Genomic DNA, 279,195 nt, shown 5'->3' with positions numbered 1-279,195 from the left:
ATGCACAAGTGTTGGGAGGGGAAGGGGGAAGAGCACACGGAGGGAGAAGGGGGAAATTGGGAGGGGAGGAGGAGCAGAGGGAAAGGGAGGGCTCAGTCTGGGAAGGTCTCCTGGAGGAGGCGAGCTCTCAGTAGGGCTTTGAAGAGAGGAAGCGAGTTAATTTGGCGGAGGTGAGGAGGGAGGGCATTCCAGGTCAGTGGTAGGATGTGGGCCAGGGGTCTACGGCAGGACAGGTGAGAACGAGGGACTGTGAGGAGGTGATCGGCAGAGGAGTAGAGTGTGCAGGGTGGGCTGAAAAAGGAGAGAAGGGAGGAGAGGTAGGAGGGGGCAAGGGGATGGAGAGTTTTGAAGCCAAGAGTGAGGAGTTTTTGTTTCATGCGAAGGTTGATAGGCAATCACTGGAGGTTTTTGAGGAGGGGAATGACATGCCCAGAGCGTTTCTGTAGAAAGATGATCTGGGCAGCGGAATGAATAGACCGGAGCAGGCAGAGACAGGAGGATGCGAGATCAGAGAGAAGGCTGACACAATAATCCAGTGGGGATATTATGAGAGCTTGTACCAGCAAGGTAGCTGTTTGGATGGAGAGGAAAGGGCAGATCTTGGCGATGTTGTGCAGGTAAGGCCGGCAGGTTTTGGTGACAGATTGGATGTGTGGGGTGAATGAGAGAGCAGAGTCAAGGATAACAACAAGGTTGCGGGCCTGTGAGATGGGAAGGATGGTAGTGCCATCCACCGTGATGGGGAGGTCAGGGAGAGGGCAGGGTTTGGGAGGGAAGATAAGGAACTCAGTCTTGGACATGTTGAGTTTTAGGTGGCGGGCAGACATCCAGGTGGAGATGTCCTGAAGGCAGGAGGAGATATGAGCCTGGAGGGAGGGGGACAGAACAGGGGAGGAGATGTAGATTTGGGTGTCATGTGCGTAGAGATGATAGTTGAAGCCCTGAGAGCGAATGAGTTTTCCAAGGGAGCGAGTAGAGATAGAGAACAGAAAGGGGCCAAGAACTGACCCTTGAGGAACCCCGACAGTTAGTGGATGGGAGGGGGAGGAGGAGCCTGCGAAGGAGACCGAGAATGAACGGCCAGAGAGCTAAGAGGAGAACCAGGAGAGGACGGAGTCTGTGAAGCCAAGGTTGGATAAAGTGTGAAGGAGAAGGCGATGTTCGACAGTGTCAAAGGCAGCTGAGAGGTTGAGGAGGATTAGGATAGAGTAGGAGCCACTGGATTTGGCAAGAAGGAGGTCATGGGTGACCTTTGAAAGGGTAGTCTCGGTGGAGTGGAGGGGACGGTAGTCAGATTGGAGGGGTTCCAGGAGAGAGCTGGAGTAGAGGAATTCAAGGCAGCGAGTGTAGACGACTCGTTCTAGGAGTTTGGAAAGGGAGGGCAGGAGGGGGATAGGACGATAAGTGGAAGGGGAAGAGGGGTAGAGAGAGGGTTTTTTTAGGATGGGGGAGACATGGGCAAGTTTGAAGGCAGAGGGGAAGAAGTCATTGGAGAGTGAGCGGTTAAAGATGGAAGTTAAGGAGGGAAGGAGGGAAGGGGCAATAGTTTTTATAAGGTGAGTGGGAATGAGGTCTGAAGCACAAGTGGAGGAGGTGGCACTTGTGAGGAGGGGGGAGGTCTCCTCTGAGGATATTGCTGGGAAGGATGGAAAAGTAGGGGAGAGGGTTGAGAGCAGGGGGATGGAGAAGGGGGAGGGGTGACCTTGGGGAGCTCAGACCTGATTGTGTTAATTTTCGTGATGAAGTAGGTGGCCAGATCTTTCAATCAAGTAGACCTAGAGCTGAAGAGCTTGGAGAGGAGAAGGGGGCAAATGCAGAACCTTGACCATTGTATTTCCATAGTGTCATCAAGGAAGCTGTTGAAATGCTGAAATTGTGAAGTTTGTAAAACTCTAACGAGGTGTAAATTAAGAAAAGTTGCATCATATCTTAAATCAGAAAGTTGTAAGTTAAAGACTGCTGGCAAAAAGAATGGCAAAGAGGTAAGAATATGGGATAGCAATTATTTTTAATGAATTTTTAATTTGCTCCTATTGTTTATATTGTTGTTTGTAATTTATTCCCATTTTCTACGGGTCTAGCCTCCTGCACTTGGGCAGGGACCATGTCTTAATTGTTTAGCTTGTCTTTACCCCAGTGCCTAGCACAATGTCTGGCACAAGTAAGCACTTAATATTACAATAATAAAGGAAACAGAAAGGAAAATCATTTAAAAAGGAATTTAGAAGAAAAAGAGGGTAAGGAGAAAGTTAGGAAGAGGATATTTGAGAAAGTTTTCAAAGATACATTTTCATATTAGAGAAGCAGAATGGCTTAGTGGAAAGAGCACAGGCCTTGGAGTCAGAGGACCTGGGTTCTAACCCCAGCTCCATCACTTACCTGCTGTGTGACACTGGGCGAGTCACTTAACTTTTAGTGCCTCAATTCCCTCATCTGCAAAATGGGGATTCAATACCTGTTCTCCCTCCTGTTTGATTTTGAGCCCCATGTGAGACCTGGTTATCTTGTATTCACCCCAGTTCTTAGTACATAGTAAGCATTTAACAAAAAACACATTTAACAAACATTATCATTAGCGCATAGTAAGCACTCAATAAATACCATTGATTGATACATTGATTAGCAGTTTCTAAAACAGTTTAGGTAAACAAAAAAAAAATCCAATGAAGAAGAAAAAATCACTGGACCAGTAATGTGGGTTTTTGTACTTTAAAATGATTTCTAAGAACATCCGTTTGTCTGACAACGCAGAAAGAAAGTGTTTTCAATAATATCCTGGCGACTGCATCTGTGAAAATGCTCCCTTCTCTTCAGAAGAAAGGAGCTATGTGAATTCAAGTCAAAATTCAATTAGCAGTTGCAGAGGACTACAAGAATCTCATTGGAAATTAACAATATGATATTGCCAAAAGAATCCTTGTCCTGTAAGTGAATCATCCAGGGATTTGTTAAGAGTACTTAGAGAGAAGTTATTAGAAAGTTATTAATAAGTCACTGTGGAGCTAATTAAACAAAAATACCCACTGTCCCTTCTGTTCCTTCCCAAAGGAGGCTGAGGGCCTCATTAAGAGGCTTCCTTTTTTTAGAACTAAAGTTTACCTCTTAGACTTAGTAATTTTCTCAGGACTTGCCTCCTGTGAGACCTTGGGTGAGTCACCTAACTTCTCTGGGCCTCAGTTTCCTCATCTTAGACATAACACCTATGTACGTTAGATGAGAAAAACTGAGTTGCTTCCTTTGTTTCTTTACAAACTGAAATTCCCAGATACAGCCTCTCAGCAGGATACAGGGAAAGCTTCTCTAAAAGGTTAGGTCAAGAGTATATAACTCCTCAGTAGTCTTCTAGGGCCCTCCATGTCTAGTATTTATTAATTTATTCATTCATTCCTTCATTCAAATGCATGTACTGAGTATCTACTGTGTGCAAGGCATCATAGCCAGCACCCAGGAAGAATACAATTAGGGAAAGACAAAGCTTCTGGTCTTCAGGGGACTTCAGAGTAAAGAAACGGCTGGGAGGGTGACAACAGGAATAAGAGGAAGGATTGAGTTTGTACAGATAAAGCTCCATAGGAACCCAAGGAGAGTGAGGAATACAGTAAGAGCTGAAGAACACTGGGGTTGAAGGAGCTGCTTTCAGGCTCTTCACCATAGAGGCAGGGCTGTCTGGAGTCCAGTGGTCAATAGCCATGACGAAAGCCTTCCCAGTGTCCTAAAAGTTGCAGAGACCGGATGCTGCTACTGCCGCCTGTGTCTTTCCCTGCCCTGTTCAGGAAAGGCAGGTTGGGAACTGAGTCCTGGGCAGAAGTTGGAGGGTGGAGGCGGTTGGCAGGATGGGTCCCCAGCATTGTGGCTTGGCAGTCCAGTGGCCCGAGTGAGCTGAGGCCAAGCACTACTGCTGCCCGAGTGCTTCCTCACCCTGCCCAGGCAATGCAAGTCGAGGACAGAAAGCAGCAAGGCCTAGTGGAAAGAGCACGGGCCTGGGAGTCAGAGGGCCTGGGCTCTAATTCCGGCGGTGGCATCACGTTTCTGCTGTGTGACCTTGGGCAAGTCACATAACTTCTCTGTGCCTCAGTTACCTCATCTGTAAAATGGGGATTGAGACCAGGAGCCCAGTGTGGGACAGACAGCTTGTTTTGTTTTGTTCTGTTTCGCTTGGTGTCTTCCCCGTTTAGACGGTGAGCCCGTCATTGGGCAGGGATGGTCTCTATCTGTTGCCCAATTGTCCATTCCAAGTGCTTAGCACAGGGCGCTGTACATAGTGAGTGCTCAATAAATATGACTTAGAGAAGCAGCATGGCTCAGTGGAAAGAGCCCAGGCTTGGGAGTCAGAGGCAGCCATGTGACTTGGCAGCCATGTGACTGTGGGCAAGTCACTTCACTTCTCTGTGCCTTAGTTCCCTCACCTGTCAAATGGGGATTAACTGTGAGCCTCACGTGGGACAACCTGATTACCCTGTATCTGCCCCAGCGGCGCTTAACAAATACCAACATTATTATTATTATTACGACTGAATGAATAATAATATGAATGAATGACAGGGTCCAACCCAATTCCCTTGTATCTACCGCTATGCTTAGTAGATTGCTTGACACATGGACAGTGCTTAAGAAATATTAAAATAATAATAATAATAATAATGCTGGTATTTGTTAAGCACTTACTATGTGCAGAGCACTGTTCTAAGCGCTGGGGTATACCCAGGGTCATCAGGTTGTCCCACGTGAGGCTCACAGTCTTAATCCCCATTTGACAGATGAGGTCACTGAGGCACCGAGAATAATGGTGGTATTTGTTAAGCCCTTACTATGTGCAAAGCACTGTTCTAAGCGCTGGGGGGATACAGGGTGATCAAATTGTCCCAGGTGGGGTTCGCAGTTTTAATCCCCATTTTACAGATGAGGTATCTGAGGCACAGAGAAGTGACTTGCCCAAAGTCACAAAGCTCGCAAGGGGCAGAGTCGGGATTCGAACCCATGACCCCGGACTCCCAAGCCCGGCTCACCACGGTCAACGACGGCCCTGGCTCTGAGCGCGCGCGGGACGCTGGGATATTGAGTCCGCGCGGGGGCGGCGGCAGGCGCCAGCCGCCTCCCCGGGCCTACATCTCCCAGAGAGCCTTGCGCCGGAGTCCGGGTCACGTGCGCCCTCCAGCCAATGGCTGGAAAGGATTTCCCCGGAGAGGGAGAGGGGGGCGGGGCCCGCGCCTCCTCAGGATTTGGGGGCCATCGGGAGGCCGGGCCCGGAGGGACAGTCCCGGCCGAGGCGGGGGAGGTGAGTGGGCCTCGTCCTCCGTCCTAGAACTGACCGATCGACCTCCCTCTTCCCCCCCCCCCCTCCGTCCTTCCGCAGCCTGCAGGGCCGCCTGCCCGAGCCGGGCCCTCCCTTTCCCCCTGCTCCCCACCCTCTGCGCCTCCTCCTTCCCCTCCCCACTCTGCTCCTCCGTCTATATTATTTATCACCCTATTCATTTGGTTCATGAGGCGTCTGTATCCACGATTCTCTTGAACTTGATGATGTTGTGTTGTTCTGCTGTCTTTTCTCTCTGCTGTCTGTGTGTGCGTCCCTCCCCCCCGCCCCGTTTAGGCAGGGATGGTCTCTCCCCGTTGCCCAATTGTCCATTCCAAGCGCATAGTCGAGGGCGCTGCACTTACTAAGCGCTCAGGAAAACCGATTGGATCCCCGTCCCCCGGGCAAGCATGACGGCTTCACACCTCGGCGTGGCCGCAGATTTGGGCCCCTTGGTGCGGCGCCTGTGGCGGCAGGAAGGGGCCCCGGCGGGCGGCGGGGCCGAGGAGGAGGAGGAGGAGGAGGCCCAGGACCAGGCCCTGGAGCAGGAGCAGGACCAGGAGCAGGCCCAGGCCGAGGCCTTCCGCCGCCGCTTCAGACAATTCCGCTACCAGGAGGCCGCCGACCCCCGGGACGCCCTGGAGCGGCTCCGGGAACTTTGCAGCGGCTGGTTGAGGCCGCAGAGGCGCACCAAGGAGCAGATCCTGGAGTCGCTGGTGCTGGAGCAGCTCCTGACCGTCCTGCCTGAGGAGATCCAGACCTGGGTGCGAGAGCAGCACCCCCAGAGCGGAGAGGAGGCGGTGACCCTGGTGGAGGATTTGCACAGGAAGCCGTGGAGACCGAGGCACTGGGTGAGAAGGGGGGGAAGGATCCCACTCTGTTGCAGGAGGAGAGGACCTGAGGTGTAAAGTTCATTCATTCATTCCGGAGTAGTTGTTGAGCGCTTACTAGGTGCAGAGCACCGTACTAAGCGCTTGGAATGGACGATTCGAGAGGCCGGGGGGTGGGAACGACGGAAGTCGGTGGCTGCCTCACAGACTTTTCCAGGACAAATGAAATAATAATAATTTGGGGCTGCTTTCCACCCAGATGAAGTGAAGATCAGCTTCTGACCTGACCTCCCTTAGGCAGTTCCTCCTGTCGAAGCAGGGATGGGAGCGGTAGTACCCAACGGAGGAGGGTGGCGTGATCTAGAAAAGCACGGGCATCCTTGGCATTGTCTCGATCCGTCCGGTCAGATGTATTGAGGGCAGAGCACTTGGGAGGATACATCAGAGTTGGTGTCACATTCCACACCCACGAGGATCTTAGAGGACAGAGTTATGTACATAAATGCCGTGGGGTTGAGGGTGGGGCAAAGGCCCTTTCCATCTCCACTTAGTTTCATGTGGACTTCTGGACTCTTCTATTCATTCAATAGTATTCATTGAGCGCTTACTATGTGCAGAGCACTGTACTAAGTGCTTGGAATGTACAGATCGGCAACAGATAGAGACAGGCCCTGTCCATTGACGGGCTTACAGTCTAATCGGGGGAGACAGACGGACAAAAACAGTAGCAGTAAATAGAATCAAGGGGATGTACATCTCATTAAAGCAATAGCAATAAATAGAATCAAGGTGAAGTACATCTCATTAACAAAATAAATAAGTTAATAAAAATATATGCAAATGAGCGGACGAGCACAGTGCCGAGGGGAAGGGAGGGGGGAGGAGCAGAGGGAAAGGGGGGGAAGGGGGCTTAGCTGAGGGGAGGTGGGGGGGGTAGAGGGAGCAGAGGGAAAAGGGAACCTTAGTCTGGGAAGGCCTCTTGGAGGAGGTGAGCTCTCGGTAGGGCTTTGAAGAAGGGAAGAGAATTAGGTTGGCGGAGGTGAGGAGGGAGGGCGTTCCGGGACAGGTGGAGGACGTGGCGCAGGGGTCGACGGTGGGATAGGCGAGAACTAGGGACAGTGAGGAGGTGGGCGGCAGAGGAGCAGAGCGTGCGGGCTGGGCAGGAGAAAGAGAGGAGAGGTAGGAGGGGGCAAGGTGATGAGAGCCTTGTAGCCTAGAGTGAGAAGTTTTTGTTTTGTGCGGAGGTTGATAGGCAACCACTGGAGGTTTTTAAGAAGGGGAGTGACATGCCCAGAGCGTTTCTGCAGGAAGATGAGCCGGGCAGCGGAATGAAGAATAGACTGGAGTGGGGAGAGACAGGAGGAAGGGAGATCAGAGAGCAGGCTGACACGATAATCCAGCTGGGATATTATGAGAGCCTGTACCAGTAAGATAGCCGTTTGGGTGGAGAGGAAAGGGCGGATCTTGGCGATATTATAAAGGTGAGATTGGCAGGCCTCGGTGACAGATTGGATGTGTGGGGTGAATGAGAGAGCCGAATCAAAGATGACACCGAGGTTGCGAGCTTGAGAGACGGGAAGGATGGTCGTACCATCCACAGTGATAGGGAAGTTAGGAAGAGGACAGGGCTTGGGAGGGAAGATAAGGAGCTCAAACCAGATTCACAGCTGACCATAACCCCAGGGGACTGTGGATGTGCAGAATCCCAGGAATCTCCCACAGCCCAAATCAATTAACCAAAGAAGATTTAGGAGTCAGCTATACAATATTGCAAGAGTTTTATTTAAATTCCTGCAAGTTAGTAGTGTGACAGGATTGAATTCACATTGTGGGGAAAAAAAAAGCAGGGGAGCTAGAGATGGGCAGAACTCCAAGGAGTTGTTGACAGGAAGGGCCATATTACATCTACCATGAAAGTTCTTACTTATCTGAAGGCCAGGGTAGAAAGGAAATCTGGGTTAAATCAAAAGGGAAGTGGGCTCTGAATGGGTGGCTTCCATGCTGGAAACTGCTTCTGGGGACGGTTTCCAGCTACCTAGGCCCCCATGTCATTGTTGATTAGTGTTAGTGCAGCAAGGAGGTTTGGTTGGTTACTGAACTCTTGTGCATGAGTCTGGAGTTTAACTCGCAGCTTCAATTCTGCCACTTTTCTCTCTCCCCAAGGAAAGGCAGATGACTAGAGAGAGAGCACCAACCATGGGAATAGAGGGTGGCCGGCAGCCAGGGTGGATTTCTCACCGGTCCTCTTGCCGCTCTTCTTCCAAGTTCCCCTGGGCCAACTCTCTCACGATTGTCCCTGCCATTCAATAAAAACCCATGACTAGTCGTATTTTATCCACACACTATCTGGGGGAGGTTGGAAGGCTCAGGGAGTATCGTTCCTGCTTTATACCTGAATATTCAGGACTAGGACCTACATCTCCCTCGTCTCTGCTCAGTACTTTTCCCAATAGACCATGCTGCTTTGGAAAATGACTTTTTGGAGTTCAGTATATTATCCCAATCCATTTTGTAGTGAAGAATGCAAAGAAAGAACTGTTTTTCAGATCATGAGAGTGGGACTTGGAGTTTATTAAAACAAAGGAAGCAGGTCACTCTGGAAATGCATTTACACACAGAACTCACATCAGAATCAGTTTTGAAGGAATTGAAAGGCATGGTGATCAGAAGTACTGTAAGTTTCAATGTGAAAGCTATTCAGCTGGTTGAGGATGTTACTGGGAAGAGAATTCTGGTTTTAGCACAATATCTGGGAGAGCAATACCAGGATGATTTTGTTGTTGTTGTTGTCTCATATAGTAACTGGTTTTCTAGAATGAAAAAAATTGTATCATTGAAGTAAGGCTGCCAGTTATGAGACTAAGTAAATCCTTTCACAGCCTGAAGCCCTGAAGCCTCAGTGCAGAGATCTCCACAGGATAAGTTATTTTGAGAACATCATCACAGGAAGAAGTTTGGGTAAATTGAAGCAGCCTGAATACACATGGATTTGAGAGTAAAAATGAGAAAAGTGGAGAAAAATCTAAAAAGAAATTTGGCTGGCAGGACTTGGTAAAAGATGCCATCGGGAGCCATTTAAGTTGTCCTGTCTGAACTCGCTCTAAAAAGGTTTTGTTTCTACCAGAAAAATATAACAATAAGGCTGTGTGAGAGCTGACAGTTTAGAATATGTCTCAGAGAATTGTGCAGTGCGATCTTGAATTCAGAATCAGTTGATGACTTCTCTTCTTACAAAGAAGGAGAAGATGATCAAGGAGTGGTGGGAAATCAGTAGAAATGCCTGGATGGTGAAAAAAGCATTTTGGGGGGTTTTAGCTCCTGTGCTGGCAGACTAAGCCCCTTTCCTGGGTGTGTTTTGTGGGAAGGGAAAGGATATGTCTTCATCACTCTTCAACCCTGCAATCTCCATTTTTCTTTTAACCCCTTCCCTGCACTATGTTGTTTCTGACTCAGCACTGTTAATCCGTCAGTGAGGGGTATGTATCAAGGGTTTACTGTTTGTAGGGCACTGTACTGAGTGCTGGGGAGAGTTCAGTATAATAAAGTTGGTAGTCACGACTCCTGCCCACAAGGAACACCCCACAGTGTAGAGTGAAAGACAGGCATTAGAATAAATTATAGATAGGGCAGAATATAGAGAAGACAGACGGTTCAGTGATTCAGTTACAGTGTGACACACTGAGCCCTAGCCCCCTTAGAGTTGGTAGCAAATATAAATGATGGAAAGAGAAAGTAGTCCTCATCAGCGCTGTTATAAGGATCACTGTTGCTGGGTAGCTGATGTGGGTTTTAATGTCCCTTAACAAGAACTGATCAGTCATGCGAGGGATCTTCCATCCCTCCGAGGATTCCTCTACAACCTTTCCCAGCATCCTCCACCCTGCTCCCTGCTGCCCCATGAATAGGATGAAACTTTGAATTCTCCTTTCCTCCGTGTGTTCAAGGAGGGCACTTCCTCTGCTGGGCCTAACACTGTCCCAGGATTCTGAGCAGTGACAGAGGTTGGGGATCGTTCGCAGGTCACGGTCCGTGTGCAGGGCCAGGAAGTGCTCTCGGAGGAGATGGCACCCAGGGGAGTAGACCGGGAGTCGGTGAGATTCCAGCTGAAGGGAGCAGATGCCCGGCTGGAGGGGACGTCCCAGAGGAAGAAGAAGGGGCAGAGTCCACGTGTGGAACCATCAGAACCGCAGTACCGCGGCCCCCAGCAGCCCCTCCTTCTGCAGGGGACTGGTGAGAAACAGAATGGCTGGGGGAGAAGTACAGCTCTCTGGGGTTTGTATGTGCCAGTAGCCTAGAAGAGTGGGGTTGGAAGGGGTTGGGCGAAAATGGCTAGGCCCATCAAAATTTTTGTTGGCTGCCAAATTTGCCTATGTCCACCCACATTCCTGACTTCACCTAGTCACAGCAACTTCCATTTACATACTCCATCTCCACCACTGGCCCGGCTTGACTCCACTTAGCTGGCATTCTCAGTGCTGGGGGTGTGAGGGTCCTGACCCAAATGGCAGCATGGATCTCATTCTCTTCCTTCTGGCCCACAGGGCACAATCTCCCCACCAACACATGTCCCTTTCCCAGCCCCTTATGAAGAGAGCTGTGACGTCTCTGGCAGTGGCAGGTTCCGCTCTTGGAATAGAGTTGCTGACAGCATGGGAGAGCTGCATCCTTGATGCTTCAGGCCTCAACCTCCCCATGAGCACATGCCCCTGGACAGGGAATGGGCACCAATGTTGTGCCAACTGTAATATTTTTCTCCTCTGGCATGGGTTTAGCCATCAGGTTGATCACACCTCTGCAAAGCATGTGACGCCTCTGTGAAGAAAATCTGAGAACTGTCATGCTGATGGTTCTTTTCTCCTTCCCTTAGCTCCGCCTTCTCCTCCTCCTCCTCAGCTTCCAGCTCTCTCTGAGGAAGCAAGTTCCAGGGACCGGGGTGTGACACCAACACTTCTCACTCCCAGGTGTCAGGTGAGTTGGAGTTCTGTCAGTTCTCCTAAAACCTCTGGGTCTGAGGTCACATCTTTTCTTCCCTTGTTCCTCTCTCTCATATGATCAGGTCCATCCTTTAGGATTAGGTGCTCCTCAAGCCACAACCTCATTCCCCTTTTCTCTCACCTTAACTTCCCAGACCTAAGCCATGGGTTTCCTTTATCCCATCAGTTCCTCCATACTGGCACGTAGGTATTGCCTCTGAGCCACACCCCAGAACAGAGGGGCAATGGCCCACCTGGGGCAAATGACAATTAGTGTCTCATCTGTGCCATCAATCTACCTTAGTTATTGAACCACCTACTGTATGCAGAGCACTGTATTAAATGCTTGGGAAAATGCAACTAAGACCCAGTCCCTGTCCTAAAGGAACTTACAGTGTAAGGGGGAAGACTGATAGATGTATATCGTAGATATTTTATGATGGATGTTATTAATAATAACACTTGGAGGAGAAAAACCCTGTAGCTAATCCTGACTCTGCCATTTGCCTGCTGTGTGACCTTAGGCAAGTCACTTAAATTCTCTGCCCCTCAGTTTCCTCATCTTTAAAATGGAGATCCAGTAACTGGTCTCCCTCCTACTTAGAGTGTGAGCCCCACATGGGATGGGGTCTGGGTCCAACCTGATTAACTTATATCTTCCCCAGCACTTAATACTTGGCTCATAGTAAATGCTTAACAAATACCACACTTATAGTAAAAGGATAGAAGGTTAAATAGGTAAGTAAATCTAAGTTAATAGATCAAGAATTTGCATTAGTGTTACTGTTAGAAAACATAAGTGTTGAGAGCAGTTGGATGGGTGCTACCGGGAACGTGGGTGTTCAGGGGAGCTGAGGTCGGACGGAATAAAGGAAATCTGATCATCATTCATGGTATTTATTGGGCACCCACAGAGTGTAGAACACTGTACTAAGTGCATACAGAAGTAAAAGACACAGTCCCTGCCCTAAAGGGTCTCACAATCTAATGGGCGAGACAGGCAAAATTAAGGAATTTAGAGAGTGCCAGCAGGAGAAAGAATGATAGATTAAATTTGAGCGTTAAAAGAGAGCAGTGAGTCAGTGACAATACTGAAGTTGCAGCTCCAGGGAGGATGATGGAAAGTGAAGAGGAAGAGTGGGTTTGAGAAGGAAGATGAGGAGTTTAGTGTTAGACATTTTGAATTTAAGGTCCTAGCAGGACATCCACATGGAGCTGTCTTGAAGGTACGAGGAAATGCAAGATTACAAAGGAGTTGAGAAGTCAGGGCTAGCATTATAGATTTAGGAGTCACCCACATTGGGGTGGTATCTGAAGAAACTGGAGCTGTTGTGTTCCCTGAGAGAGTGAATATAAATTGAGAAAAGTAAGGGAGTTAAGGGGTGAGAGGTGGAGGAAAAACAAGCGAAAGAGAAGGAGGAGGAGTGGCCAGAGCAGTTGAAGGAGAACTGGGAGAGAACCAGATCAGCAAAAACCAAGGTTGAAGAGCATTTCAGGGACAACCGTATCAAAGGCAACCAAGATGTTAAGGAGGATTAGAGTAAGCTAGAGACTATTAGATAAGAGATTATTGGTGACCTTGGGTAGTAGAGCAAAGTTGGCAGAAGCCTGATTGTAGAAGGTCAAGAAAGACATTGGAGGGAGGAAGTGAAGGCAGTGGTGGTACACAATGCAGATTAGGAATTTGGAGAGGAATAGGAGATGGAGCGTTAACTGGAAGAGGTAGTAAGATTCAAAGGAGGTCATTTTAGCATAGGGGAGATTTGAAATATATGAAGGCAGGGGAGAAGTAGCCATCTAAGAGTGAGTGGTTGAAAATGGCATTTAGGGAAGGAAGAAGTGGGCACAGATTTTTTGAAAAGGTGAAAGGGGTTGGATGGGGTCACAGGCACAGGTAGAGGGGGTAGATTTTGGAAAACAAGTAGGTCTGAAACCCACTTAAGAAGTCTGAGAGAATGGCTGTAGGGTTAGAAGGGAATTGGGGAGGTAAAGGAGCCCTTTGTGAGAGCACAAACCTGATGATTTCCACATCATCACCAAAGAGGTTGGTGAGATTATTGGAACGAGGGATGAGGGAGATGGGGACACTGGCTGCCTCAGGAATCTGGAATATTTTGGGGGGACAGTGGGCCTTGGAATCAATGAGAGAGTAAAAGTAACCTTGCTGAATATTCATTCCAGAAATCGTTACCACTGAAGGATCCGGCTTTCTCCTTCTCTAAGGAAGACTGGGAGCACCGAGACCCTGCCCAGGGGACCAGAAACAGAGACATCAAGAAGGAAAATTGTGGAGTCCGGGTTTCAGTGGGTAAGGATTCCTCTCCCTCCCTGGGCCAGGAGCCTCCGAAGTCCTCAGTCCCAAGGAAAACCAATGTGAGATTTTCTTCTCCCACATTTCTTGCCACAAAAGATCATTCAAAATCCCACCACTGTAGACAACACCTCCACCCTGGCCTTCCGAGGGAAGAGCCATGGATAGTGGGCCAGGAGTACAAAGAGAGGATGATCCTAGACCCTTTTTCTGGAAGATATCTCTGACAGAGGTCCTTACGGATCTCCCTCTGCCCAGGTACTGTCTCTCTGCCTAGTCCCTTTATGATCGAGTTCACATCTCCTTCCATAACTCCTTTCCCTCTTCTCCATTATATTGGATCTTCCCAGAAGGTCTCCCTGGAATGCTTTCCTCCTGATCCTGGTTGTCTCTAGTAGTTAAGGGTGCAGGCACCGAGTTCAAGGGAGATCTTGGGACCAGCATTCACTCCTGTCTCCTGTTACCAACATGTCTCCTGTTTGCTTCCCCGTAAGGAGAGTTTCCAGTCCCTAAATCCAATGTGATCTCGGTGCGGGAACGAGGGGAAGACACATGGATCCCGGATCTCCGGGGCTTCCAGGGACAGGAGCTCCTAAACTGCTCCAGAGCAGGTGAGGAGCGAGTGCAAGATGAGAGGATCCCAGCAAGGAGGGAACGGAAAAACGGGAGCTGCCAGGAGGGAAGAAATTTTGCTGGTGTGAACTGGGGTTATGAGGAAACCCTAACTTTCCTTAATATTCTCCGCAAGACCCAGTCTTACGAGAAACTCCGAACCTTTCCACGTAACAGCCAAGTGTATGTGTCCGTGGCTGAACAACTGCGGGATTACGGCTTCCTCCGTTCGCCAGAGCAGTGCCGAACCAAGTTCAAAGGCCTCCGGGCCAGCTACCGCAAAGTGCAGAATGGCCACCCGTCTGATTCCTGCGCCTTCTACGAAGAGATGGATGCCTTGCTGAACTCCGAAGCTGCTGTGCCCACCCCTGGAAGTCTGATGGCAGCAGCAGCACCTCCCCTGCGACAAAGAGGGGCTGAGACTGTAGGGCAGGGGAACAGAGGCTGGGAGCAGATAAAGGCTGAAGAAGAAGTCGAGTTGGACGATTCTGATGGAAATGAAACGGGAGGTGAACAGCTATATCAGGAGTCCAGGAGCCCCAGCCCTCCAGCGCTGTCCCCAAACCGCCCTGGTAAGGATTTCTTATTTTTCTGGAACTTTAGCAGAAAATGGAAGCAGAAAGTCTAATGGAAGGAGTAATGGTAAGGATATATACTGAGGGGTAGCTGAGTGGAGTGCAATAAGAACTTGGGGAAAGTACCAAGAAAAAATGCAAAATGCATTCCCTGCTCCCAAAGAGCTTTCCCTCTTACACTCTAATGGGTGTAGGTGTGGGCTAGGAGCCAGTAGACCCGAACTGTTTTCTCTCTCTGCCAGGTACAGAGACAGTACAGGGGCCTGGACCAGTGACCGGCCAGGGACAGCCCAGCGAGAGCCAGTGAACAGTATAAAGAAACTAAGAAATTGAGTTGGTAGAAAGGACCACCAACAGGGTATATGAGAGGGCAGGAGGGGAAGCCGTGACTAAACACACCTAGCAGAAGAGTTAAAGTGAATTGGGATAATAATGTTGGTATTAAGCACTTACTATGTGCAGAGCACTGTTCTAAGTGCTGGGGGGAGATAGAGGGTCATCAGGTTGTCCCCCGTGAGGCTCACAGTTTTCATCCCCATTTTACAGATGAGGGAATTGAGGCAAAGAGAAGTGAAGTGACTTGCCCACAGTCACACAGCTGACAAGTGGCAGAGCCGGGATTTGAATGCATGACCTCAGACTCCCAAGCCCGGGCTCTTTCCACTGAGCCATGCTGCTTCTCATGTAATGAGATGTAATGGGGTGGGGAGGTGATGGGGTGGGGAGGTGAGGGGGCCAGAGGAGAAGAGGGACAAGGAAAGGAACTGCTGAGGTGAAAGGGACCAAGGAATCATCATCGATGGTAGTTATTGAGTGCTTACTGTGTGTAGAGCACTGTACTGAGCACTTGGGAAAGTACAACAGAGTTCATAGGCACATTCTCTGCCCATATTGAGCTTACAGGCTAAAGAGGAAAAGAGGCATTAATATATAAATAAATCATTTATAATATATAACTTGAAGGTATGAACCTTGTTGTGGGGTTGAGGGTGGGGCAAATATCAAATTCCCAGAGGTCACGGTTCCGAGCGCATGGGTGACGCAGAAGAGAGAGGGAGCCGGGGAGAAGAGGGCTTACTCGGAGAAGACACTGACTCTCCTTTTGTGGCAGGTGTGCACTGGAGTTATGAGGAAACCAAGACCCTCCTCACCATTCTCATCGAGTCCCAGGTTTTTAAAACACCGCGGACCAGTCAGCGGAACAGCCAAGTGTACGGGCCCGTGGCGGAGCGCCTCCAGAGATGTGGTTTCCTCCGGACCCCGGAGCAGTGTCGGACCAAGTTCAAAGGTCTCCAGGCCAGCTACCGCAAAGTAAGGAGAGGCCGGGTGACAGACACGTGTGTCTTCTACAAGGAGATGGATGTCCTGATGAGAGCCCAGGCTGCTGCCCGCCCCGCTGAAATCCTAGAGGCAGGGGTGGCTTGGCCCAGAAAGAGGGGGAGTCTTGCCGAGACTCCAGAACAGGGGGGCCGGGCCTATGAAGGACTTGCAGAAGTGTCCATGACAGAGGACTTTGGTGCTGAGGAAGTGGAGGTCAAGAAGTTAACTCAGAGACCTGGAAACCACAGTGCCCCGACTCTGTCCCCAAACCACACTGGTAAGAATTTTTCTCTTCAAGGATCTAACGGTGTAAAAGGAAGCAAAGCACTGGCCTGGGAGTCAGGAGACCCTGCTCCGGCCCAGACTCTGCTTCCAACTCTCAGTCAGTCGTCTGTACTGAGCGCTTACTCTGTGCAGACCACTGTAGACCGTCTGAAAGTCACTGAGCCTCAGTGTTCCTGTTCAGAGGCCATTAGGGTATCATGCTCACCCTTCCCAGGACCGTCTCACTGTGGCAATTCGCAGAATATGATGATGTTCAAAAAATTGCCAGTTATCTAAGGGTTACATTTGAACCCTCTACACAGCATCTCTTGCCCCACCTTGGACATTTCCCCTCTCCTCCCCTTGTTCCTAGAAAACAAAGGATTGGGATTCCTTGTTATCCAGTAATTTTTATGGAGCACCTGTCATGTGGAAGGCACAGTGCAGGCTTTCAGGCAGGATTAACTGAGCTCAGAGAGTTGCTATATAACCCTACCTCCCTATGGAGTTTTCTCATTCCCACTCTGTGATCTCCAAATAAGCGAGAGTCCCATCAGACCCCAGAAATAAATCTGTGGTATTTAAGCACCTACTCTGTGCAAAGCACTGTATTAAGCCCTTTAGAGAGTACAATACAGCAGAATGAAGACACATTCCCTTCCCGTAACGAGCTTAGGGTCTTGAGGGGATCTGATCGTGGCCATCCACTGCCTTCCTTTTAGTACGTTCAGACTACATGGTTGTATTCTGAACTACACGTCCTATAATGTGAATGTGACACTTGAAAAGCGATTTCAAATCTTTTGACTGAGAAGCAGTTACACTGGGCGTGCACCCAAGTGGGTGAGAGTTTCCATCTTTGTGTTTCTGAATTTCTCTGAAATTTGAAATGAAACTCCTTTTAAGAAACATTCTCTTCACCTAACTTCTCTGTGCCTCAGTTACCTCATCTGTAAAATGGGGATTCAGACTGTGAGCCCCATGTGGGACAACCTGATTACCTTGTAACCCCCCCTCCCAGTGCTTAGAACAGTGCTTGGCACATAGTAAGCGCTTAACAAATGCCATCATCATCATCTTCCCTCGTCTTTCTGTCCATTGCAGGAAATTTGACCGCTACATTTTCTATTTATTATTTCAGGTTTGGAAATGGGGAATGAGAAAAACTCCAAATGGAAGATGCCTGAGAATCTGGAACTGTTTAGGTTGATGTCTGGAAGATCTGAACGGGTTGGGCCCCGCTGTCATAATCAAGAAAAAGGGCCCGAGGGAGAATATAGAGCAGGAACACAGTGTGGGGTAAGCGCTGGACAGAGACTGAAAGAAATGGCTGCTCAGGAGAAGGATGTAGGAAAAGTTAAAGGTCGCCAGAGACGCAACATGGAAGAGAAACCTTACATGAATTCCAACTCTGTAAAAAGCTTCACTCTGAATTCCCACCTCATCCCTTCTCAGCCTTATCTCCAGCCTGAGGCTCCCCACAAGTGTAGTGAATGTGGAAAATGCTTCAGTGGAGGGGCCCGGCTTATGAGGCACTGGAGAATCCACACAGGGGAAAAGCCTTATAAATGTCTCGACTGCGGCAAGTGCTTCAGCAACAGCTCGAACGTCGTTGCCCACCGCCGCATCCACACAGGAGAGAAACCCTACAAGTGTGGAGAATGTGGGAAGTGTTTCAATCAGAGCTCCAGCCTTGTGGTGCACCAGAGAACCCACACGGGAGAGAAACCCTACAAATGTGAGGAGTGTGGGAAGCGATTCAACAATAGCTCGTACTTTTGTGCCCATCAGCGTATCCACACAGGAGAGAAACCCTACCACTGTGGGGAGTGTGGGAAAAGCTTTAATAACAGCTCCCACTTTAGTGCACACCACAGAACCCACACAGGAGAGAAGCCCTACGAGTGTCCCGAATGTGGGAAAAGATTCAGTAAGCGTTCAACACTTACTAAACACGGGAGAGTGCACATGAAGGAAAAGGTTCTGAAGCAACCGAAATCTAATTAGTCACCAGAATCATAGCAGGGTTGAGACATTACCTTCCCATCAGAACTTGCCCCCATACCTCGTCAATTAGCCGTCTGATTTAGAAACTGTACTTCGTAAGTTTCCCTCTCCAGCCCGTCCAACTCCTGGCCCCTTCTCCTCTTGAAGCTGAAAGAAGAAAAGCCCTTTGACGCACTGAACCTATCTATGCCTCACTTTCCTCCACTCCCTTCTCAGTAAAATAAGATGTCCCAAATTTTGACTTACTTTAAAACAAATCACTGAGGCATTTTAGCTTTCAGGGTCCCTGTTTTTTTAATAGCTATCCTTCACATCTTGGCCAGTACCTTAGAGTCAATCAATGAAATGTACTTATAGAGTGCTTGCTGAGTGCAGAGCACTGTACTAAGCGCTTGGGAGAGTACAATATAATAGAATTGGTAGACACGTTCCCTACCCGCAGTGAGTTTATAGTCTAGAGAGGGAAGACAGACATTAAGTAAATTATGGATATGTACAGTAGGGCTCTGGGAAAGGTGAATAAAGGGTGGAAGTCAAAGTGCAAGGCCTGATGTCTCCAACCAAACTGAGCAGGTCGGAGTGGCTCATTTCCTGGAGCAAAGTGCTGCTGGTATTCCTGTCCCTTTTGCCTGTTCTCGGGACCAAGTCCTTTACATATATACTTTTTGGGGGGCCCTTCGAGCCAGCACTGGAGGCCGATTCGCCTGACTTTAGGGGAGATATACCAGAAAATATTGAAATTTAAAGTGGGGAGCAGCAAGCAGAGTTCCAAGAGAGTGGGTCTTGATGCTGAGGAAGTAGCCCAGTTGGAGGGTGGACCAGGAAAAGAGTCATCAAGTGGGAAGCCCTGTGATGAAATCAATGGTATTATTAATTGATGTGTTGAATAGGATATGGTGAGATGGGAAGCAACATGACCTAGTGAAAAAGATGTGGTCCTGGGAGTTAGAGGACCTGGGTTCTGATCCCAGCTCCTCCACTTGCTTGCTCAGTGACCTTGGGCAAATCACTTAACTTCCGTGGGCCAGTTTCCTCACCTGTAAAATTGGAACTCATTACCTGTACTCTCTCCTACTTAGCCTGTGAGCCCTATGAGGGACAAGGACTGTGTCCAACTTAGTTAATTTGTATCTACCTCAGCATTTAGAACAGGGCTTGACACATTGTAAGCACTTTACAAATAGTGTAATTATCATCATCCTCACTGGCACAGGACAGGGCATGTAACAGTGGGTACCTACTTTCCAGGAATGGAAGGTTTCCCAGATATCTTAGGATTTGACAAATTGAGAATGTCTTTGGGTACTAATAGGGAGTATTTATTGAGCACTTACTAAGTACTGAGCACTGTAATAAGTGCTGGGAGAAAGTACAGAAGTGGAAATTAGATATGATCCCTGTCTTCTGCAGGGCTCATAATCTAAGAGGATAAATTAGGGAGAAGGGACCGACGGCATTAGGAATGATGAAACGGTAAAATGCAATGCAAATAGCCAAGATAAAACAAAAAGCAGCAGGGTGGTGGGACTAGAGGAGCAGAATGTCAGACTCCGAGTCCACGGAACACCTATATAGCCACTTTTCCTGCCTGGGTGGTAGAGGACAGGGATGGGGGTGTCCTCAGGGATGCAGGGGAGGGTCTTTGTTGGATCCCGGGGAGGCAGTGTGGCTGGCCATCTGCCCAGTGAGGGACAGGATGCTGAAAGAATGCAGTGGCAGCTTCTATCCCCTTCCCAGTGGGCACAGAGCATGCCATGGCCGAGATCCTCAGCCACGGGAGGGGAGGTGGCAGTTACCATGGATGCTTCCCTCAGCAGCTATGAAGGGGTCTGAGGATGCCTGGGAGCGGTTTTTGTCCCCAGCTCGGCAGAGGATGCCGGGAGCGGGAACCATTAGTGGCAGCAGGGAAGGTGGCCATTACCACCGATGCTTTTCTCAGTGGTGACCAAGACCGAATGGTATGACTTCAGGGCGATATAACCTTCATTCCCAGAGACCATCCACAGATTGCAATTCACAACCAATCTATCTTTAATAATAAAGTATTCCACTGGCCTCCCCATGCCGGGGCTCTCATACAGCCAAGATCCCACTCTTACTGGCAACAAACTCCTCTCACCAATTAACGTAACTGCAACCCAATGGAGGTTTTTTGGTTTTCACCTCTTCTCCCCATTCCATTTGACTGTCCCTCCACAGGAACCATCAGTTCCCATGGCTAACCAGCATTTCAAAAAGTCCAGCGCTTAGAACAGTGCTTTGCACATAGTAAGTGCTTAACAAATGCCATTATTATTATTATTATTTGGCTCCCCAGTTACAAGCTTTCCTTTATTCCTCAGTGGTAAACCCTTTGGAGCTGCTGGAACCTTCTCAGCTCTCTCCATAAACTAGCAGCCTTAAGTTCTGAGTCACATTTCAAACATTTCAAATTCATCCCTTTGGTGCCTTTCCCAGTTTCTCCGATGACCATCTCCCCACAGTGGTGGGTTTTTTTAATAACAAACTTCCGAAATGCAATCAAATGCAACTTGAGGTAACTGGGCCTAGGCAGCTGCTTATGTAGTAAATTCTCTCTTCCCTGTAAGCTCGTGGGCGGGGAATGTGTCTACCAACTCTGTTATACTGTACTCTCCCAAGTGCTTAGTGCAATGTTCTGCACATAGTAAGTGCTCAATAAAGCTGATTGATTGAATACGATCAACAACTCAATGTGCCATCTGAAACCAATCCTTTCCCTTCCTGGAATCTTAATTCCCTCAAAGAGAAAATGACCTAATCTGCCTGAAGAAAGTGTGCGGGCCTGGGAGTCCAAGGACCTCAGTTCCAATACTGCTGTCTGACGTTGGGCAAGTCACTTGACTTCTCAGTGCCTCAGTTTTCTCATCTGTCAAATATCTAGTCCCCCCGAGTATGAGTCCCATGTGGGACAGGGACTATGTCAGACCTGATTATCTTGTTTCTACCCTAGGGCTTGGCACATAGTAAGTATTTAAACAAATACCACAATTATTATTATAGGGTCAGGTGTGTTTTTCCAGAGGCTGGCTTGGCTGGAAATGTCCCATTTTGTATGAGGCAAGAGAGAGCTCTGGTGCCAAAAGGCAAGGGAGACCTCTGGTGCCAAACAAATGTCTGGTGGGTTGGGGACTAGCCATTTCCATCCCCCCCCAAAAGGAAATGCTTTAGAAGTCAGGGGTCCCTAGACCAGGACCACAGCCAGCCCACAAAGCCCAGCACAACCTTCTAAATGCCAGGCTGCACCTGGGGCTTCCTTTCTGGGCCTCAGACCCCCCTCCTCTCTGCCCTCTATCAACCTGGAAGAACAAAACAGCCAAGTCCCACTTGTAGCGGGAGAAGAGAATTTCAAGGAACAATGTGGTGTTCATAACCTTTGGTCTCTGCCTACTGTACAGCTCAATGAAATGACCAGCATCAGGGGAAGAGAAATTCCCCAGAGAAAAAGAAAACTGCTTCTGGGAAACAATTTTGCTGATTCCTAGGTTAAAATAACACACAAAAAATCTCACATAAGCATATCTAAGGAATTGCACACTAGCAGTTGAGAAATGAGAGAACATACAGGTAACTCAGCACCCAAGAAATCAAATAGACCTAGACCAATCAGGAAAACACAGTGGGACACAATCTCCCAGGACAAGCCTTTTAAGACTCCACATGGCTTTATATAAACCACACCAGAAACCACCATTGCAAATCCTTCATTTGATGCATTGAAAATTTGGCTGAAAAGATAGCCACTAAGGGGATGTAACTTGGGGGCCGCATTGCCAATGAAGAACACTCACCCAATGAGAATTCCACTCTCCAAGGGACCGAGCAGTAGAATGACATTCCAAGGGAGGGGGCCCAGGGGGTGAGGAGAAATTCAGGGGCATGTGGGAGCCACGAGGAAATGGGGAAACAATTTTCAAAGCCACAAGGGCGGGTAATGGCTGGGGGAAGGGGATAAGGGGGTTGGGGACAGCGGCAGAGCCAGAGTGGCCGAGAGGAGGGGTATGCCCAATCACCAGGCAGAGTCACCAGGGAAAGCCCACGTGGCCGCGTTACTTTCAGTAAAGTAAAAATCAATATCCCTCTGACTCAGTTTAATCACATTAATGTAACTGCACTGCTCACAGTAAGTGCTCAATAAATACGATTGAATGAATGACAGAATGAATGCAACTACATACCTCAAAATAATGTATTGAATACACAATATGAGGGAAAATAAAGTACCCGACCTTGGTTTGAGAACCGATCCCCCCATTTATGACATTATTCCTATGAGAAATTTGGTTCCCATTTATTAGGACTTTGACTTAAGATGCAGTTATCAGGAATCATTTGTGCCATAAGACTGAGGACTGCCTTTTGCAAATAACCTCTACAGCATGTAATTTTGGAAGCTTTGTAAAGACATAAGGAAGATGCATTAAGAAAAGACAGTGAAAAGTTCAGAAAGATAAGACTGAGAGTAGAAGAAGTCAAGGAGAGTGTAAAGGGGAAAGGGGCATATAGCTGAAACTAAACATCCATGGAGTATTGACGGACAAAAATGAAGAGAGGATGGCATAGAGTCAAGAAAGATAAAATACATCGTGCTCTACAATGACTTTTAGAGTCACAGTAAGTTGCTTTCATCCAGGCTGAATTCAGAACCCATTGGAAGAAGCTGAAAAAGGAGTTCCCAATGTAAAATGTGGGGACAGCCCATGCATGGTTCACAATGACCAGAATATCTCAATAAAGGGGGAACTCCTTGATTTAAGGCAGAAAATATGGTTTCAACATACACATCAGAAGAGCAAGGAAAAGTATGATTCTACTGAAAAACAAAGGAGAGGATGAAAATCTTTGAATCCCCTGACAACTCTTCTTCTCACAAATGCCAAGTCTTTGTCAATCCTATTAAAGCACCTCAATTATAAAGAGGAAAGATAGGCCAGATCCTGCTCAAAATCCTCAATAGCGGACTCTCTCCTTCAGAAAATACGAAATGCCAAAGATGCCAAATCCCAGGCAGTTTCATACTTGGTTACCAGAAAGCATCTGGAAACTAGAAGCAGTGTGGCCCGGCGGACAAAGCACAGGCCTGGAAATCAGAAAGACTTGCATTCTAATCCAGGCTCCGCCACTTGTCTACTGTGTAACTTTAGGCAAGTGACTTCAATTCTCTGTGCCTCAGTTACCTCACTGTAAAACAGGATTAAGACTGGGAGCCCCACGTGGGACATGGATTGTATCCAACCTGATTAGCTTCTATCTACTCTAGTGCTTAGTGCCTGGCAAATAGTAAGTGCTTATAAAAGAAAGCAGTACAGATCAATTTCTCTACTACCAGAATGTCACTGTTGAAAAAAAGAAGACAAGAAATGAGATGAAGATGAAGAAACGAGCTCTTCCCCTCACCTTGAAGCAGCATAGCCTAGTGGAAAAAGCAAAGACGGGCCTGGGGGGTCAGAGGGCCTGAGCTCTAATCCCGGCTCGGTCATTTGTCTGCCTTATAAACTTGGTCAAGTCACTTATATCCTCTGGGCCTCAATTTCCTCATTTGTAAAATGGGCATTAAGACTGGGAGCCCCAAGTGGGACATGGACTGTGTCCAACCTGATTAAGTTGTATCTACCTCACTGCTTAGTACAGAGTCTGGCATATAATAAGGGCTTAATGCCATTAAAAAGCAACAAAAAACCACTGAAAACACCAAACTGGAACCTCGGCAACCAGCCCACTAAGAGCAGGACTGGCCAGCTGGGCCCCAGATGTTCCCTGTGCCTTCTGGGAGTAAAGATTCTACAAGTCCGGGGGGGGGGGGGGGGGGGGGCGGGATTGCAAACTATGGGAATAATCTAGGGTTAACACTAGCATGGGCCTCAAAAACATCCCTGTCTTAGCCCTAAAAAGCAGAAGATACTAGACACCTGGGTTTCCGGGATTTATGAGGTGGGAATTCAAGGCAACTGAGGGGATAAGGGAGACCCCACAGGCAGTCCCCGGTATGGGGAAGACATCCTCCAGAGGGTGGGATGGGATGTCCTGGGCTCTGCCCAGTTTGGGAGCATGGGGGCTCAGATCAGTTAAAAAAAAAAAAAAAAAAAAACCTTTCCAGGGGCAAAATGTCACTTAGAAAACCTGGAAGGGCACCTCCCCTTCTAGACTGTAAACTCGCTGTGAGCAGGGAATGTGCCTACCAACTCTGTTATATTGTATTCTCCCAAGTGCTTAGTACAGTGCTCTGCACACAGCAAGCACTCAGTAAATACCACTGATTGATTTTCTAAGGTAGATGACAGATGAGATGGAACCCGAAATGCAAATTTATAGGGCTGGGAGGGAACTCAGAGGTTTTCAGGTTTTTACAACAAAACACAACTTAACCTCATATTACTTCAGCTAATCTTTCTTGACCCATAAAGCAGGAACAAAGGGCTAAAATTAAGAGAATTTACCGAAAACTGGGGTGCAGTGGTGCCATTCCTGAAACAGCTTTGCTTTACCCCTTCAAGTGCCAAAATGACCAATTCCAGGAAAATATCTTTGCCCCCTTTTGGAAAAGGGACCATTAGGAGGGCAGATCTAGTTACTTCTCCCTCCTATTAGGCAGGATTGTCCCTTCCCCAGCCTGGACAAAACTGCAAGTCTGGAAGTACTCCTATAAATCAAAGAAAAAATAAATGAAGTCCTGTTACAACTTATTACCAGGCGCCAGCCCTCCTGGCCTTGCCTATTTTTCAAATGTCCAATCCCTTTCCTGCCTCTCAAAAACCCAGCCCCTTAGTCTTGATTATCAAAATCAATATTCATGGGTCCTTCTTCCCTTTCCCTTCCAGACACAAAGTCACATTAAAACTTAACCAGAAGATAACTTAGAGAAGTTGCATTGATTCCATTTCTTCCGATCGATGACTGAATCCAATCCGGATTCAAACCTGGAGTAGGGGTTAATTTGCACCCATTATCAATTTCATTATTAACATTCTCCAGGGAAGGAAAATATTCACCTTCCCTTGTGCAAGTTTCAGCAGAAACCCTTGGGAGGCTGTAATTCTTGGGCCATCCCCCAACTTTATGCAGGACACCACTAGTGCTCTACCACAGGACATGGATAGACCGGCCATTCTGAAGTCAGTGCATCACTTCATGAGGGATGAATCCATTTCTTCACATAGGATACTTCTATGATTCTTCTCCTAACAAAATTCTCTCCAGTCCTTTCTCTGGCATATGAAATGGTGTCTTTAAAATTGATAGTCTCTCTGGTACTTGGACTCTCTTGTGAAAAATGAGGTTTGCTTTTCCCAGCTGAATAAACTCACACATTCAGGCTGCTCCATGGTCTTGGACACCTGGAAACACGCAGACCCTCTTTAAACTACAGGCGTGAACAGTTTTCCTTGGGCTGGTGGAGTTTCTGGTGTCTGAGGAGGCTTGAGCGCCGACTGAAGTTTTTCCCACACGTGTTACATGAATAGGGCTGCTCGCCTGTGTGGGTCCTATGATGCTTAATCAGGTGGGAGTTCTGATTGAATCTTTTTCCACATTCATAACACTTATAAGGCTTCTCCCCAGTGTGGATTCTCAGGTGTGTGAGAAGGTTTGTGTTTTGACTGAAGCCTTTCCCACACCAGGTACATTTGTGCGGCTTTATTCCTCGGTGGGTCTTTACGTGCTTATTCCGATCTGAACTCCATCTGAACCTCTTCTCACATTCAGAACACTTATAGGGCTTTTCTTCAGTGTGGACTCTCTGGTGCTTTATCAGATCTGAGCTAACTCTGAAGCCTTTCCCACATTCTTGACATTTGAACGGTTTCTCTCCTGTGAAGGCTTTCCTGCGTGATGCCATGAGCTTCCGCAAGCCCTTTTTCCAGGAAGCAGGCTTCCGCCGTCTCTCCACAAGTAAGTTTCTCTGTTGCTTTCCTTCCCTGGGCTCACTAGCTTGGACTTCTGCTGATTCAGTTCTCTTGGGAACTTCCTTGTTAGAATTCTCTGATAAAGTGGCTCCTGGGACCAGCTCTTCCAAATGAACAGGCTGCCCTGGAACCTCCTTTTTGGTCTCACTTCTGAGTTCAGGTTCTGTGTGGGAACAAACGTAAAAACTCCAGTCATTCCTGTATGTAGGAAAAGAAGTCCAGGGGAAAGAGGGCGGGAGGAGAGAGAGTACATGAAAGTTTGCTTATAATTTATAAATTAGAAATTCAAAAGCAGCATTTTCAAAAACTCAAGAGACATTAGAATCCCATCTGAGTGTTTCCCTTCCCCTCGATCAGCATTCATTCACTCCTCACCTGTGGGAGATGGCCTTGGGATTTTCTCATACTCCTGGGGAGCCGGGAACCATGCCTCTTCTCCTTGTTCCAGAGAAGAGATCAATTCAGGCTTGGGCATCAGAAACAATGCTGAGTGGAGGAAACAGTTGAGATTGTGGACTGTCCCTGTGATAATTTACTACTCCCTAAATTCAATGTGTGGGTTTCAGCCACCAACATGATACTCCTCATCTCCTCCTGAGAGGGGGATGAACAGCAGCCCCTAAATATGTGTATCTCTCCCTTGAAGAGGGGGCAGCCTAAAGGGATGACTCAATTTGTTGCCGGGCTTCATTAAAGGGAAGAAGCGAGCAAAATTTAGGAAAGGAATCAGTGACACCTTGATGCTGATCTGGTACAGAGAGGGAGGAAAGCAGTCAGGATCTGGCAGGAAGCCTCAGGATAATTTCTTCCAGCACTGTGAGGTAAGGGATGTGTTACTGCAATGACTAGGCTGGAGGAGAAAAGGAGAGAAATGCAGAGAAGTAGCATGGCTTAGTGGATAGAGCATGGGCCTGGGAGTTAGAAGGTCATGGATTTTAATCCTGACTCCACCATTTGTCTGCTGTGTGGCCTTGGGGAAGTCACTTCACTTCTCTGGGCTTCAATTACCTGTAAAATGCGGATTGAGACTGTGAGCCCCAGCTGGGACAGGGACTGTGTCCAACCCAATTTGTTTGTATCCACCCCAGTGTACAGAACACTATATTAAGCATTTGGGAGAGTTCAACCTAACAGAAGACAGGACTTCATGAGTAGGAGTGGGAGTCCAGGCCTAAATTGTAAGAGGCAGAGTAGCCTAGTTGAAAGAGCCTGGGTTTGGGATGGGTTCTAATCCCAGCTCTGTCACTTGCCTGCTGTGTGACCTTGGGCAAGTCACTTAAAATTACCTTTGTCTCAGCTTCTCCAACTGTAAACTGGAATTTCAATACATGTTCTCCCTCCTAAAAGAGACTGTGAACCTGATGTGGGACAGGGGCTGTGTCTGACCTGATTAACTTGTATCTATCCCAGAATTTAGAGCAGTGCTTGACACAAAATAAGCACTGAACAAGTACCATAATTATTAATGGGGCAGGATGAACTGGAATCAAGGGACCCTGATGGGGGAACAAGCCAGAGGGAGGAAAAGAGGAAGAGGATGAAGGGCAGATAGAAGAAAAGGGAGAACAAAAGAAAGAGAGGTGGAAGAAAGCTAGGGGAAGAAATGGTGCCTGACTAAGAAACTGAAAAGGGGTTAAGAGAACTCAGAACTCAGAACTCCAGGGCTGGAAGGTGATATGCAGCACTATTTGAAGGGGACTCGGGAATTGCAGAGCAGCTAACTTGTGATTAGGACACATTAAGGGAAGAGGGGTAGGTGTCTCCTGTCTCCCAGAAAGGCCACCTAGAAGAGCACTTTATCCCAGGGATGAGGAACAGACACACCTTGTGTCCGCTTCCCTGGAGACAACCCTCCATTTCCTAATTTCTTCAGGGAGGCTTTGGGGAACAGCCACGCTATTCAGTTTCTTAGTCTCTCCAGCTCTTAGATGAGCTGTGAAAAAGGACAGTGGAATTTCTCTCACCCATGTTCTAGGAGTCAAAGGTTCACTAACCAGCAATCTCAGGAAGCTGATGATAAGGATTCTTAGCTATAAGCCTAGGAAGAAGGAATTCTTACCCAGTGACACCAAATTCCCATAATTCTCCTGTGTGACTTCCTTATAGAGGGTCCTCTGAGCAGGGTCCAGACTCTCCCACTCCTCCTGGGAGAAATACAAAGCCACCTCCTCAAATGACACCATTTTCTGAAATGAGAACAGTCCACCACTCAGAACCTGCAACTCTAGACAGAGCTCGATCATTTAAGACCTAAGTAATGAGTAGAGGCTTGGATGGGGCAAAGCTGGGATGGCAAGAGAAGTTAAAGAGACAAATTACTTACCTGAAGGAGATGCATCACTCCAGACATGGAACCAGCGGGGCCTAGTAGAAAAAGCACGGGCCTGGGAGTCAGAGAACCTGGAATCTAATTCCTGTTCCACCACTTGCTCGCTGTGTGAACTTGGGCAAATCACTTAACTTCTCTGGGCTTCAGTTTCCTCAAATGTAAAATGGAGATTCAATACCTGTTCTCCCTCCTATGTAGACCAGGAGACCCATGTGGGACAGGGACTGTGTGTTCAAGCTGATTAACTTGTCTCTACCCCACTGCTTAGAACAGTGCTTGACACATAGTAAGCATTTAAATACCCTAACCAACAGAGCATTTGAAGTGGGGTGTGTGGGGGGGGAGGGGTGGGGGGTGTCCCACACTGACCAATTTACCTCAGATCAAGCAATTATGCTAGCACAGTGAGGCAAACTCCTGGGAGTAGTTGCTGTGTGGAGAAGCTCACCAAGCTCACTGAACTGGAGGAAGTGGAGGGGGAGAGGTGGCCGCAGAGGGGCAGAGTCAGAAAGCAGCAACTGGACTTCAGGAAAGCAACGGGAGCTGGGTCTTACCTGAGACAGAGCGGTCAAGGGCTCAGCTACAGCCTTTTGCTCACTGGATCTCCTCTTCTCAGAGGTAGAAGAAATCTGGGGAACAGGCAGAGCTGAGGGAAGAGATGGGGGGCTACAGTGATGGGTCTCTCCAGTTTTGGTAAGGTCCCATGCTACCCTCCTTCCTTTTTTTTCTTTTAATGGTATTTGTTAAGTGCTTACTATGTGCCAGGCAATGTTCTAGGTACTGGAGTAGATACAAGCTAATCAATTTAGAAACAGTCCATATCCCACATGGGCTCCCAGTCTTAATCCCCATTCTACAGATGAGGTAACTGAAGCCCAGAGAAGTTAAGTGACTTCCCCAAGGTCACACAGCAGACAAGTGTGACTGTGAGCCCATTGTTGGGCAGGGATTGTCTCTATCTGTTGCCGAATTGTACATTCCAAGCGCTTAGTACAATGCTCTGCACATTTTAAGCACTCAATAAATACTACTGAATGAATAATAAGCGCTCAATAAATACGACTGAATGAATGAAGTGGCGGAGCCAGGAATAGAACCCTGGTCCTTTTGACTCCCAGGCCCATGCCCTATCCACTAGACCACGGTGCTTCTCTTGGCAAGAAAATACCCACCTCTCCAGAGTTTTGACTCTTCCAATCTTCGCCCTACTAAATTCACATCTCCACGAAGAGGCCTTCCCTGATTGATCCCCCACATTTTTCCTATATACCCTGGCTTCTGTGTTGCCTGTGCCCTCAGGTACCTATCCCTTAAGCATTTTAACTTTCACCCCACCCCCACAGCATTTATGTCCATATTCATCTGTAATTGATTTTCACGTCTGTCTCCCTTGTAGAATGCAAGCTTGTTATGCACAGGGACTATCTACCTACTCCATTACACTGAACTCTCACAATCGCTTAGTAAAGCGTTCGATACATAACATTGATTGGTTGATTACATAGGTAGTAAAATCCGTACATAACTGAAGACTACTCAGGCTGGACAAAGAATACGTTGCAAGACTGTCTTTCTGACACTGAGCTCTGAGTTCTTGACATGCTAAAATATAAACATATCCAGTATGGGGCTTTTCTAATTTTTTTTAATCCTTTCATTTCTTAGAGTCCCAAAAAGACTGAGCTCAAAGATGTTGTAAGAACTAAAGGCTATTCCTGCCCCACTGACCACACAATCCTGGGAGCTAAGGCCCCCCGAGGCTCCTTGACTCTTGCATTACCATCTGGGCTGCAGCAGGTTGAGAAGTGGCCTCTTCTTTTCCTTCCCCGCCTTGCGAGGGAGTAGAGTCCCACCAGAGTCCCTGGGATCGAGGTCCTCCTGATAGTGGCTGTGTCTCTTCCCCAATTCCCCCAACTCCAGTCTGTTCCTCCCATGAGACCACCCAGGACCACCCCCATCCACTCTTGGGCCCATTGCCTTCTGAGTGATCAGGGTCCCCGAGGAAAGTGGGGTTACGTTGTGCTCCAGGCGGCTCTCGCGTCCTCACCTCTCTCCCACCAGACCTGGGGCTCCCTGCCGCCCCTGAGGATGCAGTCCGACTGCTCCCGAGATCCTGGCCGTGGGGTCTGCACTGCTGTCTGCAGTCCCCCTGGGTCCTGGGTCTCCGCTCGTTCCAGCTGGGTGTGTCGGATCACCCGAACTCTTTGGAGGGGTGCTTTCTTCAACCGTTTTTCTGGTCCTTGCGCACAGATTGGGACCTGGGGACAGTTCCAATGGGCCTAATGTGAGTGGCAGGGGCCGAAGGAAGCTAGAGCTAAGCAACCCTCAAAGAGACGAAACATCCCCAGGGGACCCAGGGCAGGGATGGGAAAAGCTGAAAGGACAGTTTGCAGGCTCGCCACAGAAAAACAGGGGATGATATAGTCACTGCAGAAAAATCAGCTGGTAGTAGGACGTTGTGGGGGCGGTGGGGGTAACACTCAGGTCAGAGATTGTGAAATGGAAACAGACAGCAATAGCTAACCGGACCAGCCACCCAGGCCTAGTTGCAACTTTACAACACTATTATGCTATTTCTTAGGCTCTAACTCGTATTCCTATCCCCCCTCCTTCCTCTTCCTATTTGCAAATTATTTTAGCATCTGTCGCCGCGACTAGATTGAAGAGGGCAGGGAATTTGTCTACTCCAAGAGCTTACTCCAGTGCTCTGCACACAGTGGGCCCTGAAGCACTATCGCCTGACTGACTGATTGTATTTGCTAACAGCAGAGAGGACCCTGCTCTACCTCATTGTTCTCCAGAGGCCTACTCCCTCTCCGTTTTCCAATATTCCCTCCTTTCTAACAAAAGCAGGAGGGGACAGTTTTCAGGTGGGCTTTCTTTCTTAGTTGTCCAGAATTCTGTTTGCCTGGGATGTTTTATTGTTGCTGCTTTTCCTCCTGCTCTCCCCCCGCCTTCTCGGTTATCTGTCCAGGCTTCCTACAGCACCCTTTGTTTCCTGCTTCCTTGCCGATGATCCTCGTGCTTCCTAGAAACAGTCATGCTCCCGGCAACATAGAATCCAACCTTTTTGCCACCCCAAACCTCCAGTATTCCCCAATGCATGCTGCTTTCCAGCCCAGTTCACCCTGTCACTGGTGAATGTTTTGGCCTCCATTCCATGAGCCTGCCATTCTGCCCTAGTCAGACTCTGTCTCCTTTCAACAGCCTCCTCACATTAGACAAAATAAAAACAGCTGAAGTGACAACTCGCCCAAATGAAACTGGAAGGTTTCCACAAGAGAAATGGTTGCTCTACAATACCAACAGCACCGGCTGGAACCGGGCCTATTTTTAATCATGCCGCTTCTCCCCACAGCTCTGTGATAACCCCTTGTTCTGCTCCTTTGGACCGCTCCCATTCTTGACTTCCCTTGGTTAGTGGCCACAATTAACACCAAGCTCTGTGATTTCCGAAAAAAACCCTATAGCCACAGGTCCTTTAAAACCTTATTTTATTTTTTTTAGCTAACTTGCCAGGAAAGGAAAGACGAGGCATGGGCAGACGGGGTTTATGATTGCGAGGCTGCAGATCTTCTCCTCAGGGGCACAAAGTCCAACTGAACCAGAACCTGGCTGAGGCCCTGGCCCCCAAGAGGAGAGGAAGAAAAAAATGTTCCTCCTCAGCCCAAGATATGGGAGTGCCTCTGTTTGCAGAAAGGAGAGGGCATGCTTAAAGAGTTGAAGTTCTGCCTATAAATCTCTTGCCCTATCCCCTAGGTCACAGTGACCCTCTATCCCACCTCCCTGAGGGACTCCGGCAGCTCCAAAGGGCTCCACTCCTCCTGATCTGTGGGACTCTGGACAGCTGCCCCAGTCTGGGTAGCAAGGGAGGCGTCCAGGGGCTTCGGTCCACGAAGCAGCAGCTGTCCAGAGCTCCTCTGGCCAGGAAAGCTTGGGACTTGAGCCAACTGCCCCGATCGGCCCTTCCAAAAAGGAAGACGATGAAGAAAGCTCTGTGCTGTGGGTGCCATGGAAAGACATTCTGGATGTCGGGTTTAGGAAAGGACATTTTCTGCTTGGGGGAGCAAGGAGATCTGAAGGAGGAACAGAAGGGTGATGTGCCCCATTTCAACCCAACTTCCCCTGCACCTGCCCACATCTCTGCTCACATACTTCAAGTTGCCTCCTCAATTCTTCCTCCAACGTCACAGCCTCCTTGCTGCTCTCTTGACGAAGCTCCACCATCTTGGGTTGGATGTCCCCAGGCAGGATGGTCAGGAACTGCTCCAGCACCAGCAGCTCCAGGATCTGCTCCTTGGTGTGCACCTCCGGCCTCAGCCACTGCTGACAGAGTTCCCGCAGTCGGCTGAGGGCCTGGTGGGGTCCTGCCGCTTCCTGGAAGCGGAACTTGCGAAAGCGTTGGCGGGAGGTTTCTGGATCAGGACTGTCTCCTTGTAGGGGAGAGTCCTGGGGCTGGGTGCAGTTGGCCCCTTTGGAGGTTTCTACCTGGGGACCCTCTTGCTCCCATAAAGCCTGGATCTGGGGGTCTGAGGCTGCAGCCACCACCAGCTTGATGGCCATCATCCTGCTCAGGGCCTCTTGTGCGACCTAGGAAGCCCGTGGCTCACACTTTACAGCCTCTCGGGAACTCCTCCCAGTCTCTGTGAGGGGTCCAGACACAGGATCTTCTTCCTAGGGGTCTGAAGACAAGGACCAGATTTGACCGTGTGAGCGGGAAGGAACTGAGACTTACTGTCGTCATCATCGGTTAAATACTGAGGGCCCACCGTGTGCAGCACACTCAAATGAGCACTCCAATCCCTTGCCTGAAACTCCCCCTCCACCCTGCTTTCCAACTTTCTCTGCTTTCCCCCACACTTCAAAACCCTCGAGTTCCTCTCCTCCAGCAGGAAGGACTGATTAATTCCCATCACCCCAGTTGGGTCATCCCAGTTTGGTCAGTGGTCTGCCGTGTAATTTTATGCAAGCAATTTAACTTCTCTGTGACTTAGTTTCCTCATCTGTAAAATGGTGATATCTGCTCTCTCCACCTCTTAGATAGGAAGCTCCATGATGGAAGGGGACCACATAGGATCATGCAATACAGTGCTTATGATCAGAATGATTAACACCCCAGTTGAATCACTTCAGCTTTCTCTTCCTGGTGCATTTGTGTGACTTCTGCTAAATCCTTGTTTTAATGCCTTTTCCCTCTATTTATAATTTAATTTGACCTGACTCCACAAGATTATAGTTATAATAATAATGCCAACTATTGAGTGTCCACTGGATGCAATGCAATGCTCTCTAAGTCCTTGAGATAACACAATAATAGTACCAGATATTTTCCCTGTCCACAAGGAGTTTATACTCTTATGGGGGGCGGGGGGAACGACAATATTTTTAATTATACTATTTGGGATCAGTTTCACATACAGTTGATTTTTTTTGTACACACAAGTGCTGAGGATGGGTATAAATGTGTTAGAGGTGGCTGTTGGAGTGATAGTGACTCGAAGAAAACTTGTTGGAGGAAGCGGGACTTTGGAAGGGTTTTGAATTTGGGGAAAGCTATAGTCTCTTGGATTTGGTGAAGGGAGTTCCAGGGCAAAGGAAAAGAGGATGCAAGGGGACAGAGGATGGAAAGTTGAGAGCAAGGTAATAATAATAATAATGTTGGTATTTGTTAAGCGCTTACTATGTGCCGAGCACTGTTCTAAGCGCTGGGGTAGACATAGGGGAATCAGGTTGTCCCACGTGGGGCTCACAGTCTTAATCCCCATTTTACAGATGAGGGAACTGAGGCACAGAGAAGTTAAGTGACTTGCCCACAGTCACACAGCCGACAAGTGGCAGAGCTGGGATTCGAACTCATGAGCCCTGACTCCAAAGCCCGTGATCTTTCCACTGAGCCATGCTAGAGGGGAGCTTGGGAGGAACAAGGAGAACTCACTGATGAAGAGAGCCAGTATGGAATACTGGGAAAGTTAACGGAAAGCTGAGCAAGGAGGCTAACATGACCTACATGTTCAGATGAAATACATGACAAGGGGTTGGACCAGGGTGGTGGCACTTTGGGTGAGGAGGAATGGGTGAATTCAGGAAATGCTGTGTAGACAGAAAAGTAAAATGTACAGAAGTAAAATTCATAGTAAAATGAATGTGACAGCTGAAAGAGAGGAGTTAGTGATGACATCAGGACTGTGGGCTTCTGGGCCAGAGAGGATGGTAGCATTATCGAAAGAGAGGGGAAAGTTAGGAGAAGGATGGGACTTGGGTAGAGCAGATGAGCAGTTTCAGTTTGAGACACATGGAGTTTGAGGGAGAGATATCCTGGAGTTAGGAGATGCAGATCTGTAGGTCTGAGGAGAGGCTAGGCCTGGAATGGTAGATCTGGCAGTCAGCTACACAGCAGTGGGAGCTGAAACCATGTAAGCTCACTGTGGTCAGGAACGTGAATACCAACTCTTGTTGTACTGTACTCTCCCAAGCGCTTAGTACAGTATTCTACACTAAACAAGTGCTCAATAAATCCATTGACTGATGAGAACTGAAGAGTTCTCCAAGAGTGAGACGAGTTGGGGACCTAAAACAGAGCTTTGAGGAACCCCTTCAAATCAGGGGATGACTGGCAGAAAAAGATCCAGCCAACGATTCTAAGAGGGAGCGGGCAGAATGTTAAAGCAGGTATTAAGGCAGCCCCTTCCCAAAATCATATATTTGATAGCCCTCTAGACTGTAAGCTCCCTGTGGACAGGGACTGTGTCTACCAATTCTGTTGTATGCTGCGAAGTGCTTAGTACAGTGTGCTGCACAGTAAGCACTCAATAAATACCACTGATTGACAGGTAGCAAGAGAAGAAGGTTACCCCATGTCAACAAAATCAAGGCTAGTAGTGTTTCAAAGAGAAGGAAGTGCGACAGAGTTGAGCTCACTGAACTTGGGAACAGGAGGTCATTAGTGACCTTAGAAAGTGAAGTCTCAGTGGAGTGAAGAGGTGGAAATCCTGTTTTTATCATACCACGAAGAGAACTAGTGGAAAGGAAATATAGGCAGTGGGTACAGAAAACCCAGTCCAGGAAAGAGAGCAGAGAAACGTGGCAATGACTGGAGGAGCTGTAGGATTGTGAGAGGGTTCTGTTTTGTTTTTTTAAGTATGGGGGAGGGGAACACGAGCATGTTCGAAGACAGAAGGGAAGGAGCAATCAGGGAGTGAGAGACTGAAAACAGAAGTGAAGAAGGGGAGGAAAGTGGGGAGCAAGTGCTTTCAGAAGGTGAGAGGGGACAGGGTCAGAAGCACAGGTTGAGGGGGAAAACTTAGAGAGCAGGTGAGAGATAGGCCTCTTGAGAAACATCTGGGAATCAGGAGAAGGACGAGAGAGATGTAGCAGGGTGGTGAAGAAGGAAGGGGGTGACGTTGGTATGTTCGTCCCCCCTGATTTCAATTTTACCAACAAAGAAGTTGGCAAGGTCATCGGGGGTTAAGGATGAAGGTAGTAGGGGCATTGTGGACTTCATGGGGGAATTAAATATTTAGAAAACTTGATGAAAGTTTGCGGGGGTCAGTGAGGGAAGCATAGAAAAATTGTTGAGTAGAAGGGAAGTGAGTTACATTACGAAAGAGGAAATTTATAGTGCCTAGAATTACCATTAGCTGGGCTGTGCTGCACAGGTGCAAGAGGAGAAGAAGCAGAACATGGGAGTGATTCAGGGCAGGGAGCTGGTAGTGTGGGGAGCAACAAATTTGGAGATGGGGCCAAGAGACCAGAGTTGAGGACACATAATTTCTGACCTAGGGAAAGAGAATGAGGGTTAGCAGGAAGTCCAGGAAGGATGCAATAGCCTTGAGGTAGATGGGGTGGGTAAGAGAATGGAGGCTATGGTAGAGGAAAAGGCTCAAGTCTGGTGATTCATTCATTTGTATTAATTGAGCGATTACTGTGCCCACAACGAGTTTACAGTCTAAAAGGGATGGGGGGGGGGGGGGGCGCAGGTTAGAAGCTGTGGTTGCCTGGTACTACCACAGGGCTTTGAAGGGAAGGAAAAAGTCTTCTCTGAGGTAGCAGATGGCTGAAATGGACTCACACTCCTAAGAGTGACCTGAAACTTAACAGGGCTTCAGGAAATAAGGAGGGAGGCTATTCCACTCACACCTTTTCTCCAAGGTTCAGATTCACAGAGTACCTATATTCTCTGAATCGCTGTAGCTGCTCAATTAAATCTGCATCCATATTCACTTGGAATCATGAAGGCAAATTAACCAGATCTATGAACCCCAGCAACTCACCCCACTTTCCAGTGCAAACGCTTATAGCGCTCGGCCGACTCTACCCAGTCAGTTATGGCATTTATTACACGGTGCTTACCACTCTCTATTAAGAGCTAGGGGTAGACCCAAGATATTCAACTCACTTGTATGTTTATATGATAAAAGCCTCAGATCCAGGCTCCATTTATCCCAAAACAATTATTTGGACTTTCCCAAACATTTAAGCTTCTCTAGCAGGCTTAGATGAACATTTTTTGTAGGTATGGAAAGTTCAAGACATACTCTTCTGGCAGAGTTCAGTGAAGGCATACAGATCTTCTCTCACCACCCTCCACCCCTTCGACTGTAAACACCTCGAGGGCAAGGACCATGTCTACCAACTACACTGTATTCTTCCAAGTGCATAATACTGGGTTCTGCACAAAATAAATGCTCAACAAATACCACTCTTTTAATCATTGATTTTTCCCACAAAATATACAATTGTATTCTCCCTCCCTCTTAAGACTGAGCCCCAGGTGGGACAAGGACTGTGTCTGACCTGTGAGGAAGCACAAGAATCCAAGGTCCTGTACTTGCCCCCCTCTTCTCTCCAAGCCATTTCAGCTCTAGACCTTCTTTATCACCCCTGGTCTGCCCCCTCTAGACTGTGAGCTCGTTATGGGCAGGGATTGTCACTAATGTACTGCACTCTCCCAAGTGCTTAATACACTGTTCTGCTCACATTACGCATTTAATAAATATGATTAAATGGATGAATGAAGTAGCAGAGCAGGGATAAGAAGCCTTTTTCTCTCTGCCACGCTGAAAGAACGGGGAAATGTAATACTGAAATTTGACTTTTTTAAAAAAATGGTATTTGTTAAGCGCTTACCATGTGGCAGGCACTGTACTAAGCATTGGGGTAGATAACAAGCTAATTAAGTTAGCCACTGTTCATGTCCCACATGGGGCTCACAGTCTTAATCCTCATTTTATAGAAGGCTTGGTAGCCAAAGGCAAGTTCTTCACAACACATCTCCCCTTTGTTCTCTGGTCTTCTGAAAGGAAGGGCTGAAAACAAGATGAAGCTAACCCCTTGATCCAGTGAAAAGCCCTGGTCTGCTGCTGGGTGGGGTTTAATCACTTTGAGAACAGGGTACGGCCTGGGTGGGAAAACCCCATCCCAAGGAGTTACTGCTGCCTATCCTGATGTAATTATCCTATATTGTACTCTTCGATTAAATTAAATGCTATACTGTATAAAAAGAAGCTCTGGGTTACTTAGAATTGAGCTGGCCTTGACTCACAGAGGAAACTCTGCCCCTGTCAACCCACCACTCCCTACTAGCGTTAAGACACCCTCATAGTAATAAACTTGACTCTGACATACCTTTTCAAACACACTGCAGTCTAGCAAGTTTTTCTTTCATACCTGATTATCTTGTATCTAATAATAATAATTATGGTATTTGTTGAGTGCTTACTATATGCCAGGCACTGGGGTGGATACAAGCAAATCGGGTCAGACACAGTCTCTGCCCCATTTGGGGTTGACAGTCTCAATCCCCATTTTACATGAGGCGAGTGAGGTATAGAGAAGTTAAGTGATTTGCCGAAGGTCACACAGCAGACTGTCCCCTCTAATCTGTGAGCTTGTTGTGGGCAGGGATTGTCGCTATTGTTCTACTGTACTTTCCCAAGCACATAGTTGAGCACTCTGCACACAGTAAACGCTTAATAAATACGACTGAATGAATCAAGTGGAGGAGCAGGGATTAGAACCCATGACCTTTTGACTCCCAGGGCCGTGCTCTATCCACTATGCCATGCTGCTTCTGTATCTTCTCCAAGGGCTTAGTACAAGTGCTTGGTGCAGAGTAAAGCACTTAACAAGCAACTTAATTATCATTTTACGGTGTGCCACCTTGATATAAATAGGTGACACAATATATAAAAATTAATAAAAGTATGGCATTTGTTAAGCACATACTATTTCCGAAGTAATGATGATGATGTTGGTATTTGTTAAGCGCTTACTATGTGCAGAGCACTGTTCTAAGCGCTGGGGTAGACACAGGGGAATCAGGTTGTCCCACGTGGGGCTCACAGTCTTAATCCCCATTTTACAGATGGGGTAAGTGAGGCACAGAGAAGTTAAGTGACTTGCCCACAGTCACACAGCTGACAAGTGGCAGAGCCGGGATTCGAACCCATGACCTCCGACTCCAAAGCCCGGGCTCTTTCTACTGAGCCATGCTGCTTCTCCTATAGTGTAGATAGATTGGACACCATCCCTAGTCCCACTTTGAGCTTCCAGTTTCTATCCATAGAGTCAGGATGGATCTCCCCCTTGAAACTGTAAGCTCAGTGTGGGCAGGAAACGAGTCTACCTACTTTGTTAGACTGTACTCTCCCAAACACTTCTCACAGTGCTTGGCACACAGTAAGCACTCTATAAATATTACTGCTGAACTGATCCACACTAGCCTCGGTCCTGTGCTTGTCTATCTCCCGCTCTAAACTGTAAGCTTGTTGTGGGCAGGGAATGTGTCTGCTGTGTTGTACCATTCTCTTCCACTCAGTACAGTGCTCTGCACATAGTAAGTGTTTAATAAATACCACTGATCCTGGGTCTGGTGCTCTTGCCATCAGACTGCTGTAGGCAGGGAATGGGTTATCATTATATTGTACTCTCCCACGCACTTAGTACAGTGAGTGCTCAATAAATGCAATTGAATGAATAATGAAATAAGGGCTATTACTACCCCGGCCCACATCCCACCTCTGGCCTGGAACACCCTTCCTCCTCAAATCTGCCAATCACTCCCCCCCATCCACCCCTTCGGAGCCTTATTGAAGGCTCATCTCCTCCAAGAGGCCTTCCCAGATTAAGCCCAACTTTTTCTCATCTCCCACTCCCTTCAGCTTCACCCTGACTTGCTCCTTTTGCTCTTTCCCCTTCTCCCTGCCCCACAGCACTTACACTTATATCTGTAATTTTATTTATTTATATTGACATCTCTTTGTCTTGATGTCTGTCCCCCCCCCCATCCCCAGACATTCCCTTGGGGCAAGGGCAGTCATTCTTTACTGCTGTATTGTACTTTCCCAAACGCTTAGTACAGAGCTCTGCACACAGTAAGCACATACTGAGTACGACTGACTGGCTGAATTCATATCACAGCCAGTGTTGGAGGGCAGGGGAAGGAGGGGCAAGGAGAGGAGGGCAGGGGAAGGGCAGAAAGGGGGCAGGGCAGGGCAAGACCCCAAGGAAAAATAATAATGATGGCATTTGTAAATAATAATAATGCTGGGATTTGTTAAGTGCTTACTATGTGCCAAGCACTGTTCTAAGTGCTGGGGGAGATACAAGGCCATCAGGTTGTCCCACGTGGGCTCATAGCCTTAATCCCCATTTGACAGATGAGGGAACTGAGGCCCAGAGAAGAAGAATAATGGCCTTTGCTAAGCGCTATGTACTAAGCACTGTTCTAATCGCTGGGGGAGATACGAGGACATCAGGCTGTCCCACGTGGGTCTCACAGACTTAATCCCCATTTGACAGATGAGGTCACTGAGGCCCAGAGAATAATAATAATGATGGCAGTTAAGCGCTTACTATGTGCCAAGCACTGTTCTAAGCGCTGGGGGGGGGTTACAAGGTGATCAGGCTGTCCCACGTGAGAGTCCCAGCCTTCATCCCCATTTGACAGATGAGGTCACTGAGGCCCAGTGAAGTGACTCGCCGCAAGTCGCCCGGATGACCAGCGGATTAGAACCCACGGGGTCTGAGTCCCAAGCCGTTCCGCGTTTACTATGTGCCAAGCGCTCGCGCCCCACGGGCCCCGACAGGCGGGTTCCCGTCAGGGCCGCCTCACGTGGCGAAGGGCAGGGCGGGTCGGACACCAAAAGGCGACTGGCGGCCTGTTGGGAGTCAGTCCCGGCCGAGCGGTGCGGTGCGGTGCGGTGCGGTGCGGTGCGGTGCGGTGCGATACGCGGCGCCCACCCCCTCAGCTCGCCCGCCCCGACTCACCGCGGCCCCAGCCCCGCTCCACACCGGAAGTAACGCCTGAGGCGAAGGCGCGTGCGCAGTGAAGCCGCCTTCCCCCAGCCTCCAGCCGCCGAGAGGAGCCCCGGATGGGACCAACAGCGCGTGCGCAGTGCCGGCCGCCGAGGGGAGCCTCGGATGTGGCGTCCAGCGCGCACGCGCGGGGAGATTTCCCGGCACAGGACCGGCCTGGGAGGCGCCAGGACCTCCGATCATAATAATTACGGTATCCGCTCATTCATTCAATCGTATTTATTGAGCGCTTCCTGAGCGCTTGGAATGGACAATTCGGCACCAGACAATCCCTTCCCAACCACATGTTCACAGTCTAAAAGGGGGAGACAAGCGGCAAAACAAGTAGACAGGCATCAGTACCATCAAAATAGATAAATTCATTCAATAGTATTTACTGAGCGCTTACTGTGTGCAGAGATAAATAGAATCATAGCTATATACACATCATTAATAAAATAAATAGAGCAATAAATAATATATACAAATATACACAAGTGCGGAGGGGAAGGGGGAAGAGCAGAGGGCGGGAGAAGTGTGGATGGGGAGGGAAGGAGGAGCAGAGGGAAGGGGGGGCTCAGTCTGGGAAGGCCTCTTGGAGGAGGTGAGCTCTCAGTAGGTCTTTGAAGAGGGGAAGAGAGTTAGTTTGGCGGAGGTGAGGAGGGAGGGAAGGCATTCCAGGTCAGTGGTAGGATGTGGGGCAGGGGTCGACGGTGGGACAGGTGAGAATGAGGCCCAGTAAGAGGTGAGCGGCAGAAGAGCAGAGTGAGCGGGGGTGGGCTGGAGAAGGAGAGAAGGGAGGTGAAGTAGGAGGGGACAAGGGGATGGAGAGCTTTGAAGCCAATAATGAGTTTGTGCTTCATGCGATTGTTGATAGGCAACAACTGGAGATTTTTGAGGAGAGGGGTGACATGCCCACAGCGTTTCTGTAGAAAGATAATCCAGGCAGCAGTGACGTAGGGATTGAAGCAGGGAGAGATGTTAAGCGCTTACTATGTACAGGGTACTGTACTAAGCGCTGGAGTGGATAAAAGCAAACTGGGTTGTCACAGTCCCTGTCCCACCTGGGGCTCACAGTCTCAACCCCCATTTTACAACTAAGGAAACCGAGCCCCAGAGAAGTGAAGTGACTTGCCCCAGGTCACACAGCAGACAAGTGGCCGAGTCGGGATTGGAACCCATCAGCTACTGACTCCAAGCTGTTTCTCATCTAATCTGTCTCCTCCGCTTCTCTGCTGTGTGACTTTGGGCATGTCTCTGGGTCTCAGTTCCCTCATCTGTAAAATGAGAATTAAGACTGTGAGCCCCATGTGTAACATGGACTGTGTCTACCCTGATTAGCTTGTATCTACCAGAGCGCTTAGTACAAGGCACATATTCATGGCTCACAAGATTATATTTTAAAGGAGAAGGCATATGAAAACATTTACAAATCATGAATCAAAACAAATAATGTGCAGTTGAAAATACTTATCTACACAGGTGCTGAGAATGGAAATCAATAAGAATGACTGTCAATATTTACTTGCAGGGAAGCTATACAAATTAGCCCTTGCTCATATGTTTAGGACCTGAATGGAAACAGGCTAATCGTGAATAACAATTCAAAAGTATTGTATGAACTCCACCTTTTGTTTCCACTTTCTTTTTTCTCTCTGTGACCTCCTTTCTCTTCTCCCTTTTACTTATTTTACATTTTTATGTCTGCTTTGTCCCCCTTATTAAATTGTAAGCTCCTCTGGGAGTAGACACATATTTGTTTCATGTTTTGCAAACCCCTTGTTCAATGCTCTGCACACAAACAGGCACCTAATCAATTTTGTAGGTGATGGTCTTTGGGGGTCCCATTGACCATTTTTGAGTTGAAAGAGGAAGCTGAATTTTGTGACCATCTCACATATGAGATATTTCTTCCTAATAGATTTGCACCATGCAGATATTAAATCAATTAATAGTATCTACTGAGCACTTATTGTGTGCAGAGTACTGTACTAAAGCTCTTCTGGGAGTACAATATAATCGGTAGACAGGATCCCTGCCCACAAAAAGCTTATACTCTAGAGGGGTAGGCAGATATTGAAATAAATTACAGATAGGAGACATAGCAAGTTATAAGAATGTGTACACAAGTACTATGAAGCTGAAGGTGGGGTGAATACATGGTACGTGTGTATACGGGCATGGCACAGCTCCCACCCCAATTGACCCAGTGACCCTGGTGAGAGAGAAGAATGCCTCTTACCGAGATCTGGAGCCCAGTGAGATCCAGAAATGTCTCAGTCACTACAGGAGCCCAGTGGTTTTAGAAATGACCGATGGACACTGGAGCTCACTGAATGAGTCCCTAGCTCACTCCTGTTTCTGGGGCTAGTATGGGGAGCCGCCAAGGGGGAGGAATTACCGATCTGGCCCTGTGACCTGGTAGGGATGAGGGGAACGTCCAGGTCCCCCTGAATCCCTATCAGTCCCCGACACTTAGACACCACCCGAGGGAGTGAAGATTGGATTAACAGTTGGCACAGATGGGTTTGTGGAAGACTTATTTGCTACCAAGGGAGCCTTTTGGCTAAGAAGGGTCAGAGTGTCCCTTAGAACAGCCAGCTCAGTTCCTCCTCCAGTCAGCCCCTGCAAAAGGCTCCTTAGAACAAAGCTAAGAGAAATAGCCTCCAGCCAAACTCCCCCATTTAATTTACACTTCATACACAATGCAGTCATTAGCCTTTTGTTCCTTCTCACCCATTAAAGACAGCTAGGGGGGCTTCTCTTGTGGGCTAGGTCTTGAGGACCCTCAGGTGTTAACTTGTTAACTCCAGTTAAGGCCAGTTAACTCCTTGTTAACTCCAGTTAAGGCCTTAGAGACCACTAACCCCAGCCTGTTTCCACCTTGTAATTCGGATCCTGGAGGTGGGTGATCCTGGGTCTTTCTCCAGGGCCAGAGCCTTGAGGGGAGGGGCTCCTCACGTTGTCTCTGGGTCTTCCAGAGGTGATTCACCTATCAGTTTCCAGCTGATGCCAGCTGATACTGCTTTTGGATGCTCCGGACTGGCGTGTAGAGGACTTCCCCAGATGGTAGCAGGGGTGTTTCTGGGTGCTGACCCAGTGTGGGATGGGGGTCTTCATAGAGTAACTAACAGTCCATCTTCTTGTAGGACCAAATACCCTATCTACTCTCATTCCATTTATATATCCACCTTCAATCACTCAGTACTATTTATCAAATGCTTACCCTTTGCAGAATACAGTACTCAAGGACTTAAGACCTACTGTGGGAAGGCAGGGTCTGAAATAAATTACCAGCAGAGGATAGCAGCATAATTAAAAAATATGGACATGAGTGCAATGGGAGGTGGTGGATGGGTGAGTACCTCAGAACAGAGTTGACACAGAAATGCAGAAATAGCTTGGTTTTTTTTTGGGGGGGGCATCTGTAAGACAATCAATCATATTTATTGAGTGGTTACTGTGTACAGGGCACTGTAGATTGTAAACTCGTGGGTGGGGAACTTGTCTACCAACTTTAGACTGTACTCTTCCCAGCACTTAGTTCAGGGCTCTGCACACAGTAAGCACTCAGTAAATACGATTGACTGGGAGATGCCTCACCTAGTAATTTGAATATTTATATTAATGTCTAGACTGTAAGCTCGTTGTGGGGAAGGAATATATCTATTATAGTGTACTCTCCAAGTGCTTAACACAGTGCTCTGCACACAGTGATACGATTGAATGTCTACAGTGTGTCCCCCACACCCCCTTTAGACTGTGAGCCCGTTGTTGGGCAGGGATTGTCTCTGTTGCTGAATTGAACATTCCAAGGGCTTAGTACAGTCCTCTGCACATAGTAAGCGCTCAATAAATACGATTGAATGAATGAATGAATGAATAACCCAAGGACCAAGACAGAAGCTGTGACTGCCACCTTGTGGCGATAGGGAAATCGGTCGGAAAGCAGGAAGGCAGTGTAACTCGCTGTAGATGGGATTGTGGTGTCACAGAGCTTAAATTTTACAGGAAACTGCAAATTTACACGTGAATGAGAACAACCAATCCCGGGTCTCAAGTTGGGGGCAGATGGACCAGCTTTTATCGCTCTCCATGAGCTTCTTTTCTCCCTGCCCCACTCCCAGATCCAACTGCGCCTGTCCTGGAGTCAAACAGGTAAAGCCTTGGGAAGTGAAATAAGGAGGAAGAGGGAAGGAATAGATCCTCTAGATTGTAAGATCATTGCAGGCAGGGAACATGTCTACCAACTGCTATAATGTACTCTTCCCAAGTGCCTAGTACAGTGCTCTGCACACAGTAAATGCTCAATAAATATGGTTGGCTGATATAAACTAATCGGGTTAGGTGCTGTCCCTGTCCCACGTGGAGTTCCCAGACTTAATCTCCATCTTACAGATGAGGTCAACTGATGCAGATAAGTGTGGTAACTTGCCCAAGGTCACACAGCAGACAAGTGGTAGGGCTGGGTTTAGAAGCCAAGTCTTCTGATTCCCAGGCCCATGCTTTCCTCTAGAACCTGCTGCTGCTTCTCGCTCCTGTGGACAGGAATTGTTTCTCCCAGCTGTTGTACTGTACTTTCCCAATTGCTTAGTTCAGTGCTCTGCCCACGCTAAGCACTCAATAAATATCAGGGATTGATTAAAGACTGGTGGAAAGGGTTTGAATGCCTTCCCTCATTTAAAAAAGTTCTCAAACATGGATTTTGCTAATCATAATTTCTTCCTGAATGCACCAAGGAGATGAGTGCACCTAGTTTTATTATAGCTAGAAGGGTTCTCACCACAGGCGGCGGCCAGAGATGAAGCAAATTTAACTTTATTGAGAGCACACATAGGAAAGACAAGACACCCCACTGAAGGCTGCATGGTAGGTTCTGTGGGACTCAGACAAAACATCACGACCATGCAACAGTCCAAACATGAGAGACCTTGATATACACACTGAATTGGTCGAGGCAGATCATTCCATCTGTCTTTCTGCCCCGTGAAAATTCACAATACAGCAGAGGTCCTGACCTCAAGAAAGGGACCGATTGTCATAGGAGGAAGAGCCTCAAACAGGATGTTTAAGGGTCTTAGTAGAACAGGTTGGAGGTGAACACCCCCGGGCAGGCCTCAATCTCTTACCCCGAACTCCATGGCCCTCAGTACATACTCTGTATATTGAGGGCACCCTTTGCTCCTTTCCCTTCAGACTGTGGCAAGTCTCCAGGTCACACTGTCTGACAGAAAAATGTGGTCACAGAGAAAGCAACCCGGTGCGTGAGTCTGGCCTATCCAGTCCTAGCTCAGTGAGGGAATGGATTGGTCCAAAAATAACTCTTGGGCATGGACAGACAGCTAAAGTGCCAGCTTTCTCCTCAGATAGGTGAAAACTCTTGTATCTAGGTGCCGACTCCTGGAGTCCCTTGCCTTGGGGAGAAGCTGCAATATTATCCCACTCACCCTTCTGTCGTCTCTCCGGTGAGACCAACCAACTCTGAACCGTGAACTTAGCCAGAAACATCCAAGTCAGCTTTGGTTTCACCACCAGTCTCAATCTGGAGTTTGGGCTGGCTACCTATACCTCTTCTGGAATTTCAGCCAGCCCAAAGAGACACCCACCCTGCCCTCAAGCCATCCATTTCAATCCTCAGGTTCCATATAGGCCACAAAGAGCCTAAATGCTCCTGGAGAAGATCCTAAGGTGGAGGCTATGACGACGTGCGAGAACACAGATGTTTTTTTGTTAAAACAGAGTTGAAGGTGAGATGGCAAAACCTCTCTTCTGCTCACCTTGGGGGAGTTTCTGTTGGGGTAGAGATTTCTGAAAGAATTTTGTATAATTTGGATAGGTACCACATTTTGGGGTAGGGTCAATTCCCCCTCCTCCCCCAAACTGTCAAAAGAATCCCCCAAAAGGGTGAGGGTGGGGGTCACGCCCAAGCACCACCACCACCATCATATGATTGTGAGAGCCCTGCCTACAGCCCCATCCAGCTGGCTCTGTTTCTCCTCCATGGTCTTTTACAGCAAGGGAACTTGGACTCTCTGGTGGTCTTGTCTGCCTCCGGGGTATACCCTCTCTGGACACCTACTGAGAATGGAATGTGACTATCTGGTCCGGGCCCAAAGACACCAGCCTCCTCCTATCCCACGTGGATTCTCTGATGACTCAGGAGGCGAGAGGTGCGGGAAAAACTCTCTCCACATTCGGAGCATTTATAGGGTCTCTCACCTGTATGGGTTCTTAGGTGCCGGATTCGATTCGAACTGTGGGAAAAACTGTCCCCACACTCGTGACAAGTATAAGGTTTCTCTCCCGTGTGGATTCTCTGGTGTCGAATAAGGTTTGAACTGTGAGAGAAGTTTTCCCCACACAGGGAACATTTAAAAGGCTTTTCCCCCGTGTGCGTTCTCAGATGCCTGGTAAGGTGCATACCCTGTCTGAAGCTTTTCCCACAGGTGGGACATTTATAGAGTTTCTTCTCTCCCCGGTGGGCTCTGGGATGTGTAATGAAGAGTGTGCTTCCACTAATGCTTTCCCCACAGTCAGTCAGTGGGTAAAGCCTCTCTCTCGTGTGGGTGCTCTGGTGGATAATCAGATGTGAACTGCGGGAGAAACTTTTCCCACACTCGGAACACTTGTAGGGCCTTTCTCCCGTGTGAATTCGCTGATGTCTAATCAGGTTCGAACTATGAGAAAAAATCTCCCCGCACTCAGGGCATTTAAAGGGTTTTTCTCCCGTGTGAGTTCTCTGGTGCCTCTGGAGATTGGAATTGCAAGAGAAACTCTTGCCACACACATTACACTGGAAAGGCTTCTCGCCCGTGTGCGTGCGCAGGTGTCTAACTAGGTGGGTGTTCTGACTAAAGATTTTTCCGCACTCGAGGCACTTGTGAATTTCTTCCCCTAAGTGGATTTTGTGGGTTGGGATAAAGTGGGAGTCTCCAATGAAGACTTCCCCGCACTCCAAGCCAGAGTAGAATCTTTCCGTTGAATGCAGTCTCTGGTGCCTAATAAGGTTTGAGTTGTTGGAGAAAGTCTTCTCACACAGGGAACACTGATACAGTTTCACTCCGGGATGCAGCTTTCTCTGTCCGGGGCGCCCCAGGCAACTCATTTGCCAGGGAGTACATTTCCCCAGTCTCTCCTCTGGGGGAGTTTCCCACTGCCTTTCTGACCTGTACTCCCCGTCACTCGGCTTGCCCGGCTCGGGACTCCAAGGAACCTCCACTTCCGATCGGCCGGAAGGCGTCTCTTGAGGCTCCTCTTCCTCAAAGCGGACTGGCTGAGGATTTTCCTCCTTGTTCTCACTGAGGTCTTCTCCTGGGAAGAAAGAGACAGTCTAGTCCCAATAGCCTCTCTGAACCGGGGGAAAATAAACTTTATGTATCAAGGGGTAATTAAGTGGATGGTCAAGAGTCAGGTCTCCCACATCCACCTTCATCTTCTCAGGTGACCCACCAAGGAAACAGCAAGGAGGGAAAAGATACTGGGCAGAAGACAGTTAAAAGCTGGAAGGCTCTACCAGGCTACACAACCTCATAAGCTCCTCGAGGACAGGGATTGTTTCTACTAACCACTACTCTACTAAGTGCTTAATACAGTGCCCTGTCCACAGGAACTCAAATAATAATAATAATGATAGTATTTATTAAACGCTATGTGCCAAGCACTGTTTTAAGTGCTGGGGTAGATACAAGGTAAGCAGGCTGTCCCATGTGGGGCTTACGCTTCTGCACTGTTGGAGGAGGATGGGAAAAAATCTGACGGGTAACCACCTTCTTGGCTGTTTTATGGCAGAAAGGTGACACTCTAAGAAGCAGCATGACCTAGTGGAAAGAGCACAGGCCTGGGAGTCAAAAGGACACAGGTTCTAATTCTGGTTCCTCCACTTGTCTGCTGTATGACCTTGGGCAAGTGACTTAACTTCTCCATGCCTCAGTTACCTCATATGTAAAATGGGGATTAAGATTATCAGCATGATTATTTTATATCTACCTCAGCATTTAGTAAAGTGCCTGGCACACAGTAAGTGCTAAACAAATACCAAAAAAACAAAAACCAAAAACTCAAGCTCTGAAGAGCTCTGGGTCTCTCTGCCCAAGAAATCCAACCCAAGCACAAAGAAACTTGGGAAAGTAGCCCCAGTCTGTCCCCGCTCCACCCTCACCTGAACAGGAGCTACTGGAGTTCTTCTCCCTGGAGTTCTGCAGTTCTGAATCCCATGCCTTTTCTCTTTGTTCCAAGTTGGAGGCTGCTTCTTGACTGGGAATTTGAGATCCTGTTGATGTTAAAAGTGGTACAATGTGTTTCTCGGTTCTTCTCAGATGGACATATGGTAAGTAGGTAAGATGCCCAGGGGGACTGATCTTGGGCATTCTTGTCCCCATTTCCAGACCAAGCCTGATTCCAGTGTGCCTAGTGCATAGAGCACGGGCCTGGAAGTCAGGAGAACCTGGGTTCTTCTCCTGGCTCTGCCACTTGTCTGCTGTGTGACCTTTAATCACTTCACTTCTCTGTGCCTCAGTTACCTCATCTGTAAAATGGAGATTAAAACTGTGAGTCCATGTCAGACATGGACTGTGTCCAACCTGATTAGCTTCTATCTATCCAAGGGCTTAGTACAGTGCCTGGTGCATAGTGAGCGCTTAACAAAGACCATTTAAAACAAAAACAAAAAAAGGCATTTACAAGACAAAACCTCAGGAAATCCAATCTCTGCCACCTCAATTGAGCTTGAGGCCGAGCTAAGGCCACCTTAGGGTTATGGTTATCATAAAGGGGAACACAGTGGAGGGGAACACGGTGGAGGTGCGGGGTAAGACAGGAAAGGAGAACAGATAATAATAACTGTGGTATTTAAGTGCTTACTATAGGCCAGGTACTATACAAAGTGCTGGGGTAGATACAAGATAATCAAGTTGGACACATTCTATGTCCCACATGACACTCCCAGTCTCTACCACCATTTTACAGATGACGTAACTGAGGCACAGAACAGACAAGTGGCAGAGCAAGGATTAGAACCCAGTACCTTTTGACTCCCAGGCCCATACTCTATCCAGTAAAAAGATGATGGGGATATGAAGGAAGAGAGGCAAGGAGAATAGATTTGGGTCCTGTGAGAACCCCCACAGGTTGTGAGCCAGAGTGGTAGGCACCTCGGAAGCAGATGGAAATCACTGTGGGATTTCAGGAGCTAGAATGGAGCGGGGGAGATCCATGGCAATGCCGCAGAGTTTACACAGAGAAGAGCTCACGCTTTCCCACACAAAAGAGGAAAGACACTGCTTAGACTTGAAGAGACAATGTTGGAACAGAAGTACATCTCTCAGGGTAGAGAGGTCATCACTAGACGAGAGGAAGAAGCAAGCAACAAGGTTCTCCCCAGGCCTGCAGAGACCAGAGGCACAACCTATCGATCGGGGGTAGGCATCTGTGCGGAATCCTCCAGGGAGGACCGGGATGAAGGGGCTGGGGTAAGGCCAAAGTTAACCTCCATCTACCCTAGCACTCACTACAGTGACGGGCACATAGTAAGCACTTAAATACCATTTTAAAAAAAAGCAAAAGTGGGAGTTAGGGCCCAGTCAGAAATCGGGCTCCCTTTCCTGCCATTAGGGAGAGAACCTGCTGGGCTGCAGATCAGTTCTTTGCCAAACTACCCAGAGCGGGTGTTGAGGAGTGGCTGTGATGCAGGTAAGTGGGATGAAGTCGGTAAGCCGTGCTTGCAACCAGACGCTGGGAGGAGTGGAGGAGGTCTGGGGCTTCACTTACTGATGGGCCATCACACGGCTGGCTGCCACAGCCAGCGGTAGCCCGACCAAGGCTCACCCCAGTCTAGTCCTGCACATACAGGCCACCCTTGCCCTGGGCCCTAGAGGTGGGGTGGCAAGAGAACTCTATAACCTCAAATTCACTTTACATCAGGTTATTCCGCTGCTCCACATCTGGGCCACTCTCTTGTCCTCACATAAGATGACCCAACTTCCTGTGGAAGTCTCATAGTCAAGGAAAGCTCAGGATTTCTAACTCCCAACAGATTGAAGCAAGGCCCGGGAAGAACCTAGAAGTCTCTAGGACAGACTAAAACTTCCTTGGAGCTGAAGAATTTCTCTTTGTGAAAGTTAAAATGGCATAACTCAAACAACTACTTGCTTAGAAAAACAAAACATACCAAAAAAAATAACAGAAGTTGCCTCCACAATTCCCTGAACCTGACCTAAAACAGTCACATGCTACAGCATCCGCTCTCCCAAAATCTTTCCCCAAACCAAAGTCTTCCACAGGATGCTAAAAATTGGGCTCCATTGCTCCCCTACCTCATTCTCTCTTTTGACTGTTGAATCTTAGTGAATCTCATAGAAATCAGGCAGAGGCAATGAACTAAAGGTTAATGGATGACTAGAACTCAGAGAACTGGGGACAAAGGGAACAGAACAGATGGAATAATTTAAAAAAAGTATTTGGGCTGGCATCACAATAGTTAACATCTTAATAATGATTTAAATGGGCTGAGATTATGTTCTCTCAATGTATTAGTGGCCCCAAAATGGAATGGGGTGGCCAGTTCCTTGGAGAACAGATTCAAAAAACAAAAAAAGCCAACAAATTGGAGAGGTGGGTATATGCAGAATGGGGTGAAGTTCAGAGGAACTGATTTAGGGTGATTCACTTCATTGTTCTTTTAGAAATAATAATAATTATGGTATTAGTTAAGCGCTTACTATGTGCCAAGCACTGTTCTAAGCACCGGAGTAGATACAAGGTATTCAGGTTGTCCCACAGGGGGCTCACAGTCTTAATCCCCATTTTCCAGATGAAGTGACTTGCCCAAAGTCACAGAGCTAATAAGTGGTGGAGCCGAGATTAGAACCCATGACCTCAGACTCCCTAGCCCGGGCTGAAAACTACATTTTACAAATGTAAAGTGAGGTCACAGTAGCTTTGCTCAAACACAACATAAAGATCTGGAGGTTATAGGGAACCCCTGAATGGAGACAGAAGGAACTGGGACCCTTGGAGCTGGGGAAGCCAGAGTAGAAAGGGCAGAGGAATTAAGGTTGGATCAGTCGTCCAGTCCCAGCTAAACCCCCTCTCCTGACCGGGAAGGACTCAGACACCGGCAGCAGGATTAGACCACTCTGTGGGGCAGAAGCTGTCCCTGTCCCCTCCATGCCATCTGAATGCCTAAATGCCCTTGCACCAGTCCAGAGAGGCCTAAAGAACTGGCAGCATGAAGCCTCCTTAACTTTTAAAGCCCTGGAAAGGTCAAGGCTGCAGCTGTGACTTTTGTAATTACAGGACTGACCCTGCTCCTCTAGCCACAAACAATCAATTTCGCTCAAGATTTATTGAGCATAAACTGTGTTCTAAGTGCTTGGAAGGACAGAGTATAATAGTGTTGGTAGACACGATCCCTGACCATAAGGAGCTTACAGTCTTATAATGCTCCTTGGCTCTGTCATATTTATCGTTGTTCTTGTCTCTAATGTTTTTTGTTGTCACCTTCAAGTCTTTCACCAATTCCCTCCTTCAGTCAATCAGTGGTATTTTTTGAGCTCTTACCGTGGGCAAAGCATTGTACTAAATACTTGAGAAAGTAATAACAATGGTATTTATTAAGCGCTTAGTATGTGCCAAGCCCTGTTCTAAGTGCTAGACTACAATGCAACTGAGTTGGTAGACAGAATCTCTGCCCTCAAGGGGGCTTAAAATCCACAGGGGGAAAAAAAATACCAACATAGATTAGGGATAGGGAAAGTAGTGGAGTATACGAATATTTACATAAGCATTTTGGGGTTGGGATGAGTATCAAGGTGCTTATGGAGATAGCCAGCCAGCTGCATAATCATTGCAGAGGGGAGGGCAGACAGGGGAAATAAAGGGGGTTTAGTCTGGGAGGATCTCTTGAAGGAGATGAGATTTTGCCAAGGGCAACACAGGCTACCGCCCCATCCCTCCTTCAGTACGCCGCTCCTTTTCCTGTTAAGATGGTGAGCGAGGGACTATCTAGGCTCTCATCTGTGAACGTTTTCCTCAGCACTAAGTACCGTGCCGTGCCCATTTCTACTGGAGGGAATCAGAAGCTATTTCTGAGTCTGAAACAGAGGGTTCAGCTTATAGAGTATTACTGATGCAAAAATGTGGAAGCTGCAGAGCGACTCCATTACAGTGTGAACCCCGACAGGGTAGGAACTGAGACTTTTATTTCTATGGTCTTTTTTTATGGTATTCGATAAGCGCTTATTTTGTGCCACGCAGAGTACTAAGTGCTGGGATAGATACAAGCTAATCAGGTTGGACACAGTCTGTGTCCCATATGGGGCTCACAGTCTTAACGCCCCATTTTACAGGTAAAGGAACTGTCTATTAGTGTTCTGCAGAAACCCAGCTGGAGCACAATACTTGATAGTGACATTGGTAATGATCTTTCTCTCTCATCTCAGCACTGGTCAGGACTTCATTAGTTCTTTGGGCCTCACAACTGAAATGGGATACAGAAAACCAAGGGAAGAGCAACAAAGTGACCTTAAGCTTTGTGGAACACACTATCAATGAACACAAAAGAAACTCACAGTGTCAGCACTGGGGAACAGGAACTGAAACAGAGTTTTCAAGTGGATAAAGGGATAACATTTGAGTGACGAAAAGCAGTTTTTCTGGGCTTCTACTGCACACAGAAGGAAGGATTTATGTGAAACGTGACATAGGGCCTCCCTACCCCAGGAGGTCCCCATGATCCAGGACTTACCTTGGTTCCAGCCCTCACTAGCCATGTGGGATAAAGATCTGGCCAGGGCTCCACACCGCTGGGCCGGGGTCAAACCCAGGGATCCTCCTCACTGCCGTAAACTCCACGGCTGAGGAGCCACGAGGCCACGGCGGGGAGGAGAGAAGGGTGAGAATGTCTTTACCTAGAGCGACCGCACTCTCGTAATTCTCCTGGTTCTCCTTGGCAGAGTCCTGATGCCCCCACTCATCCCGGGAGAGGTACACAGCCACATCCTCAAAAGTCACAGGCAACTGAAAGAGCACGAGACCCCCTTCTTAGTAGCCGCTGGGGGGGCGGGGGGCGGGGCGGTTCCTCCATTAAACTATGGGTAAAGGAGGCGCTACTGTAACCACTCCCCAGGGCAAGGCCCTTGTGGAAGAGATCCGGAGGGTCTGGGAATGTTACATTGAAGGCAGAAGGAAAGAAATTTAGGGCACAAGGGAATGGTGTCCAGATTTCCTTCTCAACTCCTCTCTGGAGAGAGGGAATTCTCTGCAGGGAGGGTCCAGGGAACACCCATGTTACCTGAGACCCTGCTGTCTCCTTGTCTTCAGTGCTTCCTCTTTGAGGAGGGAGAGGAATCCAGGAAGGAGGCAGAGCTGAAGGAGAAAGAGATGAATAAAATGAAGCAGTGGGGCACTAATGGATAGAGCACGGGCCTAGGAGTCAGAAGGACCTGTCTATGGTGTGATCTTGGGCAAGACACTTCACTTCTTTGGGCCTCAGTTCCCTCATCTGTAAAATGAAGACGAAGCGTGTGAGCGCCACGTGGGACATAGACTATGTCCAATCTGATTAGCTCATATCTACCCAAGCGCTTAGCACAGTGCCTAGCACATAGTACAATGTCTGCCACATAGTAGGTGCTTAACAAATATCAGAAACAAGTCAGAACTGACCTACTTATAGTGCTGTTTCATTACAACAGAGAGTTGAACACCAAAGCCCCAGGTATCCCATGGAGACCCAGAATAAGGTGGGGATGGGTAAAACCCTACAAAAAGGGTCCTTGTGATAACACAGGTGATAATTCTGCAGGGGCCATGGGAACAATAGCCCCTACGGCTTTCATTAGCAGGGGTCCAGTTCTTAATCATCCCACGCTCCCGACAAGACCTGAGAATGCCAAAATGAGGGCTGAAAACCCAAAATGGTGGCCTTCCGGACTTGCCTCCCTAAAAGCTCCTGGTCTCGTTTAAGGACCACTCACAGGAAGTGACCTTCATCCTCCACAGCCCCCCGGCCCCAACGAGAGGCAACCCTGGCCGTCCCTGCCCGGAAACCATCCCCCCGACCCCGTGGAGAACTTCCCATCCCAGACGAATCTCTGCTCCTCACCCCTTTCCTGTAGGGCCCGGAGCTCCCCTTTCGGGCTGAGGCCCGGCAGTTCCTGTGGCGGCCTGAGGCGTCGGTTCCGTTGGCTCTCCGTCGGGTTTGGCCTGAAGCTCGGTGATGCCGGGGCTTCTCCCAGAGACGCGTTCTCCTCAGAGAGCTCTTCCTGTCTCCGCCCATGGCCCGAGACCTGGGAACCACCCCTGATCACTCACCGCCCAGGAGAGCCCAGGAAGGGGAGAATTCCTCAGGGGCCCTTCCTATTCCCTGGGCCTGCAGGCGGCAACGTGGAGGTGCCCGAGAGGAAGACTAAGAGCCTGGCTAGGAAGGCCCTGGGTCACCCTCCCACCGCCTCCTGTGGCCTTTCCTGCTGCTCCCATTCTCCTGTCTTCAGCGATGTCAACTTAGGTTACCTTGGGAAACAATGAATTGTGAGACCAAAGTACCAGACTGGTTTCCTGGGTTAACAGTCAACTGGGCCCAAAGTCTTGTAGAACGGAGAAGCTGGGATCCTGGCTGCAACACAAGAGAAGAGGCAATCCCCTCCGTGTTCCAGCTGAAAGACCTGCCCTCTAATCTGGGCTCCCTGATTTGACACCCTCCCCCTTCTCCCACCCAGACACTGCTTCCCACCAAAACCATCGACCGATCGATCATCTAACTACTCTCCCCGCTAGTAGAAGAAATCCTATGGTAGAACAAAAGCCACAACCGTCCTAGGGTCCCCATGGGCCCCGGGGCTGTTTAACCAGTCCCCAAATCCAACAAGATGACAGATCGAGCGGGGTCCCCTTCTCACCTGCCGCCTCAGGGTCCCGAGTTCCCTCTGCACATCCTCTACCAGGGTCACCACCTCTTCCCCACAAGTGGGATGACGTGCCCACACCCTGCTCTGGATCTCTCCGGGCAAGATGGTCAGGAACTGTTCCAGCACCACCAACTCCACCATCTGTTCCTTGGTGCGTTTCTCCGGCTTCAGCCAGTGATAGCAAAGCTCCCGGAGCCGGCCGAGGGCCTGGCGGGGACCCGCCGCCTCCTGGTAGCGGAATCGCCTGAAGAGCAGGCGGGAGGTCTCGGGGCTGCAGTCGTCGCCCAGCAGCGAGAGGTCGGGCCCCCAGGCCGAGTCTTCTTCCACTTTCACTATCAGGAGCCCCTCCTGCTCCTGAAGAGCTTGGCCCTGGGGGCGCCCGGATGCAGCCATCGGGTGGCTCGGGAAAAGGCCTGGTTTCCGCTAGGTCCTTTCTTCCGAGGCTCCCACCTCAGCCTCCTGGCCCGGGCTCTGCAGAGCCGATTCCAGCTCCTGGTCAGACGACAGCTTCTCCTTGGGGGAGGACGCAGAAGAGGACGGCAGAAAAAGAGGCGACGGAGCGGGAGACAGAGCGGAAGATGGAGCAGGAGACGACAGAGCAAGAGAGAGAGGGGGAGAAGGGTACAACGTTAGAGACTGTGATTCGTTGCATTAGTCATACGCATCTGGCTGCAACATCCAGCCCTGGAACCATACCTTTTGACTGAGCAATCCCGCTGAAAACAGCAATAACATTGCAGAGGACTTTATCCTAGAAGGAACTGACATCTACTGGGGGTAACAGATGTGTACAATAATGAATGGAAAAAAACGAACTAGAACAGAGATCGAGAATCGACTACAGAAACATCCTCGTTGCAGCGATTGAGAGTTCCCTGGGAAGGCCCCATGGCGGTGAAGCAGGGATGGGGCGGGGGGGACCATAGAGTCCCCACAAGACCAAGAGCTCCATGACCCCAGGGAGCTGCCCGATGCCCAGGCTTCCAGCCTCACGCCCAACCCGGCAGGCACTGAACCTGCCTTCCAAATGGTCAGAGCACTGAAGATTGTAACAACCTGACACTAAGAATAGTTGTTTAGAGCTGTGAGGAGTCTGAAGACTGGCCCCTCCAGACACCGTGTTAACTATTTAGTTTAATATTCCTAACTGAAGAGTTTAACATTTCACTGGCTCCTACTGTTTGGCTCCTTCTTGTTCTATAGGACGATTCAGTATGGCCTCGGGGAAAGAGTATGGTCCCGGGAGTCAGAGGACCTGGGTTCTAATCCCGGCTCTGCCAACTGTTTGCTGGGTGACCTTGGGCAAGTCACTTAACTTCTCTGTGCCTCAGTTTCCTCAATGGCAAAATGGGGATTCAAAACCTGTTCTCCCTCCTACTTCAGACTGTGAACCCCATGCGGGATAAGGGCTGTGTCCGACTTGACTTGTACTTACCCCAGCGCTTAGAATGGTGGTTGACCCAGGAGCCCCCGCATAAGGCAAGGACTATGTCTGAGTTGTCTTGTATTTATCCCACCCCTTAGCAATGTGTGGGGCTCCTATTGGGCTCCCCCACTAAAGCGCTCACCAGACCACAATTTAATTTTAGTGCCTGGAGTTCTCACCGTGCAATAATGTTCTGGTTTTGAGGAGTCTCCAAAGTTTACTTTGGTTCAAACACCTCCTTCTTTTCACTCTGCAACTTCTGAAGCAATCAATCAACAGTATTTACTGAGATCTTACTATGAGTGTGTAGCCCTGTTTTAAGCACTGGAAGGTACAATAGATTAGAGGTGGCAAGCCTGGGAGTCAGAAGGACCTGAGTTCTAATCCCACCTCCACCATGTCTACTGACCCTGGGCAAGTCATTTCTTTTCTTTGTGCCTCAGTTACCTCATCTGTAAAATGGGAATAAGCAAGTGAGCCCCATGAGGTACCAGGACTGAGTCCAACCTGATCAAATTGTATCTATCCCAGCGATTAGAATAGTGCTTGGCATATAAAAAGCATTAACAAGTACCATAATTATTAACATTATTACCTGACCTCTGCCCTCGAGGAGCTTACAATCTAGTGCGAGAGACAGATAATTACAGCGGCAGAGGGTATAGGGATCTGCAGCTACGTGCTGAAGGAGTGGGGATGGGGCGAGTGCCAAAGTGTTTAATCGGGACAGACCCAAGTACACAGGGGATGTAGAAGGGAGGTCAAATATGGTGGGGAAAAGAGAGGTCAGTCAGGGAAGGCTTCTAGGAGGTGATCCGATTTTAGTAGGAATTTGGAGATGGGGAGAGCGGAGATCTGTAGGATATGAAGGAAGAGGGAGTTCTAGGCCAGAGGCAGGACGTGGGGAAGTGGTCAGCGGCAAGATGGACGAGATGGAGGCACAGTGGTTAGGTTGGTGCTGGAGTGTGCGAGTTGGGTTACAGTAGGAGATTAGCGAGTTGGTGGGGTGGGAGCTGACAACTATTGTGATGGACTTGGAGGTTAAAAGCCCATTTGGACAAATGTTTGTTCACTTTGTCACTGAACGATCACCTTTGGTATATTAGAACAAGCTGTTGCTAGGCTAAGATTTGAAAGATAATACTTTGAAAATCAAGCAGCTACATAAACAACAAAATATCAAGTTCATTCTGTACGGTGGGTACATGTCAGCTTTGTAATTTGACCATTTAACTATATTTGTTAGGTTTTTTAATCACTATTTTGTGATATTTATATTCTTGGTCTTGGGGACTTACAAATGCACTTTACACTATTTCCTTTGGGAAACTAGTTGGCTTAGCATTCTTTTAACATAGTTTTCAAGGAATCAGGAGCACTAACTGGGAAGGCCCTGAACTAAGTGCTTAATAAATCCCGCAACCACCTAACGAGAAGATACTCGGGAAACTGTATGAAGACCCGGAGGACGTTCTTGGCAGGTGGAAAGGCCCATTCAATGGCTCAAGGGGGGAAGTCTCACCTGAGGAGGGTAGTGGGCAGCTTGGCTCGGGTGGGGAAGTGGACACGTGTCAAGTCATAGCAGACCATTGGACAGTTAGGTAAGAGGTAGTGGTGATGGTGATTCTTGGTTGGAAAATTTCACAGAGTCCCTCAAGGCTTAGTTCTAGGGCCCCTTCTATTCTCCATCTACACCCATTCCCTTTGAAAACTCATTCGCTCCCATGACTTCAACTACCGCCTCGATGAAGATGATGCCCAAATCCACATCTCCAGCCCTTCCCTCTCTCCTTCTCTGCAGTCTTGCATTTCCTCCTGCCTTCAAGACGTCTCCACTTGGATGGGCCACCTACACCTAGAACTTAACATACGATCAAGACAGAATTCCTTATCTTCCCACCATGCCCTCCCACTGATTTTCCTTTCACTGTAGACAGCACTATCATCCTCTTTGTCTAGCAATCTTGTTACCCTGGCGTTTTCCTTGGTTCCTCTCTCACTCCACCCACGTATTCAAACTATCATCACTAAATCCCATCAGTTCCACCTTCACAACATCGCTAAAATCCACCCTCTCCTCTCCATCCAGCTACCACGCTTATCCAAGCATTTATTCTATCCTGCCTTGGTTACCGTATCACCTCTTTGCTGACCTCCCTGCCTCCTGTCCCTTCCCATTCCAGTCCATATTTCACTCTGCTGCCCGGATCATTTTTCTACAAAACCAGTCAGTTCATCCTTCCCCATTCCTTAAGAACCTCCAATGGCTGCCCATCCACCTGTGCATCAAACAGAAACTCCTTACCATCGGTTTTAAGGCACTCAATGACCTTGTCCTCCTTCCTCCACCTCGCTGCTCTCCTATTACCACCCAGCCCAAACACTTCACTCCTCTAATGCCAACCTCAATCTCGTCTACCTGGCCACCGTCCTCTCGCCTACATCCTGCCTCTGGCCTGGAATGCCCTCCCTTTCCATGTCTGACAATTACTCTTCCCCTCTTCAAAGCCTTATTGAAGGTACATCTTTTCCAAGAGGCCTTCTCTGACTAAGCTTTCATTTCCTCTTTACACACTCCCTTCTGCATTGCCCTGATCTGCTGCCTTTATTCACCCTTCCCTCAGCCCCGCTGCACTTAGGAACATATCTGTAACTTATTTATTTATATTAATGTCTGCCTGCCCCTCTTGAGTGTCAGCTCATTGTGAGCAGGGAAAGTGTCTACCAACTCTGCTATATTGCACTCTCCCAAGTGCTTAGTACAGTGATTGACTATATGGGGGGCTGAACCCATCTCTAAAACTCAACTCATCCTACTTCCCAAACCCTCTCCTCCTCCCGGCTTTTCAACCTAGTAGATGACACCACCATCCTCCCTGTCTCACAAGTCTGCAACCTTGGCATTTTCCTTCATTCACTTCCCTCTGACTTACACATTCAATCAGTTATCAAATCCCGTCGGTTCTACCTTCACAGTTGCTCTAGGACCTATCCTTTCCTCTCCATCCAAACGACTCCACTGGTCTAAACATTTGTCACATCCCGTTTTGACTACTGTATCAGCCGCCTCTCTGAACTCCCTGCCTCTCTCTCGCCTCTCCAGTCCTTGCTGCACTCTGAGACCACATTGCTTTTCAAAAAAAACAAGTTCTAGGCACCCCTCTTCTCAAAAACCTTGTGGGGAGGGAATGTGTTGCATGGTGCTCTCCCAAGCGCTCAGCACAGTGCTCTACACACAGCATGGGCTCAATCAACACCACTGATTGACTGACTGGCCCAACTCTGCATCCAACAGAAACTCCGCAGCATTGGCTCTAAGGCCCTCAATCCGCTCTCTCCCTCCTCCCTATCCTTGCTCCTCTCCTATTACATCTCCCATTACATTAAAGAAGCAGTGAGGCTTAGTGGAAAGAGCCCAGGTTTGGGAGTCAGAGGTCATGGGTTCAAATCCCGCCTCTGCCACTTGTCAGCTGTGTGACTGTGGGCAAGTCACTTCACTTCTCTGGGCCTCAGTGACCTCATCTGTCAAATGGGGATGAAGACTGTGAGCCTCACGTGGGACAACCTGATGACCCTGTATCTACCCCAGCGCTTAGAACAGTGCTCGGCACATAGTAAGCGCTTAACAAATACCAACATTATTATTATGTGTGGGAGGGCTAGAGGCAAACGGGATGGCTATTAGACAGCCAGCAATCCTGGTGTAATCTGGACGAACTCTGGTTAGTGCTACGGGCAGGGAGAGGGAGGGGGTAGACACCACCAGATCTGGGTCATAAAGGTGGGGCTGGGGGGGACCTTTTTATGGTACTTAAGCACTGACTATGTGCCAGGCACTGTGTTAAGTGCTGGGATGGATACAGGCTATAAGAAGCAGCGTGGCTCAGTGGAAAGAGCCTGGGCTTGGGAGTCAGAGACTGTGGGCTCTAATTCCGGCTCCACCGCTTGCCAGCTATGTGACTTTGGGCAAGTCACTTCACTTCTCTGGACCTCAGTTAGCTCATCTGGAAAATGGAGATTAAAACTGTGAGCCCCAGATGGTACCACCTGATCACCTCGTATCCCCCAGCGCTTAGGACAGTACTCTGCACATAGTAAGGGCTTAACAAATACCTGCATTATTAGTATTATTCTGCCTCATTTTCACCCCTGTTCCTCCTCGAAAATGAGTGAATAATAATGATAATGTTGGTGAAAATGAAGCAGAATAATAATACAAATGAGGTTGGTGTTTGTTAAATGCTTACTATGTGCAGAGCACTGTTCTAAGCGCGGGGGAGGTGCAGCGTGGCTCAGTGGAAAGAGCCCGGGCTTGGGAGTCAGAGGTCATGGGTTCGAATCCCGGCTCTGCCGCTTGCCAGCTGTGGGACTTTGGGCAGGTCACGTCACTTCTCTGTGCCTCAGTGTAAAATGGGGATGAAAACGGCGAGCCCCCTGTGGGACGACCTGATGACCTTGTATCCCCCCGGCGCTTAGAACAGTGCTTCGCCCCTAGTGAGCGCTTACCAAATACCACCATTACTAGTACCCCCAGGGAAGTGGGGGTGAGGTCGGGGAGCCGCATGGGGGACAGGGTCGACTGGCCGGCGTGGAGGAGGCACTTCGCGAATGCCATTAATCATCACGATGAGGATGATGATGATGATGATGGCGGTATTAAGAAAAGGGACCCAAACGTTGAGCGAAGGGGGAGGACGGGCGGCCAGTCCTGGGGGGGGGGAGGGAAGGGGTTCTCCGCCTCCCTGTGGCCCAGCCCGCCTCTGGGGGCGTTGACCGCCATGGCCCCCGATGGTCTCCGGGTGCGGGGCTGCTGCCTTAGCGAGGACTGACCCCGTCCCGACCGCCACTTACCCCCGCCCCCGGTCCCGGTCCCGGTCCCGGCCCCGGCCCGAGCCTCGTCCTCCGCCTGCGGCCGGACGGAAATCTTCGCGCAGGACGCCGGGAATCCCCCGCGCGCCTGCTCCGGGGCGGCTTCCGGGACTACATTGCCCACAACCCCCTGCGAGCGGGCGGCGCTCACGGACGGCCGCTCCGGCCAACCAATGGCCGGGACGGCACGAAGCTCGACCAATCGGGAGGGAGGAGGCGGGCCCTCAGCTGGAGGGGGCGGGGCATCCAGCCTGGCCCTCAGTGGGGGGAGGGAGGGGCCGAGTTCGGCTCCTCTTCTCCTTCCCCACCCCTTTCCCCGTCAGCGCTTTATTAATCATAATAATAATGATGGTATTTGTTAAGCGCTTACTATGTGCCAAGCACTGTTCTAAGCCCTGCGGGGCTACAAGGTGATGAGGTTGTCCCCCGTGGGACTCACAGTTTTCATCCCCATTTTCCAGATGAGGGAACTGAGGCCCAGAGAATTTATTTTGCTATTTAAGTGCTTACTATGTGCCAAGCACTGTTCTAAGCGCTGAGAGTAATAATAATAATAATAATGTTGGTATTTGTTAAGCGCTTACTATGTGCCGAGCACTGTTCTAAGCGCTGGGGTAGACATAGGGGAATCAGGTTGTCCCACGTGGGGCTCACGGTCTTCATCCCCATTTTACAGATGAGGGAACTGAGGCACAGAGAAGTTAAGTGATTTGCCCACAGTCACACAGCCGACAAGTGACAGAGCTGGGATTCGAACTCATGAGCCCTGACTCCAAAGCCCGTGCTCTTTCCACTGAGCCACGCTGAGAGGCTACAAGGTGATGAGGTTGTCCCACTTGGGACTCACAGTCTTCATCCCCATTTTACCCATGAGGGAACTGAGGCCCAGAGAATTTTTTTTGTTATTTAAGTGCTTACTATGTGCCAAGCACTGTTCTAAGCGCTGGGGGATACAAGGTGATGAGGTTGTCCCACGTGGGACTCAGTCTTCATCCCCATTTTACACATAAGGGAACTGAGGCCCAGAGAATTTATTTTATTTAAGTGCTTACTATGTGCCAAGCACTGTTTGAAGCACTGGGGGATACAAGGTGATGAGGTTGTCCCCCGTGGGACTCACAGTCTTCATCCCCATTTTACACATGAAGGAACTGAGGTCCAGAGAATTTATTTGTTAAGTGCTTACTATGTGGCAAGCACTGTTCGAAGCACTGGGGGATACAAGGTGATCAGGCTGTCCCACGTGGGGCTCACAGTTCTAATCCTAATTTTACAGATGAAGTAACTGAGTCACAGAAAAGTTAAGTGACTTGCCCAAAGTCACAGAGCTGGGATTAGACCCACAACGTCTGACTCCCAAGCCCGGGCTCTTTCCACTGAGCCACGCTGCTTCTCTAATAATGTAGGTATTTGTTAAGCGCTTACTCTGTGCAGAGCACTGTTCTAAGCGCTGGGATAGATACAGGGTAATCAGGTTGTCCCCAGTGAGGCTCACAGTCTCCATCCCCATTTGACAGATGAGGTAACTCAGGCACAGAGAAGTGAAGTGACTTGCCCGCAGTCACACAGCTGACAAGTAGCAGAGCCAGGATTCAAACCTATGACCTCTGACTCCCAAGCCTGGGCTCTTTTCCCTGAGCCACGCTGCTTCTCAAATTATGGTATTTGTTAAGTGTTTACTATGTGCAAAACACTGTTCTAAGAGCTGGGGTTGTCTCACGTGGGGCTCACAGTCTTAATCTCCATTTTACAAATGAGGGAACTGAGGCCCAGCGAAGTGAAGTGACTTGCCCAAAGTCACACAGCAGACAAGTGGTGGAGGCTGGATTAGAACCCACGCCCTCTGACTTCCAAGTCCGTGCTCTTACCACTAAGTCAGGCTGCTTGTCCGTGTGCCCTCCGTTCGGCAGACTCGCCTTCTCCTCCTTCAGTCCCGGCCTTCAGCTCTCACCTGGAAACGTCAATCAGTCCATCCATCCATCATTCATTCATTCAATCATACTTATTGAGCGCTTACTGTGTGCAGAGCCCTGTGCTAAGAGCTCGGAAGGTACAGTTCGGCAACGAATAGAGACCATCCTGCCCAACGATGGGCTCACAGTCTAACTGGGGGGCAGACAGACAACAAAAGTAGTCAGGCATCAATCATAAAATTAAAAATAATGTTGGCATTTGTTAAGCGCTTACTATGTGCAAAGCATTGTACTAAGCGCTGGGGAGGACACAAGCAGATCAGGTTGTCACACATGGGGCTCACAGTCTTAATCCCCATTTTCCAGATGGGGTAACTGAGGCCCAGAGAAGTCAAGTGACTTGCCCACAAACTCACAGCTGACAAGCGGCAGAGCGGGGATTTGAACCCATGATTTCTGACTCCCCAGCCAGGGCTCTTTCAACTGAGCCAGGCTGCTCCTCAATACCATCGAGATAAACAGAATCATAGATATATGCACATCATTAATGAAATAAATAAAATAATAAATACATACAAATATGCACAAGTGCTGTGAGGAGGGGAGGGAAAGGGAGGGCTCAGTCTGGGAAGGCCTCCTGGAGGAGGTGAGCTTTCAGTAGGGCTTTGAAGAGGGGAAGAGAGTTAGTTTGGCAGAATCAATCAGTGTGGTTAGTGGTTAGAGTCCAGGCCTGCGAATCAGGAGATCATAGGTTCTAATCCTGGCTCCGCCACTTCTCTGCTGTGTGACCTTGGGCAAGTCACTTCACTTCTCAGGGCCTCAGTTCCCTCGTCTGGAAAACGGGGATTGAGACTGTGAGCCCCACGTGGGACACGGACTGTGTCCCACCCGATTTGCTTCCATAATGTGGTATTTAAGTGCTCCCTAGGTGCCAAGCACCGTATCCCACTCCAGCGCTCAGTAAAGTACCTGGCACCTAGTAAGCACTTAATAAATACCAGAATTATTATTATTTATTAAGGGCTTACTCTATAAGAAGCACTGTAGCTTAGTGGAAAGAGCCCGGGCTTGGGAGTCAGAGGACGTGGGTTCTAATTCCGTCTCCGCTACTAGGTTGCTGGGTGGCCTTGGGTAAGTCACTTCTCTGTGCCTCAGTTATCTCATCTGGAAAATGGGGATGAAAACTGTGAGCCCCATGTGGGACAACCTGATCACCTTGTATCTACCCATTGCTTAGAACAGTGCTTGGCACTTAGTAAGCGCCTAACAAATACCAAATCATTAATTATTATTATTATGACTGTCTGTTGCCAAATTGTAATAATAGTAATAATAATAATTTTGAGAAGCAGCGCAGCTCAGTGGAAAGAGCCCAGGCTTGGGAGTCAGAGGTCATGGGTTCAAATCCCCACTCAGCCATTTGTCAGCTGTGTGACCTTGGGCAAGTCACTTCACTTCTCTGGGCCTCAGTTACCCCATCTGTAAAATGGGGATGAAGACTGTGAGCCCCACGTGGGACAACCTTAAAACCATCGCCCCTGCCCTCCTCCCTTCCTTAACTTCTATTTTTAACCACTCAATCTCCAAGGGCTCCTTCCCCTCTGCCTTCAAACATGCCCACGTCTCCCCCATCCTAAAAAAACCCGCTCTTGACCCCACTTCCCCCTCCAGTTATCGTCCTACCTCCCTACTACCCTTCCTTTCCAAAATCTTAGAACGAGTCGTCTACAATCGATGCCTAGAATTCCTTAACTCCCATTCTCTCCTAGACCCCCTCCGATCTGGCTTCCGTCCCCTCCACTCTACCGAGACTGCTCTCTCTAAGGTCACCCGTGACCTCCTTCTTGCCAAATCCAATGGCTCCTACTCCATTCTGATCCTCCTTGACCTCTCTGCTGCCTTTGACACTGTCGACCATCCCCTCCTCCTCCATACCTTATCTCACCTTGGCTTCACGGACTCTGTCCTCTCCTGGTTCTCCTCTTACCTCTCTGGCCGATCATTCTCGGTCTCCTACGCTGGAGCCTCCTCCCCCTCCCATCCTTTAACTGTTGGAGTTCCTCAAGGGTCAGTTCTTGGCCCTCTTCTGTTCTCCATTTACACTCACTCCCTCGGTGAACTCATCCGCTCTCACGGCTTTGACTACCATCTCTACGCAGATGACACGCAGATCTACATCTCCGCCCCTGTCCTCTCCCCCTCCCTTCGGGCTCGCATCTCCTCCTGCCTCCGGGACGTCTCCACCTGGATGTCGGCCCGCCACCTAAAACTCAACATGAGCAAGACTTAGCTCCTCATCTTCCCTCCCAAGCCCGGTCCGCTCCCAGACTTCTCCATCACCGTGGATGGCACGACCATCCTTCCCGTCCCGCAGGCCCGCAATCTCGGTGTCATCCTTGACTCGTCCCTCTCGTTCACCCCACACATCCTATCCGTTACCAAGACCTGCCGGTTTCACCTCTACAATATCGCCAAGATCCGCCCTTTCCTCTCCACCCAAACGGCTACCTTACTATTACGGGCTCTCGTTATATCCCGGCTAGACTACTGTGTCAGCCTTCTCTCTGACCTCCCTTCCTCCTCTCTCGCCCCGCTCCGGTCTATTCTTCACTCCGCTGCCCAGCTCATCTTTCTGCAGAAACGATCTGGGCATGTCACTCCCCTTCTTAAACAACTCCAGTGGTTGCCTATCGACCTCCGCTCCAAACAAAAACTCCTCACTCTAGGCTTCAAGGCTCTCCATCACCTTGCCCCTTCCTACTTCTCCTCCCTTCTCTCTTTCTACCGCCCACCCCGCACGCTCCGCTCCTCTGCCGCCCACCTCCTCGCCGTCCCTCGGTCTCGCCCATCCCGCCGTCGACCCCTGGGTCACGTCCTCCCGCGGTCCCGGAACGCCCTCCCTCCTCACCTCCGCCAAACTGATTCTCTTTCCCTCTTCAAAACCTTACTTAAAAATCACCTCCTCCAAGAGGCCTTCCCAGACTGAGCTCCTCTTCCCCCTCTACTCCCTCTGCCATCCCCCCTTTACCTCTCCGCAGCTAAGGCCTCATTTTCCCCTTTTCCCTCTGCTCCTCCACCTCTCCCTTCCCATCCCCACAGCACCGTACTCGTCCGCTCAACTGTATATATTTTCGTCACCCTATTTATTTTGTTAATGAATTGTACATCGCCTCGATTCTATTTAGTTGCCATTGTTTTTACGAGATGTTCTTCCCCTTGACGCTGTTTAGTGCCATCGTTCTTGTCTGTCCGTCTCCCCCGATTAGACTGTAAGCCCGTCAAACGGCAGGGACTGTCTCTATCTGTTGCCGACTTGTTCATCCCAAGCGCTTAGTACAGTGCTCTGCACATAGTAAGCGCTCAATAAATACTACTGAATGAATGAACAACCTGATGACCTTGTATCTACCCCAGCCCTTAGAACAGTGCTCGGCACATAGTAAGCGCTTAACAAACGTCATTATAATTACAGTCTATCGGGGGAAACAGACATTAATATATTAATATATCCTCAAGCCCGGAAGGCAGACGTTCCCCGCTTTAGGCTGTAAACTCGTTGTGGGCAGGTAATGTGTCTATTGTTGTATTGTACTCTCCCATGCACTTAGTAATAATAATAATAATGATGGTATTTGTTAAGCGTTTACTATGTGCAAAACACTGTTCTAAGTGCTGGGGCGATACAAGGTGATCAGATTGTCCCACGTGGGGCTCCCAGTCTTCATCCCCATTTTACAGATGAGGGAACTGAGGCCTAGAGAAGTGAAGTGACTTGCCCAAAGTCAGCTGACAAGCAGCAGAGCCGGGATTCCAACCCACGACCTACAGTGCTCTGCTCATAGTAAGCGCTCAATAAATACGATGGAATGAATTAGTATAAATAAATTAGGGATATAAACAGAGGTGCTGTGGGGCTGAGGGAGGGGTGAATAAGGGGAGCGAATCCAAGTTCAAGGATAACGCAGGAGGGAGAGGGAGAAGAGGAAATGAGGGACTGTCGGAGAAGCCAGAACCAGCCAGCTGATCTTACATGTTGGCTGTTTTCATCTCCTCCACCCACGCTCCCCTTCCAAGGATACCCTGCCCGTCTTTCTCCCGCCTCCAACATCTAGCTCACGTGGTTCTCCCAGCCTTGAACTCCTCTTCCCTCACCAAATCTTCTGCTCTCCCCATCGTCGAAATCTTTCAAAAATAAAAATCCTACTTCTAGGGAGCCTCGTCTGATTAATACCCAACACCCCAAGTTTATTCAGCTCAATCTTTAGCTCCCGTATACTTATAACCTATATCTATGATTCTATTTATCCATTTTGATGGTATTGATGCCTGTCAACTTGTTCTGTTCTGCTGTCTCTCTCCCCATTTTTAAACTGTGAGCCCGTTGTTGGGCAGGGATTGACTCTCTCTGTTGCCGAATTATACATTCCAAGCATTTAGTACAGTGCTGTGCACACAGTAAGTGCTCAATAAATACGATTGAAAGAATGAATAACCTCTGCATATTTTTTCTTTTGTATTCGTTCAGTTAAACACTGAGATACTGATGCTTTTGGGTATTTCACTGTGGCATGTACGTGGTACTAGCCATCTGATTTTGGTTCTTTCTATTCCTATCGTTATTTGTAGATACATTTGTATATTTGTACATTTGTATATTTGTATTTGTATACTTGTACATTTGCATAGATTGAGATCTTGTATGGACAGGGAATGTATGTTTGGCTTCTGTTATACTTTGCACTGACTAGGGATGCAGAAAATACCAGTATTTGATTGGCTGGAGGCAGTAATTCTTAGATCAATGATAGAGAAGCAGCATAGCTTAGTGGAAAGAGCCCGGGCTTGGGAGTCAGAAGTCGTGGGTTCTAATCCCGACCCCACCACTTAGCTGTGTGACTTTAGGCAAGTCACTTAACTTCACTGTGCCTCAGTTACCTCATCTGTAAAATGGGGATTAAGTCTGTGAGCCCCAAGTGGAACAACCCGATTACGTTGTATCTACCTCAGTGCTTAGAACAGTGTTTGGTATAGAGTAAGCACTTAATAATTATTATTTTCTCAAGTCTCAGCTCTTTGAGCCTATTTTTAAATTTTATTTAACTGAGAGAACAGAAAATGTTCAAGCCAACAGAGAAAACCCAAAAATGTATACATAATGAAGCTCATACACAGTCCCTTACATTAGTGTAGATCTATCATTGGTAGTATTTATTGAGCACCAACTGTATAGCCCAGTAACAGGTGCCATGGTTGCCCCCACCACTTCAGCGAATCCCAGCTCTGCCACTTGTCAGCTGTGTGACTGTGGGCAAGTCACTTCACTTCTCTGTGCCTCAGTTACCTCATCTGTAAAATGGGGATTGACTGTGAACCTCACGTGGGACAACCTCACGTGGGACAACCTAATTACCCTGTATCTACCCCAGCGCTTAGAACAGTGCTCTGCACATAGTAAGCGCTTAACAAATACCAACATAATTATTATTATTCAGCTATAACACCACTGGGAGGGCCAAGAGAAGGTTAGGGGTACCAGGCAAACCACTAGTACTGTAATCAACTCCTTCCCACAGGTTCTTGGCCCTGAATCCTTCGTGATTGGACTGAGGCTCATCCATTGTTTCTCCATCATCAATAGATGCTTTGGGAATACACAAAAGTTCAAGACACGGCCCCTGTTCTTAAGGAGCTTTGCTTATATGCTAGTGAAAAAAAGCCCACGAGTTGATAATTTATGCAATGATTTAGTGACCAGGAGAGTAGTTTCAAATACCAAATGGGTAAAATAAGATAGTAGGTGAATAAGGTGAATCATGAGGGCCCAAACAGGGTGATGAAGAGATTACTAGACGAATGCTGCACAGAGGAGATAACTTTTTAGGGGGTCTTTGGAGGAGAGTGACCTGATTTGGTGAAGCTGAAGGATGCATTTCTTCATGCATGCTTGTGCATTTCCAGGAGGGGGAAATGCACAAGCAAAGGTCAGTGGGAGAGATGGAGAACGACTGCTTTGGTAAAGTGGAGAGCATGAACTGTAGCAGGAAAAAAAAGCAGATGGGTAAGAGAATATTAGTTGTTGGAGAGTCTCGAAGCTAGTGGCCAGGTTTTGTTTCTCATGAAAAACAAGGGGAGGATACCGAAGGTTTCTGAGTGGGGAGTGAGGGTCATTTTTAAAGATATGTACGGCTCTATGGAAGCTACTAACACACAGTAATAATGGTGGAATTTAAGCGCTTACTGTAGATATTAAGGGTATCTACAGAAAAGGGCAGATACAAGGTATCACCAGGTCAGTCATATGGATATAATCTCACCTTCAGCAGCATCTTTAAGAAAACTCTTTCTCAGATAGATCGAAGAGAGAAGATGGAGGCATGGGAGACCCATAAAGAGGCTGTTGGAGTAATCCAGCTGGAAGATGATGGTTGTGGTGGTAAGGGTGGAGAGGAAGGAATGGAGCCATGAAATAGTACACGCCTGGTGGCTGCTGCCAATTGACGGGAAGCTGGTCCCTGGGCTTCTGCCTCAGTTGCGTTTAGTATAGAGCATTGCGCCTATTGGCCACTCAATAATCAATCAATGGTATTTATTGAGCGCTTTCTCTGTGCAGAGCACTGTACTAAGCGATTGGGAGAATACAACATAACAGAGTTGGTAGACCTGTTCCCTGCCCACAGTGAGAGGTGTAGACAGAAATTACTATAAATAACAGATATATATATATATATATAAACACAAGTACTTTTTGAACTACCACTACTACTAATTGAGGGGAGGAGTCAAGTGTAAGACGCTTTTTATTACTCAGAGGGCCATGAAAGTTCCAAGAAGGACCTTGAATTGTGACTAAGAGTATCATTCAGTAGTATTCATTGAGCGCTTACTGCAAGCAAAGTACTGTACTAAATGCTTGGGAGAGTACAAGAGAATTAGTAGACACACTCCCTGCCTTCAAGGATCTTACCATCTACTGAATCTTAAACCACCACCCAACAAGGTCAATCTATCCATCAATCACAGCAGGTTACTTTCAGGGCCATCCCCTTGTTCCCAGATGATGCCAGCTCCTAGCTCCATCCCTTGGGGGGCGGGGAGGGGAGAGAGAGAAAGAGAGAGGAAAAGAGAGACACAGAGAGAGAGAGAGAGAGAGTACTTGAATATTTGTTCGGGGGGTGTGGGGCACACCAGGAGCCCAGTTTCACAAGTGCCCTCAAGAGCACACATGGGAGTGGAATGATCATGAGAAAAGGAGGATTTGCCAGACGTGGCAGTGAAGCCATGGATCATTTGGAGGGCCTCAGCCTGTATTCTACACCTCAGAGACATTAATAACAGAGAAATGTGTCAAATCAGATGCATACTTTAAAACAGTGGGGGGGGGGGGGGGGGGGGGGGGGGGGAGAGGAAACAGATCCCATGCAGAGAAATACGTTCAGACTCATGCTCGACCACTCACCTGCTTTGGTGTGGCTGGATCTTCTTGTTTCTGATACTGCTGCTGGTCCTGGCTGGAGTGGATGAGGGGCTGCAGCCTCAGAGTGCTGAGGGGAGGGAAGGAGGGAGGGAGGGCAAGAACCAGGGCAGGAAGTGAGGGGAAAGCAGGGCTGGTGAAGTGGTCCGAGGTCCCAGCTGGCTGACGAGGGGATGGCATCAGATCACGATGACTACGTGGAAGCATGGCTGGGCCTGAGCAGATAACATGCCACGTGGCTACCATGCACTGGCTTCTAGACTGTAAGTTTGTTGTGGACAGAGAACGTGTCTATCCGCTCTGTTATAACATACTCTCTCAAGTGCTTAGTACAGTGCTCTGCACAGTAAGTGCTCGATAAGTAAGATTAATGGGTAATAGGGAGATTGTTGCATTCAAAGCCTCAACAATTCAATTTCAAAAGCATAATAAACTTGGAATGCTGTAGTTACACTTTTCTTTTAACATAAAGGAAAATCCCCTCTGGTCCATCCCCATCTCCTTCTTCTGCTTGAAGAAACAGAGAAGCAGTGTGGCGTTAGTAGATGGAGCATGGGCCTGGGAGTTACAAGGACCTGGGAATTAATCCTGGCTCTGCCACTTGTCTGCTGTGTGACCACAGGCAAGTCACTTTGCTTCTCTGGGCCTCAGTGACCTCATCTGTAAAACGGGAATTAAGACTGAGAGCCCCATGTGGGACATAGACAATGTCCAAACTGATTATTTTGAGCCTACTCCAGTGCTTAGTACAGTGCCTGGCATATAATAAACTCTTAACAAATGCCAATGAAAAAAAAAGCATGCCCTAGTGGAAAGAGCCTTGGCTTGGGAGATGGAACCTGGGTTCTAATCCAGGCTCTGCCACTTGATCGCTGTGGGACCTTGGGCAAATCACTTAACTTCTCTACGCCTCAGTTTCCTCCTCTGTAAAATGGTGACACAATACCTGTTCTCCATCCTACTTAGACTGTGAGCCCCATGTGGGGTACGGACTGTGTCCAACCTGATTACCTTGTGCCAGCATCCCAGTGCTTGGCATTTAGTAAACGCTTCACAAATACCTTAAACAAAGTGGAGTTGGAAGGGCATTTGAGCCTACTGCCCCTCCGGATGCAAGCATAACTGAGGATGGTTCTGGCCACGAACTCTACTGGGTGGCTGGGAGACACACCGAAGAAGTATAAGACACAGAACCTACCCTCAAAGAGTTTACAATCTAATGGGAGAAATCAAGCTGACATAAAACAGAAAATTATATCGCAAACACAAAATCCTACTGAGCCACCCACCCAATCCCAACCAGCACCTCCAGAACACCTTTCCTCCTATGACTGTATTCACATGTGATCTGCATAGTACATAATACCTTTACTCACGGTTCTTTTTTTAGGGTATTTATTAAGGCCTTACCATGTGCTAGGCACTCTGCTAAGCGCTGGGGTAGATACAAGCTAACCAGGTGGGGCACAGTTCCTATCCCACGTGGGGCTCACAGTCTTCATCCCCATTTTACAGATGAGGTAACTGAGGCACAGAGAAGTGGCTTGGCCAAGGTAAGCACAGCAGACAAGTTGCTGAGATTAGAATCCAGGTCCTCTGACTCCCAGGCCCATGCTCTTCCCTCTAAGCTACGTTGGTCTTAAAGTCTTCCTTGCCGCACAGAGATTCATCTGTAATTTGATGGGATATTCCGTCATCATCTAATCTATGTAAATCATCAAATCTCAGTACTTGGATGGCGAACACACAGTGAGGACTGAGTTGTCTAAAAATGACCATTCAATCTGCACTGAGTCCAAATGCTGGGAGAGGTGACAAGAGATATGGTTTCTGCCCAACATGTGTCTTCCGATGATAGGGGGAGACAAGGCACATGAGAACTGATTTACACAACAAACACGCTTTGAGGATTTTCACAGAAAAAGGAAATGCGGGAAGCAGTGTGGCCTAGTGGAAAGCACCCGGGCCTGTGAGTCAGAGGACCTGGGTCCTTACCCCGCCTCCACTCCTTGCCTACTAGGTGACCTTGGGCAACTTACTTAGCTTCTTTGGGTCTCATTTTCTCCATCTGTAAAATGGGGTTTCAATACTTCTTCTCCTTCCCACTTTGAGTGAGAGCCCCATGTGGGACAGAGACTGTCCAACATGATTATCCTCTACTTCCCCAGTGCTTAGCTCAGTGCTTCACATATAGTAAATGTTTAACAAATACCCCAATTAGTATTCTAATTATTATTCCTCCCCAGTGAAGTCTTTACCCAGGCCTGCCTAACTGTGGCTTTCTTGATTTGGTCTCTTGCTTCTGCTGAACTTCCCCATATCTTACAGTACAGTACATTGCACTGTCTGATTTACTCAGGAAATACCATGACAATTACTGCCTCTATTCCCAGGAAATAATAATAATAATAATAATGGCATTAGTGTCAAGCACTGTACTAAGCACTGGGCTAGATACAAGGTAATCAAGTCCCACATTGGGGTCACAGTCTATGTAGGAGGGAGGACAGGGATTGAATTCCCATTTTGTAGATGAGGGAACTGAGGCACAAAATTCAAGTCAATTGCCCAGGATCATATAGTAGACAAGTGGTGGAACCAGGATTAGAACCTAGGATCTCTGATTCCCATGCTTAGTCTCTTTCCACTAGACCGTGCTGCTTCTCAAATCCCCACCCCAAAGCACAAACCCACTGCAGGCTGCCCCTTTGCCAAAATTACCTCCCATACCACCTCTCACAACATTATTATCAAGAAAACATATTTATTGAGCACGACCGTGCACATGATACTGACCTAAATATTGTACCGAGTTTAAACTAAAAAGAGAAATGGTCAATACCTTTTGGGAGTCTACGATCTAAAGTTTCGGATGACATATGTGGACACATGGACACATAACATTTCAGATCAGAATCAGTGGGTAAATCATTTCACATTGACAACCCTGGGGTGTTTGATCCTTTCCCGGCACATTGCAGATTAGACTCCCATCTTGAGTGGTCTTTCTCTTTTCTCTATCTGCTCCTGAAATTCCTCTGGGTGCAAAAGAACTGAGTGTAAGGATCAGAATGTAAGGATCAGAATTTCCCAAGTCCTAAGTGGGATAAAAGGCCAACGCCTAAGGTTTGGACAAATACGGAGAGTCAAAAGGAGAGAAGGGAGAGGAGATCCCACGGGGAACAAGAGCGATAGCGTTGGCCTAGTAGAAAGAGCATGAGCCTGGAAGTCAGAGAATGTGGGTTTTAATCCTGGCTCTGCCACTTGTCTGCTGTGTGAGCTTGGGCAAGTCACTTGGCTTCTCTGTACCTCCATTTCCTCATCTGTAAAATGAGGTTATGATACCTATTCTCCCTCCTACTTAAACTGTGAGTCCCATGAGGGCCTAGGGTTGTGTCTGACCTGATTAACTTGTATCTATTCCAGGGTTTAGCACAGTGCTTGGCACACAAGTGCATAATAATAATAATGACAATAATAATAATAATTGTGGTATTTATTAAGTGCTTACTGTGTGCCAGATACTGGACTAAGCACTAGCATGGATACAAGCAAATAGGGCTGGACACAGTCCCTGCCCTACAAGGTGCTCAAAGTCTTAATCCCTCTTAATCCCCATTTTACAGAGGCAGTAACAAGGCACACAGAAGCTAAGTGACTTGGCCAAGGTCACACAAGAAACAAGTGGGGGAGCCCGGTAGTAGAATCCAGGTCCTTCTGACTCCCAGGCCTGTGCTGTATTCATTAGGCCACGCTGCTTCTCTAAACAAATGCATTATTGCTATTATCATCATTATTGGATCAGTCCTTCCCCACTAGTTCCCCTACAGTACTCCTTTCCCCAGCTCAGGAACTCTGTGAAACCCACAGACACCTAGGGGTGACTTGTCCAGCTCATAACAACCACAACTGAAAACTTGCACCAGTGGGAAGACTAGCAATACACTCAATCTGCCGATGGACTATAGTCAACCTCTTCGCGGAGGTTCTCGATCTCCAAGTCTCAGAATGGGGCTCGGTGGGGACTCCGGCATCGTCACCATCACTCCCATCTGTTCTGCCAACCCGCGAGTTTTCACAATGGCTTTGGGTGAGAACATCTTTGTGGAATTAGGGAACGTTCTCCTGATAGCGTGCCTCTATCTGGATAAGTCACAGTAAAACTGGGGAAGAAATGCTTTTGGGCACTGTATCACCACAACCCAACTTCCACACTGCAGGAAAACCGACTGTAACCCTTTGAGAAGGAATACTCTCCCTTAGCTGAGGAACTGCACCTCTTCTTAGCCTGGGAGAAATTCCCAGTCTCTTGAGAACCTCCTCTTCCTGACCCTCCAAGGACTTTAGGGATACTGCAGGGAGCAGTCCAGACATGCTAGACATGGGAGCATTGGAAAAATTCTGAAATCCCCAGGGCTCTTAGGTATTGTGCTTCTAGGAATCTCTTGTCAGAACCATCCAACACTCTCCCTGAGGTCTGGAGGAAGACACATGCACTGAGTGATTACACATAACTGAGGAGCCTTTCTCTTCCCGCTCTGGCACCCAAGGTGGTCTGCTTTCAGACCAGTTCTGGGGTTGTGGGCCTTGTGGTCTGTGACATCCCCAGGAGACCAATCCCACACCATGTTCTTCCTAGGCCCAAGGTGCACTGGAGCTTTCCTTGGTCCCGGTTTTCGCCAGGGTCTCCAAACTCCCTCCGCCGCAGGCTCCGGAAGCGACTCAACTCCACAGGCTCCTCCGAATCATGGCTAAACAAGGAGCCAGGAGTGAGGTTGCACCTCTGCAATTACTATCTTAAGGTGCAGACTTCCTAACAAGCACCAAACTTCGAGGTTTCGCTCGAACAATAGTAACCAGGAGAGTTCAGAAGCAGGGATGGGCACAAAATTCTACTTTATTCCAATAAAGGCAAGGAGCAGACATTCCACTCACTCTAAGGGGGCCATGAGAAACTTGGAGAGTTCAGACAAAAACACTGAAGACAACTAAAAGATCGGAACAAGTCTGTGAGAAAAGGTTAAAAGAACTGAGATTATGCTAGAGACGTGAAGGTTACAGGGTGACCTATATCTTTAGAGGAGGCTTTCAGAGGAAGGGGACGAGCTGCTCTCCTTCTCTACTGAGGAAAGAACAAGAGGAAATGGGCTTAAACTACAGCACAAAAGACCTAGGCTAGACATACGGAAGAACTTCCTGACAAGGAGGTTTGTTAAACACTGGAATGGATTATTGAGGAGTGTTGCACAGTGACCTAGAGATAGCTTTAAAAATAGGATCCTTATTCAACGGTTGGGGATGGTTAGGACTACAGCTCTGCCTGGAAGCTAAGTCCCTTCCAGCCCCAGGAGGGTGTAACCGTGGTAAGGGCAGATTCACATACGAAGGAGGGGGAGACAACACCGCCCTCGGCATTTCCACCCCTCTGAAGAAGCACCTTTCACCTGCGTTTGACCGGACGCCCTCAGTGCTGCCAGAATCAGTAATTCAACAGGCAGGACTGTCCACTACACACCTGACAGAGTCGCTTGCTGAATTCACGAACAGGCCACCCACCTTCCCCTTTTTACTACAAGGGGAAGTCAGGGCCTACTGAAGAGCTGATTCAATGGCTCAGAAGCAGAGGTGGGATGCGATCTGGGTCTTGTCATTTCCATCTCCCTGGGGAGTTTCACTTCCGATCTAACAGAAGATTGGTTCCAGGAGAGAGGGAAAATTTTTTAAGCCACATGGGTATCCTGAGCCGAGAGATGCGATCTTTGTACTAAGGTTACCTCAACTAATTTCCTCTACAGAGTCTCTCGCACTTTCAGGTTCTCTGGTGTGTAATTAGGTCTAGGCTGGGTCAGTAGCTTTTCTCTCACGTGGATTTCTCGGTGTTTGGAGAGAGCTGAGCTCTTACTGAAGCTTTTCCCACACTGGAGGCACGAATACGGCTTCTCTCCCGTGTGGGTTCTCCGATGTTCTCTAAAGCGGGTGCAGTTACTGAAGCTCTTTTCACAATCACCACACTTGTACGGGTTCTCCCCTGTGTGGATGCGCCGGTGTGCGCTGAAGTGGGAGCTGTTATTGAAGCTTTTCCCACACTCGCTGCATTTGTAGGGCTTCTCTCCCGTGTGGGTTCTGTGGTGTATGATAAGGCTGGAGCTCTGGCTGAAGCATTTTCCACACTCGCTGCATTTATAGGGTTTCTCTCCCGTGTGGATTCTCTGGTGGGCACCAAAGTTTGAGGAGTCATTGAAGCTTTTCCCACAGTCCAGGCATTTGAAAGGTTTCTCCCCAGTGTGGATTCTCTGGTGCCTAATGAGGCTCCGGCTCCTACCAAAACATTTCCCACACTCGCTGCATTTGTGGGGGTTTTCTTTCTGGCGGACCATCGGATGCATCATAAGATGGGAGTTCAGGCCAAAGCCTTTTCCGTATTTGAGGAATTTAAAGGATTTCTCCCCCATGAAATGTCTCTGGTGACCTATGACTTTCCCTAAATCTCTCTGCTGGGAAATGAGTCTCCCTAATTTCTCTCCCGAGGGATTCCCCCATTGCTTCCCGGGTCTGCACTCACTTTCACAGTCTTTTCCCAGATCAGGGCGCTGGGGGACCACACTTCTGGACCGTCCTGGTAATGGCCCCTGCAGTTCCACATCCTCAGAAATTTCCCGTTTTGGATTCGCCTTGCTCCCCAAACCTGAGAGAATGGAGAGACAGTGCAGATTTTACCCACACCTTGGGCTACAGGGAATGGAGAATTAAAGTTAAGATGCTCAAACATCTAGGGCAGGAAGAGGAAAATCCCAGGGATCTCAGGTCTCCATACTGAGATCTGATCAGACCTCATTCACTCCTCACCTGCATGAGCTCCTCTCAAGGCCTCCCTCTTGGAAGTCTGGAGATCTACTTTCCACAATTCTTTCCCACACTCCAGCCGGGTGATCCCATCAGATTTGGGATTTGGAAGTCCTGTTCCTGGAGGAGCAAACAGGGGACAAGATAGTTCATTCTACAGTGTCCAATACCATTACTCCCACATTGCGGTACTAGAAACATGTTACTTGACAGAGGTTTCATTTAAGTAGTGTTGTCCAGTGGAAAGAGCACGGGCCTATGAGTCAGAGGACCTGGGTTCTAATCCCGTCTCTGCCAAATGCTTGTTCTATGACCTTGGGCAAGACACTTAACTTCTCTGTGCCTCAGTTTCCTCAACGCTAAAAGGGGGATTGAATACCTGTTCTCTCTCCTTCTTAGACCGTAAGCCCCATGTGAGATGGGGACATATGATCTAATTAACTTGTACCTACCCCAGTGCTTAGAATGGTGTTTGACACATAGTAAGCGCTTAACAAATACGATTAAAAAACACACAGAGGAAAACTAGAGTACAAATTTTTTGAGCCAGAGGGAGAATGGAGAAGAGGACTGGGAGGGGGCAGGCTTGAAAAAACTAAGAGCCACCATTTTAGGTCTTTTCAGGACTCATCATCAGAGATTTGGGATGAGCAAGTCACGGGAACCTCACTCCAACAGTTTCAGGGGATCATTACTATTGCCTCCTTGGAGTGGGCATGTCTGCTTACTAATGGGAGTTCCAGGACCTTCCTAGGCTGGGAGCAGATGGAATCACAAGGGAAATGTCTAAACATTCTTTGGGAATTCCCAGAGACCTTGAACCTTGAACAATTCTGGGGGAAGTGTTGGAATTTTCAACTCATATGGCTAAGGAGTAGCAAGGATCAAGTGAAGAAGGCCTTGCCCCAGGAACATGGAGCAAAAATAATTCAGCCTGGGTATTTCTAGAGAAGGGAACAATCCCATCCTCGCTTTTCCTATAAGAGCTCCTTATTATGAACTAGCTGAAATGCCCAGTAGGCTAACCAAGAATACTTTCCCAGGATGGCTTGGAAGGCAGGAAGATGATTAACTTCTTTGCTAAATTCCTGCATTTCATCCGCCTTGGGAGATTATGTTTTCTCTCCTAAATGCTCAGAGGAAGGCAGGTTGTCAATTTAATCTCAAATTGAAGAATTTGGAAGTGAACTGTGGGAAAGCCAAACCGATTTTTTAAGTTTCATTTTTGCCTACCTCTAGGAAAGGTCCAAGGAGCAAGAGGACCCCAGGGACTAAAATAAAACAAGGACCGGAGCTTCACTTTTGAGTACCTTAGGAGAAGAGAGGTAAGACAGGGCTATGGTCTCAAAACTGTCCCCTGTGGTCAACCAGGAGGTTCACAAGGACAGCCTAATTTTTAGACCCATCCCGCTGATGGGGATTGGAGGATTTTTTTGTACTCTGTTGGCCAGATGACCTCACGTTATTTTAGGTTAAAGACCTGGCACCTGAGTTCCAGGGGACTTTAAGGGGGAAGGCAGGGGGAGGGTGCCACCCTGCCAGCACACGGGGACTGACCTATCAATTCTCATTTTTCAATCCAAAGGGTGATGGAGATTCCACTCAGTGGAAAGAGCATGGGCTTTGGAGTCAGAGGTCATGGGTTTGAATCCCAGGTCTGCCACTTGTCAGCTGTGTGACTTTGGGCAAGTCACTTCTCTGTGCCTCAGTTACCTCATCTGTAAAATGGGGACTAAGCCCCACGTGGGACAACCTGATTCCCCTGTGTCTACCCCAGCGCTTAGAACAGTGCTTGGCACATAGTAAGTGCTTAACAAATACCAACATTATTATTATTCCACCACCCCAGGACCCACACCAAAGGTTTGCAAACTAGTAGCCCTTAGTACAATACAGTGAATTCAGCAGGCTCTCAATGAATGCCATTGCACTACTATTATTAATAATAATCATAATCATAATAATAATAATAATGGCATTACTATTATTATTATTACTGCTATTATACTACCCAGCACATAGGAGATACCTAATAAATGATATTGATGGTGGTGATGATGAAAGAGCAGAAGAACCCAGTCTATCTTTATCCAGTACAGACTGCAACTTTGGAAGTGGATTCTTCCCTACTCTCTATCCCTTGACACAGGGTAAATGACACCCCCATGGCTCCACTTTTAGGAACACAGGGCAAATCTAACCCTCAGGAGCTAAAACCTCATACCTGTGTCCAGGAAGAACTTTGCCAGGCTTGTCAGCTGATTAACTAGCATAGACGTAGAGTCTGAAACAAACTGGGAAGCTAACGTTTGGAGTAAGAGTTTGGAAGGTGGCTCGGGGTTTTGTGTGAGTGGGCAAAGGTTTGAAATGGAAATGTGTATGCTGTTGGGATTAAAAAAACAAAAACCAAAAACCAGGAGCCTGGAGGGAAGTTGGCTGGGTACTATCAAAAGTGTGGGGGGGGCTTTCCGCATCGGCATAACCACATTTCAGGGGCCACAATACACAGCAAAAGGATGTACATGAGCCAGTCTTGGGTACTAAATTGTCGGAAGCCAGAGGCCACCTAGCATGTGCAAAGTTAGAAGTCTGCTGCCAAGAATCTCAAGGAATTGTGAGCAAATTCAGAGACCAGGTGAATGGAAGTTGAATGGACAATCAGATATTGGCTCATCTAAATGTGGACCTAACACAGAATATATAATTTCTAGGAAGAGGGAGATGGGAAAGTGGGTGGAGAGAGGGGCACATTTAAAATGGTCTTAAGAGCTACGATAAAATCATCTTTAGAAGTTCAAGGGCCTTTAGGCCCAAGTAGTAACTTGGGGTCCAGTGCACTCATGAGAGGAGCAATCTGTCCCATTCTCCTACCTCCTGACCACCCAGACCCAAGCCCTCACTGGTTTATAAGCTCTCCACTTTATAAATGTCCTAATGGTGGACGGGGGCAGAGCTGGTTTGGGAGGGATGAATTAGGCCAAATAGGAACATGTGGTGATGCCAAGGGAAAGAAACCCAGCTGGGGACCACTAGAAAGCAGGTGCCCAGCTGCACAGTGTGTGTTTCCGGGGTGTGTTGACACTTGGGTCCAAGCCGGAAGCAAATGGCTTGAGTCACCGTAAGAACAGCTTTGCCCTAGAATCTGTATCGGGTCTGAAATGTATCCAGATGAGATGTACGGTGGGGAATAGAGAGTAGAGAGACAAGGGATGGATGGATGGACAGATGGATTAGTGCCCGCTCATCCGGACTGCTATCGAGAGAGAGTCTTACTGTTCGTGTTTTGGAACAACACCGGAGCCCTGGAGCCCTCAGGCTCTTGAGTCAGCTCTTCAATTCCAATCTCGTCCCCGTCGGACTCCTCCGCCATGCCCTCTTCTGAAGCATCCTTGTGATCCCACGACCCCGGATCTCGCTCGTCTGTTTCCACACCGCTTCCCCCTTGGCCAGGGGGAGATGTGGATTCCTCAGCAATTCCAGCAGAGGGGCCGGTGGCCTGGGTTCTCATCAAGGCATCCATCTCCTCGTAGAAGGCGCAGGGTTCCAGCACGTGGCCGCTCCTGACCCGGCGGTAGCTCTTCTGGAGTCCTTTGAACTTGGTCCGGCACTGCTCCGCCGTCCGCAGGAAGCCGCACTCCCGGAGCCTTTCTGCCACCGCCCCGTACACCTGGCTGTTGCGGTGGACGGCCCGGAGGGTCTCGTAAAACCGAGTCTCGTTAAGGATCGCCAGGAAAGTCTTGGTTTCCTCATAGCCCCAGTGCACTCCTGTCACCAGGAGAGAAAGTTCAGAGATGTCAGACCAGGGGGAAGTGATGCACCGGAAATAATAGCAGCCTCCCCTTCTGTCACTGATCTGTAAAAGCTTTCTGAAAATGCCCAGGATCTCTTCTGATATCACCTAACTTCATCCTCTCTGGCTAGTTCTCCAGGGCAGATATTTTCACGCCCCTCAAACAGCCATACTGTGCCACCAACTGTGTCTGCTGATCTTCTTAAACATAAATAATTAGCCTTGGATCTACCCCGAGCCTTTCCTCAAAGCCGTTCAAAGTCTTTCCTCTTGTAAAAACTCATGTCTCTTCCCAGCATCCCTATGAGGTACAGAGGTGTGTGAATCACCACCTTCACTCTCCTGAAAAGGGCAAAACTGTGGCAGAGTCAGGAAGTCAGCCAGGTCAACAGCAGATCCAGAGCCGGCACCCAGGTCTCCTGACTGCCAATCCGATCAGTCAATCAGTCATATTTATTGAGCACTTACTGTGTGAAGAGCACTATACTAATAATAATCGTGGTATTTTTAAGTGCTGATTACGTGCCCGGCACAGTACTAAGCGGGGGGTAGATACAAAATAATTGGGCTGGACACGGTCCCAGTAAGCTCATTATGGGCAGGGAATGTGTCTGCTAATTATGTCGGATCGTTCCTCCCAAGTGCTTAGTATAATGCTCTGAACATAGAAAGGGTTCACTAAATACAACTGATTGATTGATGGGGCTCACAATTAAGCCCTTGGGAGAGTACAATACAACTGTTAAGTAACTTGGCCAAGGTCACAAAGCGGGCAAGTGCTACCTACCCACAAGGAGATTACAGTCTAGAGGGAGAGACAGATGATATAAATAAATACATTATTGATATGGATGTAAGTGCTCTGGGGCTGAGGATGGGATGAATAAGGAGTGCAAATTCAAAATGAAAGGGCAATGCAGAAGGGAGGAGGAGTAAGGGAAATGAGGGCTTAGTTGGGGAAGGTCTCTTGGAGGAAATGTGGTTTTGGGGACAGCGAATATATCTATTGTTACAGTGTACTCTCCCAAGCGCTCAATATTGTGCTTTGCACACAGTAAGTGCTCAATAAATACTACTGAATGAACAAATTAAATGAATGAATGAAAAAGGCCTTAAAGATGTGGAAAGCCTGTCAGATATGAAGGGGGAAGGAGTTCCAGGCCAGAAGCAGGATGTGGGTGAAGTGTCAGCGGTGAGGTAGGCGATACCGAGGGGCAGTGAGTAAGCCGGTGTTCAAAGAGCCAAGTGAGAGTGCGGGGTTATAGCAAAAAATCAGTAAGGTAAGATGGGAGGGAGCAAGGTTACTGAGTGCTTTAAAGCCAGTGCTAAGGAGTTTCTATTTGATGTGGAGGTGGATGGGCAATGTGTATAAATACCCCAAGTAAGCCAACTCCCTGTAGGTGGGTGGGTCAGGGGTGGTGGAGACAGACAGCAGACAGACACACACTAAGATATGTACCACTCAGGCTCTGGAACAGCGTTGGAGCTCCAGGAACGTCAGGCTCTTCAAAACCCATTCCTTCCCCATCAGAATCCTCCCCCATTGCTTCAGCAGGCTCCTCAGGATCCCAGCCCCCAGGCTCCTGCTCCTCTGCATCACCACCGCCTCCCCCTTGCCTCAGGGGAGGGCTGGACATCTCCAGTGCATCCCTGGAGGGGCCCGGGGCCCGGGCATTCATCAGGGCATCCATCTCCTCATAGAAGGCGCAGGGCTCCAGCACGTGGCCGCTCCTGACCCGGCGGTAGCTCTTCTGGAGTCCTTTGAACTTGGTCCGGCACTGCTCCGCCGTCCGCAGGAAGCCGCACTCCCGGAGCCTTTCTGCCACCGCCCCGTACACCTGGCTGTTGCGGTGGACGGCCCGGAGGGTCTCGTAAAACCGAGTCTCGTTAAGGATCGCCAGGAAAGTCTTGGTTTCCTCATAGCCCCAGTGCACTCCTGTCACCAGGAGAGAAAGTTCAGAGACACCGGATTTAGTTGGGGGAGAGTGGGAGTCGGTGGGGGACAGATACTCACAGACTGCTCCCCAAGCTTCGTGGTCTGCTTTGTGGTCACTGTTACCTGGGAAACTTCACAAGATTTGGCTTCTGTCAGATTACTGGAAAAGAAGCAGGATCCAGTGGATACAGCACAGATCTAGGGAGTTTGGAGACCCAGGCTCTAGCCTCGACCTCTCCACTTGCCTGCCTTGTGACCTTGGCCAAGTCACTTAACTCCTTTGTGCCTCAGTTTCCTTATCCATAAATGGGAAACGAAATACCTGTTTTCAAACTGGCAGCCCCATGTAGAGCAGAGGCCATGTCTAAACCTGATGATTTTGTATCAACCGCAGCACTTAGCACAACACTTGACACACACCAAGCTCTTAATAAATTTCATGATTATTATTAACTCAAAAGAGCATTTTCAAAGAGAATACTTTAAAATGGTTCAGAAGAGATCTGCTTATGTGATTGGGTATTGCAGATGGGTGGTCAGCATATTAAGAGTTCATTTGGGGTGACTACAGATCTCTGATCCCTTCTAATTACATCCTGATTCCTGTCCTTAAAAAAATAATAGAATCATAATGATGTAGCTGCATCATTATGCACTGCTCTGTTTCTTCCTCATGCCTACACCTTCCCCTTAGCGCTACCTAAGTAAGGTCCACCTCCTTTCCATTACTCCTCTTCCAACAACCCCATCTCCCACTGTTTCCTCTCTGTCCCTTATCTCCTATTACCCTTTCTTGACGACACTCCCCCGTCAAAGACTTTGCCTCATCATCCCTCTCTTCAGCTCACCCCAACAGGGTTCCCCCGCTCACCTAGGAGTGATAAACCAAGAAGAGGCTCCAGTCCTACAGGTGAGCCCTGCACCCCAGGCTTCAGGCCCCCAGTCTGCCCCTCCAGCCCCTTGTAGACCTGAACTAGCCGCGGAAGTTGCTTCACCAGCTTCTGGCAGAACACGACTGAACGATGCACAATAGGCCCAGAAGCTTGTGGCTTCATCATAGTTTTAGTTTGGTCATTTTAAAGAAGAGGTACACACACTAGACAAGGACGTTGAGTCTGGAGTGCACAGCTCCAGGCTTCCAAGTGCAGACAGGCTAAAAGAAAAGAAGGGCCGGAGGTGGGGTCTTGAGGGGGAGGGAGACATTAACTCCCTCCCTGACAGAGGAGGATGCCGAAACTCAGAGCTGAGGCACCACTCTTTGCATGAATGTGCACGCATTCATATATTTTTTTTCCCTCTCTCTCTTCTCCCCCTCCCACTACTAATCTCTCCATCTTCTATGGCCTAGAGCAGCCGAGAAGCAGCATGGTCCTAGGAGAAAGAGGACAGACCTGGGAATCATAGGCCCTGGGTTCTAATCCTGGCTCCGCCACTTGCCTGCTGTGTGACCTCGGGCAAGTCACTTCACTTCTTTGCACCTCAATTACCTCATCTGTAAACGGGGATTAAGACTGCAAGCCCCATGTGGGATAGGGATTTTGTCCAACCTGATTATCAAGTAGATACCCTAGCGGTCAGAACAGTACTTGACTTATAGTAAGCGCTTAAGAAATACCATAAGTAATTAGAAAAACATTCTTACCACTTGGATTTTGGAACAGGGCGGGGGCCCCAGAGATTTCGGGTTCCAGGCCTGGTTCTTCCAGACCCATCTCATCCCCATCGGACTCTTCTGCCATCACCTCCCGGCCAGGCTTTTCGGGCTCCCAGCCCCCTGGCTCTTCAGTTCCCGCGCTGCTTCCTCCGGGCCTCAGGGGAGATGCAGCCTCTTCTGGGATGTCAGCGGGTGGGGTGTTGGCAGAGTTGAGCAGGGCGTCCATCTCCTCATAGAAAGCACAGGGCTCCAGCACGTTGCCGCTCCTCACTTTCCGGTAGCTCTTCTGGAGGCTCTTGAACTTGGTCCGGCACTGCTCCGGGGTCCGCAGGAAGCCGCATTCCCGGAGCCACTCCGCCACCGCCCCGTACACCTGGCTGTTGCGGGGGCAAGCCCGGAGGGTTTCGTAAAACCGAGACTCTTTGAGGATGGCCAGGAAAGTCTTGGTTTCCTCATAGCCCCAGTGCACTCCTGCAATTTTCTCATCCTCCAAACCCCACTGCTGCTGCTGATCTCTCCAGGTCTTCCCTTCCCTCCTCGTCGGCAGGTGGTCGTGGCGCCCTCGCTTCTCCCCGGCGTGGCTGCCTCTCGGGAACTCCCTCTCCTTGGAGCCCTGGAGAGCTACGGCCCAAGGCTCTTCCCCTCGTTCCAGCCGGGGGGTGACGTCGGCGGCGGGAACCTGAAATCCTGATCGTGAGGAAGCAGAGACAATGACGTGGCTCGTGCTGTGATGGGGAACTCCCCTCCTTTAGCCAGACCCTTCCTCTACATGGTCAGAAAGGGGAGTATTTGAGGGTTGGGGAGTAGAGTGCCCTGGAGACCCTCTGGTAAGGTCAAGTGGGAGAAGATAAGGGGCAGGCCAGCAGCAGAGCTCAGCAATTTGTTCACTTGTGACTACTAATCTGGGGACCCGCTGAACAGAGAGGAAGGAGAGGCTGGGATTTGGCGAGTGGAAGCATCCCTCAACTCTCAACCAATTAATCGTATTAACTGAGCACTCACAGTGTGCAGAGTGCTACGCTATTGGGAGAGTACAATATAACAGAGTTGGTAGACATGAGTGCTCTCCATATAGTAAGCACTCAAATACTACTGAATGAACAAGCTTACAATCTCAGCTCCCTTTGCGAGGTCCTGGGGTAGGGATTGAGCTCAGATTTCCAAATCACATCCTCCACACAGGGAGAGGCAGAAGGGGCAGAGGGGGAGGAAGAGAAGAAATTCTTCCAGAGGTTCGGAGGCTCAAAGGGATGTCCTCATCTTCTAAGGAGTAGAAATGAGGTTCAGGCCCCCCCGGCCTTCGAGTAGGGAAAAGAGTGCTTACCCAGCGGGACAACGGTCCCATAGTTCTCCTGCACGACACCCCGGTGGCGATCTCTGTGAGCCGGGACCAGACGGCCCCACTTCTCGTGGGAGAGATACCTGGTCATATCTGCTTGCGTCGCCGGTCCCTGCAACATCACAGACACCTGCTACTGCCAAGAAAATGCCTTCGTTTCCTCCTGCGATGAGCAGCAGGGATCAGCACATGGAAGGAAGGATCCAGGGGAGAAGACCGGAGGCGAGGCAAATCACAAGGGCAAGCGAGTACTAGGTGAAGGAGAGGACACCTACAAGCTAGACAGGAGGAACCGAGGAGCGGATCCGAGGTCGAGGGACGTGGTGGTGCTATGGAGCAGAAAAGCCCAGAGCACAGGGAAGGGCCAGGCACGGTCACCATCAGGGAGCAGGGTCCACGCTTTCAGGGGGGTTAAGGGTGGAGCGGCTCACCTGGGCCCCAGCAGTGAGGAGTGAAGCCATCATTTCCTGGTCCCTGGTACTTCCTTCCTCAGGGAGGGCAGGAACCCAAGGGGCAGGCAAAGCTAAAGGACGAGAAAGAAGCCATTAATGCTGTCGTCCTCCGCCTGACCATTTCCCCTCTCCTCCCCATACCCAACAATCACAACTGGGTTATTTGTTAAGAGCTTACTATGTTCCAAGCGGAGTCCTAAACCCTACGTGAGACGCCCGATAATCAGGTCAGACACAGTCCTCGTCCCACACAGAGCTCACAGCCTAAGTAGGAGAGAGCGGGACCTTGTCGATGAAGCATGGGCCTGGGAGTCAGAAGGACCAGGGTTCTAATTCCAGCTCTGCCACTTGTCTGCTATGGAATGGCTATGGAAACTCGGGCAAGTCATTTCACTTCTCTGGGCCTCAGTTACTTCATCTGTAAAACAGGGATTATGACTGTGTGCCCCCATGGGATGTGGATTGTGTCCAACCTGATCAGCTTATCTCTACCCCAGCGCTTAGTACAGTGCCTGGCACAAAGTAAGTGCTTAACAAGTAGCATTAAAAAATAAAAGGGAGAACAGGTGCTGAATCCCCACTTTACAGATGAGGGAACTGAGGCACAGAGGAGTTAAGTGACTTGCTCCAGGTCACACAGCAGGGCAAGTGGCAAAGCCAGGATTAAAGCCCAGCTCTTCTGACTCCCAGGTCCAGACCATGATGTTTATATTAGGGGACAAATGCCAAGCTCAAGCCTCCCATCTTTTAGAACTGAACTTGAAAAGACAAAGGGAAAACAGCTCATAAAGGTTGACCAAATACATCTGTCTCGCTTGTCCCGTCCTCTCACCTCTTCTGCAATCTCCCGTTTCCTCTTGCTTTGAGGACATCTTCCACAGGGACCTCCAGCCAGCCACTCAAGATCAAAAGGTCTAAAACCAACCTCATCTTCCTCCCCAAATCCACTCCTCCACCGACTCTTCCCATCACTGTCCCCACACCACCCCTCCGGCCCATCCCCGAAGCTCACAACTTTGGTATTGCCACTGATTCCTTGCTCTCTTTCAATTTTCACATTTGGTCCACTGACAAACTCCACGCTTTTTCCCTGCACAACCTTTCCACGATCCACTCCTTCCTCTCCAACCAAACTACCATACTCTGGTCTAGGCACTGGCCATTTTCTGGCTAAATTACCATATCAACCTCCTTCCAGTTTTCCCCGTTTCCTGGCTCTCTTCTAATAATGTTGGTATTTGTTAAGCGCTTACTATGTGCACAGCACTGTTCTAAGCGCTGGGGGTGATACAGGGGAATCAGGTTGTCCCACGTGAGGCTCACAGTTAATCCCCATTTTACAGATGAGGTAACTGAGGCACAGAGAAGTTAAGTGACTTGCCCACAGTCACACAGCTGACTCTCCAGCTCCTCTCCAGCTGACTCTTCATTTAGCTGCCCTGAACCATTATGCTGTTCAACAGTCTTCCTCAGACATTCCAGTCAGCCAGACACATCCCATCCAGAAACAGTCTCAAATCCAGGGCCACAGACTCAAGATTCGCATGAACCATCCTCCTGGGACCTTAAGGTTTTTCTGATCAATCAGTCAATGAATGGTGTTTACTGAGCACTTATTATGTCAAGAGCTCTGTACTAAGCACTCAGGAGAGTACACTACCACAGACCTGGCAAACCTGTTCCCTCCCCATAACGAGCTGCATGTAACAAAGTGATCACATCATCCCCATCTCATTCCCCCTTCTTAACTCACCCCAGAAGACACCAAACCCTCTTCAAGGAAAAGGAGGTGTTCTGAGGAGGTGTATGTCAATCAATCAGGGGAATTTATTGAGCACTTACTGTGTGCAGAGTACCATACTGAGGGCTTGGGAAACTACATTGCAACAGAGGTGGTAGATATGAGAGGTAGCTCTCTCTCTCACAGGGAGCTTACCATCTGGTGGAGAGAGGGACAGACATTAAAATAGACTAGGGACAGGGGAAATAGTGCAGTATAAAAATAAGGGCCTGAGGAGACTACCAAAGTGCTTAAGGGTCACGCAACCAAATACACAGTTGACGCAAAGGGTAGGGGCAGGGAGGAGAAATAAAGGGCTTAGTCTGGGAAGGTCACTTTCTATTACCAATTTGGAAGACAGAGTCAGGTGATAGAAAACCACCTACACTAGCAAGAAATAACTCACAGATTGGAAAGGACGGTCGACTAGCCAAACGATAACAACTTACGGTGATCTATTTAGTTTTTTAAGACAAGATTGCCCCTTTTAAATTACAAGCCGGAGATGGTCTCATCGAGTAAAAGGGTGATTTGCAGATAAATAAGGGTAATTTTGATGAACGATAAACCACTACCTAGGTGGCCACAAACAGTTCATCCAGCTGACTAAAATCGAGCTATGCATGATATGATCTGTGCTAAAAACTTGAGTTGGTTTCTTGTCTCTTGTTTTGCCAAAGAAAAATAGGAGGCCAGAATTATAGTGTAAATGGTATAATTTACCACAAGAGAGTAAAAACTGCACTCCTAGGGGGAATTAAATCAACAGGGAGGATCTAAAGGAAGTTGAATAAAACCAAACTCTGAGGCTAGGGATGACTTGTGATCACAGCAGCTGCTAAACAGACATTATCTATACACAACACCACACTGATTTTCCGTGGTAAACAGGCCATTTCCCCAATAGATGGGCCTTTTCACTTCACTTGTTTTCAATGGCCTGCATACACACTCTCTCTCTTTCTAGCTAGCTCCAGTAACAGCTGGGCCGCTAGCGCTCGCTTCCCCTGATGGCTGGATACCGTCTGGGAAGGGATTCTGCAGGCAGTGTTTCCAAAGGGAAAACGTAAAATGCCGAGTGTATTCTAAACACCTCAGGGCAGGGGAAATGAGAGCTCACCAGATGGATCTGTCTTTCATTCAGGAAGGGCCTGGATTTTCTGAATGGCCTGGCAGAAGCCCCAGCAATAGTGGTTTACTCCATCAGTCTGCTTTCATATTGTAGAGTTCTTTTATGGAGACTGGAATCACATTTCCTTACAACCTTGCTGAAGGTGTGAGTGAGGTGATGTACTGCTAGTACACTGCTACACTGTAAGGCTCCTCCTCCTCTACACCACAGGCCCCTCATGGATAAAGACCGTGTCTACCCACTCTACTGTACTGTATTCTCTCAAGCGCTTAGTGCAGTTCTGTGCACACAGTCAGTGTTCAATAAAAACCACTGATTGACTGACAGTACACGATACAAGATGGGGAGGACTTAATAATAATAATAATGATAATGTTGGCATTTGTTAGTGCTTACTATGTGCAGAACACCATTCTAAGCGCTGGGGTAGGTTTACGGGGTAATCAGGTTGTCCCACGTGAGGCTCACCCTCTTCATCTCCATTTTACAGATGAGGGAACTGAGGCCCAGAGAAGTTCAGTGACTTGCCCACAGTCACACAGCTGACAAGTGGCAGAGTCGGGATTCGAAACCATGACCTCTGACTCCCAAGCCCGGGCTCTTTCCACTGAGCCACGCTGCTTCTCTAGGCATCCCGTGTATGGATCAAGAAGCTTTAGGCTACAGAGTAATGGTAAGACTGGAGTCTGTACACACAAATTCCACTCATGGCAACAGGCAAGCTCGTTTAGCCTATCCATCAGTTTGGGGCTGGGCAGCTCAGGAAGTTTAGGAGAAGTCGCTTCTGAGTCAGGGTTAGGATGTACTTTTCAACACCCTATTTATCTAACAGACTCCTAAGCCATAACCTGTTGAGGTCTGAACACTTTATAGACTAAAATTGAGTTTTCAACTTCAATATTCCTATTTTTTAGCAGAACAGCATGGCCTAGTGGAAAGAGCCCAGGCCTGGGAATCAAAGGACCTGAGTTCTAATCCTGGCTCTGCCACTTGTCTGCTGGGTAGCCTTGGAAAGTCACATAACTTCTCTGTGTTCCTCATCTGTAAAATGGGGATTAAGACTACGAGCCCTATGTGGAACAGAGACTATGTCCAACCCGATTACCTCGTATCTACCTCGGCGCTCACTAGGAGCCTTACTAGGCCATGCTACTTTGACCGTGAGCCCTATTTGGGATGGGAACTGTGTTCAACATGATTAACTTATCTACCCCAGGGCTAAGAACAGTGCAGGACACCAAAGTGCTTAAATACCATAATTGTTTTTTCAGCAGGCCAATGGTCTGAGAAGCAGCATGGCCTAGCGGGAAGAGCCTGGGCCTGGTAGTCAGAGGACCTGAGTTCTAATCTCAGTTCCACCACCTCTGCTGTGTGACCTGGGCACACCACAACCTTTCTGTGCCTCAGTTTCCTCATCCATAGAGAGGAACCTTGCTCTTCCTAACTCTTAGACTGTGAATTCCTGGTGGACTAGGATCTGTGATCTGATTATCTGGTGCTTACCAGAGCGTGTAGCACAGTGCTTTGGCACTAAGTAGGCACTTAATCAATATATTCCTCACCCATTTCTCTGTTCTGGGCAGCTGGTGCTGTAAGGCTCAGTGGAAAGAGCATGGGCTTGGGAGTCAGAGGTCATGGGTTCGAATCCCAGCTCCACCATGTGTCAGCTGTGTGACTGTGGGCAAGTCACTTAACTTCTCTGTGCCTCACTTATCTCATCTATAAAATGGGGATTAAGACTGTGAGCCTCACGTGGGACAACCTGATTATCCTGAATCTACTCCAGTGCTTAGAACAGTGCTCTGCACATAGTAAGCGCTTCACAAATACCAACGTTATCATTATTATTAGCCTAGTGAAATCCAAATGACAAAGAGAGTCCAACAGACTTGTCTGCTAATAAGGGTATCTATTGAGCACCCACTAGGTGCAATGCACTGTGCTAAATGTTGGAAAATTACAATAGAAGCTTTGTTCCCTGCCAATAGGAGCTCAGACTCTAATCTTTAGAATTTAGGGAAATGTTAGCCGAGTTTATGTAACCTGCCTAGAAACTGAGTCTCTTCCAGATGGCACCATCACGGCCCCAAAGCCTGTTGCCCAGAAAGACACTTCCTTCTCATTACAACAGTTCCCTTTTCTTGGGCTTAGATACGGAGTCCCTCTGGGTCCCCTTGGGGTAATGAGAGAACTAACCTGACTGGGAAATAACAGTTGGGATCTGGACAGGCGGGGAGTGGAACAGATGTGAAAGCCAGTACCGGGCTGTCAAAACCTTCTGGTCTTTGGTCCCCCACCCAAAGTGAGACCCTGTTTCCAACAAAGTGCTGACTGAGACTATATCTTGGAGGGCCTTTTGTTGTAGCTGCAAAATTTAGAGGATATCTCAGGTTTTCAATTGGTTACTTCCACGTCGGTTAGTTTTTGAGGGTGGCCAGTTCAGATTTGCAAAATCCTCTCTTCTGCCCCGAGGTCGCTCCTGAGCCTGGAACTCCCACCCTTCAATCAGCTGTTTGCCATCCTGACGGTACTGCAGGACGACGAACCAGTTGACTGTGTGAGCAGTCTAGAAACCTTCCCTCAAGGCCGGGCCAGCTCAGCAACGAGTGGGAGATGGTCCCAGAGGAGAAGTCTCTCTCAAAGCGGTCTCTTTTTAATGGGACTTGTTAAACTCTGACTTTGTGTTAAGCACTAGGGTAGACCCAAGATTATCAGACACAGCCCCTGTCCTTCATGGGGCTCATAGTCTAAGTAGGAATAACATTTAATCAGATGAGGTAAGTGAGGCCCAGAGAAGTGAAGTGGCTTGCCCAAGGTCACACAACAGATAACAGGAATTAGAATCCAGGTCCTCTGAATCCCAGTCCCATGCCCTTTCCATTAAGCCATGCTGCTTCCTTCTTTTTCCCGTCCCTCCACCTCTCTAATATCTCACCCCACACAAATGTCAGAAAAACTTCTCTTCCCTTTACCCAATTCCATATTCCTTACACACAGTTAACTCCCTCATTATCCACATGCAGTTCAACTAGGGCTGTACCCTTGCTTCCCTAAAAAGAAAAAGGGTGGAAAATGGAGCAAATGAAAAAAGGCGGAAGGAACTGGGATCACTCGGCTGGAGACAGGAGAATAAATAATAGTCCTCAGGTATAATTAGAGTTATTAGAAAAGGGTTGGTGACAAGAGCGCTCATCAGGTCTGCTGAGGACAAAACAGGAGGAAATGGGAGGGAAGGGCAGGCAGGTTGACTGGGCTAGCCAGAGACGGTACTTCAATTATCCTGTATCTACCCCAGTGCTTAGAACAGGGCCTGGCATATACCAATTACCGCAATTATTATTACTATTATTAAAACACTGGGACCAGTTAATGAGGGAGGCTGGGAAATCTTACCTGGCGCCATCTTTAAGAATAGGAGATCTCTATCTGCCTGGCCTAGGACTGAAGCAGGTAGGCCTTAGGGCCAGCGGCCTGAGTTTGGCATCCCCAGGGGGCTCTGCCAACTCTGAATTTGGTGATATTCTACTCTCCCCAAGGGTTTTTTCTCCTCCTGGGTTAACTTTGATTTTTGGAACCAATTTAACTATGGTCTTTATGAAGCTCTTCCTAGGTGCCCAGCACTTGAGGCGTAGGATAACCAGGCTGGATGTAGTAATAATGTAATAATGTAGGTATTTGTTAAGCGCTTACTATGTCCCGAGCACTGTTCTAAGTGCTGGGGTAGACACAAGGGAATCAGGTTGTCCCACGTGGGGGTCACAGTCTTAATCCCCATTTTACAGATGAGGTAACTGAGGCACCGAGAAGTTAAGTGACTTGCCCAGAGTCACACAGCTGACAAGTGGCCGAGCCGGGATTCGAACCCATGACCTCTGACTCCAAAGCCCGTGCTCTTTCCACTGTGCCACGTAGTCCCTGTCCCACATGAGGCTAACGGTCTAAGTAGGAGGGCGGAGGATTTCATCCCCGCTTTACAGTCGATGAAACCGAGGCCCGGAAAAGTGACTTGCCCAAGGTCTCCCAGGAGGCAAGTGGCGGAGCCGGGATTAGAACCCGGGTCCTCTGACTCCCAGGCCCGAGCTCTCGGCCCTAGGCCACGCTGCTTCCCAGGCTGGATGGTCACCAGTCGAGCTCTGGGGAAGTCTTTCTCTCTTCCCACCTGGTTCTGCCGGTCCTTACCACTCTCCTGAAGGGGCTGCACCTCCTCTTTACGGTTCAGCGGCTCCCGCGGACCCGAGTGTGGACTCTCCGCGCCCTCCTCCCGGGACACTCCCTCCAACTGGGTTTCCACTCGCTCCATCTGGAAGCTCGGAAACTCCCACAGCGCTCCCAGAGGTGCCGGGGTCTCCGACGCCACCTGCCCCTGCGCAAAAAAACGTGACCTGAGTGTCATCCCCTGAACCTTTCACCGCAAGGCCATGAACAGGACAAAGGACCAAGGTCTACGTGAGAGTGAGAGAGAGAGAGAGAGAGTCAGGCAGTAGTTGTGCAGCCAACGGGACCGGTTCCCTCAGAGGGGCAAAAGACCCCGGATCCCAACCCCATCCAGAGATGGGGCAATTTCCCCTCATCACTTCCAGGAGGAATCAAGCCTCTGAGGGTCCGCTATCGTACTTTTCCGAACGGAGACTGCGCATACCATCTCCAGCACGGGAGAATGTCTACCACCCGCAAGGACAGGGCTCCGGGAAGCAAAGGAATCCGAGGTGGCAACTGAGAGATGGCTTCTCCACCCTTCCTTAACACCCTCCTCCCCTCCCCCTCACTCCCAGTGCTTTCCAATCCCACAGATCCAGGTTCCCCCTTCTCTCACCCGCTTCCTCGGTCTCCCTGGCTCTTTCTCCAAATCCACAACCAGGGCCACTGCCTCCTCACCGCTCTCTGGGCAGCGATCCCAGACCCAGGTCTGGATCTCCCGGGGCAGGACGGTGAGGAACTGCTCCAGCACCAGCAGCTCCAGGATGCGTTCCTTGGAGCGCATCTCCGGCCTCAGCCAGCGACAGCAGAGTTCCCAGAGTTTGCTGAAGGCCTCGTGGGGCCCGGCCACCTCCTCGTAGCGGAACCGCCTGAAGCGCTTGCGGAACGTCTCCGAGTCGGTGTCGTCCTCCCGTGGGGTGGGTTCTTGGGCCCAGGAAGAGTCTTCTTCCACCTTCATTATCAGTCGCCCCTCTTGCCCCAGAGAGGGTTGGATCTGGGGGCCGAGAGCGGTTGCCATCGTCCACCCCGCCGGACGACTTCACTCCGGGGAGGGCTCGGATCTCCGTCTCCACTTGGATGACCCTGAGGGGGGCTTCTCCCCGAGGACGGAAACGGAGGCAGAGGGACGTGCCGTTAGAAGAGAACCCCACGGCCCGATGGAGAGCGCGCGGGGCTGGGACTCAGGGGTCCTGGGTTCTAATCTGCCGATCTCTTGCTTAAGTGGACAAGACACACTAAGCTGCGTGGTGCCTCAGTTTACCCGACGGTAAAATGTGGACTTTCTGTCCGTGATCCCTACGCAGGACGGGCACTGCCTCCAACCCAACGATCAAGTCCCTGCCCCAGCGTTTAGAACCGGGTTCGGCACACAGTCAGAGTACCGTTTAAACGCCCCCCCCCCCCCCCGCCACCCTGACACAGACCAGCTTGGGTCACTTGGGTGGGTAACCTGACCCAGCAAGGGGAGGGTCGAACCCCCGAATATCCCCCGACCCCAAACCAAGGCTCTACCTCACTCCCGAGCAGGATGAGAGGATTACATCTCTCCGAACGCTTTCCTCTCTCTGCAGAGGGCAGCGCATCGGGGCTTCGGAAAACTTGAAGAGGAGAGGAGAGGAAGGGCTTGAATTGGGCTCCGGAATGAGGCTTCCTCCTGCGGGGGGGAGGGAGAGCCAAGGGGGTCCTGAGGGTCGGGAGCGGCGGGTCGGGTCGGGCCGGGCCGGGCCGGGCGTCCCCCCTTTCGCTCCGGGAAGCGGCCTTTGGCCGGACGGACACAAAGACTGACCGCCACGGCCGAGGCGCCGGCGGGACCCCGCCCACCCCGGACCCCGTCGTTCCCCGGAGCTCGGCCGCCGCCCCCGCCCCCCCCGGCTCCCGGGCCCGGTCGGGGCCGTCCTGGGGGGGGCGTGTCGGCGCCCCCGGCTTGGAGCGGCCCGGCCCGGCCCGGCCCCGCCGCCCGCCGCGGCCCTCACCGGGTGCGGCCCCGTTAGGCCGGGCCGCCCGTCCGTCCGTCCGCCCGCCCGTCCGTCCGCCCGTCCGTCCGCCCGTCCGCCCGCCGCCGGCCCGCAAACCGGGCTTGCGCGCGGGGATGGCTGGGAATTGGGGTCCGCCTGAGGCCCGGGCCGGCCCCGAGCCGGGGACTACATTTCCCAGAGAGCCTCTCGGCCACGGCTCCCGGCGGCCCAATCGGGAGGGAGCGGGGCGGGGACTTCCGGGATCCAAGGCCCACCTTCGCACAGCCTCCTGCCTCGCTCCCTCCCGCCCACGCTCTTTGCCTCCTCCGGCTCTCTCCCTCCCTCCCTTCTCTCCCTCCCTCCCTTCTCTCCCTCCCTCCCTTCTCTCCCTCCCTCCCTCCCTCTCTCCCTTTTTCTCTCCCTCCCTCTCTTTCCCTCCCTTTTTCCTTCCCACCCTTTTTCTTGCCCTCCCTCCCTTCTTCTCCCCCTCCCGCCCTTCTTCTCTCCCTCTTTCTTTCTTTCCCTCCCTCCCTCTCCCTTTTTCTCTCCCTCCCTCTCTTTCCCTCCCTTTTTCCTTCCCACCCTTTTTCTCTCCCTCCCTCCCTCTCTTTCCCTCCCTTTTTCTATCTCTCTCCCTCCCTTTCCCTCCCTTTTTCCTTCCCACTCTTTTTCTCTCCCTCCCTCCCTTTTTCTCTCTCTCTCCCTTTCCCTCCCTTTTTCTCCCCTTCCCTTCCTCACTTTCCCTCCCTTTTTCTCTCCCTCCCTCCCTTTTTCTCTCTCCCTACCTTTTTCTCTCTCCCTACCTTTTTCCCTCCCATTCTTCCCTCCTTTCCCTTTTTCTCTCTCCCTCCCTTTCCTTCCCTTTTTTTCCCTCCCTCCCTCCATTTTTCTCTCCTTCCTTCCCTCCCTCCCTCCCTTTCCCTCTTCCTCCCTCCCTCTCCCTCCCTTTTTCTCTCCCACCCCCCCTTCCCTCTCCCTCTTTCTCCCCCTCCCTCCTCCCATCTTCCACCCTAATCTTAGAAAAGCGGTCAGTCGCCCCACTTTTGCCCTCCTTCCCTCACCGCCCTCGACACCGACAGCCCTAGTGACCCACAGGAGAAGAGATTTCCCCAGCCGGGCACAGAGGCCAATTAGAAGGGGGTCAGCAGAGGAGCTGCAAGGTAATAATGGTGGTATTTGTTAAGCGCTTATTATGTGCAGAGCACTGTTCTAAGCGCTGGGATAGATTCAGGGTAATCAGGTTGTCCCACGTGAGGCTCACATTTAATCCCCATTTTACAAATGAGGTAACTGAGGCACAGAGAAGTTAAGTGACTTGCCCACAGTCACACAGCTGACAAGTGGCAGAGTGGGGACTCGAGCCCATGACCTCTGACTCCCAAGCCCGGGCTCTTTCCACTGAGCCATGCTGCTTTTTTAAATTACGCATAAGACCCTTACGACGAGGCCAAAGGACAGGAAAGGGGGTGCGGGACGTCTATGCTTTATGCTTTCATCCCCAATCTCCAGGCCAGAGAAGAAAACGTCAATAGACCAATAAACTCAAAGCCAAGCCTTTTCTACCAAGCAATCGATGTAAATGGCATCAAAAGCGCAATCTATGTAGCTCACACAAACTACACCTAATACGCAATATACGTATTTTAAATGAAATGTGTAGAGTGCACATTTTACGCATGTTTCATGGCATGTGCAAGTACGCAGTTGGTGTATTGTCTGCAACTTGCATAATTTTGCAATCTACCTATATTTGGAAAAATACGAGAGTGCATAGTTAGCGCACGTTATGTAATTTTCATAAGAGGTGTGAATAGCATAATATGCAATTTCCGTATGTTTAATTGCATTAACATGCAATTTGCCTATTTTTGTGACTTGTGTACGGTGGGAAATTTGCATGGTTCCCTTACAATAAATTTATCTTCATTCATTCATATGTATTTATTGAGCGCTTACTGTGCTCAGAGCACTGTACTAACTGCTTGGGAGAGTACAATACAGCAATCAACAGACACATTCCCTGCCCACAACAAGTTTACAGTCTAGTTGGCGGGGGGGGGGGGGGGGGGCAGATATTGATATGAATAAATAAATTACAGATCGGTACATAAGTGCTGTGGGGCTGGGAAGGGGGATAAGCAAACGGAGCGAGTTAGGGTGACGCAGAAGGGAGTAGGAGAAAAGGAAAGGGGGCGGTTAGTCAGGGAAGGCCTCTTGGAGAAGATTTGCCCTCAATTAGGCTTTGATGAGGGGGAGAATCATTGTCGGATTTGAGGAGGGAGGACATTCCAGGCCAAAGGAAGGAAGAGGGCAAGAGGTTGGTGGCGAGATAAAACGAGATCGAGGTCCGGTGACGAGGTTAGCATTAGAGGACCGAAGTGTGAGGGCCGGGTTGGAGTAGGAGAGTAGCAAGCTGAGGTAGGAGGGGGCAACATGATTAAGTGCTTTAGGGGTTTCATAGGTCCAGCATGCTTCCTTCTCTATAGAACACCAACATAGTTGTTTCTTCATTCATACACTGTTCATCCCTTGATTACAAGGAAAATGTTTGGTCATTTCATATTGGATTCCATCAACCGATAAGGATACCTCCCTCAGAACAGCGCTTCCCTGATCACTGGGAAAATTTCAGAGGGGCATAGTTTAAATGCAGTATTTTTATAAGGGCCAGATCAAGGTTAAGATGAGCCCTGAATGAATGGACTGTGGTAGGACACCTACTCTGACAACCCAACTATGAGTCAGTGAGACATTCTGCATCAGTGTCCAATCTCTCTCCCTTGCTCGCTCCTTTTCTCCCTCTTTCTCCCTCCATCTTTATCCCTCACACACTATTTTCATCATGTTATGAAAAAAAGATGGGCCTTTGTAGATTATCATCCAGGCACATCTTTTGTCAAATATTAGAGTCAGTGTTTCATATTGTTAACCATCCGAACCTAGAGCCAATCCTTCTCCAATGCACAATCGAGGTAGTTTCTACAAATGGCACAAAATATGCACCCTAGGTTTTTATATATATGGCTCGAGATAGCAATCTATGTAATTTGCAGTGAATGCGTGGAGTGCACATTTTACGTTTGCTTCATGAATTGCCCAATTTGTGCATTTGACACGGACAAGCAAGTTGCGCATCTTACATAGAATGCATAGTTTACGTGTTTTTCAGCTTCACTGTGCACGCACGCAATTTGTTTTTGTTTCATTCTGTTTTGCTTTGCCGTCTGTCTCCCCCGATTAGACTGTGAGCCCGTCACTGGGCCGGGATGGTCTTTGTTGCCGAATTGTAATAATAATAATAATAATGTTGGTATTTGTTAAGCGCTTACTAGGTGCCGAGCACTGTTCTAAGCGCTGGGGGAGATACGGAGTAATCAGGTTGTCCCACGTGGGGCTCACATACTTTTAATCCCCATTTTACAGATGAGGGAACTGAGACACAGAGAAGTGAAGTAACTTGCCCACAGTCACACAGCTGACAAGTGGCAGAGCCGGAAGTCGAACTCGTGACCTCTGACTCCGAAGCCCAGGCTCTTTCCACTGAGCCACGCTGCTTCTCCATTCTCCATTCTCCATGGAATTGTACATTCCAAGCGCTTAATACAGTGCCCTGCACATAGTAAGCACTCAATAAATACTATTGAATGAATGAGAAAGCTTGGCCCTGAATTCAGATGGTTGTCAACGTTTGACTTTGACTCCAATGGCTGACAAAGGAAATATGTGGATGATCATCCAAAAAGGTATATATTTTTTTCCATTACATGATTAAAATAATATGTGAGGGAGAAAAATGGAGCGAGCGAGAAAGGGAAAGTGGGAGCGAGTGTCCTGGGCAGTAACGTGTCTGCTCCCTCTGCTGTATTGTGAGGGTGGGCAGAAGCCAGAGCCAGGGTTTCCCATCTGGAGCCATCCCCGGATGCAGAAGGCCTTAACCTCTGAGGTTTAACTCCGTCTCTGTATTGTCACGCTAACTTTAACCCCGCTTCCCTCCAATCCCGGCGGCGCAGGGCCAAGAGAGGCAGGGAGAGAGAGCTGCAGTTGCCAATCCTCAGTCGCACCTGCAGAGGCCTGCAGAGCCATGGGGGCTGGGGCTGGCTGCCATTCCGCGCTCCCTCTCTCCCTCACTCCCCCTCTCCTCATCTCCCTTTCTCCCCTTTTCTCTAGCTCCTTTTGTCCTCTTCTCGCTTCTCCCCTTCTCTCTCATACCCTCTCTCCATCTCTCTCCATCTCCCTCTCTCCCCTTTTCTCTAACTCCATCCCTCCCCTTCTCCATCTCTCCCCTTCCCCCTTGCTCAGTCTCTTTCTGCCCCCTTCTCATTCACTCCTTCTTTCTCCCTCACACAATATTTCAATTATGTTATGAAGTAAGATATACCGTTGCGGAATATCATCTGCATCCTTGACTCTATTTATTGCCATTGTTCTTGTCTGTCCGTCTCCCCCGATTAGACTGTAAGCCCGTCAAACGGCAGGGACTGTCTCTATCTGTTGCCGACTTGTTCATTCCAAGCGCTTAGTACAGTGCTCTGCACATAGTAAACACTCAATAAATACTAAAATAAATAAAAATTTGTCAGCTGCTGGAGTCAAAGTTGAATGTCGTTTCAAACCATCCGAGGGCAAGACTTTCATCGAGAGCAGCGTGGCCTAGTGGAAAGAGCACGGGCCTCGGCACCAGAAGGACCTGGGTCCCGATCGGGACTCCAACATGTGCTTGCTGTATGACGTTGGGGAATTTACTCAACTTCTCTGTGCCTCAGTAACCTCATATGAATAATGGGGATGAAGACTGGAAGCCCCCTGTGGGACAGGGACTGCATTCAATAATAATAATAATTATGGCATTTGTTAAGGCTTACTATGTGCCAAGCACTGATCTAAGCGCTGGGGAGGATACAAGGTGATCAGGTTGTCCCACGTGGGGCTCACAGTCTTAATCCCCTGAGGCACAGTGAAGTTAAGTGACTTGGCCAAAGTCACACACAGCTGACAGGCGGCTGAACCGGGATTTGAACCCGTAACCTCTGGCTCCCAAGCCCGTGCTCTTTCCACTGAGCCACGCTGCTTTGTCTTCTCCCGAAGCAACCCTCCTTCCTGCAATATCCCCCCTCCGGCAATGTGCCCCCAGCCCCCACCCTCTGATCCCCCCATCCCTGCCTTAATGACAGATATGCCTGAGCCACGGCATTGAAGCAATACCTGCAATATCTGTTGCCGAACTGTACTTTCCAAGAGCTTAGTAGAGTGCTCTGCACACAGTAAGCGCTCAATCAATACGATTGAATGAATGAATTAATGAATTGATGGGCGTGGCCTAAATTGCATCCTCTGAATAACACGCCCCTCGTCCACTTCCCGTCTATGACAGAGGAGGAAGCAGGCTCAGAGAAGCTAAGTGACTTGTCCAAGGTACTTCAGCAGGGCTCTGGTATCAGATAGGACAGGAACCCAGGTCCCCTGACTCCTAATCCCCACCGTGTTCCAGTGATTTGTGCTATCGAACAAAAACCTGAGAGAGAACCAGGACCCGAGACATTGATGGGGAAGACTCGAAAAATTTATCACACCAGGTGCTTGCTTTTTGTAAAAAAAGAAAAAAACACCCTTTCTCCCTGCCCCTCTGACCTTCCAAATCTTTGAGAGTTTAATTGATGTTTTTGATTCTCCTATGTTTCCATTGGAATTTGGAGGAGTGCAAAGCCTCCAGTGACTCGTGGATTTCCGAGTCCTGCCCCACACTTCGCTTTCCAACTATTTGGAGGTGGGCAGAAGTCAGCCAGGGTTTACCATCTCGGACCATCCCTCGCTCCCTCTGCCCTCTTCTCCCTTGCTCCCTGTTTCTCCCTTACACTTTCATTTAATCGTATTGATTGAGCCCTTACGGTGTGCAAGGCGCTGTACTAAGCGCTTGGGAGCAAGAGTACAGTATCCCAAGAAACAGACACATTCCCTGCCCACAACGAATTTACACACTATTTCAATCACGCTATGCAATCCAGTACACCTTTGTGAATTATCATCTGCTCTTTTCTTTTGTCAGCGACTGGAGTGAAAACTGAATGTCGTTGAAAACCATCTGAATGCAAGACTTTTCTCGAGAGCGGCATGGCCTTGTGGACGGAGCAGGGACCTCAGAATGCGAAAGATCCGGGTTCTCCCCGGATTCCGACACTTGCCTGTAGTGTGACCGAGGGCAATTCGCTCAACTTCTCTGGGCCTCAGAAGATTGGACACTTGCCTGTAGTGTGACCGAGGGCAATTCGCTCAACTTCTCTGGGCCTCAGAAGATTGGGAGCCTCATGTGGGACAGGGAGAAACTTGTAATAATAATAATAATTATGGTATTTGTTAAGCGTTTACTAGGTGCCAAGCACTGATCTAAGCGTTGATACCCCAGCGCTTAGAAAAGTTCTTGACACCTAGTAAGCGCTTAAATTCCATCGTGAATTAATTCAGGCCAAACCTCCAATACGTAATCTGCGTAGATTATCTATAAAGCACGAAATGTCATTTAGATAACTGACACCCATCACGTACAGGGCCCAAAAAACCCCTAACTGTGTCCTGGCCATGGCATCCTACCTCCTATTAACTCCTCTGCCCGACCCGTCTCCACTCCTGGCCCATGAGAGGACAGGAGAAGAGGGAAAAGGGTCAAGTGACCTCATCTGTAAAATGGGGATTAAAACTGTGAGCCTCACGTGGAATCAGCCTCAACCTGATTCCCCTATGTCTACCCCAGCGCTCAGAACAGTGCACATAGTAAGCGCTTAACAAATACCAACATTATTCATTCATTTTCGGAAAACCGCGCAAATGGCGCCTTCCCCGCAGCTCAGCCAGGCTACGCAAATTGCGCATTTGCGCGAACCGCGAAAGGACGCAAATGACGTCCCTGCGCGAGTCACAAAAGTAACTCAAATTGCGTGTCTTGCGTAGATCCCGTACTTGGGCGATTCAGGAAGAGTACGCTATTGGCGTACTGGGGACAGTCGCATAAAATACGTAAATTGCGTATTTCCCCAGTCGTGAAACCTGTGATACGCGCACCCCGCGCGAGCAATTTAAAATGCGTATATTGCGTACTTCGCTAAGTTTACGTAAACTACAGCGACTGCGTATTTGGCGCCGCTTACTTGAGCTACACTGATGTATTGGAGAAGGCTTGGCCCTCGGTTCAGTTGGTTGTCAACATTCAACTTTGACTCCAGTGGTTGTCAGAGGAGGTGTGATAACAAAGGCATATCTTATTTTTCATTACAAAATGAACGTAGTGAATGAGGGAGAAAAGGAGTGAGCGAGTAAGGGAGAGAGAGAGGGAAGGTTATGGTCAGGGGACGCGTCTGCTCCTCACTCTAGGCTTCAAGGCTCTCCATCACCTTGCCCCTTCCTACCTCTCCTCCCTTCTCTCTTTCTACCGCCCACCCACCCCGCACGCTCCGCTCCTCTGCCGCCCACCTCCTCACCGTCCCCCATTCTCGCCTATCCCGCTGTCGACCCCCGGGTCACGTCCTCCCGCGGTCCCGGAACGCCCTCCCTCCTCACCTCCGCCAAACTGATTCTCTTTCCCTCTTCAAAACCCTACTTAAAACTCACCTCCTCCGAGAGGCCTTCCCAGACTGAGCTCCTCTTCTCCCTCTACTCCCTCTGCCACCCCCCCTTTACCTCTCCGCAGCTAAACCCTCTTTTTCCCCTTTTCCCTCTGCTCCTCCACCTCTCCCTCCCCATCCCCACAGCACCGTACTCGTCCGCTCAACTGTATATATTTTCATTACCCTATTTATTTTGTTAATGAATTGTACATCGCCTCGATTCTATTTAGTTGCCATTGTTTTGTCGAGATGTTCTTCCCCTCGACTCTATTTATTGCCATCGTTCTTGTCTGTCCATCTCCCCCGATTAGACCGTAAGCCCGTCAAACGGCAGGGACTGTCTCTATCTGTTGCCGACTTGTTCATCCCAAGCGCTTAGTACAGTGCTCTGCACCTAGTAAGCGCTCAATAAATACTATTGAATGAATGAATGAATGAATGGTGTATTGTTGGGGTGGGCTAAACCCAGAGTCAGGATTTTCGATTCGGGCCTCAGAAGGCTTTGGCCTATGAGGGTTAACTGGTTGCCTATTAATTAATTAATTAATTCAGGATTAAGTGGTTGCCTCTCAACCTTCGCATGAAGCAAAAACTCCTCACTATTGGCTTCAAAGCTCTCCATCACCGGCCTCCTCCTACCTCACCTCCCTTCTCTCCTACAGCCCAGCCCGCACACTCCGCTCCTCTGCCACTCACCTCCTCACTGTGCCCCGTTCCCGCCTGTCCCCCCGTCGACCCCGAGCCCACGCCCTACCTCTGACCTGGAATGCCCTCCCTCCTCACCTCCGCCAAATTCCCTTCCCCTCTTCAAAGCCCTACTGAGAGCTCACCTCCTCTAGGAGGCCTTCCCAGACTGAGCCCTCCCTTTCCCTCTGCCCCTTCTCCCCTCCCCATTCCCCCTACTCCCTCCCTCGGCTCTATCTCCTTCCCCTCCCCACAGCACGTGTCTATATTTGTACATATTTATTGCTCTATTTATTTAATGAATGACGTGCATTTATCCATGGTTCGATTGATCTATTTTGATGGTAGTGACAACTGCCTATTTGTTTTGTTTTGTTGTCCGTCTCCCCCTTCTACCCGTTGTGGGTAGGGATCGTCTCTATCTGTTGCCGAATTGTACTTTCCAAGCGCTTAGTACAGTGCTCCGCACGCAGGAAGCGCTCAATAACTTCATTCCTTCATGCAAAAACCATATTTATTGAAGGCTTACAGCCATTCGGGTCGGGGGCGGAGCTCCGGGGGCGCGTCACGGGTGTGGGCGGGGAGCGCGGCCCACTCACCCCGTCCCGCCCCCCCCGGTCCGTCCGTCCATCCGAGGCCCCGGGCCGGGGGCAGGGAGCGACGGGAGCGGTGCGGGGGGGCGCGGGGCCACAATGAGGCGGTGCGGGACCGGCTGGAAGGTGAGATGCCAGGAGCCCCTGCCCCGTCTGCCGACAGCGCCGTTTGCGGTCTGGTGGCGCGGTTTCCCCCCTCGACAGGCTGGGGGAACCCTGCCCTGACCACCCCTGCCCTGTCCCGCCCTGACCCCTGACCACCTCTGACCACCCCTGCCCCGCCCTGACCTGACCACCCCTGACCACCCCTGCCCCGCCCTGACCTGACCACTCCTGACCACCCCTGCCCTGCCCCGCCCTGACCCCTGACCACCTCTGACCACCCCAGCCCCACCCTGACCTGACCACCCCTGACCACCCCTGCCCCGCCCTGACCTGACCACCCCTGACCACCCCTGCCCCGCCCTGACCTGACCACTCCTGACCACCCCTGCCCTGCCCTGACCACCCCTGCCCCGCCCTGACCTGACTACCCCTGACCACCCCTGCCCTGCCCACCCCTGCCCCGCTCTGACCTGACCACCCCGATCACCCCTGCCCAACCCTGCCCTGGCACCCCCTGCCCTGCCCTGCCCTGCCCTGCCCTGACGACCCTTGCCCTGCCCTGCCCACCCCTGCCCTGGCCTGGCCTGGCGTCGGGTCCGTCCCGGGCGCGGCGAAGGCAGGGACTCCCTGGGGCGGGAAGACTTGCGGCGAAACAAGCCGGGGAGGAGGAGGAGGAGGTGGGGTGAGGAGGAAGAGGGGAGAGGAAAGGAGGGGAAGAGGGGCCGCCGTAACCTCGGTGGGAGGGGGCGGGAGCTGGAAGGCGGAGCGCCTGGGTTCTGCCCATTCCCTCCGTGAAACCCGAGACCCTGTTTCCTCCCTGCACGCTACAAAAAAGGATACCCCCTTTGGGCTTCCGCGGGAGGGAAAGGGAGAGGATCCTCCTCCACGTTTGTCGGGGAGAACAAAAAGTCTCCGAGAAAGATATAGGTCAAAGAAGAAAGCGAGGCAGGCGGAGCTGGGAGAGGCCAGGGCGACGGAGAAGGGTAACGGATTCTGAGAAGAAGGCTTGAGTTTAGATCACCAGTCCTAGGAGGAATGTAGCCCCAGCCCCACAGAAGGAGAAATCCACTCCTTTCCCCACCTGTGGAATTTCTTTGGTCGTTTTTTAGTCCCCCATAGGAATAGGACCGTCGACGGCAACAGAAGAGGCCACAGCACCTGTCGTATTTCCCTCCCTTCATAGGAGAGGAAGGGTCCTCCAGGCCCATGAGTACAGTTTAAACAGGGATCGGGACCGAAATCCCCAGGGTTTTCCAAGCCTCCCTTCTCACCCACTCCCTTTAGCACCTCAGCCGTTTTGCAAGAGAAAGGATTAGGCAGGAGGCACATCCCACCTGTCCGCTCCCCAAAACCTTTTGCCTTCCTTCTAGAGAAATAGATATTAACCAAACTCTGTTGATAAGCCCTGCTGAACTGGGCCTACTCAACGTGGTCATGGGAAAGGGCCCTGTCAGCGGAGATGAGTATACATTCTTATCTGCACAGTGAAGGCAATCCTGCCCCTACGATCCCGGAGACGGCTGGGCAGTTTCTCATTTTTTAAAAATGGTATTTGTTAAGCTTTTATTATGTGCTAAGCACTGTACTAAGCGCTGGGGTAGGTACACGCTAATCAACGTTTCTCCTTCAGCTCTGTCTGCCGCCAAGGAGGAGAGCCCTGAAGCCAAAGAGATGGTGGCTGCAATCCTTAACCCAGAATCCCAGGTGAGCTGAGGTTCCCATTGCCCTCTTGTCTCTCTCGCCTCTGACTTCTCGCCCACATCCTATCTCTGGCCTGGAATGCCATCCCTCCTCATCTGAGAGATAATTATTCTCCCTCACTTCAAAAACCTTATTGAAGGCACATCTCCTCCAAGAAGCCTTCCCTGATTAAGCCCTTCTCTCCTCTTCTCCCACTCCCTTATGTGCTGCTCTTACTTGCTCCTTCATTCATCTTCCCTCCCATCCCCACAGCACATATGTATATGTCTGTATAGAGCTGTAATTTATTTATTAGTTATCTGTTAATTTACATTGATGTCTGTATTTTCCCCCATCCCCCCAAGACCATGAGCTCGTTGTCGGCAGAAATGTGTCTGCTTGTTGTTATATTATACTCTCCCAAGTGTTTAGTACAGTAAGTAAGTGTTCAATAAGTGTGAATGAATGAATGGAGATCCTAATTGCTGCCCTACTCCCTTCCTGTCTCCTCTCCCTTAGCAGTTCCTCTGGTGAGCAAACCTCCCAACTGGAAATTCACCTCTGGGTCCTATCTCTGAAGACATCTGCACAAAATCTCCCACTGGTGCTGTGTCTCTCTCTCTCTCTCCTTACCACCTCCTCAATCCAATACCCAGTTTACATATAGCCCTCTGCCCACAGGTGATTATCTCCCCTCTTCCTTTTTGAATGATATTTGCTAAGTGCTTACTATGTGCGCTGTACTAAGCACTGGGATTGATACAAAATAATCAGGTTGGACATAGTCCATGATCCATTTGGGGCTCTTAAACCCCATTTTACAGATGAGGTAACTGAGGCACAGGTAAATTAAGTGACTTGCAGGAGACATGCAGATTCCACAGGAGATGTGGTGGAGCTAGGATTAGAACCCAGGTCCTCTGGCTCCCAGGCCCCTGCTCTTTTCACTAGGCAATGCTCCTCTTCTTGCTGGGATTATCTCTGGAGCAGTAGATATTTAGCAGTGATTTCAAACTGTTTCAGGAGCCAGTGCTGTTTGAAGATCTGGCAGTTTATTTCTCTCAAGAAGAGTGTGTGAACCTTCAGCCCATTCAGAGGGATTCTTGCAAGGATGCCAGATGGGAGATGTATAAGGAAATGTTCCCACTAGGTAAGACGTGTACAATCTCCCAATCTCCCTTCCTTTTTCCTCTTGATTCTCCACCTGAACCTGTTGTGGTTTTTTTTTGGGGGGGGGGGGGTTGGTTTTGTTTTTTTAAATGGTATTTTTTAAGCAGTTACTGTTGTTGTAGATAAAAGTTAATTAGGTTGGACACAGTCCCTGTCCTGCATGGGTCTCACAGGCTAAGGAGGGAGAACTGAGGCATAGAGAAGTTAAGTGACTTACCCAAGCAACTGGCAGAGCCAGGATTAGAACCCAGGTCTTTTGACTCCCAGGCCCGTGCTCTTCCACTAAGCCATGCTGCTTCTCATGCCCTTCCATTTAAACTGGAGAAAGTTTCTTACAGAAGAAGTGGGGAATTAATGCTGAGCCCTTCATTCTCTCCTCCTCATCCCATCTGCTCACTTCAGAGGTAAATCAGGCATTATGAACAACTATAACACAGATGTAAGAACAATTCCCGGGTCTTCCCTGCCTGGAAAATGTTTTGCCTCAATCCCCACTCTTCAGTGGTCCGGGGGTGGGAGGGTGAGGAGGTATGGCAGTTTTGTTGCTGGAGCAGAGACTAGACAGAAGCTGACCAGGACTCCCCAAGTCCCTCCCCATCCCGGGCAGACTGGCCACACACACACACCCACCTTCCCCTCATCCCCTAAATCAGTAGCCATATGGATGCTTACTCTGGTACAGGTCACTTTATTAGTCACTCGGTGGACATAAGGAAGTCTAAGATCATGATCCCTGCCTTGATGCAGCAGTCCCAGTGGATGTTTGGATAATTTTGAGAGGGGAAATTGTTTTTTGAGTGTGTGTGTGTAGTTGTCCTTTGATCTCAAAGAAGAAACCACCAGTGGTGAGCTTCACCTATGAGAGTGTTTGTCGCTGAAAAGGGCAATGTGGAACTCTCTAGTACTGGCCACGTCATGCAGTCTAAAAGACTTTCCCTTGTGGCGTTGGCAGCATCTGTCACTGTTTTCTCTTTTGCCTCTTTGTCTCTTATTCCCCAAGAAGCTTTTGTTTGAAGAGAGCTGCTGCTTTCTCTTAAGCAACAGGCCATACTGGTCTGTTCTCAGGAACTGAATCCCAGTTTTCCGCTGGGATGCAGTATGGTCTGAGACTTTGTCTGAGACATTGTCCTTAAAGTGTTTCCTCTGCCCTCTTTGCTTTTGGTTTTGCAATTCCAGCTGTCCGTACAGCAGTTGTCCAGGGGTCCTGCTATTGCTCATTCTCTCTCCAGTCATATCGCTCAGGGTGGCTGAATTAAGGTGAGCAGAGCTTCAATGCTAGGAGACTGACGATGTTCCAGAGATCATTGATCTTGATCTTGTCTTGCTATTTGAGACCAAATCTGGCCTGGAAGTGATGGTGATACATCTGTTCAAGGAGCCAGATGTGGTGCCTGGGTGTGGCCCAGGTTTCACAGCAGTAAAGAAGATTGGACAACACTCCAGCTTTGTAGACCTTTAGTTTGGTCTGGCACCTTTTCCATGCTACTGCCACACTGGTGTTTGACACGCTCCGGAAGGATGTGCTGCTGCTCTCCTTACTGATTTTGTTTTCTATTTCCTTGTTTGTCACTATATTATTGGTCAGTGTGCTGCCTAGGGAGCACAATTCAATCACAACTTTGTAGCTTTGTGTTGCAGATACAGAGCGTATTGGTTGTGCTTAGGGGTTAGGAAATACACATCACCTCTGTTTTCTTCAGATTTAGCGCCTGGTTGATTTGGTGATGCGGTTTACCGTCATCTGCATGTCTTCTTGGATGGGGGCCTCTAGGGTACAGTCATAACAATAATAGTTGTGGTATTTGTTAAGTGCTTACTATGTGTCAGGCACTATACTAAGCACTGGAGTAGACACAAACTAATCAGGCTGCACACAGGCCCTGCCCCACGTGGGACTCAAAGTCTTAATCCCCATTTTACATATGAAGGAATTGAAGCACGGCAAAGTGAAGTGACATTCCCAAGGGCACACAGCCGACAAGTGATGGAGCCCGGATTAGAACCCAGGTTCTTCTGACTTCCAAGCCTATCTGTGCTCTATCCACTAGACCGCACTGCTTCTCATCTGCAATCAGTCGATTTTGAATGATTGTTTCTAGGATTTTCGATGATGCTCTTCCCATCTTTCTCTCATTTCTCCCCGTTTCCTCCTCCTATAGAAACATCTGTTAGACTACTGCATGATCGATCATGTGTGCAGGGCACTGTTCTAATAGATTACTGTAGAGTTAATAGACATGATCTCTGCCCTCAAGGAGCTCACAGTGTGCTCCTGCTCTCTTGGTCTGTTCTTGTGTGGTGTTTTCCTCCCGTAGGCCCCCTCCAGCTTAGTTGAACTGTACAAATAAATGAGAGCACAATATGGCTTTTTCCTGAACCAGCCACTCAAATGAATATTGACGTTGAAACCACTGTGGGAAGAGGGTCAAGGGATGGGGATTAGGACAGGGAGTTGGGGAGGGGAAAAAAGGTGGAGGGATGAGAGCTTTGTCAGGGAAGGCTTCCTGGAAGGGAGACAGCCCTTCCTTCAGGATACTACTTTTCAATTCACCTTTCATATGCCCTGACTACTTTAATGATCCCTATTCAAAATATATGTGCCCAGCACTTCCTTCTCACCCCGTGGCCCTGCCCATCCTTTGTTCTCTTCCTTCTCCCCAGTAAATATCCTGAGGCATTTCTTCCCTCCTAACAGCTATTCCTACCCTGGGCCAGTTCCCCACCTCTCCCCATTCTCTTCAGATTTGCTAATTCCATCCTTAGAATTGTGTAGATAAATGCCTCACCGTCTTCACTTAGCTGCATTAGTAGTGATCTCATCTCAATGTGGGCAATGAGTATTTAACGACGTATTTAATTGCTGCTCAAAGGAATTACCCAAGGCAAAACTAGTTCACTTGAGATCGCCTATTTTCAGAATCCATATTGTAATGAATCATTCTCAAGTTGAGGTAAAGGCGATAATTGCTTTTCACACAAAGCTTTTGTCACCTCAGTCTGAAACTCACTCCAGGGCTTGGATGACTGGTAATTCGTAGGCCAAGAATATCATAAATACTAGTGGTTTTTCCCTAGACCGTAAGCCAGTTTATTCATCCATTGTCAGTCGTATTTATTGAGCACTTACTGTGTGCAGAGCACTGTACTAAGGACTTGGGAAGTACAATTCGGCAACAGAGAGAGAGAATCCCTACCCACAATGGGTAGAAGGGGGAGACAGACAACAAAACAAAACAAGTAGACAGGCATCACTACAATCAGAATAAATAGAACCATAGATAAATGCACATCATTAATAATAAATAGAGCAATAAATATGTACAAATATACACAAGTGCTGTGGAGAGGGGAAGGGGGTAGAGGAGAGGGAGGGAATTGGGGCAATGGGGAGGGGAGGAGGGGCAGAGGGAAAGGGAGTTCTCAGTCTGGGAAGGCCTCCTGGAGGAGGTGAGCTCTCAGTAGGGCTTTGAAGGGGGGAAGAGAGTTAGTTTGGCAGATGTGAGGTGGGAGGGCATTCTAGGTCAGAGGTAGGACGTGGGCCAGGGGTCGACGGGGAGGGGGGAGCAGGCGGGAACGAGGCATAGTGAGGAGGTTAGCTGCAGAGGAGCAGAGTGTGCCGCCTGGGCTGTAGGAGAGAAGGGAGGTGAGGTAGGAGGGGGCCAAGTGATGGAGAACTTCGAAGCTAATGGTGAGGAGTTTCTGCTTCATGCTAAGGTTGATAGGCAACCAGTTATGGGCAGGGGACTGTCTGCTAATTCTCTCCCAAGGTTTAATACAGTGTGCGGCAAATGCCATTATTATTATTATTAGTGTTTGGGACAAATTTCCTGTAGTTAAATTGAGTAGGACTAGATTAGCTGCCACTCCCCTGGGACCTCAACCCACCCACAGGATCCTTCTCCCTCAGGCCATCCCTAGTTATTTATTGAGCATCCACTGGATACGGTGCAGTATACTGAGCTCTTGGGAAGCACAAAACATAAGTGGCATATTCCCTGTCCACAAGGAGCTTTCACTCTAGTGGGAAAAATCGACATGAAAGTATTTCAGAGCCCAAACTTCCATTCTTCTTCCTCCTTGGTCCTAAGTCAAAGGTGTGTGAGCTCCCAGGATCCAGAGCACTTTCATTCATTCAATAGTATTTATTGAGGGCTTACTATGTGCAGAGCACTGTACTAAGCGCTTGGAATGTACAATTCGGCAACAGATAGAGACCATTCCTGCCCAGTGACAGGCTTACAGTCTAATCGACAGTCTAATCAGCCAAAGAGGGTGTAGAGGTTTGCGTGTGAGGAGCCCTTTGGGAATCCTGAACGGGGGAGACATCGCCCCCAACTTCCACTATGGCCCGTGACTGTCAACAGCATGGCCTAGTGGGAGAAGCACGGTCCTGGGAGTCAGAGGACCTGGATTCTACTCCCACTTCTGCTACTTGTCTGCTGTGGGACCTTGGGCAAGTTACTTCACTTTGCTGTGCCTCAGTTACCTCATCTGTAAAATGGGAATTACGACTGTGAGCCCTATGTGGAACAGGGACTGTTACTGATTATGCTGTATCTACCCCAGCACTTAGTACAGTGCATGGCACTTAGTGAGCACTTAACAAATACTATTTAAAAAAACAACAGCAAAATAGATCTTAGTGGCATCGTGGGACTCTTTAAAGAGGGTAAGGAAATGTACCAGGCACTATTTCTGCACAGATGGAAATTTCTGTCAAGGGGCTGTGCTGTGGTCTTCCTCTGTCTTTCTTCCTTCTCCCTTCCCTTCACCCCCCCTTCCCTTCAGCAGCTTATTTAACTGGCAGTACATTTGCAGAAAGCCTCTCAGTGAGAAGCAACCGTACTACACCTGTTATGATGAAGGATACCTACCTTCCCTTTCCCATAAATAACATTTTCACACCTAAAGCAGCATGTGCAATAAAAAGGGATCTCCCGGAATGAAGAAGAAGGACAATGGGTGAGGCGTTTAGGAAAGCTCTTGTACGCTCCCTTTCCGGTAATTTGGCCAAGGTCTAGTCCAGAGGTTTCTGCCTCTCCTGGGAGATGCAGACGTTCCTCAGAATTCCCGTCAACACTCTCGACTTTTTGTAGCAGCCCCTATGGAATGTTGGGAAGCCGTCTCCCTACTTTGGGTGTCCCCTCTCAATGGAATCTTTTTACCAGAAGAGGTGGGCTGTGGGACCCTTTCGTGACTTCCCACCTTAATGGTTTCACCTGGGTCCCCAGTCCCAGGAGAGAACTGTGTCTGGATTCTTTGTCTCGGCAGGTGATGGAAGCATGGACGAGAACCTCAATCGGGAAAGCCCAGAAAATGGGACTCTTCAAGAAATCTCCACGGGATGGGGTGAAGAGTACTCTGAGTGGGGGAAAGCCACTGAGGATAACCCAGGCAGCCCCGAGTGGAAAAGATGGGCTTTGCCTCTCCCCCGGAAGAAGAGATTCATAAGCCTTTTAGTCACCATTGACAATCATATTCCTTTAAGAGACCTCTCTCGGTGCACAGACAATCTCTTCCCTTTCGAGTGGGATGACTCCCCCACAGATCAGGTTGTGGCCCCTGCCCATAAGTGCCCCGAGTGCGGGAAGAGCTTCGCCAAGAGCTCCCGCCTCGTTTCGCATCGGAGAATTCACACGGGGGAGAAGCCCTACGAGTGTCCCGCCTGTGGGAAAAGTTTTACCCAGAGATCCACCCTTACGACCCACGAGAAGACCCACCAGGCTCTGAAGCCGCACCAGTGCCCTCGCTGTGGAAAAGCTTTCCGGCGCGTTGCTCACCTCCTTCGGCACGAGAACATCCACACCAGGGCCAGGCCCCACAGGTGCGACAGGTGCGGAGAGGGTTTCAGTGGGAATGCCAAACTTTTGCAGCACCAGAAAGCACACACCGGCGGGAGGCCCTTCCAGTGCCCCACGTGCGGACGATGCTTCGGCCGCAACTCGGACCTGGTGACCCATCGAAGGACGCACACCGGGGAGAGGCCCTACAGGTGCCCGGACTGCGGGAAAGGCTTCAGCCAACGATCCAACCTCGCCACGCACAAGAGGACCCACACGGGGGAAAAGCCCTACACGTGCGGCCACTGTGGGAAAATTTTCCGCCGCAGTTCTCACCTTGCCCGGCACGAGGCTCTCCATGCCGGGCAGAGCCCGCACAAGTGCCACGACTGCAGGAAGGGTTTCCTCACGGACTTGGAGCTGGGGCGGCATCGGGTCACCCACTCGGGGCTGAAGCTGTACCCGTGTCTTGCGTGCGATAGAAGTTTCAGCTGGAAGTCCGATCTCGCTGTTCATCAGAGGCTCCACACGGGAGAGAAACCTTTCAAGTGTCCCACGTGCGAGAAGAGCTTTAGGCTGAGCTCCCATCTGGTTATGCACCAGAGGACCCACACGGGAGAGAAACCCTATCAGTGCCTCGACTGCAAGAAAAGTTTCAGTAGGTGTTCGGACCTCATCATGCACCGGAGGCTCCACACGGGTGAGAGACCCTATCGTTGCTCCCATTGCAGCAAGAGCTTCATCCGGAGCTCCCACCTCCTGCGGCACCAGAAGATCCACCGGCGAGAGGAGCTGTGAGGGGGTCGGGGGGTGGAAAGGGTCTCGGGCGGTTCTCGAGGCAAAGGTGCCCAGGTCCCGATTAGGGCCTTCTTCATCAGAACGTGATGCAGAAAGGACCGTCCATCCTTCTTTTCGGCCATGCTTATGTGGGTAACGCCACCGTTAGCAACGTCTCTTCCATCCTAGGATTCCTGTAGCAATTGAGGAGATGCTCCATGTTCCCGGGAGTGGAGTTCACCCCGTTTTCCTCTAATTTGAGGGTTGCATTCTGGCAAGACTCGGCCTCATAGGAAAGTCACACTATGGTGCTGGCCCTCTCGGATGTTGCACAGGTGTACGAGCGTGCGGGCACGCGTATCCATGTCCTTCTGATACCGGGGTGTGCCGAAGCCATCCAGGCTTATGTTTTTGGATAAATGCCCCCCAGTTTCCTCACGGGCTTCCAGCCAAATGCACGGTGAAAAGGTGCATTGTGGCGGAACTGGGTCTATCCCAAGACTTGTTTTATGAAATGTATTTACTATCCCTCTTCTTTCTCTCTCCTGCTTGTCCCTTGTGGATAGCTCTCCTAAAACTCACCAGGGACATCCTCCAATAAATGAAGTCAAGTTTTTTTAAGTGGTGTGTGCCTTTTAAACCTTGGTTATATGGGGCTTCTTTTATATCCCCCACCTAACTCTATCCTCATAAGGAAGAGTGGAAGCAGCTGTTTCCATGATAAAGTGGGGAAACTGCCAGGCCGAGGGTAAATTCAATGCTCGACGTTTCATAGCGAGTTGGTGTTAGGTGTAGAACTCAAGTGCCTGACTCACATCCAGGGTCCTTTTCCGACTTGTAGCTTAATTTTTAAAAAGGAGAAAACAGAAGCTTGCCCTCATGTTTTGATCTATAAAGTAAGCGATTTGAGCTCATTACTTCATGATCATTTCCATCACCTCACTGTGGGTTGGGAATGTGTCTACCAACTGTTACACTGTACTTTCTTTGTATAGTGCCTTGCACATACAAGTGTTCAATAAATATGATGGATTAACCACAGTTCTGAGGTACGGCAGTGTTTGTTTCCTCATCCCCTCTACTTTTCTTGCCCTGAGGCTCACCTAAAAATGGAAGATTTTTGTTTCCTCTTTTGGAGTGGAAGAGGTTAAGTGGAACCATGGGAAGTAGCGTGGCATAGGGGAAAGAGTATGGGCCTGGGAGTCAGAGGATCTGTGTTCTAATCCTGGCTCCTCCACTTATCAGCTGTGTGACCTTGGGCAGGTTACTTAACTTCTCTGGGCCTCAGTTACCTCATCTGTAAATCGGGGCTTAAAATCCACCTCCCTCCAATTTAGACTGTGATCTCGATATGGGACAAGGACTGTGCCCAACCTCATTCATTACCTTATATCTACCCCAGTGCTTAGTATAGTCCCTGGCAGCTAGGCGCTTATCAAGTTCTATTTTAAAAAATTGCCTAATGCTGTTGTAGATGCCCGGGGGGCAATCTATCAGTAATGTTCATTGAGTATCTCTTGGGTGCAGACCACTGTACTGAAAGCTCGGGAGGGTTTAACAAAGTTTAGTAGACATGATCCCTGCCCTCAAGGAGCTCACGGTCTTGTCGGGCTCCTGGGGCGATACCAGTTCCACCACCTGCTTGTGAGAGGAGGGGACGGGAAAAAGACTTCAACAGAGAGGGAGTCTGCTGTAGAGTCTTTCATGACATTTTCCTCTGTGTGCACAAGTGAGCTTCTCTTTAGCCATAACTTTTCCCACTTAATAATGATGGCATTTGTTAAGCGCTTACTATCTGCCCAGCACTGTTCTAAGCGCTGGGGGAGATACAAGGTAATCAGGTTGTCCTATGTGGGGCTCACAGTCTTAACCCTCATTTTCCAGGTGAGGGCACTGAGGCACAGAGAAGTGAAGTGGCTTGCCCAAAGTCACCCATCTGACAAGGTGCCGGGGTCGGAATTAGAACCCACGACCTGTGACTCCCAAGCCGGGGCTCTTGCCACTGAGCCACGCTACCTCACTTGGCGGATTCGATTTTTGAAATTTAATTGTGAAGTTCCGGATGTGTCCACTAGATGACAGAAAAGTTCCTCCAAATGTTCTTTTGGGGGGCAGAAGAAATAGTGTTACTTACTGAACACCCTTTTGGGGCCATACACTCTACTGGGTGATTGGGAATTATGAAATAATAAAGTAATACTTTCTCTGCCCACAAGAAGCTTATACTAGAGAGGTAAAAAAATAAAGGGGACCTATGTACACAAGTGCTCTGTACTTGACAGACCAGTATGACAGTCTGGAATGTTACTTCAAGCAATGACAGGCCTGTTGTCAGGCTCTTTATTAACAAATCAAAGGGAATCGGATTGCAAGTAGTTAAAATTCATTGCGTATTAGAAACTGATTTTAAGCAGTGCAAATGTGTTCCCATGGTGTGTTAATGAGTACTGATAAGAGGCCAAGGTCTGAAAAACAAGTGAAATACAATAGTTCACTTCAGCTTACCACAACCCTCTTCAATTTTGCCTGGGGTGATTGAAAACACCTGTACTGTTTCAATTGGTTTCTAATGATCTTTCCTCTAACCCATTTAAACACCGCTAACACAACACAATATTGGGTAATACACATCTGCTCTGTTCTGTATAAAATAATTGAGGCGGTCTTTGCCCTCAGGAAGCTTAGAGACTTTTAAAGACGTACAACAGTGCTTGACACATAGTAAGCGCTTAAGAAATACTAAGGAAAGAAGATTGGCAAACGTGCGGTCAGTTCCCTATCATAGGGGGGGAATTCCTGAAGAACATCGCATTAAAGAAAACTTGCATTTTAGGACTCACCTCGTTCCTGACACCATGTGCACATGCACAACTTTCTTCTGACACTGTGTCGTGACAAACAGTCCATCCAAATCGATCCAAACAGGCTTGCAATTAGAAGACTGCTGATGGGTTCCATCCAAAAGCATAATGGCAGAAGTGACTCAGATAGATACAGGGATTACAGTAATGGGAAGAGTGAATTACAGAAACCGATTAAGATCCCCAAATTCATTTCTGTTATTCAACATTACTGAATATTCAGTTTGGGAAATTTCTTCTTTTGGGCACTTGGAAGAAACCTTAGTCATCGAACAAACAAATGAACGACCGTAACAAATAAATAGTATTTCCCTTGATTTCTTGAGGATTTGTATTTCTCAAGGTGGGTCAGACAATTAACAATTGAGTTGGATAAATTGACCTTTATAAATATAGGTTGAGAAGGGGTGTAAAATACAGCACTAATGGGAAATGGCAGATGGGATAAAAGGAAGCTGGTCTCTCTCTAAAGGAAAACTTAGTCATCAGTGGGGAGTACAGTGGGGAAACCTGCTCTGAGAACCGAAATAACATAAGCAATTCCACTACTTGTCAAACCAAAGGTCTCTTCAGACTAATATCTTAACTCTGACTGCAGCAACAGGATGCAGAAAGGAATAGTGACATCTGCCCTCCTTGGCATCTATCCTCATTCATTCATTCAATAGTATTTATTGAGTGCTTACTATGTGCAGAGCACTGTACTAAGCGCTTGGAATGTACAAATCGGCACCTGATAGAGACAGTCCCTGCCCACTGACAGGCTTACAGTCTAACTGGGGGAGACAGACAGACAAAAACAATAGCAATAAATAGAATCAAGGGGATGTACCTCTCATTAAAACAATAGTAATAAGTAGAATCATGGGGATGTACATCTCATTAACAAAATAAATAGGGTAATAAAAATATATACAAATGAGTGGATGAGTACAGTGCTGAGGGGAAGGGAGGGGGAGGGCAGAGGGAAAGGGGGGAAAAGGGGGCTTAGCTGAGGGGAGGTGAAGGGGGGGTAGAGGGGCAGCAGAGGGAGCAGAGGGAAAAGGGGAAGCTTAGTCTGGGAAGGCCCCTCGGAGGAGGTGAGCTCTAAGTAGGGCTTTGAAGAGGGGAAGAGAATTAGTTTGGCGGAGGTGAGGAGGGAGGGCGTCCCAGGACAGTGGGAGGACTTGGCCCAGGGGTCGACGATGGGATAGGCGAGAACGGGGGACGGTGAGGAGGTGGGCGGCAGAGGAGCGGAGTGAGCCGGGTGGGGAGTAGAGAGAGACAGAAGGGAGGAGAGGTAGGAGGGGGCAAGGTGATGGAGAGCCTTGACGCCCAGAGTGAGAAGTTTTTGTTTCGTGCGGAGGTTGATAGGCAACCACTGGAGGTTGTTAAGGAGGGACATGCCCACAGCGTTTCTGCAGGAAGATGAGCCGGAAGACAGTCCATCCTGATGTTTAGGGATGGACCATTTAACACCCCTCACTGTTAAGTTGTAGAAGCAGCATCAATCAATCACATTTATTGGGTGATTACTGTGTGCAGAGCACTGTACTAAGCACTTGGGAGAGTACAATATAATAGACAAATTCCCTGCCCACAACGAGCTTAAAGTCTAGAGAAGCAACGTGGCTTGGTGGAAAGAGCCTGGGCTTGGGAGTCAGAACCCGGCTCCATCCATTGTCAGCTGGGTGACTTTGGGGAAGTCACTTAACTTCTCTGTGCCTCAGTTATATCATCTGTAAAATGGGGGTAAAGACTGTTAGCCCATGGGACAACCCCTTGTAATAACCCTTTTAATAACCCTTGTATCTACCCCAGTGCTTAGAACAATGCTTGGCACACAGTAAGTGCTTAACAAATACCATTATTATTATTATTGTTTTTAGAGGACTATCCACTAGTAGCATAGCCTAGTGGATAGGGAACAGTGCCTGGCACATAGTAAGCCTTTGAATGCTATAATTATTATAGGGCAAGGGCCTGCGAACCAGAGGACCTAGGTTCTAATGCCACTTCTCTGCTGGGTGACCTAGGGCCAGTCACTTCACTTCTCTGTGCCTCAGTTACCTCATCTGTAAAATAGGGATTGACTGTAAACTCTAGAGAAGCAGCGTGGCTCAGTGGAAAGAGCACGGGTTTAGGAGTCAGAGGTCACGGGTTCTAATCCCATCTCTGCCACCTGTCACTTGTGTGACTTTGGGCAAGTCACTTAACTTCTCAGTGCCTCAGTTACCTCATCTGTAAAATGGGGATTAAGACTGTGAGCCCGACATGGGACAACCTGATTCCCTTGTACCTACCCCAGCGCTTAGAACAGTGCTTGGCACATAGTAAGCGCTTAACAAATACCAATATTATTATTATTATATGGGACAGAGGACTCTGTCCTACCCAATTATCTTGTATCTACCTCAGTACTTATTACTGTGACAGGAATATATGAAGTGCTTAACAAGTACCATTTTTTTTTTAAAAAAAAGGAAACAGGGACTGTCTGATCTGTTTATCATGCTTCTTCTAATTCCGTGCTAAGAATATTGTAAAAGTCTAATAAATATCATTATTATTGCTAACTTTTCACTCTATTTCCCTGTTTCCCTTTAATAATTTATGAATGATCCAAGCCCCTCTTGGACCTACTGATCTTTATGCACCTCCAGAATTAGCTAGTTCTCGTCCTAGAAGAGCCCGTCCCCACTTGAAAATCCCAGCCCAACCCTGGCTGTTTCTGAGCGGAACTCCACATGGGCGATGACCAGGCATGGTTCCACGTGCTACTGACCTTCACTTCCCAGGCCGAGCTGCTGCCCAGCCAAGGTGGTGGTGTGCATATTCTGTTGGCTTCGGAGCCCACTGGGCAACTACACTCGCTGCAGCACTGCGATCCCCATCATACCCACAACCCGGGGAACTGTGGAGATGTCCAAGGGGAACCAGAGCCTATTCCTACTCGGCCAGATGCAGCTTTGGCCTAGCTTAATCTAATCCTTCATCTTGGTACCCCTGAAGCCTGAAAGTTTGCCCAAGCCTGTTCTTCTGGCTTTGGGAAGATTCTGGTCCAGGTAAGAGGAAAGGAGGGAACAATCTCCAAACTGTGAGCTCAAAAGAGAAGCAGTATGGCTTAGTGGAAAGAGCATGGGCTTGGGAGGCAGAGGTCATGGGTTCAAATCCTGGCTCTGCCAGTTGTCAGCTGTGTGACCTTGGGCAAGTCACTTAACTTCTCTGGGCCTCATGACCTCCACTGTAAAATGGGATGAAGACTGTGAGCCCCAGGTTACCTGATTACCTTGTATCTTCCCCAGCACTTAAAACGGTGCTTGGCACAAAGTAAGCGCTTAACACATACCAATATTATTATTATTATTGTGGGCAGCGAATCAACTCTCTTATATTGTACTCTCCCAAGCACTTAGTACAGTGCTCTTTACACAGTAAGCAGTCAATCAATCAATGGTATTTACTGAGCACTTTCTACATGCAGCGCTCTGTACTTAACGCTTGGGAGAGTACAATGCAGCAGAATTAACAGGCAGGTTAATAATGATAATAATAATAATGGTGGTATTTGTTAAGCGTTTACTATGTGCAAAGCACTATTCTAAGCGCTGAGGGGATACAAGGTGAGCAGGTGGTCCCACGTAGGGCTCACAGTTTTAATCCCCACTTTACAGATGAGGTAATTGAGGCACAGAGAAGTGAAGTGACTTGCCCAAAGTCACAGCTGGCAAGCGGCGGTGCGGGATTAGAACCCATGACCTCTGACTCCCAAGCCCGGGCTCTTGCCACTGAGCCACGCTGCTTCTTTTCCCTAGTCATAACGACTTTACAGTCTGGAGAAATACCACTGATTGATTGGGAGGATGAGGGATTAGGGAGAAGTGGAAATGCCAGAGCAATACCTAGTTGGGACCTTGGATCTTACTCTGGGGTCGGAGGGCCAAGACCCGGTTCTCGCCCACTCCCAGTCTCCTCGTTTGCTCTCCAGAGGGTCCAACTCTCCTGAAGCAGTTTCATTTTTTCCATCATAAAGATGTTCGGAGGTTTTCTGATTGCGGGACGTCTTTTTAGGGGAAAAGGCATTACCGCCCTTGGGTAATTACATCGAGTCTCAGCCCTGGATCCTCGTGCGCCGGCTAAATGCGACGAGGAGCGCGTCCGCCTTCGGTAGACGCATGCGCGGGGAGGCGAGAGGGGGCAGAGCGGACTACATTTCCCAGACCACCCTGCGGCGGCGTGCGCCGTTCCCCCCCGCTCCTTCCACTCGCTTTGACAGTTCCGCCAGCCGATATCCTGGGAGGACAGCTCCCCGAAAAGGGAATTCCGGCAAGACCGACCGGGCCACCCTCGTCCAGAGCGGGCAGCCCCTCCGGTTGATGGGCGGCCGGGCCCGAGAGCACGCGAGCGAATCCACAGGAGGAACTGATTAGTCCCTGACGCCACCGGACCTCTGGATCGGAGAGCAACCGGAAGTGGCTGGAGGGGGGTGTCATTAGCAGCTCGGGTAGGGGAGAGTCGCTTTAGCGGAGGCGTCCGCTTAATCGGTCTTCTTCGCAGGGTCGGGTCTCGGCCCGTTGGGCCCCGGAGTCCCGGGCCTTCAGGGCGGTGAGTCTGGGGGTCAGGGCGGGCAGGACCCCGTGGGCTTCAAGCCTGACGCGCTCCCCGTCCCGAGGTGGCCGGGAGCTGTCAGCTGCACGCCCGCAGGCTTGCACGGGTGGTTTTAGCCTGGCACCTCCTTGCAACACTCTGCAAAGGGGGGAGGAAAGAAGAGGGGCCAGTGAGTGCCAGGTTTGGCCAGCAACGCCAGCAGCCTGTAGCCCCAAAGTGTGTATGTGTGTAGGGAGACATATTAGCCCCTGACCCCACCGATCAGCCCCTGAAGCCTAGGCTCTCCCACTGCATCACCAAAATCATCAGTAGTCGTTGTCATTTAGTTGCACCAACTGGGGCTCGGAGAACTTACTGTCGGGGCTCCATCATTGCATCCGAACCTTCCATCCTTCTCTCTTTCTGCGTGCAGAGCCCCCGCCCCAGGAGAAACGGTGTCAAGAGTCCAGCTCGAGGTGTATCCGGAGGGAGCCCATCCCCAGACAATGGCAGCGGCCGTGGGCCTGCCCGTGCAGAGTCCGCTGGAGCAGGAAGAGATCCTGATCGTCAAGGTGGAGGAGGATTTCTCGTGGGGAGAAGAGACCTCTCCCCAAGGGGATGATCCCAGCCCCGAGACCTTCCGCCAACTCTTCCGGTTGTTCTGCTACCAAGAGGTGGCCGGGCCCCGAGAGGCCCTCAGCCGCCTGCGGGAACTCTGCTGTCGCTGGCTGAGGCCCGAGGTGCGCACGAAGGAGCAGATCCTGGAGCTGCTGGTGCTGGAGCAGTTCCTGACCATCCTGCCGGGGGACATCCAGACCTGGGTGAGAGAACAGGATCCAGAGAGTGGAGAAGAAGTTGTGGTTCTGGTGGAGGGTTTGCACAGAGAGCCTAGGAGACAAAGGCAGAGGGTGAGCCTGGTTGAATTTGGATCACAGGGGCCTGGGAAAATGGGGACTCGTTGGCGGGGGGGAGTCGGCCGCATTATTCGTCTTTAACTTTAGGATTGTTTGCTTTCCCCCTCAACACCTTTTTCTAGAATGAGAAAAACACAGAATGCCTGGGCCGTCATAGGTTCTCTCGTATCCGCTTACCCTTGGCCATACTTGGGGTTGGATTGGCCACTGGAGAGAGCAGGAAAATGCCAGTGGGCCGGTGAGCCAATTTGGACTGCAGCCATTAGGGATGACTTGGGGATGGAGCCGTCAGTGACCACAGAGCTATCCCGAGTCTAGAGACCAGTGAGCCTGAGCTGCGGTTAGAAATACAAGAGTCCCTGGTCCTCGGATCTCCCCATCACTTGCTTCTTTCGTCGTACCCTCTGCCCCCATTCCTCCTGGCTCTCAAGCCTTCGTGGCAGGGGTATTAGATTTCCCAGTGAGTTTTTCAGCACAAGGCAGTCCTAGCTATGTTCCACCTAACTCAGCCCTGGAGAAAGTAGGGGTTAACGCTTTTCAGAGAACGTTTTTCTCAGTGACTAGAAACCCTGTCCGGAAGTTCTTCCCTGTAGTACATGTAACGCTGTTACGCTCTATCCATTTCCTGCCCATTTCCTCTGGCTGCGTCCTCAGGGAAGAGAGGATGAACAAGCCAGCCATAGCCTGCTTTATAGCAATAATGAGCTGTGTTGTCGGAGCCAGTGTAGAAATGGCCTTGCAAAGAGGCCTTGGAGGAGGGTGGCAACCTTGGGCTCTGCCTCTCCAGGGAGGGTGAGATTTCTAGAGAACAGAGCCTCCCCGCAACAAATGCCCTGCAGCCACTTGCCCACGCCCCGGAACTAAACTCAGGGAACTAGACTGTGAACTTGTCGTGGGCAGGGAACGTGTCTATCAACTCTGCTCGTTGTGGGCAGGGAATGTTTATTATTGCATTGTACTCTCCCAAGCGCTTAATACAGTGCTCTGTACACAGTAAACACTCAATAAATAGGATTGAATGTTACATTGTACTCTCCCAAGCACTACTCAGTGCTGTGCACACAGTGAGCATTGAATAAATACCATTGATTGATTGCTTGATAGAGGTGGTTGTCACTCTTTGTCGGCAGAGTCTGTGTCACTTTTTTCCAACTTGCTTTCCCAACATCTTTGTTCAGGTGTATTGTACCCAGAGGGCGTGCAGTAAATACATACTGCCAATACTGGCCTATTGGGAGAGGCAATCTGAAAGGCAGTCAGTCACTCAGTCAATGGTATTAGAGGGCTTATTGTGTGCAGAGCATTGTACTAAGTATTTGAGAGAGTATGGTAACTTGACTTTTCCCACTTTCTGTTTATTGGACTTTCCCAGGGTTCATTCCGTTGGGAACTTGGATGACCAATGCCATAATGGTTAGGGTCCAGCTATGAAAGTAGTCCAGTGAGCAAACAACAGTTTAGAAGCCAGGAACCTAGGGGAAGCAAATCCTCTTGACCACTTTCCACTTTGTCTTGAATTACTGCCGGAAAAGGCCTCTCCTGTTTTATGGAATTGGGTCAACACTGGAGCTTCAAATTCCAGGATCCAAGGCACTGTGGGATGAGGAGCCTTCTGCTAATCCAGGATTCTGGTGGGAAACCTTCAAAAGACTTGCAGAGTGGCTGGGAGCAGGGTCTTTCCCTCCCTTATTTCCAGGATTCCTCATTGTGGAAAATTGTACTTCACTGTGGTAAGATTGCTGACCTAAAGTGTTGTGGATTCCTTTTAGCTAAGGACTGCATCCCCACAGCTAGTGCTGGATCCCTGCCCTTTAAAAAGGAGATTTTGTTTGGCTCATCTCTTTCCTGTAAGTAAGAAAAAGCTGAGTGTTTAGCTAACTTTCGGCTTAGGTTTCCTGTGGACAAATGTATTGAGTTGAAATTTACAAATCTTCCTCCTTTCCATACATGGAGTCATCTCTTAGATGTGAGGAGAAAATTTAAACCCTGTTTCAGAGGACTCTTCAGTAGGAGCTGTTATCAGGGCTTTTTTTTTGGTCTGGTTTTGCCAAAGATTCAAATCCAACCGTTTGGCAACCTGATTGGAATCTCGTCAAGTGGCACCCGATACAGACCCAGGGGCCCTAGAGTTTCAAGGCTTTGGAAATCCTATTGGCTCAGAGTTGAAGTCTTACAGAGAAACAAATTTGAGAAGGGAAGTTTCAGAGGAAACAGTTGTAATCAGGAAACATATGCTTCCAAAGATGAAGCGCTGGGGCTCACATCGGGAGTTAGACCTGAAAGAAAAATCGAACTGTGGCAAAAATATGGCCAGCTTCAGTTTTGCAGAATCTGGCTGAGAATCTAGCAGCCGTAAGAGAAGGGCCAATTGTTTTTTCAGCCCCCCACAATAGAAGGAGCTTGGGAGCATGGGTATATGTGGGCAGGGCCATTAATAACGGTGGCATTTAAGGATTTACAATGTTTCAAGCATTTTTTTATGGTATTTGTTAAGTGCTTACAATATGCTGCCACTGTACTGAGCGGTGGGGTAGATACAAGCTAATCAGATTGGACACAGTCCCTGTCTACATGGGGCTCACAGTCTGGGTAAATCACTTCACTATGCGACAGTTACCTCATCTTTAAAATGGGGATTAAGACTGGGAGCCCCATGTGGGTCAGAGTCTGTGTCCAACATGATTAGCTTGTATCTACTCCAGCTCTTAGTACGGTGCCTGGCACCTAGCAACCACTGAATAAATACTGTGAAAAAATGTATGAGATTGTGGAATCACGGGCAGGACCAGTTGGGCTGGTCCTGCTTCAGGAACCGAGCTTTAGACTCCTCCTTCCAGCATCCTTAGCGGCAGGTGCCGGGGGGAGGAGGGGCCTGGTGTTACCACATGAGCCTCCACCAAGACCACTAATTTCCTATCACTAAAGATGCAGATGGAGCCAAAAATCCATCAGTAGTATTTATTGAGCATTTGCTGGGCACAGAGCACTGTATTAAGCACTTAGGAGAGCAGGGTTAAAAGACACGTGGTCCCTGCCCTCAGGGAATTTATTGGGTGGTGGGAGAGGCCGAATTGCTAGTCATTAACATGGCGACATGTACTGCAATGGAGACTAAAACATGTCCTTTGTTTCAGGGAGCCACTGTAGCAGCCAGCATTTAGGAGGGGATGTGTTGAGAGTATGTAGTTCCTCTGCACTTTGCAGTTGTTCAGCAAGGTGAAGGAGGCGGTGTGTATTGGAACCCACAGTCCTTTCCACATTGCTCATTCAGCTCATGCTTACCTGCACCAAGCTATCTTAGCAGGGATTCTCTGTGAAATACTGGGACTGAGCCTCAAATGGTCTGTTTCTTGTACGTTTGGGGCCAAGCCCTCAGATTTTTAGTTTCTTGCCTCCTCTACCTTGGAATATCTGGCCCCCTAAGTCACAGATGTGTCCGTCTTTCCTCCTGGGATCGACTTTACCCTGGGCCACTCAGCGGGAGAGCAAACAGACATTGGGCACTCATGATTGGTGCTGCTTTCCTCCAATGATCTTTGTGCCCAAGAGGGTTCAATCTCATTGTAAAGCCCTCTGGTGAGATTGTTTGGACACCACCAACCAGGGCGGTTAGCTTCCCTCTAATCTTTCTCATCCGGAGTTCCTTGAGAAATGGTTCCTTGTTTTTCAAAAAAAAGGTTTAAGGTTCTGCTTCTTTCTCTTATTCTTCACTTTGGCCATTTTGGTGCCCACTCCATGGGACGACTGGGGTAGGGGAATAGGGGCTATTGGTAGCCCCGAGCTGTCCAAGACAGACTCCCAGCCTCGGTGATCCCAGGAGCCTCAGAAATCCGTAGGGTTTCCAATCATGGCTGGAAATCTCTCCCAAGCCCCTTCGCAGTCCCTCTCCCCCAACTGAAATCCCTGCCCGCTTATCACCCCCCCCCCCCCAGCTCACGGTGTCAAGTTGGCACCTCAGCTCTGGGGAATGTTTTGAGGAATTTGGACGCAGACCTCCCCAGGCCTAGCACTGACAGGGGAAGGGGTGTGGGTTGTCCCCAGGTCACAGTCCGGGTGCAGGGCCAGGAGGTGGTCGCGGAGGAGCCGGCGCCCCGGGGAGGCCCTCGGGAGGCCCGGAGATTCCAGGTGGAGCCCCTGCTCCAGGAGGAGGAGGGAGCGCAGGACCCGCATCCAGGACCGCTACCGCAGCAGCAGCAGTTGAACCACAGGCCTAGGAGGGAACCCCAGCTGCGACCGAAAAGGGGTGAGGCATTGGGATGCCTTGGGGAAGAAAGGAAGCAAGGCTTTGGGTCTGGGTGGGAGTCCTGGACTGCAGGCTAGCAGGCCCCAGGTCAGAAGCCCTGGACCACAAGCTAACAGGCCCCAGGTCAGATGGGGGCAGGGCGAGGGGAGAACAGCTCCCGGGGATCCATTGAGGGAGTTGCAGGTGGGGTTGGGGGGGAGGACGAAGCGAGTCCCCTGCCAGGATCTCGCCAGAGGAAGGGCAGACCAGAAAGGCTGTGGTTTGGTCCAGGACTCTGTTCTCTAGCCTTATGGGAGAGACTATTCCACTGAACCCTGGGAAGGAGAGGAGGAAGAGAGAAACGTAACCCTGATGGGTGAGCCTCCGAGCGAGATAGTCTTAACGGTTCCTTTCTCCTTCCACAGTTATGCCTCCTCCCTGGATTCCTGCCCCAGGGAGTCCCACAGATGAAGAGACTACAACCACACTCCTCTCTGCCTGGTCCCAGGTGAGTCATGAGCTTTTTTCCTGTAGCCTCCAGGGTCTGAAGGTGCCTGTCACCACGCTCAGCAAATTCCTACTTCCTTCCTCCCCTGCTTCAGTGCTCATGACCTGCAGAGAGATCAGTTACTTCAGGAGGTCTTTTGAGTGCAAAGTAACCATCAGCCCCTGTGTTGAATAATAATAATAGTAATAGTTATGTTACTTGTTGAGTGCTTACTTTATACCACGGGGAAGCAGCGTGACTCAGTGGAAAGAACCTGGGCTTCAGAGTCAGAGGTCATGGGTTTGACTTCCAGCTCTGCCACTTGTCAGCTGTGTGACTTTGGGCAAGTCACTTCACTTCTCTGTGCCTCATTTACCTCATCTGTAAAATGGGGATTAACTGTGAGTCTCACGTGGGACAACCTGATTACCCTGTATCTACCCCAGCGCTTAGAGCAGTGCTCTGAACATAGTAAGCGCTTAATAAATACCAGCATTATTACCAGGCACTATACTAAGCACTGGGGTAGAACAAGGCTGTCAGGTTGGACACAGTTCCTGACCCACATGTGGCTCACACTCGTATCCCATTTTGCAAATGAGGTAACTGAGGCTAAGAGAAGTTATCTGACTCATCCAAGGTCACTCAGCAGATGTGGTGGAGCCCGGTTTAGAACCAGGTCTTTCTGAATCCCAGGCCCGGGCTCTGTCGTGTCTCCAGGCCAGCTCTGTGACAGAAAAATGAAGCCAGGAACCCTGAAGGGAACTGGCTAGCTTATATGAGTTGGCCAATTTTGGCAGCTGAAATGTTAACCCAGGCCAGACATACCTCCATAGAGGATTCAGCACTGGGGCGTAATCCCATGTCCTGGGCCCTGCAGGTAGGGAAATGGAGTTCCCAGCAGGAAGACTGGTCAGAGGCCCCAGGGCCTAGCGATCCCACAGGTCAGGAGACTCACGGTCCCCACCCTGCCATGCACGCGGGTAACTCCTTCAGCCCCAAAACATAAAAAAACCCAGCCCGGAACAAATCTTTCTGCCGGCCAGCTGGCAGGGAAGGCCAGGGATGTGGAACCCAACCTTCAGGAAGGAAGTCCTAGTGCTTCTAAGAGCACCAAAGATATAGCCGCCCTCATAACTCTTCACCAGGACCGAAAGGTGGACTGGTCTTAGGAGGAGCTGGGACTGAGCATTTTCCCGATTTTTGCAGACGCCGGTGATGTTGGAGGAGGTGGCCGTGTATCTCTCCCAGGAGGAGTGGGAGCGGCTGGACCCAGCTCAGAGGGACCGCTACAGAGATGTCCTGCAGGACAATTACGGTAACAGAGCTTTTCGGGGGTTGAGGGAGAAACTGGCTTACCTCAGAGATTAGAAACTTTTGGTCTTGGATGCCTGGATACGGAACTTGTGGGGGGTGTAGGTCCCCCTAAAGTTAGTCAGTCGTATTTACTGAGCACTTACTGTGTGCAGAGCACTGTACTGTGCACTTGGGAGAATAGGATATAACAGAGATATAAATATTTACTTGTCTGTTCTCTTATATGCACATCTATAAATTCACATGGTCTATTTTAGAGTGTAAATTCCTAGTGAATAAAGATGGTGTTTGCTCATCTTGCTTGGAACTGAGCTTAGCGTAGCCCCATACTCATTGAGAAAGTATTAGAGGAAGGTGGAGATTGAGGAAACCCAATACTGCACAGCATATCTTCTCTTTGAGGGGCCTATCGAAATAGCACCAGTCAGGTCCAGAGGCAGGCTCTCTAGCCTCCCATCATCCCTTCCTCTTCCCCTTCCCCTCCTCTTTTCCTCCTCCTTTTCCTCCTCTTCTTCCTCCTTTCCCGACTCCCAGGAGCAGGAGCCTTTATTCTCTGCATTATCCCAGATTGCTCAATGGTAGTGTCAGTTCCCTTCCTCCAGATTACCTAAAGAGTCTTATACTGCACCCTAGAAGGGGGTTGGGACAAACCCGTTCCGGACATACCCTCTTTGCCAGCTCAGGAATTGGGGGAGAGTGATGCATTTTAGGTAGTGATCCCAAGAAGACAGTTATTTGATCCTTTAAGAGAAGTAGTACCCCGAGGAACATTGTTTCCTGTTGAAGAAATCCCTCTGGGCTCCATCTTTCACTGTAGGAGCAACTTCCTCCTTTGCCCTCCACCCCAGTATCCTACTGCCTTCCCCAATCCCTGCTCCAGGAAGTTATTGAAATGTCTATGTGGCAGGGAGATGTGGGAAGTGCTGCAGTTTTTGCTGCTGCTGGATGGGCTGGGGAGGAGGATAGAATGTCTGAAGTAGCAGCCACCCTCAACTGTACCCGAGCAGGGGTAGATTGGAGGCTGGGGAGATCACTTCCTTTTGCCGCTGCTGCTCCTGGGTCTGCCAGGCAGGAGATGAGAGTTGAGAGTTGCACAGGGTCTTGCCCTGGGGAAGGGGAGGGCATTCCTGATTATTGGGCTATCAGAGGACCTGCCCTTGATAGTTGAGTGGGAAATGGAAAGGAATAATCAATCGATAGTATTTTTTGAGTACTTACTGTGTGCAGAGTACTGTTCTAAGTACTTGGAAGAGTACACTATAACAGAGTCAGAAGACACGTTCCTTGCCCACAAGGAGCTTACTGTCTAGAGGGGGAGCCAGACATTAAAAGAAATTATTGTGTACATTGCTGCGGGGATGAGGGTGGGGTGTATAAAGTATGCAAGGGTGACACAGAAGGGAGAGGCAGTAGGAGAAATGAGGGCTTAGTCGGGGAAGTCCTCTTGGAGGAGATGTGATTTTAATAGGACTTTGAAAGTGGGGAGTATGATTGTTGGATATGAAGGGAGAAGGAGTTCCATCCACAACTGATCTCTGGGGCTGGGAGAGAAAGGAGAACAGAAGAGGTGGAAAAGTGGAGGAGGATATTGGCTGACCAGATATCACCTCAAGGATCCTCAATCCCAATTTAATAGTGTACTTGGGTAGGCATAGACATTACCTAGTCTGACCTACTGTCTCATTCCCTGTTCCCTTCCTCAATTCACTGTAAAAATCTGATACAAAACTTGAGTCAGGCAGTGGGGAGGTTGGAGAATCCATCACAAAAGGCTGGTGGCAGAGAGGCCCTGAGAAGAGGAGAGGCCATCCCCTCAGAGGTACCCTTCTACTCTCCACGTGCCTGTCTTACCTCCTCTCATCTGGACATCGGACTTTTCCCGGTCTTCCTGAATGTCTCCATTAAGAGTCTGCCTGATCCTGACAGAGTGAGGGGTTTAGATTCTCAGAGAAACGTCTGGGACTTCCCAAATAGTCTTGATGTGTGCTTGCTTCTCCATGAGCAGGGCTTTCCATTCCCAAACCTGGTTTGATCACCCGACTAGAGCAAGGGGAAGAACCGTGGAACTGCGATCTTGAGTGTTCTCAGCAGCGGATCGTCTCCAGAAATGACCATACAGGTGAGAAGGCTGGCAAGAGCTAAAATATGTCAACCATCACTAGTGATAAGATTTTGGAGCTTCTCTTGCTGGAATTGCAGAGGAATTTAAGATTGAGACTGTAAGCTTGTTGTGGGCAGGGAATGTGAAGAACTTGGCGGGACTGTCAGCCTGAGACATTGGGGATCAATGCTGTCGCTTCTGGTCAGCACTAAGCTGTCCCTGAGGTGTCCCCTCTCCAAGCTGGGCAATTGACAGAGAGCCAGAGCGCTTGGTTAGACAGTCCTGCTGGGAATCGAGATAGTCACCTGAGCTTCTACACTTCAAACCCTGGGATTCGATGAATTCCTTTTACTATTCCAACTGATTCTTCCCTACCATGTGGTTTCCTTTCCTCTGGCATAATGAGGAAGTGACACCTCTGCGTTCTGTTTTCCTCCAGGTTTTCAGGTAAGGATGGAGACCAAGGAAGGAAATCCAAAGCAGGCAAGCTCTATGAAAGTGGGCCTGCACCGAACGCTGTCGGGAAAGTCCAGGGGAGATGTTCTCCAGGACCCCGGGCAAGGACAGGTTTGCGAGAATGGGTCAGGCTGGCAACGGGACCATCTGCCAGGAGAGAGGCACGGCCCGACCCCAGTCGAAGAAAGGGACGTGGGGAAACTCCTAGGTCACTGGAGACCCTGTACAGTTGAGAAACCCTATAAGTGTCTGGAATGTGGTAAGAGCTTCAACAAAAGCTCTCACTTGATCAAACACCAGAGAACTCACACTGGCGAGAAACCCTACAAATGCCTCGTGTGTGGGAAGGGGTTCAGTGACCGCTCCAATTTCAGCACCCACCAGCGAATCCACACGGGAGAGAAGCCTTATAAGTGCAACGAGTGCGGAAAATGCTTCAGCCAGAGCTCCAGCCTGGTCATACACCGCAGAACCCACACCGGGGAGCGACCCTACAAATGCGGCGAGTGTGGGAAAAGCTTCAACAACAGCTCCCACTTCAGTGCCCACCGGAGAACCCACACGGGAGAGAAACCCTACCCCTGCCATGACTGTGGGAAGAGCTTTCGCCGGGGCACAGACCTAAATAAACACCAGAGGACCCATACAGGGGAGAGGCCCTATAAATGTCACTGTGGAAAAAGCTTCACCCGGAAGCACCAGCTCATCACGCACCAGGGGATCCACACAGGGGAGAAAGCCTTCTAACGAATTGGGTGAGGAAAATCTTCAGTGGAAGTCGACCTCTTGGAGATCCCAGGGGAACTGACACGACAGGGAAATTTGATCGATCTACTCGCTGAGGGGAAGGAGAGCAACGGAGATCATAATCCTTTCTGCTGTGGCGTCTTCTGCAAAGTAGCGGAAGCTCCATGTGTCTTCCTTTCTTATCTTGTTAGGGTCCTCTATTTGAAATAAATTTTTTTTCCTAGTACCTGGCCCCCAGATCTGGATATCAAGGAGAGATGGATTCTGTTCCTCACTCCCTCTCAGCTTCACTGCATCTAATATAGCCTTCAATAAGTCGTTTGGCCTTAGCTACTGCTGCCGAGTGCTCTCTAGAGTGAATGGAAGTCAGTCATTGACCTTCAGAGAGACTTGAATTCCTAGAGTAGCAAGTTAAAATCCACTCTTTCTGCGTTCCTATAGTAATGGCTTAGAATCCGCACTCTCGAGTGGCTGTGGGTGTAATGTAGAATAGAATAATTGTTCAGTTGAGAATGAGATTAGTTAGTCGGTGCCCAGGTCAGGACCCTTGCCGGGAAGTAGTCGAACCCGATTAAAGGGAAATGGTGGACAGTGGTTGTCCCTTCCAGGCTACAATCCCACCTCTTGACCCTAATGTATATTTTTACATTTACACTCTTACCTTTCGGCCACACGAACCCGGTTTAGAATGAGGCCTCAGAATGTATGTAACACCTGTTGCTTCTCTTTCCATTCTCAATAAAATCCACTCTCCTGCCCTGGCTTGTTCTGTCCTAGGTGTCAAAAGGATTAACATTGGGTTTGTGAAAAATCTGGGTTGAGTTGCTGAAATAGAGCGGGTCCCTAAATATTTCTGATTTAGTGTTAATAAACTTTGAAGGTTAGTCATTGTCCAGACCTGAGATCGATCCCTGGGCCTCCCACAGTCCAACTTTTTGCCTTGGGGAAGAGGGAAGCGGGGAGATAGCCACAACAAGGGCAGAGAAGGGAGTCATAAGACCCTCCTCCATTGCTTGGTCCCACTGCTGTCTCGGGCTGGAGTGCACAAGGCAGCAAAGATGGTAAGAGTCTTTTAGAAGAAAGGGAAATGGGAGGATGGTCTGGGTTTGTGTATGACTGACCCTGGGTCCAGTTATACCTGTCTCTGGGTAGGCATTTCTCCATGTCAGTAAAACAAGTGTCTAATCGTATTCACTGCCTGTGTTCACACCAACTGGACCAATGTGCATGTATCTATTCACAAATAATGACTACAAAGATAGAGCATAGGCCTGGGAGTCAGAAGGTCTTGGGTTCTAATCCTGCATCCTCTACTTGTCTGCTGTGTGGCTTTGGGCAAGTCACTTCTCTGTGCCTCAGTTACCTCGTGTGTAATGGGGATTGAGACTGTGAGCCCCCACATGGGACGGAGACTGAGTTTAACTCAATTTGCTTGTATCCACCCCAGTGTTCAGTACAGTGCCTGGCACATAGTAAGTGCTTAACAAATACCATTATTATTATTATTATTATTAATAATAAAGATGAATACTTGATGGGATGAATGTGTCCTGATGTGTAGCCGGGGTGGGGAAAGAGCAAGGGGAAAGGAATGGCTGTGCTCTAGGATTTTCCCCTTGCCCCACTGAAGCTGTTGCGATACAGCATGGCCTAATGGAAAAAGCATGAGCCTGGTAGCCAGAGAACTTGGGTTCTGATCCCAGCTGTATGAACTTGATCAAGGCACTGAACTTCTCTGTGCCTCAGTTTCCTCAAATGCAAAATGGGGATTCCAAACCTGCTCATCCCCCTTGGACTGTGAGCCCCATGCGGGAGAGGGACTATATCCAGCCTGATTAACTTGTATCTAGCCCTGCACTTAGAACAGTGTTTGACACATTGTAAGTGCTTAACCAATACCATTTAAAAAAGAAAGTGGTTTCTAAGAGGCTGGAAGATATCCAAGGCTTTGAGAGACACAGAGCTTAAGCTTTAGTGGACTCCTCCTTGTCCTCTTGTGGTGGGGAGGGAAACATGGGACACATTTTGGTTTTATTTGCTTTGATCATGGCCCATCTCCTTCTTTGTGTTAAAGAGGCCTGACTTTTTTTTTCTTTTTTGGTCTGTCTTCAATCTGAAGCTTCTCCATTCTCCTTGATGCTGTAATGTTCTTTCCTGAGCTCTGGGGGCCTGCCCTTAAGGACTTCTAGTCTAATGGAAAAAAGCCAGAGATGGGGGAAAAAAAGGAGGATGCTAAACATCAGAAACACAACACCAACTAGAATTTCCAAAGTTGAAGCAGTGCTAACTAGTTGTTGATTAGTTTGAGTTGGATTAGCCTTAGCTCAATTCTTACATTATTTAAATGCTGACTAGGTAGCAAACATTGTGCTAGGTCCTGGAATAGATAATTAGGTGGGACCCACAGTCCAAGAAACAGTAGAATGACTAGTCAGGAGGATAGTTATTAAGCGCTTATGTTCCAAGCAGCAGGGTAGATACAAGATAATCAGCTTGGACATAGTCCCTAATAATAATAATGATGGTACTTTTTAAAGTGCTTTCTATGCGCCAAGCACTGTACAAAGGGTTAAGGTAGATACAGCGTATGCAGATCAGACTCATTTCTGGTTCCACATGGGGTTTACAATCTAAGGGAGAGGGAGAACAGGTATTGAATCCCTATTTTTCAGATGAAGAGACTGAGGGCTAGAGGCCTTAAGTGACTTACTTAAGGTCCCACAGTAGGCAAGTGGCAGAACCAGGACTCTTGACTCCTGTCCTGTGGTCTTTCTACCAAGGCACTCTAATGGGATTGAAAGGACTAGAGCCATTTGAGGTTAAGCCTCGATCCTTCCTCGCAATATCCCCTCTTGCCCAGAACAAAATGGACAAATTGTCAAGGCTTAACGTGAGGGTGAACAACTTGTTTATGTCTATCCCCCCACCACCCCGGAAAATTTTTACAACCTCTCCCGGGCCTGGGTGAAAGAAATTACTCACCTGAACTACCCGCGATGAGCAGAGACCAGCATGGCACTCCAAATATCACAGGGTGAGCCATTCATTTGGCTAAAGATTCAAAAAGAGAAGAGTGTTATGTTCCAAAATTATTACACACTTTTACTGCCCTCTCAGTGACCTGTTTGCCCCATTCCATATCAACCCCAGTTTTAATCAGTGGTATTTATCGAATGCAGAGCACTGTACTAAGCCTTGGGAAAGTCCAGTACAATAGAGCTGGTAGACACAGTCTCTGCCCACAAGAAGCGTACAGTCTACAGGGGGGAGATGCATATTAAAATTAACTATGGAGAGGGAAAATAACATAGGAAGAGTATAAGGAGCTGTACATAAGTGCTGTGGGACTGGGGTGAGGATTAAAAGTGCTTAAGGGTGAGCCAAGTGCATAATCGACACAGAGGGGTGGACGGATGGATGGAGAAATGAGGGCTTAGGGAGAGCCTCAAGACAAAAACTTTCAGGACATGTCACCCCACTCCTTAAAAAACTCCAGTGGTTGCCCATCTACCTCTGTATTAAACAAAAAGTCCTCACCATTGGCTTTAAAGCACCCCATCACCTCGCCCCCTCCTACCTCACCTCTCGACTCTCCTACTACAACTCAGCCCGCACACTCTTCTCCTCTAATGCTAACTTTCTCACTGTGCCTCCACCTCGCTTATCTCGCCACCAACCCCTAGCCCACATCCTGTCTCTGGCCTGGAAAGCCCTTCCTCTTCAAATCCGACAGACAGTTATTCTCCCCACCCTTCGAAGACCTAATGAAGGCACATCTCTTCCAGGAGGCCTTCCCTGACTAAGCCCCCTCTCTTCCCTCTTCTCCCACTCCCTTCTGCATCGCCCTGCCTTTTCCCCTCTGTCCTTCCCCCTCCCAGCCCCACAGCACTTATGTCCATATCTATAATTTATTTTTTGGTATCATTTTTGTTTTAATGTCTATCTCCCTCCTTCTGGACTGTAAACTCGTTGTAGGCAGTCAATGTGTCTATTTATTGTTGCATTGTACTTTCCCGAGCACTTAGTACAGTGCTCTGCACACAGTAAGCGCTCAATTAATAGGGAGGGAGGGAGGGAGGGAGGGAGGAAGGAGGAAGATGGGATTTTTGGAGGGTTTTGAAGGTGGCGAGATATAAAGAAGGGAGTTCCCAGCCCAAAGGAGGATATGAGCGAGGGGTGGAGATCAGTGGCCCGTTGGATACGTTTCTTCACAAAGAGGAACGAGAAGAGGGTGAGAGCAGCCCGGCGCACAGGTTCGGCTCAACCTTCACCTAGCCATTTCTTTGAATTAGAGGTAGAAAAAAAAATGGCAATTTCATTCAGTGGCCGGCAGAGCGAGCTCTCCAATCGGCTAGTTCCCCCATTTCCCTGGAGGTCGCAGAGCGACTCAGGGATGGTGCTCGAGATGGTTGCCGAAGAAACAATCTAACGGCAGGAGACCTCCCCATAGCTATGGCTGAACCTCCAGTGTTTTCCTCTGGGAGTCTAAAAAGATAAGTTTCTGCTGCTCTTTCTCCCTGCCTCCAGAATACCTTCTCCCCCTGGCACAGCATCCTCCGGGCAGCCTTATTCTCCCCAGAAAACCAATCCCCCTTGGGGACGGTTGCCTCTCTCATGTGCGCCTGCTGGATGAGGGTGCAGGAAGTTAACCTCGATTATTTATTTCCTTCCCTAGGTTCTGTGCTTCCTCCAGATCTCCCTTGCTCCCCCTACCCTCTCTTTAGAGATTCTACCATCTAAATTAAAAAAAAAATGTTGGTATTTGTTAAGCACTCATTATGTGCAGAGCACTGTTCTAAACGCTGGGGTAGATACAGGGTAATCCGGTTGTCCCACGTGAGGCTCACAGTCTTAATCCCCATTTTACAGATGAGGGAACCGAGGCACAGAGAAGTTAAGTGACTTGCCCACAGTCACATAGCTGACAAATGTCAGAGCTGGGATTCGAACGTATGACCTCTGACTCCCAAGCCCGGGGTCTTTTCACTGAGCCACGCAGAGATTCTACCATCTAAATAATAATTTAAAAAAATGGTATTTTGTTAAACACTGTATGTACACAGCACTGTTCTATGTGCTGGGGTAGATAGAGGGTAATCCAGTTGTCCCACATGAGGCTCACAGTTAATCCCCATTTTACAGAGGAGGTAACTGAAGCGCAGAGAAGTTAAGTAACTTGCCCCACAGTCACACAGCTGACAAGTGGCAGAGTCGAGATTCGAACACATGACCTGACTCCCACACCCGGGCTCTTTCCACAGAGCCACGCTGCATCTACAGATCCTAAGGAGGAGACAATCAGGGAGAGGGGGGAGGCAGGACCCTCCGCATTTCCCAGGCCATCTACGCAGAAGCCTTTGGGAAAACACAGATGTTCTGACTGCCATACACTGAAAACTGAAGTACTGGGATTGTAGAGCAACTGCTGTTCCTGATTTCCTACTGCATTCTCTTTCTACTCAGGCCAGGAAGGAGCACGTGGCCTAGTGGATAGAGCACGGGCCTGCGAGTCAGAAGGTCCTGGGGTCTAATCCCGGCTCTAACACTTGCCTGCTTTGAGACCTTGGGCAAGTCACTTCACTTCTCTGGGCCTCAGTTACCTCATCCGTAAAATGTAGAATTAAGATTGGGAGCCCCACGTGGGACATGGACTGTGTCGAACCTGATTAGAGACCCCAGGGCTTAGTACGGTGCCTGGCACATAATAAGTGCTTTACAAATACCATTAAAAACATTACTGGGGTCCTGGTAGTTAGGAGCAGGAGGCTATGACCTGTAACAATTTTCATCAGGCATTCTGCTATCCCGGCAATTGAGAGTCCCCCTTCGCACCCCTTCTCAGGAGTTCTCACCTGATAGGTCCGGGGACAGATCACAAACGAGGGGTGGAGGGAGAGCTATGTCAACAAATTCGATCAATCAATCGATCGTATTTATTGATCGCTTACTAGGTGCAGAGCACTGTACTAAATGCTCGGGAGAAGACGTTCCCTGCCCTTAACGACCTTACAGTCTAGAGGGGGAGAGAGACATTAATATTCATTCAATCGTATTTATTGCGCACTTACTGTGTGCAGAGCACTGTACTAAGCGCTTGGAATGAATACCGAGATTGAATAGGACCTTCCTGCAGTTCGTTTGGTTCAACCTCGGTCCTGGAGGAAATCTGGAATGACCCTGGAAGTCCTCTACAAAGCAGATCGAAACTCTGGGATAAACCCAAATCCTGGAAACTCCCAGCTCCTCCCCCAGGGTTCCTGGAGTCTTCTGATGATGATGTTGGTATTTGTTAAGCGCTCACTATGCGCAGAGCACTGTTCTAAGCGCTGGGGAGGGGCAATACCCAGGCTTGGGTGGGCCATCCTAAAACCACTCTGGATTCAACCCCCGCCCCCGTCAAGGCCCTTCCCCCTCTTCCGCCCCCCTTCCCACCCCAGGGGACGAGGCTGGGACTGAACCCACAGGCCTTCAGGGCCAAGAGCGCAAGACAGAACCGGTCCTCGGAGTCGGCTCCTCGTGGGAGGGAGACACGTCTACCAACACTTTTGCATCTCATTCTCCCAGGCGCTTAGAGGCTCAGTAACTCCCATCGATCCGGTCGATCGATCGAGGTGAGGGTCCGAGGGTCCCCGGGCCCGCCGACGCCCGGCCTTGGAAGTGCCAAGGGGGATGAGCTGAACGTCTCCTTCCCCCTCTGACAGGAGGTGGCGGAAGAGACGGCAGCTCCCCGGCGGACGGCTGCGGCCCAGTGGTTGCCGTGTGGCTAAAGGTGTCACTCTGATTCACCCCAGAGCAGAGCCGCAGGCACCACCCTCTGTGGCTGACACGGGAGGAAAAGTTGTGGTGAAGGGAGAAAGGCTTTATGTGCTTGTTCCGGTGCTTATCTCTCGTCTCTGCACGAACGTCTGCGCTTAGTTTTCTGAGGGCTCCAGGTCGGAACACCGTCGTCTGCACTCTGGGTCGGTGAGATGTCCGTATGTCCTTGCCTGGCTGTCTGAGGCAGCTCCAGAGACCTGGTCAGGCCCGGGGGAACACCAAATCGGGAATCACGCCACTTACTCTTGCTCCTATTTATTCATATTAAATGTCTGTCTCCCCCTCTAGACGCTAAGCTCCCGGTAGACAGGAAATAATAATAATAATAATGTTGGCATTTGTTAAGCGCTTACTATGTGCCCAGCTCTATTCTAAGCGCTGGGGTAGATAAAGGGTAATCAGGTTGTCCCACCTGGGGCTCACAGTCTTCATCCCCCTTTTACAGATGAGGTAACTGAGGCACCGAGAAGGCAAGTGACTTGCTCCAAGTCACACAGCTGACAGGTGCTGGAGTCGGGATTAGAACCCACAACCTCTGACTCCTAAACCCGGGCTCTTTCCACGGAGCCACGCTGCTTTTCTATGTGTCTACCGACTCTGTCGCACTGTACTCTCCCAAGAGCTTAGTATGGTGCTCCGCACCCAGTAAGCCCTCGATAAATGTCACTGATCGGTTGATCGATCGGAGCCTTATCTTCGTTTGACCCCCGCCCTCGCCAGTGGCTTTCCTCATTCACCGGATTTCATACTCAAGTGAACTCCTGCCCGTTCAGGCTATCTGAGGAGGAGGCGGGAGAGCAAGGAAGTTCTGGAAGGTGAAGAGAATACATCTTCTGGCAGGAAAAGCATTTTTGGAATACCAGCGGCATGGCACAGGGATTGAAGCACGGGCCCGGGTGTTAGAAGGCCATGGGTTCTAATCCCGCCTCCACCACTTGCCTGCTGTAACCATGGATAAGAGAAACAGCTTGGCTCAGTGGAAAGAGCATGGACTTGGGAGTCAGAGATCATGAGTTCGAATCCAGGCTCTGCCACTTATCAGCTGTGTGACTGTGGGCAAGCCACTTAACTTCTCTGTGCCTCAGTTCCCCCATCTGTAAAATGGGGATTAACTGTGAGCCTCGCGTGGGACAACCTGATTACCCTGTACCTACCCCAGCGCTTAGAACAGTGCTCTGCACATAGTAAGCGCTTAACAAATACCAACATTATTACTTCACTTCTCTGTGCCTCAGTTGCCTCATCAGTAAAATGGGGATTGAGATTGTGAACCCTATGTAGGACAGGGACTGTGTCCAACCCAATTTGCATGTGCTCACCCCAGCGCTTAGTACAGTGCTTGGCAAACAATTAGCGCTTAAATACTATAATTATTAATAATAGTAATGAGGCAGGTGTTTCCTGAGGTTAAAAACCGAAACCAGAAGTAGTAATATATCCCGGGGGCCAAAATACTCCACTGCTACATTCTCAAAGGTGGCAGTCTGCCCTAGGAGCTAATACTTTCCAGAGAGGATTTATTCCTTCACATGGGAGAGGGTCCAGCGTGGTGTTGAAGGGGCATGAGGTGAGAGGGTTAGCACGGGTGGTGCCCTGAAGGGGCAGAATGTATTCCGAGGTAAGATGCCCATCTGAAAATCAAATTCTACCTACGAGTCAGGGATAGGAGAAGAATATTAGAAGGGACGGACACCACTGTGAGTGGCTTCAAAGACTTATCGAAGGCACATCTCCTCCTTAGAGAAGCAGCGTGGCTCAGTGGAAAGAGCACGGGCTTTGGAGTCAGAGGTCATGGGTTCGAATCCCTGCTCTGCCACTTGTCAGCTGTGTGACTGTGGGCAAGTCACTTCACTTCTCTGTGTCTCAGTTACCTCAGCTATAAAATGGGGACAACCTGATTCCCTTGTGTCTACCCCAGCGCTTAGAACAGTGCTCTGCACATAGTAAGCGCTTAACAAATACCAACATTATTATCCAAGAGGCCTTCCCAGTCTAAGCCCCACTTTTCTTCATCTCTCATTCCCTTCTGCATTGGTGGTGTCAGCTGGAGTCTGGAGTGTCCCGTCGGGAACGACAAATAAGTCTCGGCCCTAAGACTTGAAGACTGAGAGCCGGAGCAGAGGGATTGATTGGCATACTGGTGTTCTGTGCCCTCTCCGTCGCAGTCTCTCATCTGCAGGTTATGTTCTCGCCAGGCCCTGGACTACAAGGGGCGAGTAAGCAGGCAGAGGTGCAGCACATTTCAAAGAGCATACAGAGTGGTAGCCTTTTTTTTCTTTAATGGGCAGGACCTATTTAAGGCTTAAGTGACCACAGAACACTGTTAATGCTGTGCTGAAGCACCATGATCTATCAGTCAGTTGCCTTGATAGCTGCTGTGGCTCTTGCCACCCATGTTTCCTGTTAGGTAGGACTCTATCCGTCACCAAATCCTGTTGGTCACAAAGCGCTAAAATCCGCCCTTTCCTCTCCATCCAAACTGCTATCATGTTAATACAATTATTCATCCTGTCCCACCTGGATTACTTCATCAGCCTCCTTGCTGATTTCCCAGCCTCCTGTCTTTCTCCACTCCAGTCCATACTGCTGCCCGGATCATTTATCTACAAAAACATTCTAGATGTCACCCCACTCCTCAAAAGACTCCAAGGGTTGCCCATACACTTCTGTATCAAATAAAAACTCCTCTCCATTGGCTTTAAAGCACTCCATCACCTTCTTTCACCTCGCTTCTCTCCTTCTACAACCCAGCCTGTACACTTCACTCTTCTAGTGCTAACCTTCTTACTGTGCCTCGATCGCGCCTGTTCCGCTGCCAACCCCTGGCCCATGTACTGCCTGTGGCTTGGAATGCCCTCCCTCCTATAATCGGACAGACAACCACATTCCCCTGCTTCAAAGATTTATAGAAGACACATCTCCTCCAAGAGGCCTTCCCAGACTAAGTCCCACTTTTCTTCATCTTCCACTCCCTTCTGCATTGCCCTGACTTGCTCCTTTTGCTCTTCCCCCCTTCTTTTAGATTTAAAAGATTATGAATCAGTTTGGCCTTGCAGTAAGAAAAGCTTGCTCTCCTGGGTTCAAAAAGACGACATTCTCCTCTCGGAGAAACGGTGTGCTACAACTCATCTAGTTAAATCCAAAAAAGCCTGTTGGAGAGAGAAAGTAATGTCAATCTCTGAAGGACTGGGCCACATTTTTGGTTTAAAATCACTGGGGATTTAGTGAGAGAGTCCATGGGTGGGCAGAAGTATGGAGAGGAAATTCAATTGTGGAAATTCGAGCTACAGTATCACTAGCACTTTTAAGTGGATCCATGTTACCCAACCAAAAGTTGCCAAGTCTTCAGGAGAGCAGAACCTACCTTAATTGCTAGGGAGGAGAAAGATATCAATCCAGAGACTCCAACTCTTTTTCTCCTTTCTGTGAAACCTCCTTCCAGACCCAGGACGAGCACCTCTCCCGGCCACAAACTAGAAACCAGGGTATTCGTTAAGCACCTATGCCGTGCTGAGCAGTGCACTAAAGTGTTGGAGCAGTTATAAGAAGCAGGTCGGACACAGTCCCCCTTCCACGAGGCTCACATATCAAGTGAGAGGGAAAACAGTTTTCCCCATTTTACAGTTGAGGGGATTGAGGCACAGGGAAGTTAGGTGACTTGCCCAAAGTCACCCAGCAAACAAATGGCAAAGCCAGCGTTGGAACCCAGGTTCCCCAACTCCAGGGCATAAACTCTTTCCGCTAGGTCCCGTTGCTTCTCAGGTAGGGGTGCCCTCACATAGGGGTGCCCTCTTTCCACTCCGGTCGCCACCGTCCCCTCGTTACCGGGGCCATGCTGAACTTCGCCTGGGACCAGCAGGGGTTGGACGGGGGGCTTCCCTCCGCGGGCCCCGCCCCGGGGCGGTGGGCAATAGAGAAGCAGCATGGCTTAGTGGCAAGGGGCCGGGCTTGGGAGTCAGAGGTCATGGGTTCGAATCCCAGCTCTGCCGCCTGTCAGCTGTGTGACTTTGGGCAAGTCACTTCACTTCTCTGGGCCTCAGTTACCTCATCTGTAAAATGGGGATGAAGACTGTGAGCCCTACGTGGTACAACCTGATTACCTGGTATCTACCCCAGCGCTTAAAACAGTGCTTTGCACATAGTAAGCAGAAAATACAGTAGCAACGTGGCTCAGCGGAAAGAGCCCGGGCTTGGGAGTCGGAGGTCATGGGTTCGAATCCCGACTCTGCCACTCATCAGCTGGGTGACTGCGGGCAAGTCACTTCACTTCTCTGGGCCTCAGTTCCCTCATCTGGAAAATGGGGATTAACTGTGAGCCTCTCGTGGGACAACCTGATGACCCTGGATCCACCCCAGCGCTTAGAAAAGTGCTCTGCACATAGTAAGCGCTTAACGAGAAGCAGCGTGGCTCAGTGGAAAGAGCACGGGCTTTGGAGTCAGAGGTCATGGGTTCAAATCCCGGCTCGGCCACTTGTCAGCTGTGTGACTCTGGGCAAGTCACTTAACTTCTCGGGGGCCTCAGTTACCTCATCTGTAAAATGGGGATTAAGACTGTGAGCCCCACGTGGGACAACCTGATTCCCCTGTATCTACCCCAGCGCTTAGAACAGTGCTCGGCACATAGTAAGCGCTTAACAAATACCAACATTATTAACAAATACCAACATTATTATTATCGATTCTATATATTGCCTTGATTCTACTTATCGCTATTGTTTTTGTCTGTCTCCCCCGACTAGACTGTAAGCCCGTCAATGGACAGGGACTGTCTCTGTTACCGATTTGTCCATTCCAAGCGCTTAGTACAGTGCTCTGCACATAGTAAGCGCTCAAGAAATACTATTGAATGAATTGAATGAATATTATGGCCGGGAGCCCCCCGACTCCTGGATGTGGGGGGGGCCTCAGGCTCCGGGGATCGGGGTGACCTGGGGGGTCGAGTGAGGGACCAGAGTGCGGGGACACCCATCCCGGAAGCCCCGGGCCCCCCTCTCCGCTTCTTCCCGAGACACTTCCGGATTGCCATAGTGACGGAGAGCCCTTTAAAGGCTTTCCAACGGCGCCCGGACACGTTCCTCTTCCGAAGACGAGGAGCCCGGGAGGCGGCGGAGGCGGAGCCATGAGGCCCGTCGCGGCCAGGCCGAGCCAGGCGGTGATGGCGTCTGTGGAGGCTGCTTGTGATTGGCTGCTTGTGATTGGCTGGGCGGCTCCGGCCTCCTCTCCGCTCGGGGGCCTCTCCCCAGCCACGGCGCGCGGCGGCTCCCGCTCCTCCGATTGGCCGGAGCGGGGAGGGGCGGGGACGTCCGGCCAATAGGAGAAGGCGACGGGGCGGTGGGGGGGCGTTGAGTGACGGTTGGGAGTTGAGGCGGGCAAGGAGGCGGTGGGGAGAGGAGGGGGCGTGTGCGCCTGCGCCGCCGACTCCCCCTCCTCCCCCTCCTCCCCCTCCTCCCCCTCCTCCCCCTCCTCCCCCTCCTCCCCCTCCTCCCCTCCTCCCCTCCCCCCTCCTCCCCCTCCTCCCCCCTCCCTCCCCCTCCTCCCCCTCCCCCGCGGCCGAGCCTTTGAGGCCCGAGCGGGGCCCCCGGGGACTCCCGACCAGGCTCATGGCTGCCGGAGAGGCCTCCCCTCCCCCCAGCCCGGCCTTCCTGCTCCCACGAGGCCCGCTCTCCCCTTAGGCCCCTTTGTCAGCCGCCGTCTCCTCCCCCTCCCCCTCCCCCTCCCCCTCGTCGGGGAGAGCGAGCTCTAGTCCCAACCGGCCCGGCAACCTGCTCTCCCCTGCGTCCCCTCCCCTCGTCTCCCCGCCCCGGCGCTGCGGAAGATTCAAAACAAAAGGGCCACCCGTGTCGGGGCCCGGGTCTCCTCGGCCTCCGGCCTGTCCTCGCCCCCACGGCGTCCATCCTGGGGCTCTAGGGCCCTCCCGCCCCTGTGCTCCGAGCCGGGCCGGCCCCGCCAACCATTTCCACAGCTGCTCGGTTACCTCTTCCTTGAAAGGCTCTGCCTCCCCCGGCCGAGCTCGTGGTGGGCAGGGATTGTCACCCTTTATTGCTGCGGTGTTCTTTCCCAAGCGGTTAGTACAGTGCTCTTACCACGGCGAACGCTCAATAAATACGATTGCATGAATGAACGGCTCTCGCTTTGACTGGAAGACCCCTCCGTCTGGGTGTCCTCGCATCTGAGACTCAATCTAGCCCACGCGGCAGGCCGCCCTCTCCCCCGTGAAACCTCGTAACCTTGCGTTTCCCCATACTTATCACCCCCTCTTGCCTGTCACCCACAGTCTTGGACGGCCATCCCAACCCCCAAATCGTCTCCCCGTCATTCCTCTCCTGCTCCTACTCCTGGGCTTGTGGTTAACTAGTAATTAGATTAAGAGCACCTCCTCCCAGGACTCCCCCTTCCAGTCTTCGTGGAACAGCTACTGGAATCCAGAACGAAGGCCAAATCTGATCGTATCACATTTCTCTACAAAGCCCTTCCACTCGCTCCCTGTTGCCAACACCCACGCCTTTGAGAGCCCTTTTCTACTTATCAGAACCCATGTGGTCCTATCTGAACCACATACCTTTTCTGGCACCCTCCCCCGTGACCTATTTTCTACGTAGGGTCCATTCGCTGCTGCCTTGGACTTGAGCTGTCATGAACAACTCCACCGGCCAGCCTTCTCTCTCTCGTTCTCCATATCCTCCGCTCTTCAAGCCCAGCTCGACATCCCTGCCCTTCCCTGATTAATCCAAAGCCACTCGTCACTTACGACCGAGGCTTTATCGACCCCGCTGCGGTGAAGGGAGATACTCCAGAGGCAGGCGACTAGGGAACCGTAGAAATCATTGCTTTCGTCAGAAATCTCCACCGGCAGGCTCTGGCAGCGCTCGCCTGTGCAGGGAGGAAGAAATAAATATGGGCAGTCCTGTATTTGGTGTACATATTAAGTAAATATGTGAGTGACTTAAGTGACCTGAGTTATCTGTCCTGGGAGGCGACATGGCCTAGTGGAAAATCCACAGAATTGGGAATCGGGAGACCCGAGTTCTAGTCACAACCTCAGTTTCTTCCTTTGTTAAATGGGGATATAGGAGGAGAAAGAAGAGGGGAAAAGGTGGCCTGTCATTGTCACCACTGTACCATCACTGTTCTCTGCCCACACACATACTTCCTTCTCACGTGACACCCACTCCAAACCCCCGACGGGCAGAAGTAGTGGTGGAGATGGTGGTGCATTGCAGCGAGGAGAAGTGGATCAACTATTCAGTCAAAAATGGTATTTATTGAGTGCTTACTCTGTGCAGGGCACTATACTAAGCACGTGGGAGTATTCAATACAATAGAGTTGGTAGACAGCTTCCCTGCCCACGAGGTGCTTACAGGAGACATTAACATTTATGTTAATGGAGGAGTACTGCTAGAGAGAAGAGAGGCTGCCAGGGTTTTGGCAGCAGTGATGACTGCTCCCGGTGCTGCTGCTGTTGCAAAAACAGGAGGGGGAGGAAGAGGTTCCTCCCTGCTGCGGGAACTCCATCAGCCCATCAGATGGGAACGGGCAGTCAGCTACCCAGCTGGACTCTAAACAAGATCCTAGTGGAATGGGAACCCTGAAAATGATGACCATCCCACCAGCTCTGGGATGTCTGGTCACAGTATGCCAGCCAGAGGTGGAGAAGTGAGGCAAGTACCCGGGTAATTAAGGCCCCAGCCAGTCTCTGGCCTAAATACTCTGATAATTGCCTCATTTTGTTTCACTCTGAAGATGACAATGTGACCGGTGAATCTTGACTACATGTCACATGTCACTGAGAATGTTTCAGACAACCGAGCACGGACAAAAGAAAAGTCCAAATGCAAGTCCAAAGAGTTTTGCGGCTGGGCAATAGAAGCTTTTAGAGAACATGGAGATAAATCTGGGGAAGCAAAGAGAGGTTTCTTTACCCTTTGTCCTGCCTCTGGAAGGTATTCTGCTTTTGACCCCGCTCCAGACACTGGATTTGGTCCCCAAAAACGCCATGTAGTCTGGCAATGCCCGGATCTAAAAGCAGGCTTCTCGGGGTCAGTTTGGAGGTAGGGTTTTCTCTTGGGAGGACCTGGAAATCCTGGTCAGTCTGAGGACCCAGAACAATATCGCACTTGCCCCAAAGGGGACTCAAATCCCTGAAGCAGAGTCCCCGCCGTCCCACAAGACACTTCATCCACCACTTGTCTACTGTGTGACCATGGGTGATTTAACTTTCCGGGGCCTCAGTTGCCTCCTCTGCAAAATGGGGATTCAATACCTGTTCTTCCTCATACTTGGACTGTGTTAGACCCTATGTTAGACCTGATTATCTTGTATCTACCCCAGTGTTTATGCGTTTATGTCCTTGGCACATTTAATAAGTGCTTAACAAATATTAGTATCATCCTCCTCCTTGGGGGCTTCTAAACCTAGGGGTGCTCTATTATTATTATTATGTTGGTATTTGTTAAGCGCTTACTATGTGCCGAGCACTGTTCTAAGCGCTGGGGTAGACACAGGGGAATCAGGTTGTCCCACGTGGGGCTCACAGTCTTAATCCCCATTTTACAGATGAGGTAACTGAGGCACCGAGAAGTTAAGTGACTTGCCCAAAGTCACCCAGCTGACAAGTGGCCGAGCCGGGATTTGAACCCATGACCTCTGACTCCAAAGCCCGTGCTCTTTCCACTGAGCCACGCTGCTTCGCTGCTGCTTGCTCTGGCTCCCCTCCCCCGATCCTGCCCCCACCCCCACCCTCTCCGTAACACTCCTGGCTTAGCTGCTTATCACTTACATGCTTATTTATCTCCGGGCCTCCAATCTCTCCCTTCTCCAGTATGTACTTCACTTTGCTGTCATGATCATTTTTCTAAAATGTCATTCTGTTCATGTCTCCTCAATCCTCAGAAAGCTTCAGTGATTACCTATTCCTCTTGGCATCAAGCAGAAACTCCTGACCATTGGCTTTAAAGCATTCCATCAATCTTCTCCCTCTAATCAGCTCTCCTCTCCCTCCACAAATTCGACTCACACTTGGTCTTAAGTGAGCCTATTCGCTCTGCCTCTTTCTGGTCTCTCCTGCCTCCGACAAGCCTGCTCGCACCCTTCCTCCGGACTAAAACTCCCTCCCCATCCAGGTTCATCGGACCATGGCTCTCCTGCCCATCTTCAAAGGTCTTCTGGAATCACAACTTCCCTGACAGACCTTCCCCAATTGATTTTTCTTCTCCCCAGGTTATAGTGCCCAATTACCAGCTTAGCACTTCTGTGCCAGTTATGCACTTATGCATCCATAGCACTTCTGTACATATCGATTTACTTACCCTACTACTGAAGCACTTATTCATCTACAGATCCATTTGCTCTTTCCTTCTAACTGAAAATTATTTCCTGTCTGTCTCCTGCTAGACTGTAAGCTCCTTGAGGGTAGCGATCATGTCTTCTAACTGCGAGGGTCTCCCCAGGGTTTAGAACAGTGCTCTGCACACTGTAGGTGCTCAATAAGTATTATTGCTTGATGTATGCTCTGCAATCAGACCCCCATATTAAACATTTTAAAGCATACAATATAATTAGTTGACATGAGCCCTGGCCTCAAGGGCCTTACAACCTAGCGAGGGAGACAGACACTAAAGATATGAGGAGGTGACAGAAAATGAAGATAAATACAGTGCTCTGTGTGTGTGTATGTGTGTGTGCATTCATGGGTACTCAAGTGAATGGGTCATGTGGAAGTCCTAAAGTGGCATATGGGGAGATACAAGGTTGGGGGACTAGGGCTTAATCAGGGAAGGCTTCCTGGAGGACATGTGATTTCAGAAGGGATTTGAAAATGGGGAGAACAGTGGGCTTCTGGCTGTGAAGGGGGAGGGAGTTCCAGGCAGGAAGGAGGGGTTGACCAAGTGGTTGGTGGCAGAAAAGAGGAGAGCAAGGCAGAGTGAGTGAGGTGGCCTGAGAGGAATGCACTGTGAGAGCTGGGTTGTAGAAGGAAAGAGAGAGAGGTGATTGAGTGCCTTAAAGCCTGTGGTCTGGAGTTTTTACTTGATGCAGAGAAGAATGGGTAACCACTGGAGATTTGTTGGGTTTTTTTTTTTTTTTAGAGTGGGGAGACCTGTGCAGAACAGCGTTTCAGAAAAATGTTCCAGGCGGTAGAGTGTAGCAGAAGAGGGGTGGGTGAGAATGGTGAGAATGAAGACAATGGGGGGGGGGGGGGGGCAGGCTGTGACAGAAGTTAAGCCACAATACAGTAGCTTTTACTAAAGTTTTTAGCTATTTCCTATCTAGTCTGGATTTCCCCTCTCCCTGCAGATGTGGCAGAGTTAATTGTAATTTAATGATATTTTTCATAAAGGTGGGAAAAAACTCCATTAAAACCTCTGTATTTTCTCAGTGATCTGTTCTCAGCTCTACCTGTCGGTGGAGTCATTTTCCTTGGTGGTCCTCTTTAGGTTGAGAGAACCGAAGATTTCCAATTCTCTCTGAAGCTCCTCCTCCATTTTAGCTTTGCAGATCTTATCCATAAACAAGTCAGTCCTCCTGCCCAGAGCTTGCTCTCTCTGAAAATTTGCCTTGCCACAACTCATATTCCAATCTCCCACTGAAGTCCCACCTCCTCCTCCAACTGAATTCTGCCATCCTATCAACCCAATAGCCAGCCGTAGCACTTATGTATTTCCATCTACCCTCAGCACTTAGGAATAGATATCAATAAACAGATCGTTGGTATATAGCGGTCTCTGTATGCTCCTCATTTATTTGTTCATTGATTTTTTTCATCTTCTATACTCCTGCTATTAACAGCTATAACCTTCTTCCCTCAGCTCATTTTTGTAAATAATTTATGTCTACATGCCTCCGCCTTCAGTCTGCCCGCTCCTTGATGACAGGACCCAGGTCTTTCATTTCTCTTGTAGTATCCCAAGCACCGTGCTTGGTAGTTGCTTAGCGGGCCTAGTGAATAGAGCTATGGGCTTGGGAGTCATAAGGATCTGGGTTCTAATCCCGGCTGTGTTGTCTTCTGTGTGACCTTGGGCAAATCACTTAACTTCTCTGTGCCTCAGTCACTTCATCTGGAAAATGGAGATTTTAAGACTGTGAACCCCATATGGGACAAGGGTTGTATCTAACCTGATTAGCTTGTATCTACCCCAGTGCTTAGTACAGAGTCTGGCGCAGAGTAAGTGCTTAACAATTACCATAAAAATATATATAATTTCATTGAGCAAATGACTGATCAAGTTGAGCTTTTTCAAAATATAGCTTCTTAATAATAATGGATTATTTTGTGCCTTTCCCACATGCCCTTCAGAAATTAATCAGCCCAAGGACACAAATGAATCAGCCCAAGGACACAAATCAGACAGGGCCTTCAGAGTTCACTGTTTCTAACCAGAGAGCCCCTCAGGGCCTCCAGTGATTAATAATTGTAGTATTTGTTACATGCTCCCTTTGTATTAAGCATTGTATTGAGCGCTAGGATAAATACAAGATAAATCAGGTCAGACCCAGCCTCTGTTCCATATGGGGCTCACAGTCCAAGGGCCAAGGCTGGCATTCGCCTCCTTCCCAAGACCGTGAGCTGCATCTGGGATAGGGACCGTGTCTGGCCCGATGATCTTTCATCTACACCAGCACTCAGTACAGTGCCTGGCACGGAGCGAATGCTTCACAAATACCACAACTATGACCCTTCCCGCAATCCCCACCTCTCCCTCTGCCCCACCATCATTATGCCAAAAGGAAGGGGAAGCAAGAAGCTGCTCTCGCTCCTGAGTGTGAGAAGAAGCTGCTCTCCCTCTCTCACCCCTGACCCATGGGATGGCTTTGAGAGACTCTGGGACCAGTCCGGGGCTGTCGCCGCTTTAACCTATCCTAAGTCGTCCCCTCCCAAGCCACAGAAAGAGCCTCGCTACCCGAACCTGAGTGGCAACCCAGCCGACTCCCAGAAGGCCACCCTGGTTCAGGAGTCCCCCTCCCCGGGCAGCCTGGGAAGGCAGCCTCCGTGCCAACAAAAAGTCCAGTTAGTTACTGTCTCCGAAACCCTGTGGATTCAAAAATCCGGTGGCATTCTGTCCCAGCACAGCCTGTGGTAAAGACAGCCCCGAAACGGGGAGAGTTAGAGCCAGAGAAGAACAGCTTCTGTAACCCTCCATCCGGGGAAGTAAAGTCAATAAAAGCCCTTGGTCCTCTGAGGGCAAGTCCCCATACGGGAAGCCAGGAGGTTGCCAGAATTAGGGGAGACAAGACAAGAGGCTCTGAGTTTCTTCAATCTTTATTTAAAACCAATGTCTCTGGCCGACAGGCTATGAATGTGTGACGGACACGCACATCTCCGGGGCAACGGGGAAATAGGAAGGTGTGGGGGAAGAGGCCAGAAGAGACAGGCCAGTTGGGAGTAGGTGTGCTTGGCCTCAGGAGGCATCCACACCGTAGAGTCCCGCACCGGCCCACTTTGCCTGTCTCCAGCTCCGGTCCCGGCCCACTCCCGGACTGAGGTCTGCTGTCTGAATCTGGTCCGGGCCCTGGCTTGGGACTGGCTGGGACCCGGGCTGCCCTTCCAGGAGGTGCTGCTACACATGGACAGCTGGTCCCCCAACTCATTGGGCACGTGCAGGGACTTTTGCCCTCCTCCCCCGCCCCGTCCTGGCAAAAAAGGGTGAGGGGGCACAGGGACACCGGCTAGCCAAGTCTGCCCAGACCCAACCGGACTTTCGGAGGACCCGGCCCTTACGTACCTGGCTCGACTCCACCTCCCTGCTCACAGTCTTCTATCACAGAGCCCAAGCCCACCTCCCTCCCACCTGCCTCCCCGTCACCCGGGACCACCCTCGGCCCTCCCCAACCCGGCACGGCCCAGCCAGGAACTTGCGGCAGAGATGGCTGATGCTGAAGGTCTCCTGTCCCACACTAGAGAAGGTGCTCCTTCTTCCCTGACACCCCCTATTCCTTCCCCATCACTTCCCTGCTCCCTTATTCCAGTATCACTGCCCCTCCCCTTCCATATTGCCCCCATCCATACACCATTTCTTTCCCAGTCCCCTCTACATCCCTCCCCCACCCCCTCCCCCTCTACTACCCTCACTCCCAACTCCCACTGCCTCCAGTTTTTCCAATCCCAAACCCCCAGACGCCCTCAGCTCCCCTGTCCCTCACTTCTGGATCCTCCCTAAGGCCGGCTAACCCTAGAGGAAAGTGAATCACATTGAAAGAGGTGGGGGGGGGGGCGGGGAGGGAGGGGATTCTAACTGGATTAAAAAATTGAGATTCTTTTTGGCTTCATCGAAACTGGCAAAAACAAAAAGGTTAAAAAGTTGCTTATTTTCCCCCAGGTAGGCTCTGCGCTGCTACTCCTAAACCAGTTGCCCAGTCAGGGAGAGATTATTAGACTGGGATTCAGTGGTTAGCACCTACACTGATTTACAGGCTCACCTGGCGCCAGGCACATTGTTTTCCTGTAACTCAGTGTGCTCAGGGTAAAACGGCGACAACGCTACTTGCCTCTACCCCCATCACAGATCGTGTCTACTTACTCCACTGTTCTCTCCCAAGTGCTTAGTACAGTGCTCTGCACTCAGCAAAGCGCTCAAGAAGTACCACTGATTGATTGATCACGGGGATGCCACGATAATTCATGAGATTTCTAGAAACACAGAACTCGAAGGGACCTCCAGAGGTCATTTTAGTTCATCTCTCTTCCTCTGGATGGGTGGGCAACTAATCTATTCTTAAAAATTTACAGAGAGCCTGGGGAAGGCGCATGGGCTTGGGAGTCAGAGGGCCTGGGTTCTAATCCTGAATCTGCCCCTTGCCTGCTGTGTGGCCTTGGGCAAGTCACTTTCACTTCACTTCTCCCTGCCTCGGCTTCCTCCTCTGTAAAATGGGGATTCAATACCTGTTCTCGCAGACCGGGTCCCATGCGGGACAGGGACTGTGTCTGACCTGATTATCTTGTAATTAGCCCAGCACTTGGTCCAGTGCTTGGCACATCATAAGCATGTAACAAATACATTATTATTATTATTATTATCACTATTATTATTAGATTCCCTCCCTCTTTCCAGGTTTTTCACTCCTTAGGGCTCCTGGGAAGGCCAGCTCCAGACACCTTCATGGAATTATGCTTTCGTGTTACATTCAACAAATTGGTTAAGAATTGGGTAGTGTTACTTTAGAGCAAGGAATCACTAGTGATGCTTTAGGGAGGATTGTTTGAGCAACGGACGCACTTCCTCTGGGCGGAAACAAGTGAGCTGGAGGAATATGCTTGGGGTCCAAACAGCACAGTGGAGGGCCAACTGTGGATAGGCACATTCTCCATATTTGCATTAGAAACTCCCCTCCCTCCCCACCCATGTCCGCCCACTTCCCACCAGGGAAGGTCCCAGAGGGCAAAGCACCGCCATCCTCTGCCTTAATAGCCCGGCTTGCCTCAAGGGAAGAGGGTGGGAGGGATTCTTGGGGAGGTGTGGGAGACAAAGATCCACATGAGTACTGGGGACACATACGCAAGCAAGACTGGTGAAGAAGCAAATTGGGGTAAATAGTGCTGATTAAACCAAACTATTAGCAGGTTTTAAGAGGGTGTGGCGGGGCTTGGCTAATGAGTTTAATTGTGGCTTCACAAGAGAACGCCTGGGGGTAGGGGGGGGATGGCGGGGAAGGGCTGAGATCACTCCAAAGTGCAGGGTTCCAGATTTGCCTATTTACAACCTCTTGTGTAAACCCAAAATCTGTGGCCCAGAGTGACCCAGCCCACAAACAAGTTTCACTAGCCCGTCCTCCCTCCAGGCAGGCTATCCGGGGTGCACTAAACAGAGAGGAAAATAAATAACATTGATATACTGGCCCATCAACTGTTAACTGGCCCCAGGCCCGCGGCTCCCTGCGAGGCTCCTGGTCCCGAGCTTCCAATGCGGAGCGGGACAGGCTCGGTGGCCTCTTCCCAACTGCCCTCCCCGTGGTTACCGTTCCAGGTCTCCACAGGCCCTCCTTCCCTCCCCACCCCGTCCCATCGCTGGGCCTGGGACCCAATCTGAAGCGGCCAGCCGGGGCATGGGTGACACACCTGCCCGCTTCCTCAGTCACTTCCTAGTTGGCATCAAAGTGTACTGACCCGACCTGAAATGACCCCATTTGCCATCTGTCCGCTGAGAAGAGGATGACCTCACGCCGGCTGAGTTCAAAAGTCAATTCCAGACCGTAAGTTCCTTGTAAGCGGGGAACGTGTCTCCCGACTCAGTTGTACGGTACTCTCCCAAGCACTCCGTACAGTGCTCTGCACACAGAAAGCGCTCAATAAATACCAATGATTGACTGACTTTATGGCTGGGCCCAAATCCCCCTGGACGCGGTGACGAGAGTCGTACGCTGCCACTTCTCCGCCTCTTTCCTGACCCAAAGCAAAAGCCTCCCTTGCTCTAATCCAGATCGATTATCTTGCCAATGCACCCTTCTTTTTCACCCTCATTCGGTTCTAACTCCCAGGCTCCACAGCCCTGGAGAGAGGAAAATACCTATCATCATCATTCGTGATATTACAATGATACCGGACCGGCACGTGGCCCTCTGCAAGCTGGCGAGCCCAGCGTGGCCGGGACCGTGGGGCCCGCCCTTGGCCTTCTCAGCCACACACACGCGGGTGAATTTCACCGTCAGTGGTGTCTTCTTCGAATACGAAGGACAACTATATACCTGCAAGACTGCAATAGCATCGACCATTACCCCTTTGCAGCCCGTTCTTTCTCCCCCTCTCCCCTTCCTCCCCCCCAGCTTCCCGCCCCCCTCCCAACACCCCCCTCCCCCGAGATACCAACCCCATCCCTATCTCTTGGGTCACACCAGAGGGAACTAGCACAAGAGAGGAACGCAAGAGCAAAGGCTTAGGGGAGGTAAGGGGAGGTGGAGGGAGAGAGGGAAGATGGGGGAAAAAACCCTGAGGGAGATTTCAGGGAAAGCTGCCCCACCGAGCCCTGACCGGGGTCCCGCTCCCTCCCTCCCTCGCCTGGGCACCTGGAGGGAGGAGCAGGAGGGAGGGTGAGATCGGGAGAGCCGCTGGCGGCTCCACGGGGCTGCTCTCTGCCCCCGGCACCCTCCCACCCTTGGGGTTCCCCAAGGACTGAGGCAAGATGGAGGCACGCCAGGGCGACAAGGACACCCACTCCCTCCTCCCTCCTCTCCAGGCTAGATGAGGGTCTCCTCATAGGAACAGGAGGGGGCAGGGAACGGGGCGGGGTCCTCGGTCCCAAACCTAGCACCCGCCCTGAATCCCAGGAGAGTGCTCCCACTGTCTTCTCCCTCCCCCATCATCCCGGTCACCTGAACCTGCACCTGGGCCTGAGTGACGGACTGGGCCTGGGCCTGGGCCTGGGCCTGGGCCTGGGCCTGGGCCTGGGCCTGGGCCTGGGCCTGGGCCTGAGCCTGGGACTGGGACTGGGCCTGAGCCTGAGATTCTCCCGCAGGCCCGGCCCCGGCCCCAGCCCCGGTCCCGGCTCCGGCCCCAGCCCCGGCTCCAGCTGCAGATCCAGGTCCCCGGTGGGTCTTCATGTGGGTGAGGAGGTGGGAGCTCTGGGAGAAGCGACGGCCGCAGGCCCCGCAGGCGTAGGGCCGCTCCCCGGTGTGGGTGCGTTGGTGGGTCACGAGCACGGAGCGCTGGGAGAAGCGCTTGCCGCACTCTGGGCAGGGGAAGGGCCGCTCCCCGGTGTGGCCCCGCCGGTGCTTGGCCAGGTTGGAGCGCTGGGCGAAGCCCCGACCGCAGTCCGCGCAGCGGAAGGGCTTCTCCCCGGTGTGGGTCCGCCGGTGGCGCTTGAAGTCCGAGCTGTGGCCGAAGCCCTTGCCGCAGTCGGGGCAGCGGTGCGGCTTCTCCTCGGCGTGGGCCCACTGGTGGCGCGTCAGGGCTGCGCTCTGCCCGAACCGCCGGCCGCACTCCCCGCAGGCATAGGGCCGCTCCCCGGTGTGGGCCCGCCCGTGGGCGGTCAGGTGGGCCCGCCGGCTGAACCCGGCCCCGCAGACCCCGCAGACGAAGGGCTTCTCCCCGGTGTGGCCCCGGACGTGGGCGGCCAGGTGGGAGCCGCGGGCGAAGCGGGCCCCGCACTCGGGGCACGGGAAGGGGCGCTCCCCGGTGTGGGTGCGCCGGTGCCGGGCCAGGTGCGAGCCGTAGACGAAGCTCTTCCCGCAGTCGATGCAGCGGTGGGGCCGCTCCCCGGCGTGGTAGCGCTGGTGCTTGGCCAGGGCCGCCCGCCGCCCGAAGGTCTTCCCGCAGTCGGAGCAGATCCAGGGGGTCTCGTCCTCCAGGGAGGGAGCCGCCTGGAGCTCCGAGAGCAGCCCCTCCACCAGGGGGCTGGGGGGCATCAGCTCCCCGGCCCGCAGGGCCTCTATCTCCGCCAGAGGGATCTGGCTGACGGTGGGGCCGGCCAGCGGGGGGAGGTCCAGCAGCTCCCGGGGCAGGCCCTCACCCAGGCGGTGCAGGGCCGGCAGGGGCAGGTCCTCGCCCAGGGGCCAGGGCTTGGGCTGGCCGGGGAGGTGGAAGCCCAGCGGGAGCGGGGCGGGCCCCGGCCCGTCCCCCAGGCCGTTCTCCAACTCCTCGGGGAGCTTCCCGTCCAGGAGGGGACCCTCGCTCGGAGGGTCGGGCTCTTCCCGTTCCAGCTCGGGATCCTCCCTGCCGGCCCCCGCCGCGGCCGCCGCGGCCGCCTCCTCCTCCTCGTCCTCCCTCCCCACGTCGGGGCACCTCCCGCCCCGGCGATGCCGCTGGAAGTCGGCCCGGAGCCGGAAGCCGCGGCCGCAGTCGGGGCAGTGGTGGGGCTTCTCGGCCGTGTGGACGGCCTGGTGGCGGGCCAGGGCCGAGCTCTGGCTGAAGCTGCGCCCGCAGTGGGGGCAGGGGTAGGGCCTCTCCCCAGTGTGGGTGCGCTGGTGTGTCACCAGGTAGGAGCGGCGGCCGAAGCCGGCGCCGCAGAAGGGGCAGCGGTAGGGCCGCTCGCCCGTGTGGATGCGCCGGTGCGTCACCAGGTGCGACTTGTAGACGAAGCGCTTGCCGCAGTCGGGGCAGGGGAAGGGCTTCTCTCCGGTGTGGGTGCGCTGGTGGATGGCCAAGTGGGAGCGGTACACGAAGCCCTTGCCGCACTCCTCGCAGCCGAACGGCTTCACCGCCGCGTGGTACCGGCGGTGCTTGGCCAGCCCGGACCTGTGCGGGAAGACCTTCCCGCACACGTCACAGGTGGTCTCCGGTCGCCCCCCGGCCGCTCTCGCCACCGACGGAAACGCCCAGTGGGCCAGGAGGTGAGGGGGAACCGCCGCCGCCGCCGCCTCCTCTTCCTCCTCCTCCTCCTCCTCGGGGGAAATGGGTTTGACTTCCTGGCCGTCAGGCCCGATGCCCAGCCCCACGGCTTCTCCTCCCCACGGCCCCGGCGGCTGGACCTGGACGGCGTCGTCCGGGCCCCAGGTCCCCGGGACATCCCCCACGCCGTATGCTGCCGACCACAGCCCCGGCGGCTCTGACTCCTCCGGAGGCTCCAGCAAGGAATCTTCCTCCTCCTCCTCCTCTTCCTTGTCCTCGCTGTCCTCCCCATTCTCATTCCAGAACCAACCACCTGCAAGGGAACGATTTGGACGAGATGGAGACAGAAAGAGAGAAAAAGAGACAGAGAGAGGACATCGGAGAGACAAAGAACAGACAAGGCAGAATGGGTTCAAGGGTGAGTTTTAAGGATGACAACTGGAAATCAAAATCCTCTCGCTGCCGTGAAACTGTGGGAGCCTGACCTGATTTTCCCCAATTTTCCTTCTGCCGAGAAGCCCCTAACCCATTACCATCTTTCGTAACCTCCACCCCTGCCACGGTGTCCCTGCCTCGGGTTCCAGAGTGAGAAACAGGCCCAGACACAGGGGGCAGGGCATCCCCTCACCTTCAGTCCCCGGCCACTAGCGACGGGAGGCTGGGCGAGGGAAATTGTCCAGAGAGCACTCCATCCCAAGGAGGTTGTCTATTTTGGACCACCCTCTTGGGGTGCCTACAGATTGGAGCAGGCTGCTGAGTCCAACCCAAAGTCCCCCCAAGCCACTCCAGGTGGGTGGGATCATCTTCGGCCTCCTGAGCGGGGAGAATAGTGTGGCCCAAAGCCAATGTTGGCATTTTGTCAGGTTGCAGAGAGCCCAGCCTCCCTCACTGGAACCTTCGAGTCTCTCACTCTCTGTGGGTCTTCCCTTTCAGATCACCTCAGACAGACCTTTCTGCTGGAGCTTTGGCCCTTCTGATGGTGATGGAGAGCAGATGATTACTCTGTGGCTCAAACTCGTTCTTGGTAATTACCCCGGTCGCCTCTTCCCTCTGCCCCTCAGTCTTTCAACTCTTTTGCCGCTCTCCTCTGGACATTCTCCGGGGGTCTCACGTTCCTCCTCTGATCCCCTCCTGTAATGCTCCTTCCCTCTCTCCACAGGCACGGGCTCTCTGTGCCCTGGGGAACTGGGAAGTCAGAGATCAAGGAGCTGTCCAAGATGAGGGAGAGGCCTTCCCTTCCTTGGGCCGGGGGTGGGGGCAGAGGAGGGGAGAACGGCATCCAGGTTTCTGTGGGGGGCGGAGCAGGGGCCAGAGCTCCCAGGCCCCTTTTCTTCCCTCACCCCTCTCCAAACCCTCCCCAGCTTTTCCCAGCTGGCCTCAGGCTCCGGCCCGACATGCCACGGAAACATTCATTAACGCTCAGCGTCTCAAGACCCGACTTGCTTTGGTGAGGCGCCAGCTTCTTTCTCCCTAAGTCAGCGGGTTTCTCACTCCTCCACGTTCCTTCCTTGCCGGCCTCAAACACTTTGGGCTCAAGTCTGAGGGTCTTGGCCTAGCAGCCCCAGCTTCCGGCCCGGAAGCTCTCTCGCTGCTGTTGCTGCTGCCCAAAAGCCAGGCTCTATAGGGCCCCTCGTTCTGAGCTGTGAAGTACTTGGAACTCCCCAACTAAATGACCAAGCTGGTTCCTGGAACTCTGTCCCCTCGATCCGTCTTAGCCTCTACAGGCCCTACACCTGCTCAGGGAGAAGGGGCCCTCGAACACCCTAGGTTGGACAAGAGGAACAACTTTCTCTTTGCCAGGCTCAGGGGACACAAAAGTAGTTTTTAAGTGGGGGCCGCCTGTAATCTCCTTTCCTGAAGGAACAGGAAGAAAACCCATCCCGCGGCTACCCTGGTGAGAGACGCTCTAAGGAGCAGCGAGCAAGAGATGTGCGTGAAATGACCGCTGGAGGATCTGGCCAGCCCAGGGAACCTTGGATTCTCCAACTTCCCAGGCTTCAGGACCGATGATCTCATCTCCAAAGCTTATTATGGTTTATGCGGGGGCTGGGAGAGGGAGATTGGGAGGATGGTGGAGTCAGGAGCACTAAGCCTTTACTCTGGAGAGCTTGGCTGGGTGATCACTTTCCCTTCGGGGTGAGTTTTCAAAAGGGGAAGCCTTGGAGGAGACATTCCTGTCAGCTACCTCCATCCTCACCCTTCGAACATCTCCAGAAACCTTTCACAGAGGACCACGAGGCTTCCTGTTCCTGGAAACTGCAGCAGAGCCGGGGCCCAGGTGCACAGACACAGTGCCTGCCCGCATTCAGGTCAGGAGCCGTAAGACATTTACTATAGTAAAACCAGAAAATCCACCTCCCAGTACTTGCTCTGGGCTCTGTCAGTAATCACCGCTCCCTGCTACCGAGAGCATCAATGAAAAAGTCCTGGCAGGTGTGGGAGGTCTAGGGAACGTCGCTCTTGCCGGGAGACCTCTCGGCATAGCTTAGAGGTTTCAATCTCTCCTGTCTCTGTGGGGCTTGGCTTCTGCCCGCCAGGAAGCGGCAGTGGCAGAGAGGGCAGCGGTGGGGCACATCATAGCCAAGATTGGACCTCAGGAACACCAACCAATTGAGTCCCTCCAGAAAACTGCTCCTGGGTATTCCAGTTAACTGAGAGGTCGGGTTCCCCCCCCCGAGACTGGGCTGGCCCACTGGCCCCCAGCTAGCCCTGATGGGCTCCTCTCTCCCTCTTTCCCTCCCGGTGCCCGACATCGTCTATCCACTGATTGCACCTTCCGCCTGGCCACTACTGTAGTGATACTGAAAGCTCCTCCTTCTCAGGAATGGGGGAACACAACCCCTGCCTTTCCACAGCAACCTGTGAGTTACCCTAAGGTCCGGGACTGTGTCTAATTCCCACCTGTGTATTCTTTCCCAGTGCTTAGTGCAGTGTTCTGAACTCGGTACGCCCTTAATAAATATTATTACTACTATTGCTACTCTGTGGCCTGGTGAGGAAGGAGGAAAGACACACTGCTGGGTTTTCAAACTCCAACCCGCTGGGCTTCCAGAAAACCCAACCTGCCTCAACCAAATTAGAACCCAATTCTCACCTTGCAGCCTCTGCCCTGGGCAGCTCAGAGCTGAGAGATTCCTCGCTCCCTGTTTCTCAAGCCAGGGCAGCCTGTTATCGTTTCTCCTCCTCGGCACCTCTGTAGGATGCATTGGCTAACTAGGTGAGGAGGCCTTATCCGCTTAATCCAGTCCTGACCTTGAGCTTGCAAGTCCAGACCCTGGAGAGATCAGGCTGTGGGCCAGGAAAGGTGTGAATGACAATGGAAACACACAACCCCTCCCAAACTCTCAGCAGGGCTGCAACTTCCTTGGGGTCGGGCCAGGATCCGCATCCAGCTCCTACAGGATCCAAAGGTCGAGGCGGAGGTGGGGGCCCCGGGAAAGCCCTGCTGGCTTTTGGAGAGGAGGAGCTGAATGGCCCGCAAGGGGAAGCTGGGACTTGCTGGGTTGAGTTCTAGTCCCTCCTCCCTTTCTTCTAACCAAGGTTTCCAGGTCCTGTTGCTGCTTCCTGCTCTCAGGGATATCACTGCTGAAACACTGAAGGCTGGTGGGAGGGTGGGTCCTCCTGAACTCATCTGCAAGATGGGCCACCTCCACCTGTCAGGTGCCAGCACTTTTTCTCGTGCCTGGGGAAGAGGCCAGCAAGCAAACTGGGGTTGGGGTGCGGTGGGGAGCTCAGTTTCTCCCCTCCGTCCATCCCCAAGCAGGCCCGAGAAGAGAGGCCCATGGTCCCCTCCTCTGGGGGTAGGGACATCTTCTATAGAAGGATGGTTCAGCTCCCCTATTCCTGCCGGCACCCCCAGGAAGCAGGATAGGTCGAGATGTCCACTAAGCCCTGCCCCTCCCTTTGCTACACTGGGAGCCCCACGCGGTACGCAATTATGTTGCGTCTACCCCAGCACCCAGAACAGTGCTTGGCATATAGTAAGCACTTAAATACCACAGTTATTATTAGGATCTGAACACGCTAGGAAAATGCATCCCTGCTTCGAGGGGCCCATCCGCCACTGAGAACTGTACACACTCACGAAATGGGAAGGCACCCACGAAGGCATATCTCTCCAGGGGCCGTAAGCTTTGTGGCCTTTCCCATTCTGGTGCCTTTGGCCAAAGCCTACCTGGACCCAATATTTAGGCTTTTCCCTGAACATTGAACAAAGCCCTGAGGCAGCCGTAGTGGTTGCTCTGCCCAGGCAGAGCTAAGGCAGGGGATCCTCGCCACTACCAGACACTGCCCACGGCCAAGGGGAGTCAGGGAGGGGGCGGCAAGGGACGCACAACTTCCAGTTCCAGTCCAAATCCACGAGACATGCACGTACGTGGTCAGAAGGTGACTTTGGCAATGGGATCACGTGGGAGGCAGGGCCGGAGCCTGGAAGGATCTCATGAAATCCCCTCTCCCCTGCCCCACTGCTCACCTGTGTAGACGCCAGTCAAGATCTCCCCATCCTCGGAGCCTGGAAGGTCTGGAACCCAAGGCTCTTCCCCTCGCTCCAGCTGAGAGATCACCTCTGGTTTGGGGATCGGGAACCCTGGCCGGGAGAAGGCGAAGGGAGGTTTGTTTGGAGCAGGGAGGGGCGTTCTTAGAAAGAAGCCTTAGCCCCACATTCTGTTGGAGCAACGGTCACCCCCTCCTCGTCTACCCACCCCCCGCCATTTCTTCCTTTCGGTCCCAAGACCACGAGTGCAGCTTCCCTGAGTCTCTTGCTTTAAGACCTCCCTGCCTCTTCTGCCAATCCTCCCCGATGCTCAATTTTTCCTTAATTCCCCCCGTTCGACTGCCAACCCCTCCCCTACAATGGCTGCTTCGCTTGGGTGTCAATGATGTTTCACCACTGACAGCTTCTGGGAGACCTGCAGGCCAGAGACAATCTGGCCCCAGTGAACCTTCAGGCTTTGTTGAGCTTATGTTCCTGGGTTGGGGGGATGTCACTCCCACCCTCTCCCTCTCTGAAAGGCCAAGCCAATGCTGGGGGCTCTGGGGGTGGGAGGTTGCAGGGAGGGGGAAAGGGATTGGTTGGGAATGCCCAGAGAGTCAGGTCACAGATTCAGGGGCGCTCCAGGGACTCAGAAGGTTCCTGCAAGAGTTGACTGGTGCTGAAGCCCCCTCTGTGGATTCCAACCACCTTCCCCCACGAGAGGGTGTTGGGGCATGATGGACCACAGGAATCTGTGAGGGGATGAGGCGGTGGGAGAAGACAACAGAAGCCAGAAGACAGCCTCACAGATCTTGGGCTCAAAGAGAATGACCTCTCAAGAGGTCTCAGGAAACAGCCCATTCACAACCCCGTTATTTCCTTCTGTAAGGGAAGTAGCGTGGCCTGGTGGAGAAAATACGGGCCGGGGAGTCAGAGGACCTGAGTTTTAATCCCAGCTCCACCACTTGTCCGCTGTGTGATCTTGGGCCAGTCACTTAACTTCTCTGTGCCTCAGTTCCCTCAACTGCAAAATGGGGATGCAATACCTGTTCTCCCACCTAGTTAAACCGTGAGCCCCCTGTGGGACCTAATGATCTTTTATCTACCCCAGCGCTTAGACTAGTACTTGTCATGTAGTAAGCGCTTAAATACCAATTATTATTATTATTTATAATTGATAATAAGCCAGGGCCTTACCCAGGGACATGAGAATCCCATAGTTCTCCCTCATGACATCCTTGTAGAGATTTCTCTGAACTGCCTCCAGTCTCGCCCACTCTTCCCAGGAGAAATACAAGGCCACATCTTCAAATGTCACTAGTTCCTGAGAGGCAAAGAAAATGAGAGATACAGTCTCATTCAATCCCTAATGGATTAAATTCCAATCACCTGTGCTCAGCGAAGGCAGGCCCAGGGCATACTTCTGTGCTCAGCGAAGGTAGGCCCAGGGCATATCTCCTGAGTACCTTGGGGGCCCACAAGACTCCATAGTAGGAGTCATAGAAAATAGAGAAGACAGGACGCCCCGCCCTCAAGGAGTTTAAAGTCTAGGTCGGCAAGAGGGAAAAACACCCAACCAAAGACAAATGCATACAGAGACAAGACCCCCCAAAACACTTGGGAAAACGGGCTTTCGATCCATGAAAGAAACCCTGATTTGCGTTGAATCTGAGTGTAAACACAATTCTCTTTCTAGTCTAGTTGGAGAAATTTCCTGGAGGAGGTAGACTCTGAAAGACAGGTGGGAAGGGGCTTGGCAGATGGCCAGAGGTAGGTTAATCAAGGCCTCAGTCATGGCAAATGGCCAGAAGAAGGGAATTTGGCACATGCTGAGGCTTCATGCTGAGGCTTGGGGGGCAGTGGGTAGAAGATCATTCTGTGGTTGGCAAGGTAGGTGAGAGCCACGCCTGCCACGCCTTTGAGGATGTCAAAGGATGTCCCTTCCCCCCTTGATGGGGGGTGGCTGGGCTGTGGGTTTGGGCCAGAGAGTGGGTTCAACTCCCCACCACCATCAACGCCCGAACACACTGAGCATGCTGTCCATCAACCTCGCAGCACACCACACTTGCTCTAGGGAAAGGAAGGGGTGCGAAGGGTCCAGGATGCTGAGTATGCTGTGGCCCAGATTGGTGGAAATGCTGAGAGAGGACCTGGGGAAGAGGGATAACCCTCATTCCCTTCTGTTGCACTCTCAGTCCAATTCCCGTTACTGGGGAGGACCCTGGGGAAGAGGGGAGGTCAGTTGTGGAATTTCACTGCAGGAACCAGCCACTAGTGGCTCAGTGGGCATCTTACCAGCCAGGCTATGCCCCAGGTTCCTAAGCCCAGTCCTAGAGGAAGGTGGAGAGGCAAAGGAGAAAGCTATGGAGAATCCCAGAAATCCCTAGGATGAGGCCAGACTTGGTGGGAAGAGGGACTTGAGGAAAACTCCATGTAAATCCCGAGTTCGCGATCGTGGACTCCTAAACCTGGTTAGGCCCTGCAGAAAATCCCGCTCTCCTCCCTTCCCTACCTCAGGCAAGATAGCACTGAATTCAGTGACAGTAATGCTGACAAACAGGAAGCAGTTCCTTTGGGCTAACTTCTGTCCCTGGTGCTGCAATCTTAACTCGCCTCTTCTTGGTGGGGAGGATGGTGGGGGTGATGCGAGTAGAATCGAGTCGGGAGGGGGAAGTTTTGAGCTTCATCTCAGGAAGGCAGATCAGCAGCTTACCTGGGGCTTGGGTAGAAGATACTCAGTTGTCACCTCATCCTCAAGGCTTTCTTCCTTGGGAATGGCTGGAACCCATGGAACGGGCAAAGCTGAGGTGAGAAAGAGGCCGGCGGTGAGGCCAGGCTTTCTCTGGGCCTCTCCCACTAATCAAGGGGGACCCCATTTGCCACCCCAACCCTTCACCCAGAGGGGCTCAGAGGGACTCAGAAATGACCCTGACCCTGTGCGCGACAGAGTCTGGAGCCAGAACAGAATCCCTCGGTTCTGACCCACAGAGGTCTCTCGTCTGTGGCCGTGACCCACCGCCTTGATCTTCCTAACATAATTGGCCCCAGCCCAATCAAGTGAGACTCCGCCCTCTCCACTTCTTAATCTCTGCAGGATGGCCCCAACCCGCCACGTGAGAAGTCTCCCTCCCCGGTCCTCACCCCTCTCCTGGTCCGCCGCGGATTCTATCTCCAGGTCGGGGCTCAGCTGTTCCTCTGATCCTGGCTCTGGGCTCCGCTCCAACTCATTTTGGGGCTCTCGCTCCGACTTGACCTCCACTCTCTCCAGCTGGGGGCTTGAGGATGACCGGGAGGTCAGCAGGGCTGCCATCTTCTCCGGGAGTTCTTTCTGTCCTATACGGCTGGGAGGCTCAGTCTACAAGAAAAGGGTTGGCAGGTTAGGACATACCCCCAAGGAGGCCTGAAAGGTCTTTTTTCCTCGCTTCCAGGCTTGGAGGGAGGTGGCTCTCGAGTGGGGCATCCCCAGCTGCAGTGCTCTCCTCAGGGAGTCAGGAGGAGAAGACTCTCCCTCAGCCCGTTCCTCGGGGGGACAGGGGCATCTTCTACATACAAAAGGATGGTCCAGCTCAGCCCACCAAGCCTGCATCCCCTGGGAGCTGGGTGGGGAAGGCGTTCTACGGCCTCCAAGAGTCCTGCCGGCCTTTCCCTAGGCTCTAGGCCTGGCCTTCAGATAACCCACTCCATCTTCCAGTCACTCCCCTCGACCCTCACTTGAGTTAACCCCTTCTCGGCCTTTTTCTCCCCCGATTTCTCTACTCCTTCTCCCAGGTGCTTCCCTAGGAGAAGGTCACATCTCCTCCGAAGAGCCTTCCCCGAGTAAGCCCTCTTTTCCCTGGCTCGCTCTCCCTTCTCTGTTGTCTAGGAACTTGGACCTGTGACCTCTGGGCATTTGCCATTTACCCTACCCCCAACCCCACAGCACTTCTGTACATATCTTTAAATTATATATTCTAAATTATTCATGCCTCCTCCCCCGCAGACTGAAATTTCGTTATGGGCAGGGAATGTGCCTGCTAATTCTATTGTATTGCACTCTCCCAAACAGTTAGTACAATGCTCTGCACATAGTAAGCACTCAGTGAAAACCAATGATTGATGGATTGAGAAGCCTCTCTCGGCTCCCCTGGCCCAGCTCCCAGTTTCCTTCCCACTCACCACAGGACCCTATTCAAAGCTCTTCCTCCTCAAGCCATCCTTGTGGACTCGGCAGATCAGCTGAGGTATCCTGCCCCTCTGTCTATCAACAATCCCGCCAAATGTTCCACCAGAGGGAAAGGAATGAAAATGCCACACTATCTACCCCAAACGTCCCCCACTAAGGAAGAGTGCACATCTGTGGGAGGCCTGGGTGCGTGACATGCGAATGTGCACTGTGTCACATGTGCCACCTGTAGCTTCAATCGGATGCCGGAGGAAAGGGCTTGGGTCAGTCATGCTCAGTACAGCACCAGGTCAGGGTAGGGACTCGGTAACATTACCCAACCCTGCTACCACCCACTCAGTTCCTGAAGGAGAGCTTTTCTGACCGGGGCCTCAGGCTGAGAATTTCCAACTGAACATGGACGTGAGGCCAGAGAGAACTGCCTTCCTGCTCCTTCGGACCCAGGTCCGGAGTGCTTGGGGAGAGGTACCTAAGAAGGGATTTGCCCATCCTCAGTGGGGCTTTGCTATGGAAGAATTCTTCCTCTTAGCCCCGGTATTGGTGGGTTGGGTAAGCGATCCCTGCCCCCCCAGAAACTAATGATCTCCAGCCTTGCCCCCTCCAAGGCCGGGCAGAGGCAAACCCTCTCCTCCCCAAGATCTGGTAAAGTGCTTTTGTTTCCTGTTTCCCGGATCAGGTTCACCTCGGTCCCTAGCAGAAGTGAGATGGAGGGAAGGGCTAGTTCGGGGGGCGCTGCGGGAAACGGGTTGACCAAAGGCCAAGGGTGACCCCGCCCCCCACATCCCTAATAGTCTCAAAAGTTTCTCCATCAGGGCTGAAGGGAAAGAAGGAATCACTATGGAGGCCCCAGAGATCCAGGGAGAACTCAAAGATCATGGGGGGGAGGAAGGAAGAGAGAGTGAGCAGTGTTCCCCAGTCAAGAACAATGAAAGCCATGGCACGGGGGCTAGTTGCATGACCGAGGTGAACACTAAACTTGGGAAGGGGGATGTCCAGGCCTTCCCATTCCCCTCCAGGGCATAGGCCCATTCTGCGTTGGACCACAGTGAGCCTGGGAGTCCAACCCAGATTAGGGTTATTCTCTTTAAGAGACCCATCAGTCCCAGTTTCAGGTTCCCCAGACGTGAACCTGAGGGGTTGGTTGGATCCAGGCCTCCTGGGGTCATCCTAGAAGGCACTTAAACCTTGGAGGCTGGGGAACCTTCTGGAGTCTCCTCTGGGCTCTGAACCGAGGGGATCTCGGCCCCGCGTCCCGAGGCTGCGTCAGTACCAAACGACCACTGCGTGTGCAGAGGGAGGGTGGCAGTTTCCCAGTGCCTCAATGTCAGACCCTATGTGGGCAGGGGGAGCAGAGCAAGAGAAAGAAGAAACCCAAAGGGGCCAGGGATGGACACGGGGTGGGGGTGGAGAGCCAGGGAGGAGAGGGAGACGAAGTCCAAAGGCAGAGGCATAAGGGGACTTCAGTCCAGAGACTAGGCGGGGTGGATGTCCTCGGGACAAAACCACATGCGGTCCTGGAAACCAGCCCTAATCCCCAGAGAACCCTGGGTCCGGACCGGACGAAGGGAGAGGCGCTGGGGTCAGTCGGAACTGAGTCGATGAGAAAGCTGCAGCTGGTGGGCCAGGAAGATTTCAACCTTTTATTCACACACAGTCCCGCCCTTCCTTCCTCCAAGACAAAGCCCAGCTTCATTCCTTTCTCCTCATCCCTACCAGCCCATCTCGAGATCAGGCTCCCTCTGGTTATCTCTTGACTGGATTTCTCTAACCATTTCCCTCTCTCTGTTTAGTTTCTCTCCCCTTTCTTCAGGCCTACAACTATCTTCAATTGCATTCATCGTTATACCTTCCCCCTTCATATATAACAGACCACTGCCCTCTCCACCTTCAAATGCTTACTTAAATCACAGCTCCTCCAAGAAGCCTTCCCATACTAAGGCCTCATTTTCCCTACTCCCTCTCCCTTCTGTGCCGTTTGCGCACTTGGATCTCTGTACCCTTTAAGCACTTAATATACATCCCAACCTCGGTCCCATAGCACTGCCTCTTCATAGCCATAATTTATTTATTTCTGAATGCCCGTCTCCTCCTCTATACCGTACATTCATTATTATTATTATGGTATTTGTAAAGCGCTTATTACGTGCCAGGCACTGTGGTAAGCAATGGGGTGGATACAAGCAAATCAGGTTGGACGCAGTCCCTGTCCCATGTGGGGTTCACAGTCTCATTGTGGGCCGGGAACGTATCTACCAACTTGGTTGTATTATACTCTCCCAACCACTTAGTACAGTGTTCTGCGCACAGTAAGTGCTTCAATAAATACCACTCCTTCATCGCCAGTTCCTTCTGCTCCCACTATACTCTCTCTCCCCATTTCTCATCTTCTCTTTTGAGACAGTTTCCCCTTTTGAGACCGCCAACCCATGAATTACTTTCTTCCCTTTCTCAAACATCACCTCTTTTAGAAAGGCCTCCTGGATTGAATGGAAGAAGAATCCCTCTTGCCCCTGAACACCGCACCCTTTCAGACACCCAAACCAAACAAAAACCGATTGAAGTCAATGTTTGTTCTATCTCTGTGATCATGTCTGCTCCCCAAGGGCAGGCACCAGTTCTCTGATTGTTCAGCACCCAGGAGTACATTGTGAGCACTCAATCAATATTAATTGGCTTGAATCCGTGCACACGCGCACACACACTCTCTCTCTCTCTCTCTCACTCACTCTGCTATTCTGGCAAATACATTGGGTCTATGCCCACGGAGTAGCCATCTCTCTCCATCCAGTGATGGGCTGAGACGTTATGATGGCTTCTGACACTTTCAAACAGCGAGGGCAAGGGACTAGTGCCAAGAAATCTTGAAAGAAAAATACAAACCTCGAGAAAAATTCCCCCCATGAGGAGGAAACAGGGTCTCGGGCAAGATAACGTCTCTTCTGTCACTTGGATCTGTACCCTTTAAGCACTTGATAATCACTGCCCCCCCCCCCCCCCGCCCTAGAGCACTTACAACCCTAACTGTATTTTACTTTCTCACCTATCTCCCCACCTGGACTGTAAGCTCCTGGTGGGCAGGGAACACCTGTTCCACCTCTCCTGTACTCTCCCAGAGTGCTTAGTACAGTGCTCTGCACACAATAAGTGCTCAATAAATACCACTGATTGGTTGACTGATTAATCCATTGTTTCAGCCGTGCCTCCAGGGCAGCGATCACGCCGCGGCCCGTACCGTATCACAAAAACCACTGACTTCTGAACCCAGCCCAGACAGATTGGGGTCAGCTCGAGTCTAAGAGATCTCGGTAAAGGAGACTGCCCCATTTGCCCTGAGGACCCCCAATCCAAACCGCCTCGGGCAAGAAGTTCCTTCTGATGTCTGAACTCCTTTCTTCCTGCTTTAATTTCTGCCTTTGATTTTGTCTTCGGGAGCCATCTTCCGCCTAATTGCCCTCCACCCACTGGAGACAGTTATCCAATCACAGGACAACCTTCTCTTCTCCAGGCTAAACAGTCCCAATTCCTTTAGGCTTTATTCCCGGGATCTCTCTCCTAACCCTTTAATCATCTTCATTGTTCTTCTCCTCCGGATCTTAAACTAGGGATGGTTTTCTACTAAAGATCTGACCTGCTCAAAGTAGAGCAACAGCCCACCTTCCTAACAGTAAGGCTGCAGCGCTTTCTTTGATCCCCAGGTCTCCTCCTGCTGCCCTAACCCCGCCAATCCTGCTCCATTTCTAGCTATCCCTACAGGTTGGTTTTTCCTATCCAAGGGCACAATTCCTTTCATGTCCCGATTTAAGCCCCTACCTTTTTCATCCACTTCTTCCCTTGTCAAGTTTGTTTTGAATTCTAATCCTGTTCTCCAAGATGTTAGCCACCCCTCCCAAACTCGTATCCTCCAGACTTAAGGAGCGTGTTCCCATCATTGACTGGATCTGTACCCTTTAAGCACTTGATGTTCACCCCACCCTCGGCCCCACGGCACTTCTGCACAGAGCCGTAATTAACTTTTAACGTCCGTCTCCCCGTCTAGACTGTAATCTCCTTGTGGTCCGCGAAGGCGTCTGCCACCAACACTGATCTATTGTCTTCTTCTGAGCGCGGGGCACAGTGCTCTGCACACAGCAAGGGCTCAATAAATACCACTGATGGACAAAAATATGAAATGACTCAGGCTCAAGATAGCCCCACCGGTGGAACTGGAGCCACAGCTCATCATTTGGAGCAGAGCCCTCCCACGAGTTGGGCGGTGGCCATCCGCTTCAGGGGCATGTGGGGGTTGGCTTCACCTTTGCATTTTCCTTTTTTCACACAAATGCCTCACACTGTCTGCGGCCCACTGTGGCCCCTAACTCATTTTATGCCACAGTGATGGGCACTTTCTACCTTGTATTTAATCAGTTTGGTTTCCTCCATAAACTGACTACTCTTCATTTGTCTGGACCCAATGGGGCTTCGTTCCTATGGATCCCGACCGTGCCTCCGACTCGACTAGGTCAGTTCAATTTCTAATCGTGTCCTCCTTGTGTCTTAACCCCTTCGACTTGGTGAAATCCCGAAATTCGACACCAACATGCTCTACTCTGAACACCCAAGATTTCGTTTGATTGTAGATCTCCCCGAGGGCAGGAACTGTGTCTTTTGGCTCTGGCATTGATTCCAGATAGCCCGGTGCTCTGTACACACGAGGTGCTCAATAAATATCGTTGACTGATTGATCCGGGAGACAAAATTCGGCCACAGGCTTCGGGGACCCTCATTCCCTTACAAAGCAGAATGGTCTGCCGTGGGAGAATCTACTACGGAAATTACACAGCCCTCCCCCACCCCCCGGCCACCCCCAACCCCTTCTCCAACCTGGCCAGGTTAAGACCCTCCTACCCTCTCTTCCCTAGGCCTACCGGGGAATCCCATTCTCTGCTCTTTATTGCAAGACTTCTGGAAATACATCCAGCCTAGATCCGTTTCCTTCTTGTCTTACCCACACCCTTTCCTGTATAGCCCCACAGCTGAATCAGAATCCCAGATTGGCCAGCCTGGTCGGCCCCTCCTGGGGTCGTTCTATTCCTTCACCCAGCCTTCTGGCACTAATATCCCTTTGCCAATTCAGACAGATATCAATGTGTCTTAGAATAAAAATTACAGTGGTATTTATTAAGTCCTTCCTAGTTACTAAGTACTGCGCAAGATCCTGGAGAAGATACGAGATAAGCGTAGTAGACTTGGGCCCTGTCCCACACTGGGTGCCCAGTCTTAGAGGGAGGGAAGACAGGAGGGAGGGGAAGTGGAGGGAGAGGAAAAAGGGAAGAAGGGATGGAGGGAAAACCGGTCTTTTTTCCCCCTCATTTTATAGATGAGGAAAACAGAAGCACAGAGAAGTCAAGTGACTTGCCCAAAACTACCTAGCGGACAAGCGGCCGAGTGGGACTAGAACCCAGGCCTCCTGACGCCCAGTCCTGTGTTCTTTCTACTAGGCCACACTGCCTTCCTTAACCTTCATGTGTCACCTGTTTCAGTAATTCAACCCCAACAGTCGGACAACTGCTCCTGGTGTTAAACCTCAATCCTGCTAAATTTCAAGCCCTGGAAGGCAGGAACTGTGTCTCTTGCTTCAACTATATAGGCTCCTCAGTGCCCAGTACAGAGATCGACACACAACTGGGGCTCAATAAATGATACCATTGTTGATTGATAATAAACCCGCTTCCTCTTTTTCTGCCCTCAGAAACCTGGCCCTCTTCTGGTTACCTTTCCAATCCTTGCTTCCCTCCCATTTCAATCCAGATCAACCACTCAACCGGGATCCTGTCTTCTACCTTCCTGGTGCTTCTCTGTTGGCCTCCCTACACCTTCAGTTAATGCTTCTCATCTTCCTTCCCCAGTCAAATCTGGTGAGCAGTCCAAGCACAGGGCTACGCTACAAGCTCTCTCTCCCCCCGCCCCCTCCTCCCTCTTCCTACGCTACTCCCTCCTTCCTGAAATAAACTTCCATTTCCCCAGCTTTTCTCCAAGCCCACCTCCTTGTGGGTGCCTTCCCAGATTCAGGGGGAGGGAGATGTGGATTCCATCCGACCCAAATATAACCGCCAAGTCTTCCCCTACACGCCAGAGGCAGGCGGGCAGGGACAAAAAAGCAGAAAGATGATGCTCTCTCCGTCCAGTTTATCTCCATTAGCCCATCTGCTCCCCAAGGACAGGGTCTGTTTTGTACCATGCTTAGCCGACTGTGGGCAGTCAATGGTAATTGATTCATTGATGGGAAAGGTCCTGCCAAGAACGAGTCCTCCTCCTCCACGGGAGCCCAGAGAACCCCAATCTCAGCTCTGGGTTCTTTCCTCATCCTTCTCTTCTCCCCCAGGCTCACTTAACCTCTCCCGGTGACTGCTCTCAATTTAGGCTTCATGCTGCCTCATAGCTAGCACTGATTCTAAATCCCCCTGGCCTTAGGTGTCTTCTTCCCTGCCTCAAGCTTTCTTCCAGCTCCTGGAGATGGAGGGAAGCGACCAGGAGAGACCGTGGGCCCACGACCCCTTCTCCCGCTCCTCCTCAGGCACAATTCCGGCCTCAGTGTATGAGCTCTCCTCTGCGTCCCCAAGGGTGGAAGCCCATCCGTGTAGTTGGGCTCACCGGGCGATGCCCTGAACCGGATGGGGCCATGGATTACCCTTCGGGACCCTGTTGCAGCCTGGCTCTAGAGTCTTCTTCCTGCGGGAGCCGAGGCGGGGGGGGGGGGGGGGGGGGGACGGGCCTCCCTGGAGAGAGATGCCCCCGCCTTTCTCCTTATCCCCACTACCACCGATGATGAGCCCCGGGCAAAGGCCCCCAAGCCTACGGGTGGGTGTGCACGTAGGGTCCGGGAGCCCGTGGCAATGAGAAAAGCGGCCCCGCATCCCGGCAGCGGCGAGTCTCCGGCCCCGCGGTGGCTCCCTTTAGGCTCCATCTCGGTCGAGTTGGTTTGGAGGGCCGGGGGAGCTGCCCCTTCCCGGGTCTTTCCCCTGCCTTCCCCCTCCCGGCGGGCGGCCTCCCCTCCGGGGGCGCCTGGCCGCGGTTCGGGCCTCCGGGCCCGGGGATGCTCCTCCGGTCCCCGGGGCCCCCGCCCCCATCCCTGTCGGGGCCGATCGGTGCAGCTGCAACGAGGGGGGGGGGGGGGGGGTCCCCGCCCGGGAGAGGGGGAGGGGGGGAGGTCCTCGCCCGCCTCGGGCCCGCCGCCGCCGCCGCCCCTCCGCCCCCCGGTCCGGCCCGACTCACCGCTCCCGGGGCCCCCTCCGAGGCCCCCTTCCCCGCCCCCGGCAGGAGGCCCCCGTCGGACTCACCCCGGGCACGCGGGGCCGGGCCGGGCCGGGCCTCCAGGCCCCCGGGCCGGGCCGGGCCGAGCGTGGAGGCCGGGCTCCGGGGAGCCCCGGATTCCTGGGTCGGGCCGGGGGCGCGGAGGTCCGGGGCGCCGAGCGGGAGGCCCCGCAGTCCCCGGTTCCGGGGGGGGGGGGGGGCCGGTGGCACGGGGGGGCGGGGCGGGGGGAGCGGGGGCGGCCGGGGGGGAGGGGCGGGGGGCGGGGGGCGGCCGGGCTCCGACACAAAGTGACGGCCCCGGGAGCTGCGCGGCGCGTGGGCACCGGAAGTACCCGCCCCCCCAGCCGATCCCGGCCCCTCCCCCTCCCCGCCCCGCACCGGGATGGACTGGGAGCGGCTTAACCCCTACGTCGCCGCCCCCGCTCGGCCTCCCCCGCCCGCCCCGACGCTTCGGGCTCCGGAGCCCGGGGGGGCAGGGCCCAGAGCCCGCGGGGCAGGACCGGCCCGGCCCGGAGCCAGGCGGGCGGGAGAGGACGGCACTTCCGGTCACGGAGGTGACCCTCCCCCCCTCCCCGCGCGCCCCCTCGCCCCGCGCGCCCGCGCGCCCGTCCGCGCGCCTCCCGTCTCCTCAGGCCCCGTCGCCGCTCCCCAGCCGGGCCCGAGGCGGGAGGCGGGAGGCGGGAGGCGGGAGGCGGAGGCGGTGGCGGTGGCGGGGGGTCCCCGGGGGTCGGCGTCCGCCCCCCTCGCCTCAGACGAGCCGGAAATGAGACAATGGCGGGGAGTGGGCAGCGGGGAGCGCGCGCCCCCCGGGCCGGAGGGGTCACTCACCGAGGCCCGCGCCGCCCTGCCCCACCCGGGCGGGGGCCGCCCCCACGACCACCCTCCAGTCGCCGGGACGCGGACGGGAAGGGACGGGACGGGACGGGAAGGGACGGGAAGGGACGGTCCTGCTCGGCTCGGCTCGGCTCCCGAGGGGGAATCCGACAGCACCGGTCCTCCCTCTCTGACCCCTCTCGGCCTCGCCCTCCCTCCGTGTCCGACCGAGTCATCCGAATCTCTGGTTCCTTTGAAAGCTTTCAGCTCCCATCGACTGAAATTAGGCGGCCGGAGAGGCGGGGAGAGGGAGGAATCCGGAGAAGAGGGGGAGGGGAGTTGGGGGGAGGCCATGCGGGAAGCCCCCCAACCCGCCCCACAGGCCCCTGCCTGGCCTCCTCCAACCTCCCTCCCTCCCCGTCCCCACTCCACGCTGCCCTTCCCTTCCTCTCACCACCATCATCATCATGGTATTTGTTAAGCGCTTACCAGGGGCCCCACACTGCCCTAAACGCTGGGGCGAGATACCGGGTTTTCAGGCTGTCCCACATGGGGCTCGCGGGATTCATCCCCATTTTAATAACGTTGGTATTGCTTAAACGCTTACTGTGTGGTAGATCCAAGGTGGTCCCACATGGGGCTCCCACTCTTCATCCCCATTTGACAGATGAGGTCACTGAGGTCCAGTGAAGTAATAATAATGTCGGTATTTGATAAGCGCTTACTATGTGCCGAGCACTGTTCTAAGCGCTGGGGTAGACACAGGGGAATCAGGTGGTCCCACGTGGGGCTCACAGTCTTTGTCCCCATTTCACAGATGAGGTCACGGAGGCGCCGAGAAGTGAAGTGACTTGCCCACAGTCACACAGCCGACAAGTGGCCGAGCCGGGGATTCGAACCCATGACCTCGGACTCCAAAGCCCGGGCTCTTTCCATTGAGCCACGCTGCTTCTCCAGTGATTTGCCCCAGGTCACACAGCTGACCGGCGGCGAGGTCGGAATTAGAACCCATGACCTATTTTATTTATTCATTCAATAGTACTGAGCGCTTACTATGTGCAGAGCCCTGTACTAAGCGCTTGGAATGGACAATTCGGCAACAGGTAGAGGCCATCCCGGCCCAGTGACGGGCTCACCGTCTTGATGGGGAGCATTTACGCATTGGGGGGAGTCACTGAGGCTCAGCGAAGTGGAGTGACTTGCCCAAAGACACACAGCTGACAGGCGTCGGAGGCGGGATTGGAACCCACGACCTCTGACGCTCCAGCCCGGGTTCTTTCCCCGGAGCCCCGCTGCTTATGAAGCAACGTGGCTTAGTGGAAAGAGCACAGGTTGGGGGGTCAGAGGTCGTGGGTTCTAATCCCAGCTCCACCACTTGTCGGCTGCGTGACTTTGGGCAAGTCACTTCACTTCTCGGCGCCTCCGTGACCTCATCTGTGAAATGGGGACAAAGACTGTGAGCCCCACGTGGGACACCCTGATTACCTTGTATCTACCCCAGCAGTTAGAACAGTGCTTAGCACATAGTAAGCGCTTAACAAATGCCAACATTATTATTATTATTGTTCTCTCCCCCAGGCGGCCCCCCAGGCCCCGCTCCTCCTCCCCCGTCCCGCCTGCTGTTGTGCCAATAGGATGTTGTGGGGGATCAGAGGGAGCAGGAAGCCGGCTAATGGAGGGTGAGGGCCAGGTGGTCAAGGCCTAGGGGGAGGGGTGTCCAGCGGGGGATTTTTCTTTATTTAGTCTGGGAGCGGTCGGCCAGAGGAGGCCCGGACCTGCCCGGAAAGGGCAATCAGCCTGGAACGGCCAGCGGGACACTGTCCGTTGATTTTTTTTCTTCTGGTGGGGGAAAAAATAAATTAAAAAAAAGAGTTTGAGGGTCCGCAGTCAGCCCCGCCCCCTCCCCCACCATCCTCTCTCTCGGCGCTGCAACCTTTGTCCCCTGCTCTGTCACTGGACCCTCCTAGGCCTCTTTTTGTTTGAGGAAACGGTCTCCCGGCCCTGAAGAGTCCCCACACTCGGGGGGCTCCAGGGAAACGATCCCTGAGCCCTCCCCAGCCAGTAAAGGGGAGGGGGGCGGGGAGGTAAGAGGACTGGATCTGGGAATGGAGAAAGATGACGAAGATGGAGGTTGGGAAGTGAGGAGAGAGCCGGGACACAAAACCTGGCCCAACCCAGCTCCTTACTTTAGGAAAATCCATCGGATGAGATTCGGGGAGTCCTGGGTGGGAAAGAGTCCCTCGGGAGTCTTTCCGTCCCTCCCCCTGCCTCTGGAAAGGAAGTTGCTGAGTTACTTGAACACAGAGACCTAAGCAGCCTACACGCAAATCTTCAGTACGGGTCTGGGCACCCAGTGAGCACTCAATAAATATTGTACCTGTTGAACGACTGACCGAATCCGATGTTTGCTCATCCGGGAACTGTGTGTGCTCCGACTGTAGTCACCGATGTCGCTGAAGCTGGGGTGGAGGGGCGTCAATCTCGATGTTTCAAAGGAGCCTATTACGGGGATTGGATTCTTTAAACCTGGACTGGTGACTGTGTTCCCCGGACACTCCAGACCCAAAGTGCGGAACCTCGTGGCTCGGTTGTGGTGAGGGGAGCTAGCAGTCCTTGTCTCCTAGGTGCTGTACAGAACATACAAAGTCGAGTCCTGCCCCCAGGGAGCCAACGTGTTAAAGCGGCCGGGAGCCCACGTGTAGACCTGCGTGATTAAACTGCGTTTAGACCGAGCCCGTTCTTGGGCAGGGATTGTCTCTATTCCCGAACTGCACATTCCAAGCGCTTAGTACAGTGCTCTGCACATAGTGAGCGCCCAATAAATACGATTGAATGATTAGGTTAAGGTCAGTGGTTAGCAGGAAGAATGACGGAGATATTGGCCAGGTGTAGCTCAGCGACACTCAGCCAAGGGTTGGACAGTTGTATGGTGAACTCCGGGTCCCGGGGCCAAATAGTCAATTGGGTAACTGGAATTATTTCGATTGGCTGTCTAAGCTGCAAATAAATCGTTCAACCCTCTGCATTGGCTGTGTTCACCCGGCAAACAGGTGGTAGAAGCCGGTGCTCCTGTTTCCAGGCCACCTTCACCTCTGGCCCTCTCTAAAGTTCCCAACTAGCTCTTCTCTTTAAACAATGTTAATGATTGTTATTTCAATTGAACTCTAGTGAAACTTGTAAGAGATAAATGAGAAACAGCGTAGCTCAGTGGAAAGAGCTCGGGCTTGGGAGTCAGAGGTCATGGGTTCGAATCCTGGCTCTGCCACTTGTCAGCTGTGTGACTGTGGGCAAGTCACTTAACTTCTCTGTGCCTCAATTACCTCATCTGTAAAATGGGGGTTAAGACTGTGAGCCTCACGTGGGACAACCTGATTACCCTGTAAATCTAACCCAGCGTTTAGAACAGTGCTCTGCACATAGTAAGTGCTTAACAAATACTAACATTATTATTATAAATGATCGTAATTCATTCAATCAATCACATATATATATAGAGAGAGAGAGAGAGAGAGGGAGAGCTATTTTCACAAAGGGTTTGCAATGGGAGGGAGCTATAGCCTGGCTAATTTGAGGGGAGAAGCGCTATGGGTTTAAGGTTCAAGGCATTATTCAGTGAAACCTCTTGATAATGCACTCCTTTTTAATTAAAATTCCTTATAACAAAGTTTCTCATTGTGTCCAGCAACTCAGAGTGTAATTTAATTACCTTTTCAAAGACCTCTGTACAACGAATTACCACATAACACAACCCACGCCAAAGTGATCCCTCCACTATAAAAAGGACTTCTGGTAGAGGGCACAATAGCAAATTCTATTCGAAAGTTGGTAATGTAGACATTAAAAAACGGTTTGAAACGTTAAAAAATTTTCAAGACACTGAACTCTGTGTGCAGAAAAATTCCACCAAGCGTGACAGTTGTTCATTGCTTACTACGTACCAAACCCTGGAGTAAGATACAAGACGATCGGGTTGGACCCAGTCCCACGGGAGACGTACAGTGTGAGTAGGAAGGAGAACTGCTATTTCATGCCCATTTTATAGATGATGAAACTGAGGCCCAGAGAAGATGTGACTTGCTCAAGTTCATACAGCTGGCAGGTGGCAGAGCCAGGATTAGAACCTACGTCTTTTGACTCCCAGGATCATGCTCTTTCCACTAGGTTACGCTGCTTCCACTAGACCAGCTGCTCCCAAGGCCTGAAAAAGCTGAAATCGGAAAATCTGAATGTGGCTGAGAAAGAGCACCTTCTGATCAGCCCCATGGCAGTGCCTAAGCTGCTGGAGCTGGGAGGGTAGTCCAACGCAGCTCAGCCTGTGCTGGCACATGCCTGCCCTGCTGGGTTTGAGCGTTCACTCCCGTAGCGGGTTCAGACCCAGAACCTGGCCACCCAGCAGCCCAAAGGGCCACCTGAGGGCCAACGCGGTCCCCTCCAGAACGCTGACCCCATTTAAATGCTGAGTAACTGGAGAAGGGAAAGCACGGCAAAATGCTGGGATTTTGTGAGTCTGGTAGCATGTGATTACCCGGCTCTTTCACTCTCAGTGGCATCTTTGTGTACAAAGGATAATGCTCTCTCTTTCTCCATACATACACACACTCACACACACTACAGACTATACATGTAATTCCACATATAATGCAGAAGTTCAGATGTTATGTGTTGACATATCTTATATAGAATGTATAAACACCTATTTACATATACATGTATATATATATATGGGAGTGTATATACATAAATACTAGCCAGCCCAGGGTATCCACCATGGTTAAAAGTGTTGTACTAGGCTGTGAAGGACAGTTTTGGTATTGGTTAAGTACTTACTACATACCAAGCACTGGACTAAGGGATGGGGTGGATACAAGATAATCAGGTCGGACATACTCCTTATCTCACGTGGGGCTCCCAGTCTAAAGGAGAGAGAAGAAGAATTGAATCCCCATTTGACAGATAATATTTATGATAATAATTGCGGTACTTGTTAAGTGCTTACTATGTGCCAGGCACTATACTATGCACTGGGGTGGATGCAAGCAGATCGGGTTGGACACAGTCCCTGTCCCATGTGGGACTCACAGTTTAAAGGAAATTCAGGCATGAAGACATCAAGTAAGTTGCCGAAGGTCACACAGGTGGCAGGTGGCAGCCGGGGATAGAGCTCAGGTTCTCTACCTCCCAGGGCCATGCCTTTTCCCCTAGGCCAATCAACTGAAAGGTGCTAAAAATGTTGTATTAGGCTCTGAAGTCACCTGAGATCACCAAGCCGTGAGGATAATGTTGATGATGGCTCAGCCTGGAGGGCAGAGCTTGAACCTCCAGTGGGGAGGTTTCACTTCAGGAGTTCCTTCCTCAGTTTGCTGGGGGCTGTTTCTTAGGAGGTGTGGAAGGAAGAATGTCAGTTGGATAAGGATAAGGGAAGCCAGCTAAGGAGTCTGCTCGCGGGTCCCTCCCACTGCAGGAGGGCATCCTGGAGGAGGGGAGGGGTCTCTCTAAAATGGATCCCAAAGACCGGGGCGGGGGCGGGGAAGAAAGGTGGGGTACATAGACTCTGATGGGGAAGTGAGAGTGGAGCTACTCCACCTGAAGGGAAAATGAGTTGACAGGTCTGTGGGAAGAAGGGCAGTTGAAGTGGGAGAGAGAGAGAGGTCACTTTTCTGGGTAGAGAGGATGGGGCAGTGAAATTGAAGGAGAAGGGGTAGGGTCAAGGGGAACTCCAGGATACTTAGTTGGAGGGAGCAAGGGAATTTCACAGAGCATCATTAAGGTAACGAAGATTATGCTAGGTGTTAGATACTTCACAGAATGCAGGAAATTAATTTTCTTATTTACCTTCTGTGGCAGGAAGCAGGAAATCTTTCTTCAACTTTCTTCACACTAAGAGACTTTAGCAACTCTTTTTTTTTTCAATAGCCACTACCTCCAAATCCCTTCACTGGCCATTTGTTATGCAGTTCCGCTGGTGGGGGTGGGGACCAGATTCCCGGTCCCCCCTTTTCCTCCCCTGCCCACACCCCCCCTACCCCACCCCCCTCTGCTGTGTCTCTCCAGCCGCGCAGTCTGGATTTTAGGGTCCAGTTTGTACCACCCCGAACCTGACACAGGCCTGGGCCTGATCAGCATTGAAAAACCTAGGCGCCAGCCCCAAACAAGATGCAGGGTTTTCAAGACTGCAGGAATGTTGTTGAAAGGTTAAAATAGGTGCAGCCCCTTTAAATAACCCTCGCGCTCCTGACTGCATGCTGTTTCCGCTGCAGGCCTGCAGCAGCTGCAAGAAGCGCTCCCCCGGGGGAAGCCCTCTTTCTTCCCCTCCCCCTTACTGCTTAGCCCGGCTGTAGGACCTAGACAACAGGAGGATGGGGGAGAGGAAGGGAAGGAGGAGGGGGAGGAGAAGAAAGAAGGAGAGAGGGAAGAGGGGATGAAGGAGGAAGAGGAGACTGACTGATCCCACCCAAAGCCCCTTACCAAGCCACGGGGACGCCTAGCCAGTGACCTGACGGATGTAGTCAAACTCCAGAAACAAATTCTATAAATCCCTTCTCCAGGTTCTTCCTTCTGTCCCACAACTCCGTCCCTGCTTCAAATATAACAGCCCACCACCGTCCCTGCCTTTAAAGCCTTACTAAAATCACATCTCCTCCAAGAGGCTGTCCCTGAACCAAACCTTCATTTTCCCCATTCCTTCCTTTTGCTTCACTATGGACTTGAATCTATTCTCTTTAAGCACTTGATATTCACCCCACCCTCAGTCCCACAGCACTTAGGTCCATATCCGTGATTTGTTTTCTAATATCTCCCTCTCTCTGTAGACTGTAAACTCTTTGTGGACAGGGAACGAGTCTACTAATGCTATTGATTGTACTCTCCCAAGTGCTTAATACAGTGTTCTCTGCACAGTGAGTGCTCAATATATGCCTTTGATTGACTGATTGATTGAGTTGGATCACCCCCTGCCATCCCCCGCCTGATATGGCCCCCTGGGCTCATGATTCAGTGAACTCTGGGCCAGATCTGCCCTGCACAAGGATCTACCCACTTTCAACCCCAGCCCACAGACTCTCCCAGAGCTTACAGTAGTCGGGGAGACAGTCATTAACAGACCCACAGCACTTATTTCTGTCTGTCTCTCTAGACTGTAAGCTCATTGTGGTCAGGGAATGTGGCTGTTTATTGTTATATTGTACTCTCCCAAGTGCTTAGTAAAAGCCCAATAAATACCGTTAACTGACTAAATGACTAACAGTGAGAGCATTTGGGGAAAATAAAAATGTTAGACAAACCGAAGATATCTACCTTGTATCTAGCCTTGTCCGGAAATCAGTCCCTGAATTCAATACTGAGCCCTCAACCATGCTGGGTTGCCTTACAATGACCTTGACCTGTCTGTAAAGTCGATTTCATCATCTTCAAACAGGAACGTCTATCTACCTCTCTGTTGTATAGGATTTTGCAGACAATAGCAGATGTACAGTAGAAGCATCATATTTTAATATGCGCACATGCACAATATTGCTCTCTTCCCATTTGAACTTGGCTTTACCCCAGTCCTCCCAAAATTCAGCGCTTCAGACTGGGAAAATAATACACACTTTCTTTCACCTTCCCTCCCATCTCTGTATATCTATCTCTGTTAGATTCTCTCTGTTTTTCTTCCTTTCATCCGACAAACCTACATCATTTTGGGGGGGGGCAAGAGGAGGAGGGGGAGGAAGAGGAAGAAGAGAAGAAGAAGGATTGGCTTGAGGAGGCGAGATGTAGAGAGACAGAGAGGGAAAGAGCTAGAAACGGGAGGAAGAGAAAAACAGATGCAGGAAAAGATTAAAAGAAGACCAAGTCCTTATATTTTGTTTTTTATCTTTAAAGTACTCTATCACCTCGCTCCGCTCCGACCTCATCTCACTACTCTCCTGCTTTAATAATAATGTTGGTATTTGTTAAGCGCTTACTATGTGCAGAGCACTGTTCTAAGCGCTGGGGTAGATACAGGGTAATCAGGTCCTCCCACGTGAGGCTCACAGTTAATCCCCATTTTACAGATGAGGTAACTGAGGCACAGAGAAGTTAAGTGACTTGCCCACAGTCACACAGCTGACAAGTGGCAGAGCAGGGATTCGAACCCATGACCTCTGACTCCCAAGCCCAGCTCACACATTTCACTCCTCTATGGCTAACCTTGATCTCATCTATCTCACTGCCAACCACTCACCCACGTCCTGCTTCTGGCCTGGCACGCTTTCCCTTTTCATATTTGACAGACAATGACTCTCCCCACCTTCAAAGCCTTATTGAAGGCACATCTCCTCCAAGAGGCCTTCCCTGACTAAGCCCTCATTTCCTCTTCTCCCACTCCCTTCTGTTTCAACCTAACTTGCTCCCTTTATTCACCATCCACCCTCCCTAGCCCCATAGCACTTCTGTACATATCCATAATTTATTTGTATTAAATTCTGTTTCCCCTTCTAGACTGAAAGCTTGTTGTGGGCAGGGAATGTGTCTGTTATATTGTGGTGTCGTAACTCTCCCAAGGGCTTAGTACAGGGACCTGCACTCAAACTGTAAGATCTCAATAAATACGACTGATCGTACGATTGCTCTTTTATTAGGATTACTACTTTAAGACAAGTCTTTGGGGTTTTTTTGGGGGGGGGAGTACAGTAAATATCATTTTGGAATCAATCAATCCATCAATCCATGGTATTTACTGAGTACTTACTGTGTGCAGAGCACTGTACTAAGTGCTTCGGAAAGTACAACACAACGGAGTTGGTAGACACGTGCCCTGCCCACCACGAGCTTACAGTCTAGGGGGGAGACAGATAATAATATAAAAAAAGTTATGGATATGAATGTAAGTGCTGTGGGGCTGAGGGTGGGATGAGCGTCAAGTACTCGAAGGGTACAGATCCAAGTGCAATTTTGGAACAGTATGGTGTATCTCTAGCACTGGATGTATCATTTATAGCGATTACATTTATATTGATTCACTTTTATTTTCAGGCTGAAAAAATGTTGGCTTAATTCACCAAACAAAAATATCACTTGTCAGATGTCCTCTGCCTCTGCCTGTTTGTGCTGTCTTTGGTTTAACTGTTTGTTTTAGTTTGTTTGACGTCTTATCTCCATTCTTCTCTGTCTCCTTTGCTATGTTTGCTAATTACACATAGGATTATCCCTTGACCAACCCTGATTTTTCACTTGAGCAGATGTGTGTATTTGTCGAGCTCTGCATATCGATATTGCGATCTGTGTCTATCTTCTGATGTGCAGGTTTCACAGCTGAGGAGGTTTCATATTTCTGGGGTGTGTCCTATCGAGGTTGCTTTGGGTTGAATTGTTCCGACTGACCTTTTGTCCAGGTTTCACCCCGCTAATCTGCTGGTGTAGATAGTGTTTAGCCTCGCGGCAAATCATTCTCTGTGCAAATCCATCTCCCCAAAGGGTGGAATTTCTAATAATAATAATAATAATCCCCTGGGCAAGGACCATCCCTGAGGTTAGGGAAATCGGCGTGATGGTCCCAGGCCCTGAGCTCTGTGGGGTGTGAGTGTGGGTTTGGGGACGGGGGTGTTCCTCACTATCCAGGGGGAACAGAATTGGGGTTGCCCAATCTGGGATAAATTGGCCGACTGCGGGACCCTCCGAACCAACCAACGAACCTCGGCTCCATCTGGTGGCCGTTTCAGGAGCAGATTTCCAGCACCCCCTTCGGGTAAACAGTTCCTAATAATAATAATAATAATAATGTTGGTATTTTTTAAACGCTTACTATGTGCAGAGCACTGTTCTAAGCGCTGGGGTAGAAATAGGGTAATCAGGTTGTCCCATGTGAGGCTCACAGTCTTCATCCCCATTTTCCAGATGAGGTAACTGAGGCACAGAGAAGTTAAATGACTTGCCCATAGTCACACAGCTGCCAAGTGGCAGACCCGGGATTCGAACCCATGACTTCTGACTCCCAAACCCAGGCTCTTTCCACTGAGCCACGCTGCATTGTGGTATTTATTAATAATAATGATGGCGTTTGTTAAGCGCTTACTATGTGCAAAGCACTGTTCTAAGCGCTGGGGAGGATACAAGGTGATAAGGTTGTCCCACGCGGGGCTCACAGTCTTAATGCTTATTTTACAGATGAGGGAACTGAGGGTCAGAGAAGTTAAGTGATTTGCCCAAAGTCACACAGCTGACGAGCGGCCGAGCCGGGATTCGAACCCATGATCTCTGACTTCCCAGCCCGTGCGCTTACTGCGTGCCAGGCACTGTACTATGCGCTGGGGGTGGACACAAGTAAATCGGCTTGGACACAGTCCCTGTCCCACATGGGGCTCACAGTCTCAACCCCCATTTTACAGAGGAGGTCACTGAGGCTCAGAGAAGTGGTGACTTGCCCAAGGTCACTCAGCAGACAAGTGGCGGCGTCGGGATTAGAATCCATGACCTACTGACTCCCAGCCCCGTGCTCTGCCCACTGTGCGATGCTGCTTTGAACTTCTCCATTATTATTATTATTAATAATGCTAATCGTATTTATTGAGTACTTACTCTGCGCAAAGCACTGTACTACGCGTTTGGGAGACTACATCGCCTTTCCCCCAACCTGGCTCAGTCTTCTCTCTTGATAGAGGCCAGAATTTATCCAGGCCCCATGGTCCTCAGGGACGTTGGGCAAAGGATCCCGTCATTCAGGCAGTGGCCTTGGGTCTGCTTGGTTTTGTATTGTCTGTCACCACACCCGCTCCCCCCCGCCCCCACACCCGGCCCCTCTAGGATTGTCACTATTTATTGTTGTATTGTACTTTCCCAAGCGCTTAGTACAGTGCCCTGCGTACAGTAAGCCCTTAATGAATACGATTGATTGAATGAATAAATGAGGAAACCCTCTTCTGGTCCCGACAGAACCCAGCCCCTTCCCCCTTCCGGCATGGCGTAGTGGTAGAGCCCGGGACTGGGAGTCAGAAAAGCATGGGTTCTAATGCCGCTCCGTCACCTGTCTGCTGTGTGACCTTGGGGAAGTCACTTCACTTCTCTTTGCTTCAGTTACCTCATCTGTAAAATGGGGATTGACACTATGCGCCTCACATGGTACGGGGCCTGGGTCCAACCCGATTTACTTGTATTCACCCCAGTGCTTAATACAATGCCTAACACAAAATAAGTGCTTAGCAAATACCATTATTATAATTATTATTATTCTGGCCCCGGGGAAGGACCAAGGTCCAGGGCTGATGGGTCCCTTCACGAGACTCTTCAATGGGCAAAACGCAAGCCCTGCTTAGGGAGGGAAGCAGCAGCCGCAGTCCGGGCAAACCGAGGGCTGGCTCCGCCCCAGCCAGAGCACACGCTGGGCCTTCCTTTCAGCAGGGTGCCAGCCCGGATCCACGGAGCAGTCTTCTGGATCCCAGCCTGGCATCCGGCGGGCCCCAAAGCAAGGCCATTTGGGCTCTTCTGCAGCCCCCTGTCCGGGGGGCAGGAACAGGATGGGTGACTGAGGAGAAAAAAAACCCAAAACCTGGGGCTAAAACACAGTGGTCTGAACCTTGAGGTTGCAGGACCGCCCAAGAGCAAACAACAAAATCCTCTGGATTTCTACTGTGCCTTTTTTTTTTTTTGCCCGAGAATTCAAAGTCCTCACCTGCTTTTCATCTCGTTTGTCCTCACGTTATCGCAGGACAGTCAGGTGGAACAGGGATTGTTATTCCCATTTTGCAGATGGGAAACCGAGATCCAGAGGGGCTAAATGTCTCAGGTGACGCACGCAGCCAGTAGCAGAGCTGGAATTAAAAAGCGAGCAGACCTCAGACTCAGGTTCCTCCCAAAGCCAGTATTCAGCTCCAGGAGATATTTCTTGAAGGACAAATAATCATGTTCATCATTCATTCATGTCATTTCCGAACACCCACAAGATGCAAAGCACCGATTTAGGTGCTGAAATACCTTTTAAAGAACAATTCACGTTCTCAAAGAATGGAAGAGTAGGGGAGACAGATGTATGGACACAACATGACAGAAGCATTGGAATAATTCACCCTAACACAAAGAACGGAATCATATAAACCTAATTTTAAGAGATTACCTCTTGTTCTTAAGGAGTATCTGAACCCCCTGTTACACTAGAAGGATTTGGGTGAATAACCACGTAGGTTAATCTAGAACGGCTTCAGAAGACAGAGATGAGTTTTTAGGTCCAATTTGGCAAAGATGAGAGGGCAGGTGGAGCAGGAAATCAAACAATCAATTATTCAATCAATCAACAGTATTTACTGAGTGCTTACTGGGTGCAGAATTCTGTACGGAGAGCTTGGGAGAATACAATAGAGTTGGTAGGCATGATCCCTGCCCACAAGGAGTTTACAGTGTTAGGGAGAGAGTCAGATAAAATAAATTACAGAAAGGAGAAATGAGAGAGTCTAGGGATATTCACCCCACTTTCAGCTCCACAGGATTTATGCACACATCTGTAATTTATGTTACATTAGTGTAAAATTAGTGTAAGCTCCTTATGGCAGGAAGCGTGTCTACCGATTCTTTTGTATTGTACTCTCCCAAATGATTAGAATAGTGTTTTCCACACAGTCAGCGATCAACAAAAATAACTGATTTATGGTTGCGGGGTGGGGGTGGGGGGCGACTATCAAGTGCTTTACATGTACAGATCCAAGTCCCTAGGCGAAGCAGGAGGGTGAATAGAGGAAAAGAGGGCTTAGTCAGCAAAGACCTCTTGGAGATGTGATTTTAATGAGAATGATGATTGTCAGATGGGAAATGGAAGGGAGTTCCAGGCCCGACGGAAGAAAGATAGGAGCAATGGCTCAGAGGCAGGGCAACTCATCCTCTAGACTGTGAGCTCGTTGTGAGCAGGAATGTGTCTGTTGTTACAGCGTATTCTCCCAAGCGTTTAATACAGTGCTTGGCACCCAATAAATTCGATTGAGTGAATGACTGCACAGGACTTGGGTTGCACGGAAGGCTGAGGGACAAGGCCAGGGCCCCTTGAGGGAGGCGTGATCTGAGCCCGCGCTCCGGGGCCGCCTCTAATCCCTGCATCTCCTCCTTCTCCCTTCTGGGCGGCGCCCGGCCAAGCCCAGATTTCTCTGGGCGATGGAGGAGGGGAGAGAAGAGGCGGGCGGTGCCTCAAAGGCCCCAAGGGCTTCAAAGGAGCTGGGGACAAGGAGGATGCCGGGAAATGTAGTCCTGGGCCGGGGGGAGTGGAGGGGCGCTGATATGTGGGGGGGCGGCGAGGCTGCTGGGAGTTGTAGTTCTAGGAGGGCACGGAGCCCGCTGGGAGCTGTTGCTTGAGGGCCGCGGGGAGGAAGGCCGAGGCCGAGGCGGTTGGGCCCTGAGGTGTTAGGGGCAGCGAGGCTCGGAGCCTGCCGAGAACGCAGCCCCGAAAGGCACAGCAGCAGATTAAGGCCATTCTGGTCCCCCTGCATCGTGCACCCCGCCGCTCCTCCTCTTTGTGTGCAAGGTGGAGAAGCTGGGGAGCGACGGGGAAAACTGCTACTGCTCGGCCGCCTGGGCAACCGAGCTTTCCCCAGCGGTCCTAGGCCAGCGCCAGGAGCTGGCACCCCACCGGTCTAGTCCCAAAACCAAGACTGGAACCGACCCCAACAGATGGGCTTCAGCACCAGGTTGGGTTGTGGAATGGAACCCCGGGACAGTTGGGCAGATATCAGCCACCTTATGTCCCCCAAGACTTGGTGTGTTTAAGGCCGGGGGGAGAGGGAGAAGTGAATTTGGACAAATACACCTTTCTTGACCTATCCCCTAAGTTCAGCCCTGCTGATATGTGAACTGTCTCCCCACCCACCAGGGGCATTGCCATAGACGGACCTTCCCAGCCCAAACCCCACACCCCAAATTGGCCTAGGGTTCTGACTGAAGTTGGGCTCATCTCCGGACCGGGGGCAGATTGGCCCAGCCTCCACGCTGACCAGAGAGCCCCACACTTGCAGTCTCCCAGCCCGGGTCCTAAATTCACCTTAATTATGTTTTGCATTCCCTCAGCCTGGCTCCAGGTGTCCTGACCCTTAGACGGTTGGGCTGGAAGAAAACACCTTTTCGGTGGCAAAGACTGTAAACTCATTGTGGGCAGGGCAGGGGTCTACCAACTCTGTTAGATTCTCCCAAGCGCTTCGTACAGTAAGTGCTCAGTAAATACAACTGATTGAAAAAAGCACGTCAACCAGATCGGGGGGGGGAAGAGGGTGGGGCAGGTACCAGGCTCTCAGAAGGAGCCAAACACATGGTGTCACTACTGCCGCCTATTCCTGCCGTGGGATCACTCCGTAGTATGTACTGAACACTTACTCCGTGCACTACTAACCTCATGGGGGAGCACAATAAAGTAGACAAGATCCCTGCTATCAAGCATACAATCCTGATTCCCTTGGTCTCAGGCCCGCTCTCCCACGGGGTTCCCGCAGCAGACATGCCAGGGGGAGAAGAAGAGAAGGGGAAGCTTCAGCTAGCTGCCTACCCACCACATCAGCTTGGCAGCACAGGGCTCAAGATGGAGAGGGGCGGCATCACAAAGCGCGTTTGGAGTCTGTGTAACTCTGAGCACCCGGTGACCTGGGGACAGATGACCCAGACCCAGAGACCAGGGCAGAGACACCATCTCTTTACTCAAATTTTTTTCTTTTATTTTTCTTCTTTTCTCGCTTCCTATCACGTTGGTATAAATGTTGCAAAATTGTGTGCAAAGAGGGTTAGTACAGGTGGGGAGAGAGAAAAGGGTCAGGGTTTCACCCGCTACAGAAGGGAAGGGAGTGTGTGGCCCCCCGGGAGTTGAGAGGGGAACTCGAGTACCCCCATCTCGAGCGTCCCCCGCTCCTCCCCCGGCCACTGACTCCGCAGCTCGACGGGGACATCGGTGCACTGCCGCTGCTCCCATGTTAACTCCCAGTAAAATGCGAAAAACGGAAAGATCATCATCCCCGGGAAAGGAACGAGCCCAGATCCACAAGCTCAGGTCTCAGCCCCCCGCGTCTTACCTCCACGAGGTAGGTTGGGGTGACGGCCACAGACCATCACGGGGGGAGGGCGCGGCCCTTATCCCCTGCCGTCCGCCCTGGGTCTCTCCCTAGGCTTTGCCGTTCCTTCATCCTGGCACCCGGGGAGCTGGCTAGACGCCCCCACCCGCCTCCGGGAGCCTAGAAGGCCTGGGGTGGAGAGCGCCCCGACTTCCCTCTTCTCCGGGGCTGGTGGAGGAGGCCCTGCGGCCGGGGGGTCGAGGCGCCCAGCGGATCACCCCCCCCCGCCCCGAATTTGGGCCCTGAGCTTCACCCCTCTCAAGAGCTTGCTCTTGGTCCCCACGCCCCCTATGTATTCGGCCCCACGGGGCGCTGAGCAAGGAAGGGAGTGAGGGGAGACGAGCCAGGCCGCTGTCCACCGGCTCGGCTGTCGTTTGGGAGGCGAGGAGACGGCCCTGTTCAGCGTCAGCACCGTTCAGTGCTCTTCGTTCAGGGCCCCCCCCCCCGCCCGGCCACCCTACCCGCCCCCCACCCCCCACGAGGGAGAGGCCCCGGTCCCCTCTCCCGCCCTGAAGGCCTCTTCCTCGCCCTCCCCCGCAGCCTAAGTCGCCTTCCCGGTCCCGCCCTCCCCGGCGGGGCCGGGCTGGTCGGGGGGCCGCGCGACGCGGGCGCCGCCCTGCTGGTCGTCCCGGGGGCCCGGCGCGTCGGCGAGGGCGCCCCCTCCCGGGCCGGCGCGGCGCTGGCACTGGTGTCGGCGCGCCTGCGCCTTGTGTCGGAAGGCCTCTCCGCAGGCGGCGCACACGTAGGGCCGCTGTCCCGAGTGGGTGCGGCGGTGGCGGAGCAGGTTGGAGGAGACGCTGAAGCGCTTGCCGCAGTCCGCGCAGGCGTAGGGCCGCTCGCCCGTGTGCGTGCGCTGGTGCTGGATGAGGGCCGAGCTCTCGCCGAAGCGCTTGGCGCAGTAGGCGCAGCCGTAGGGCTTCTCGCCGGTGTGGATGCGCTGGTGCGTCACCAGGTTGGAGTGCTGCGAGAAGCCCTTGCCGCACTCCCCGCAGCGGTGCGGCCGCTCGCCGGTGTGCGTCACCTGGTGCCGCACCAGGTCCGTGCTGCGGCTGAAGCCCTTGCCGCACACCTCGCAGATGGTGGGCCGGTCCCGGCTCCGCCGGCGCCGCTTGCGGGGGGCCGCCGGGGCGGGGCCCGGGCCGCTCCCGGCTCCCGCCCCGGCCTCCGCCCCGGTCCCCGGCCCCGTCCCGTCCCCGGCCGGCAGCCCCAGCAGCTTCCCCAAGCCCCGGGGGTCGGCCGGGGGCGAGGGGGGCGTCGGCTTGCGGCCCCGTCGACCGGGCCCGGGGCTGCCCCGCGGCGGCCGGGGGGCCTCCCCCTCCTTTTCTTCCTCCTCTTCCTCCTCCTCCGCAGCCCCCGACATGGGCGCCGTCAAGGGGCTGCCCTGCGGCCGCCGCCGGAGCTGCCGCCCTTCCTCCTCCTCTTCATGCTGCCGCCGACGCTGCTGGAGCTGCAGGAGACTGCGGCGCCCCTCCTCCTCCTCCTCTTCTTCTTCCTCCTCGTTCTCACTGCCGTCCCCTGCACGGAGAAAACAGCGGGAAAGGCAGCTGCTGGCCATGCCCTGGGCCCCAATGACCACTCTCTCTCACCCGCCCACCCCTCCTCTGCAACAACGGGGCGAGAGCCGGACCAAGGGCCGGGCTGGCTCTCCATCGTCAGGGCCCCGGGGCCTCGCTGCCTAAGTAGGAGGGACCACAGGGCCTGGATCAGTGGTCAGAGCCCGGTTTTGGGACTCACACGTCATGGGTTCAAAACGTCAAAGGGCAGGGGACTGTCTCTATCTGTTAATAATAATGTTGGTATTTGTTAAGCGCTTACTATGTGCCGAGCACCGTTCTAAGCGCTGGGGGAGATGCAGGGTAATTGGGTTGTCCCACGTGAGGCTCGCAGTCTTCATCCCCATTTTACAGAGGAGGGAACTGAGGCCCAGAGAAGTCAAGTGACTTGCCCACAGCCACACAGCTGACAAGTGGTAGAGCGGGGATTCGAACCCATGACCTCTGACTCCAAAGCCCGGGCTCTTTCCACTGAGCCACGTTACCGATTTGTACATTCCAAGCGCTTAGTACAGTGCTCTACACATAGTAAGCGCTCAATAAATACTACTGAATGAATGAACCTCTGCCACCCGTCAGCTGGGTGACTGTGGGCCAGTCACTTCACTTCTCTGGGCCTCGGTGACCTCAACTGGAAAATGGGGATGAAGGCTGTGAGCCTCACGTGGGACAACCAGATTACCTGCTTAGAACAGTGCACCGCACGTAGTAAGCGCTTAACAAATACCAACATCATTATTATCATTATCCCCTTTGGCGGATGAGGGAACCGAGGCACGGAGAGGCGAAGCGACTCGCCTCGGGTCCCAGAGGAGACAAGTGGTGGGGGGGGGGGGTCAGAAAACGGTTCCTCCGTCTGGCAGGCCCGACCCAGGCCCTGGACCCGGAAAGGGATCGGGGTTCGGGCCAAAGTCCGGCCAACAGCCAGGGGCCCCCACGCCCACCCAGCGGAGACCTTGGTACTCAAGCCCCTATCAGTTTATTCCTGTTCTTACTAGCCCACCTTCCTCTAATGCGTGGTGTCACTACACTTTTAGGGCTGAGTGCCGCTGAGCAATCAGGAAACCCCCTTCCTGCACCACCCTCCGCTGGGAGATGGCACCAAGCACTGTCACATGCGTGCGGCATCTGTCAAAACGCGAGCACTGTCATGCCAATTTGCCCAAACGCGAGGTTCTTTGAGAAAGAGGCAGATGCTCTCTGCCCTGAAAATGTTCGTTTGTCACCCATTTCATTTCAATTCATCAAATAATATTGTATTAGGTTGCTGATACGTGCAGCGGCGTGCCTCTGTGGAAAGAGCCTGGGCTCGGGAGTCGGAGGTCGTGGGTTCTAATCCCGGCTCCGCCACTTGTCAGCTGGGCAAGTCACTTCACTTCTCTGGGCCTCTCTTACCTCATCTGTAAAATGGGGATGAAGACCGAGCCGCACGTGGGACAACCCAATTCCCTTGTATCTACCCCAGCGCGTAGAACAGGGCTTGGCACGTAGTAAGCGCTTAACAAATACCGACATAATTATTATACTTTATAAAGGCTATTACACAGCACTAGGTGCTCCAGAGGAACGAGAAACATGGCAGCACAACGTACGACGGCCTTTGCCACCGGGACAACGAATCACCCTCAGTCCCATTACACTTACGTACATATCTATAAATTACATTAATGTCTGTCTGTTCCACCCCCCACTTCTCCACCCACGAACCCTAAGCTCATTAAGGACAGGGAACACGTCTGTCAACTCTAGTGTACTCTCCCAAGTGCTTAGTACAGTGCTCGGCACACAGTAAGCATTCAATAAACACCACTGATGAGTCCCGCATCGTTTATTTTCAGTCACACACACATCTCCCCTCCCCAGATGTATTTCAGCCAATAGCATCTTGTTGAAGAACAAAGGATGATTATATCGATACCTTATTAGAAATTTGCAGCTTTTTAAAAGTATGACCTGGGAGGAAATGAAAAACTGCAAAAGGACACCTTTATGTACATGTGTAAAAGGTTGGGGAGAAGACCTTATGCATGAAGAGACGTGAGATGTTGGGACTGGAAAGGTATGTGGACAATGGATTATGGAATGTCATCTATGGCTGGTATGGTGTGTGGGGGGATGGACCAGAAGCATGGGAAGAACTAAATAGTAAAGACATTCTGAAAGATTAAAGGAGGATTTTTGTGAAATGTAGGTAGGAGGTGGGAAAGATGTAGCTCACCAGAGGCAAGTTATTTTCTTCATGATTTTAGTTTTGTGCTATGTAAGAAATTCAGGCAAGGATGCGTTTTGGGAATCACCTGCTCAAGGAGTAAAAACCATGGTATTCGTAAAGACGGTATTATCAAGGCATAATGCGGACTGTAAATATACTTGGGGTTCTGTTGAAGTGTAAAAATCATTATGTAGCTTAATGAGTGAAGGTCAAGACCCAACAAAAGTTTTAGCAATTTGATACGCTGCATATACCTAGGTTTTGTTCCAGCGTTTTGTTCTCTTTGAAGTTTTAGTGATGTTAAAAGGGTGAAACCTGCAAATTTGAAAAACCACTTTGATGCAACAAGCCAGGTACGATCAGGTTCAGGTGTTCCCCAGGTTCCCCTCCGCCCTCTACCTCCCCACCCCTTACATTTGGTGTCACTTGAGGATAAGCCCTGCACTCTTGGCTGACTTGTCGCAGCCAATCTGTCCTGTCCAATTCCTGCAGATTATTTGGCTTCACCCCTGTCCTGTTCTCAGGAGCTTTCCTGCCCTTCCCTCCTCTCTCTGAACTCAGAACCCACCCTTCTTCTGCTTCCCCAGTCCACCCCGGCATTTCTGTCTTTGTTGGAACTTTAACTCTAGCTACGGCTGTTCTCGTGGGTACAGCCACTGCCAACCCTCCTTCCCTGTCCAGCTGGTAGTCCACTTCCCCACCCTGGACAAAACTCCGGGGAGAGGGACGGACTGGGGGAAGACTGTGGGGGAGAGGCCGTGAAGTCTCCTCCCAAGCTCCTGTCACCACCACCGTCCGAGGGCATCCCTGCCCCACGCTTTAGTCTGGGGTGGGAAAGGTGGGACTATAAACTGGGAAGATGAAAGATGGCAGCAGCCAAGGTGATGGCAACAGCTGTTGCTAAGATATATTCAAACCAAGAAAAAAAATTCTAGAATGTGGGGAAGTTGGGAAGACTTATGGGGGAAGGTGAGGGAACCGAATGGAGGATCTAAGGATGGGTGGGGAAGGATTTGTAATGGAACTTTTACTTACCTGTAGGCTTGGCTGTCATGTCAGGGCTGGCTCTCATACTGGTTTCATATAAATCTATGGGAAAATGGTATACCATTCCCAATGCCACCCCTTTTTAGATCACTCTAACCCTGTTGGATCATGGGAAACATCTATAGGGTAAATTCTGTTAACACGGCCCTGCACTGCGCTGTAGATTTGGGTAGAGTGTGGGGTCCACCCTGTCCCCAAGAGAGGACAAGGGTACTGGGTAAACTGTGGTGGGCCAATGGGTCACTTGGGAGGGCCATCTCTGCCCCGGGCAACCTCCCGAAGTTCTCCTCTGCTGGGGCCACCTAGGTGGCACTTCTGCCCAGGAGGAGGCAAGGAGAGCAGCAGGGTTTCCTGCTGGCTCCCGAGGGCTGGTCTTGGGGCACCACTTGAGCATTCTGACTTGGAAGGAAAGTGGAGGGGGAACCGAGAGGGCTCTGATGACTTTTTTTAAAAATGGCATTTAAGTGCTTACTATGTGCCAGGCCCTGTACTAAGCACTGGGGTAGATACAAGTTAAGGAGGTTGGCTACAGTCCCTATCCGGCATAGGGCTCACAGGCTTAATCCCCATTTTACAGATGCAGTAAATGAAGTAGAGAGAAGTGAAGTGACTTGCCCAGGGTCACACAGCAGACAAGTGATGGAGCCAGGGTCAGAAGCCAGGTCCTTCTGACTCCCAGACTCATGCTCTATCCACTAGACTACACTGCTTCTTACACTCTTCCTCTAGTGTCCTCTTCTAGGGCTCTGATTCCCCACCCACAGAGGTGGGAGAGGCAGGGGAGAGTCCTGGGGGCTGGGGAGAGTTGGCAAGCACTGGTGCTCAGAGCTCTCCCGGGGCCATTTCCTGATGACTTCCACGTTGGCTACTGGAGCTAGGCACCAGGAAGAAGCAACCTTCTAAATGCCAGGTTTCCTGAAAACTGCACCAATGGTGTGGTTCACTGGGATCCTTTAAAAAAATCACTTCATTTTTCAACAAGAGTCAAGGGATTTACCCAAGCCCTTGGGTACCTGCACCCATCCCCTCTGTGCTTATGCAAGTACCTTCTGACTCGACTGCTTCCCGCTACATGCAGTTTATTTTAGCGTCTGTCTCCCCCACTAGACTGTAAACTCCTCGAGAGCAGGGATCGTGTCCGCTAACTCTCTTGTACTCTCCCAAGTGCTCAGTGTAGTGCTCTGCACAGAAGGCCTCAATAAATACTAAAGACTGATTGATATTGTGGAGAGCCAGCACTCTGCCCTCCAAAGTCTACAGGGTAATTTGAATGCTTTAAGAGTCAACTCTACTGACTGATACAGCAAACCACAATGATGGGTGACATTTACGGTGCTTTTGTAATCATGGTGAAACATCGATCCTGCACAGCTAGAGCCAACCAGGCAGAGGAAGAAAACCTACTTTACTCCATTTCATTTGAATCTGCATACGCTTAAACCTGAACCTGAAATTGAAACGTATTCAATTTTGAAAATCACGAAAGGGATGAATTTGAAATGTCCTGGTTGTCATTCAGGATCTGATATTTGTACCACATTATAACAGCTGAAGCTAAATTGAGTTCAAAGAGGCCCAAATTTTGTCCTCAAAACCCAGGCTCTCAAAATTATGAGTGTAACTGAATATATTAAAATACTCAGGAATAATGGATACAATCAGATCAGAATCTTGTTTATAGCCTGTGCTCAAGCAAATTAATTAGTGATTTTACACAATGCAACCTACCTACATTAAAGAGTTTCAGGCACAACTGGGGATACTCACTGATTTGGGGACAGAGAGTTCAGACACAATCTGGTTGGAAGCCTGCCTCAAGAATCACTCAATTTCCTATTCTGAGCTCTCCTGACAATCTAACAGGCTGGAGGAAGGGAAGGAGAAAAAGGAATGGGCAGAAGAAGGGGAAGACAGGAGAGGATAGAAGAGGGTGGAAGGATATCTGACTGTAAAAAAAAGAAGGGTCGAGAGAACAGGAGGAAGGTGAAGGAGGGAAGGAAGGCGAGGATACAGAGGCTTAGGGAGAGGAGGGGATGTTGAGGAGCTCCAATTCTTCATTTTAAAAAACTTAATATCTAAAAACAACAACGATGACAATAATAGTAGTATTTGTTAAGCCCTTACTCTGTGTCAAACACTGTGCTAAGCACTAGGGTGGGTACGAGATAATCAGTCCCGACATGGGGCTCACAATCTGAGTAGGAGGGAGAAGAGGTACTGAATCCCCATTCTGCAGATACGGGAACTGAGGTACAGAGAAGTTAAGTCACTGGCCCGAGGTAACACAGCAGACCAGTGCCAGAGCCGGAATTAGAACCCAGGCCTTCTGACTCCCAGGCCTGTGCTCTTTCCATTAGGCCACACTGCTTCTCTAAATAAGCAGCTTCTTAAAGGGGTGAAACAGGCTGCAGGGGTGGTTAACAGGGCCCTGGAAAACTGTGTTGGCAGCTCATCAAGGATTTTGGAATGGCCATGTTAAGGAAAATGGAGAATTAGTGGGGAATCAGAAGTGGAGGCTGATATTGCTTTCACTTGAGGTCAGCTTCACTTGGAGGTAAGTGGAGCTAGGGCTGCTAGCTAATGGCCTACAATCTCGAGGAACAGCAACAGCATCCAAGTTGTGGACTGCACCAGGAATTCAGGTTGTGGACTGCACCAGGAATTCGGTCTGGAGGAAAGCAGACGATCACCGGTGTTGAACCAGAGACCGGCCTTAAGCGGTCTGCCCAAATGAATATGGTATAATGTTCTATTATTATGAAACAAAAGAAAAGTCCAGAAATTTATAGCCTAATATCCTGAATCGATAGCTGGACTTGGTGGGGGAAAAAAATGTAGCAGGTTGGAGGGGGACCATTATGAGGAGAAACTTGTTTACAGAAACTGAAATTAACACCATCACATGTGAGCTTTCAAAATAACTACGAACCACGGAGAAAAACAGGTGGAAAGGCTCTGCTATGGATGAATTAGAAGATGGAGACCTACCCTCGACTGATAAAGACAGGCAAGTGATGGAAGAACCAAAATTAATTTTGTATGGGAAAAAAGGTCGATAAGCTAAAAAAAAAAAATTCAGAGATTGAGACTTAAGAAAGTAAAGGTTCTTGGGGTTCCATCAACATGACCTAAATACTTTAGAGAACTGGGAATTCTTTTATACACTCAATTCAGACAGCTCTCCTTCTAAATACTGGTCACATACCCAGCAAATTTTTATAATTATAAATACTAATTAAATGCACTTAGATCTAAATTATAATTATATGGTACCTGGCTAATTGCCTATAGTATAATAATATATCAAGAACAGGCTAATTTGAGAAATAAAAATAATAATGTCAGTAAATATCACAGAATGAATGAAGAAGGGTTGGTTGGTATTGTTCTCCCCATCTTACAAATGGAAAAAATGAGGTAATAATAATAATAATAATGTTGGTATTTGTTAAGCACTTACTATGTGCCGAGCACTGTTCTAAGCGCTGGGGTAGACATAGGGGAATCAGGTTGTCCCACATGGGGCTCACAGTCTTAATCCCCATTTTACAGATGAGGGAACTGAGGCACAGAGAAGTTAAGTGACTTGCCCACAGTCACACAGCCGACAAGTGGCAGAGCTGGGATTCGAACTCATGAGCCCTGACTCCAAAGCCTGTGCTCTTTCCGAGGTCTACGGTCACTGGCCCATCCTTGGCCCCAAAAGTAGTCAGGGTCAAAGCTAGGGCTAGAACCCAGTTTTCTGGACTCCCAAATCTGTGTTTGGCCCTTTGCCCGCTCCACTTTCAAAGGGAATCTAATAACAGCTGGTGGACTTCCGATTAAACTCAAATTCATTCTCTCTCTTTTTATTAGGGAAGAGGCTGAAAAATCTGGGAACGGCTGAGGGTAAATGAACAAAGCTTTCCGAAGAAGGGGCTGGGGGGGGGAGGGGATCCTAAGGGCTCTAAAGGGGTGGGAGATGTTGTGGAGGATTGGGAAAGTCTGGAGGGAGAAAGAATGGAGAAAGCAGAGGATGTCCAGGAAGGTTCTTAGACTGGGATCCTCAGGTGGGCAGGGATGGGATCCAACTTGATTATTCTATATCTACCCCAGCACTTAGTGCAGCACTTGGCACATAGTAAGCATATAACAAAGACCATTTTTTTTTTTTTTTAAAAAAGGTAGGCTTGGGTGAAGAGGTTGACTGTGGAATATGAGTTTCCCTAATGGGTTGTGCTGCATCTGGCTGCAAGTTGTTGGGATGGTCCCCGACTCCTTCTCCCATGAATCAATCAACCAATGGTATTTATTGAGCACTTACGGTGTGCAGAGCACTACACTAAGTCCTTGGTAGAGTACAGAACAATACAGTTGGCAGACAGGATCCCTGCCCTCCCGGTACTTACAATCTAGCCCTTGCCACTGCCTCTGGGGGGTTCTGCTTCCCAGCTCTCACCCTCTTTTCCCATCCCTGAAAATGGAAGGGCTGGACTGACTGGCCACATGGTAAATTCCGGTGCCACCTGGAAGATTAAGAACACACAATTCTGACAGAACGTGTGCTTTCACTCTCTGTTTTAGCTAGAACGCTGTTTGGGAATTGAGGAACCCATGCCGGATGACGCAAGTCTATTGGAATACAGGACACCGGAGGGTCGGGAGAAACTACGACAGTTCCCCCACGTACATGCCATTGGGCGGCGTGGGACCCCTTGCAGATCACAGCACAAATTCTCCTCAGTGGGCAGTTTTGCCAGAACGCAACCCCCAGGTTTTAGGACCCTGTCCCCTCCTTGCGGTTTATTGGGAAATCCACACCAAGTCCCTACTCTCCCAGTGGTCCTCATTTGTGGCTTGGCCCAGGCCAGGCTGGGCTACCTGCCCACCAAAGCCCTTTCCAAGTCGTTTGCCACCCCACTGCTAGTGGGTAGAAACATCCACCCGCTCAGCTCCCGAGCGGGGGTTTTCCAAACTGGGAGGCGAGGGGTCTCGCTATCCTGTGCCCTCACCTGTGCGAGTTCCTCGGGGGATATCCCTGGCCTTGGGGCACCGCAGGTCCAGCACGCAGGCGTCGTCTCCTCGCTCCATCCTGGAGGGTGGGTCAGGGGCCCGGGTAACCTGCTTTGCCTGGGGGAAGGAAGGAAGGAAATATCCTTCAACGCCAACTTTCGGGGAAGCGTCAGGCTCTCTGGGCTCAACATCCTTCAGAATCTCCCCCCGATAAAAACAAAACAAAAACCAAGCCTCCTCTCCGCACCCTCCCTCCCAGTTTCTGAGAGAGACTGGGAGATTTTTTTACTGGTGGGAAAGGTCTGCCCTCCCCTCCTCTAAAAGGATCAGAAGAAAGGAAATGAGAGGATGGTACCGCTGAGAACCTTGCACAAGCTGAGGTATGGTTGCAGAGAAGGGCTCTGGGCTCCGGCCTGGAAGAGCGCAGAGAAAGTAAGATTCATGGTCAGCCCCCGTCCCCTTCCCCCCTCGACACACTTTGGATCTCCTGGGGCAGGAAGGGACAAGGCCCCTGCCAAGCATGTGATTGGGGCATTGCCAACCCGTGCCCATTGGACCATGCATGTGTGGAAATCCTGCCTCATCCGCAGGCCATGCCTCAGAATCTAAGAAGAGAGGTTGGGCGCCAGGCTGGGACCCAGATTTTCAGCTGGGCATGGTTCTAGTGCAGCCCGACCTTCACCACTACTATCAATGTCAAGAAATTCCAGGAAAGGAAGCATAACATTTTGCAACAGTGTTCTCTCCCACCAAAGAAGGAGGGGCAGAAGTCAATCTCTGTCAGAAGGGCCTTAGGAACGAAGACAGCGGAAAACCGCCCGCAAGAGGAGGTTGAAGGAGGAAGAGCAGGGTAGATACAGGGGCAGAGACTGCCTGCTTCCCCTGCCCCTCTGGGGAACCGATGTGAAAGCTGCCGTGTTTCCCTCTGCTGCAGGGGTTACTGTTGGGATAGAGCGTCTCTCCGCCCATGGCAACTTTGTTTTCAATAGTCACAACCCTGGCAGGAGCAGACGGAAAACAGATCTAGGAAGTAGTCTGGGGGAAGTGTGGCCCGGACAAGACGGAGAGCGCCCAACCGCAGCCGCTTCCAAATTCAGAAAACTGTCCTGGCGCTGAGGGGGGCACAGAACAGGGATTTCCAGAAGCCTGGTCTGTTCCGAGGTCTCTCTGACCTCAGCAATGTGGGGATAGTTTTTTTTGATGGTATTTACTTCGTGCTTACTACGTGCCAAAGGTTGAGCGAGGCTCTGGGGTAGGCAAGATAATCAGATTGGGCGTCGTCCCTGATCCACCAAGACCTCATAGGGAGAGTGTGTATTTTATTCCCACTTCAGGGGAGAGGAAACTGAGGCATATAGGGATGCCGTGACTTGTCCGAGGTCTCACACAGCAGGGCAGTGGCAGAGCTGGGATCAGAACCAGTCTCCCGACTTTTCATCCTGTGCCTTTTCCACTATAGGGTGGGAGGAATACCAGGGATTCCCTCCACCACCGCCCGGCCCATCTCTTGCTCTTTCCCAAATCCATTCACCCTTCCTTTCCCTCAAAACCCCAAGAGCACCTAGGGGGCCTCCCCTTATTTCTCCTCTTCCCAACATCTTTCTAATAGCCACTGCCTCTTTCTGGCCGTCTCTCAACTTCCCGACCAGGCTCAAATCCTGCAGTCGCCTTCACGAGGGCATGACATCATACTAGGCATCATGGGATTTACATACATTTGTTGGGAGAACACTCTGGCTCCCAAAGAGCATTCTATCTGGAAGTCACCGATCGAATAAATCGATTAGAACAGAGGCACAGACTGCATAAATGACTTGAATGTACTTGCAACAAATCTTAGGACCCAGAAGAGAGGCTAAATCCAACGCTGTGGCATAGTTACGTTGATCTGGGTTAGTCAGGAAAGGCTTCCTGGAGAATAGGGTTACCTCATCTGTACAGTGGGGATTAAGACAGTGAGCCCCATGTGGGACAGGGACAATGTCCAATCTGATTAGCTGGTATCTACTCCAGCGTCTTAGTACGGTGTCTGGCAAATAGTAAGTGCTTAACAAATACCATACAAAAATAAGGATTTTAAGATGGATTCTTAGGGACTGGGGGAAGAGGAAAGACAGAGAAAGCTGATCCAAGAGAGAACAGGACTGCGAACACATAACCTCAAGCACCAGATGAGTGGTAGAGTCGAGGTACATTCAGAGTAGAGTACAGTTGGGTAAAACGGAAAAAGTGTGGCATATAGGCTTTGATATCTATCAGCGTTGCCACTAGAGGGGTACGGAAGAGGGGTGTGACAGTCAAATTAGCACGTTTGGTGGACTCCTCTAGATCAGGATGAAGAAGCAGTTGAAAAGGGGAGAGCCTGGAAGCAGAGGAAAGGTTGTGGTGGCCAAAATGAAGTTAACAGAGGCCCGACGAAAGGCTCTGGTGCACAGGCAGTGGAGGAGGAGATGGGGCACAGGAAGAAATGTTCAGGTTTGCAATTGACCAGATGAAGAAGAGAAGGGGAGGTGTAAAAGTCCAAGATTGAAGGCCTGGGGGACAGATAGGAAAGTGGTATTCTCACACTTGCTGATGAGGGAGCTTTGGGAGAAGGATGTAGAGCGAGAGGAGGGAATTAGGCGGAACGTCAGCTGAGTCGTTCCAATCAATCATTGCTATTTATTGAGTGCTTACTGTGTGCAGACCACTGTCCTAAGCGCTTGGGAGAGGACAGTACAACAGAGTTGATCGATACGTTCCCTACTCCCACGGAGCTTAAAGTCTAGGGGACTGGAAGTTCCAGGACCCAATAGGACAGCCAACGGAGAGCAGGCGATGAGAGCTGGGATCTTGGATCGCCAAGGTGGGGCCAGGGAATTATATCAGTGTAACACATTTCTTGGGCGCTTACCGTGTACAGTGCACTGTACTGAGCGCCTGGGAGAGTACAATATAACAAGAGGTGGTAGACACGGTCCCTGCCCACAAGGAGCTTACAGGCTAGAGGGACGGTATATCTGCCTCAATGCCTACTCCAACTACACTGATGATCTTTTCATGGGAATGGGGTTTAGAGAAAAAAGAATGAGGACCAAGGGGAGCTTGCCAATGAAACCCAGGGACACAAAGAGGAAGGAGGAGGACTGAAAGGAATATCAATCAACCAATCAGTGGCATTTAAAAATAAGATCAACAATTGTGATATTTGTTTAAGCGCTTACTACGTGCCAGGCACTTCACTAAGCGCTGGGGTGGATACGAACAAAACGGGTTTGGACACAGTCCCTGACCCTCGTGGGGCTCACAGTCTAAACCCCCATTTTACAGAGGAGGTAACCGAGGCAGAGAGAGGTGTCCTTGTGACTTGTCCAAGGTCACAAAGCAGACAAGTGGCAGAGCCGGGATTAGAGCCCATGAGGATTAGAACCAATGACCTTCTGACTCCCAGGCCCGTGCTGTATACTAGACACTTATTTGCGCAGGGCACTGTACTGAGCACTTAGGCGGACAGACTCAAGGATCGGTGGAAGAGATGTAGGAAGGGAACCAGGAGGCGAAAGCATTGGAGTCTCCCATCAGGAATGTCGAATGAGCTTCAGTCCTGAGACTTCAGGACTGAGAACCCGGGTAGAGGAACTGCTTATAATGCTAGTGGATGGAACTGCGCCGTGTGCACTCAAAAAATATGAAAGAATGCCATTTCTTGTCCCTGCCAGTCTGCGCTATGACTTTGGGCAAGTCATTTACTTCTCTGGGCCTCCGTTACTTTTCATCTGTAAAATGGGGATCGAGACTGTGAGCCCTACATGGACAGGGACCGTGTCCAATGGGGATCGAGACTGTGAACCCTACATGGGACAGGGACCGTGGTCCAACCCCATTTGCTTGCATCTACCCCAGCGCTCAGGACAGTGACTGGCACAGAGTAAGCGCTTAATACCATCACTATTATCTTGTTCCCTCCAGGGCATGGCGTGCCACGAGTGAGGAGGCGGGCAGGGGAGCAGGCACTGCAAAGTGCACGCGTGGTTTTTTTTGCCCGCGGTCAGCAGTCACCACCTTCCGGCAGACCTGGAACTAGAACCGGATCTCCCGCGGCCCGGAACAGCGCTCTCTAACCACTGGACTTTAGAGTAAGGCCGAACCACAGAAGCAAATGTTGAAAAACAGGAGGCTGGCGGCCTCGTGCGCGGCAGAGAGGTCAAGGAAGAAGAGTAAAGGAAAGGGGCCTTTGTATTGGCCAGAAGGAAGTCACCGGAGTTGGTAACGAAGGCGGTTTCGGTGGGAACAGAAGCTAGACTGGAGGGAATCCAGCTGGAAACTGGACACTGCGAGTGGCCGGTGAATGACTGAATAATCTGACCTTCGCCACATGGAATGTAAGTGCCCGGAGGGGAGAGATAGTGCCTTCTCCATACCATTCTAGGTAAACCCCCAAGTGCTGCTTCTGTCTCGGCGCACAGCAGACGGGCTCACAGAATACGTGTGGAGGGGAACGTTCTCCTCGAATCTCTCCCTAATGCACGTCTCTACTTTCTCCAGCGCCTCTCCGACCTTCCCGCTAGTTCACGCAGGCTCTCGATGTGCCTTCTCTTCCAGCGTCCCCCGATCCAAACTGCAACGACCTCAAAAAGAAGAACTAGTGAGTGGAGAAGAGAGGGGGCACGAAGGGTATCGGAGAGGGTTTCCGAGAAACAGGAAAGAGCGGAAGCGAGAGGGAACCCCCCAAAAAAGCAGGTGTGTCCGGACTGGAGATGCTTGCAAGGCAGCGGGGCCTCGAGAACTCAACTGACCGAAGAAGGTGCAACGCCTGTGATCCGGGCCCGCCAATTCCGTGGCGAAAGCAGGGCCTGAGCACCGGGGGAAACCGAGGCAGGGTAAAGGGTGGGGGGGTCTGGTGGAGGGGTGGGGAGCCGGGGTGAGGAGAGTGCTAAGAGGGCCTCAGTAGAGTGCTAGGCGCTTCGTACAGTGCTCTGCGTGCAGTCGGGGCTCAATCAATACGATCGAATGAATGACTGGAAGAGGTCGAATGAAAGGAGGTTGGCTTTTCCCGGGGAGAGAAAGGAACCGGGGGCAAAGGGGTTGGGAGGGCGGTGAGGAGGAGACACACGAGGGATCCGGGAGCAAGTAGCCAACCAAGGCTGGGAAGCGCGACCATCTGCACGGCGGGGGGCGAGAGGAGGGCCGCAGGGCGGGGAGAGATTCCCCCCCAGGCGGAGGAGAGACCCTCCGGGGCCACGTCTGGGGCCGGGGGAAGGGGGCAATGGGAAGAGGAGGAGGAGGAGGAGGAGGAGGAGGAGGAGGAGGAGGAGGAGGAGGAGGAGGAGGAGGAGGAGGAGGAGGAGGAGGAGGGAGGGAGCCCCGGCAGAAACGGACCCTAAGCACGGTCCACGGGAGGCGGACGGAGGGGGAGCGGGGGAAGAAGAAGGGGTGACGGGGGGGAGCGGGCGGCCCCGGGGGCCGGGGTGGGGGTCTCCTCCCGGCTCCCCGCCGCCGGACTCACCGGTCGGGGGTGGGGACGGGGGTCCGGGCTTGGCGCAGGCCCCGGCCTCCCGGCTCGCTGCGGGGCCGGGTGCGGGTGCGGGGCCGGGGGCGGGCCGGGCCGGGGGCGCGGGGGGCGGGGGAACAGGAAGTTCCCCTCGGCATCCTGTCCCTCCCCGCCCGCCCGGCCCCGCCGCCGCCGCCGCCGCCGCCGCCGCCGCTCTAGGAGCCGTAGGAGCCGCCGCGGCGGGAGCTCAGTGGGATTAACCCTTCCCTGTCCGCCCGCCCCCGCAGCCCCGGCGGCCCCCCGAGCGGAGCGGGACCGGGCTCCGGCAGTGCGGGGGGCTGGGGATGAGCGGACAGCCGGGCCCCCGCAGCCCGCACCGAGCGCCGCCTTCCCTCCCGAGACCGGGCGGTGCGGGGGGTGGGGGCTCCTCCGTCCGTGCGGGCTGCAGGGCGGGAGGGGGGACCCTAACTGTCGGGGGGCCGGGGAAGGGGAAGGGGAAGGCGTGTCCGTGCTGGGCCCGCTGCCCGCCTCGCCTCCGGAGCGAGAAGGCAGCGCCCGGAGCTGACCGCACTCGGCGCAGGGTGCTAATTAGCCATTAATTAATCCCCAATTAGGTGAGTAATGAATGAGGGAGGCGCGCGGGGCTGTTATCAAATAGCGGCACGAGGCGGCTGCAGAGGGAGCGGCGGGGCCGGGGGTCGGGCTCGGTGCTCGGGTTCGGTCCCGGTCCGGTCGGTCGCTGGGTCTCCCGGCCGGGCGCAGGGAGCGCGCCCGGGACCTGTCGGGGAGCAGACCCCCCTGCTCCCCCCCCTCCCCCTGCTCCCCCTGCTCCTCCTGCTCCGCTCCGGGACCAGCAGCGGACAGAAGGGTTTCCTGAGGGCGGCCCGCGCCCTGTCCTGCCCCGCCCCGCCCCGTCCCCGGCCCCTCCGGGGGCTCCGGGCCGCCCGGACTCCGGCCGCTCCGTCGAGGCGCGCCCCCGACGGCCCGGCAGCGCGCCCCCGCCCCCTGCGCGCGTCCCCCTCCCTGCGCGCGCCCCCCTCCTTGCGCTTGGCCGCCCCCTACTGGGGGCGTCCGGGACGGCCGGGCGACACCCCGGCGGAGAGCGGCCGAGGCCGCCACGTCCGGCCGGAGACCTGAGAGCGAGATGATGATAATGTTGGTATTTTGTTAAGCGCTGACTCTGTGCAGGGCACTGTTCTAAGCGCTGGGGGAGATCCAGGGTTGTCCCACGGGAGGCTCACAAGCTTCATCCCCATTTTACAGATGAGGGAACTGAGGCCCAGAGCAGTTAAGTAACAACGTTGGTATTTGTTAAGCGCTTACTATGTGCAGAGCACTGTTCTAAGCGCTGGGGTAGACACAGGGGAATCAGGTCGTCCCACGTGGGGCTCACAGTCTTAATCCCCATTTTACAGATGAGGGAACTGAGGCCCAGAGAAGTGAAGTGACTTGCCCACAGTCACACAGCTGACAAGTGGCAGAGCCGGGAGTCGAACCCATGACCTCTGATTCCGAAGCCCACGCTCTTTTCACTGAGCCACGCTGCTTCTCAACAACACCCCCCCCAACCCCCACCCCCCCGCCGCCAGCCTCACGCCGAGTCTCCTCACCCAGCTAAGTGCTGAAACCCTTCAGGAAAAAAAAGAGTTCCAGAACTCGGCCGTGTTGTACGCTATTTTCGTTGTCCAACCTTGGCTTCACTGACACTGTCCTCTCCTAGTTCTCCTTATCTCAGTCTCTTTCGCAGGCTCCTCCTCCACCTCCCACCCTGTGACAGTGGGGTCCTTCCAGGCCCAGTTCTCGTTCATCTTCTATTCTCCATCTCCGCCCACGCCCTCGGAGAAGTCATTCGCTCCCACGGCTTCAACTACCATCTGTCACGCAGATGATTCCCAAATTTACCTTTCCAGACCTGACTTCTCTCCCTCTTTGCAGTTTCACACATCCTCCTGCCTTTAAGACGGCTCTACTTGGATCTCCTGCCGACATCTCGAACTAAACATCTCCAAAACGGAATTCCTTATCTTCCCACCCAAATCCTCTTTCCCATCACTGTAGACGGTACCATTATCCTTCCTACCTCACAAGCTCGTATCCTTGGAGTTATCCTCGACTTATCTCGCTCATTCAATCTGTTACCAAATCCTGTAAATTTTAGCTTCCCAACATCGCTAAAATCTGCCTTTTCCTCTCCCTCCAAATTGCTGCTCTCTTGATTCAATCCCCACCTGACTTCCCCTTCCCCCCTCCCACCCTCTGCTCTTCCCCCTTCCCCTCCCCTCAGCACTGTGCATATTAATATATGTTATTTATTACCTTATTTATTTTGTTAATGAAGTGTATATCTCTACGATTCTATTTATCTTGATGATATCGTCTTGTTTTTTGTTCTCTTTTGCTCTGCTGTCTGTCTCCCCCGTTTAGACTGTGAGCCCGTTATTGGGCAGAGACCGTCTCTGTCTGTTGCCTAATTGTACATTCCAAGCGCTTAGTACAGGGCTCTGCGCTTAGTAAGCGCTCAATAAATACTATCGAATGAATGAATGAACCTGTCTACTGCATCTACCTCCTTGCTGGTCACCCTGTCTCCTATCTCTCTCCACTCCGGTCCATACTTTACTCTGTTGTCTGGACAATGTTTTTTTTAAATTCAGTCCACAGCTCTCCATTTCTCAGGATCCTCTAGGGGTTGCCTCTCCAACTCTGCGTCAAACAGAAACTCCTTATCATTGGCTTTAAAGCGATTAACTTGCCCCATCCTACCTCACCTCACTGATCTCCTATTACAGCCTAGCCTGCACACTTTGCTCCTCTAGTGCCAACTTGCTTACCGTTTGCCAGTCTCCACTATTTTGCCACCGACCCCTTTCCCACATCTTCCCTCTAGCCTGGAACTCCTCTCCCCTTCAGTATATGCCAGACCACCACTCTCCCCACCTTCAGAGCCTTTTTAAGGTCACATCTCCTCCAAGAGGCAGGTGGTCTAGCGGAGAGAGCACAGGCCAGGGTATCAGAAGACCTGGCGTTTAATCCTGGCTCCACTGCTTGTCTGCTGTGTGACCTTGGGTAAGTCATTTAACTTCTCTGTGCTTTGGTTACTTCATCTCTAAAATGGAGATTAAGGCTGTGAGACCCAACTGGGACATGGACTGTGCCTAACCTGATTATCTTGTATCTACCCCAGTGCTTAATTTAGTGCCTGGCACACAGTAAGCACTTAACACCTTTTTTTTAAAATTAAAAAAAGGACTTCCCCAATTAAGCCCTCTTTTCCCTACCTCCCTTTCCCCCCTGTGTCATCTATGCACTTGGATCTGTATCTTTTGGGCACTTGATATTCACCCCACCCTCAGCCCTTCACCATTTATGTACATATCCATGAATTATTTATATTACTGTCTGTCTCCCCACCTCTAGACTGTGAGCTCACTGTGGGCAGGGAACATGTCTACCAATTCTGTTGTACTGTACTCTCCCAAGTGCTTAGAACGTTGCTCTGCACACAGTAAGCCCTCAACAAATACCATCGATTGATAGATTGGGCACGTCACTTAGTTTTTCTGGGCCTCAGTTTCCTCATCGGTAAAATATCCCAGCTCTGCCACTTGTCAGCTGTGTGACTGTGGGCAAGTCACTTAACTTCTCTGTGCCTCAGTTCCCTCATCTGTAAAATGGGGATGAAGACTGTGAGCCCCACGTGGGACAACCTGATTCCCCTGTGTCTACCCCAGCGCTTAGAACAGTGCTCTGCACATAGTAAGCGCTTAACAAATACCAACATTATTATTATTATTATACCTGCCCTCCCTCCCAGAATGTGAGCTCCATGTAGGGCAGTGACTTGTGCCTGACCTCATTATCCTGTCTCTGCCCCAAAGCTTAGTATAGTGATTGGCCCAGCGTAAGCACTTAAATAGCATTATTATTATTATAATTATTATATTTTACAGATAAATTCAAGGGCAGTGATTCAAAACATATACCCTCCAACTAATGCTCCCCCTCTCTGTTACTATTCCTACCCAAACTCCTTTACCTGTTGCCTTGGCTTCTCTTCCAGCAGGGCCAGCTCCAGGCATTTGGCCACTCTGAGGCGGGGAAAAAATCACCTGTCCCTCCCTTTCCATATCATTACGCTCTACTGTGCACACATAGGGCATTCTATATGTCATTCTGTCAATGTCGTCTGCTCATGAGCACACGCATGCACGCTCTCTCTCATGGAAAGACACCAGTGACAGATCCTGGAACCTAGAGTGTTTTCTGGGGGCCCCCCAGCCGCGGTCACAGCTGCCGGTGAGTGGGTGCTTTCAAAGCACGCTTTTAATCACTCCCACACCCAACTTGCCCACCCCTCTGAAGTTGCACTGGCACCACACAAGGTCATCACCCCCTCTGACAAAGCATCCACATTAGTCTCCCCTCGCTTCAGGCTGCCCTATTGTGATTTTGCACCTTGAATTAGAAGCAGCAGCAGCGATATTAGGTGGTTACTGGGTGCAGAACACTGTCCTGAGTGCTGGGAATTCGATATAGTTCCGGCCCCTCAGGGGCTTAGAGTCTGAGATCCTCACTTTGAGGTAGAAGGTTGTGTCACTTGTGTTGCATCTAAAACCAGTCTTACTCTCTTCTTCAGCAGCTACAGTTTGACTTCCACCCTCTTCACTAGGCTGAGACGGAAGTTACGAAGAACTCGGACTTCTTTCAGTCTTTTATTTCCCACCTTTGCCGTGTCTCTAAATCTTGCTAGTCTTTCCTCACTGCTATCTCATGGAGCCATGCCTTCCTCCTCACCCTTACAATTACCGCTCGGGTTCAAGACCCCATCGCCTTCTGGCTGAATTGCCGCCACTGCAGCGGGGTGGGCACCCACCTCCCGAACGGTGGAGGGAAGGAGGAGTGAGAAGGTCAGGGTGGAGTGAAATTCACTTAGTGGAAGATGGCAAGTGAGGGGGCGGAACCCACTAGGTAGCTGGGGAAATTGCTTGGAGGGGGCGGTGAGTTGCAAGTAATGAGAGAGCAGGGAGGAGGAGGAGGAGGAGGAGGAGGATGGGAGAGTTTGGAATTAGATAACCAATCCCAGCCTTTTGAGAGAATTTTAGCGCAGTGTACAATCGAGGCATGGATTTTTCGGGAGAATAATAATTGTGGTATTTGCTAAGCACTGTACTAGGAGCTGGGCTAGATACATGATAGTCGAGTTGGACACAATCCCTGTCCCACATAGAACTCTCAGTCTTAATTCCCATTTTACAGGTGAGGTTACTGAGGCACAGTCTTGCCCGAGGTCACCCAACAGACAAGTGGTGGCTGGTAGAACCCAGATCCTCTGACTCCTAGGCCTGTGTTCCTTCCACTGGGTCATGCTGCTTCCCAAGGTACATTTTGCTGGGAATCCTGCAGCTTTGGCAGAGGGACAGATTTGTAAAATGCCCAGCCTCCCTCCCTCACGTTAATGAGTGCTGGCCCCTTCATCTCTTTGCTCTGCCTTCTCCCTCCCAGTACCCCTTTTCCTTATGCCCGAGAATAGGAGCAGAAAATATACAAATGCCTGTGAAACTCGAAGGAGAAAGAGAAACAAATTTTATTCAGTTTTTTAAAGGTCAGCAGCCAGAGTTCTCTCGGGTCGACGCACCCGCTAAATAGTGTGGTGGCTAAAGCTTTGAAATCACAAATAGAATGAGTACTGCTGACTTTGCTCCCCCGCCATCTTTACCTGGATGATTCTACTGCTTGGTTCAAAGGAAGGGTGGCATCTCCACTAGGGATTTTGCTGAATGAAGATCCCACCTTGAACCTCTTGTTTTTCCGCCGGCAGATCCTCGTGCTGGCCTGGGAAAAGGGGAGCTTTTCGCCTCCACTTCTAATTGGATTGGGCTATGCTGAAGCTGCGTCTTTCTTGTTTCTAAATGTTGCTTTTTCCCAATTCTGAACCTGTCCATTTCTTCAATCGTTCCTGGGTTCTGGCCCCGATTTTTCTCCGGTTACATCCTGAGAGATCGTTCCCTATGGTTGAGAGATTTTATTTCGGAAAGCTCGGAGTTGTCGCAGAAGTAGACTTTTCCCGGTATAGTCTCTGCTAGCAAATGAAAACAGATGGAATCAATGCCAGAAGTCCAGTACTTTATAACTGAAGTTGTCACATCTTAATTAAACTTGTGGGATTGGGAGGAGATGCAGGTAACGGAATACTTTTTTCCTTTCTCGGTTGCAGATGGCTAAATTGATCAAAATTAGTAGATCTTGTTCCCTGACTGTCTCAAGGTGACCCTGGGGTACCCACCATCTCAAGGTCAAATGCTATCTCGTGACCTCCTGAGCCAGCAGGCAGAACTCGGAAGTGAGGGTGGGATACCGTCCCCACAACCCAAACTGCCGGGTTGACAGCCCAAGCTGGGAATACGGAAGGTGCCCCTCACCCCCGTGTCAATCAAACTAGGGATGGAGGAGGGGGGAGGGCAGAGATTGGATAAACTGAAGCTGGAAATTGTAATGGCCCAAGAGCACAGGAGATAAATTCTTGCCACCTCTAACCTTCTGTGCGGAGGAATGGGACTAGCTGCAGGTGGCCTCTGTCCAGAGCGTGAGAAGGTTACTCTGCCTGCGCCGAGTGAGGAGCTGTGGGATGGGTGAGTGTCCCGTCCTGCTGAACGCTTGTTGTGGGGTTGGAAGCCAGATACTGCGCCATGGGCATGTAATGTTTAAGTGGATTTGATGCCTAAATGGGTGCCTCCTGAGTGGGATGTGAACATGGTGGGAGCTAGCCGCCTCTCCAAGTGCGAGTAACATATAAGTGGGTAATGCATAAGTAGATTCCTCCTTAGTGGGGCGCGCACATGGTGGGAGCTAGACGCCTCGCCACATGCGAGTAAATCATAAGTGGGTTCCGCTTGGGTGGGCCCATTAGGGAAGCTCTAACACCATATTTCTCCCTAAAGGGAAAGCCGATTTGTTGCGTCTAAATAACCAAATAATCCAATTCGCCCCGCAGAATAAATTTTTTACAGAACTCAGGTTTTTCGTCGCCGGCCTCTCTCTCTCTCTCGCCGCACCGATTCTGAACGAACCCGGCACACTGACTCTCTCTCCAACTTGGTGACGAGTGATATAATTCTGTGCTTATAATTCTTGGTATGGACTCGGAATAATTTTAGTGGTCAACTAAACTCTATCACGCAAAATGGATTGCATGCTTCTCCCAATACTATATGTGCATGTGTGAACATATAAGAGCACATTGATGATAACACTCTGCCTATATTCCTCCAGACTGAAAGTTCATTGTGGGCAGGAACAGGTCTACCAACTCTGGTATATTGTACTCTCCCAAGCGCTTAGTACAGTGCTTTGCACAGAGCAAGTGCTCAATAAATAAAACTGATATGTTTGATACTTACATTGATATGTTTGTCCACCTTGTTGGTCTTAGATTGTAATCTCCCTGGAGGCAGGGACAGGGTCAGACAGTGACAGACTTTTAGAGACTTCCAAGATTTTCAGGTGGAATGAATGGCTGTTTAACTCGTTACCCACACCCAGGGGAGACCAGAATCTCTTTCTTAGCCTCAGAGGGAACGGAGCCCGGAGCATACTGGGATGTGCCAGGTTGGATCCTTGGAAATTGTAAAGGCTGCAGTCTTCTTGCCTGCCTTCTCATTTTGTATATATTTTTATTCCCGTATTTATTTTGTTAATGAGGTGTCCATCCCCTTGATTCTATTTATCATGATTATGTTGTCTTGTTTTTGTCCGTCTGTCTCCCCCGATTAGACTGTAAACCCGTCACTGGGCAGGGATTGTCTCTATCTGTTGCCGAATTGTACATTCCAAGCGCTTAGTACAGTGCTCTGCACATAGTAAGCGCTCAATAAATACTATTGAATGAATGAATGAATCTTTCTCATCTGGTTCTAGTTCTCAAGGAAAGCTGTCGTGACCCAGAAAGAGAGGGTTTTTACTGAGCTCAGGGTGGACCTCCAGGAGAGTCCAGAGAGCAGATTGCTATCCTAGGGCGGTGGGGACAGCGTGCTTTCAGAAGACCTCTGCTCCTAATTCTTGAGAGGGAAGAAAGAGAAGGCTAAAAACCAGGCAACCCGGGAAAGCCCTTGATAAAAATACAGCAGCTTACTCTATCCTCTTTCTTCTTCAAGAAGCCTAGTGGATTTTGCTATATGTAAATGTCCGCCCTTCCTACTGCACCCACGTATGGGTGGATAGAGGTCTATCTTAAACAGGCTGATAAAGGGCAACTGTGCACCAGTCTTGTTTAGTTTGTTGCTGCATATTCGTGCCCTGGCGAGTCCCACAAAAATAAAGATGAGTCGGGGTGGGGATGGAACTGGTAAGAACGTTTATCGCTGTGGGAGAAAATGGATGTAGACCTCTTTATGCCCTCTTGGGTAAAAATGGGAGAAAGAACCCAACGGTTAGGATCCCTAGAATACTACTGAGAAGCAGTGTGGCCTAGTGGAAAGAGCATGGGCCTGGAAGTCAGAGGACCTAGGTTCTAATTCTAGCACCATCATTTGTCTGCTGGGCGACCCTGGGTGTTACTTTACTTTTCTGTACCTCAGTTTCCTAATCTGTAAAATAGGAATTAAATACTTGTTCTCCCTCCCTCTTAGGCTGTGAGCCCCCTGTGGGACAGGGACTATGTCCAGTCTACCTATATTGTACCCATCCCAGTGCTTAGCTCAGGGCTTGGCACATAGCAAGTGCTTAATAAAAAGTTTTATTATTATTATTGCTATTGTTCACCAGCTAGACTCTCAAGAAGTGCCAAAGTTGGATTTTAAGGTACCATGTTGATTTGAAAATAATGTGCAGCTTACTGGGAAATATCTCACTGACATTTTGGATCATTTTCCAATACGTTTTTTCCTTGAGTCAAATGATAACCCTGACGTGCTTACCTTGGACTCGGGGAAGACAGTAGCACTCTCTTCTGTTTCTCTTCTTCCTTAAGAAGTTGGGTCTCTTCCTCCTTGTCCTCCTCGTCCTCCTCGTCCTCCTCATCCTCCTCATCCTCCTGCTCCTCCTCCCCTCTATCACTGGAACAGTAACTCGAGCTAGCGAGTAAATGATACATCTATTTATTGGACAGCCCTCTAAGAGCCAACCCAGCCAACCTTGAGGAAGCCTACCAGGCTTGAGCCACTCAGGCTGACTTCTCTGAACTAGATTCCAGTTTCCCCCCATTCTCAAGCACCCTCCCAGTAACAGAGAAGAGCCTCTTTCTAATCTTCTCCTGAACTCCCTTCCCATCCCACCCTTGGATTCCAACCAGATTTATGCCTTCCCCCCCAGCCCTCCTTCCATCTTTTCCCTTCCTTGCTTTCATCCTTACCAAGACTGTACACTGGCGAATCTTTCAGGAGCCTGGTTGACTATTCACTTTTTAAAGAAATGATATTTGTTTAGCATTTACTATGTGCCAGGCACTGTATTAAGTGCTGGTGTAGATACAAGTTAATCAGGTTGGACACAATCCATATCCCACAGGGGTTGTCTTAATCCCCATATTGCAGATGAAGTAACTGAGGCACAGAGAGTGACTTGCCCAAGGTCACACACAGCAAATGGCCAAGATGGGATTAGAACCCAGGTCTTTTTGACTTCCAGGCCCATATTCTATCCACTAGGTCATGCTGCTTTTCCACTTGCTTCAACTGCAGGTGGATCAGTGCTCTGTCAAGATGGTCTGTCCCGCTCCCTTCTTTTCTCCCCTTTCTTCTCTCCCCTCCCCCCGGGGACAGGCAAGAACATCTGTCTCCATGTTTAGGACAACTGTTTTTCTCCTGTGCCTGCTTGGGGACAGAGAAGGGAGGGAGAAGGAGGGAGAGCAGTTTGGGTTTACTGAGCCCTGAGTTCCAAACAATGATTATCTTTCCTGTGAATATAGTCTTGATCCCCCTTCCTGTGTTCTTCTTTCTCCTCTTCCTTAAAATGTATGCCTCTAGGGACAACCTTTGCATGCTTAGAGTACCTAGTACTTTCATATTTGTCCTGAATAAATAACATCCATGACCATAATCTTGACAATAAATTTGTCTGCTATGTGACCTTGGGCAAGTCACTTGATTTCTCCGTGCTTCAGTTACCTCTTCTATAAAATGGGGATGGAAGACTGTGAGCCCAGTACGGGACATGGACTGCGTGCAACCTGATTAACTTGTATCTAACCCAGTGCTTAGTACGGTGGCCGGCCCATAGGAAGTGCTTAACAAATACCATAAAAAATAAATAATTGAACACTTTGGAGGAAAAGTATTCTCAAAATACAGAATATTACATTATTGGCTGCATCCCAGCCAACTGGTTTGATGGCTTCAGGAGTCATCTGTGTTGATTCGTAGTCACTGAGACCATTTGCGCACATGCAGACGGCATTCTGTGTCTCCTGTGATTTTCAGCATGCAAGTCCAACCAGCCCTTGTCCCCTCACCCTGCCCTCCTGCTCTCTCCTGTTCCACTTCCACCATTTTCATCCTTCCCAATCACAACTTCACTCCCAGAACTGGTCCCCTTCCAGGTTCCAAGCTGTTTTAGGAGGATTCCTCAGAGACTCACTTCCGGTGAGGGCTGAGAATGTGTACAGTGATGAACCTCTTGTATTTTTGCTGCTCCCTTTACCTTGGGTCTTTCCATGGCTCTTGGGGGTCCTGTTCTGATTTCTGGAGCAGAGAAGTCCTTAGATCGATGAAAACTGTGGGGGGCTCTGGTTTGCCCCTCAGGTGCAATCCTTCATGCAGGCCTTGACTTGGCCAAGTTGGTAAGAAGCTATCTCCTCTGGGAATAGGAAACAATGTTTCAGGAACATTCAAGACAATTTCTTTGGATTATTCATTGGTACCAAGCTAAGTTTCCTAAAGACACGAGAGCTCATCCACCTACGAAGAAACCGACTACCTAACCCAAACCTTTCCTGATTTTTTCAGTCTATTTTGTCCTGATGATATAATAATTGTGGTATTTAAGCACTTACTATGTGTCCAAAAGTATTCTAAGAGCTGGATAGATACAAGGTAATCAGGTTGGATGTAGTCCCTACAGTCTAAGTAGGAGAGGGGGCACAGGCATTGATTAATCCCCATTTTGGACATGAGGAAACTGAGGCCCACAGAAGTTAAGTGACACATCCAAGGTCACAAGGTCACAAGGTCACAAGGCAAGTGGCAGAGCCGGGATTAGAACCCAGGTCTTCTGAGTCCCAGGGTGATCCTCTTTCCACTAGGCCACCCTGCTTCTCTCCTCCGTGACAATGTAGAATAGTCAGTCCGGCAAGTGCTTACTTACTGAGTGCCAACCAATAGTGGGAAGACATAGTGAAATGGAGACTTGGCTTTCTTAGAATAGGGAATACTCTGGTTTATTCAAAGCCAGAGGGAAAGGAGCCAGGATTCCCCGGAAGTGGGATCTAAGGCTCGTGGTGAAGGTTTGGCATTTCAGCATATGAATGTGGGACTGGGCCTAGCAAGATGAGGAAATAGGCACCTCAAGGAGCCTGGTAGGGGCTTTGAGCTTCTTCATGAAGTGTTTTGTTTAATAATAATAACAATTATTATTATTATGGTATTGGCTAAGCACTTACTCTGTGCCAGGCACTGTACTAAGCACTGGGGTGAATACAAGCAAATCAGGTTGGACACAGTCCCTATCCCAGGTGGGGCTCACAATCTCAATCCCCATTTTACAGATGAGGTAACTGAGGCATAGAGAAGTGAAGTGACTTGCCCAGGTATCACAGCAGACAAGTGGCCGACCTGGGATTAGAACCCATGACCTGACTTCCAGGCCCATGCTCTATCCACTCTACAATGCTGCTTCTGTTGTTAAGAACAATAGACTACAGCAAGAGGAGAGGAGAGAAGGGAGCTTTAGGAGTGAGCTGAAGCTTGGGAAACAGCTGGTCTGGACTGTGGGCTAGAGAGGTACTAAGGGCAGTGGTTAGGTATGACACAGCTGACCTTGGGCGAGTCACTTCACTTCTCTGTGTCTCAATTACCTCATCTGTAAAATGGGGATTAAGGTTGTGAGACCCATGGGGAACTTGTATCCAACCTGATTAGCTTGGATCTACCCCAGTACTTAGTACAGCTCCTGGCACAGAGTAAGCATTTAACAAATGCCATAAAAATGTGAAAGTAAAGTGGTACTGAGGCAGGACAAATCCATTCCTGAATGCCCAACAAGGCCCAGCTTTACGGGTTTTAGCAGCAGGGGAAGCCAGCAGGGAGGTGATCCAAGGTTGGAGGGCTAAGTGCAACAGAAGGATCAGGGACAGGGCAGTTCAACTTTCCTTCCCTTTAAATGAAGACAGTTAAGTCTCCCCTCAGTCTTCTCCTCTAATGTCAGGTTGGAACAAAACAGTGGAATCCATGTTTCTTAACAGCTCTTTTGAACTTTATCTTATTAGCTGACTTTAGGGGGATTTGCTACAAGATTAGACCGAAGAAAACATTGTTTTGAGATAATGCAGACAGGTTTTTTTGTAGTTTTAAGATCCTATCCTTTGGCATGGTGGGCTGGTCAGAAATGTGCAAACTTTACACTCCTCCCTCACCCCACTGTTAGTCTGCTTGGATTTCAGGAATTGTCCTGGGGTCTCTCAAAGTGTCAGGGGTTGGGATGGACAAAACCAATGGGACGGAAGAGTCAGAAATGCTTCCATCAATCAGACAGACAGGCTGACGTCAGAGTTGGGCTCTCTGTGGGACAGGTGGAAGTTGATTTTACAAACATCAGTCTTGCTGCACGAGGCAATCATCATCATCATCATCAGTGGTATTTACTGAGCGCCTACTCTTTGCAGAGCCCTGTATTAAGCACTTGGAAAAATACAGCAGTTTGTAGACATGTTCCCTGCACACAGCAAACTTACAGTCTGGGGGGGGTGACAGACATTAATATAAATAATTTCTAAATATATAATTTATAGATATGTACAAAAGTGCTGTGGGGTGAATATCAAATGCCCAAAGGTCTCAGATCCAAGTGACCTTTGTCCAATCTCTGCTGACTGGGGCTCGATACTTAAAGCATTAGCAATTCAAAACAAAATAAAACACAGTCCTGGCTTTGAACAGGCATAGTGAGCTGTCAGTGCTCTGACTGACCCAGATTGAGTAAAGTGAAGGATTAATAATCTGGACAATAGCCCCAGAAAAATTTCACAAAATTCCCCCCTTAAAAAGGATCTAATTGAAAAAGGATCTAATTGAGCTTTAGAAAGAACCACTGGTTCAAATCAGAGTGATCACTTCCAAGAAGCAAAATGAACATTTCTCTTATGAGCAGTCTCTCCCCATGTTCTTCTCCCACTTTAATACCCAGATACAATCATTACTGCTCAAGAATTTAGTGACTGCAGCATGTCAATCAATGGTATTTATAGATCCCGTTTTGTATGCAGAACACTGCACTAAACGCTTGCCACTAATAACATTAAAGTCCTCCATATTAAGAAGCCACAGAAACAGAGCTTGATTCCAAAATGACACCCCCTTCCACTCGGGCCTACCTGCTTCTTCTGACCTGGAGCTCCTTGGAGGAACAAAGCTTGTCAGTTGGCTCCATGTAGCACGAAGACATGGCCTTGGATTGCTTGGCACACAAGTTGACCAGCTGCTCCATAAGCTTGTCCTGCGATTTTGCTGCCAAACTTTCTGCACATTACCAAGCAAGAAGACAGACACTAGGTGACGGACCACCTTTGCCCCTTGTTCACAAACAAGGATTTGCTTAATAGGACAGCCAGGTTCTCCTAAGCCCGGGATCCAGAGACCAAAGTAACAAAAGCACACGTCTTCTACTTCAAGGCTCAAAACATTTCTCCACGGCTTGGATGCCAACTAACCCATCAGTCCCAGGGTTGAGTTGACCGGGACCATCCTCCGCGCCACTCAGGATTTATTGAGCATCTATTTCATGTCTCTGGATGCTTGGGAGTGCACAAAAAAAGTAGAAGGCACAGTCCCTCCATGGAGGCTCATCAAACCTGCCGAGGCCCCCAGTCGATCGATAAATCCGTCTCTCAGTGGTGTTTACTGAGGACGTAATGGGTACACAGTGCTTTGGAAAGTACAGTACAACAGAGTTGGTAGAAGTGACTCCTGCTCACAAGGAGCTTACAGTCTATAGTGGGAGACAGATGTTAAAATAAATTACAGATCGGGAAACTGGTAAGGCTGGAGTAGCAGAGAATGGTCAGGATAATGATAATAATGATAATAATAATAATAATAATAAATTGTGGTATCCGCCAAGCACTGGGACAGATACAGTACAGTTGGATCAGATATTGACCCTGTTTCACACGCCACTTCTTCAGCTTTGGAGCCACACATAATAGCCTTAGACTTTTTCTGTGGGGCTGAGACTCTGCCCTTCTCCAAGAAACTTGCCCTCTCCTCGCCTTGCCTGCCAGGCTGTGGAAGCCCCTGTCAGGAACTGGGAGCCATTCAGTCACCACCTTTCCCCACCACTCACTTTTGGTGCTGGGGGGCGAGGACTGACCTTTGAGGGGCAGGGAATGTTTCTGTTTATTGTTGTACTGTACTCTCCCAAGCGCTTACTAAACACACAGTAAGCACTCAATAAATGCAATTGAATGAATGAGAGATGGGGGAAGTGAGTAGGAGCTGCCCTGAGGATGCTTTATTTTGTTTATAATGTCGCTCAAGAGCAATGGTGCTATTTTGTTTTTCACCTCATGTGAATGCTTTGTTTATTGCAAATTTTTACAGTGAGAGAAGGAAGAGATTTGAAAGAAAGTCAGTAAGGAGGGGCACAAAGAACTACAGCGCGAAGGGGCCAAGAGGAGATGTTTGTCAAGAGGATGAAAAATCTTGGAATGGCTGAGCAAGGAGTCTATAGGAGGAGAAAAAGAACTGAGGTGCCATCCAGGTAAATTGTCTAATGAATTCTGGCAAAAACAAAGGGAATGGCGAGGCGAGATGGACTAAGATAAATAAACGTGGTAGGAGCTGTCACTGGGCTGCAGGAAGCTAACTCAAGATCAGTGGCGTGGAAGAACCCTCAACAGGGGAATTCCTCCTTCCCAATTTAAGGTAGACCTTGGCTGCGAGTGGGATCCGCTGCAGAGCATGAGGGTCCTCCCGAGTGATCGCCCCAGTCTTCCTGCTCCTTCAGGCTCCGAAGAATCCTGTCTAAATCCAATTGGTTGAGTTCCTGAAACAACGAAACCAGATAGCCCTGATGTTATTACGTAGGTAAGAAAGGACACTCCATAAAGATAGCTCTCTTGGTTTGATTGGTGCAAGTACTCCAAGACTAGGATTGGTAGTGATCATGGTATGTATTAAGCTAGCCCACTACGCGCAAAGCTCTGTCATCAAACCACAGTATTTACTGAGACCTCGCTGTGGGCTGAACACAGTAGTAAACTCTTGAGAGAGCACAATATAACAGAGTTGGTGAACATGATCCTTGCCTGCAAGGAGCTCACACTGTCACGGGGAGACTTGTGTTAAAGTAAATTAAAGATATGTACCTAAGTCCTGCAAAGCACAGGGGTAATTTTAAAGTAAACAGACCTCAGCGCCAACCTGGATGTATAAAACCAATGCCCCAGCTTGGCAAGCAACAAACTTTCCCATTCATCCCAGGCAGTAAAGATTTAGGTCAGGGGGGAAAATGGTTAAGAAGGAGGCTTTCTTTGATCCCTTATCTTTCTCGTATCTCTTATCTTTATTAACCTGGGTGCCTCTGAGGGAGAGGGCTGGCTGGAAGAATAGAGTTCTAGATCTGTTAATTTTGGTGTTGCTACCCAAAACAAATATGCAAAAGTTTTCAAGGAAAAAATTCCTTGATTATCAGAGTTCTCATTTACTTAGATACCTTTCATAGTAACCACTGATAACTATTAATTTAGGATCTTCGGGGAATATGTTGGCTTGGTCACCTGTGCAGTCGCCCATCAGGTTTATAGTTAGTCTTTTGGGGGGTGGTCCGGGTCACTTTGCTTTGCTGGGGAAGTGTAGGAGTGAGGAGAACTGATTAGTTAAAACAATGAAAATAGATTAGAAAAAAGGGGCTTCTTTTCATGTGGTTTATTAACATTAATAGCTCTTTATTCCCTGACAATGCACTTGATTTTTCCCCTCTCTCCCCATAGCTTTTAAGTGAGTCCTGTCTTCACCTACTCTAAGAAAAAACAAACTTTTGTAATAAAACGGCAAAGACCTCACAGAACTGAACAAGAACTTACTGTAAATGTTCACAATCAATCAATTCATCAGTGGTATTTATTGAGCACTTACTATGTGCAATGCACTGTATCAAGTGCTTAGAGTACAATACAAAAGAGTTAGCAGACACGTGCCTTACCCACAACAAGCTTATAGTCCAGAGGAGGAGTTTACTGTCTAATTCCCTGTCTGTAATTAATTTTAATTTCTGTCTCCCCCCGGTTAACCTTTAGCTTCTTGAGGGCAGGGATCCTCACTTCCAACTCTTTAGTAAGGTACTTTCCTGGGCCCTGAGTACAGTAATCAGTCAATAAATACCACTGATTGATTGATTCCATAATAATAATAATAATCCTTCCTCATAAGCTCCCTGAGGGCAAGGATTGTCTCTTCTAACTCTTCTACGGTACTCCATCAGGTGTTGAGTACAGTAAGCACTCAATAAATACCACTGATTGATTTCTTCCTCATTCCTAGAGAGCTCTAGGGTCTTCTACGCTGAATGGGTGAGGACCAATACTCAATTTGTAATGAAAGGGGTGACAGGCTGATGAACTGTCATTTCCTGAAGTGCCAGAGCAAGTCCTCCAAACACAGAAATTGCCCTTCTCTTTCACCCCTTCAGACCCAAAACACAAGAGATTAATTCAGAGGCCAAAATGACCATGCATTCAATAAAAAACAGCTACTACGGTGATTCCTAGTTTGTTTTTTTTAAATGGTATTTGTTTAGTGCTTACTATGTGCCAGGCACTGTACTAAGCCCTGGGGTAGATACAAGCTCATCAGGTTGGACACAGTCCCTGTCCCAAATGGGGCTCACAGTCTTAATCCCCATTTTACAGATGAGGGAACTGAGGCACAGAGAAGTGAAGTGACTTGCCCAAGGTCACACAGCAGACGAGGGGTGGAGTGGGGATTAGAACCCAGGTCCTTCTGACTCCCAGGTCTGGGCTCTGTGTACTAGACTGCGCTGCTTCCAATCTCTCTCTCCCCACTCCTGCCATCTGTTTGCCCACTCCTTTCTTGATATATCGATCTATCTGTGAAGTTGTCCACAGAATTTTAAGATGATGCCACTGAGTGAAGTTTTCATCTACATGAATGCTGCCCCAAAGGCCGATATGGGGTGGACAGTCCTGGCCACACCAGGTACCTATAAAGACTCTCTCTTGTTGTGTTGTACTGGCTGTTTGTAGCAATTGGGGCTCTCCATTCGTGACTGTTACTGATCCTGTGAAGACCCCAAAACTGGACATACACACCCAGAAAAACCTCTGTTAATACTGGGGAAACCCTTCAGGCCAGCCCAGAGTCCAGGAAGGGTCCAGTGAACCACATGAAACAGAATCCAACAAGAACCAGTAATCATCAGGAAGTTGACGACAATAATAATGGGATTTGTTAAGCGCTTACTATATGCCAGGCACTGTACTAAGCACTGGGGTGGATATAAGCAAATTGGGTTGTAAACAGTCCCTGTCCCAAGTTGGGCTCACAGTCTCAGTCATCATCTGGACGACCCTGGAGCAAAGCAGAGAGTCCCCCTTCATTCCCCTTCCCCTGGAGGAAGGCTCAGGACTGTCCGTCTCTAGGTGAGGACAAACGGGGTGTGAAAGATTAGTGTTTGTGGTCCATGACAGAGCTTTGTGTCCGATTCATTCATTCATTCAATAGTATTTATTGAGCGCTTACTATGTGCAGAGCACTGTACTAAGCGCTTGGAATGAACAAGTCGGCAACAGATAGAAACAGTCCCTGCCGTTTGACGGGCTTACAGTCTAATCGGGGGAGACGGACAGACAAGAACAATGGCAATAAACAGAGTCAAGGGGAAGAACATCTCGTAAAAACAATGGCAACTAAATAGAATCAAGGCGATGTACATTTCATTAACAAAATAAATAGGGTAATAGGGTCCGATGTCGGGGTGCCCTGCCTGATCCACTTCCCCTCATCAGTGAGGTACAGCAGGGTTGCCAAGTAGGGCCAGTCTTCATCAATTAATTCTGCACAGCCATGCTGGAAGATACAACAAGGAACTGCAAATGCTGGTGTCAGAAACTCTCCCTACTCAACAAGCTGTGAGCATCATTAAAAATCATAGTCCTTCAAAAGTTGCTCTGGGCAGTTGATTTCATCCTATCTTTAACTTTATTTTTGTGTCTGTCTCCCCCAGTAGATTGCAGTCCTCTTGCAGGCAGGAATCAGGTCTCCTAATGCTTGTATACTCTCTCAAGTGCTTCATACAGTGCTCAGATTGATAAACTGGAAGGTCAGTAACTTTAGCAACCTTAATGCTAAGGACACGGACCCTAACTTTAGTATTAACCTTCTAGACTCTAAGCTCGTTACGGACAGGGAACGTGTCTACCAATTCTGTTGTACTATACCCTCCCAAGTGCTTAGTACCGGGCTCTGTACACAGAAAATGCTCACTAAATACCCTTGATTGAAACACCATACACTGAATTAGGAATTTTTAGTCCCAGCATAAATGAGAACACTGCCTAAAGAAGCTTGTCTTTACAAAGAGGATGTACACATGAACTGGACTCATGGTGAGAGATAATGACGGTATTAGAAGCAGTTCGTAGTGCCTACCTGGAAAGAAAGTAATGTCAGTCCTTTGGCCTTCTTGTCTGACATGGCTTCTTGCTCCTCTTCTGATCCAGTGCTTTGCTCCACCTGGTCATCCACAGACTTAGAGGGAAGACATTTTGTGAGCTCTGGCTTTTCTAAGACCCCGAGAGGAGGTTTGAGAGTCTCCTTATGGAGGATAGTCGTTTTTATCATCTTCTCTCTCTCTCTTCTGGTAGTTTTCCAGTTTAACAGCTCTGAGTCTTCTGTCAGGGGTGAGATATCAAAGCAAAAATGATCAGTTGCCTGACCTCTTTCCCCCGACTGAGTAGCGTCTTCCTCTCCCTGAGGTCCTTCTGTCAGGTCTTTCACTGTAGATGGCTCAGAAAATTCCAACGAGTCGCCTTTCTGCCACTTGGGAGTTTCTTCTGGGATTCTGAGGAGAGCATCTGCCGCCTTACTGTCTTGAGAAGGCCACCTGATTTTTAGAGGTTGGATAATGTCCTTTTGTGGAATGGCTGAAACCTCCTGGCCTCCAATCCAGGCTTCTCTTAACTTCTTTATTGTTTCTTGCCTTTGCTATAAAGGAGAACAGTTACAACTCGGGTAAGAGAACTTCTGGGAATCTCCAAAGGCAAGGGAACATGGTTGAGTTTATTTTGATTTCTTGGTGGGCTCAGCTCTCCTCTTTGAATTCTGTAGTGGGGAACAACACAGCTTCGTGGACCCAAAGAAAACCAATCTTCCTCTATCCCCGCTCACGGTCTCCCCAGCCACTAGTAGAAAAGCATTGTCATGTCATTCTACAATCAGCATGAGCTTCTATGGGGATTCCTCAACCTAGAAATGCTATTTTTTTTGTGGCTGTTGGCTTGACCCTGGTTTGTTCCAGCTGTGTCCCCTTTTATGCCCCAAAGAGTTCTGGCAATACAAGGGTGCATCTACATCATCATCATCATCATCATCATCATCATCATCATCATCAAGTGCTTAGTACAGTGCTTTGCACACAGTAAGCGCTCAATAAATACGACTGAATGAATGCCGGGAACATTTTGGGGGCGGAAGAGATGTTTACAGATTAAAAAAAAAACCCTTAACTTGAAATTTGAGTTTTATATAGGGACAAAGAGGGGTTAAAGCCCAGAGAAAAGAAAAAAATAGGAAAAAGAGGGGACCACGCTTTGCAGTTCAGCTCTATCAAATCACACCCGGTGACAAGGACAAAAGCCAACCCTGAACGTCACCTGGTCATCTAGAACATCTGGAGAAAGATCGGCCAGCTCTTCAGACAGATCGGGGATCAGAGTCGCTTCATCTCGTTGGAAAATGAACAGTTCTTCATCATCGTAATCAGACTGTCAACAAATGCACATTTCAAAGTGGGCAGGGAATGTGTCTGTTTATTGTTATATTATACTCTTCCAAGTGCAACATGGCTCAGTGGAAAGAGCACGGGCTGGGGAGTCAGAGGTCATGGGTTCAAATCCCAGCTCTGCTGCTTGTCAGCTGTGTGACTTTGGGCAAGTCACAACTTCTCTGTGCCTCAGTTACCTCATCTGTAAAATGGGGATTAAAACTGTGAGCCCCCCATGGGACAACCTGATCACCTTGTATCCCCCCAGCACTTAGAACAGTGCTTTGCACATAGTAAGCGCTTAACAAATACCACCATTATTATTATCAGAGGTGACTGACAAAGAAACAGGAAACTGCACTACAGAGAATGATGACGCTTCCTGGACTTGTATTCGTCACTGGGCACTTCCTGTCTGATCTAGGAGAAGACGGAGCTGATTTTTGCCATTGAGCTCTTCTTCTCTCCATGCTTCACCTGCCATCAGCAAGCTGAGTCTTCAGCACCTCTGTCCTAATCGATGCAGAGGTCAGGGGGAGCCTTGAGCAGATCTTTAAACGGCACAGCACCAACAGAACATCTGGCAGCCAGAATGGTCTTGCAAATTGCAGTTTTTTGTCCTGTCCACAGCCATCAACACCTAACCCCTGGATCTGATATATGCAAGGCTTGGAAGCCTAGCTGCTCTCAGAGGATCTGCATCCCATCACTTTGGCTGTTAGAAGAGACTCCCTCTGTGGACTCTCATCTGTCAATCAGTCACCAGACACAGAGTAGTCTTAGATCGGTTCTCTCAGAACAGCAGCAAGACTGAGAGCAGAAATTCTCAACTTTGAATGAATTAGGGTCTTATTTCACACTTACTAGGGGTGAAGCGCTGGGGTAGGCCTAAGATAATCAGCTCAGGCATAATTTCTGTCTCACATGGGGCACAAATCTAAGAGATATGAAAAGCAGGCATTCATCCCCATTTTACAGAGGAGGAAGAAACTGAGGCACAAAGAGGTTAAGTAGCTTGCAGCTTGGGAAGTTTATGCTTCTTCAACTTAGTGGAGTTAAAGGACCCGGGTTCTAATTCTGACTCCCCAACTTGTCTGCGGGGTGACCTTGGTTAAGTCGATTCTCTGTGCCTCAGTTATCTCATCTGTAAAATGGGGATTATTAAGACTGTGAGCCCCACATGGGACACGGGCTGTATCCAAAACTGACTAGTTTGTATCTATCCCAGCACTTAGTACAGTGTTTGGCCCATTGTAAGTGCTTAGTAAATACCATTAAAACAAAAAAACTTGCCCAAGATCACACAGCAGGCAGGGAGCAGAGCCAGGATTAGAAACCAGGTCCTCTAACCCTCAGGCCTGTGTTCTTTCCACCGGGCCAAACTGCCTATCAACCAAAAAGCTTTCATTTGAAAGGATAAACATAGCACTTAAAGTGCTGGGGAAACAAGCACAGAGACTGGAAAGTGGGAGCAACAGCTATGTGGAGGCTAGGCAAGTGTGGAAATAATATGGGTGCATTTCTGGGGAAGGAAAAGATGTCGAGGAAGAACTCAGGGGCCATGCCATGAACAGGAAGCCTTACTTACTGAAGAAGAATCCGAATCCAGAGATGGGAGCTGATCTTTTACTGAATCTAGAATGGAGCCCCAATTTGCTACTGTCTTTTCCAGGAAAGGATCTGGGGGGTGATTTGGTGGAGAACTTCGTTTGTCCTTTGTAGCCATGTGGAATCACCATTTAGACATCGTCAGCATGAAAATCTTCAGAGAATAATCCTAAAAAAATTGAAGACAAAAACTCCACGGAGATCCATTGTTTAATAAGGGCCGGGGTTCTGGTGATTTAGTGTCTTTTCTGGTCTTTCGAAAAATCACCCTACACGCTATGGCTTTGTCACAAATATCTAATAATGAAAACGGTAACATGGGGTTCAAGACCCCTAGGGATACGGCAAAGTAGCGTAGGGAGAACAGGGAGTGGGGCAAACGGTGTGGTATATAAAGGAAACTCTTGGGTCCTAGCAAGAAAAGGCAATAGCAGAAATCAACTTGCTTAGAGCTACTGGCTCTGAGGTACTACGGGAGTTGTTTGCTCTCCTCACTCACTGTAGCTGCTGCTCCTTTCTCCTCCACCAGAAGAATAATTGATCTCTGGTAAGTATTTTACTATCATTGAGATAAGTGGCTCTTTCCACTGAACCACGCTGCTTCTTAGGAGAGGACACTATAACAGAGTTGACAGACACCGATCCCTGGCCGCAAGGAGCTTGGAGCAGTTTGGGAAAGGAATAAAGGAAGGGATTCAAGTATTAGGAGAGGAACAGGAGCCTTATTCCTTATTTAAAGAATAGGAGCCTTAAAAAAAATAACCCGAAAGGCAAAGTGGAAGCAGATTAGCATGGATTATTTTTGAGGAGGAGGAGGAGAGAGGAGGTGGAGCAGAGAAGCAGCTTGGCTCAGTGGAAAGAGCCCGGGCTTGGGAGTCATTCATTCATTCAATGGCATTTATTGAGCGCTTACTATGTGCAGAGCACTGTACTAAGCGCTTGGAATGAACAATTCGGCAACAGAGAGAGACACTCCCTGCCCATTAACGGGCTCACAGTCTAATCGGGGGAGAGGTCACGGGTTCGTATCCCGCCTCTGCCACTTGTCAGCTGTGTGACTGTGGCCAAGTCACTTCTCTGGGCCTCAGTTCCCTCATCTGTCAAATGGGGATGAAGACTGGGAGCCTCACGTGGGACCCCCTGATGACCCTGGATCTCCCCCAGCGCTTAGAACAGCGCTCTGCACAGAGTCAGCGCCTAACAAATACCAACATTAGTATGATTTTCCTCCAGCAGCGGTTCTCGCTCTCCCTTCCCTCCTCCCCGCAGGTCGGGCCGGGGGGGAGGGGGGCGGTTGCTATAGCAACGGGACGCCGCCGGGGGCCCCAGCAGCTTCCTCAGGCGCCGGCTCCCCGCGGGCCCCCCGCTGACCTCGGGGGGTCCTCCGGCCGCCCCTCGGGGCTCCCCGAGGGCCGAGGCTGGCGGAGGAACCGGACCCCAAAGCGCCTCGGCGAAGCCTCCTCTCCTCGCCCTGAAGGCGACTCAAACGGCCCCGCCCCTCGCGCCTCAACGGCCCTGCGGAGGCCCCGCCCCCGCCGGCCGGCGCCCGGAGGCTCCGCTCGATGATTGGTCGGTCGGAGCCCGGCTCGGCCCCTATCGGGCTTCCCATTGGCTGGAGGGCCTGTCCATCCGGATCGGGGGGGGAGCGCCTCCTCTCAGGGAACTGAAGTCCCGGCGGCCTTTGCGTCCCGTCACTTCCGGTCGGGCGGCGTCGGTGGCAGGAGGCCGGCGGACGGAGGCCTGAGGTGGCGGCGGAGGCGGCGGGAGGCGGTGAGTGTCTTTGGGCCGCCGGAGGCGAAGAGGGACAGTGGTCGGGGCGGACCCCGGGCCAGCGGAGCCGCCGGCGCCTAAGACAACGGGTCCCGCCCCCGCAGGCCCCCACCCCGGCGGCCCCCACCCCGGCGGCCCCTCCGGGGAAGGAGCGGCAAGGCTCAGCCGCAGGAGGCCCCCAAAGAGCCCGAAGGACTGACTGCACACCCATCATTCATTCAAAAGTAATAATAATAATGCTGGTATTTGTGAAGCGCTTACTCTGTGCAGAGCACTGTTCTAAGCGCTCGGGGAGATCCAGGGTCATCAGGTTGTCCCACGTGAGGCTCACAGTTCATCCCCGTTTTCCAGATGAGGTCACTGAGGCCCAGAGAAGTGAAGTGACTTGCCCACAGTCACCCAGCTGACAAGTGGTACAGCCGGGATTAGAACCCATGACCTCTGACTCCCAAGCCCGGGCGCTTTCCACTGAGCCACGCATAATAATAATGTTATTTATTAAGCGCTTACTATGTGCAGAGCACTGTCCTAAGTGCTGGGATGGATACAGGGTCATCAGGTTGTCCCATGTGAGGCTCACAGACTTCATCCCCATTTTACAGATGAGGGAACTGAGGCACAGAGAAGTGAAGGACTTGCCCACAGTATTTATTGAGCGCTTACTGTGTAATAATAATAATAATGTTGGTATTTAAGCGCTTACTCTGTGCAGAGCCCTGTTCTAAGCGCTGGGAGAGATACAGGGTCATCAGCCTGTCCCACGTGAGGCTCACAGTTAATCCCCATTTTACAGATGAGGTAATTTAGGCCCAGAGAAGTGAAGTGACTTGCCCACAGTCACACAGCTGACAAGTGGCAGAGCCGGGAGTCAAACCCCTGACCTCTGACTCCCAAGCCCGGGCTCTTTCCACTGAGCCACGCTGCTTCCAATAATAATAATGTTGGTATTTGTTAAGTGCTTACTATGTTCAGAGCACTGTTCTAAGCGCTGGGGGAGATCCAGGGTCATCAGGTTGTCCCACGGGAAGCTCACAGTTTATCCCCATTTTACAGATGAGGTCACTGAGGCCCAGAGAAGTGAAGTGACTTGCCCATCGTCACACAGCTGACAAGTGGCAGAGCTGGGATTCGAACCCATGACCTCTCCCAAGCCCGGGCTCTTTCCACTGAGCCACGCTGCTTCTCTAATGTGCAGAGCACTGGACTAAGTGCTTGGAATGGACAAGTGAACAACAGATACAGACAGTCCTTGCCCATTGACGGGCTCACAGTCTAATCGGGGGGGGGGACAGACGGACGAAAACAAGATAACGTAATCGCGATAAATAGAATCAAGAGGATGGACACCTTAACAAAAGAAATACGGTTATAAAAATAGAGACAAATGAGCACAGTGCTGAGGGGAGGGGGAGGAGCAGAGGGAAAGGGGGAAAAAAGCGGTATTGATCAAGAGAAGCAGCGTGGCTCGGTGGAAAGAGCCAGGGCTGGGGAGTCAGAGGTTGTGGGTTCTATTCCTGGCTCCGCCACCTGTCTTCTACGTGACCTTAGGCAAGTCACTTCACTTCTCTGGGCCTCAGTTCCCTCATCTGTAAAAATGGGGATTAAAAAATGGGAACCCCTCGTGGGACAATCTGATGACCCTGTATCTACCCCAGCGCTTAGAACGGTGCTCTGCACATAGTAAGCGCTTAACAAATACCATAATTATTATTATTATTATCGAGGGCTTACCTTGTGCCGAGCACTCTGCACCAAGCCCGCGAGTGGACATCAGCCCGCAGACCCTGGGGGATTCGCCCGCAACTCTTTGCTCTTAGGACATTGGAGTCCGCTTTAATAATAGTAATAATCGTGGTATTTGTGAAGCACTTACTATGTGCAAAGCACTGTTCTAAGCGCTGGGGGGATACAAGGTCATCAGGTTGTCCCACATGGGGCTCACAGTTTTAATCCCCATTTTCCAATTGAGGTCACTGAGGCACAGAGAAGTTTAACTGACTTATCCAAAGTCACACAGCTGGCAAGCGGCGTAGTCAGGGTTAGAACCCATGACCTCTGACTCCCAAGCCCGGGCTCTTTCCACTGAGCCACGCTGCTTCTCTGTCCGGGCCTGGGAGTCAGAAGGATCTGGCTTCTAATCCTGGCTCCGCCGCCGGTCTGCTGGGTCACCTTGGGCAAGTCGCTTCACTTCTCTGGGCCTCAGTTCCCTCATCGGTAAAAGAGGGATGAAGACTGTGAGCCTCACGTGGGACCACCTGATCACCTTGTAGCCCCCCCAGTGCTTAGAACAGTACTTGGCACATAGTAAGCACTTAACCAATGCCATCATTATTATTTTCTGGGCCTCTCTTACCTCGTCTGCAAAACGGGGATCGAGACCGAGTCCCAAGTGGGACAGGGACTGTAGCCAACCCGATTTGCTTGTATCCACCCCAGCGCTTAGTACAGTGCCCGGCACATAGTAAGTGCTTAGCACTGACCAAAATTATTATTAGCATTTACTGAGCTTCCATATAGCTGAGGGAAACAAATACGATTGAACGAATAACTAGGCAACTCACTGTCCTAAGTGGTTAAGTTGCTTATAACCACCACAGTGTGTAGTATATTGCCTGGCACATGGTAAGTGCTTAAATACCACTATCATTATTATTATACTATTATTAATAACTAGTGGGGAGTCAGAATTTACTAAGAAAATCAAGCAGTTCTCAGAGTTTAAGTATTCAAAAAAAAAGATCTGATTGTATGTGAAGAATTTTCTTTTTGCTGAGCAAAGGACAAGAGATAATTTTGGTTTAACTTTAAAAGAAAAGATTAATAGACACTCCTCATTAGAAAATGTGTGAGATTGTGGGTTTTATCAATCAAATAGAGCAGTGTTCTTAGTATACTCAGTACTAATTACTGAGAAGAAACATGACAGAGCATGAGCCTAGGAGTCCAAAGGTCATGGGTTCTAATCCTGGCTCTGCCCCTTTTCTGCTATGTGACCTTGGGCAAATCACTTCATTTCCCCGGGCCTCAGTTCCCTCATATGTAAAATGGGATTAAGACTGAGAGTCCTATGTGGGACAGGGACTGTGTCCAACCCGATTATCATGTACCTACCCAGCGTTTAGAACGGTGCCTGGCCCCTAGTAAGCTCTTAATACATGCCATTACTATTATTATTATTAAATGCCGGGAAAGTTCAACAGAGTTAGGGAACTATTTGCCCTCAGGGACTTTATAAACTAGAGGGGCAGAGAGACGCTAAAGTAATTTACAGATATGAGGAAAAGGAGTATCCACAAGAGTTAACGCTTAAGTTATCTGGAAAGGAGTGGCTCTTCTCGAACAAAGTAAGGAATGAGAGACAAAGAGGCAAAAGAGAAAACAGCACCAGGTGCTGCAAGCATCGAACATGACAACACAACAAGGCACAGCCCTTTTGTGTGTACGATGTGGCCGGAACTGTGGGTCCTGTCTCTGGCCCTCAGCCACACAACCGCTCACGTACATTTCACTGTCATTGGTGTCTTCTTCGATTATGAAGGACAATTGTGTGTAATATTTAATAGGAATGTAAGATACTTGCATGGTTCCTCTCGGAAAAATTTAAGAATGGAGGAAAAAGCCATATGTCAGGATAGAGATCTGAACTGGTTCTTCTCAGCCATATGTTTTTATTAAAGACAGGGTCAACACTGTATCCTCCCAAAGTCAGAGAATAGGGAGGAAAAGCGAGAGAATAAAATAAAATTGAGTTTTTTTCCTGGCTTCTTCTCCCAAGGGCTTTCCTCTTCTCCTGTAATTCTCTCCATCTAGATTCTGAGTGGGTTTTTTTCTGGGAAAACCAGCAATTCAAGCTGTGGAATGAATGTCTTACCTGACTTCTCAATTGGACTGTTTTAAAAGAGGTTGATAAATTAAAGAGTTCTCAGTGCAGTATTTGGCCTTTGCCCCACACATGAAAGGATAGGTGGGTGTCAGAAGGCCGCCCACTCCCCCTAATTCCCTTTTCTCCCTTCTCCCCAGCCACTACACATTGTAGCTGCTGTGGCTTTTGAAAGCTCTTAGAGTAAGAGAATGAAGCGAGTAAACTGCCAGTAGAGAGCAGGCCATCCCACAAAGCCACAGTGATGAAAGACAAGTCTACTGCTAATTTTGCTTTAATGTTGCTGCTGCTCTCTTTTCTAGCACTTCCCTCTAAACCTTTCATTCCCCAGAGGTGTCATGAGAGGTTCTAAAAGGGCGGCAGAGACTAGAATCCCCAGAGATACCGGGAAGGGCATCCTAACCCTCAAAAGCCTTATGATGGCAACCGAAGTCCCACTGCTATCTTTCTGTTGTTTCTTCAAACCTGCCGTGTCCGGCCCTCCCTTTTTGAGGACTCAGTGAATGTGACCATTGAACGTACCTCATTGAATGTTACCATTTTGCCTCAGTTTCCTTGATTCACAAAAGCGGAGTTAATCCTTCCTGACTGGAGGAAGCTCTCAATTTGCACCTAATGTTATTTCCGGCAGTCAGTGGGCTTACTGCTCGAAGTGATGCAGCCTACATCTGTCTGACTGACAATGAGAAACAGTCCCCAGTGCATCTGCCCTTAATTGCTCCATCTCCCTAACAAGCACTGAAACAGGTTGTTGTGCATTTTTTTTGTGTACTTCATTCCGCTCAGAGCTAACTTTGTGTCCTCTCACCCTGACAGGAAGCGATGTCAGAACTTAGTGATGAAGCGAGTGAATCGGAGCTGCTGAACTGCAGCTTATCCATGTGGCATGGGGCAGGTTCCCTAGTCTGCCGAGAGGAATTGGATGTTCCCCTGGACCTTCACACAGCTTCTTCAATTGGCCAGTATGAGGTGGTGAAGGAGTGCATTCAGCGGTGAGTGAACTGGGGAAGAGTTTGTTCTTTAATCGATCGACGGTATTTACCGAGCGCTTACTATGTGCAGAGCTCATTTTGGGCAGGGATGCGTCTGTGGTTATATTGTACTCTCCCAAGCTCTTAGTACAGTGCTTTGCACACAGTAAACGCTCAATAATTGTGATTGAATGAATGAATGAGCGTACAGTGCGATAGAATTAGACACATTCCCAGCCCTTAATGAGCTTGCAGTCTCTCTTGCTGGTGGACTTTTACCACCTTCCTCCCTATCTACTTAACCAAGGCAAGAGTCATAAATGTTTATACCCAGATAAGTAGAAAAGGATACGGATTTGATTTATTTATTCATCACTGGTTAGTTCTGCCCCAGAAGGGATGCCTCCCCCTCCACTCTAAAAGATGTCAGCCAGTCAGGTGGTCTCCACTATAAGTTAAAGCACCTGTCCCCTCTTTGATCAGACGAAGGTCCCTTTTGCCAGTGAAGCTAAGTTGAACTTTGAGTGTCTCCACATTCCATTCTTCTGTTGGCCCAGTCACAGGATTAGGGCCCTGTCCATATCGTGATGGCTAGTTGCCATCACGACCAGTTGGCTCTGTAAATTGTCGCGGACAATCCATTGAGGTGGTCACAAGGTCTCTGCCCTGCAGTTTCTTGTCAGAGAAGAACAAAAAACGGTAAATCCAGGTCATTACAAGACTTAATCAGGAGGGATGGAGAAATTTTAATTAAAATCTTACAAGGAGGTGTATGAACAACTTTGATGCCACAGAGGACCTTGGCAGCAAAGGTTTATGAATCACTGCTTCAGGCATGGAAGCGAGTTTTTCAGTGTCCCAGCCTGCCCCCTTCCAGGAAACACCCCGGGATGTGGCTTTTCTGTTTCTCTTCTGTTTGCTTGATTCCTGACACCCCTCCCCCAGTGGGATTGCTCTGGACAAGTGGATAAGGAGCTTTTTGCAGAGTGGCCCTATTCTTGGGGAGTCTGACGGAGCATCTCTCCTCTGCCTTGGATCTGTGCAGGCGAGAGCTGGATCTGGATAAGAAGAACTGTGGTGGTTGGACTCCATTGATGTACGCCTCCTATATTGGCCACGACACTATCGTACACCTGTTGCTGGAGGCAGGGGTGAACGTGAACGTCCCGACACCTGAGGGGCAGACCCCCCTGATGCTGGCCTCCAGCTGCGGGAATGAGAGTATCGCCTACTTTCTCCTTCAGGTGAGCGACAAATCACCGCTCTCAGCCACCAGGACAGCAGTAGCTCATCGTCACGTTGAGGTGCTCGCGTTCTCTCAGAACCACAGCACGAAGGATCGTCGACCGGCAGCCGATTCAGGAGAGACCCAGCATTAAAATGTCTTCTCTGTTCTCTTGAAGCAAGGAGCCGAGCTAGAAATGAAAGACATTCACGGCTGGACCGCTCTTTTCCACTGTGCAAGCGCTGGCCACCAGCAGATGGTTAAGTTCCTCTTGGACAATGGCGCAAATGCCAACTTAAGGTAGGAAAGGCTAGCAGAGAGTGTTTTATGCTGTGATTTTTATTGAAGAACATAGGCTGTGATCCTCTCTGGGGACAGGGGCTGTGTCCATCCTGATTATCTTGTGTTTACCCCAGTGCTTAGTACAGATCTTGGCACATAGAAAGAGCTTAACAGATAACATCATCATTATTGTCCGAGCCAAGCAGAAAGGAAATCAAGACAGATACATTGTTACTTCTGAGATGTCTACAGCGACCCCAAAATGTCTGCATTAAAACAGTCATCTTTACTGTGTACATACTCTGTGCAGATCCCTCTGTTAAGCGCTTGGGAGAGTATGTTAGAGGTAATAGATACTATCCCTGCCCTTAAGGAGTTTACAGTTTCATTCATTCATTTAATAGTATTTATTGAGTGCTTACTCTGTGCAGAGCACTGTATTAAGCGCTTGGAATGTACAATTCGACCACAGATAGAGACAGTCCCTGCCCAGTGACAGGCTCACAGTCTAAACGGGAGAGACAGACAGCAGAGCAAAACAGAACAAAAAAAAAGACAACATTATCAAGATAAATAGAATCAAGGGGATGTACACCTCGTTAACAACATATATAGGGTAATAAATATATACAAATGAGCACAATGCTGAGGGGAAGGGGGAGGAGCAGAGGGTGGGGGGAGCAGGTTTCTGCATGGCTGCTTTCTGTGACTCTCTTAAGATGGTTCCAGAAAATTCCCAACAGAAATTGGGAAAATGACTATTTGGGTGGTGATGCTTATCCTGAATTTCAAGAGCCTCAGGAACCAGATATTATTATTATTAATAATACTAATAATGGTATTTGTTAAGCACTTACTATGTGCCAGGTACTGTACTAAGCACTGGGGTGGATGTAAGCAAATCGGGTTGGAAACAGTCCCTGTCCCACAAGGGGCTCACAGTCTTAATCCCCATTTTGCACACGAGGTAACTGAGGTCCAGAGAAGTGAATTGACTTGCTCATGGTCACACAGTAGACAAGTGGTGGAGCTGGGATTAGAACCCAGGTCCTTCTGACTCCCAGGCCTGTGTTCTATTTACTAGGCCACGCTGCTTCATATATTTTATTTCCTTTATCTTGTGAACTCCTGCCCTCAAAGAATTTTAGCACCTAATCCCCTTTGGAGGCTGTAGGGGGTTCCCTAAAAAGACTCATTCAATAGTATTTATTGAGCGCTTACTATGTGCAGAGCACTGTACTAAGCGCTTGGGATGAACAAGTCGGCAACAGATAGAGACAGTCCCTGCCGTTTGACGGGCTTACAGTCTAATCGGGGGAGACGGACAGACGAGAACGATGGCGATAAACAGAGTCGAGGGGAAGAACATCTCGTAAAAACAATGGCAACTAAATAGAATCAAGGCGATGTACAATTCATTAACAAAATAAATAGGGTAACGAAAATATATACAGTTGAGCGGACGAGTACAGTGCTGTGGGGATGGGAAGGGAGAGGTGGAGGAGCAGAGGGAAAAGGGGAAAATGAGGCTTTAGCTGCGGAGAGGTAAAGGGGGGATGGCAGAGGGAGTAGAGGGGGAAGAGGAGCTCAGTCTGGGAACGCCTCTTGGAGGAGGTGAGTTTTAAGTAGGGTTTTGAAGAGGGAAAGAGAATCAGTTTGGCGGAGGTGAGGAGGGAGGGCGTTCCGGGACCGCGGGAGGACGTGGCCCGGGGGTCGACGGCGGGATAGGCGAGACCGAGGGACGGTGAGGAGGTGGGCGGCGGAGGAGCGGAGCGTGCGGGGTGGGCGGTAGAAAGAGAGAAGGGAGGAGAGGTAGGAAGGGGCAAGGGGATGGACAGCCTCGAAGCCTAGAGTGAGGAGTTTTTGTTTGGAGTGGAGGTCGATAGGCAACCACTGGAGTTGTTTAAGAAGGGGAGTGACAGGCCCAGATCGTTTCTGCAGGAAGATGAGCCGGGCAGCGGAGTGAAGAATAGGCCGGAGCGGGGCGAGAGAAGAGGAAGGGAGGTCAGAGAGAAGGCTGACACGGTAGTCTAGCCGGGATATAACGAGAGCCCGTAATAGTAAGGTAGCCGTTTGGGTGGAGAGGAAAGGGCGGATCTTGGCGATATTGTAGAGGTGAAACCGGCAGGTCTTGGTAACGGATAGGATGTGTGGGGTGAACGAGAGAGACGAGTCTGCCATGATACGTTAAGGGGCAGGTTTTCATCTTTACAGAGGTCTTATAATTTCGTTTCTATCTTTGTATTTGGAGACTAGCTCATGAGATCTTTCTTTGCATCCCTTAAAATGCCCCTCCTAGATTGCACCTGGAACACACTGCTCTTTTCTCCTTTTTCAGGGAACCTACGTATGGGTTTACTCCTCTGATGGAAGCAGCTGCTTCTGGCCATGAGATAATTGTGCAGTATCTTCTGAATCACGTAAGTGACCCCACTCATTAGTTTATGGCTTTATTTCGGAGTTGGGGCACCCTAACTCCTCAAGTTAACTCAAATTGGCATTCCTTCTCTCCCCCCCTCAGCTGGGTAAAAAACTTGGCATCCACAGCTTGATTTTTTTTCCTTTTAAATAATTTTGGGCATAATTGGCATATGAAAGTTATATTTTAAACTATTGAGCTGATTTACATTAGAGCATTTCAAGAATGTCGAATATGTTGCTCCCTTTGTGGCCTTCCAGTAATAGTGGTGCGGATCACTCTGTTGCCCGATCAAGGCCTGGTCAGCTACAAAGTGTCTCCCCTCCCCAGCAGAGAAACAGCTTTACTTAGGAGCTCAACCCAGATCCTTAGACAAAAACTTTGCTTTCTCTCACCTGAATTTCCCAGTAAAGAAATGAATAGGCCTCATATAGAACGTTATGTGTGTCACGGGTGCACACACAAACCTGTAATCTGGCCATGTACCTCTTCTAAACTTGAGCAGACAAACCGTACTAAGCTCTGGGTGGTGGTTCTTCAAATGCCGTCGAGTCGTTTCTGACCCATAGCGACTCCATGGACACACCCTCTTCAGAACGTCCCGTCTGCTGTCATAAAGTCGTTCTGGTATGTCCTTTCGTAGATACCTCTGGGGCAATTACAAGCTGATCAGGTTGGACACCGTCTACGTCCCACCTGGGGCTTAGTCTTAATTGTCATTTTACAAGTGAGGTAACTGAGGTCCAGAGGAGCGAAGTGCCTTGCCCAAGGCCACACAGCAGACAAGTAGTGGAGTCGGGATTAGAATCCAGTTCCTTCTGACTCCCAGGCCTGTGTTCTTTCCACTTAGGCCACGCTGCTTCTAATTCCACCGGACCTCCTAGAGTGGTCCTCTCCCTGCTCTTTCCTAATGAGCTTTATTCATCCACACTGTTGATCTGTGTATGCGGAGTGCCTGCCTGCAGTCTTTCTCAGATGTTAAACTCTGGATTCATCTCAAGTTTCACTTTAGGGGTTGGGTCGACCACCGTAAGCAGTGGTTGACCCCAGAGCAATTTTCCTTACTTTTTTAGGCTTAAGAAGTCAATCATTCTTGGACACCTGGTGGTTAAGATTATATATTTACTCCTAGTAGAACCCTCTGGTTTCGATCACTGAAAATATAACCAGAAGTGATCTTTGGAGGCGGAAGTTTTGCAGTCTGAGGCTCAGCGAGGAGAGATTTCTGTAAGTTTAGCAGTCGTTCCATGTGAGTTCCTCATGGGCAGGGAACAGGTGTACCAACTCTGTAGCGTTATACTCTCCCAGGAGCTTAGTAAAGTGCTCTGCATGACGTAAACACTCAATAAATACCATTGATTGACTGGTTGACAGTGACATTTTTGCCCCAGGGCTGGTCCTTTAAAGCTTGGAAATTCCTTAAGGGTGGAACGGCTTTCCCCTTGTGCGGCATAAAGGACTGTCCGCTGTCCCTGGCCAGGAGAGCGGGAGCGGGAGCCTAGGGGTCAGATGACATCCAACATGAGGCGGATTGCAATTAGCTAATATAAAGGGGCCGTGCTATGCCGTACGCACAGGGGTGACCGGGGAGGAAGTTCCCTCAAGGAGTCCCCCAGGAATGTGCTGGAAACTTGGAGCTGTTTTTCAAACAAGTAACCCAAGTGAAACATTAACCCAGTGGAAAACATTGAACAGGAAGGGGGGCAGCCCCACAAGAATCCCTCGATTCTTTAACCAGGATCTCCCTACCTAAAGCCCAGTACCCTGGGTTTGAAGGTTCTCAGTAAAACCCCACCTACCGAAGTGTCTTTCCCATCTCAGCTTTCGGTGAGGAAAACTGCTAGAGCCCGCAAGAGTCTCCCTCAATTGAGTTCATTCAGTCTTTCGGTCATTCTTATTGAGCGCTTACTGTGCGCAGAGCTTGGGTACTGCCATTCTCTCCTAGACCCCCTCCAATCTGGCTTCTGTCCCCTCCACTCTACCGAGACTGCTCTCTCTAAGGTCACCCGTGACCTCCTTCTTGCCAAATCCAGTGGCTCCTACTCCATTCTGATCCTCCTTGACCTCTCTGCTGCCTTTGACACTGTCGACCATCCCCTCCTCCTCCATACCTTATCTCACCTTGGCTTCACGGACTCTGTCCTCTCCCGGTTCTCCTCTTACCTCTCTGGCCGATCATTCTCGGTCTCCTTCGCTGGAGCCTCCTCCCCCTCCCATCCTTTAACTGTTGGAGTTCCTCAAGGGTCAGTTCTTGGCCCTCTTCTGTTCTCCATTTACACTCACTCCCTCGGTGAACTCATTCGCTCTCACGGCTTTGACTACCATCTCTACGCAGATGACACGCAGATCTACATCTCCGCCCCTGTCCTCTCCCCCTCCCTTCAGGCTCGCATCTCCTCCCGCCTCCGGGACGTCTCCACCCGGATGTCGGCCTGCCACCTAAAACTCAACATGAGCAAGACTGAGCTCCTCATCTTCCCTCCCAAACCCGGTCCTCTCCCAGACTTCTCTATCACCGTGGATGGCACGACCATCCTTCCCGTCTCTCGGGCCCGCAATCTTGGTGTCAACCTTGACTCGTCCCTCTCGTTCACCCCACAGATCCTATCCGTTACCAAGACCTGCCGGTTTCACCTCTACAATATCGCCAAGATCCGCCCTTTCCTCTCCACCCAAACGGCTACCTTACTATTACGGGCTCTCGTTATATCCTGGCTAGACTACTGTGTCAGCCTTCTCTCTGACCTCCCTTCCTCCTCTCTCGCCCCGCTCCGGTCTATTCTTCACTCCGCTGCCCGGCTCATCTTCCTGCAGAAACGCTCTGGGCCTGTCACTCCCCTTCTTAAACAACTCCAGTGGTTGCCTATCGACCTCCGCTCCAAACAAAAACTCCTCACTCTAGGCTTCGAGGCTGTCCATCCCCTTGCCCCTTCCTACCTCTCCTCCCTTCTCTCTTTCTACCGCCCACCCCGCACGCTCCGCTCCTCCGCCGCCCACCTCCTCACCGTCCCTCGGTCTCGCCTATCCCGCCGTCGACCCCTGGGTCACGTCCTCCCGCGGTCCTGGAACGCCCTCCCTCCTCACCTCCGCCAAACTGATTCTCTTTCCCTCTTCAAAACCCTACTTAAAACTCACCTCCTCCAAGAGGCGTTCCCAGACTGAGCTCCTCTTCCCCCTCTACTCCCTCTGCCATCCCCCCTTTACCTCTCCGCAGCTAAAGCCTCATTTTCCCCTTTTCCCTCTGCTCCTCCACCTCTCCCTTCCCATCCCCACAGCACTGTACTCGTCCGCTCAACTGTATATATTTTAGTTACCCTATTTATTTTGTTAATGAATTGTACATCGCCTCGATTCTATTTAGTTGCCATTGTTTTTACGAGATGTTCTTCCCCTTGACGCTGTTTATTGCCATTGTTCTTGTCTGTCCGTCTCCCCCGATTAGACTGTAAGCCCGTCAAATGGCAGGGACTGTCTCTATCTGTTGCCGACTTGTTCATCCCAAGCGCTTAGTACAGTGCTCTGCACATAGTAAGCGCTCAATAAATACTATTGAATGAATGAATGAATACTGCATTGTACTAACAGACATGTTCCCTGCCCACAACGAGCATTCCTTCATTCACTCATTTAGTCGTATTTATTGAGTGCTTACTGTGTGCAGAGCACTGTACTAAGCACTTGGGAGAGTACCATATCACAGTGAACACACGCAACCCACAACGACCTTACAATCTAGCGGCAGTCTTGAGTTGGAGTCGATAGTCCTCCCGCAGAAGACTGGGCCTAGGAAAAGGGGAACCCTTAAAGAGGAGAGACTGGTTAGGGTCATGGAAGGTTAAGGTCTCTTTTGCATTCTTTCTAGACTGGACCGAAACCAAATACTTCAGTTGAAATGAAAACAGTTACATTTACAAGGGGAAAAACCACCTACGTACTGTGCATGTAAATCTTAGATTCTTGTGTGTTCTGTCGATTCTGCCACAACATATGTGTTCCCTACGTCACGAGAGAATTAGGGAGCGCTCTTCCACCAACACGCATTTGTGTGAACAGACTGTGACGCAGGGTCGGAAAAAACGGTTTGTGATCACGTCTGGTTTTGGATGCAGCCTGAACGTTACATTGCAAGGTTTCTTTCAAAGTGAGGTTCTAAAAGAACCCAACCCCAGTGCTGTGGGAAAACCGACTCTCTAGGTGTATACAGAGGGCACCCAGTTTTTCCATGACAGCTGTTTTTACTACACATTTTAGCTAGAACGCTGGTAGGGCACACTTTTCCAACAGGGTGTGTCTGTAGAATGTGAGGTTAGAAGAGAGTTGTGTACATACCTGGGATGCTGGTTGAAGCTCAGTTCTGTAAACAGGTTGACCTTGGGGCTGGGTTCTTTAGGAACATAACCATGCTGTATAGGAGAACCGAGTGTAACTCCAAATCAGACAGCCTAACCTCCAGCCTAGGTGATCGTGAGAACCCGAAAGGTTGGGTAGTCCTTTTTGCCACCAAGATTTGTGGTTCTTCAGCTCAGACGCACCCCTGTTTCAGCTAATAATAATAATCATAGTAATAATTGTGGTATTTGGTAAGCACTTGCTACATGCCAGGCACTGTACTAAGCTCTGGGGTGGATACAAGCAAATCAGGTTGGACACAGTCCCTATCCCATATAGGGCTCACGGTCTCAATCCCCATTTTATGGATGAGGGAACCGAAGCACAGACAAGTGAAGCGACTTGCCCAAAATCACGCAGGAGACAAATGACGAAGCTGGGATTAGAACCCATGTTCCAGGCCCGTGCTCTGTCTACTATGCCATGTGGCTTGCCATGATTTGGGGGGTGTCCCACCCTGAGAACTGGTAACCTTCTTGACGAGAGCCATGGCATTGAACAGGCTGGACATGCCAAGCCTAACCCGGGCACAAGCCTCGCTGAGTGCCCTGACACTGGTAGCCAAGGGCAGAAGGCTCAGCGCTTTGGGCAGTGGGAAGGATGTGGGTAATCTGCAACACGGATGGACCAGTTAATCAAGAGCGGTGCGTGGTGGGGTTGGTGGTAAAGAGAGAGAGAGCGCATATGCGAAACCTGCCTCGGTGGTTTCGGAGTAAGGTCTTTTCCTCCTTTGTCAGTTGAGCATGGGCCTGGGAGTCAGAGGCTCGAGGTGCTAATCTCAGCTCCACCAATTGCCTGTTGCGTGACTATGGACAAGTCAATTAACTCTGTGCCTCAGTTTCCTTATCTGTAAAAAATGGGGATTCAGTACATGTTCTCCCTCCTTTTTGAACCATGAGCCAAATGTGAGACAGGGACCGGGTCTGATTATCTACCCCAGCGCTCACTACCGTGCCTGGCACCTAATAAGCGTTCGACGGAAACCCCGCTTATTATGCTTATTAGATGTCAGCATTGTCCCTAAAGCCAGTTCGAGGTGGCTTCCTATTAGGAGGCATGTACTATCATTCTCCTTTCTGAGTCCCTTCTTTTCCCCTCCATCCCGCCATTCTCAAATCCCCCCAGCTGAGAATTGAGAGGGCGGTCGGACTCCAGGCTCGTGGCCGGACCCGCCATATTGGTTCTAGACACTTACTACCTCTTCCTGCCTCTTCACCAGGGAGTGAAAGTGGACATAGGGGACTACACTGGAGCCACAGCCCGAGCACTGGCCATGAAATACGGACACGTGAAGATAGTGGGGCTGCTAGACGGTCACGCCGCTTCTCTGCCCAGGGTCCTCTTTAGGGGCTCAGGTAACTCGGGTAACTTGTGTCAAGCCTGGAAGTGGGGTGAGTCCCAAACGTCCTCTGAGCAACCCCAGGGAAACAGACGTCTGTGCCGCGTCCTCTGTGCCATCACAGAGAACTTGAAAGCCGGCAGCGATCCTTGCGCCGAGATCACTTTGCCGCCTCCCGGCTTTCTGCCCGTGCTCCTCCGTGCGAATTTGAGCCTGGGGGTTGGGCAGCGGGGTTGGACTGGTCTGCAGCCGGAGCGGGTGGGCTCATCTCCGGAGGCCCCCGCGCCCCGGAGGGCTCCAAGCAGTCCTGCTGCTGCCGTCACAGCCGACAACCAGGAAACTGGAAGCGGAGGTTCTGGAGAAGGGGAACGGGAGAGGGGCACGAAGGGAGGTTGGGCACATAATCTTCTGGGTCTCGTTTGTGGCAGTAGGGTTCTAGGTTTTTATTTTAAAGCAGTCCAGTGGCCGGTTAAAATTACCTTTGCTAGCATTTTTCATCGTCAACCCAGTTTGAGCACCTTCTGTGGGCAAAGCGCTAGGGGCAGAAATAAAGCCAGGAGACCCAGTTCCCGCCCTCAAGGTGCACGAGAAGCAGCGTGACGTAGTGGAAAGAGCACGGGCTTGGGAATCAGGACGTGGGTTCTAATCCTGGCTCCGCCACCTGTCTGCTGGGTGACCTTGGGCAAGCCACTTAACTTCTCTGTGCCTCAGTTACCTCATCTGTGAAATGGGGATTAAGACTGTGAGCTCCATGGGGGCAACCCGATTACCTCGTATCTACCCCAATGCTTGGCATATAGTAAGAGCTTAACAAATATTATTATTATTATTATTATTATTACAGTGTAGAATGATGGTGTATTGAGTCTTCCCTGGTGCCTCTTGTGTTGCAGCTAACAAAAGAGACCTGTTTTGGGCGGTCTGTATCTTGTTAGATTTCTTGCTAGTCTACCCTCGCTGAATCTGTCGCACATCATCTATTGAAAAATATGAATTTCCCTGGAAATTCAGAGGCCTGGAAAGATCCTATTTGATTAACCCCATGGATTTTTTTTTCTAAAGGAAGCAGTGGAGGGCTGGATTGTATCTGGCTAAAGTTGACAATTGGTGACAGGATTAGTACAGTTAACTTCCTAACCTTTTGATGCACTACAGAGAAAATGTTTATATCTAAATAGGAAAGGCAAGAAGGGTAACACGGTGTGTTTAAACTCAGAATTATTTGGAGCTCTGGAGGGAAAGCGATCCACCGAGGAACAGAGCCTAGATAGTGCACGGTGGCATAAGGGCTAGATCAGAAACACTGAATCAGGAAGGAGGGGCAGTTTGCAACAGAAATCCCAGGTGGCGAAGGCCCTTTCCTCCATTCCATAAGGCGGGTGAGGAGGCCCAGGAACCCTGACTTGGGGAGGAAAAACTGCCAACAGGAGCCTAGGAAAAGCAGCAACTCTCCGCAAAAGGCCATCGGGGCTTAATTAACTAGAGCAGGTGACCCCCCGGATGGGAGGGTAGAAGGCCGTACTGGAGTTGAGGGGAAAGAGGGGGAAGTAAATCATCACATGGGGCGGTGTGATCTGCCCTCCTCTGTCTTGGGACCCTTGTGGTCTCGGGTGATGGGCCAAGGGGCAGCGGGGGTGGCGGTGCCGGAGTTTTCTGTAGCTTGTTTCTTCATCTAAAGCACTTTCTCAGGGATTCTTCCCGCGGACCGGTCGCCTGGTGAAGAAACGGGTCTCTCAGGGGAAATCCTCACCATTTAATTTGAAATTTAAAGCCATGTACCACCCGCACCGCAGATTCGCTCTCACCTGAGTCGCCATTGCCCAGGTGTTGATTTCTGCTCATGGTGACGGGCTGAATTGCATAGATAGATCCTCAAAGTCTTTCCGCCTGCGACCCCTCCCTGAGAACTCCTCCAGCCATGTCCTCACTCCAGCTCTCTCCCACTCAAAGCCCTGAGAGGCTGTCCGGGGTGGGAGGCCCACTCCAGGAGGGATCCGAGGGAGTTGGCTGGGTGCGTTAAGGATGCCGACTGTGAGTGGCTCGGGTTGGAGTGAGAGGAAGGGTGGGCTGGAAGAGAGAAGCATGTGCCATTCAGTAGGGCGAAAGAAAGCTCAGGGTAGAGAGGTTTGAGCTGGATAGGGGAAAGGCTGGGAAAGCATGGCCTAGTGGATAGAGCACGGGCTTGGGAGTCAGAAGGACCTGGGTTCTCATCCCAGCTCCGTCACTTGTCAGCTGTGTGACCTTGGGCAAATCACTTCACTTCTCTGGGCCTCAGTTATCTCATCTGTAAAATGGGGAGTAAGAGGGTGAGCCCCATGTGGGACAGGGACTGTGTCCAACCCGATTCACTTTTATCTCCCCCAGTGCTTAGTACAGTGCTTGGTACATAGCGCTTAACAAGTACCATGATTATTATTATTAAAGGCTGGACAGTGCCCATGAGTAGGTGAATGGGTGGGATTCAGACCCTATAGTCCCTTAAAACTTCTCTTCGAACCCCCAGGGACTACACACTTTCAAAAAAACACTCCAGGAAAAGCTTACCACATCTTTGTCCTCCTGTGGTGGAAGTTTGGGATTGCAAATGGATTTGCACCCTTTGTTGACCCCACCCTCAGCCCCACAGCACTCAGGCTCATATCCATAATTTATATTCGTGTCTGTATTCCCTCTAGACCGTAAGCTCACTGTGGGCAGAGAATGTGTCTACCAACTCTGTTATATTGCTCTCTGCCAAGCGCTTAGTACGATGCTCTGCACACAGTACGTGCTCAATAGATACAATTGATCGATTAAGGAGAAGACCATTCCTCGATACCTTGAGAGTGGCTCAAGGCTCAAAGAGAGGATCGTTGCTTTAGAGTCTGAGCTAGTCCCTGGTTCAAGCCCCAAAACAAGGAGATCCCTCACCAGCCCCTCGTTTTTGAATCTCTACTGCTTGTTGGTCTCGAGAGGGTGGTGAAATGTGTTGTATACTGACCCTGTTTGTGCTAGCCCCTCGTCGGCGGCCTTGCTAAGGAAAGCCAGGGGCAACCGCCGCTCTCCGTTCCTTTAGGCAACGAGTTGGGAGCGGCCGTCTCAGTCTCGGTGTTTGGCCCACAGAAAAATACGACGATCTGAGTTCATCGGACGAATCGTGCACCAGCCCCCAGAGACCGAGGCCTGCGCGGAAGATGAAGGGGCTGAGCATCCATGAGGGGCCTCAGGCCTTGGCCAAAATCACCGCTGTGGGCATCGGAGTGGGGAAGCGGCAGTCGTGCTATGGTGAGTCTGGGATGGGAATTCCAGCCATTGCGGAATTCATGGGCGTTCACCTGTACGTGCGGTCTCCTAGGGTTTGGGCTGACCACTTGGGCTGCTGAAAGCTGCCTAAGCCGGGAATGGGCCCCCAAAGCCAATACATTTTTGGCTCTGCAGCCGAAAGTCATTCCCAGTTATACAGTTAGTGTTGCTTTCCATCTGAGCCTTGAGCCTTAGCTCTTCTCCCTGCCATCTCCCAGTGAAAGTTAAAAAGATCATTATGATACCTGAAAGGAGTAAGGGGATTGCTAGTATCAGTCTAGGTAATCAGTGAAGGCACATCCAAGTCCCATTTCTCAGGTCTTCTCTCTTACCGCAGTTGGAAACCTGAAGCATCTGTTCTGTTGCTCTTTAAGGTTGGATATTCTTGGGGTGGGAGGAGAGGTGGGGAGAGAGAAGATATAGAGCGCAGAGTTGGCCACTTCACCTCTGGTAGCTGAAGAGGTGTGAATCGGGCTGGGTCTCTCCAGCAGAGAGTCCTAGTCTTTCTACCAAAAAGTGTCCGTCTCACCCTGACCCAAAGGGCCAAATAGCCCGATGCCGCAGAACTGTACCAGGAGGCTAGAGCTGCCAGGAGTCAGGGAACAGGATTCCAGTGCCTCAGGGGAAAATGAGTTCCATGTGTACTTCCTTTGTGTCTTTTCATCCAACGATAAGCCCCCATTTCCAAAGCACTGAAACTGAGCTGGGAAACTGGAAGATGGAAGAAAGGAAATTTTTCACAGAGCTGGCTGGGTGGCTCCACGGTGGAGAAAGGGGGTAAAGATTAGTATTAAAAAGTAAGGTAGGTGCCTGGAGGACCAGCCTCTTCAGGGGATCGATGGTGTAGCTGGTTGGGTCCTCATTTCCTGGGAGAACCCTTAATAGACCTTCCTTACCTCCGTAGGAGGAAGTAACTGCAGGGGGATTGATCCTACTGGGGAGCAGGCATGGCCTAGTGGAGAGAGCACGGGGCTGGGAGTTGGAGGACTGGCTTCTAATCCCAGCTCCTCCACTTACCTGCTGTGTGACCTTGGGCGAGTCCACTTCTCAGTGCTTCGGTTCTCTCTTTAAAAATGGGAATTCAATATCCGTGCTCCTTCCTACTTTTTTTAAAATGGTATTTAAGCGCTTACTGTGTGCCAGGTACTGTTCCAAGCGCTGAGGTAGATACAAGGTAATCAGGTAGGACACCGTCCTACTTAGGCTGTGAGCCCCATGTGGGGCCTGATTATTTTCTATCTACCCCAGTGCTTAGTACAATGATTGGCACATAGTAAGCGTTCAACAAATATCAGAGTTTTTATTATTATCCTACTTGCTTCTCCCTCTTACTTAGACTGTGAGCCCAGGTTGGAACAGGGACTGTGGCTGATCTGACTTGTACTGTAACTACCTCAGTGCTTAGCAGAGCAGCTAGCACATAGTAAGTGCTTAAGTCCCATTTAGAAAAATATAAACAAAAATAAGAGCAAAGGGCAGTCACCCATAGGTTTGCATTTTTCCTCTTTTCTTCTTTTTTTGACTCATAGCCATATTAAAAAAAAAAGAATTGACTCCAGGCCTATTTCCTTTCAGCTTTTCTAGCTGTATGTTTGGTTTGGTTAGCTTGTTTGTTTTTTGTTGGTTTGTTGGTTTTTTTTGGTGCAGGCATATGAGCTGCCACGGATCTGTGAATGTGACTACACGTTATATCCACGGTCACAGAAGGAACAGCTCCAGTTTACTAACACTGAATAAGCAGAAAGAGATGCAAGATGGCAATAATACCATCTTTTGTGATTTTTTCTGGTGTGTGTCAAGCCTAGAAGTATTGCCTCTTTATTTCCCAACGGGAAGAGCAGTGTCTTTCTCCCTTAAATACCACACAATTCAGTGCTCAGGGAGTTTTCAGGAAAGGTGCTTCAAGCCAGTGGGGTGGATCAGAAATGTAACATTTCACTTGATGCATTTTGTCTCTTGTGCACATAGAGCAGATGCCTCCACAGGGCTACGTGACCTTTAACAACACTGAGGGCGCCAGCGTCGAAGGGGAGGACCTCTGCTTCCGAGATGTCACCTCTCCAATCAATGAACAGGACGTGGAAAGCAACAGCAGCAGGGGTAAGGCAGTATCCGGTCCTTCTCTCCAGAGTTGCTATTGGATGTTCTTCCTGCTGGGATGAACTGGTTGGTATCCTTGAAGTATTTAAGCGTGGGGACCATTTTTCTGGGCTTCTAGAATCAATCGATCAATATGTGAGCCCCATGTGGGACCTGATTCTCTCGTATCTACTCCAGTGCTTAATTTAGGAATGGCAATCAATACAGTTGTTTCTAGGGAGCTCCTTCTCGCCCTTCCCTCCCCCTCTCGCTGTCCCCACCTTTTGAGAGGTTGAGTTTTTCCAAGACCTGGAATTCTGGCCCTTCACCAAGAATCCCCCTCTGGAGACCAGAAATGGACCAAATCACATAGGCTCATGAGCTGGAACAGTTTGGTCGTCCTCAGTGGGAGAGAGAGAGCGCCAAGCTCTGCATGGTCTGGACTTGGCGACAGGGTTGGGGCATCTCAAGCCAAGTCCAGTTGGATTGGCCTGAGCGGCCTTTTCTGGACCTCCTCCTTTTATGTGGGCTACTGCAACCCAGGACTCTGGATCACTGCTGCTTGGGAGCCAAAATCTGGCATGTGTGGCTTTCTTCATTTTTTTTTGTTACAGTATTTGTTAAACGAATATTAGGTGCAAGGCACTGTACTAAGCGTTGGGGTAGGTACAAGCTAATCAGGTTGGAGACAGGCCGTGTCCCACATGGAGCTCCCAGTCTTAATCTCCATTTTACAGATGAGGTAACTGAGATAGAACCGTACACGATGTGCCATCCCCACTGGAATCGAGCTCTTTCCATTTCTTTCAGCCTGGGCTCCCCTCTGTTCCCCTTTGGCCCTCAGATGGTGCAGTCCGGAGCTGGCACTGGGATGCCCCGGGGGTGCTGGGTCCTGGATTCCTGCAGCCATCGGTGCGGATGGAAGCCGGAGCAGGGATTTCGGGTCGCGGTCTTAGGGAGGGAAGTTAACAAGGCTTTCACGCTTTGGAGCCGAGGGAAGATTTGGACCTGAAGGGATAGGAGATGCAGTGAGAAATCGTCTCATCAGGTTTTTCATCCTGTCAGCTCCTCGAGGAACTCCCTGTCCCCCCACCAAAGAATGTGTGTCAGGATCACTGGGTTGGGAGCACAGTAAGTGCAGTGGGCAAGGGTGTGGAGGGCAGGGGAAGAGAGCTAGAAGACGTACCTTTAGTAGCCTACGCTATGATTTCCAGAAGCTACTTGATTATGCCCCCTTTACCTGAAATTGTACTGACATCGAACTGACCGGAGAATAGAGCCAAAACACTCCTTTCTCACTCCTGGTCCCGTGGCTGACGGAGCAAGGTGGAGCCTGGAGCTCCTCTAATAACGATGCCATTTATTAAGCACTTATTAAGCACCCTGTTGCAAGTACTGTGCCAGTTCTGGAGTAGACACAAGATAATCGGTATCCTATCTCCCTTTTGGGTTCATGGTCTGAAGCAGGGAGATCGGGTATTTTATCCCCAGTTTACAGATGAGGAAACTGAGGTACAGAGGTTAAGTGACTTGCAGGGACTAGAACCCGGGACTCCTGATTTCCAGGTCTGTGCTCATTCCATTAGGTCATGCCCCCTCCCATCGTGCCTTTGGGAGCCCCCCAGGCAGGGGCGAGTGTGCTTAAAAAGAGAAGCAGCATGGCTCAGTGGAAAGAGCACGGGCTCGGGAGTCAGGAGTCATGGGTCCGAATCCCGGCTCTGCCACTTGTCAGCCGTGTGACTGTGGGCAAGTGACTTAATTTCTCTGAGCCTCAGTTCCCTCATCTGTAATATGGGGATGAAGACTGTGAGCCCCACGTGGGACAACCTGATCACCTTGTACTCTCCCCCAGCGCTTAGAACAGTGCTTTGCACATAGTAAGCGCTTAACAAATGCCATTACTATTATTATTATTATTAATAAAAGTGAAGAGCGCCGATGCAGCAAAACAAACGAGGTGCCCAGGATTACCGACACGCACCCGTGAGGCTACCAGCGGGGGCCAGGCCCAGCCCTCCACGGTGTTCCGATGTCTCCGAGTGCTTTGCCGTAAGATTTAAGGCGGGGATCCGATTTAGTCACTTCAGTCGTCCGTGAGCTGTAACATTTGACTTATCTGTAACATTTCAGAGGAAAATGCTTTCGGCACCAACCCGGTGACCATCAGGAGCAGCAGCAGTAGCAGCGAAGGGCTAGCCAAAGCCCTCGGGGTCAGCAGTGAGGCTTCTCTGGAGAGCAATGAGGTGAGGATTTTGTTTCTTGCCAGGTCCCTTCGCTTTCCCCCTTCTCTTCCCCTTCCCTTCCCTCCACAACGAGCTTACGGTCTAGAGGGCTTACTGGGTGCAGAGCACTGTACTAAGTGCTCGGGAGAGTGCAATTCTAGTCGGTAGAAGGGCTTAGGACAGTGCTCTGCACCCAGTAAGCGCTCAGTAAATACGATTGAATGAATGAATGAATCCCTACCTACCAAGAGCTTGGCTCTGTCTCATGAGGACGGTGGTTTCTCTGAGCCGCAGAGGCCCAGAGAGGAGGAATGGATAGACTGAGAGAGTTCTCAGCCCTCTGGAAGGAAGACCCAAGAATCATTACTGGGCAGATTAGCGTTCTTTGTTTCTGTTCCTTTTTTATAGTGAATAAGAGGGGAGGGAAAGCAGGACTTCCTCCACCCGCTCTCCCCAGAATTGGCGATCTGAGAGCTTCAGATCGGGACTTTGAAGCAGTAGCGAATTACTCCTTAATTTTCAGTCAAGCCACTGCTGAGAGAAGCTCTACAATTTTGAGTTTTTCCCTGCAATCTCTAGACACAAGTCTTCTGTCTCCCAGGACTCGGACCACACCCACAAGAGCTCCATTCGCAAACAGGCCAAAAGCTACCTGAAGGTTAAGAGTCGTTACAACAGTGACAGCCAGTGGCCTCATAGCACGGGGACATCTGGGATGGCTAGTCAGCCTGGTACCGTCCCCAAGCCTCAGCTGAGCCACTCTGCGGGCCCCCAGGTAAGAGGAGTCATAGCAGAAATCCAAGTTCAACCCCACCGGAGTGAAAAAGAAAAAGGGATTGTTTAGTCCTTGGGAAATGGACACTTGCCTCTTTGGGAGGACTCTGGTTTGCTCTTTTGGTGCTTTATCATTTGGTGAGAGAGTTGACAGTGAAATGTCAGCGAATACTCCCATTTTGGCCTGGAGTTGGTATATTTTTGACCCTGGAAAGATTAGCCAAGGACACAGCTTGTACTCTGAGATCCTGACCTATTTTCTGGGGTTGGGTTTTTTTTTTTGATTTTATGATATTTAAGCGCTTACTATGTGCCAGGCGCTATATTAAGCGCTGGGATAGACACAAGATAATCGGGTTGGACACGGTCCGTGCCCCACATGAGGTTTGCAGTCTTAAATTCCCATTTACAGAAGAAGTAACTGAGGTCAGAGACCTTAAATAACTTGTTCAGGGTCACTCAACGGACAAATGATGGAGCTGGGATTAGAACCCAGGTCCTCTAACTCCCAGGGCCTGTGCTCTTTCAACTAGATCATGCTGCTTCCCAGTTCAGTGGTGATCTTTCTTTCGGGCCACTTCCCTCCCCTGCACAAATGCACACTTCATCACGTGTTCTCCTGCTCGGCAGTTTCCTTTCGATCTGACCCTGTCCTCCTCCCCCAAGATGCCCCGGGACCATAAATAGCAGCTCCCGGCTAGGGGTCACTTCCTCCTCTCCCGATAAGCTTTCCTCTAGGGTCACCCTCCCTCCCCACACCATCCTGGGCAGTCTGCTGGAGCCAGGTATCAATCTCTGTCCTCACCTGAGGCTCCCTTTCCGGCTATCCTGCCCCTCCCCTTCCAGCCCCCCACCAGCCTGATGATCTTGGCCTCTTCTCAGCCTGAGACCACTCTTCCTTCCCCGCCCCTCTTCCTACCCCTCATAGCCTTCCTCAGGATGCTTCCCGCTGGACTCATCTTTCCTGACTTGCTGAGGCCATCCAATGGGTTCTAGCTGGAAGGTATTATTAAAGGGATGAGCGGTTAATTCAGCCATTAAAAAGTTTTGGCTAACATTTCAAGGTATTGAGCCTTTGCCTCCTATTACTCTGAGTAGCAACTTCCTTCCCTCTTTGACCTTTGACGTCCAGCGTGGAGTTTCTCTGGCTACCGTCTGGGGAATGTCTCGTCCCCCAGAACCGTGCGTTGTCACGTGGCGGATTCGGTCCCTCCAGTTGTCACTTGAGGCTGACCTCGAATCGGAGCCCAGGAGAGGGCCACGGCCGGTTCTCCGCTCTTCCCTGGACCGTGGATGAAGATGGCGGGTGTTTGTCCGGGTTAGAAGTACTTGGGCGGCTTATAGGTTCAGTCCTTTCTTCTGGAAGCCCTAGCCGCTTGTTGGGAAGGGGTAGGTGGGTTCAAGAGTACATCTTCTGGAAGAAAGTAGCTCAGAGTCGCGTCAGGTACCCGAGACTGTCAGTCAGTGGTATTTATCGAGCATCTACATGTACAGCGCACTGTTTTAAGCGCTTGGGAAAAGTACAGTACAAGAGAGTTGGTAGACACGGTCCCCACCCACAAGGAGCTTACAGTCTGTCCTGGCTTTGTGGATGCCCCTTATCTTTTGACAACAATATCTGCTTATCTACTCTTCCTCTCTTCTCTCCGTCAACGGGCCCCAGGACCTTGCCAGCTTCCTGGAACAGATCGGTTGCCTGAAGTACCTGCAGGTGTTTGAGGAGCAGGACGTGGACCTGCGCATCTTCTTGACCCTCACCGAGAGCGATCTCAAAGAAATAGGCATCACGTGAGTCTTGGCCCATTTGTATTTGTGAGGGCCTCTTTTTGCAGCAGTGAGACATTCAGGGCGAGATTGGGTCTTAATTTGTCAGAATTAACATGGAAAGAGCTAATGGATGGATTGGGGTGTTAGAAATAATTTATATTAATGTCTAACTCCCCCTCTAGACTGTAAGCTCACCGTGGGCACAGAACGTGTCTGCCAACTGTGTTATATTGTTCTCTCCCAAGTGCTCTGCACAAAATAAACGCTCAGTAAATATGATTGATCGGTAGGCAGCGCTCAGTAAATACTATTGATAAAGATGATCCTTTTTTATTTCTTTTTGGTGAGCGAATGAGTACACTGGTCAGAGCCAGACATGTAGTAGGTGGAGGTGACTGCGGCCAGAATGACTGTCGGGGATCAGCACTTGGCTAGTCAGTCCTGAGGTCACCGTGATCTGGGAGAGGACTCAGGCTGGCCACAAATCCATCTAGTGTCTTGGAGCAAAACATTTGAAACGTTTTCAGCTCCGTGGCTTTAAATCTGGGAAGTGACAACAGGCAGAGCAAACAGGAGGCAGTGTGGCACGAGAGCAGGCGGGCCCCAGAGAACACAAGGGACTTTCTGAAGGGAAGTGTCTCCCCCCACCCCCCAGGTTCGTTTTTGACGATGGCTGCTGACCTATTTCTCCTCCAATGTCCCCCACAGTTTGTTTGGGCCCAAGAGAAAGATGACCTCTGCCATCGCCCGGTGGCACAGCAGCGCCCACCCTCCTAGTGACGCCCTCGAACTGGCTTACGCCGACCGACTTGAAGCCGAAATGCAGGAACTGGCCATTCAGCTGCACAAGGTTTGGGTCTTGGGGGCGAATAACGATTTTAGAGGTTGGTCGGGTTACAGGTCGGTCATGAGTCAATGACAGAAAACACTCTCTTGGGAATCTAGGCAAAAAGCCTTGTTTGGTGTGCCCGGAAAAGAGCCATTCGACATGGCTACGCCCTTACTGGAGTAACGGAGGGCCCCGTTCTGAGCAACACAATTTAGGACACAGAGGTTCATTGGGGAGATACCAAAGTGGTACTACTCAATGGAATTTGGAATATTCAGCCTGAAGACAAAAAGCCTCCGAGGGAACTTCTCCATCACGTAGCAGTAATGATGTCTAAGGAGCATGGCCCAGTGGATAGACACCGGGCCCGGGAGTCGGAAGGACCTGTGTTCTAATCCCGGCTTCGCCACTTGTGTGCTATATGACCCTGGTCAAGTCACTTTACTTCTCTTTACCTCAGTTATCTCATCTTAAAATTGGGATTAAGACTGTGGGCCCCATGCGGGGCTTGGACTGTGTCCACACTGATTAGCTTGTATCAACTCCAGCCCCGAATAAAGACCGTTTTTAAAAAAGCCCCGGGGAGGGGGGCAGACTCTCCCGTTGAGAGTGACGGGTGATCCTCGGCCCTGAGACTTCAGACCAAGAACCTGTGCAGAGAAATTGATTGTAGCGGTCGTGGTTTGCGGTGTCACTTGCACGCTATCTTCCCTGCCGGGGATGTTCCCACCGGGGCGCAAGCTGCAATGAGCGAATAGGTGGGCAGGGGTGCGGCCCGTTGAGGAGTCGCCGAGATTTTTTTTTTATGTGCAGGACCTGTTTTGGGGGCATCGACCACGATGGGGGTCCGTTGCCGTGCCTCAGCAGCAGATTTGCTCTGGTAACCACTGTGGTCTTTGCTGCCCAGGTGAATCAGCTGTTTTTCGGGGTTCCTTCTGGGCCTGCCCTCCCACGGGACACCCTAAGTGGATCTTCGGTTGCAGCCTTTGGCCGCCAGTGGCATAATCCCAAGGTACTAGAGAAGCAGTGTGGCCTAGTGGAGAGAGCACGGACCTGGGAATCAGAAGGACCTGGGTTCTAATGCTGGCTCCGCCACTTATCTGCTGTGGGACCTTGAGCAAGTCACTTCACTTTTCTATATCACAGTTACCTTATTTGTAAAATGGGGATTAAGACTGTGAGACCTGTCCGAAGCAGTGTGGCTCAGTGGAAAGGGCACGGGTTTAGGAGTTAGAGGTCATGGGTTCTAATCTCGGATCCGCCACCTGTCAGCTGTGTGACTTTGGGCAAGTGACTTAACTTCTCGGTGCCTCAGTTACCTCATCTGTAAAATGGGGATTAAGACTGTAAGCCTCACGTGGTACAACCTGATTACCCTGTGTCTACCCCAGCGCTTAGAACAGTGCTCGTCACGTAGTAAGCGCTTAACAAATACCAACATTATTATTATTAAAAGGGACTGTGTCCAGCCCAGTTATATCTTGTATCTACCCCACTGCTTAGTACAATGCCAGGCACATAATAAAGCACTTAGTAAATTCCATTAAAAAAAAAAAAAGGTGTGGGACTAGAATCCGGGTCTTCTGATATCTAGTCCTGTGATCTTTCCACTTAACTAATGGCAGGGCTAACAAGAGTAAATGTAATATATATTAAACACTAACTAGGTGCTAAACACTAGGGTAGATACAGTAAAATCGTCTCAGGCACAGTCCCTGTCCCACACACAGCTCACCGTTTCAGAAGAGGAAAGATCAGGTGTCTTAAATCCATTCTGTAGATGAGAAAACTGAGGCCAAAAGAGCTTGGATTATTTACCCAAGATCACTTAACAGGCCACACTTCCACACTCGTGGAAGTGTTGGGCTTAGAACCTTGATCTCTTGGCTTCCAGGCCCATCCTCTTTCCTCTAGACCATCCCTCTAATCCTGTTTTTCACTTGGTCACTATTCATCACCCCCAGAACCACAGTGCAGTTTCAGTCCACAGCGGATGGGATCTGTCTTGTGAGTCTGATAACAAAAAAGTGCAGGAAACATCATCAGTTTGTGTCCAGCTTTCACAGGCCCGTTTGCTATCATTAGTAGATTTGGGCTCTGGATTTAGCAGTCTTGAGTTTCAGTGAATCAGTGGTATTTTTTGAGTGCCTGCTTTGTGTAGAGCACTGAATTAAACCCTCGGGAGGTTACAGTACAATAGAGTTGGTAGATAGGATCCCTGCCCACAAGGTGCTTACAGTCTGATAATGGTATGTAGGTACCGTGTACCAGTACTGGGGTAGACACAATATCATTAGGTCAGACACGTTCCCTGTCCTACGTGGGGCTTACGGTCCAAGTAGGAGGGAGAACAGGTACTGAATCCCCATTTTACAGAAAAGGAACTGAGGCACAGAGAAGTTGTGACTTGCCGTTGGTCACACAGCAGGCACGTGGCAGAGCAGGGATTAGGAAACTGGCCCTCCGACTCCCAGGTCCGTGCTCATTGCACTAGACCCCGTAGAAGTTTTGATTTGGAAAAATCTCGGTGATTGTTTGGAGGCTGAGCGAAGGAGGCAGTGAAAGACGTGGGATTTCCAGGCTGCATAGAGAAGACCTGGGTTGTACTTGATTTCTGCTCTGGAAGCTGGGCCTCCAGAAGTGGGAAATAGCCTCAAACTTACGTCTGAGGGAATGAGAATGAGCTTTCTTGATCATTTTCCACAAGGCCTCACCCGTTTCTATCCCACCCCTCCTCTGAAGCGGGAGGACTCGTGTGGCTCCCGACTGAGAATGAGGTTTTCAAAGCGCTTCTCAGTCTGTCGTCTCAGAATGAAGAAATGAGAGACCCTGGCTTGATCCAAATGATTTGAGCTGAATTTGGTGGGTTGCAGTAGAAAACTCAAGTTTCCTGGGCCGAAAAGCATTCTAAACGGGTGACTTCGGGGGACCAGGAGGGCGCTGTCGGCCGGTTGCCCACCGGGCCGTGTTAAGTGGACAAGCTGAGTTGCGTCTCTGAGTATCTTTCCTCATTTATAAAATGGGGAAAAGGAATGGCTTGGTCCCCCTTCTCCTTCTTGGGAGAAGTGTTTGTGAGAGAAAAGCAAGAGGGGTGAAGGAATGGATCATCTGCCAAATGGTGTGATGGTTCTTTAATTGCGCTGTGTCGCCCCTGAGAAAGGGCCCATCTAACCAAGAGACGGTATTGGGTTCCCCCAGGGGGGAGGACAGGGCAAGATTGTCTGGCCAGGAACCTCTCTAGAGGGCTCTGAGGTGACTTGGCCTTAATTGGCCCTGGGGACTTATGGGCATCGGTGAACTTTCAGAATGGATTTGCCACAAACAGGAGTTCCAGTATATAACCTGGGACCATGTCTACCGACTACTGTATTGAATTCTCCTAAGCACTTAGTACGGCGCTCTGCACACAGTAAGTGCTCCATAAAAACCATAGATTGATTCATTCAATCATTTATTTAGCACTTACTGTGTGCAGAGCACCGTACTAAGCGCTTGCATCGACTGATAAGTTTGTCTCTTAACCCACCTTGCCGTCCAGAGGTTCTGAAACGGTTTCCAGTCAGAAACCGTTTCCGCCCCCAACCACAAAGGGAGGGGGAAGATCCAGGCCCCGTGAAATGCAACTGAGGGTCTGCCTACTCCAGGCCTCCTCCGCCCCCTGATCTGCAGCCCTGCTCTCTCCTCCTCTAGCGGTGCGAGGAAGTGGAAATGCTGAAGGGACAGGTGTCTCAGGAGCAAGAGCTCCGGGCTGTGGTTGAGAGCTGCCTGATGGAGCAAAACGGGGCCTGGAAAGACGTCCACCACCAGCTGCAAGAGACGTGGGCTGCCAGCCGGAACGTCGAGCTGCTCCTGGATCAGCTCAGGTAAGGAGAGCCGTCTGGACCCCCGAAGTCTGGCCCCCGGGCCTGGGCCGGCCTCTCCAGGATGGCTCCCGAGAGGAATGCTGGTGTGTTAGGGCTTGCACCCCGAAGCTGGTCTGGTGTAGGACTTGAAGATTCCAAGTCCGGCACCATAGCCGGGCCAGCCCCAGACCGGCTTACCTGGCCCAGGTGACAGTTTGTTACTTAAGGTGGGGTCCCCCTTTCTGTAGATTTGGCTAGTGGTCAGGGCAGGAACTCTGCTTTCTCCCTAATCTCCCGAGCTTCGAAGCCGACGGGAGCAGAGAGATGAGTGTAGGAATCGAACACGAAGGCCATTATCCAAATCTCCGAACAGGTGAAGATGCGCTGCCTGATGGGACGTCAAGTGGAAGCCCGGGCTCTAGAGATCAGGGAATAATAATGACGATGGTAATTAAGTGCTTACTCTGTGCAGAGCACCGTTCTAAGCGATGGGGTAGATGCAAGGTAATCAGATTGTCCGACGTGGGGCTCACAGTCTTCATCCCCATTGTACAGATGAGGTAACTGAGGCACAGTGAAGTAACTTGCCCAAAGTCACACAGCAGTCAAGTGGCGGAGAAAGGATTAGAACCCATGACCTCTGAGGCCCAAGCCCGTGCTCTTCTCACTAAGCTACGCTGCTTCTCTTAGCCACTTACTGAAACTGGCTCTCTTCTCCAGATAAGGGGATCCCCAGTGTGACTCAGGGTTAAAGATGAAAGGCTCGACAAAGGCTTAAGGCCCGTGATTTTCCTTTTCCCGGCGTGGGGTGGGAGTGGGTTGAGGGAAAGGCGACTTCTCCTTTGGCCCTCCAGAAAAATGAGGCGATTTGTCCGTTCACCATGAGTTAAAGCTTTCAAACTCTTCGTAAGGGTAATGGTTTCATGTCCCTGACCAGGAGCTCGGGCCTTTGTAGCTTTGCATGGGATTGCTTGCGTTGCTGTGCTTTATGTAACAGCATCAAATGGCTGCTGTACAGACACTCTCACCTTGGGTGAGCAGGCCTGGATTGGTGCCCAAATGGCAAGAGAGCCAGCTGTTTAGTTAAATACTGGGCACTGGAGACTTCAGAATTTCCAGGCGGGGATGAATGCAGCCTTGCAAATCATTGCAGGGATATTAGCCAGACCCCAGAAATGTTTTTGCAGCCTTCTGCACAGCCTCCCCTCCCTCCCCCTGACCAGGGGGCAGGCCTGGCAGGAGCAGTTACTTAGAGGGCCAGTGGCTCTTTATAAGGTTGGGTGGGCCAGAGACACCTGGGGCCCTTGGGGCAAGTTGGGGTTTTCCTTCATAGGAATTTGGTGGTTTCTCTTCCAGAGCCTGCCAGGCCGAGCTGTCCACCCGTGTGAATCAAGAGGATGCGTTGGGCGGGGTCCCCCCAACCAAGGCCCAGCGGGGAGCTGGTAAGTGGAGTTTGCTGGTTAAGTGAGTGTGAAGGATGTTTCCCGGCTGGGGGCATCCCCTTCTCTGGGGCCACTTGATCCATGAGACAGTAGGGATGGGAATCGTCCCCCAGGTCACCTTGACTGGATTTGGCAAAGCCTCCAGAGACGTTCTGCTGCACTCCCCCCTTTCATTCCCCCAAACCCTCCATTCTCCGCTCCCCGAGAAAGGACAGGAGAAAGAGCCGGAGCACTGAAACAGAAGGAATTTCGGCCAGTTACTTCATTTCAGCGATTTGATTTAGAAAATTGGTGCTTAGGCTAAAGGGTTTTTAAATCCATTATTATTTTAAATGGTATTTAAGTATTTACTATGTGCCAGGCACTGTACTATGCGCTGGGGTAGATACAAGCTAATCAGGTTGGACACGATCCATGTCCCCCCGGGGGGCTCAGTCCTAATCCCCATTTTATAGATGAAATGACTGGCCCAAGGTCACATAAGACAGCTGGCGGAGCCTGGATTAGAACCCAGTCCCTTTTGACTCCCAGGGCCGTGCTCCATTCACTAGGCCGCGCTGAGGGGAGGGCTCAGCATTAAGTCCGAAAATACATTGTGATTTAAAATAGTTAAAGCCGCGACCAGTAAGAGTGCTCGCCTCTTCCCAAATAGGGCAGGTGGTTTGTCTGTCTCCAAGAGTTTCACAGCCTCTCTGCTGGAGGGAGCTGGAGAGATGAGCGCATGAGCAGCGGGAGGACATTTTGATACCTTTTCAAGCAGCCTTTCTGCTGTAGTCCTCTGCCCTCTCTCCCGCTGCTGCAGCCTCTCGGGGAATGGCTGGTCTGCGCGTGTCTGTGGGAGAGAATCTCAACGTTTGAGTTTTGGGAGGGCAGAGCAGCTGCTGTGGCCAGAATCGTCCTGAGTAAAATATGACCAAAGTATGACCAAAGTATGGGTATGACCTTCTAGACTCCAAGCCCCTTATGGGTGGAGGGACACGACGTCTCCCAACTCGGTTGAATCATTCTCTCCCAACGGCTCTACGCCCAGTAAGTGCTCAATAAATACCATCGATTGACCCAACAGGCAGGTGAGGTGCAGGAAGCGGCAGGGAACGCTGCTCCTGCTCAGACGAATCGCATCAGTTGGTCGGTTGGTGCCAGAGACCCAGGAGTTGGGAAGTCACCTTCCTTCCCGTGACCCTGCAGTCTCTTTCTCGCTCTCTCTCAGATGCTGAAGGATGGCAAACTTCCTTGAAGTCCCTGAGCCTGTCCGAGCTATCCAAAGCTTTGGAGGAATGCACAGGCGAGATGGGTGAGCGACTGGACCGGGCAGAGCTGGGATGAGCGTTCTCTCGGGATGAGCGGGTGGGATCTGGCCGAGGAGACGGGCGGGAGGTGGAGTCCTACTGGAAGCCCCTTATCCTGCTGCCCAGTGCTAAAGGGCCTCTTGAGGTGTGGGTCGTGAGGAAATTCCCACTCTTTTAGAGGACTCCAGTGAGCTGATCTGTAAGAGTTATTTCCCCAGTGGTTCCCCATGAAAGGACGTGACCGGGGAATTAGGTAGCCCCCTGATTAGATCTCAGTCAGTGAACAGTCAAGAGGGTCTGGGGTCCTGAGGGAATGCCCTCTTCCAACCACCCAGAGATCTCGCCTGAAATGGGAGAGGGCACGGGGAACCAGGAGGGCACCCGAACCCCAGTCTCTTCTCAGGTTCATCTTCGTACTGGCCCACAGCCCGGTCTCTCGTGCGCCGGAGTTCAGACTCAGTGTAGCTCAGGGCAGCAGAGAGCCTCCCCTTTCCATTTTGAGCCGTGTCTGCCCCATCACCGACCCCTTTTTATCCCCTAGCTGGGCAGCCAGTCTGCCCCGAAGTGAGAGGGCAGGCTAATTCTCTGCCTTGGGGACAGGATGTTCTCGGAACCAGTACAGATGTGGTGTAGGCCTCTGCGCCCCTTGACCCATTATTGGACTCTCTTCTTTCCTTCCACCATCACCACTGGTTCTGTGGCCTTCTGGGCTCAGTGTCCAAATGGGGTCTGCGGGAAATAAATTAGATTCCAGCCGGGAACAATAGAGTGAGACATGATGAACTGGAAAGGAGTTCAGGGAGGACCAGGGAAGGATGGGAAGTTGGGGCAACAGGTCCCGTAGGGGAAAAGCTCTCAGCTTGACGGAAGAAAACTCTGCCAGGGCCAGGGCAGTCTTTCCACAGGTTTTCACACAGAAGGTGGGGTGAAGGAAAGGTCTGCAGGTAGCAGTCTCTCTGGGAAGGGGTAAGAGGAGAAGGGTGGGCAACGAGGACCCTAGGGGCTGTTGGACTGCCGGTGTTAGAGGGAAGGGCGGGAAACGGGGATTGTTCTCACCCGTCAAGAATGGGGGAATGTTGCCCCTTCGTCCTCCCTCCCCGGCTGATGCATACGGGAGGCTGCTCCATCACTTTTGGGTCCGTGTTCCCCACCCCCCAGGGAAAGCTCTGGGATCCGTGAACCGGAACCTCGAACGGCTGCGAGTGCTCAACGGCAAGCAGAACTGGGGAGAGCCGTAGCCGCGCCAGATGGTGAGTAGGGGAGTAGCCGGGCACGTGCCCGGATGTTTCCAAGCAAACATCCACGGGGCGGAGGAGAAGCATCCGGGAGACGTAAACGCGGGGCTGGCCGGACCCATCCCGACCGACAGCGGGCGCTGCGCCCGGCTACCGTTGGCCCCCGGCCCGGGGCTTCCCCTCCTCCCACCTCTGTTCCATCCCCCCACCACCCCGGACAAACCCCAGAGCGACCCGACCAACGGAAGCGTAAAGGGGGAGCGAAGCGACTGTCTGAGGTTCTCTGCCAGTTGTTCTAGGCCACACGTCACCAGTGCCGGCCTCCCCGCCTGGCGGAGGATCCATCAGCGGTACCTATCGAGTGCTTCCGGCGTGCGGAGCGCTGTATTACGCGTTGGGAGAGAACAGTGTAACAGAGTCGGTCGACCCGTTGCCTGCCCTCCAGGCGCGGACAGCGTTGGGTTGGGGGGAGCCTCTGGCCCTGTCCCGTGCAGCTCTTTGCGGAGCATCGTCCAGTTCCCCACCTCCGCCCCGGTAGCCGACCCTCGACGGCGCCTGAGGCGCTGGGTCCCTGAAGGGTCGCCGAGGAGGGTGGTGGAAAAGCTGCCGCATCCCAGACCCGGGCAAGATGTGGTTAGCAAGACCTCCATGCTGGAGGCGGTGGTCGGCTCCTCGCCTCCAGAGGCCCCTCCTATACGGCATTGCCAGCCCGAACCACGTTTCCGTAGTCTGGTCCCAGCTCCCGGGCGGGTGCGTACAGATCTCTCCCCGGCCGATAGGGACCCTCCCGTGGGGCGGGTTTAGCTTTGACGCCCTCACCTTTCTCTCCTTGTCAGGAATCGCGACGTTGGGTGAACGTTCCACCCTGAAGCAGTGTGCCTGAAAGAATGAGTGGGCTGGGGACAAGTGGCGCTCCTCTGCTCAGACAGCCACCCCGCCGGGCCGGCGGAGGGCGGGGAGGGGGTGCCGCGGGGGACCCCCGGAGAGGCCGGGCCCGAGGGAGCAGGCCCGGTCCTCAGAGGAAGGGCGTCTCCGGTCCGACGGCCGGAGAACGAGGTGCAGCGAAAAGAAGCGGCGGCTGCGGTGACGCGGGGGAGGAGGGAGCGGGAGGGGCGGTTTTGAGTGTGGACGGGGGGGAAGGAGAGGGGTGTCTCATCTCATCCATTGGTGGGATCCCCGTTCCCAGGGATTTGCCTTTGACGCTGACCGAGGCCAGTGCCAGGCAGAGAAAGGGTAGGAGCCCCCCTGCAAGAGTACACAGCCCCCAGACTCTTTTGAGTGTTTGATTATTATTATTATTATTTTGTTGCCAAAATATGACTTCGGGACTTCAGTTTGGCCCTCGCGGGCTGTTTTCATGGGAACCCAGACTTAGGTTTACCCGTTTCCAGAAAATAAATCCACTTTGAATCATACCAGCAACTCAGAAGACTTATTCTCAACTGGGGCTGGTGGGAGCCCCAGGAGGACGGAGTGGGAGGGGGTGTGTACGCGTACACACCTATGTGGGGGGGGGGGTGGTCTTAGTCTTGAAGGGGGCCTGGCCTCGCCAGAGCCAGCAGCCCCTGCGGCTAACGACGGGGGTCTCAGAAGATGAAACCAGGGGGCGGATTCTGGCCGCCCCTTTCTCTAGCCACCTGCTCAGCCATCCCCTCCCGAGGGGGTCACGGCTCAAGCCCACACTCCTGCTTCCGAAGACCAGGCCCTGGGAGAGCCAGGGTTGGGAAAGAATGGGACCCCGGGCCAACCGTGCCCGCTCTGGGGAGAGGACTGAGAGTGGCAGGCAGGCAGACAGATCAACTGATGCTAGGACCCTTGAAGCCCCTGTGAGCTGAGTACGGGGGAGGGATGGCTTAGTGCCTGGAAGCACCTCTCCCTCAGGGGCGCTGGAGTTAGCAGATCAGCCCACGGGCACCTTGGCTTAGGCCACGTCGGCTTCGTAAGTGGTCACCAGAGCACCTTGCCTCTCAAGTGGTGTTGAACGTTGTCTTCTGTAGCCAAACCCACCTCTAAACTCTCTCAACTTTAGCCCAGCACAGTCTTGCCTGTCCCCTTCACGAGGCTCTTGGGCCTCGGCCAGGGTCGCGGCGGGCTCCGCCGCGCCCGGCCCTGGCTTTCCCGTGACTTCGGGGGTCTGGATGGTAAAGGAACTGTGTGGTAGGGAGGAGACAGTTCGGGGCGGGGGGGGGGGGGGGAGAACACTATCCTAAAGAGAAGGGGTAGGGCCCACCTACTCTGGGTGTACAGGAGGAGAGGAACAAGGGCGAGGGTTTACCAGAGCTGAGAGGAGAGTGCCGGCAGGGAGGAAGGACAGAGGATGTTTAAAATATCAATCTACGTCATCAGGAAATTAAGACATCTGGCTGTCAGAACTGTTTCCTGCCTATCAATGGTATCTGAGCGCTTACTATGAGCAGAGCACTGTGCTAGGCACCTGGGAGAGAGCGCACCCTCCAAAAGCCGCTAGACACAGTCCCTGTCCATAAGGAGCTTAGGTTAGTGTCTACTAAATACACCACACCTGTATCACACCACGTTGACCACAACCTCCACCACATTTTCCTGCTCGTGGTTATGCTCGTGGTTAAGCGCGTAGCGGAATTAACAGTTTAAACGCGCGTAGTCAGAGAAGGGAGAGTCTGTTCTGTCATGGTGAGAAAATTGACTTAGAGACAGGCAACAAAAGGCAGAAGCTCACTGTGGGCAAGGGATCGTGTCTGCTAACTGTTGTACTGTTCTCTCCCAAGCGCTCAGAACAGTGCCCTGTACCTAGTAGGCGCTCAGATACCATAGCAGCGTCCATGCGACTGGGGTGGGGAGGGGGTCGGTCAGAAGCCTGGGTTCTAATCCCGGCTCTGCTACTTGTCTGTTTTGTGACCTTGGACGAGTCACTTCTCTGTGCCTCGGGTCTCTTACCTGTTCTCCCTCAATTTTTTAAATGGTATTTGTTGAGCACTTACTATTGTGCCAGGGACCGTACCGAGTATTGGAGTAGATACAAGATAACCAGGTTGGTCACAGTCCATGTCCCGAACGCCCGACGCACTTAAATAACAAACAGCGAACCCACACCAGAGGGATCTTCTAAACCCAGCTTCGCCACAACTTGGAATTTAAGCTAATGCCTCACTGGTATTGGTTAAGCGCTTACTGTGTGCAGAGCACTGGGGTACATACAGGGTAATCAGGTTGTCCCCCGTGAGGCTCACCGTCTTCATCCCCATTTTACAGGTGAGGTCCCTGAGGCACCGAGAAGTGAAGGGACTTGCCCACAGTCACACAGCTGACAAGTGGCAGAGCTGGGATTTGAACCCATGATCTGACTCCCAAGCCCGGGCTCCTTTCACTGAGCCACGCTGCTTCCCATTAATGTGGGTATTAAGCGCTTACTATGTGCTGAGCACTGTTCTAAGCGCCGGGGGTAGAAACAGGGTAATCAGGTTGTCTCACGTGAGGCTCAGTCTTCATCCCCATTTTACAGATGAGGTCACTGAGGCCCAGAGAAGTGAAGTGACTTGCCCACAGTCACCCAGCTGACAAGTGGCAGAGCCGGGATTCGAACCCATGACCTCTGACTTCTAAGCCCAGGCTCTTTCCACTGAGCCACGCTGCTTAGTTCCGCTTTGGGGTCGTCACTGTCGCAAGAAGAATCCCCCGCCGACCCCCACAGCTTACTTGCTGACCCATCAACCGAGCTACTTTGGGGAGAGGGGCAAGTCACCTCTCCTTCCCGACCCAAGGAATCAAGAAGGCACGAGGGCGCCAAGGGCCGAGCTGGCCCAAACAGCTTCAGGGGCAGCAGAGGGCAAGGCTGGCTTTGCCCTATCGTTTCTAGCCAGGAAAAAGGATGCACTGGTCTAGTCCCCGCGGGACCAGCTGTATGTATTTGCATTTTTTAGAAAATACTTTTGAATCTCATCCCGCGGGGGGCCACTCAAGCAAGCGCCCGCTCCAGTTGGCCGCAAGTTCCCCGAGTGCGGGCGACCACGTCTCGGCGCGCTTCAGGCCGCCCCGGGCTCCGCCTATCTGCGCTCGAATCCGTTGCCGCCGGTCAGTAGGACGTTGCCGGGGTCGACGTGGATCCGTGTAGCTGCCGCGGTCTGCCCGAACGATAGCAGTCCAGGCCCTCCTGACCCCCTCCCCGCCTTCCGCCACCCCGCTGCCACTCGGAGCGAGGGCGGAGGCCTCGCTCGTTCTCGCGGAGGAAGCGGGCCAGAGCTCTCCACGGTCCTACAGAACAGCTCCCGCCCAGGTGGGCTCCTAGGCCAAAGGGAAGGCTCACACAACGGCACTCACGCAGAATAAGAGCCCCACCCACAACGGCCTCCACGTGACGCCCACTGGCCCTCCCGGGCCGCGGTGGCCACCGAAGGTCCCCCGGCAAACCTCCCCGCCTCGCCGGCCGCCGACGCGGATTTCGACAGGGCCGTTCGAAAGCCGGAGTCGGGACATTTACGAGACCGACGTTACTCCGGAGAAGCAGAAGTTTCCCTGAGCTGCCGGTCATCTGGCAAGCTCATCTCTTCCGCTCAGTCGGCAGCTGACTACCGAACGACCGACAGACTCCTCCGGTGGGGCGACAGGCTGGCCCCGCACTAGGCTAAGGGCCTAAGACTCCCGACGAGCAATGCCCCGAGGTACTTATTCCAGGGGAGCGGCGGGACCGCCCCGACTCACCCCGGTCCCACGGAACGGCCACCTTGGAGAGAGGTGGAGCCCGAATGCCTGGCGCCGGCCTCTTGCCGGCCCGCAGACCTATCGCCCGAAGCCCGGCCGAGCGCCCTCCCGGCCCCCGCTCTCGGCGGCTGCGCCAGCCGGGCCTGGGAGCGGGTCGGCGAGCTCGTCCGTCCGGGCCACGGCGACCCCCGGTGCTCGGACAGAATCTGGGCGCACACGGCACTGCAGTGAAGCTATTTTATTTTTTTCTCTTTCCAGCTCACCTCAGATTCCATGCACCTAAACCCCAGCCCGCTGCCTTCCTACCTTCTGGGGACTTAGGAAAGGGTCTGCTATCAGACGGAACTACCGGCCTGGGGCACGGGCAAGTCACTCACGACTCTTACCCACGTTCCGCACACAGAGGAGTAGAAAACCTAATACTTCCAAAAAGAGAAAGGTGGGAAAACAAAACAAAAACAAACGAACCAAAAAAAAAAAAACCACCGTCCAACCCGAACACCCCCACAACCGCTGGCCTCATCTCCTCTCCCCTTCGGCCGAGGAGAGGGGAGGGGGGCGGGGACGTTTCCGACGTCCCCCCGGGCCAAACCCGGAGCCGCTCTCCAACCGCCCGTCTCACGAGCCCTCGATCCGAAACCCGGGTCGACGGCACGGCGGCGCCTCCACGTCGGTTTCACGCGAAGAGTCGAGGCCGCCCCGCGCGGGGCCCCGGGAGGATCCCCGACGGGGACCCGGTCCGGTCTCCGCGAGCCGACGGGGCTCTCGGCCGCCCCCCCCCCCCCGCCTCCCGCTCGGGATCGGCGGGCGAGCCCCGGTGGGAAGGAAGAGGCCCGGCCCGCGACTCCGCCGCCCGCAGTCTGAGAGACGGAAGATGGAGCGGGAGGGAGGGGGCGGACCGCGCCGCCTCTCGGCCTCGGTAAAATCGGTAACGGAACCTCACCCCGCCGAGGGGGGCGAGTCGGATCCGGCCCCCTCGGTCCCCGGAGCCGGGGGAGTCGGGGGGAGGGGGGGGAGAAAAAGAAGAAAAGAGATCTCCTCGGCTCGGTCGGGGCTCGGGCCGGCTCTGGAGAGACGAGGGGGGAGAGACGGAAGCGAGACGGGGGAGAGACGGATTCACGAGGAAGAAGGCTGCTGCTGTTGCTGCTGCTGCCGCTGCTGCTGTTGCTCCAGCGCTTTCTTCTGTTTCTCGGTGGCGGCGGCCAAGGCCTCGGCCAGCTTCTCCTCGGGCATCATGTTGAGCATCTTCAGGGCGAAGAGCAGCTGGTGCTTGGCGGTGCTGATGAAGGCGTTGCTGAGGAAGTTGGGGAAGCCGCCCATCCGATCCTTCTGGGTGTAGAGGGGCACCCGCACCAGGCCCAGCACCTGCAAGGAGAGCACAGGCCCCGCCGTCAGCGGCCCGCCCGGCCGCCGACGGGGGCCCCGGACGCCCGGACGCCCGGACCGGTCCCTCCCGGCCGGTGGCCCGGGAAGCGGAGGGGGTGACGGCCCCGGCCCGATGACGCGAGAGAAGCGAGTGAGGCCGACGGCGCCGGAGGCTCCCCGGGGAGGGCCCCCCCCGGCCCCCCAAGGCGAGAGGAAGGCCGGCTTCGGGTTTCCGCCGCTGGAGGCCCACGCCCCGGCCCGAGACCCCGCCGGTCCCCGACCCCGGCCGGCGCCCGCCAACCCGACGTGTCCCATCCTCCGGACCGCCCGGCCCGAGGCCCCGCTCCCGAAACCCCGGGGTCCCCGCGCTCGGTGAGCAGTCCCGCCTCCCCCTTCCAACCCCCAGACACCCCCCCCCCGGGGCCCTCCCCACCCCAGAGCCCGCCCCCCATCCACCCGCTCCCGGGGTCGACAGGAGGGGCATCGCGGCCGTAACCCCCTCGGCCCCCCGATTCCCCGGGACCCCTCTCCCCCCGCCGGGCCTCTCCTAGGGGGTGGTCCCGTGCCCAGCCCAGCCCCTCCCGGAGGGCGAGGGGGGAGCCCCGAGCCCGGAGGCGGCTCCCCGGAGGCCGGGGGGGGGGGGGGGGGCCCGACGGAGCGTGTCGCCCGACGGGGCGGAAGGGCCGGGGTCCTGCCCCCGCCCCCCCCCCCCGGCCCGGGATACCCCACCTCCAGCCCGTGATCCCGGGAGTGCACTGCACTGATCTCAACCGCGTGCAGCTCCTCCAGGGTCAGCTGCCTGGCGTAGAGATGGGCCACGACGCGGTGGGGGCCCTCCGTCAGGTGGGAGCTCAGGTAGTCGGCTTCCGTCAGGCGCAGGTAGCCCAAGCCTAAGCCCAGTACCCGATTTAGACCATCTTCCAGGGACCAGTATCGGCGATCCACAAACCCCCCAGGGAAGCCAAGGAGCCCATCAAAGCGCATCTGCATCTGCAAGAGAACCGCAGCGGTTAGCGGGGCACCAGGCACCCACCACCGGCAGCAATCCGGGGGGACCCCGCCGCCCACGTCCAGAAGCGGCGGGGCTCGGCGGGGACGGCGCGGACTCGGAGGGCGCGGGTTCCAATCCCGCCGCTCGCCTGCCTTCCCCTCCCCCGGGGGGAGCCTCTCGGCCCCACCCGCTGTGTGTGTGTGTGTGTGTGTGTGTGTGTGTGTGCGTGTGCGCGCGCGCGCGGGCGCCCGGCCCCCTCCGGCCCCGCCTCCTCCCTCACCAGCACCGAGAACCGCATGGGGATCCGGCCGAAGAGCTGGCCGGGGTTGGCGGCGTACAGCATGGCGTGGCACGAGTGGCTCCAGCCGGGGCCCAGCCGCATGGCCTCCGCCCGGCTGATCTGCTTCAGCTCCGGCACCCCCGACGCCGACATCTTGCCGCCCGGCCCGGCCCGACCCGGCCCGACCCGGCCCGGCCCCGCCCCGCGCACGCGCCGCCCATCGCCCCCGCCAATCCCGGCCGGGGGCCGTCGATCCCGCCAATCCCGAGCCCCGTCGGGGCCTCCTTTGTCTTTAAAACCACCAATCGCGGCCCTCGCTTCGCCTGAGATTTTTTTTTTTTTGGGGGGTGGGCGGGGCCGGGAGCCGACGGGCTGACTGACGGGCTCCTCGTCCAATAGGAAGGGGGGAGGGCGGCCGCGCGCCGCCGGCCCGAACTACAACTCCCGAGAGGCAGTGCGGCGGCCGGGGGCGGCGGTTCCCCCTAGCGGCCGGGCGGCGCGGTGCGCCGCCTGCTTAATGCTGACATTGATAACGTGGGGATCGGTTGAGCGCTGACTAGGTGCGGAGCGCTGTTCTCAGCGCTGGGGGGAGGCCCAGGGTCATCGGGTTGTCCCCCGTGAGGCTCCCAGTCTTCATCCCCATTTTGACAGATGAGAGAACTGAGGCCCAGAGAATAATACTACTACTAATGTTGGTATCGGTTAAGCGCTTACTAGGAGCAGAGCACTGTTCTAAGCGCTGGGGGAGGGTCAGGGTCATCGGCTTGTCCCCCGTGAGACTCCCAGTCTTCATCCCCATTTTTGCAGATGAGGGAACTGAGGCCCAGAGGATAATAATAATAATAATTATGGTATCGGTTAATTAATTGTTAAGCGGTATTTGTTAAGCGCTTACTATGTGCAGAGCACTGTTCTAAGCGCTGGGGTAGACACAGGGGAATCAGGTTGTCCCACGTGGGGCACACAGTCTTCATCCCCATTTTACAGATGAGGGAACTGAGGCACAGAGGAAGTGAAGTGACTTGCCCACAGTCACACAGCTGACAAGTGGAAGAGCTGGGATTCAAACTCATGACCTCTGACTCCAGAGCCCGTGCTCTTTCCACTGAGCCACGCTGCTTCTCTGAGCAGCGCTTAGCTAAGCTTAGCTAAGCTAACGGTTAAGCGCTAACTGTGCACTGTTCTAAGCTCTGGGGGGGCATGCACGGTGATTAGGTTAATTAATTAATAATGTTGGTGTTTGTTAAGCGCTTACCGTGTGCAGAGCACTGTTCTAAGCGCCGGGAGAGATATAGGGTCATCAGGTTGTCCCCCGTGAGGCTCACAGTCTTCATCCCCATTTTCCAGATGAGGTCACTGAGGCCCAGAGAAGGGAAGCGACTTGACCACGGTCACCCAGCTGACAGGCGGCGGAGCCGGCATTCGAACCCATGACCTCTGACTCCCCAGCCCGCGCTCTTGCCACTGAGCCACGCTGCTCAGCGCCGCCTGGAGCTCCTGCCCCGCCCAAAGTTGCCCCCGAGCGCATGGATCGCTCACCCCTCGTCCCGAGCCTTGATAATAATAATGTTGGCACTGTGAAGCGCTTACTATGTGCCGAGCACTGTTCCAAGCGCTGGGGTAAATACAGGGTAATCGAGTTGTCCCACCTGAGGCTCACAGTCTTCATCCCCATTTTCCCGATGAGGTCACTGAGGCACCAAAAAGTTAAGTGACTTGCCCAAAGTCACACAGCAGACAAGCGGCGGAGTCGGGATTCCCACCCATGACCTCTGACTCCTAAATCCGTGCTCTTTCCACTGAGCCACGCTGCTTCTTGATATTGCTCTGATACCGATCCCACAGACGATGACGCTCCCCCCTGTCGAAGCCTCGTTGAAGGCCCATCTCCTCTAAGGGACCTTCCCAGACCGAGCCCCCTGTTCCTCATCTCCCTCTCCCTTCTGCGTCTCCCTGACTCGCTCCCTTTGCTCTTCTCCCCTCTGCCCAGCCCCCAACACTTGGGTACATATCTGTAATTTAATTCATCTGTATTGATGTCTGCCCTTCCCCACATACCTCGACCCCCCCCCCCCCCCCGCCGCCCCAGCTCAATGTGGGCAGGGAATGTCACCGTTTATTGTTGTATTCTGTCTTCCCAAGCGGCTGGTACAGTGCTCTGGGAACAGTAAGCGCTTAATAAATACGATTGAATGAACGATGATATTCATTAGCACTTCCTATGTGGTCAACGCAGAAATCAATGCAGTGGTATTAATACTCATAATTAATCATTTATAATATATAATTTAGCATGGTTTAGTGGAAGGGCCTGGGAGTCAGAAGGTCCTGGACTCTAATCCCAGCTCTGCCACGTGCCTGTGGTGTGACCTCAGGCAAGTCACTTAGCTTCTCTGGGCCTCAGTTATCTCATCTGTAAAATGGGGATGAAGCGTGTGAGCCCCATTTGGGACAGGGACTGTGTCCAACCTGGTTAACCTGCATCTACCCCAGCACTTAGAACAGTACTGGGCACAGAGCAAGCGCTTAAAAAGTACCATTCATTATTATTATTTTAAGTGCTGTGGTGATGGGGGGTAGGACAAATATCAGATCGTTAGCCATCATTCAGTGCTAAGGCAAAATCACCGACAATTCATTTGTCATACGACACGAGGTCTTTCCGATGTCAGACCCAAGAGAGGTGACAAGGCCCCGTTCCAGAATCTGAGGTCCTGGTGGAAGGGGATGAACAGAGAAAGTTCACTATCCGCTGAGGTTTTTATTTTGGCTTTTCTTTTAGGGAAAGAAGAATTGTTACTTTGAATGAAAATGAAATCTATTCATTGTCATTGCCCATACCCTAGTCCAGGTCGGGACGAAGGGGAAGGAGAAGACAGGGAAAGATCGAGGTTAGGAGCGATAAACTAGATCAACTCGAGTACGGAGAAGTGTGAGACAATTTGAAACCCGATAAGTGAAAGAGAGCAGACTTCTGGGAGAAAGCGGAGGGTGTGTGGGTGAGGGTGAGGGATGGAAACAGCTACCCACTTTTCATTTTCAGCGAGAGAACAAATGAGGGGTGTGACTTCAAGGGAGAGAGCAAGGTAGATGGGATTTGGGAGGGGCAGGCCGACTTCGAAGGCTTAATGGGCCAGAAAAATCCCCTTCTGGACCCTTTTGGGCCTTCTCGGGAGTTCACACGTCCCATGGAAGACCTGGGATGAACGAGCAAGTCGACTGGGGAAGCAGCATGGCCTAATGGTCTGCTGTGTGACCCTGAGCAAGTCACTTAATTTCTCTTTGCCTCAGTTACTTCATCTATAAAATGGGGATTTAGTCCTCCTCCCGCTGACTTAGACTGTGAATCCCAGGTGGGACAGGGACTTGGTCCAACCTGGTTATCTGGTATCTATCCCAGTGCATAGTAGGTTACTTGGCACATAGTTAGAGCTTAATGAGTACCATTTTTTTAAAAAAGGGCTTAAAAGCCGTACGTACAAAACTTGTGACTTCGACTCATCGGTTTGGCAACCCAAGGGAGCAATGCCCCCCAATAGTTCCAGGTGACCTCTTTAGATTGGAGAGAGCCTGGGAGGTATGTGGGAAAGTAATCTGTCAGAAGCAGAGGGTGAAGGTCCGAGAAACTAGGTGGTTAGTGAACTAATCCCAAGATGCCCTTACGCATGGAATCAAACGGATTCTGTTTTAGCATGGTTATTGGTGACACACGTTTTATACTGGGATAGATTTATTGAATTCATTTATTGAATTCATTAAAATGAGTATCTAACTTCTTGCAATATCGAATTCTAATCCTTTTCATATTTATATTATTTATATATTTATAATATCAATGCAACTACATTCTGCCACACTTTATTATTTCTCTAAGTATATCTTTGTTTTGATGTTCATCACTATTTGGAAATTCTGCCTCTTAGCCTCTCTGTCTCTCTCTCTTTTTTTTTTTTTGGCCTCCATGCTCAAAGCGAAAAGATGTTACCCAGCCTCAACCCATCCCTAACTCTCTCCCAGCCTCAATCTCGATCCTAACCACAACCTTTCCCTAATCCCTCTGTACATTCGATCCTGGCCCCGGATAATATTATAATCCAGGGTTTTATCATATTGAGTCATAACCATAATTCTCACTGTGGTATGTGTTCAACCATTACTACGTGTTAAGCACTGTACTGAGCGCTAGAGTAGATCCCAGACAATCGGGTTCCACCTGGGGCTCACAGTCTAAATAGGGGGGAGAACAGGGATCGAATCCCCATTTTGAACAGGAAGGAATTGAGGTCCAGAGGAGTTAAGAGACTTACCCAGGGTCACACAGCAGGCGGAGCAGGAATTGGAACTCAGGCCCTCCGACTCCCCAGCCTGGACTCTTTACACCTGGCCACGCTGCTTCTCAGAATGGAAACAGGTGTCTGGCCGGGGCCCCCTGGGAGTAGAAGGACACCACCAAGTGCTTCTGCACCCAAGGAGAAATCTCTGCTCCCACTGCTCTATCCTACGGGCAATGACTCTCCCCACCTTCCGAGCCTTATTGAAGGTGCCCCTCCTCCAAGAAGCCTTCCCAGACTAAGCCCCACTTTCCTCTTCTCCCACTCCCTTCGGCGTCCCCCCGACTTGCTCCCTTTATTCATCCCCCCCTCCCCCAGCCGTGGCTCAGTGGAAAGAGCCCGGACTTGGGAGCCAGAGGTCATGGGTTCGAATCCCCGCCCTGCCACTCATCAGCTCTGTGACTGTGGGCAAGTCACTTCGCTTCTCTGGGCCTCATCTGTAAAATGGGGATTAAGACTGTGAGCCTCATGTGGGACCACCTGATTACCCTGTACCTGCCCCAGCGCTCGGAACAGTGCTCGGCACATAGTAAGCGCTTAACAAATGCCAACATTATTATTATTACTTATGTTCATCTCAGTCATTTACTGATATTAATATCTACGTCCCCCTCTAGACTTTAAGTTCGTTGTGGACAGGGACTGTGTCTGTTCGTTGTTCTACTGTCCAACCCCAAGCGCTCAGTACAGTGCTCCGCACACAGAAGCGTTCAGTAAGTAGGACTGACTGTTCCCAGCCACTGTAGCCAAGAGGCTGGTTGTGAGTGAGCTGTCTCGGGTGCTGGAGGGATGTGCCGGCCACCACATCTCTCCACCCACCACCCCACCCTACCCCACCCGCCTCCTCCTTTCTCAACTGTCCCCACTCGGTTTTGTTTCGCTTTTGTTTCGGCTCATCTTCCTCTCGAGTCTCTTTCTTAATTTCTTGGCTTTTCTTTCTTCCTGCCCCTCCTTATCTGCCTCCTCTTTCTCCTCTTCTTCCCTGCAACTCCCTTTTTCTAATAATAATAATAATGACGGCACTTGTTAAGCGCTTACTATGTGCCAAGTACCGTTTAAAGCGCTGGGGTGGATGGACAAGCAGCGTGGCTCCGTGGAAAGAGCCCGGGCTCGGGAGTCAGAGGTCATGGGTTCGGATCCCAGCTCTGCCACCTGTCAGCTGGGTGACTGGGGGCCAGTCACTTCGCTTTTCTGGGCCTCAGTTCCCTCATCTATAAAATGGAGATGAAGACCGTGAGCCTCACGTGGGACAACCTGATTACCCCGTATCTACCCCAGCGTTTAGAAGAGTGCTCAGCACGTAGTAAGCGCTTCATGAATACCCTTGTTATACAAGGTAATCAGATCGTCCCACGTGGGGCTTACAGTCTTTATCCCCATTTTAAAGATGAGGGAACTGAGGCACAGAGAAGTTAAGTGGCTTGCCCAAGGTCACACAGCAGGCAAGTGGCGGAGGCGGGATTATAACCAAGCCGGGCCTCTTTCCACTAAGCCACGCTTAGCTGGCACCTCGCCCACCCTGCTCCTCTTGGGTGATGCTTAGGGTCTTCCTGCCCTCCTCCTGGCCACCCAGCCCCTGAACGCTGAGCCCTGGCATCAATCCCCACCCTGGCATTCAGTGTCGCCTTGCCGCTTTTGCAGGCCGCAGCGCCAGTGTCCTAAAGGCAGGGAAGCGGTTCGCTAATTTGGTGGTATTTTAATAATAATGGTGGTATTTGTTAAGCGCTTACTATGTTCAGAGCACTGTTCTCAGCGCTGGGGTAGGTACAGGGTAATCAGGTCATCCCACATGAGACTCACTGTTGATCCCCATTTTACAGATGAGGAAACTGAGGCCCAGAGAAGTGAAGTGACTTGACCCCAGTCACACAGCTGACAAGTGGCAGAGTTGGGATTCGAACCCATGAAACTCTGACTCCCAAGCCCAGGCTCTTTCCCCTGAGCCACGCTGCTTCTCGTTCTCCCAAGCGCTTATTACAGTGCTCTGCACTCAATATCTGTGACTGATGGGGGGACTAAATGAGTCCGGGAAGTTCTTCCGAGAGCTGAAGAGCATGCAGCTGTGCTAGCAACGCCAGCGCAGTAACTGCTCCTCGGGAAAGCTGCAGGAGCAGGTGGCTAATGGATACTCCTTTTGCCGTCGCTCTGGCCGGCTGCCTGGATTCTGGCTGAGAGCGAAAGTCAAAGAGAGAAAATATGCGTCTGTGGCGGGAGGGAGTTCAGTTGCAACCTCTGCACCCCCAGAAATTTAACTTTTACAAAAGTTTAAAACCCCCTGTAGAGTGTAGGCAACCTATTCAAAACCAATTTTCTGGACCACAACGGTCGTGGTTACTCTCCCTGTAATAATAGTAATAGTAATATTGGTATCTGTAAGTGCTTACTCTGTGCCAATCACTGTTCTAAGCGCTGGATAGATTCAAAGTAATCAGGTTGTCCCACCTGGGGCTCACAATCTTAATCTCCATTTTACAGATGAGGGAACTGAGGCCCAGAGAAGTGAAGTGACTTGCCCAAAGCAGTCACTTAACTTAAAGTGGCGGAGCGGGGATTAGAACCCACGATCTCTGACTCCCAAGCCCGGGCTCTTTCCACTGAGCCACGCTGCTTCTCCCAAGTGCACAGCACGGTGCTCTGCGCGCAATAAACGCTCCCCAAATATGACTGACTGAATGATGACTCTGAACCCACTCTTAGGGTATGCTCCGTATTAGAAATGGTCTTTTCAGTCAATCAGTCAACGAATCAATCCTCTATGCCGAGTGTTTATTGTGTGCAGAAGGCCATACTAAGCGCTTAGGGGAGTACAATCTAACAGAGTTAGGGGTAGACATGTTCCCAGCCCACAGCGAGTCTAGAGGGAGCTTGCAGTCTTTTGGGGGGTGGCCGCTCCGGCACCGAGAGGAAAGAGTTGAGGAGCCTCCAGCCTCAAAGAGCCGTCCCCCTCCTCCCTTCTCCCCTTCTCCCCTTCTCCCCGGCAGTTTCTTTTCCTTTGATGCCCGGCCCCGCTGAAAGGGTGGGAGTGGGAGGGGGCTTCGAAGCAGTGTGGCTTAATGGGTAGAGCACGGGCCTGGCAGTCAGAAGGACTTGGGTTCTCAGCCACATGTCTGCTGGGTGACCTTGGGCAAGGCTCTTCACTTCCCTGTGCCTCAGGTACTTCATCTGTAAAATGGGGCTAAGAGCGTGAGCCCCGTGCGGGACAGGGACCGAGTCCAACCGGATTCACTTGTATCTATCCCAGTGCTTAGAACAGTGCTCGACGAGGTAAGTGCTTAAGAAGCAGCATGGCCCTGGGAATCAGAAGGACCTGAGTTCTAATCCCAGCTCCTCCACTTGTCTGCTGAGTGGCTTTAGGCTACCTCATCTGTAAAATCGGGGTTAAGACTGTCAGCCCTAAGTGGGACCGGGGCTGTGTCCAACCTGATTAGCTTGTATCTACCCCAGCACTTAGAACAGTGTTGGACACATAGTAAGTGCTTGACAAATATCATTATTTTTATTGTTAATAATAATGATAAGTACCATAATAAGTAAATAGATTGTTTTTCCTGGATTCCCAACCCACAACCAGGACTGTGTTTTGGTCTCTTTGTGCTGAGGCTGGTTGATCTTGCTGGTCCTTTACTCCCCGGTCTGGATCCCTGGGGCTCTGGGTCAATCGACAATAATAATGTTGGTATTTGTTAAGCGTTTACTATTTGCAGAGCACTGTTCTAAGCGCTGGGGTAGATACAGGGTAATCAGGCTGTCCCACAGGAGACTCACAGTCTTAATCCCCATTTTACAGATGAGGTAACTGAGACACAGAGAAGTGAAGTGACTTGCCCACGGTCACACAGCTGACATGTGGCAGACCCGGGATACGAACCCATGACCTCTGACTCCCAAGCCCGTGCTCTTTCCACTGAGCCACGCTGCTGGTGGGATTGTGACGGTGGTCCTCTGCCCGGGCTGAAGTGCGTAGAGTCGAGGATCCTCGGAAGCTCCAGACGAAGGCGCGACAGGGTAAAGCAGTCGTACCTTAGCTTTATGTGCCCTTCCCCGTGTCCATCCGTATCTGCAAAAACTCTCTCCTACACGAAGAGGCAGCATTTCCTAGTCCCCTGCCCGGTGTAAGGAGAACCAGATAATCTCCATCACTGAACTTTGTACATCGAGACGTTTGGCTTGGTAGATTTGGAATTATGTTCCGTGTAATTGCATTTTATTCTGTTTCAGTGTTGGATTGGACCTGGTTATCTTGTATCTATAGCAGCAGTTAGTACAGTGCTGGGCTCAATGTAAGTAATGCAAAGTGGGGATTCACTATCTCTTCTCCTTCCTATTTAGACTGAGAGCCCCATGAGGGACGGGGACCGTGTCCGACCTGATTAACTTATATCTACCCCACTATCTAGAACAGTGTTTGATACATAGTAAGTACTTTGAGTATAATACTAGTAATCATTATTATTATTATCATAGTAAGTGCTTAATAAATTCATCGTTAGTATTATATGCATCCAGATAACAAAGATTTTCACTTCCTGGGAGAATGGCCTTGAGAAAAATGATCTTAAATTGCACTTGGTGGCACGTAAGGAAGATCTGAGGGAACACGTCCTTGCTCCGGGTTCTTTGACCCTGTACTGAATCCTTCAGAGATATTAAGGAGACAGGGGAATGGACTGAAAAGCCCTTGGGTATTTCTTCTGGCTCAGGGTTCTTGAACTCTGTGAATCTGAACCCTGGGAGCTCTTGTTGCGTCTCTACCTTGGAATTGGCCTCTGTCCACATTCCTCCTCCCCCTCTGAACTCTCCAAAGTCTAAGGTTCACCCATCTGCTTGGGCCCCTTCTGAGTTCCCGGCACCCAACCCACGGAGGCCCGGGAAGAGAGGGGAAGGGACTTGTCTAGGGCAAAAGTGGCCCACTTGGGGAAAATAGAAACGTTGCCCTAGGAAAGAGAGTGGTGAGGCATGGGGGGAAGAGGAACTGGCAAAAGAACAAACAGCATTTAAAGTCAGAAGAGGTTGGAGTGGATCTGAGGGAGCTGGGAATTGGTGAGCACCACCTGAAAATCCAATGGGCAGACACAGCTCTCGGGCAGAATCAAAAACACCTCCCTCTCCTCCCAACCCCCAACCTCATTCTCCCAGTTTAAACAAATAGGAAAAGCAAGATTCATTCATTCAGTAGTATTTATTGAGCGCTTACTGTGTGGAGCACACTAAACTAAGCGCTTGGAATGTACAATTCGGCAACAGATAGAGACAAGACCTGTCCAACGACGGGCTCACAATCTAAAAGATGATAACAGCCAGACCAAATTCCAGGCCAGAGTCAAAGCATCTGTAAACAGAGCCCAGGCCGGTTTGCCGAAAGAAGTTCTAGGAATGTGATTATTAGCAATAACATTAATAATACTATTTGTTAAGTGCTTACTATGTGCCAAGAACTGTGCTAAGTTCTGGGGTAGATAAAATCAGTCACGGTCCCTCGCCCACATGGAGCTCCCAGGCTAAGGCGGGGAGCGACCGGCTATCGAATCCCCCTTGTACAGATGAGGAAACTGCGGCACAGAAAAGTTAAACGTCTTGCCCGAGGTCACACAGCCGTCTTGGGGTGGATCCAGGATTAGAAGTCGGGGTTCCGACTCCCAGCCCTGTGCCCTTTACAAGAAGAAGTGCTCTGATCACTGTATAAGCTCAATAAATAGCGTCGATTGATTAATGGAAAATGAAATCTCGGCACTGCCTCTGCAAAGGCTGCAGATGGCACTGATCACCAGGACGAGGAGAAGATTCAGCGAGGAGCCTTCTGTCCACTCGGCTGGTCATTCTGCTTCAGTCTCAGCCTCCCGGGCCTCTCTTTGCGGCCGGGAGTCAACCGCGGCCTCACGGATTCTATTAGGGCCTCGGAGACCCAACGAGTGGGATCCAGACTTGGCCCTGGTTAATGTTGGTTTGGGTTATTTTTTTACGGTATTTGTTAAGCACTTACTACGTGTCAAGCACTGTACTAAGCTCTAGGGTAGGTACAAGCTGATCAGTTTGGACATAATGCATGTCCCACATGGGGTTCACAGTCTAACGCCTTGGTCAAGCGTGGCTTAGTGGAAAGAGCACGGGCTCGGGAGTCAGAGATGGTGGTTTCTAATCCCGGCTCTGCCACTTGTCAGCTGGGTGACTTTGGGCAAGTCACTTAATTTCTCTGGGCCTCAGTTACCTCATTTGT

General features: G+C 50.8%; 10 protein-coding genes and 1 long non-coding RNA gene across 26 annotated transcripts; 4 read left to right on the top strand and 7 right to left on the bottom strand.

Moving 5' to 3' along the window:
* Nucleotides 1-5,227: 5,227 nt before the first annotated feature.
* LOC103171109 (zinc finger and SCAN domain-containing protein 29-like) lies at nt 5,228-19,154 on the top strand. Of its 2 annotated transcripts, XM_029074469.2 has the most exons (7): nt 5,228-6,141; nt 10,140-10,350; nt 10,988-11,088; nt 13,275-13,401; nt 13,899-14,588; nt 15,703-16,188; nt 17,317-19,154. In XM_029074469.2, exons 1-7 carry the CDS (start codon nt 5,701-5,703, stop codon nt 18,180-18,182), a joined length of 2,922 nt encoding a protein of 973 aa, XP_028930302.1. In that variant the 5' UTR covers nt 5,228-5,700; the 3' UTR covers nt 18,183-19,154. The 2 variants fall into 2 exon arrangements, with proteins under 2 accessions (XP_028930302.1, XP_028930303.1); XM_029074470.2 differs by lacking the exons at nt 10,140-10,350; nt 10,988-11,088.
* Nucleotides 19,155-24,405: 5,251 nt separating this feature from the next.
* LOC103171110 (zinc finger protein 263) lies at nt 24,406-56,135 on the bottom strand. Its single transcript, XM_039913630.1, has 14 exons — nt 55,619-56,135; nt 54,826-55,009; nt 54,013-54,086; nt 53,630-53,738; nt 48,883-48,993; nt 46,857-48,035; nt 36,565-36,649; nt 34,366-34,390; nt 32,586-33,020; nt 30,478-30,688; nt 28,985-29,076; nt 28,161-28,287; nt 26,477-26,587; nt 24,406-26,264 (listed from the first exon to the last, which is right to left on the bottom strand). Exons 1-14 carry the CDS (start codon nt 56,018-56,020, stop codon nt 25,561-25,563), a joined length of 3,849 nt encoding a protein of 1,282 aa, XP_039769564.1. The 5' UTR covers nt 56,021-56,135; the 3' UTR covers nt 24,406-25,560.
* A 16,751-nt stretch (nt 56,136-72,886) lies between these two features.
* Nucleotides 72,887-96,448, bottom strand: ZKSCAN2 (zinc finger with KRAB and SCAN domains 2). Of its 6 annotated transcripts, none has more exons than XM_029074452.2 (12): nt 96,403-96,448; nt 95,942-96,083; nt 95,046-95,522; nt 94,412-94,595; nt 87,300-87,391; nt 86,854-86,980; nt 85,518-86,216; nt 83,399-83,875; nt 81,423-81,914; nt 78,153-78,269; nt 77,869-77,991; nt 72,887-72,976 (listed from the first exon to the last, which is right to left on the bottom strand). In XM_029074452.2, the coding sequence occupies exons 3-12, from the start codon at nt 95,445-95,447 to the stop codon at nt 72,930-72,932; spliced, it is 2,760 nt and encodes a 919-aa protein (XP_028930285.1). In that variant the 5' UTR covers nt 95,448-95,522; nt 95,942-96,083; nt 96,403-96,448; the 3' UTR covers nt 72,887-72,929. The 6 variants fall into 6 exon arrangements, with proteins under 6 accessions (XP_028930285.1, XP_028930284.1, XP_028930282.1 ...); XM_029074451.1 differs by lacking the exon at nt 72,887-72,976 and adding an exon at nt 74,051-74,344; XM_029074449.1 differs by lacking the exon at nt 72,887-72,976 and having other exon boundaries at nt 76,186-77,991; nt 95,046-95,525.
* Nucleotides 96,449-105,310: 8,862 nt separating this feature from the next.
* On the top strand, nt 105,311-115,614 carry LOC114814970 (zinc finger protein OZF-like). The gene is made up of 4 exons (XM_029074479.2): nt 105,311-105,382; nt 106,992-107,065; nt 108,065-108,191; nt 113,483-115,614. The coding sequence occupies exons 2-4, from the start codon at nt 107,033-107,035 to the stop codon at nt 114,787-114,789; spliced, it is 1,467 nt and encodes a 488-aa protein (XP_028930312.1). The 5' UTR covers nt 105,311-105,382; nt 106,992-107,032; the 3' UTR covers nt 114,790-115,614.
* Nucleotides 115,615-121,910: 6,296 nt separating this feature from the next.
* On the bottom strand, nt 121,911-142,931 carry LOC114814972. 3 transcript variants are annotated; one of them, XR_003762762.1, is made up of 5 exons: nt 142,620-142,931; nt 135,422-135,490; nt 133,101-133,212; nt 122,572-123,083; nt 121,911-122,354 (listed from the first exon to the last, which is right to left on the bottom strand). It is a non-coding gene; the product is annotated as an uncharacterized LOC114814972 (long non-coding RNA). The 3 variants fall into 3 exon arrangements; XR_003762761.1 differs by having other exon boundaries at nt 121,911-123,083; XR_005660585.1 differs by having other exon boundaries at nt 121,911-123,012.
* LOC100075909 (zinc finger protein 500) lies at nt 122,686-133,197 on the top strand. 2 transcript variants are annotated; one of them, XM_029074478.2, is made up of 6 exons: nt 122,686-123,016; nt 127,151-127,352; nt 127,757-127,839; nt 129,028-129,136; nt 131,141-131,254; nt 131,676-133,197. In XM_029074478.2, the coding sequence occupies exons 1-6, from the start codon at nt 122,702-122,704 to the stop codon at nt 132,437-132,439; spliced, it is 1,587 nt and encodes a 528-aa protein (XP_028930311.1). In that variant the 5' UTR covers nt 122,686-122,701; the 3' UTR covers nt 132,440-133,197. The 2 variants fall into 2 exon arrangements, with proteins under 2 accessions (XP_028930311.1, XP_028930310.1); XM_029074477.2 differs by having other exon boundaries at nt 122,686-123,103.
* Nucleotides 142,932-155,014: 12,083 nt separating the features above from the next.
* On the bottom strand, nt 155,015-176,727 carry ZNF316 (zinc finger protein 316). Of its 3 annotated transcripts, none has more exons than XM_029074459.2 (6): nt 176,623-176,727; nt 165,122-165,335; nt 164,694-164,782; nt 163,178-163,304; nt 161,981-162,094; nt 155,015-157,819 (listed from the first exon to the last, which is right to left on the bottom strand). In XM_029074459.2, the coding sequence occupies exons 1-6, from the start codon at nt 176,656-176,658 to the stop codon at nt 155,418-155,420; spliced, it is 2,982 nt and encodes a 993-aa protein (XP_028930292.1). In that variant the 5' UTR covers nt 176,659-176,727; the 3' UTR covers nt 155,015-155,417. The 3 variants fall into 3 exon arrangements, with proteins under 3 accessions (XP_028930292.1, XP_028930293.1, XP_028930294.1); XM_029074460.2 differs by lacking the exon at nt 176,623-176,727 and adding an exon at nt 173,459-173,482; XM_029074461.1 differs by lacking the exon at nt 176,623-176,727 and adding an exon at nt 173,394-173,422.
* A 13,033-nt stretch (nt 176,728-189,760) lies between these two features.
* LOC103166811 (zinc finger protein 853-like) lies at nt 189,761-204,713 on the bottom strand. The gene is made up of 5 exons (XM_029076097.1): nt 204,564-204,713; nt 199,078-199,195; nt 194,075-194,128; nt 190,456-190,789; nt 189,761-190,416 (listed from the first exon to the last, which is right to left on the bottom strand). Exons 2-5 carry the CDS (start codon nt 199,154-199,156, stop codon nt 189,816-189,818), a joined length of 1,068 nt encoding a protein of 355 aa, XP_028931930.1. The 5' UTR covers nt 199,157-199,195; nt 204,564-204,713; the 3' UTR covers nt 189,761-189,815.
* Nucleotides 204,714-210,108: 5,395 nt separating this feature from the next.
* On the bottom strand, nt 210,109-227,787 carry DNAAF8 (dynein axonemal assembly factor 8). Of its 3 annotated transcripts, none has more exons than XM_029076064.2 (9): nt 227,673-227,787; nt 226,282-226,470; nt 224,584-224,694; nt 223,361-223,915; nt 219,623-219,737; nt 218,068-218,212; nt 215,181-215,336; nt 213,461-213,616; nt 210,109-210,627 (listed from the first exon to the last, which is right to left on the bottom strand). In XM_029076064.2, the coding sequence occupies exons 2-9, from the start codon at nt 226,417-226,419 to the stop codon at nt 210,555-210,557; spliced, it is 1,449 nt and encodes a 482-aa protein (XP_028931897.1). In that variant the 5' UTR covers nt 226,420-226,470; nt 227,673-227,787; the 3' UTR covers nt 210,109-210,554. The 3 variants fall into 3 exon arrangements, with proteins under 3 accessions (XP_028931897.1, XP_039769470.1, XP_028931896.1); XM_039913536.1 differs by having other exon boundaries at nt 210,109-210,624; XM_029076063.1 differs by lacking the exon at nt 227,673-227,787 and adding an exon at nt 227,514-227,604.
* A 242-nt stretch (nt 227,788-228,029) lies between these two features.
* Nucleotides 228,030-262,752, top strand: ANKS3 (ankyrin repeat and sterile alpha motif domain containing 3). 2 transcript variants are annotated; one of them, XM_029076035.1, is made up of 17 exons: nt 228,030-228,071; nt 232,768-232,943; nt 233,968-234,166; nt 234,326-234,447; nt 236,768-236,849; nt 242,457-242,592; nt 245,679-245,840; nt 247,827-247,958; nt 250,068-250,180; nt 250,761-250,934; nt 252,597-252,721; nt 253,409-253,550; nt 257,220-257,392; nt 258,728-258,813; nt 260,024-260,107; nt 261,261-261,352; nt 262,174-262,752. In XM_029076035.1, exons 2-16 carry the CDS (start codon nt 232,774-232,776, stop codon nt 261,338-261,340), a joined length of 1,980 nt encoding a protein of 659 aa, XP_028931868.1. In that variant the 5' UTR covers nt 228,030-228,071; nt 232,768-232,773; the 3' UTR covers nt 261,341-261,352; nt 262,174-262,752. The 2 variants fall into 2 exon arrangements, with proteins under 2 accessions (XP_028931868.1, XP_028931870.1); XM_029076037.1 differs by lacking the exons at nt 228,030-228,071; nt 232,768-232,943; nt 233,968-234,166; ... (1 more) ...; nt 236,768-236,849; nt 242,457-242,592 and having other exon boundaries at nt 245,685-245,840; nt 247,832-247,958.
* Nucleotides 262,753-266,237: 3,485 nt separating this feature from the next.
* On the bottom strand, nt 266,238-268,832 carry NUDT16L1 (nudix hydrolase 16 like 1). 2 transcript variants are annotated; one of them, XM_029074395.1, is made up of 3 exons: nt 268,651-268,832; nt 268,109-268,369; nt 266,238-267,379 (listed from the first exon to the last, which is right to left on the bottom strand). In XM_029074395.1, exons 1-3 carry the CDS (start codon nt 268,801-268,803, stop codon nt 267,131-267,133), a joined length of 663 nt encoding a protein of 220 aa, XP_028930228.1. In that variant the 5' UTR covers nt 268,804-268,832; the 3' UTR covers nt 266,238-267,130. The 2 variants fall into 2 exon arrangements, with proteins under 2 accessions (XP_028930228.1, XP_039769532.1); XM_039913598.1 differs by lacking the exon at nt 268,109-268,369.
* Nucleotides 268,833-279,195: the final 10,363 nt, after the last annotated feature.

Source organism: Ornithorhynchus anatinus, chromosome 11 (assembly GCF_004115215.2).
Source record: "Ornithorhynchus anatinus isolate Pmale09 chromosome 11, mOrnAna1.pri.v4, whole genome shotgun sequence".
Taxonomy (NCBI): domain Eukaryota; kingdom Metazoa; phylum Chordata; class Mammalia; order Monotremata; family Ornithorhynchidae; genus Ornithorhynchus; species Ornithorhynchus anatinus.
The sequence above is the reverse complement of the archived record's forward strand: the minus strand, read 5'-3'. Positions and strand labels throughout refer to the sequence as shown.

What these genes read in the sequence shown, in the direction of transcription:
- NUDT16L1 (XM_029074395.1), bottom strand. Translation starts at nt 268,803, where the DNA reads ATGTCGGCGTCGGGGGTGCCGGAGCTGAAGCAGATCAGCCGGGCGGAG. An exon ending in CCATGCGGTTCTCGGTGCTG is followed by an intron (nt 268,370 to 268,650) that starts GTGAGGGAGGAG and finishes GTTCTCTTGCAG; the next exon opens with ATGCAGATGCGCTTTGATGG. An exon ending in CCCGGGATCACGGGCTGGAG is followed by an intron (nt 267,380 to 268,108) that starts GTGGGGTATCCC and finishes CTCTCCTTGCAG; the next exon opens with GTGCTGGGCCTGGTGCGGGT.
- LOC103171109 (XM_029074469.2), top strand. Translation starts at nt 5,701, where the DNA reads ATGACGGCTTCACACCTCGGCGTGGCCGCAGATTTGGGCCCCTTGGTG. An exon ending in CGTGGAGACCGAGGCACTGG is followed by an intron (nt 6,142 to 10,139) that starts GTGAGAAGGGGG and finishes GATCGTTCGCAG; the next exon opens with GTCACGGTCCGTGTGCAGGG. An exon ending in TGGAGTCCGGGTTTCAGTGG is followed by an intron (nt 13,402 to 13,898) that starts GTAAGGATTCCT and finishes CTTCCCCGTAAG; the next exon opens with GAGAGTTTCCAGTCCCTAAA.
- LOC100075909 (XM_029074477.2), top strand. Translation starts at nt 122,702, where the DNA reads ATGGCAGCGGCCGTGGGCCTGCCCGTGCAGAGTCCGCTGGAGCAGGAA. An exon ending in CTAGGAGACAAAGGCAGAGG is followed by an intron (nt 123,104 to 127,150) that starts GTGAGCCTGGTT and finishes GGTTGTCCCCAG; the next exon opens with GTCACAGTCCGGGTGCAGGG. An exon ending in CCAGCTGCGACCGAAAAGGG is followed by an intron (nt 127,353 to 127,756) that starts GTGAGGCATTGG and finishes CTCCTTCCACAG; the next exon opens with TTATGCCTCCTCCCTGGATT.
- LOC103166811 (XM_029076097.1), bottom strand. Translation starts at nt 199,156, where the DNA reads ATGGAGCGAGGAGACGACGCCTGCGTGCTGGACCTGCGGTGCCCCAAG. An exon ending in CCCCCGAGGAACTCGCACAG is followed by an intron (nt 194,129 to 199,077) that starts GTGAGGGCACAG and finishes ATTTTCCCATAG; the next exon opens with ATTTATATGAAACCAGTATG. An exon ending in CCGGCCGGGGACGGGACGGG is followed by an intron (nt 190,417 to 190,455) that starts GCCGGGGACCGG and finishes GGGAGCCGGGAG; the next exon opens with CGGCCCGGGCCCCGCCCCGG.
- LOC114814970 (XM_029074479.2), top strand. Translation starts at nt 107,033, where the DNA reads ATGGTGGCTGCAATCCTTAACCCAGAATCCCAG. An exon ending in TCCTTAACCCAGAATCCCAG is followed by an intron (nt 107,066 to 108,064) that starts GTGAGCTGAGGT and finishes AAACTGTTTCAG; the next exon opens with GAGCCAGTGCTGTTTGAAGA. An exon ending in TAAGGAAATGTTCCCACTAG is followed by an intron (nt 108,192 to 113,482) that starts GTAAGACGTGTA and finishes TTGTCTCGGCAG; the next exon opens with GTGATGGAAGCATGGACGAG.
- ANKS3 (XM_029076035.1), top strand. Translation starts at nt 232,774, where the DNA reads ATGTCAGAACTTAGTGATGAAGCGAGTGAATCGGAGCTGCTGAACTGC. An exon ending in CTTCTCTGGAGAGCAATGAG is followed by an intron (nt 250,181 to 250,760) that starts GTGAGGATTTTG and finishes TCTGTCTCCCAG; the next exon opens with GACTCGGACCACACCCACAA. An exon ending in TGGCCATTCAGCTGCACAAG is followed by an intron (nt 253,551 to 257,219) that starts GTTTGGGTCTTG and finishes CTCCTCCTCTAG; the next exon opens with CGGTGCGAGGAAGTGGAAAT.
- LOC103171110 (XM_039913630.1), bottom strand. Translation starts at nt 56,020, where the DNA reads ATGGCTGCATCCGGGCGCCCCCAGGGCCAAGCTCTTCAGGAGCAGGAG. An exon ending in CGAGAGTGCGGTCGCTCTAG is followed by an intron (nt 48,994 to 53,629) that starts GTAAAGACATTC and finishes TAACATCAACAG; the next exon opens with GATCTCAAATTCCCAGTCAA. An exon ending in CATACTGGCTCTCTTCATCA is followed by an intron (nt 33,021 to 34,365) that starts GTGAGTTCTCCT and finishes CGGGCTTCCTAG; the next exon opens with GTCGCACAAGAGGCCCTGAG.
- ZKSCAN2 (XM_029074449.1), bottom strand. Translation starts at nt 95,447, where the DNA reads ATGGCAACCGCTCTCGGCCCCCAGATCCAACCCTCTCTGGGGCAAGAG. An exon ending in CCTGTTCCAAAATCCAAGTG is followed by an intron (nt 83,876 to 85,517) that starts GTAAGAATGTTT and finishes TCCTGGTGACAG; the next exon opens with GAGTGCACTGGGGCTATGAG. An exon ending in CTTGAGAGGAGCTCATGCAG is followed by an intron (nt 77,992 to 78,152) that starts GTGAGGAGTGAA and finishes CCATTCTCTCAG; the next exon opens with GTTTGGGGAGCAAGGCGAAT.
- DNAAF8 (XM_029076064.2), bottom strand. Translation starts at nt 226,419, where the DNA reads ATGGCTACAAAGGACAAACGAAGTTCTCCACCAAATCACCCCCCAGAT. An exon ending in TGGATTCGGATTCTTCTTCA is followed by an intron (nt 224,695 to 226,281) that starts GTAAGTAAGGCT and finishes ATTTGTTGACAG; the next exon opens with TCTGATTACGATGATGAAGA. An exon ending in CTCCAGGTCAGAAGAAGCAG is followed by an intron (nt 215,337 to 218,067) that starts GTAGGCCCGAGT and finishes TCCTATTCCCAG; the next exon opens with AGGAGATAGCTTCTTACCAA.
- ZNF316 (XM_029074459.2), bottom strand. Translation starts at nt 176,658, where the DNA reads ATGAGCAAACATCGGATTCGGTCAGTCGTTCAACAG. An exon ending in CGCGGCGGACCAGGAGAGGG is followed by an intron (nt 164,783 to 165,121) that starts GTGAGGACCGGG and finishes TTCTCACCTCAG; the next exon opens with CTTTGCCCGTTCCATGGGTT. An exon ending in ATCTTCTACCCAAGCCCCAG is followed by an intron (nt 163,305 to 164,693) that starts GTAAGCTGCTGA and finishes TTTGCCTCTCAG; the next exon opens with GAACTAGTGACATTTGAAGA.